General features: G+C 41.8%; 4 protein-coding genes and 1 non-coding gene across 13 annotated transcripts in view; 1 reads left to right on the plus strand and 4 right to left on the minus strand.

The window, feature by feature from the left end:
• The window catches only part of Trmt11 (tRNA methyltransferase 11 homolog), a 445416-nt gene extending 427313 nt beyond the window's left edge, over positions 1-18103 (minus strand). For all 3 annotated transcript variants that reach the window (XM_032894853.1, XM_032894852.1, XM_032894850.1), the window contains exons 1-6: positions 18020-18103; positions 15627-15708; positions 15446-15538; positions 15078-15212; positions 13815-13971; positions 2175-2255 (exon numbers count right to left, since the gene is read on the minus strand). In XM_032894853.1, the coding sequence (XP_032750744.1) occupies positions 2175-2255; positions 13815-13971; positions 15078-15212; positions 15446-15538; positions 15627-15708; positions 18020-18042 (571 nt within the window). In that variant the 5' untranslated portion in view covers positions 18043-18103. The remainder of the gene's footprint in view (positions 1-2174; positions 2256-13814; positions 13972-15077; positions 15213-15445; positions 15539-15626; positions 15709-18019) is intronic.
• A 15263-nt stretch (positions 18104-33366) lies between these two features.
• Positions 33367-45002, minus strand: Hint3 (histidine triad nucleotide binding protein 3). 2 transcript variants are annotated; one of them, XM_032894857.1, is made up of 5 exons: positions 44717-45002; positions 41337-41454; positions 38948-39017; positions 37369-37495; positions 35332-35764 (listed from the first exon to the last, which is right to left on the minus strand). In XM_032894857.1, exons 1-5 carry the CDS (start codon positions 44894-44896, stop codon positions 35732-35734), a joined length of 528 nt encoding a protein of 175 aa, XP_032750748.1. In that variant the 5' UTR covers positions 44897-45002; the 3' UTR covers positions 35332-35731. The 2 variants fall into 2 exon arrangements, with proteins under 2 accessions (XP_032750747.1, XP_032750748.1); XM_032894856.1 differs by lacking the exons at positions 35332-35764; positions 37369-37495 and adding an exon at positions 33367-33592.
• Positions 45003-62104: 17102 nt separating this feature from the next.
• Ncoa7 (nuclear receptor coactivator 7) lies at positions 62105-214257 on the minus strand. Of its 6 annotated transcripts, none has more exons than XM_032894862.1 (14): positions 143628-143810; positions 121481-121560; positions 118765-118872; positions 116323-116436; positions 115078-115203; positions 113510-113694; positions 110263-111272; positions 109131-109299; positions 78893-79040; positions 71688-71819; positions 70289-70441; positions 64930-65025; positions 64461-64534; positions 62105-64152 (listed from the first exon to the last, which is right to left on the minus strand). In XM_032894862.1, the coding sequence occupies exons 2-14, from the start codon at positions 121517-121519 to the stop codon at positions 64017-64019; spliced, it is 2490 nt and encodes an 829-aa protein (XP_032750753.1). In that variant the 5' UTR covers positions 121520-121560; positions 143628-143810; the 3' UTR covers positions 62105-64016. The 6 variants fall into 6 exon arrangements, with proteins under 6 accessions (XP_032750753.1, XP_032750752.1, XP_032750754.1 ...); XM_032894861.1 differs by having other exon boundaries at positions 110263-111305; XM_032894859.1 differs by lacking the exons at positions 62105-64152; positions 64461-64534; positions 64930-65025; positions 70289-70441; positions 143628-143810 and adding exons at positions 189851-189970; positions 214145-214257 and having other exon boundaries at positions 71212-71819; positions 110263-111305.
• Positions 214258-223534: 9277 nt separating this feature from the next.
• Positions 223535-223606, plus strand: Trnae-cuc. Its single transcript has one exon. It is a non-coding gene; the product is annotated as a tRNA-Glu (tRNA).
• A 14224-nt stretch (positions 223607-237830) lies between these two features.
• On the minus strand, positions 237831-248250 carry Hey2 (hes related family bHLH transcription factor with YRPW motif 2). Its single transcript, XM_032894864.1, has 5 exons — positions 248103-248250; positions 246122-246200; positions 245917-246000; positions 242987-243068; positions 237831-239858 (listed from the first exon to the last, which is right to left on the minus strand). The coding sequence occupies exons 1-5, from the start codon at positions 248183-248185 to the stop codon at positions 239167-239169; spliced, it is 1020 nt and encodes a 339-aa protein (XP_032750755.1). The 5' UTR covers positions 248186-248250; the 3' UTR covers positions 237831-239166.
• Between the last annotated feature and the right edge of the window lie 40108 nt (positions 248251-288358).

Consider the following 288358-nt stretch of genomic DNA (forward strand, 5'->3'; position numbering starts at 1 on the left):
CCTCTGAAAGTCAATACTGCCGCTCGGAATAGTAGCTCTGTGCCCTCAGTGGGTGTTTTGGGCTGAAGGAGGTGCCATGCTACATGATCACAGGCAATGTGAAAGTGAGGCCAAAAGCAGATCTCAGGCTTTCAGCAGCATGTGGGCAAAAGATCGAGAAAACTGAAATACAGCGAAAGGGACCCACAGGACTCAAAGAAAGGATTTTGACTTTCCAACTCGGAAAGCATGAGACTGTTCATGATATAAACTAAGAAGTCAGAAACAGAGACATACCTAGCAACTGGATAAATTCTAGAAAACTCTTCTGAATTCAAAATTAACTCCCTGAAGGCTTTAAAATTACTTTTCAAAATTTTAGTAAGTAAGAATGTCTTAAAAGCTCTGTGGGATAATTTTCTTAAAACAAATATGTCACTTCTACTACCAATAAACTAGAGTGAGTCTTAGAAGTTTACTTATTCTAACACAAACAGTACACAGAGCATACCCGAGACCACTCCTCCTGGGGCTACACAGAAGACACCCCCGCTTCAGTAGGAGGGGGGGCAGGCAGGGCTGGGTAGTTTGAGTGAGTAAGCTGCCCCCCCCCCACTTCGCCAGCTGCAGCACTGGGGAAAGCTGGCCCTGCCCCTCATGTGAGCAGTGCTGGAGAGCTGGAGAGCTGGCCCTAAGGGGGTGAGCATGAAGAGTCAGCGACCACCCAGGCCCAGATCCAGGACTCTGAGATGGCCCACCGCAGCTATGAACTCCCCCTTCAGTGAACCACTGGAGCACTTGAAGGGCTGGGCCTCCAGAACCAAAGCTTTAGGATCTCCATGGTACATGGTAACAACAGGACAACCAAAAGGAGTCCTGATGAGGATCCACTATTGACAGTGTAGCAGAATCCAGAGGCTTGAACCAGACCACTGACTCAGGCCAGGGAACATTTACCAGAAAAGCTTTTTGGCAAAAGGGTATACTTTTATTATTTTTTTTTTTTTTTTTTGGACAAAAGGGCAGCTTCCACAGTGAGATTTTTGTTTATTTTCTTTTGGTGGGGAAAGCTGCAAGGGCAGACAGTACATATGGTGAGACCAAAGAATCAATAGAAAGGGGAAAAAGGTCAAGCCAGGTTATTAGTGTGGCACACAAGTGTTTCAGCAACAGAAAATGTAATTAAACCTCCCCTTTATATTAACCTATAGGAGTGAAGGAAAGTCTTTTAAGAACTGATCCAAGTTACAATAGAGGAATACTAGCATAGAGGCAAGCAATTTCAAAAGCATGAATTTAAGTTGGTATTTTTAGTAGCATTCCACTAAGGGAAATATACTTTTTACTCTAATTCTATTCAATCACACACCATTAGTGAAGCTTTTAAGCTTGAAATTGTTTCAGTAATTCCTACAAAATTAAAGTGGATTAATGTTTCAAGTTACACTCATTTTAAGGCAGAACCTTTAAATTTGTAGACACCTTAAGTGTTTCAAGTCACAATAATCTAAATTTTCACGTTACTCAAAGACTAAATATTAATCCAACCTTACTCAATGCGTGATTGATGAGTAAATCAGTGATGATAGTCTTAACTAGAAATACATACACTTCTATCAACTTATCTATTTACTTTTATTTTATGGGCACTAGTGTTTTGCCAGCATGCATGTCTGGAACCGGAGTTACAGACAGGTGTGAGCTGCCACGTGGATGCTGGCAATTGAATTTGAGTCTTAGGCGGAAACAGTCAGTGCTCTTAACCACTGAGCCATCTCCCCAGCCCCATCCCTCCAGGTACATGTTCTTAACATGTACTTGCTGACTACAAATGGGACACTCCATCTCTTTCATATTTTCCTTCCCAACACTGTTTTCCAACCTTAGTTTGCCTTTAAAAACAAAGCAAAACAAATCGCAGCAAACAAACAAACAAACAAACACTTCTTGTATTAAGATAGCAAGTTCCTGGCCAGGGATGGAGGGAATTTTTCTTCTTCATGTTAATATTCTTCTAGTTCACATCTCATACACTGAATGATCATATTGTCAAGTGTGGACACTCAAAGAAGTTTTATGGAAAATTACATTAAAATGTTGTACTTTATACATTAAAATGTCACATAAAGATACCTTCTGATTGTACAGGCCTACTTGGCTTAACAACAAAGACTAACATTGTACATTCTACTCACCCAAGCCATGAACCGTGTTGTAGTCTATGTCTGTCCCACACACATATGCACCGAAGTGAGCAGATGCTATCAGGAGGCCACCTGGAAAACCACACAATTATGACTGTTAGCCAGAAAGCCCAGACTAGTGTTTCTTTCCTGATTTAATTTGATCCAGAGTCTTACGAACTAGCTGCAGGCAGAGTACCCTGGAATGACATCAAGCCTAGTTAAATTTAGCAAGGCTCAGAACTGAACAAATAAACCCTAAACTGAACTCACTAAATCAGCCAAAAGGCAGAGAATCAATGCATATCAGGGGCATTGCTACTTCACTACCGAGGGAATGCTATTTATTGTTCAAAAAGATGATAGTTAAGACATTTCTCAGGTTATCTTAACATTACTCAAAAACATTCTGTTCCATTTTAAAAAGTGAACAAACAAGTCTCCAAATACAAAGATCTAAAATAAACTAATAACTGGGCTCAAGTCTCAAAGAACGAAAGTAAGCACGTTTCACATGTGAAATGCTGTCTTTACAGGTTTAAACGTGGCCTCTTTTAAAATACTGTCATGTAATTATTTTTTGGTATAAACTATAAATATAAATTTCTGAGTAAGTTATCTAATTAACAGTATAATTTTTCTATTATACAGTGCTATGGGTAAAGTAAGAATAATACCCCAATATAAAATTACCAGACTAAGGAAAATGACAGATGTGACTGGCTCAAAAATGAAAGAAAGGTCAAACAATTAAAAAAGAAATGAAACACTTAAAGAAAAGTATTTTTATTAAGAAAAATTCAAAGTTAATAAAATATTAAATATATTTTTATTAAACTATACATTAATATATATTCAAATAAAGTGCTTTTTATGATTGATCAATCCCTAATTATAATATAGGAAGATGTCTGTCAAATAGGAATGAGAAATTCATTTTCAACTACAACATAAGTCCAGGCCTTGGGAGCAAACTCCTGGGTTTTTCTTTCCAACCTTTAAAATGTTATCTCTAAAATTAGTAGTGTCTTAACAGTGTCAAGATCTACACATTGCAGATCTATGGCTATCTAAAACATAAGGAAGTGTACTTAAAAAATACTTTGCTCATATAAATACACTATTTTCCTGTTATATCCCCTGAAGAAGAAGGATGTTGAGCTCAAAGCACAGCAGAAACCAAAACCTAGGTCTTCTCACAGTAACCCTGAAGCACCAGTGAGACACAGTACGTAGGAGACCTCATAATTCATGACCTAGAAATGGTGTAGGCTGTAGTCAGGAAAGGTATTTCATGTGACAACTTGGGAGACTCACAAAGTCACTTCACCCAGATCACAAGGAATTACTACAACTCTGCCAACCAAGGCAGATACTCACCTAGAAGGGCTAGTTGTCAAGGGGACAGACAGAAAAGCTTTCCTGTGCTTCCTTAACCAGAACCTTATCCATTGCTTAGAGGGACCTTTGAGAAGACTCAACTTACAGAACACTGCTGAAAGGAGACGGATAATCTGTTAGACTTGCCTGGACTTGTGTCTTCTTTTAATTTTTAAATAAAATCATAAGAAGTTGGTTTCTCTGACCCTGGGCAGTCGTTGCTAATCCTCTATTGTGTTTCGCTTACAGCAGTCTGTGTTTTGTCATACCTTACGTGGAGGGTTCTTGGGTGGAAAGGGAAACGGAGCAGGAAGTATGGAGAAGGTAGAACGGGACGCACCCATTTTTGTTATCCAGGCTAAGAATATTATTAATACCACATATGTAAGTCAGACTAACAACTCAGTGTTTCAATTTCCTGTAACTTAAACAGTAACCATTTTAAGGTTAGGGAAAGATCTTATAGGAAAAAAAAAATACAACGAACGGAATTTATTCCACACTGTAAAACTTGATTTATGAGTTTTGTCTCTGGACAACTACAGGAAATGTGAGACTAGGCTTTGGTTTTGCTAAGAGAGAAAAAGGAAAGAAGCTGGTGCTCCTGCTGCCACGGTGTTTTACTGTCTGTGTCATCCCTCTGAAAAAGGGCTCTGAGTGAAGGACCAGCCTAAGTACAAGAAGACTGGCAGAGGCGGCAGGACAGCCGGACCATTGTGAAAGGCCAGAGGCGGCCGTACCACCGGACCAGTGTGAAAGGCCGGGAAGCAGGAGCACCGTGACGAGCTACTGAGATGGACTTTCCAGTCCTCTTTTCCATTCTGCACGTTTCTCCCAGGGCTAAGTCAGTTTCCCCACCTGGATTCTATGTCAACCATTCTGAAATGGCAAATTAAAAAGGAGCTGTAGTATTTTCCTGACACTTACAAAGAGTCTGAGGGATAACTATGTATCTTGGCGGACATATTACTAGACCCACCTCACCTGAGAGAAGTGTGAGAAGGAGTCCACAGAGGTCTATACCACACAAGACAATGAGCACACACACATTTCCATCTCTTTAATTATTGACAAAAAAGTTAGACGTTTAAATTAAAGTCTCAATTCCCTTGCTGCTAAAATAGCAATAAGTTATCAATATTTCGGAATTAGCCCAAGAGGGGACAAGAAAATGAGTTCCTGGTCAAATATCTCACCGTTGTTTACTGCTCACTATGTCTAACATCTTCACCAAAAAGTACGTAAGTCCATAGAAAGCAACAATTAAAAAATGATAGTAGTAGGGGCTCAGCTCTTACGGAGGTCCTGAGTTCAATTCCCAGCAACCACATGGTGGCTCACAACCATCTGTAATGGGATCTGATGCCCTCTTCTGGTGTGTCTGAGGCGTGACAGTGTGCTCACATACATAAAATAAATAAATCTTTTAAAAAAAAAATAGTAGCATAGCATCCTACTCAGTCTACCAGTTTTCAAGTAACACTCTAACACAGCCCAGAGTGAGGCTAGGAGGAGGGCCTTTGGTCAACAGGTCATTCTAATGAGGAGGACAGTAGCACCCCACACCTTCCTCCTTCTGCTCTTGGCTTAGAGGTAAGCAGGTAAGTAGACCCTTGGCCCTTATCATTGTCTTCTAATATCCAAACAAAGCGTAACACTGTCACATTAGAATCCTTCTCTTTGTAAATTATTTTGTCTATTTTGTCGTAACGGAATGTTTACTAGCGTACCAATTAGCTAAAATAGGAACAAACTCTGTTACTAAGCAAATTAGGCAAAGCCGTGCATCCAGTTACTAAAAGTTCACACCAACACAGGTGTGGTGTATTCACACTAAACGTTACTGGTAGCAATGCTTCCTCACCACTCAACTTCTAAATGTGATTAAAATGAGAAAATGTTTGCCGAAACAGAAAGGAGAGTGAGGTCATAAGGTAATTATAAGCAGCAGCTAACTGTCTAAAAGAGAAAAGAAAGATGTGTATAGAAGAAAAGATCTCAACCTACTTTAAAAACCTTGAAAACAAAATCACCAGTCCTCACTAGTCAATGCTGATGCATTTGGGAACTGTCCACATTTCAGTTTGAACCATTAAAAGGAATACACTTGAATTCAGTAAATCCACAAAAACGAAAGATATAGGTAAAAAATCATCGAACGGGATGTGTGAAAACCTACAGCCATGAGAAAGGCACAGAACTACTCAGTTCTCTGGTCCTTTCCAAGGTACAAGCTATTTATGAAGCAGGAGTTCAATGAGGAAAGCAATCACCCTTAAGAACTTTCTGTGCAAAATTAGAGACTATAGCCAGTTTCAAAGTGAAAATGTCAAAAACTGACTTATATCCTAAAGCCAACTTAAACCACTAACACAGATTATGAGACTATATTGTAGTGGCAACTCTTACAAAGATTCACCAATCATGTGACCTCCCTCTTCTATGGGAACAGTGAGATGATCAAGGCTGTTCATTGCAGGGAAGACCCCACAGCAGACACAGTCAGTTACCCTTTACCATGCACAATTAAAAATGTGAATGCGGTGAAGGTGGAATTTTACAATATGTCTAGGATTGACTGCATCAAAGAAGGCCTACTCCTCTTCCTCCCCTGGTATGACAATGTTAATTTTAAACTTTAAGGTCTAACCTCAGTGTGTACACCAGTCACACTGTACACAAATATTACATAATTCCAAGGAACTGTTTTCACTTCATAAAAATAATTTTTTGTTTGTTTTTAAGTTTATGAACGAGCTAACTGGATGGCTGAGTAAAGTCTGGTGGCAGAAACGGGATGACCTGAGTGAATCCCTGGAACCCGCACACTGGGGAAGGAGAGTCAACTGCATAAAGCTGTCCTCTGACCTCCACGCCCCTGCAGTGGCAGGCCTGTGCCAGACCCACGCATCATGCTGTATATACAGATACCCCACAATGACAAATGAGAATTCAAAGCTAAAGAACAAAGAGTAAGGTTGAGCATCTAGAGAAAGACAAATCATAACCATTAACCTCACTGTCCACAAGAATGAATTCCAGGTGGATCAGAGTTCTGAAACAAACAAAAAAATATATCACTTCAAGAGGCATAGAAGAAAATACAGACAAATACTTTATAAGTTGAATACAGAGAAAACTTGTATATGGCAAGAAAGCAAATATTATCAAAGTCAATAATAACTGATAATTTGGAAAGACATATTTGCAATTTATCACAGAAACACTGGAAGAGGATGTGTTAATATCTCTACAAAAGCATCCCTACAAAACACAGGAGCAAGAAAAAGACATGAAAGTCTACTCAAAATATGTTATATAACAGCCTTTAAAAAAATAATCAGATACATATTAACACTCTATTTAGATATAATTTCAACCAACATATCAGGAAATTTCAGACCAATTTCCCTTATGAATACTGATGTAAAATTAATAAAATTCTTGAAAAACGAATCCAAGAACAATGAAAATATCTCTATCATGATCAAGTAGGTTTCATGCTAGTGATGCAGGGATGCTTCAATATACAGAAATCCAGCAACATAATCTACTACATAAACAAACTCAAAGAAAAAAACACACGATCATCTCATTAGATGCTGAGAAAACATTTGACAAAATTCTATACCCCTTCATGTTAACTCTTGGAAAGATCAGGAATTCAAGGCCCACACCTAAACATAGTAAAAGCAATAAATAGCAAACCAGTAGCTAACATCAAACTAAATGGAGAGAAAATCAGGGACTAGACAAGACTGCCCACTCTCTCCCTACATATTCACTATAGTACTTGAAGTCCTAGCCAGAGCAATCAGACAACAAAAGGAGGTCAAAGGGATACAAATTGAAAGGAAGTGGTCACCCAATCACAGAAAAACACACATGGTATGCACTCATTGATAAGTGGCTATTAGCCCAAATGCTTGAATTACCCTAGATGCATAGGACGCATGAAACTCAAGACGGAAGATCAAAATGTGAATGCTTTACTCCTTCTTTAAAAGGGGAACAAGAATACCCTTGGCAGGGAATAGAGAGGCAAAGATTAAAACAGACACAGAAGGAACACCCATTCAGAGTCTGCCCCACATGTGGCCCATACATATACAGCCACCCAATTAGACAAGATGGATGAAGCAAAGAAGTGCAGGCCAACAGGAGCCGGATGTAGATCTCTCCTGAGAGACACAGCCAGGATACAGCAAATACAGAGGCAAATGCCAGCAGCAAACCACTGAACTAAGAATAGGAACCCTGTTGAAGGAATCAGAGAAAGAACTGGAAGAGCTTAAAGGGGCTCGAGACCCCATATGAACAACGATGCCAAGCAACCAGAGCTTCCTGGGACTAAGCCACTACCTAAAGACTATACATGGACTGACCCTGGACTCTGACCTCATAGGTAGCAATGAATATCCTAGTAAGAGCACCAGTGGAAGGGCAAGCCCTTGGTCCTGCTAAGACTGAACCCCCAGTGAATGTGATTGTTGTGGGGAGAGCGGCAATGGGGGGAAGATGGGGAGGGGAACACCCTTAAAGAAAGGGAGGGGGAGGGGTTAGGGGGATGTTGGCCCGGAAACTGGGAAAGGAAATAACAATCGAAATGTAAATAAGAAATACTCAAGTTAATAAAAAAAAATTAATTAAAAAAAAGGAAGTGGTCAAAATATCACTATTAGCAGATGATATGATAGCATACTTAAGTGACCCCAAAAGTTCCACCAGAGAACTACTAAGCCTGATAAACAACTTCAAAAAAGTGACTGGATATAAAATTAACTCAAACAAATCAGTAGCCTTCTCTCTACTCAAAAGATAAACAGACTGAGAAAAAAATTAGGGAAATGACACCCTTCACAATAGTCACAAATAATATAAAATACCTTACTGTGACTCTAGCCAAGCAAGTGAAAGATCTGTATGACAAGAACTTCAAGTCTCTGAAGAAAGAAATTGAAGAAGATCTCAGAAGATGGAAAGACCTCTTATGCTCATGGATTGGCAGGAGTAATATAGTAAAAATGGTCATCTTGCCAAAAGCAATCTACAGATTCAATGCAATTCTCATCAAAATTCTAACTCCATTCTTAGAATGAGTTAGAAAGAGCAATCTGCAAATTCATCTAGAATAACAAAAAATTCAGAATAGAGAAAGAGAAAACTATCCTCAACAATGAAAGAACTTCTGGGGGAATCACTATCCCTGAACTCAAGCAGTATTACAGAGCAATATTGATAAAAACTGTATGGTATTGGTTCAGAGACAGGCAGATAGATCAGTGAAATAGAATTGAAGACCCAGAAATGAACCCACACACCTATGGTCAATTGATCTTTGACAAAGGAGCTAAAACCATCCAACGGAGAAAAAGATACCATTTTCAACAAATGGTGCTGGTTCAACTGGAGGTCAGCATGTACAAGAATGCAAATTGATCCACTCTTATTGACCTGTACAAAGCTTAAGTCCAAGTGGATCAAGGACCTCCACATCAAACCAGATACACTCAAACTAAGAGAAGAAAAATTGGGGAAGAGCCTTGAACACATGGGCACTAGGGAAAATTTCCTGAACAGAACACCATGGCTTATGCTCTAAGATCAAGAATAGACAAATGGGACTTCATAAAACTGCAAAGCTTCTGCAAGGCAAAGAACACTATCATTAGGACAAAATAGCAAACAACAGATTGGGAAAAGATCTTTACCAGTCTTGCATCCTATACGGGACTAATAGCCAATATGTACAAAGAACTCAAGAAGTTAGACTCCGGAGAATCAAAATAACCCTATTAAAAAATGGGGTACACAGCTAAACAAAGAATTCTCAGCTGAGGAATATCAAATGGCTGAAAAATACCTAAAGAAATGTTCAACATCCTTAGTCATCAGGGAAATGCAAATTAAAACAACCCAGAGATTCTGCCTCACACCAGTCAGAATGGCTAAGATCAAAAAACTCAGAGGTGACAGCAGTTACTGGCGAGGATGTGGAGAAAGAAGAATATTCTTCCATTGTTGGTGGGATTGCAAGCTGGTACAACCAATCAGGATATCAGTCTGGAGGTTCCTCAGAAAATTGGACATAGTACTACCTGAGAACCAGCTATACCTCTCTTGGGCATATACCCATAAGATGCTCCAACATACAACAAGGACACATGCTCCACTATGTTCATAGCAGTCTTATTTATAATAGCCAGAAGCTGGAAAGAATCCAGCTGCCCTTCAACAGAGGAATGGATACAGAAAATGTGGTACATTTACACAATGGAGTACTACCCAGCTATTAAAAACTATGATTTCGGGCTGGAGAAATGGCTCAGCGGTTAAGAGCACTGACTGCTCTTCTAGAGCTCCTGATTTCGATTCCCAGCAACCACATGGTGGCTCATAACCATCTAATAAGATCTGGTGCCCTCGTCTGTCATATATATGCAGAACACTGTCTATGTAATAAATAAATAGATCTAAAAAAAAATTTAAAAACCCTATGATTTCATGAAATTCATAGGCAAGTAAATGGAACTAGAAAATATCATCCTGAGTGAGGTAACCCAATCACAAAAAAAAAAACCAAACAAACAAAAAACACACATGGTATGCACTAATTGATAAATGGATATTAGCCCAAAAGCTTGGATTACCCAAATTACAATCCACAGACCAGTTGAAGCTCAAGAAGAAGGACGATCAAAATGTGGATGCTTCAGTCCTTCTTAGAGGGGAAACAAAAATATTCATAGGAGGGGATATGGAAACAATATGGAGCAGAGACTGAAGAAATGGCCCCATTCAGAGCTTGCCCCATCCAGGGATCCAGCCTATATATATATATTTATGGACTATAACTACAGAAGAGAATGGGGTGGGCTAGAATGCAGTTCAGTGACAGAGTGCGCTCCATTATCTCCAGCACCAAAACTAACAAAAGAATAAAAACAGACTCTAAACAGGAAGAGAGTTCTAAGAAACACTGTCAAGTGGGACCCCCTACACACACACACACACACACACACACACACACACACACACACACACACACATACACATACACACACACACACACACATACACAGAGTATCAAACATTTTACATAAAAGAGTTTACGTAAGAAATTGTGCCTCTATGAGCATATCACTAGAAAAATCAATGAGAAAACAAGGTTGGCCACCAAAGGAAGGGACAAAAAGAAAAGCACATTATTGGGTAGCTGTGACTCCTCGATGTGAGTTTATCTTTTGCATATGTAAAAGCTAACATGGTTAAGAAGAAGTGATGGCAGGGATCCAAAATCTAAAACTGAGAGGAAACTACAACACATGAAACTCTGGGAACGTCCAATGGACAGAAAAGCAAGCACAGGGTCTGTTTTTATCGCTCCTTAAGCAGGGACAGAAAGAAAGTATGCCTTACATTGTTCATGGTAGGTGTGGTGGTTCGAATGACAATGTCTCCTACAAACTCAGATACTTGAACACTGGCTCCCCAGTTGGTGCTGCTTCGTAAAATCTTGGTGGTGCCCTGTGCTTGAGGAAGCACGCACTGGGTGCAGGCTTTGGGAGCAAAAGGTCCTGGCAATTTCCAGCGTGTTCCTTCTGCTTGGTGCTTGTGGTGAAAGAAGTGAGCTCTGAGCATCCTTGCTGCTGACACTTGCTGCCACACCTCCCCAACGTGATGGACTCCCAGCCTCTACAGCTGTAAGTCCAAATAAACCCACTGCCGTGTGAGCTGCCTTGGTCATGGTGTCTTCGCACAGCAACAGAAAGCTAACATAATAGGATTCTTTTCCCACCACGTGGTGCAGGTAAGGCAGTCTTGACTATTGTACACAGTCATAGAACTGAACAAAAGAGCAAATGTGGTGAAGCTAAGAACCAGGATGGGTGAAGAGAAAGGAATGCACGACGAAGATGGAACAAGGTAGCAAATAGATCTGTGACACTCAACAGAAAAAGCTGCTACACATACAAACCCAGGATAAGTCTGTCTGGAGGTTCACCACGTGTGCACGCACAGGAGCACATGCGTGTGCATTTCCGTTTGCACTCATACATGTTACGTGTATACACAGGAGCATATGCATGTGTACTTCCAATTGTACTCACATACATATTACATGTACACACACAGGAGTACATGTGTGTGCATTTCCATTTGCATGCATGCATATTATGTGTGTACACATGTGTATTTTCTTTCTTATCCTCTGACGAGCTTTAGAACCCAGACCTTGGTTCCTGATACTATCTCCCCACTAAAAGCAACAAGGGTAATTGGAGAATGACTGGAGCCAGGGCTTGGGCATTCAAAAATAAGCCAGAAACTTCAAAAGTTGTCTTTAAAAAAAAAAAGCATGCTAGGTTACAAAGACAGATTCGATGTGAAAGGCCTGGTGAAAGTAGGCTAATTAATCTGAATAAGGAAGTAATTAAGGAACAACAGGACATAGAAATCGCCAGAGGAAAAAGGGGGAACTTAGTAGTTCATGCTAATGATAAGTAAAATTAACACCAGGAGGAGAAGAAAGGTTTCTTGTTTACAAAATAATGAATTTAGAGCAGTAACAGAAGTACTAGAGTAGAAAAATCAGACAAGGAAAAACTGTTTCAAACTAGAATCCTGCCGGTGGATGCTAGCCCTGACTTGTCCAGAGGAGGAGACATCTGGATAAGGCACGGGATGTTTACTAACTCCTAACGTGCCTCCCCCACAGAGCTCTGCATCAGCTGCAAGACTAGAAAATAAGAGTCACCATCACACAGGAAAATCAAATTATAATTCCATGCTGATAGAAATTAGTACTGCACTGAGAGGCAGAGAAGCGGCGTCTGTAAGTCTTGCAAAGGACACACCTCTAGTGTCATATCCAGGGGCAAATGTGTAACATATTCCAATAATGAGAAAGACTCAAGCAACTCAGAGGAAAACGATTCTATACTTAACAGCTTAATACTGTTCCAAACAAAGATTATGTTAACAGTGAAATACATCCAATCACAGAATATAAGTATATAGGTGCCATATATATATATTCCTTATTCTTAAGAAATATAGACTAAAAAAAGAAATATATACTAATATGTTTGAGAAAAGAATAAATGTAACCACCAAATGATTCAAAAAAACATATAAATAAAACAACAAAGGAAGCAGAGTGTGAACAAAAGCTTCTGCCGAGATTGGATATATAGATTTTCATAACTTTTAAAGAAACTTGACGTTAGTTCCAATAACAAGCTCAAAATGTAGGACCCTGTGTTCAGATAAATGAAAATAGAAAGACCAAACAGGTAGGCTGAGGGTGAGGTGCACGGAGACACAGCAGAAAGCCCCCTGGAGAATTACTTCAAAACAAATTCCAAAACACTCCTTGCAGCAGCCGGGAAGTCTGGGCCTGATGCTAGTTCTTCCTAATCACAAGTTAACTTGGGTGCAAGTGGCAGCCGGTAAAGCCTGACAGAGTCAGCTCTGCAGAAGCAAAGACACACGAACCGCAGAGTCACGCTGCTGGAGTCAATCTACAATAGCGACAAGTTGTGTAACCCCTCCTTGCACGTCGCCTCCTCGGGAAACCTTCTACAATATCTTCAAGTCAGCTGTCCTCAGAGGAGAGTGCACCCATGTACTCCACACATTCGCTCAACACTTGTGCCCTCACTGTTCCTTAGACCGACAGCTACAGAGCCACTAACCAAACAAGAATATTGGGGTTAGTCAAATAAAAATTAAATAAAGTAATGTCTGCCCGAGGGCTACATCAAGCAAGAAAGCACTCTGTGGCAAGAAAAACATCAAATTCGGATGAAGTCAACTTGGAATTTCAGGATTTCCACAGACTTAATTAGGGGAGCATCCCAGGGAAGTACGGTGCCAGCAGGCAGGTTCCAGTCTATGTTGTCACCCTCAAATCACACTTAAACACTCACTGCCACAAACAGAATCAAAGATATGTCTCCCTCTACCCAAATCCATGGCTATTTATGTAAAAGTATGAATATCTGTTGACTTTTTTATTCTTCCCATAGTTTTCCTAGTTAAATAAATAACATTTTTACAATGTATGAGATACTGTGACACATCTGTGAAAAATAAGACCAATGCGCCCCTCAGGGATAAAACCTACAAAACCCTAGTCACATCTACCAAGTAACAATGTGTTTAAAGTATTACACAAGAAAAGATTATTCTGCCAATTCACACTCTTGTCCCTCACCACTATAAATAAGCAACATCTATGCGCTCGTGTAACCAATGGATTTATAATACCTGTTCCAACAAAGGGGTCAAAGACAAGATCATTTTCTTTCACTTTTGCATGGTTGGCCATGATGAACGATAAACCAGCATCCATACTTGTATTTCCAATAAAATGTCTCTTTTTGACACTGTAGGACTCAATTAACTCTCTTTGTCCATCTGCAATCTAGATCAGAGGTATTTGTCAACTTAGTCTAGCTATACAGAACAGACTCAAGAGAATTAGTCACAAGAAACTTAGAGCACCCTGCTAACAAGAACACTTCTTTCCACTTACTACTATTCTAAACTTAATCGATTAAAAACATCAAAGGGACAATGGAACATCCTTTGGGTATATGCCCAGGAGTGGTATGGCTGGGTCTTCAGGTAGAACTATTCCCAGTTTTCTGAAAAGCTGACAAATCGATTTCCAGAGCAGATTCACAAGTTTGCAATGGAGGAGTGTTCCCCCCTTGCTCCGTATTTTTGACAGCATATCACTCGAGTGTTTGATCTTAGCCATTCTGACCAGTGTATGATGGAGTCTCACAGTTGTTTTGATTTGCATTTCCCTGGTGATTCTGAACATTTCTTTAAGTGCTTCTCTGCCATTCAGAATTGCTTTGTTAAGAATTCTCTGACCCGGTGCCACTTTTTAATTGAATTATATTGTGATCACTAAAATCACATCTTTTTCCTTCTTTTCAAATCCAGTGGGACTCCATTTAAACAGAATCATCCTAAGGAGTGGTCTTGAGTCTTCTCATCTCCCTCTTGTCCTTCAAGACAAGACATAGTAACATGGGTCTTGGCTTCCATCCACTTACTCCAGCCTCAAAGAAGTGAGCAGAACGCATCCATGGTTTCATTTCCTTGCAGAAAGGAAGACTCAGATTTGAGATCTCCACAGATCACCAAACAGGCCCTGCCCTCTGCCCTCTCTCTGCTTCACAAAGAGCCATCCTGACATCATCCTAGGAAGACTTGCTTTCCATGATCAGGTACCCCTTTCCCTAGGTCTCCTATCTAACAGGCTTTTTGTGTTTCACAAGGATCTCTTAAAAAAACGGACCATAAGGGCTTACGCTTTGGCAATATTAATCCATACAGCAATTCTGATTCTCAAGTTGCTTCCAATTTTTACATATAAAAAAATATCGTTAGGCTGTGGCATTCTGTTGTGTTTGCTCCGTGCCTCATGAATGCTTGAGCAGTGCTCCTGACTGACCACCCCACATTTAGCTAAACAAACAAACAATGAAGTAAGATGGGTAGAAAGAACTTGCTCACCCATCTGCCAAAATAAATATTGTGTGGATTCTCGGGGATACGGTTTGGGTCCAAACCATAGTCCTCCAAAATGGAGAATACATGCTGTGGTTTCTTTAAGTTTACTTTTCCTTCAAATGGCAGGAATTCAAGTGCCTAAAAAAAATAAAAAAGGAAACAAAAATTTACAGAAGAATCATAGAAAATGGTGCTTATTTACTAACATACACTGAGTGAGTCTGAGTCTGTCGTCAGAACGAAACAAGATACACACACACATACACACACACACACACACACACACACACACACACACAACATGGAAAGCATTTAACAGATATTATATGTTAACGCACTGCCTGTGGGCTGAGTCAGCCCGGCACACTTACGTCTATCCGCTCCACTTTTTCTTCTTGAGTTAATGTTTTATTAAATGTGTGAATCTTTATTTTATACGTCGAGTCCGAATGCAGAAATGGAACCTAAAGAAGAGCAGACACTTTTTTTAAGCTTAGGAATTACACCCAACGTGCACACTTGCCTGTGCAAAAATCACATTTCACTACGCACCATCTTCTCCACGGGGTAACTTTTAAGAGAAGAATACAGCTCCTCGGGAGATTTTCCATGACCCCATAGTTCAAATAAAGACCTAGGAAATAAATGATTGGTACTAACCTCAGTAAAGAACTTAGTGCACGCAGTAATACATAATATTTATTTTACTAGTTCTTTATGCTTGATACAACAAAATGGTCACTGGCTGTGGTTCCTAATCTATTTGTGAGAAATATGTACACTGGAGACAAATAACAGTAGAACCCCAAACCACACAAAGAAGTTGAACATTACATGGAAGGAGGGAAATTCAACACTAAGTCAATGTATTTCCAAGTTTTCATCATTTATACACATACGGAAATGTCGAAATATATGTGCATATATTTGAGGGTCGCTACGGGTTGATCCAGGATCTCGTGTCTCCTAATAAGCACACTATCTGCCACTGAGCTGTACCTCATGCCCTTATTATTATATCATACTAGACCAAACGATGTAATAAAATCAATCATTTTTAATGTTTTCCCATAAAGGGAGAAGGGATGTAAATATAAACCCTACTATTACTACTTAGCTATAATTTGGTAAAACTTACTAAGTTTGCTATACATTTCATGTTTTGTGCTTGTATAAAATATTCCACACTGAAGGAGCTGGCGAGACTGCTCAGCGGGTAAGAGAACTTGCTACTCTTGCACAGAACCCAACTTGGTTCCCAGCAGCCACATTAGGCATCTGGCAACCACCAGTAACTACAGTTCCACAGGATCGAACTCTGTCTTCTGGCCTCTGAAGGCATCTGAACACACAGACACATGCTGACATCCAGGCACGCACTTATATGTATAAGATAAAAATAATAAATGTGGGTTGGGGATTTAGCTCAGCGGTAGAGCGCTTGCCTAGGAAGCGCAAGGCCCTGGGTTCGGTCCCCAGCTCCGAAAAAAAGAACCAAAAAAAAAAAATAATAATAATAAATGTTTTTAGAATTCATACTAGAGCTATTTTAAATTAATGTTAAGCCTAACTCAACTACAGAAAACTCTGAATGACGTTTAAGAATGTCCTTGAAAGTCTACTTTAATTATCTGTAGGTAGCAAAACCTATTTTGAAAAGTGAGTTTGTCTTCTACCAAATGGAGAGCAAGAAATGCTCCTCTCCTTAGCAACATCCTCAGGGAGACCCCAGCCACCGAAAGGGAAAACAACCAAATGTGAGTCCTCAGATGCTTTACAACATTACAGAATTATTAGCTTTCTACTTACCAAACATATGCATCAAAAAACATGACCTTTAAACACATAACTTCTGAGTATGTGGGTAGCATTCTCAGCCTAATATCCCTTACTTCTGGAACTTAAATACCTTAAATAGCCATAGATGTTAACATGATAAGTAAAGCAGAAATATTGCATACGGCAGGAGCAGACTCCCCAGCTCCTTCGGTATGGAATAGTTTGCTAAGCAAAGAGTAGTCTTCATTTTTTCTGTTGTTTCCATTTTCTATTCATTATTGTTAAATAATTCCAAGTTCATTAATAAGCTGTGGTTTAAGGAATTAGATTTATAACTGAGCATACTTCTCAACAGGATAAAGTTAGATAAATATAAAAGTCACAGTTCATACCACATTACAAAACATTGCTAACCATGATAAATAAATAAATACATATATATAATATATATGCACTCATTCCATTATTAAAAGCAATATCTAAGAAAAAGAATAGTTTCAATAACCTGCCATTATATTCAGGGAAAAAAGTAACTAAGGCTCAATCAAAATAAGCATATGGAAAAGGAAAATCAGAGGAGTAGTGATAAAAATCTAGAAACGAGAATAAGCAACAATTTATTCAAAAATATAGTTGTTAGAATTCATTTCTCTAATGCATATTTCACGCCAGTTTTGTCACCTTAAATTTACTAATCTGAGGGCTGGAGAGATGGCTCAGTGCTGTTAACAGCACTGACTGCTCTCCCAGAGGTCCTGAGTTCAAATCCCAGCAACCACATGGTGCCTCACAACCATCTGAAATGGGATCCAGTGCCCCCTTCTGGTGTGTCTGAAGAGAGCGACAGTGTGCTCACATACGTAAAATAAATAAATAATCCCTTAAAAAACACTTAGTAATCTGATCGTTCAACTTAAAATCAAGGATGAGAAAAGCAGCTTTCGATTCTCCGTGACTCGGTTACCCTGAATGTGGCACCCACTCTATGAAAGAATGCGTCACTGGACGCTAATGTTAGGACTCGCTTTTCACCTCTGCTGTAGAAGGTAACTTCCGTAAACCTGTGGAATTCGCTGCATCCCCTCTGCTACCTTCCATAGCAAGATCCAGCCTACAGTGGCTATGAGGCCGTGTGTACGCCCACCCACAGGTCGAGTGTCACTCACTTGGCACACACAGTCCGTCTCATTACGTTTCTTGCTATATCTTCAGAGGGAATGTTAAGAATCCAAAATGGAGACTGAAAGACAAACACAGGCATGCAAATTACTGCTGCAATGGGTTTCATGTGTTTTGATTCAAGGAGTCAACAGGAAAAATTCCTTTCTACCATGTAAAACAGGCAAATCTGAGCTCTATTCAAAATAAAATCGTTCTGATAATAAAAAGAGAAGTTATTTTGGTGGATAAGTTGTTATGATAATACTCTAAAACACTTTTATAAACCACTCCATAAATGAAAATATCAGTAAAATACAATTTAAAGTTACTTTTTCTTAAAACTAGTTTTCATACTGGCCTCATACTGCATGTGTCAAGACCTTCCGCCTTCCCTCTTCCAGGGGTTGAAATTCTAGGCCTGTGCACAACAATGCAGTTCAGGAGTAACCTTCCTTTGCATTTATAAAGTTAGACTAGAAAACTAACTCAGATATGTGAGATGATGTCACAGGAGAGGCAGGTTCAAGATAGAAGGAGGCCTGTCATTGGATGAGAAGGAAAGATGGGCGGGGGAAAAGTTTGAAGGAAGAGGAGGAGACTGGAAGGAAGAGAGAGGAAGAGAGGAGTCGGGAGAGAGAGAGAAGCGGTGGCAGGACAATGGAGGCTGACATAAAGATCTCGCTCTGTGTATTTACAGGTTGTTATCAATGTTCTTAAGGGATGGATGGTACCGGGCTTTGTATGTTTAGGTGGGCAATTATATCTTATCGATTGGATCTAAGATTATTGTGTTGTGTGTTCTTTTATGTGATGGTTTGAGTGTAGCAAAGTGTGTGGCACCAGGAGACACTGGGCCGCCACAGAGTTGGGATGTGTTTCCGCCAAGAGATCTAGCAGGTATCTTGGGGCACCATGGTGCAGGACCTAGTGGGGTAAACGACAATACTTTTTTATTTTTGTATTTTTACAACAACACAGATACACAGTGTACTGCTGGACTTTCTGGGACTCGGCATTCCTTACAATATCTTTAAGTATGCATTGTGACTTATTTTTTTTTAATTATTAAATCTCTCCTTCCCTCTCCCCTCTGGCTTCCCTCTCTTTCTTTGTTCTCTAAATGGCTTGGGTTTTTGTTACTTGACACACTTAGACGAGGAACGGCCTCCGTCTGATTGGCCTGGGGGAAGTCTGCTGAACATTTTCTTGATAGATGATTGCTAAGGAAAGGCCCTGCCTACTAGGAGCTGTGCCATCCCTCAGCAGGAGGCCCTGGGCATGTTAGAAAGCAAACTGAGCTAGCCGGTAAGTAGCATCCTCCATGATCTCTGCTTAAGTCCCGGCCTCCAGGTTCCTGCCCTGACTTCCCATCATCAACGACTGGGATCAGGTTGTTTAAACCAAACAAACCCTTTCTTCCACAAGTTATTTTTGGTCATGATGTCTATCACCATAAGAGAAACCAAACTGTGACAACACCCACCCCTCACAGATACTTAGCCTCTCTAAGCTGCCCAGGCGAGGCTCCTTTTCCTGCCCTAACTTCCCAAGTGACAGGACAACACGGGTATGCTGCCACACCCAACCGGGTCTCTCATCTATGTATAGCTGTGGCCCGAGATGTCCTGTGAATTAATGATGATGCAAAACCATGGTGTAGATTACTGTTGCTAACTTGAATTATTTTATCATTTTATTTAATGTAAAAAGCAAAAAAAAAAAAAAAAAAAAAAGGACCCTTGCCAGAGCGAGGCCAAGCACCACAGCATCCTGCCCTCAGCTCAGCATGCTCACACATTAGACCCACTTTCCCTCCTCATCCTTCCTGCCAGTGACTGAGTCACTCTGGAACTTCAACTAAGGCCTCTTATCTATGGAAAGAAAAAGATGAGACTGTCGTGTTCAATCTTTCTTCTTCCAACACTGATACTACACTATAATACTACATTATAGAGAAATTCAAAAGAGCTCAAAGCAGGTAAGTCATCTTAGCTTTTGAAAATTGTGGATACAGGGCTGGAGAGGCAACTCAGCCATTAAAGATACACCTTACAACCAAAAATCGTGGCTACCACGTATGGTCTACATATGGCCTATATATGGTCTATGTGTGGTCTACATATGGACATTTATAGACATGGTCTGATGCAAACGCACCCTACCTTAACGTCCTCACACCATTTGAAAGCACATTCATGTGGACTTCAAAACTGCTTGGTGATACTCATCTCTGATGCCACCAGGCTGACAGTGGAGTATCCTGAGTGACTGACAGGTCTCACGGTTTGTTTCTTAAAGACTTCTGATTTTAGCCAGGCTATGGTAGCTCATACCTTTAATCCCTGCACTTGGAGACAGAGGCAGGTTAATCTCTGTGAGTTCCAGGCCGGCTTGTTTTACAGAGTATGTTCCAGGACAGCCAGGGCTACACAGAAATCATGTCTCGAAAACCATCCAACCAAAGAAACAAAAGATTTCTTGATTTTAAGATATTCAGGCTTTTAAATCATTTATGATATTTAATATTATACCTTTTTTCCTTTCTTCTCTTTGTGGTTGGGGGTGAAAGAGGGTCATTCTACATAACCTTGGGTATCCTGAAACTCACTATGTAGACTAGGCTAGCCTCGAACTCAGAGATACTCCAACCTTTGCCTCCTAGTTGCTGGGATTAAAGGCATGTGCCACCAGGCCTGGCCCCTGGTATATTTCTAAGTGATAAAATAATGCAAATCTTGGTTCTTATGAAGCTATAAATGAAGATACGTCCTTTCTCTTGATCATGTCTATGTTTGCTTACCCAAAACCCTGACCTTATTTCAAACTACCATTTAAAAAATTCAAGTATTTCTACTGTGTCTGTGTGTATATTATGTGATCACATATATATTTCCATAGTTCAATATAATTTAAATAAAATAAATCTAGCTATTAAATTAAAATTTTACTCTAGCATATACTCAAAAATTTGGATTAACTTTTTCAACCCAAATTATATAAAAGATACCAATCTCAAATAACAAGTACTGAAAGTTTTTTATTTCATTAGTATCTAAAATGTCCTACAGTACAATTAGCAGGGATTAAAATTTAATTAAATGATACTTGTATTTTACTAATTAAAAAGGGGATTATTACAGAAACTCTTCTGAAGTCCCATCTCTAACGATTCAAATCCATGTAAGACAGTTCACAGAGCACAAACACCCGTAAATATGGAGGAATCGTAGTCAATCTACTTGAACATATGTCCATTTTAGTTATTTTAAATACTTGTTCCTTCATCTGTTACCTCCACTCCATTATGCCAACCCATGCTTAATTACTCAATCAGGCATAGGAACCTTTCCTCGTGTAAAGGTTGTAACAGATACAGGAGGAGTAAAGAAAGTTCTTCAGATCCAGATCATGACAGTTTACAGTTTTGATATAATCCACAAGTTTCTCAGTTAATGGTCTCAACCCGCTATCCCTCGCGCCTGAGGGCGGCTGCCCTGCCTGTTTCTCAGCCTCATCTATAACAGACACCAGCAATGGGCTTTCCTGGCTCCAAGGCCTCAGAAAGAACGAATGGCCCCTGCCTGTATGCACAACTGTGAGGCTTGGCCGGCAGGGGCAACTGGGAGCAAGAACTCAGGAAAGCTGTGTTCTCAGAGACAGAATGACTGATGAGAACTGCAGTACCTGCCTTGGGCGAGCTTTAGCACCCTGCCTGTCTCTATGTGGAAACTGCACTAATAGATTAAAAAATGCTCCCCTTGTCCGTCCGTCCACCCCCCCACCCACCCCCACCCCCCAGTGCAAAAGCTAAGATTATCATCCGATAGCGTCCCAGGCCTATAGAGACGCTTCCTGCATCTTGCTATGACCACCTCTGTGATGTACAGTGGGACATATTTCAGCCTTGCCTTAATTATGACTGCCTTTGTTCTATAAAACCAGGAAAACTGCTGCACTGAAACACGGGATTTAGGGTAACGTAAATCTGTGTTCCCAGGCCATAATCATTCAAACTGACTCCAAAATAAACTACCCTCCTATTCGCTTTAAAAAAGAAATCGCCTTACCTCTGTCTCCTGACTGTTAGTGAACTGGCCTCCAAACAGCGAGAGCAAAGACGTTATTTCCTGTATTGAAATCAGAGAAAATATACTTCGTTATCGTATGAGGCAGAAATGTCCCCCAAGGGCTCACATTTTTCACGTTAATGAACTTTGAACACTGGAGAATGTTTAGGAGTCCTTGGCTAAGTCCGTCACTAAGAGGCAGGCTTTGAGAATGATTCCCACGCGATTCCCACCTGTTTCTTGGTATGTGTTAAGAGAACATGCAGCTTCCTCATAGCCCTGCCTCAGCCACTCCACTGTGCCTCCAACTGGATTCTCTGAAGTCATGAGTCATAACAAAGTTCTGCTCTGTTGGGTCCCTTCTGACAAGTGACTGAAGTGCATCTTAAACCCTTTAAACTCAGTCTCCTAAGGAGAGCAAGGCTAATGATAGAAATAAGAGAGGAGGTGGACATCTACCTTAAGCATACAGGTGTTAGCGTCAGGCAATTCTAATATACAGCTTGGACATTTTGATAGTCCTAACTGTGGTTAGCAATCTCTGGGAAATTTTATACATGAGCTGCAAAAGAATTTCCTCAGAAACTCTTCTGTCCTGATTTGGGGAGGTGAAAAAAATTTTTTTTACAAATGTTACAGATTAGTAAATAAGATAATCAACTAATATAAAATGAATTATTAAACATGATTTGAAGATGTTCGGAAAATAAATAATTCGCTAGAGAACATAATTGTGAGTTCGAAACATGTAAGTGCATGGTTAACCTTTCAGTAAAGTAATATAACTAGAGAGGGCTAACAGTCTTGTTTGTTTATGAGATTGTCATATAACCAAGGCTGCCTTGACTTTTTTGGGGGTGGGGTGATATTTTATTGATTTACATTTCAAATGTTATCCCCTTTTCCAGTTCCCCTCTGCAAACCTGCTATCCCATCCTCCCTCCCCCTGCTTCTATAAGGGTGATCCCCCACCCACCCACCCACCCACTCCCGCCTCCTTGCCCTGGCATTCCCCTATACTGGGACATAGAGCCTTCCCAGGACCAGGGCCTCTCCTCCCATTGGTGTCCAATAAGGCCATCCTCTGCCACATATGCGGATGGAGCCATGGGTCCCTCCGTGTACTCTTTGGTTGGTGGTCAGTCCCTGGGAACTCTGGGGTGGTCTGGTTGGTTGATGTTGTTTTTCCTGTGGGGTTGCAAACCCTTCAGCTCCTTTAGTCCTTTCTTTGACTTCTCCATTTGGGGACCTCATGTTCAGTCCAATGGTTGGTGGCAAGCATCCACATCTGTATTGGTCAGGTGCTGGCAGAGTCTCTCAGGGGACAGCTATACCTCGCTCCTGTCAGTAAATACTTCTAGGCATCAGCAATAGTGTCTGGGTTTGGTGTCTGTATATGGGATGGAACCTCAGATGGGGCAGTCTCTGGATCTCCTTTCCTTCAATCCACACTCTGTCTCCATATTTCCTCCCTTGAGTATTTGAATAGTACTCCATTGTATAGATGCACCACATTTTCTGTATCCATTCCTCTGTTGAAGGTCATTGGGTTCTTTCCAGCTTCTGGATATTACAAAAAAAAGGCTGCTATGAACATAGTGAAGCATGTGTCCTTGTTATAATGTTGGAGCATCTTTTGGGTATATGCTCAGGAGTGGTATAGCTGGGTCCTCAGGTCCTATGTCCAATGTTCTGAGGAACCTCCAGACTGATTTCCAGAGTGGTTGGTTGTACCAGTTTGCAAACCCACCAACAATGGAGAAGTGTTCCTCTTTTTCCACATCCTTACCAGCATCTGTGATCACCTGAGTTTTTGATCTTAGTCATTCTGACTGGTGTGAGGTGAAATCTCAGTGTTGTTTTGATTTGCATTTCCCTGATGACTAAGGATGTTGAATATTTCTTTAGGTGCTTCTCAGCCATTTGGTATTCCTTAGTTGAGAATTCTTTGTTTAGCTTCATTTTTAATAGGGTGATTTGGCTCTCTGGAGTCTAACTTCTTGAGTTCTTTGTATATATTGGCTATGAGCCCTCTATCGGATGTAGGATTGGTAAAGATCTTTTCCCAATCTGTTGGTTGTTGTTTTTGTGCTATTGACCTTTGTCTGAGAGAAGCTTTACCTTGACCTCTTGATTCACCTGCCTCCATTTCCCAAATGCTGGAGGAGTGTACCACCATACCAGTCTAGAGTCAACATCTTAAATGTAACATGCATGTAATGAGGAAATCAGACCAAAGAATGCACACATTCTTCAAGCAGTAACTTTGTACTGAGAAACATGGGATGACTGCAGAAATACTTTGCTCTGTCATGCTGCCAAATTGTTTGCTTCAATAAGATACAGCAAGTAAACTAACTAAGTAGTAACTAAGAAGGTAAGTGTCTCCACTACTGTTTGCCAACACTCTCCTTCCCTCCCTTCCAGAAGGTTATTGCACCTTGACCACAGCCATCAGAAGAGAACAATACCACCAAGCTTCCCACTCCAAATCACCAAGAAAGGGAGATGTGAGCAACAAACGCCACCTCTGGTTCTCTTTTGGTATGCGTCAAGCTGTTTCTTGTACTAGAAGGCTATTCATTTTAGGAAGAGTTGGGTGTGAATGTAATGAAAATAAACTGCATAGAAATCATGGAATAAAAAGATGTGGAAGAGGTGGTGAGGGGTAAGTTCAATCCCAGCATGAGAATGGATCATAAACCCGTCCAGACTGTCAGAACATCAGTGAAGAAAGCCCAAGGGCTTTTACAACACAGGTTTGAATATGAGACATGAAACACAGGACTAAGGCTACAATTTGATGTTCAGATCTTGTGAATACTACCATGCCCTTTGACTCTCCAGTTCGTTATAGGTAAGTTACCATAGCGACCAGATGGGGTAGGACATCCACATGTAGAGATCAGCACAATCCAGATGGTGCCTGCAGCTCCGTCCTCTCCTTAGCTCTACTCCCCAGGTGCTCCCTTACTCTATCTTGTACACTTCCTTCGTACATTCTGATTGAGAGGCGTCTACCTTGTTTCCCTTTTCTCATTTTCTTATTTCCGTAGGGAGACATAACCTTCATCCTAACCACAAAGCACTATGCTCACTATTACCCATCCCTGCTCGGGAAACCCTCACTCTCTTATCTGACATGGTGCGTGCCTCCTTTCAGCTCTCCTTTAACGTCTGACTTCTGAGCATCTTTGAGCATTTTGAGCAACTTTTGGCCTACCACTTTTTTGTAAACTTGTGGGTATACTCACGTAAGTAAGGAAGGCCTGGTACCTACGGAGGCCAGAAGTATCCCCCACCCACCTACCCACCTGGGGTTACAAAGGGCTGTGGGCAGTATCCCGATACAGATGCGGGACATCAGATACAGGTCTTCTGGAGGAGCAGTGGTCCTTAACCACTGAGCCACCTCCTCAGTCCCAGTGGCTCACCACTTTTTGAGCATGAAGTAGAAGAAATCTCATCATTTCCAGGTTTTCTTGGGCCGAACAATAACAAATGTTTACCCTAACATAGACTTGTTCTCATCCCCTACACCCACGCTCTAACCCATTCCCTTCTTGCTCGCACTAGATTAGTTTCTTAATCATTTAATATTCCAACAGATGCTTACTAACTCCAGTCTTACTGCTCAAGTCTGTCCTTCATTCTACTGTCTGTTAAAAACCATCTAATTCTGCCTCTTTACTTCTAACCTGTTTAACTCCTCTTCCGGGTTAAACAGTGCTCAGTGTCTTCTCTGGTCCATCGACCTACTTCTGTTTACCACCCCGTTACATAACTGGTGACTAGTAATGGACAACAGTTTACACTTCTAAAGTACTTATTTCCTTAGCCCAGTTAACTAATGCTGTAGCTCCTGTCATCCCCACCCTGAAAGGCAACATCCCCCATTCATTAATGGACAAAGACTCCCTTTTTAAAGGCTCCCACTAAGTGCCCTTCATCGTTGCGCTTCACTAAGTTGACTATGCTCTCGCCTCTGCTAGTCCCCAGCCTAAGTAAACATTAAGCTCTTGAAGGGCAGAGCTGTCAGTCAGCGCACCCTCAGCATTCAGTGTACGCGACTCGAATGTTGTTTCTTGAGTAAATAAAGTTTTCTCCCAACTTCATCAAGTACCAACCCAAGCCTTCCATCGTGCCTGAACCTATTTTGACACTTCTCACTCCACCGAGCGACCCCATGGATGTCTCCGTCCCGAGTCGGGTCGGGTTCACCTGCTTTACTGCGGCGTCAGGCGCACGTGCAGAGGGTGGATGGCAGGGCACTGTCCCGGAGAAAGGCTGCCCGGGACTCGGAGCGGACAGCGGCCTCACCCCCGCCCAATCCAGGCGCGCGCAGCAGCCCGCGGAGACCCCTCCCCTAGCCGGCGCGTGCGGAGTGCGAGCCTCTGCGCCCGGCACCCCAGGACGGCTCACCGGCAGGCGGAACTCCAGGTGCTCCTGTGCCATGAGCAGCAGATAGCGATTCAAGGAGCCCGGCAGCGCCATTGCAGCTACTACGGTACGCCTGCGCGGCCTCCACCGGCCCGCCCCCTCCTCCCCCCCGGAGCTAAGTTTCCGCTGAGCCTCAGCCGGGAGCCGGAAACGGAAGCTAAACCAGAAACAGGTGGCACCTTCTAGGAAGGGGCATGACGGGGCGGAGCGAGAATCTAAGGTTCACAAAGCCTGTGGCTATCCTGGCGTGCTCCCCTTGTGAAAGGTGCATTGTTTTAAGGGGCAGACTGCGGTGATCCTGCGCAGTTCCCCAGTGATGCTCCACTTGGAGTGTTCTTCCGACTCCTCCCTCAGCTCTTCAACTCAAAACTGAACCGAAACTTCACTGTTAAGTGTAGGTAGACTCCTAATCGTTCAGGGTTCTGGGGCTCACTAGCTAGAACATTGAGTGTACTTTTAGTGATTATGCGAAACTTTTTCAAGAGCTGTCAAGGACCCACCTTGGTTTTCTCTGTGAGGAAACCAACAAAAAAAACCTTCCTCGGACTAGCATTCAGTAATTATGCTATGTTGTTACGGGCACACAGTCAATCCACAGTCAACTGTAGATTAAAAACATTGGCAGAAGCTACCCTAATTATTCACATGAGCCAAATGCCAAAAGAGTTTGTAAGATACATAGCTACCCATATATATGTTCCACAACTGTCATTTCTGTTAAAAGTACTGAACCCGGGGTTGGGGATTTAGCTCAGTGGTAGAGCGCTTGCCTAGGAAGCGCAAGGCTCTGGGTTCGGTCCCCAGCTCTGAAAAAAAAAAACAAAACTGAACCCTTTGTCCTGCTGAGACCTGTATTTGGGGGATTTTTGCATCCCACCTTGATAATTCACAGCATATAAAAGTATCCTATTTCTTCCAGCACCATATGCCAGAAACATGGTTGGGGTTTGTGATCAAGCCAGCCAGCACACAGTGATGACCCTTGTTAATCAAACCTCAGTTCCACCATTTGTTATCCCTAGGCTCTCAGCAAATTTCATAACATCTGTGTGCCTCTTTTTTTTTTTTTTTTGTATAAAGCTGGAATATTGCCTCCTACAGATAATAGCTACAATTACTAGGTGTAATAATATTCAAACTTCGATGTATAGTTTATTGCATGGGGCCAAAAAATAGCATTGGAAAAGGTTTTTTTTAATTGGGTATTTTTTTATTTACATTTCAAATGTTAACCCCTTTCCCAGTTTCCTGTCCATAAACGCCCTATCCCATCCCCTCTCCCCCAGCTTATATGAGGGTGTTCCAGTCCTGATGTTTCTGTATACTGGGGGATTGAGCCTTGGCAGGACCAAGGGCTTCTCCTCCCATTGATACTCAACAAGGTCATCCACTGCTACATATCAGCTGGAGCCATGGGTCTGTCCATGTGTACTCTTTGGATGGTGGTTTTGGTGCCTGGGAACTCTGGGGTGGTCTGGTTGGTTGATTTTGTGGTTCTTCCTATGAGGTTGCAAACCCCTTCAGCTTCATCAGTTCTTTCTCTAACTACTCCCTTGGGAAGCCTGTTCTCAGTTCTGTGGTTGGCTGGGAGCATCGGCCTCTGAATTTTTCAAGCTCTGGGAGAGCCTCCAGGAGACAGCTATATCAGGCTTCTGTCAGCATGCACTTCTTCAAATTAGCAATATTGTCTGCATTTGGTGGCTGTATAGGGGCTGGATCGCCAGGTGGGGCAGTCTCTGGATGGCCTTTCTCTGCTCCAAAATGTGTCTCTGTATTTCCTCCTGTGAATATTTTTGTTCCCCATTCTAAGAAGGCCTGAGTCCTCCTCACTTTGGTCGTCATTCTATTTAAGCTTAAGCTTCTTAACATGAAGGGGTGTTGAATTTTTTCAAATGCTTTCTCAGCATCTAATGAGATGATCATGTGGGGTTTTTTTCTTTCAGTTTGTTTATATAGTAGATTACATTGATGAATTTCCAGATATTGAACTATCCCTGCATCCCTAGGATAAAGCCTAATTGATCATGATGGATGATCATTTTGATGTGTTCTTGGATTCGTTTTGCAAGAATTTTATTAATTTCGCATCAATATTCATAAGGGAAATTGGTCTGAAGTTTTCTTTCTTTGTTCAGTCTTTGTGTGGTTTAGGTGTAAGTGTAAGCGTGTCAACATAGAAGGAATTGGGTAATGTTCCTTCTGTTTCTATTTTGTGGAATAGTTTGGAGAGTATTGGTATTAGGTCTTCTGATAGAATTCTGCACTAAACCCATCTGGTCCTGGTCTTTGGTCTTGTTGTTGTTGTTGTTGTTGTTGTTGTTGTTGTTGTGAGACTTTTAATGACTGCTTCTCTTTCTTTAGGAGTTATGGGACTGGTTAGATGGTTTATCTTATCCTGATTTAACTTTGGTACCTGGTATCTGTCTAGAAAATTGTCCATTTCATCCAGAATTTCCAGTTTTGTTGAATATAGGCTTTTGTAGTAGGATCTGAAGACTTTTTTTAATTTTCTCAGTTTCTGTTGTTATGTCTCCCTTTTCATTTCTGATTTTGGTAATTTGAATACCCTCTCTTTGCCCCTCTGGTTAGTCTGGCTAAGGGTTTATCTATCTTGTTGATTTTCTCAAAGAACCAGCTCCTAGTTTTGTTGATTCTTCATATAGTCCTTTTTGTTTCTACTTGGTTGATCCCAGCCCTGAGTTTGATTATTTCCTGTTGTCTACTCCTCTTGGGAGTATTTGCTTTTTGTTCTAGAGGTTTCAGGTGTGCTGTCAAGCTGCTAGTGTATGCTCTCTCCAGTTTCTTTCTGCAGGCACTCAGAGCTATGAGTTTTCCTCTTAGCACTGCTTTCATTGTGTGCCATAAGTTTGGGTAGGTTGTGCCTTTATTTTCATTAAATTCTAAAAAGTGTAATTTCCTTCCTTTTTCTTCCTTGACCAAGTTATCATTGAGTAGAGCATTGTTCAGCTTCCATGTGCTCAGCTTCTATGTGGGCTTTCTGTTGTTTTTGTTGTTATTGAAGACCAGCCTTAGTCCATGGTGATCTGGTAGGATGCATGAGATTATTTCTATCTTATTGTATCTGTTGAGGCCTGTTCTGTGACTGATTATACGGTCAATTTCGGAGAGGGTACCTGTACTGGGTAGTTTTGTGAGTCAACTTGACATGGGCTGTGGAAATGCCTTAATAAGATTCACTCAACTAGTGATCAAGGGGGAAGGACCCACTGTGGGTGGTGTCATCCCTGGGCTGGTACTCTTGGGTTCTATAAGAAAGCAAGCTGAGCAACCCAGGGGAAGCAAGCCAGTAAGTAACATCCCTCCATGGCCTCTGCATCAGCTCCTGCTTCCTGACCTGCTTGAGTTCCAGTCCTGAGTTCTTTGGTGATGAACAGCAATGTGGAAGTAAGCTGAATAAACCCTTTCCTCCCCAACTTGCTTCTTGGTCATCATGTTTGTGCAGGAATAGAAACTCTGACTAAGACAGTAGCATGAGGTGGTGAGAAGAAGGTATATTATTTTGTTTGAGGATGAAAGGTTGTATAGATATGTTAAATCCATTTGGTTCATAACTTCAGTTAGTTCTCTGTGTCTCTGTTTGGTTCTGTTTCCATGATCTCTCCATTGATTAGAGTAGGGTGTTGAAGTCTCCCACTATTGTTGTATGAGGTATTATGAGTGCTTTGAACTTTAGTAAGGTTTCTTTTATGAATGTAGGTGCCCTTTCATTTCAAGCAATTGAGAGTTTATCTTGGTGGATTTTTCCTTTGATGAATATGAAGTGTTCTTATCTTTTTTATAACTTTTGTTTGAAAGTTGATTTTATTCACTATTAGAATGGCTACTACAGCTTGTTTCTTGGGACCATTTGCTTGGAAAATTGTTTTCCAGCATTTTACTCTGAGGAAGTAATTGTCTTTGTCACTGAGGTGTGTTTCCTGTATGCAGCAAAATACTGGGTCCTGTTTACATATCCAGTCTCTTAGTCTATGTCTTCTTATTGGGGAGTTGAGTTCACTGATGTTGAGAGATATTAGGGACCAATGATTGTTGTTTCCTGTAGTTTTTGTTATTAGAGGTGGAATTATGCTTGTGTGGCTATCTTCTTTTAGGTTAGTTGAAACAAGATTACTTTCTTGGTTTTTCTAGGGTGTAGCTTGCCTCCTTATATTGGGCTTTACCTTCATTATCCTTTGTAGTGCTGGATTTGTAGAAAGATATTGTGTAAATTTGGTTTTGTCATGGAATATCTTGGTTTCTCTATCTATGTTAATTGAGTTTGGCTGGATATAGTAGCCTGGGTTGGCATTTGTGTTCTCATAGGGTCTGTATGACATCTGCCCAGGATCTTCTAGCTTTCATAGTCTCTGTTGAGAAGTTTGGTGTAATTCTGATAGATCTGCCTTTTTATGTTACTTGACCTTTTTCCCTTATTGCGTTTAATATTCTTTGTTTTGTGCATTTGGTGTTTTGACTATTATGTGACAGGAGGAATTTCTTTTCTGGTCCAGTCTATTTGGAGTTCTGTATGCTTCTTATGTTTACAGGCATTTCTTTCTTTAGGTTAGGGAAGTTTTCTTCTATAATTTTGTTGAAGATATTTACTGGCCCTTTAAGTTATGAATCTTTGCTCTCTTCTATACCTATGATCCTTAGGTTTTGTCTTCTCAGTGTATCCTGGATTTCCTGGATGTTTTGGGTTAGGAGCTTTTTGTGTTTTGCATTTTCTTTGATGGTTGTGTCAATGTTTTCTATGGTATCTTCCACCCCTGAGATTCTCTCTTTTATTCTATTGGTAATGCTTCCATCTATGACTCCTGATCTCTTTCCTAGGTTTGCTATCTCCAGGGTTTTCTCCCCTTTGTGATGTCTTTATTGTTTTCTATTTCCATTTTTAGATCCTGGATGGTTTTGTTCAATTCCTTCACCTGCTTGGTTGATTTTTTTTTCCTCTTTAAGAGTTTCTACCTGTTTACCTGTATTGTCCTGTATTTCTTTAAGTGACTTATTTATGTCGTTCTTAAAGTCCTCTAACATCTTCATGAGTTGCTTTTCCAGTGTTTGGGGGTATCCAGGACTTGCTGTGGTGGGGGGATTGGGTTCTGATGATGCCAAGTGGCCTAGGTTTCTGTTGCTTTTGCCCTTGCCTCTCGCCCCCTACTTATCTCTGGTGTTACCTGGTCTTGCTGTCTCTGACAGTGGCTTGTCCCTCCTGTAAGCCTGTGTGCCAGCACTACTGGGAGACCAGCTCTCTCCCTGTGGGATCTGGGTACAGGGTCAGCTCAGGGCGGAGGCAGAAATCCGAAGGATCTTGCCCCAGACTGCTCCTCAGTTCCTGTGTTCTGAGGGCTCCGTGCAGGCCCCTCAGAGCAGAAGTGGTGGTCTTACTTGTGCTCTCAGGTGTGTCAGCGCTCCTGGGAGACCAGCTTTCTGCCAGTGGGATCTTGATACAGAGAGCTGTGGTACAGGGTCAGCTCTGGGTGCAGGTGGATACCCCGAAAGCTCTTTTGTTGTTTTTCTAATGAGATTTTCTGGTTTTTTTTTTTTTTTTTGTTTTTTTTTTTTGGGGTTTGGGGACCCAGGGCCTTGCGCTTCCTAGGCAAGGGCTCTACCACTGAGCTAAATCCCCAACCCGATTTTCTGTTTTTAAAAAGAGAAATTTGCCTTTGTTAGTGTTGCTCAAATCCTTTCGGGGGCGTGGTGGGGGGAGGCAATGTAAGCAACAGCTACCATGCCTGCCAAAATCCCAAGTACAAAAAAGGCACAGGCTATGGGTGCTCTGACCTCAACAAGCTACACCTGAAAAGCTTTACCCAGCAGTGAGGAGGGATTACCTGTAGCAAGGAGATGGACATATTGGACTTCCTAGCATTCCTACTCTCTGGTGTAGTACCTACAAACCAGCTACAAGGACTTTCCACTGGGCCTATCTGCCTTTCTGGGTTCTGACTCCAAAGGAAGTACTACTATAATCACAAGAGCCAAATCCTTAAAACTATCACACCCCTCATTAAAATAAAAATCATTCTGATAATAAAAAGTTTAGTTAATAAGTTGTTACGATAATACTCTAAAATGTAAGAACACTGTTATAAACTACATAAATGAAAATTCAGTAAAACACACTTTAAAGTTACTGTTTTGTTTAAACTAGTTTTCATGAATTCCAGATTGGCCTCAAACTCTATGTTCTATGTGTTAAGATCTTCACTCCTCCCCGTCCCAAGTGTTGAAATTATAGGCCTGTGCACAACACCCAGTTTAGGATTCCTCTTCATTTGCATTTATAAAATTTGAATAGAAAACTAGAACAGATATGCAGAGTTATGCTGGACTTTATAACTGACCATTCCTTACAGTATCATCATGGACAAGAATGGTGCCCACAGTCTCATACGTCTGAGTGCTTAGTCATCAGAGAGTGGAACTGTTTGAGAAGGATTAGAAAAACTAGGTGTAGCCTTAATGAAGTAGATGTGGAGGAAGTGTCACTAGGAGTGGGCTTTGAGGTTTCAAAAGCCCACAACAGGCCAGTGTCTCTTTCTGCCTGTGGATCAGGATGCAGCTCTCGTCTGCAGCTCGAGCTGCTTGCAGGCCGCCAGGTTGATAACTAAACCTCTACAAGTGTACAAAGCCCCCGACGTTTTCCCTTACAAGGGCCGCCTTGGTCATGGTGTTGCTTCATAGCAATATATTGTGAATAAGGCACATTATTAATTAGCTTTGCTTTGAAGCGCCGTCATGGATAGATAACACATAACTGGATGCTAGTGAAAAGACTAAGTAGATTTCAATTGTAATTTGATTATTCACCTTTAAGAGTACAGAAAATGTACACTAAAATGTTCTTTTAAGGATTTTTTATTTTATTTCTGTTATCATCAGTGTATGTGTACATTTATAATTGACAGGGGGTGGCAATACATAGAGGTCATGTGTGCAGGTCAGAGGACAACCTGTAGACTCCTTTATTATCTTGTGCCACCTGTACAGAGGTCCAGAGATCCAACACAGGTCCTCAGGGTTCCATCACCTGGTAGACCCACTGAGCCCCCGTAAAAGGATAGAAACCTATACAAACACAACCAACCAGCTAATTACATTTTTAGAGGTCCCTAAAGGCATCTGAAAAACCCCTTAACTACCTTCCAAGTACTACCATACCAACCGCATCAATGCAAATTCAGAGTAAAGTATTCAAAGGTTGTACTTCTCCCAAAGTTTGTCATATTTTTACTAGTACAGAAAAATCAACTGTAATCAGAAAGCTATTACACAAGGCAGTGTTGTAAAACCTATAAATCTAATTTTGAGATCCCATAGCCCCTTTCTCTATTTCTAGTGAATAAACTGAAATTCAGAAGTTTGTATAAATTAACAGTGGAACAGAATTCAAGGTTCTCAGCTTTCCCACCATCAGTCTAACACTGAGTCCTGAATTTCAATGTTTACTACCTATTCTTATCAGAGGTCTCCCTCTCATGGCCACTTGCCTGGGCATTACCACACTTAACAAACAAAAATCTAATCAATTATTTTTGTCTTACTCCCACAGCAATGGCAACTGAACGCAGGCTGACTGGCATCATTTCTTTAGTTCTGGATCCCAGTATTGTTTAGTACTCATTAAATATTAAAAATTATTTGTACTCATTAAATAAAAAAAATTATTTGTTAATGAATTTTAATCATACTACAGAACACTTAACTATAGACATTATAACCAAGCACTGCAATAAGTGGTATGTTACTTAAGACTGCATAATAGCATGCCAAAACAAACAATCGAAAAAGCAGAAATCTTAGTGGATTTCTATAATGCATTAGTCTTTATGCTTCTTTCTTGCTGCTCACATACATGACTCTACTAGACACTGGCACAATGTACAACTGGCTTTCACCACCTGCTGTCTCTTCAGTCACTGCTGTGTCTGTTGATACCTCAAGAACAACTCCCAGTAAACACTATCACTGAAGGACACACCAATAGCACTATGTCATCACGGTAAACTTCTTTATGTCTCCACTTCAAGTCACTATTTACCTTCATTTTCTTTTGATAAAAAACCTACCATATGGCAACAGTTTCTGTCACTTTTTGTACATTACTAATTTGTGTTTCTTCTTTGTCTCCTGACAGGGAATACTGCATAGAAGTTTTGTTAACATAACAGTGTTGCTGGGTGTTATAAACATTCATTGAAAGGTACATTGAAATAGGTCCCTCTTATCTAAACGTTCACCTTTTGTGACCTAACTTTTATAGTTTTAGTTACCTACAGTATGGTAAGTGAAAATCCCAGAAATAAACAATCCACATATTGTAAACTACATGCAATTCTGCACAGAAATCTCACACCACTCCTCTCTATCCCACTGGGAAGAGAAGCATCCACACAGTCTGTATACATTTATTCACTGAGAGTACCCACCTCAGTTATTAGGTTAACTGTCACAGCATAGAGTAGCTGTAGTCGACTTAGTATGGCACAAAGTACAATCATAAACATTGACAGTATTTTAATTGTATATTGTTGTAACTCCTATTTTATTAACATTGTTGTTATTAATCTCTTACTATAATTGTTATAAACTATCTATGGTATGCATATAATGAAAAAGCACAGGATATATTATGGGTTTTGGTATTATCCTGGGTTTCATGTACTCACTGAGAGACTCAGAGAATAACTTCCCTATGGCTAAGAGGAAACTAATTGTGTGTGTGTGTGTGTGTGTGTGTGTGTGTGTGTGAAACCAGTTAAAAATGACACATACATAACTGCTTCTATCATGAAAATCACACAATATTAGTGGCATGGTATTCTTTATTTTGAATATTTATGTGTAAGACTATACAACTGTCATAAAATGGCTAATTTTTCTCTTTTACTATAATAAAGGTTCAAAATTTTTATGCCAGTTTATTCACCACAAATTATTATTAAGACTATTAATAAATGAAACTTGAGCTTTAAAAAAATACAGGATGCATCTTGATTAGCAGAATTTGTATTAGATGGACTGAAGTCAGTGAGAAAATTCTCACATAACTATGACATGTCAGAAAATAATTATTCAGAAAAAATGTAAGCTCCCCAGTGGTAGTGTTACATGTGAGCCAGCCATCCTTCAGACGCAATTAGCCTTCAGAGAGCAAGCCAACAGCTGCTCTGAGTCAGGGAAAGAACTTGTCCATGCTTCACATCTTTATTTTCTTAGCTTTTCAAGCAAATAATCAACCTGTAATAAAAAATAAATTTAAAAAACATGAACATATGGCTCATTCTAGTTATTAGTGCCTCTGTTAGATAATTCTCCTTGTAATACCAAAGAGCAAGAAATATCATATTTTGTTTTAAAAATATCTTACAGAAAGAAAATAAAATAGTCCTATAAATTATAGTAAAATAAAAATAATATAAACAGGCAGATTCCAAGTAACATTAAATATTAAAAAGCTTCTACAAGAAAAGAAATATAAATACAATATTAAAAATGTCTTAAACTAGATATATAAGAAACAAGATCATATTACTAAATGACAGGTCAGTCTGAAAATGTTATATCCTGTGAGATTCCAATTATAAGAAATTCTGAAAGTCCGGTATTGTGGCACATGCCTCAATCCCAGCTCCTGGAGATCTGCAGAGGCATGCAGATCTCTGAGTTTGAGGGCAGTCCAGTCTAAGTTCCAGGAGAGCCAGAGCTACATAGCGAGATCCCGTCTCAAAAAACATAAACAAAAAGGGAGGAAGGAAGGAAGGAACGAACGAACAAACGAACTAACTAATTCTAAAAAGGAAAATTTTGGAAACATTAAAAGTATCACTGGTAGCTAAGAAACAGAAGGAAAATAAAACAGCAAAGCATAGAGGGTGTGTATGGAAGTGAAATGATTCCATATGGATGGCCCCACAGGGGATACAGGTTATACAGCTACCCAGACCTACAGGGGATATGGCAATAGGAGTGGAACCTGAAGTGAGCTACACCTGGGGTAGTGATGGGGTATCAGTGTTGGCTCTTTGATTAGAATAAGCATATGACTACGGTTGGGATGTGGTAAGGAGAAACACTGTGCATAGGAAATAAGAAGATATCAAACTGCATGCAATCCCCTAGTACTGCATGCAGTTTGTACTCCTCTCCGAGCTTTAAAACTATCTATCTATATATGATGTTTCAATTAAGAAAACCAGAATTTATATCTAGATCTGAATTTTTTTGTTTGCTTTTGTTTTGTTTTGTATTGCTTTTTGCTTTTTGAGACAAGAACTTCTCAGTGTAGCCCTGAGAATTAGTTCTGTAAACCAGGCTTGCCTCAGACTCACAGAGATCCACCTGCGTCTGTCTCCCAAGTGCTGGAACTGAAGGTACGTGCACCACCACCCAGCCCAGATCGAAATTCTTAAAGCTCTGCTTTTCTATATATGTTCTACTTCTCATCCTATAGAGTCAGATTGCCCAGAAAATTCCTCAAATTCAAAATATTATTTGGAACTGAGAACTGTAGCATGAGCCTGTCATCCTGGCTCCCACAGGAGACTGGTACAAAGATCCCAATTTCAAGGCCTATCTGGATAACACACATCTCAGGGCTGGAGGTAGGGCTGAAATAGATCAACAGAGGAAAATGTTGCCTACTAGCATAAGACGATTCTGGTTCAATATTCATCAATGTTAAATTAATTAAATTCTGGATATATTTTTTTCTGGGTGCAGTTTATGAAGATAAGTGGTTAAGCCAAACAGAATTCTTTGTCAGTGCAATAAAGAAAACAAGAACGATAGGGCCAAATCCTTTAAACTTGCTGCTACACTGCTGCCGTGATGGGAGCACTCACCGTGATAAACCAGTAGGAATCCCGCCTGTAAACCACCTTCGATAAGAAGCCGAACTCTGTGACTGGCGCTATCACATGGAGGTGCAGATGAGAGATGGAGCAGAACGGAGGCACATGGAAACCCATTCTGAAACACAAGACGCTACTGACTACTCACTTCTCAAGGCAGCTGAGAGTACATGTAAATCAAAGATTAAAATTATCCAGAGGTGAGCAAATTCCCATTCATAGATCTTCTTTATGCACAAGTATTGCCAAAGTCCTTCATGCTGAAGTTCATAGACAATTCACACCATTTATCAGGGGCAGCCTCATACAACCTCTAGAAAATCGAGCTGCATTATTACTAGTCAGTTTGATACTTAGCATAATAAGTAGAATTCTGCAAAGATATGCTCATGTAAATGACCCTCAACACAAATGAATTAGACATTCAGGCAGTGTTTGTTGCTTTAAGACATAGCCAGTAGATGGCAGGCTTTTGCCTTTAATACAATACCCAGACACTAAACAACATTTCCATAGTAATATTAATTATTACAAAAAAACAAGCTTTTGTCACCAGAAAAGGTTCTTGTCAAATACTAAAACAATTTAGATGCCATTTGTCCATAATTTCCTAATTTATAAAACATTTATGAGCTCATTCTTTTAAATAGGAAAGCATTTAATTCTTAAAAAGCAATTGTTCAGCAAATACTTTAAGTTAACTCTACATTAAAAGCCTAATGATGGTGTGTATGTGTGTACATCTATGGCTGGGTGTCATAACCTAATGACGGTGTGTACGTGTGTACACACGTAGCTGCGTGTCATAACTGACCCTCTGTCTTAGGACAGGTCTTTCTCTGAACCTGAAGGTAGCCCAGCAGCCAGAAAGCCTCAGAAGCTCCTCTCTCTGCCCCTATCCTGGACTTCAGGTAAGCTTACACCATGGCAGCCTTTGACTTGAATTCTAGGCACTCGGACTCGGGTCCCTGGGCTTGCACTGCAAGCACTCTTGCTCAGCAAACCAACTCCTTATTCCCAACAATGTATTTCTAAACCATGTAAGTCTACAGAAGAAAATCTAGTTTACACAACTTTATAGAAATTAACAAATAGAACTACAAAAAGGGAGGACTTTGAAGAGATGGCTCAGTGGTTAAGAGCACTGACTACTCTTCCAGAGGACCTGAGTTCAATTCCCAGCAACCACATGGTAGCTCACAACCATCTGTAAAGAGATCTGATGCCCTCTTCTGCTGTGTCTGAAGACAGCTACAGTGTACTTCTATATAATAAATAAATAAATCTTTTTTAAAAATTTTAAAAAAGAGAGAAGACTGTTTTTGTCCTATTTTACCTACCTATTGTATGTACACACTTACTTGTCTGTCCGAACTACAAGTGAAATTTTGGGAAGATGCTGAGGCATGAGAAGAAAATCTACTAAGTTTACACTATCAGTGGACTTCACCTCGTGTGCAGGAATACTGCACCTGAAGCACAACTCTGCCACCACCGCTTCCCTTCTCATGAGAGACAAACTTCAGAAAAAACAAGAATTAATGTTAGTTTCTACTCAGAACATACGCACCTCACATCTGTGAAGTCTGTGAAATTATTCCTCTCAAGAATGGTTTTTCCAACAGTGACCATGCTCTCAACTGTAAAGCAGGAAAGAAACTATTACACTATGCTATACAGTAAGCTCACTAAAACTTTACTTCCTTTGGGCTATTTATTTTATCTTTACCTATGTTTCTCTGGTACTTTTTAATTAATTACTTTTATTCTTTGTGTATGTAAGAGTTCGAATGTATGTCTGTGAACTATGTAAAAGACCACAGAGGTCAGAAGAGTTGTCAGATCCCATGGAACTAGAGTTACAGACAGGAATAAGCTGCCATGCAAGTGCTGGGAACCAAACCCATGTCCTCTCAGAAAGCAGTGAAGTGTCCTTAACCTCTGGCAATCTCTTCAGCCCCCTATTCTCTGGTATTGTGAAGTGTAAACTGAAATTACTTATTTTGAAACCCATTTTCTTCTTTAAAAAAAAAAGATTTCCTGGGTTGGTCCCCAGCTCGAAAAAAAAAAAGAAAAAAAAAAAAAAGATTTATTTTTATTTGTGTGTGTGTGTGTGTGTGTGTGTGTGTGTGTGTGTGTGTGTGTGTGTGTGTGTACCACATGAGTGAAAGTACACACAGAGGCCAGAAGAGAATACCAGATCTCCTGGAGCTGGAGTTACAAGCATTTGTAAGCAGCTGTGAGGTGCCAGCCCTCTGGAAGAGCAGGAAGCAGGCTTACCTTCTAAGCTGCCTCTCTAGCTCCTTCAGACTTTTCTCATATTAGCATCCAAAGCAACAAATAGGTGTCCCTTTAGGTACTTTAGCAATAGTCCACAAATTTTAATATGTTCTCTATTTATTTTTAAGTTCAGCATTTTCTTCTTTGATTTATTTTGGAATTATTTAAAAAACATTATTTCATTTAAAAATTCCTCTTTGACATATTTACTTAACTATAAGTCTGCTTAACATAAAAATATTTACTGCTATGCTAAATATCTAATTTAATTCCATAGCCCTCAAATAATATATTTTGTAAGATTTCAAGCACAGTAAGTGCTACAAACTGTATTTTGATGCTTAGAATATGTTCTACCTGGGTGAAATATGCTCTTAAAAACTATGCACTCAGCAGGTAAGTGGGATTCTATTAAGTATCAGTGAGTGGGGGGACTGCACATTGTTACCACATCCTTCCATGTACACATTATTTTTCTTACTTCATAAATTACCTTTAAAATGTTAGCATGAAAATATTCACATAAAAAGTACAAAGGGGGCAAGATAATGAAATTCCTAATGAGATCAGCATCAATATTTATAACTAGTTATGATAGAAGCTTCTAATGTCCATGAAGTTACCTTGAAGATAGAATAAAACTTCCTAAGAGGTCATATTATCTCTGGTAAATATCCAAAGAATGAAATAGAAACTTTTGGTAAGAAATACGCAATCAGTCAGTCATAGGGTAAATATTAAGTCTATAAGCATAAATGTTACCCTGTGTTTATCCATAATATATGTTCTAAAGCACATGGTTAAAACAAGTAAGCATAGAATTTTGTATTATTTAGAAACAACTTTCAAACTGGTAATTCAGTCACCTACAAGCTCATGAACAATAACGCTATAAAACCAAGATTTTTTTAATCTAAGAGTTTTCTTACCTCTAAAGAATTTAGTCTGATTTATCTGTTGTAGAATGCCATATAGTACTGCCAAACTAAACCCAGACCCTGGTGAGAAAGGCTACTAAACCAGACCTGGAATAAACTGAAAAGTGTCTCAGGAAAAGGTGTCAGAAAAAAGTTGAAGAAAGCGCTGAGTAGGTAATACAGAATAATCTCAAAGAAACAACATTCGGATCTCCTTTTCAGAAGCTAGAAGTTCAAGACCTCCTAACTAAACTATGGTGCCGATTTATCTGCATCTGAAATTATCATGTAATATAAGTTCACAATACTTCATAACTTGTTTCTGATTTTTTATAGCATATTCCAATTTCAAAGTCAACAAAACAATCATTTAAAAGTGCAAACAAGGCCACATGCACAGTCCACTGAGGCTTCTGTGTGTTCACAGCTAAAGCCAAGATACTGAGAGCCAGTCTTCAAAAACAGCACAAAATACTATAAAGCACCATTCACTATCTCTTAAAAGATTTTAAAAATTAAATATTCCCACATCTGAAATTTGCTTCAAATCCACTGTGGCTGGTTAATATATGAAAAGAAATGGCCACGAGTTACTAGTTAAAGTCAGTGTGACAGACACATGGAAGTCTACTGTCATTTCTTAAACATTTCTGTTTGGTTTCTTAAATAGAATGTTTCATTAAGTCTTACTTTCTTGACAACCTGACTAGCTTTTTTTCTTTTTTAATTGTCACTGCCATATTTAAAGAGAACTCATCTTACCCAATTCTATGTGATCTTTGTTTAGATCCTTGCAACTTCCAATATGCTTTTTTGGCACCACGAGATAATGGTGAAGTGCTGCTGGTTTGATGTCTTTGAAACAAACCAGGTCTTTGTTCTAAAGAGAGAGGCATACTGGTGAGTAAACTGAAAAACAAATTTCCCGACATTATTCTGCTGTGCTATGACTTGAGCACAGGGAAATGGCATTTATGTTCCAATCTAGGCCTAATGAGCATTTTCATAACTGTGCCTTACTTAAATTCACAAAGATAAGCTTCAGCTCTGTCATGTGGTATTTATTATATTAAGTTGATTTCAAGGAACAATTATGAGTAAAATTCATTAAAACTTTCTTACCAGAAATCTGTTTCGGCCGGCAGTGGTGGCACACACGTTTTAATCCCAGCACTTGGGGCAGAAGCAGAGGCAGGTGGATCTCTGTGAATTCCAGGCCAGCCTGGTCTAAAGAGACAGTTCAAGCACAGCCTACAGGCTACACAAAGAAACCCTGCACAGACAATGAAGAAAGAGAAATCTCACTTTTAAATTTTATTATATATTTTCTCATCCCTACTTCAAGCTTTGATCACTCAAATGAACATAGTTTTTATCAGCAAAGTTCCCTGGACGCACTGCTATCCATCAATTCTGTATTCCAGGACTCAGGATTCCGTGTCACGAGAACCTCAAATCCACACTATTAGCCATAATTAGCTATCGTGCCAGGCATAGAGACTCTATTTTCCTCCATTTATTACAGTCTTTCAGAGGGTAGGCATAAACATTGGTGTCAATGGGATGCTTTAGAAAAGGTCAAGAAGCCATCAAGCCTCTGGCTGAAGAGATTAACTCCTGATGAAAGCTGACGCTGACATCCCCACCCCCCACCCCGTTCAGGCCCAGCCCCACAAAGTCTGTTGTCTAGCAGTGCTACAAGGTGGAGGTGTGTGTGTGGTTGGGGTGTCCTGGAGTGGTTGTTGAGCCACTAAGTCCAGCCAAATCTACAAGCTTCAGTTTCCGTGAGCAACTCTGTCTAAGGCAATAAGGTAAACAGCAGTAGGAAGGGACAGCGAACACTCGTCTCTGGCCTCTACACATGCACACGTCCACAAACCAACACGATAGATACACTGCTTTACATTTAGAGGCAAAGGAACTGGATATTTCAGTTACCTGTTAACTGCATTTCCACTAAGCAACTGCATTTCCACTAAGCTGTTAAGATACTGAACCCGGTTCTATGATTTTACTGTCTTCTATTGTACTACTGAACCAACCACTATTAAAAAACAAAATCCAATCACAAAGACATATTGCCAAAAATACAAAATTATCTGTGTGTGTCCATATATGCTTGTTGTTGTTGTTGTTGTTGTAGTGCTGGTGACCAAACCCAGGGCCTAACATGCTTACAAAGCCTAGCAAGTTCTGCCACCGAGCCACGGTTTCTCTTTTTTTCTTTCCCTTTTTGGTTTTCCTTTGTAGACCAGGCTGGCCTCAGACTCAGAGATCTGCCTGTCCCTGTCTCCCAAGTGCTGGGTGTGAGCCACGACTGCCAGGCTACAGTTGTCCTTTATAGTAAGACTTCCCAGAGCAAAATACTGCAAAGAAGCCAATTGTCCCTAACTCAATGACAGTGTTGGTAAAACCAAGCAATAAAGTACCGAATGCCTATTAAATGGATCAGTGGTAGAGCGCTTGCCTAGCAAGCACAAGGCCTGGGTTTGGTCCCCAGGTCCGAAAAAAAAGAAAAGGAAAAAAAAAAAAAAAAAAAGGATCACTGCACAGCTGTGGAGTATTAGTCTGGGATAGAGTCTTCCTAAAGCACAAAGCAGAAGAGGCCTAACAAATAATTCTCAAGTATTTTTTACACAGCTACAATTTCTTCCCAGGAACTGTCCCTTCATATCTAAAACAAGCAAGTACATTTGAAAGAACATCTGTGTACCATGGTATCTAAGGTGTTAGCGATTTTAATTAGCAAAAGAGCAGTTAAATCAGCTAATATTACTAAGTATGGGCTCCGGCATGGCAACATTTCTATGGTTTCTCAAACATTTTTTCATTTTTCATTTCTAAGAGCCCACTTTCTTTCTCTCCTTTGTTTGCTTGGGTTGTTTGTTTGTTTTGTTGGTCGGTTGGTTGGTTGGTTGGCTTTTCAAGCGATTTCTCTGTAGCCTTGGCTGTCCAGGAACTCACTGTATAGGGCAGGTTGGCCTCCAACATAGCAATCTTCCTGCCTCTGCCTTCTGAATGCTGGAATTAAAGGCATGTACCACTACCACTGGGCTATTTCTAGGAGACCCTTAATAATAATTCATATCAATACCATGAGATATGAATACCAGGCATGGTAATATATATATCTTTGTGACTCATACACAAAGAGTAAAACACTGCCCTTGGTACTGGTAAGCCCCCTACTAAGAATATGTGGCATGTCCTTTGCTTAAATGAATTCTGAAAAATACAGTAAGAAAACCATACAGAGATCTCTGAGGCAAAGAATCATCTCTGACTTTTGTTGGAAAGCCTTGCAAACAAATTCTTCATGATGTTGGTAACCCTGATTATTCCAAATCAAACAAGTTCTTCTGCCACTATTTGTATAATTATATACCAACACCTTATATAAGTCAAATCATTCGTTTACAACGAATATATGTGTAATGAGAGTTTTAAATGCAAGATGATAAATCTCTCTCAAAAGATTAACTCTCTATGAGGGATGATGAGATGTAAAATATGTTTGAGCCAGGGGAAAGGGAAAGTTTTCTGGAATTTCCAGGTATGTCATGGCTGTTGCACTCTCGAACTCGCAGCAAGTATGATTAACTACAAGTGATCTGCATAGGTTTGAATCCTGTCCAGATCTTGTAACGAAAAGGGGAGGAGTTCATGAAGCCCTCGCGGTTGATAAGAGATATTTTTCCCAGTGGTGTGTAGCCACTGACAAGCTATGAACTGTTAAGTTATCAGTTCGACTTCAGACCCAGTTATGAAACTCCATTCCGCCTATTTTCAGCCAAATTCGCTCTTCGTCACCACGCCCATGACCTGTTTTCTGCTAGTTGTACGCTCTCTAAGGATACTGGAAGTATACATAACTTACTATCTAGAGAAGAGGAAGACTCCTTATAGTAAAAATAAGGACACAGGATGCTGCTGTGTTGCAAATGCATGCAGAGGGAGGCGAGCGTGCCTGGCTCCATTACCACTATCTCTCCCTACTGAACAGCAAAGGCACCTCTGGAGACCTCTGGGTCCCTGAAAGAAGTCAATCACACGGTAGGTTTAGCAGGTCGGTGCAGAGACAGAAGCCTGCGAGCCTGGATTGGAGTTCGGGTTCCCACCCACCCCGGCCTGTCGCCGCCCACCTCACAGTATAAGAGTTCAGTTTCGGGTTCCTGACCCGCCGCGACGCGGCAGAACACGCAGTTACTGTCATAGTCCCTGGACTCCGAGGTCCCAGGCGAGGACACCTCAGGTCCTGCTTTGGCAGTGACTGTACAGTCGGGATTCGGCTCTCCAGCGAAGCCCGCTTGCTTTTCAGCCATGGCGGCCGAGAGGCGACTTGAGGATCAGCTGAGCTGCTCAAGGCCTGGCGCGTGCGCGCCCGTGGCACCTGGAGCCGCCGCCTTGCTCCGCCCTCCTAGCGATGCGAAGTCTGCGCACGCGCAGGGACAGACTCTGGGAAGGGGAGTCAGTGGGCGAGGAGGGCGCGGTAAGGCTTGCCCTGACCCCGCCCGTCGCTCCGTGATGACGCAAACAGCTCAGCTTCAAGAACCTAACCCAGGGGCTTGGGAGTTGGCAGTAACCTTAGTCTAAAGTGGAAAGGATGTTGTTTCCACTTCTCTATGTAGTGTATCACGCTCTAGTTATAAAAGAAAAAAATATAGAAATTCGATTTTTTTTTTTGGTTCTTTTTTTTCGGAGCTGGGGACCGAACCCAGGGCCTTGCGCTTCCTAGGCAAGCGCTCTACCACTGAGCTAAATCCCCAACCCGAAATTCGATTTTTTTAAGGGTATAAGAGGATGAGTAAAATGTATAGAGAGCCTTGTTTGACAAAGTGAATTTTCCTTGTTTTCTGTGTACTTGTTCAGTCACAATAATTTTAGGATCTGAAACCAAAAAAAAAAAAAAAAAAAAAAACCAGCCAAACTCCAAACTGTACTTGACATGTTTGCTTTTGTTTATAGTGTAATGCAAATCAGAATAAGGATCTCTCCTATCTCACATGTCATATGCCGAGAAAAGGCAATAGTTGAGAAATTCCCTCCCAGCTCTTCCCTATGTCTCACCAGGTTCATTGTAACAATTTTCTCTTGTATTTCCTGCTATTCAGGAAAGAGAGAGGGAGAGAGAGAAACCCTTTGGGAACAATCATGCCAGAAAAATATCAGTTCTTAAGTATGATTGTGAGCTCACCTTTTGACAATACATGGCCTTTGCTGAGCACCAGTGCTGAGCATCCCCTATGCTTCTCTCACTGTGAAACTTCCCAAGTTTAATTATTTTATTACAGCTATACAGAAAGAAACAGATTCAGACTTCTATCTTACCCCTTACCCAAACAATAACAAAGTTTAAATAAGTGTCTAGTTTTATCCGTAGAACAAATATTTTTAAATGCACTGTTTTGTTTTGAGATAAATTCTTGCTGATTCCCACCTCACCTGGGAATCTTCCTGTGTCGAACCTCCTGGTACTGTGCTGACCGTGCCTCTTTCCTGACGCTGAAGTTTACTTGAAATGATTGACAACAATAGTTATGACATTTGCGCTTGTCGATTTCATAATTGCAATTACTTAGTATGACTTTAAATTCAGTAATGCTTTTAAATGAATTGCGTTGTAATCCAAAACAGCGACACGTTAGGTAAAAGTACACGCAAATTGAAGACACATTTAATTTCCTGTGTAGTTAACCTCATGGTTAGCAATCACTACAGTAGCTTCTCAGATCCTCAGAAGCAGAAAATGTGTGACCTACACATTTAAATATCATTTTCTATGTCTGTTCTTACACTTTCATATCATTCTGCCTTTTTTATGGTCTCTCTCTCTCTCTCTCTCTCTCTCTCTCTGTGTGTGTGTGTGTGTGTGTGTGTGTGTGTGTGTGTGTGTGTGTGTGTGTAGTATATGTTTGTCTTTCTCCATGTATGTACTTGTGTACTTGGGCTGCCTCTTGGGCCAAGGGGAGGTAGGTGATGTGAAGATCTTTCTGTAACTGTAGGTGCCTTTCAGAACTGCTTGCTTGACATCGAAAGCCTTTGAATTGTCTTTGGCTTTGGTAAGAACAGGAGTTTCTTGGTGCTATCACAGTGGAAAGGTCTAAGTAGACATTTCACAGCTGTCTGATGACTGAAAGAATGACTTTCAGATCCCAGGGGAATACACTTTTGAGTTATGAGAGTGGCACAGTCACAAGCAGAAGTGCTTTTCAGTAAAGGCTGTGAGGGTGAAGGTCAGGAGACTCATACAGCAGAGGAGGGTGGCTATAACAAAACCCAGAGCCTGACATTGTGAATTAGGCATTTGGAGCCCTGTCTGTATACTGCCATATGGACGTTGTCTTGACTTAGGGGTTTGTACATAGTGGTGATAAGGCAAAAGTTTTTCAGTTCTCGGTTCCTTGCCAGTACGTTTCTTCCTCAATAAGGCCAACTCTGACTAACCCTGCAACCTCTGTCTAACCCCTTCCTTCCTCTTTATCTTGCTGGGTTTTTTCTATTGCATGTCCCTTTCCACATACTTTAAATTAAATAGCAACATGTTACATATATGTAACCCTATGCATTTAACTTAGGACGTATATTCATTTTCACTCCTTCATCTCCATTGAATGCAGTCTCTACAGCAATTATCTTTTGTTCCTGTTCATACACGTACCAGCAGTAACTCTGCCACTCTAGAGTAGTCAAGGACTATGATAAGAATTTTTGGTCTAATAACTAGAAAGCTGAAGCTGCTATTCCCCAAGATGAGAAATTGTGGGACTAACAGATGTGGGGTGGGCAGAGACCATGAGGCATCCTGTTTGGGGCATGTTACCTTGAGATGCTCTATCAACTGAGTGGATGGGCATAGGCTGTTTACTGTAAGAGTTCTAAAATGTGTGGTGTCTTAGACCACAAAGGTTTCCTTTGCATAAATACACTCCTAGTTATGGTCACCACTGCTTCCAGGAGTGAGGCAGGAGCTGATTCGGAGGTCATGAGAGTGCAGCCCACTATAGGGAGGTGGTCCTAGTTTCTATAAGAAAGCAGGCTGAGCAAGCCAAGCGGAGAAAGCCAGCCAGCAGCACCCCTCAAGGCCTCTGCATCAGCTCCTGCCTCCGGGTTCCTGTTTGGGTTCTTGTCCTGACTTCCTTAGCTGATGAACAGTAATGATGAAACAAACCCAATAAATCCTTTCTTCCCCAAGTTACTCTGCTCATGGTGACTCAGCGAAACAGTGATGACCATAGCCAGGAGTGTATTTACGTAAAGGGGAGAAGGATCACAATGAGCCAGGTGATGACTACTAAGCAGTGCTATAGTTTACATATGGCTTAAATTGCCCGCTATCATGGGATAAAGCTTGACCTTCAGAAAGACAGTGTTGAGAAGTAGTGGAACCTTGAAGAGGTGGGTCTAATCATAGATCACTGGGTCACTGGAGAGGTACCACTCGCAGAAGATGCTGACGTACTTCTCCAGGAAACTGCTTTGTACCAAAGAGAGTGATTTCAGATACAGACATACACTCATACATACATACATACATACATACACACATACATACACATACACACATACACACACACACACACACACACACATACACACACACATACACACACACACATACACACACACACACACACACACATACACACACATACACATACATACACACACATACACACACATACGTACACATACATACACATACATACACACATACATACACACACATACACACATACATACACACATACACATACATACACACACATACACATACATACACATACACACATACATACATACACATACATACACACATACATGCATACACACATACATACATACACATACACACACATACGCACATACACACATACATACATACACACACAAACACATGCGAGCATAATAAAACATGGCCTCTAAGTCTCTCTTCGAAGATACTTCTCCATAGGATCACTCTCAGATGTCTCACATGGTGATACTATCTGCTATGAGGCCCTCCCCAGAGCTAAGTGGCTGCTGGTGCTGCTGGCACTCCCAGCACTCTTGGCATTTTGGTTGCTGGGGCTGCCATGCTGGGGCTGTTGTGCTGGGGCTGCCATGCTCTTTACGTTGTATTCTTTTCTTCCTGGAGAGCACAAAGTCTTTGTATCACTCAAAGGTCACTAGAGAAACCAGGAATGTTAATCACACAGGGGCCTCTTCCCAACATAAATACGGCCATAAAACACGTGTTTGCCTGCCCAGAAGGCTGGGTGTGGATTTTGTTGATGACCTGGTCACCTCTTTGCTCTCTGTAGAGGTAGACCTCACCCTCCTGCTACAGAGACAGACCTCACCCAGAGACCACATTAGATTTTAGACCTTTCGGCTATAGAACCTACCTTCACAGTTCCATGTACTTGGTAAAGAAGTTTCCATGTAGTCATACTCTAAGCTTTATTCTGCACCTCGAATTGGAATGATTCTTGCCTCGAAACCGTTCCCAGTCTGTACTGTTTTCTGTTTTAAATATGCTGATAATGAATCCCCTGGCACAAGATTCCCTGGTGTCTGATCCAGCTGATTTTCTTTTTCTTTTTATTTACTATGCATACAGTATTCTGCCTGCATGTATGCCTACATTCCAGAAGATCATAGTATAGATGGTTATGAGCCACCATGTGGTTGCTGGAAATTGAACTCACGACCTCTGGAAGAGCAGTCAGTGCTTTTAACCTCTGAGCCATCTCTCCAACCAGCCCTTAAATCTGCTTTATACTCTCATTTCTTTGCAGGTTTGCTTTTCGACCTGGATACCTAAGTGTTCCCTCTCTTTCCTTCCTTCCTTCCTTCCTTCCTTCCTTCCTTCCTTCCTTCCTGCCTTCCTTGTTTTTCAAGACCTACTTATGTAGCTCTTGATGGCCTGGAACTTGCTGTGCAGGTCAAGCTAGTCTTAAGTGCATGTGAGTCAGGACAACCTTTCTACCTCAGCCTCCTGGGTATTGGAAATAAAGGCACGCACCACTGCCCACCTAGCTCTCGCTGTCATGCTCTGGTTCTTCCAGATGTTTGAACTAAGTAATAGTATCTTTTTGCTTATAAGAAAGTCAGCCTTGATTGCTGTTATTGCAACTGACATGGACTAAGACACTTCTCAGAAATTCATCATGCCAGCTGCATCCACATGTAAATTGCATAACTGACCCTGACCTCATCAGAATAAATATGATTACAGCACTGGAAAGTAACCATAACAATAATAACAGCAACAACAAGAACAAAAAAAGAAAAAAAAACCCAATAACACAGCCTGCCATGCCAATCTGTGTGACACATAATTAGTAACTTGATATTTGAGTTTCAAAAGAGAAGTCTAGGATGGAGATATAAGTTTTCGAATCTTCAGAGTACAGAACTTTCATCCAGGAAATTGGAAGTGATCACCAAGAGAAAACCTTTCCAAAGACTAAGCTGGGGCTACTGAAGCTTTATGAGATCATAGAAATGAGAAATGGCTAAGTGCAAAAGTAAATAAGCAAAACTAAGTAAAGAAATACTGAGAAACAGGAAGCATATCAAAGGTGTCCTGAGCGTGAAACAGTGCTTCAAGCAGGAGGTGTTGATCAACTATATAAAGGCTGCTAGTAAGAGGGATAAAAGTCACTGAAAACAAAACAAAACAACAACAAAAAAAGCAAGTTGAGCTTTCTCAAGGCCAGATTCCAGTTGCTTTAAGAAAGAAAGGCAAGGGGTTGGGATTTAGCTCAGTGGTAGAGTGCTTGCCTAGGGGCGTGAAGGCCATGGGTTCTGTCCCCAGGGGAAGAAAGAAAGGCAAAAGGGCTGGAGAGATGGATCAGTGGTTAAGAGCACTGACTGTTCTTCCAGAGGTCCTGAGTTCAATTCCCAGCAACCACATGGTGGCTCACAACCATGTGTAATGGGATCTGATGCCCTCTTCTGGCCTACAGTCACATATGCAGGCAGAATGCTGTACATAAAATAAATAAATAAATCTTAAAAAAAAAAGAAAGAAAGAAAGAAAGAAAGAAAGGCAAGAAAGGAAGTGGAAGCAGGGAATATGAACAGACCAAAGAAATTAATTTTGGGAGACAAACACAGTACACGAAGGATATCAGAGACTGAGGTACAGTAGTAAAGGCAAGGTGACAGGCAGGGGTGGTTGACAAGAGTGACTATTGCCAAGAATACTTGTTATCTGTGCCCATCTCCGCGGCCTCCGCTCCTCACAGGGAGCAGTCCCGTGCCTCGGGTTCTCTTCCTCTCCTGTGTGCTGCGCTTCAGGTGCTCTCCTGGTGGCTCGAGTTTCCAGCCATTCATCTGCTCAGACGCTGCGCCATGATTTCAGGATGGTATGCTGTTTGCAGCCCTTGTGGGACAGGTGCTTTCTAGATGCACTCTGTGTCTCCTGCCATCGGAATGCAAATTCCCTACATGTGGCCTGTGGCATGTGGCCCTCTTTACTGTCACAGCCAGCAGAGCATGTGGCACACAGTAGGTAATAGCAAAGCACTAATCGCCCGATAAGTAGATAGGTTGTTTTTTTTTTTTTTTTCGGAGTGGGGACTGAACCAGGGGCCTTGCGCCATAGGCAAGCGCTCTACCACTGAGCTAAATCCCCAACTCCGAGTAGATAGGTTTTTACAGTTAGGAAATCTATATCTTGATGGTATCATACCTGATTTTGATTTTAAATGAAACTACTTTTTGTAGGTTCACCTTTCTCACTGAACCTCAAATGAAATAATAATTTGTTTTCCTCTAATTATAGCTTCAGGCGTCATTTTACTAGCAATCTTCTACTTAAGAGCTGTTCCCTGGCAAACTGCCAAGGATGAGAGGCCCAGTCCAAGTGACATCCAAACCTTTGTCAAGAACTTCCTTGGATTTCTTATCTCAGAGAGAAGCTAAGTGTTTTCCAAGTGCTCAAAATAGATTCCGTTATCTAGAAATAAGTTATCTACTGATTTAAAGCAAAGCTTTTGTTTTGTTTTTTTTTTAAGTATCTATACATACCAAAATCATCATAGAAAGACAATTTGGGTAAATATATTTTGCAACATGTATGAGAAATAAAATTAATAATTCTAACACAGAACAGTATTTTAGAGAACAATTTGAACAAATTGAAAATCTGCTGTAAAAATTTCAGCAAAGTACCTAGGTATGGTGTGAATGTGGATTTTCCTGGTTTCTTGAGACTAAGCAAGGGGGGTTAAATTGGAGATTAACCTGAGCTAGAGATGAAAGGAAGGGGAGGGAAAAAGAAAGAGGGAAGTGGGTAGAAGAGCCAGACAAAAGCAAGAGGAACATTGTGGATTTAAAATCAATCAGGGCTACATAACGAGTTCAAGGCTAGCCTGTGTTGCATGACTTTGTCTCAGAATACTAAATATTAATGCAATTTAAAATACACCCCCCCACACACATATACACCCCTAAGCAACTAACATGAACATAATTAGTAAAAAGTATAGACAGCAAATCTATAGAAATATATTGTCTTATTAGAAATCAAGTAATTCTGAAGTGATATTGTTCACAATGAAACTGAGAGAGATTCATTTTGTAACTGCATTCAGAATTGTGAGGTTATAGGTAAATCAATGTCATGCCCAGAGATGCAATGCATGTTACACTCCCGATGACATCCCAGAAGCATTTAGGAGCAGGGATGGAAGGTAAAAGGTTATAGGGAGTATAGTACTTTATGAGGAGAAAGCATGTGACGCTTCCTGGGTAACTGACAGGAGCAACGGCAGAAAGAACCATAGAAATGAGAAGAGCACAGACTTCCTCCGTGACGCACGATGCATACCCTTGGCTTCCTGGCTATTTTCAGACACAGTCTGTGTTCGCATCAAAGCTAATTTCCCACTTACATGCTAGATCGTGTCCTTTCCTTCCCACTCAAGAGTGTCGCTTCTGAAATCCTCTTACTGTGCAGGGCTTCCTCAGTTTTGTTCCCTCAGTTGCTCATCACTACTTGGAAACATACTATAACTTCTCTCACACTTAAAAAAAATGTGGGGGCTGGGGACTTAGCTCAGTGGTAGAGCGCTTACCTAGGAAGCGCAAGGCCCTGGGTTCGGTCCCCAGCTCCAAAAAAAAAAAAGAACCAAAAAAAAAAAAAAATGTGGTTTTTATTTTTGTTTGTTTTTCTAACTTTACTTTCCCCAGTAAGCCCTCTATCCTATTCCAAAGCACATTCTGTATGTGCACAAAATTTTTCTTTTGTTTTGTTTTTAAATAGGTGTGCGGTGAGGCACAATAGCCAGCCAGTAGGGGCAGACAGAGTTGCTCAAGCTCTACAGCCTCCTCTGCCACTGTCTGTATTTTGATACAGGGTCTCTCACTGAGTCTCTCACTGTTTTAGCTAGACTGTCTGGCCAGTGACCCCTCGTATCCTCTTGTCAGAACCCACCACCACTGGGTTATAGATAGCCACCACTCTATGCAGATTTTGTGTAGGTTTTGGGAATCCAAACTCAAGCCCTTTCCTTTGCACAGCAAGTGCTTTATGGACTGAGCTTGTTGCCATGGCCCCCAGCAGGAAGTCTTCTTGAGGAAAGCATCCCTGCCCCCATGCCTCCTCCATTCTCAGCCTACACCAACAGCCAACTTCAACGATCTCTCTGACACATGAGAAGAGCTTGAAACCTATTGGCAGCATTTGGAACATTTTTTAAAAATTATTCCCTCTGTTTTTAAGACACCTGCTGTGGTTTTCTTGTTGTCCCTAAGCCCTTTCTGTGTTTTTCTCCGTATTTCCTTCCTAAATGTCAGAATTCCTAGTCCTTCACAGTTAAGGGTCTTTGTCACAGACTTCTGATCCTGTCTGATGGCAACCAATCCTGCAACTCTAATTCTATCACCTCTCTGTTTAAAATTCCCACTAATAGTGAGACAATGTAACTTGTAGTATGCCGTCCCAGTCTGGGTTGTCAGATCCAAACCTAAGCAATTTTAAAAGTTTGGGCTCTTATCCACTCAACTGTAATGAAAGCCCATATTGAATGGGTCCCAAGATACTAAGCTCAGTGTGAAGCCATGTTAAAAGTACATAAGGATTTATGAGGATGTGTTTCATGGTGGTTTCTAAAAAGATAAATTTAGAAGAATGAGCTTTTTTGTATAACTTATTTTCATCAACAAAAAATCAATTACTTTTGTCATCAGAAAAACATCTTAATGTTTTCAGTTCAGGTTTTCATATATGCCTCCTTCATTTCATTTTATAGTTTTCTGATTTTAAGAATAATCTCATTCCATAAGTGCTGAAGATGGTCTATCCTGGTATCAGAAAATTCAAGGCATTTTCAAGTGTAAGGCTCTAAGTGAGTCTTAACTATGGGGAGTGTCTCCCCACCTCCAAGTGAGACATGAACACAGAGTTTGATGCAAATGCAAGAGGTTTATTTTTCCAGCGCGTTGGGTCGACCCTCAATCAGCCCCTCGTGGTGAACGACTAGAGGGCAACCCCAAATGGCAATAACAAGCAGTTTTTATACATATACATGCTTTAGGGGTACAGGTTACATCAGTTTAAGGTTACAGTTTAAACGTATTGGCTAAACGTATTGACCTTTGAATCTATTGTCTAGCAAGCATATGACATGTGTTCGAACCAGAGGGTCAAATGACTATCAGTCAGTACACTCTGCAGTTTTTCAAGAATGTCCCTGCTCCTCCTAAGAACTGTGGGTGGAGAATGGAACTTGGCTTAGCCTTGACACAAGGCGGGAAGCTGGTGCTTGGCCTAATCTTGACCTCTGGCAGTGGGTGTAAGGCTAGAGAAAGCCCCTATGGTTCTTCACAGGAACTCCATAACCTATCTACTTTCTACCAAGCCAAGCCTCTTAATAGTTCTTATACTTCAGTAAGAACTAGGGTCCTTCACAGGCAAATCTCAAGGCATTTCTGGTAGAGGGGAACTGTGAGATGTGGCATCTATGTCTGACATTTTGGGTTTCCAATGGGCAGTAGAATGTAGAAAGACTTGGTGGGCTTGTCTTAATTCTGGAATCTTTCACTCATAGTAGATATGTCTAGGTAGCTAGTTAAAAACTAGCCAGCTTGAAAATCACTGAGGGTAGACCCTCCTTCATCTGTCCCTAAACAAAACTTTAAGGAAGAGAGAAGTATCAGAACCGTACTTCTGTTGTCCTTGGATGTTTGAGAGTGTTGGACACTTATCCACCATTGGGGATATTCAGAGTTTTATGCCCTGGAACAAAAAGCTAGGCAGAGATGTGTGGCAGCAGGACAATTTGTTAAGAAGTAACACAGTTCCAAGAAAGGAAGCAGGCCAGAGCTAGAAGATCAATGGCTTCCTGTCTGAAGGGCTAGAACCTGTTCTGGCATTTGTTTGGTGCCAGCTTTTCCATGCATGCTCTATCTGCAGCAGGCCAGGCTTCTGTGGGGAAGTTCTTAGGCTTCCTCTATACTAGTGGTTCCTTTCATATGCTAATCTCACAGCCTCAGCCAGGTCAGGTTTTTCCTGCCTCACCTTCTTAGAATTTGAAAAGTCAAAATGGATGAGAAAACACATCAATTTCCTCCTCTTTTGATGTTTTGTTTTGTTTTTCTGTGTAGCCTTCACTGTCCTTGAATTCACAGTGTAGATCAGGCTGGTCTCAAATTTGTAGAGATCAGCCTGCTTCAGAGTGCAGGGATTAAAGGCTCCACTACCACCCAGCTCAAATTTAAGGATTGCTGGGTCTTGATTCAGTGAGAGAAGATGCACCTAACCCTCAAGAGACTTGAGGCCCCAGTGAATGGGGAGGTCTGGTGGGGTGGGGGCGTGGAGACATCCTCTTAAAGACTTAGTGGAGGGGTATGGGATGTGGACCAGTCAGAAGGTGGACTGGGATGGGGATAAAGACTGGACTATAAAAAAAAAAGATTAAAGAATAAAAAACAAAAGATATTGTGTGAAAGGATCACTGTCCGCAACGAGGAGGAAGGTAGAGGTTTCTCCTTTTGTGTTTCCTTTTGTTGAAGTTTATCATGGGGGAAGGGAATATTTCCTCCTCATGGCACATAGTACCTCCTTTTCAAATTTTGCTTTTTCTTTGTATTTCTTTTTTTTTACATGTATTCTGTTGCATGGTTGAGGGTTAAAATAATGGCATCGGAACTGTATTCCCAGCCCTTGATGGAGACAAGACGTTTTGTATTGGCAGGAAGAGTATTACCATAAAGAGCCTTTCTGGTTCCAAACAAGGACAACTTACTGTCTTCCCCAAGGGTTCATCCAAATAGGTCTAACATCTACCCTGACAGGAGAATGCCCCTCAGGATACATATCTGCAATAGAAAATTGAGACTAGTATAAGGTCTGCTTAAATATGTAGATTTGAATAATAGTCTCTTTAAGTATTGTCCACTCACCTCCCAAGAATGTCTCAAGTGCTTCTTTAGTAAACTATCTTTTCCACATGACTCCGTGTGCCACTTCTAAATGCAATCACTGGAAGATAACAAGAACTAGGGAGCTGAGAGAAGAGCAGAGTGAGTTCCTGGTTGTCTTAGGGTTTTACTGCTGTGAGCAGACACCATGACCAAGGCAAGTCTTGTAAGGACAACATTTGACTGGGGCTGGCTTACAGATTCAGAAGTTCAGTCAATTATCAAGGCAGGAGCATGGCAGCATGCAGGCAGGCATAGTGCAGGAGGAGGTGAGAATTCTACATCTTCTTCTGAAGGCAGCTAGCAGAATACTGACTTCTAGGAAGTTAGGATGAGGGTCTTAAAGCCCACACCCACAGCAACACACCTACTCCAACAGGGCCGCACCTTCTAACAGTGCCACTTCCTGGGCCGAGCATATACAAACCATCATACTGGTATCGACCAACCTTTTTAGTCAGTTCTAGATAGAAATTTCCTAAACATATACACAAAGACCTCCCCTAGCTTGTAAATATATGGACCAAGGTAAAAGAAAAATAAGCATGAGCATATTAATCTCTGCATAAGAAACACAGTAGAAAGGGAAATAATTAGGCCTGTGCTATTTTGTAAGTGTATACATGTGCATGTATGTGGTATGTACACACATGCATGCGCACATACATAAGAATTCATGTGTATTTGCACATACATATTCTCATCTGTTGGAATGAGTGGTCAACAGAAGGAAAGTGTGGAAGAAAAGAGAGATATTTTTAATTTCTGATGATTAGGCCAATTGGCAGATGGCCCAAAGACCCAAGTTGTAGCCATTTGAACTTTGCTAAAAGATTCAAGGGATCTGAGGGTAAGTGGACACAATGTAAATCATTTATGAAAGAACAACAAAGAAAACCCTTTTTTTTTTCCAAGAGTTTCCCCATTCCTGCTACTTCCCTGATACTAGTGTTTGTCTAGTGCAGTGAGCCGTATTGGATTTGGGCCTAGCCGCTTTGTGAATGCATAGCTCAAGGTGGCTACTTGACTCTGGGCTGCATGGCCACAGAGGTTTAACCTTGAATTGACTGCCATACGGACTTGAGATTGTTGAACTAAGAGCCTCTCCCAGGAAGACCCTGGGAGCAATGACAGGATGTTTCAGCCTGAGCAAAACACCGGATGTCCCTGAGCAGATTCCTGAGAAGGGTTCGACCTTTTCAAAGAACATGTCCCCAGAAGACTGTTGCCTCTTTGTTATAGGAGGATATCTTGCAGTATAGTGATTCACCTTATATCCTTGGGCACTTCCCAAACTCCCCCACCCTAAACTTCAGTTCCTGCTTCTATTCCTGCCTCAGAGCTTTAAATGCTGTACATTCCTCTCAATAAACGAGACCTTGACAAGAGAACTTTTGCTTGGTCTCCTTCTTCTCTTGCCCCCCATTTAGGCCCAAGGGTAGCGCCCCTTCGGGACCCTGAATAACTGGGTCCCCGCTGGCGGGGACAGTCTAGTGTTTGTTTACTTCTCTCTGGAATACAGTTTAGAGACCTTTTACAACGTAGATACATTGTAGATACAATGTAGATACATTGTAGATGCATCTACAATGCAGATGTTTCCCCTCTTAAATACAAAAAAGAAAGAAAAAAGAGGCAAATCCTCAAAGGACAACAACCCCACTGAGAGCAATTCCTTGTTTAAAATTCAGAAACAAGATTAGACTTGTCATTTGCTTTTCTAATACAGAACTCAGCATAATTCAAGTGTGATGTGAATTACCTAAGAGTCTTAACATGACTTTATATGTCATTTATAATACTGGAGGCATGTTTGTATCAGAAGCTAATTTGATTTTGATAACCATTTAGAGAAGAGGAGGAGGAAGAAGAGGGGGGAGAAGAGGAGGAACAGGAGGAGGAACAAGAGGAGGAGAAGCAGGAAGAAGAAGAATAAGAGGTGGAGGAGGAACAGGAAGAGGAGGAGGAACAAGAAAAGGAGGAGGAACAAGAATTGGAGGAGGAGGAAGAGGAGGAGGAGGAGGAGGAGGAGGAGGAGGAGGAGGAGGAAGAAGGGGAGATGGTAAGTGTTATTTAGAAACAGAGAAAATGGACCCCAGGGAGATGAACCAGTCTGGCCAGGATAATTTACTTGATTGAAGCTAAAGAGATCTGTCTGCAAGTTCTTTCCATCAACACAAAGGCAGTGCTCTTATCTCTCAAAGTAAACAGATACTGTGTGAGTCAGCACTTCTAACTTGCTGAAGTTAACATCAGTCTTCTTGTCAACTTTATACTTGTAGATATTTCCTCTTACTATCAAGGCCAGACCATCCCTAAATCAGTCATCATGGTTCTTTCTGGTTACTGTCAAAGAAAACATGTACCTGAATGCAGGAGATTTGTACCTCCTTTTAAAGACACTGTCTCTCTGAATAGCGCTGGCTTCCTGGCTGTCCTGGAACTTACTACATAGGGCAGGCTGGCCTTAGACTCATAGAGATCCAGGTGCCTCTACCTGCAAACGCTGGGATTAAAGTAATGCACCACCATATCCCTGACATTTATATCATAATGAATACAGATCCAAAACTAAGTATGAGCAAAATAAATAAAAAAATTAATTAATTAATTAATAAAGACAAGCTTATTGCCGGCAAGAGGTAAGGAAAGCATTTAACTGGTGTTACAACATTGTTAACTGTCATGGGAAATGTACCTGAGTCTTGTACAAGAGCAGCAACCACTCTTAACTGCTGCGCCATCTCTCCATCTCAGAGAGGCATTTTCCAAACAGTGCCCTTCTTGAGTAAAGATGAGCTTATCTCTGAGCATTTAAGGCAAAACAATGGTGGACACATGAAACACATGTTCAAGGGCTTAAAATGGTGAACCGAAATCTCTGGGCTCCCTTAGCCTTCATCACAAAATGTTAGCTGAGAATAAATGATGGACAGGTGAAGGGGGAGGAATAGAGACGTTAGTGTGCCTGCCTTCCACAGTGATGGGTCAGGCTTTTCTCTGGGGAGCAAACTTTGTTTTACTTCTCATCCTCAACCTTTTCCTACTTAGGTTTCATCACAAGTATTACCATCCTCAGCTGCCTCAAAGAGGCAAACCATCTTCTGGCCTTGCTTGAAATCTCCCTTTCCTCCACAGCCAAAGTAACTCATGAGGCTTGATAAACAGAATCTGATTGCTCTTGATATCTCCCAGGGTGCAGGGAGAGAGGTTCAGGAGCAAGATTGGCATTCTTAGTTTCAATCAATTCCTTCCTTCCTACCTACCTACCTACTACCTACCAAGTCACATAACTGCCAAACCATACGCCATTTTGAATCCTGAGCTACACTCTGAGCAAAACTATCACTTCTATTGACTTCTAGGTTTTTCTCCTGTGTTTATGAGCCTAAATTTATGACTCACAAATGCTCCAACTTCAGGTCATTTTCTAGGAAAATTTCCAGGTCCATGAGTCACAGCTTCTCAAGCACCTGGTTCCCGGTGCCCTTTGCCTGCATTCCTATGTGACACAACTCACTCGTGTCCCAAACTCCTGACACTGTGCCCACTCGGACTCTGAGACTTGTGAACTTTGCACCTTCGTGAGAGTTGTTTCCATTCCTTCCACTGCCAGTAAATTCTGACCTTAATTTTTCTATGAATCCTTTCAGTTACCCTCCAGATTTCTTCCTACATAGCATACCCTAAATGCCCATCACTTTCCCCCAACTGCTCCTGGGAAACAACCGACCTGTTCTCCCTCTGACTTGCTGTGCTCCTGAATGAAGTGCTGGTTCCTGTAATTATAACGTGGAGTTCAAAGTGTGATGAGAGAGTTAGGACCCTCAATGTGACACCCATTTTTGCCACTCTGTGTGATTCCAAGTTGAACAAGCCATCCCATTTTCAGGGGCTCTCATTTCTTCATTTAGAAAATGTGATAACATTGTATCCATTGCTTCCATTTATGTCAATTCAAAGACTGTGACGATGTTTTCAGTGTGCTGGGAACACCAGTGCTCAATAGGTGTCTTCCCTTATTCCAGGTGAAAGGCTCGATGCTTCTAAAACAGTCAATCAGGCCAGCAAACAAACACCCCAAATTCACAAACCAAACGGTTGCACACAAATGTGCACTATGCAAAGCAAAGCCCTAATCTCAAAAAGACACTCCTCTTAAATCCTCTCCATGGTTAGTGCCAGTTCAAGGAAGACTTAAGGAAATAACTCTGTAAAGTCCAAGACATCCTGATTCGTGTTAACTATTGTTCTCCTCATCAGGACCAAGTATGAGTCACAGACTGACTAATGTCTTTTATTCTCGTAAAAGGAACATTCAGGATGTCATGGGACTTTTCCAAGGCTTTTGTTTTGTTTTGTTTTGCTGTTTGTTTTTTTTTAATGTGCAGAAGACCCAAAGAGGTGTCATAGCAAAGTGAGCCTAAGAACAGCCAGCTAAGAAAGACTTCTAAAAGATGCTTGATTTAATTGTAATCAGAGAAATACAATTTATAACGAGCTAACATTTCATGCCCTTGAGAGTGAAGTCTATCAATGTCAGAGGAAGACTCTGATAGGTTTGTAAATAATGCAGTCACGCTACGAAACACTGTGTTCTCACGTTACGGAGCCACCCATTCATAACTTCCAAACTGCACAAAACAGACAGGAGAATGGACAAATCCTGGTAGAAAAGTATGTCCACACAGTGGAATGTTAATCCTACCTGTTGACATAAAAATGAAATATTTCTACAGTACCATGAATAAATCTAAGAAACACAATTGGAGGAAAAGAATATGCCTCTGGCAAGTACAATACATTTCTCAGTTGGAGGTCCTTTAATGAAGGCACGTATTATAAGAACTGCCTTGTCATTGTGGGCACACTAGGTCCATAGAATATATTTCTCCAAACTGTTACAGGCAGTATAATCTTCTGGAGCTCAGTTATAAATGTGTTATTAATATTCAAAGTATTGGTATGTGGTATCTAGTGGAATAGTGACATTTTTATTCTAAGACATTTCCCTTTCGTTTTTTTTGTGGTAGGGTTTTGCTGCATTGCATTGGCTGACTTTGATTTCCTGAGCTTGAGGCTGATTTATGTGTGGAATAGCTGGGATTACAGATGCTTAGATACTTTACTGCTCCAGGTTCTAGCTCACTTCCTAATGTTTACTGTGGTTGGTACTATTATTCTCATTTTATAGATGATGGAAATGAGGCAGAAAGAGTTTAAGTAACTTTTGCTAGTTTTGCCAGCTAACATTTTTACCACACACTTACATAGTACACTGCATTACTTTGCTTATGAGATCTGTTACAATAAAATATCCTTTGGAGAAAAAAAATTTTAAATTTTGTCTGATTTTTTTCCTAAGTAAAAGTAAGTTAGAACAGGATAATCTAGTTAATCAAATACTTTCCATTTTCTCCCATTCACAGTCCCAAAGTGCAAATCTAGAGTCTGATCTTCTTTTAAAAGACCTCTGAACCATTTCCAGCTTCAGTGGTATTGATCATTGCAGGCCCGCCTACCTTACCTTGATTCATTTTTTGGTAAGTCATGTTTCAGGAAACTTATCCAGTTCATTATGGTTCCTATATCTCAGATTTCATGGAATGCGAGTTTTCAAAACATTCTTTAACAAATCTCTGGATTTCCTTAGTAACTATCTTCGTTAGGGTTTCCAATATTGTGAAGATGGAATTTTCACCCCCCTAATATTTATTCTTCTTCTATTCTTTAAGTGCATGCGTGTGAGGCTGAGGCTGTAAGCGCATGTGTATATGTGCGTACATGTGAGTGCAGCTGTCCGTGTAGGAACACAATCTCCCTGGAACCGGAGCTTACAGGCACTTGTGAACTGCCCAGCATGGATGCTAAGAAATAGTGCAAGTTGTCAGCAAGCACAGGAAGCCCTTGTGCACAGAGACATTTCTATAGCTGCAAAAGTATTTTTAATGAAAGCAATACACTGTTTTAATCATAATGCCAGTACATGATCAATAAACTCTGAGCACTACAGTCTCAATGCAATTCTTACAGGACTGGGAAAATTGTGTGATTGTTCTGTTGTAGTGCCCTGGAACGGATCCTGTCACATCTCTGACGTCTAGGAAAGAAATGCACACTGAATGCATAAATTCCTTTATTGAAAATATTGGAGTAGCACTGCATTACATGTAGTTGGTATCCATAATGAAGGGCCACACATTCCTGTTCAGACAATACTGTTTTAAATAGAGAACACAGCATCTGGAAATGCTCTCACAAGTACAGCATCACGGACTAAACTAGGTAAGAGTAATCTACAGGGCAAAATGACCATCTCGTTCATCAACAGCGTACGGTTACAGATGGTCTAAACGGTGAACAAAATCACCACGTGACATTCCTGGGATCTCGCCAATCATGTGCGTGAGCAGACCAAAGTCAAATTGCATGTTTTTAAGCAAGAGTCCTCAATGGGAGAACTTGGGTAAAAGGTGTATGTGGTCTACAGATTTAAAATTTTACAGCATTCCCTTAAGCTAGTATGGAGTGGCAGTGAATGACACAACTGGCTTGAGGCAGGGCACAGGACAGTGTTTTCTTACAAAGAGTCTAAAGACTCGACAATATTCTGAACATAAACAGATGTGTAAACACGGTTTGCTCATTTCCCATTCAGAAAGATCACGGGGGCGTAATTGGCGACAGACAACTTTTCGGCTTTGGCTGTTATTTAAGTCTTTCCATCGCAGTCTTTGGCCTTCATACACGGGAGCCCATCAATGGCATTCATGACTTTACTTCTCACTATTTAAAATAAAAGGTGCCCTATGATGCGAAAGTGAGTTTATATTTTACAAAATAGATTTCCTTTTTTCTTTCAATTGTGATATGAATATAACTCTTTGAATTGTTTTTTTCCCTCCTTATTGGATTGGATCATTATTATCTGGATCTTACTGATTCCAGAAACCAAGAAAGTTGGTCCAACTTGACATGTTTTATCTGACGTTAAAGACACACAAATTAAACACTCCCTTTTAACAGAGGACTACCATTCATGTAAACACCTGGAGAAGAAACAATGTAAAATAAAAAAAAAAAAAAAGAGGTAAAATAAGAGACCAAGTTACTATTATTAATACACGATTCACACGATTTCAAAAGAAGCAAACATTCTCTTGGTAGAAGGACGACTTGTACATTCATGTTCGTGAAGATCTGTATTTCGATAAACACCAACTTACAACTGTGAGAGATGCCACGTTCTGCTTCCCACAAATGCTTAGGGTACTCAAGGAGTACCTTACAAACTAAATAAAAAGCCGCTCTATAAAGTCAGGTCAAAAAACATCGGTAATGAACTTTTGAAAATACACATACACTCTCTCTTAATAAATAAAGACTATATTACCCTAAATAATCAGGGCAAAAAAAAATGAATATAAAACTGTACAAATCAAAAGAGACTTGTTTCCCAAACATAGCACAAAACATATACATTTATTTCAGGATTTGACACATTAAAAGAAAAAAAAATCAACATATTTCAGACAATACACTAAAAACAATAAATAAAAGTTCTTAAAAAATTAGATATTCCCTTTAAGTGCTATATTCTTTCAATTTCTCTAAATCAGATTCAGCTTTCTATGGCAAACAATAAGTATACATTTGGTAAAATTATGCTGATAAATACATAAAGCAGGTATATACTTCCACAGTATCTTATTTTTTCACAGTTACCAAAAATAAAAATCGCATCCGACTCATACATCTATGAACACTCTGATTCCTCATGGTGTGAATTTGAAAGCAGTGGAGGTACAAAGTCTTTTTGTTTTAAACAATGTGGACTTCAGACTTCTGTCTTCAGTGTCTGTCCTCCACAGGCAACCTTCCAGGATCTGTCTGCGCGGTGATGATGCTCTGAGACGACCACAGAAAGAAAGCGCTGCTGTGGGCTGAGGCAGCCAGGGCCGGGCCTGCCTTCCAGTAAGCGGCTATGCTAGCCCAGTCTTTTCCATGTTATGTTTTAAGGCAGCCTGGATTTCACTCAAATGTCCATACCTCTAGGTCCTGAACTATGAAGTCTTCTTTTTTCGAAAGGATATCATTATTAAAAGTACTGCAAGAATTGCTGCGTCCATGATACAGATCAGCATCTAGCCACAGACCAAACCGTCCCCTGGAACAAAGTTAAAGGAAAAAGGTCACAGACATGGCTTACATGACGTGCTTTCTGCCTTTTCCTGCCAGGTTCTCTTTCTTCTGGGCCAAGACAGACAGAACTCTATAAACTGCTCACAAAGCAGGAACAGCTGTGTAGACAGGTCTCTCCTAAAGGACAGCAGCCGTAGTCTCTCAGGCACATTAATAAATCATTTATCTTTGGTTCTCAGTGGTGTGCGTTAGTACACTGTCCTAATTAATCTAAGCAGATAGACTACCTCGGCCTAAGCGGATCCCCAAGTAAGAAAATGACAAGAGCCTTACCCTCCACCACCGAGTTCTAAAGAACTTATGTCTCCATTGATAAAATATGAGTTTTCTCCGCTCCACTTAAAGACCTAAGGGCAGAAACACAAAAGAGAGCACCAACACTTCAATTCAGAGAATTAACAGAGAAGACACCTGAATAGTCACGTTGTGTACAAAGGAAACATCCCTTCGAGTAACCAAGGACTTAAGGAATGGCTACGAGATCACCAATGGCTATGAAATAGTAATAATTCCATAATGTGCTGGCTCTGACTTCCAATCTCTCCCTGCATCACAGACTGAGAAACTCCTAACGCTGGGTCTCTAAGCAGTCTGTATGCTACAGTCATGGAGAACTAGACTGAGAGCAAGGAATGCAGGAGGGATTACAGGAAACCCACTATCCCAGTGTCTGTGCCTCCCTTTCACCCCGACTGCTAACAACACCACCCTGCCCATTCAAGCATTTCACCCATCCAGGTACCTTGAAATTAGGACTGAAGGTGTAGAGAAACGTTTCGCCCGTGCCGTAATAGTGGTCACTGAACCTGAAGGGATGAGTTGCATATGCCCCAAATATCTATTAAAAGAAAACAGAAGACTTACTTTCAAAATTAAACTCCCATAGAGAGACCTTCTGAAGTATGTTTGACACACTATTGTTCTGAGATCTTATAACTCTTTCAGCAAAGGTTATTATTAAATTAGAACTCTTTAAGTGGAAAAAAAAACCCCATCAAACAAAGCAATTACAATACCCTCTGGCTCTAAGTGGAACCCATGTGGCCAGGCTTCCTGGTATGTGGAGAATCCATCAGAGAAGCTTCGAGGCATTGCATTAATTGTTAAAGAGGCCAAGAATCCAGCAGTTAAAAGGCTGCTGAAGTCGAATATGGAGGATGACAGAAAAAAAAAAAAATAGAAACAATTGAGTGACAGGACATTTCTAGAAGGATTTGGTTTTATATTTTCTTTTGTTGCTTGGGACAGAGTCTTATAATACAGGATAGGCTGGACTGGAACTCACTATGTAGCCTAGGTGGGCCACTAGTGTTCCACAAACTGTCCTTGCTTTCGCCCCTTGGTGCTAGGCACGAGCCATCATGTCTAGCTTTCTCATGTGTTTTATGAGTGAGACCAAGGCTGAACATCCTGCCCTCTCAAAGATAAACTTTCCTCCCTTTCTGCTTTTAATAACGAGAGATAAAAATACTTAAAGATGACTGATGAGAATACTTAGTTTGAAGTAGCTTTGAATTTAAAGGTAACTCTCGCCTTTAGATGTGATTTTTGAGGGATGGGAAGTGAGCTTTGAGACTGGGTCTCTCTACATAGCCTTGGCTGTCCTGAAACTTACTCTGTAGACCAGGTTGGCCTCAAACTCACAGAGATCCACCTGCTTTTGCCTCCTGAGTGCTGGGATTACCACTGCCCAGCTAAACGTGATGTATTTACTATATCCATGACTCTTCTGGGAGGTAGGAGAGTCAAGTTATAGATTCTGGTCATTACTGCCTCGGTTTCTGGGCCTTCTGTTCCTATCCTATCAGTGCATACAGGTGAGAGTTAGGAGATGGAGTCATATATATCTTGAAAATGTCACTCGGTGCCTCCTGCGTCCTCCACTGCAAAGCCTACTTGAAAAACACTGCTTTTGTAGAGGTTATTTGAAAATGTCTAACAATTAAAAAAATACTTTAACTGGTTCAAAATCACTGTGTGCTGTCTTTTTCACTACTTCTATTTAATACTGAACACTACACATTTCTAATTCTAAAGATTTTCATACTTCCTACCCCTCCCCCCCAATTTTCTCTACAACTGCTAAAAACGAAGAAAAAAATCTTATAATAAAACATAAGCAATTACTTTCTCTTCTCCTAATAACAGACCTGGGATACAATAGGGGGGCACCTATTTCTTTTTAAAAGCGTAATTTTAAAATAAGACATGAGAGTAAAGAATCCTTTAAGAGGTGGGACACGAGCTGTTTTCAGATAAACCAATGGGAAATGCTGTCTCTAGCCCTCTGCAAAGTTCTATATCATATTTTTTTTTCTTTTCTTTTTTTCGGAGCCGGGGACTGAACCCAGGGCCTTGTGCTTGCTAGGCAAGCGCTCTACCACTGAGCTAAATCCCCAACCCCTATCATATTTCTCCGTTATTTATTTATTTTTTTTTCAGTGATCATGGAAATCTATTTAAGAACTGTGGATTGAACAATGCCAGGGCTACTATCGAGTCTGTTTCCCAACAACTATATAAACAAAGATTTAGGCTCTTTTTTTCTATTAGTTTCTTTAGGGGGAAAGGAACACAAAACGATTTGCACATTAAGATTTCTGTATAATGAAAATGCAATACACTTAGCAATAACAGAGAGAAAGGAATCTGTACAACTAAAGAAAACTGGAAAGGATGGAATGAAGGGTAACATAAAACCCGTGAATGTCTAACTGCATTTTTTTTTTTTTTTTGTGGTGCTAACAACTGAACTCAGGGCCTCACACAGGCTAGGGAAGCATGTTTCCATGGTGAACTCAACTCTCCTCAACTGTTTATAGCCAAAATGTAATCACTGCTAGGAATATCCTTGGCCTTGAACCTCTGTACTCATCAAACGACACCCCCCCAGCTCTGTGGGAAGGGGGTCAGGGCTTCATGTCCTATCCCAGCTTCTCCCTCTGGAACAAGTTCCTAAGGCACTGAACTGGACTTTCAGCTATGCATCTGTCTGCTTTTCTTAGAAAAGCAACGTTGCTTTGTAGCAGAATGCTGATCTGGTCTTGGGTTGTTTCAAATAATGCATAGTCATCTACTGCTAGGACGAGAACAATGAAGCCTGTGGTATTCACAACCTGCGGCGTCTGGGATGTGAGTATGTGGGCTGGCTGGAGGAAAAGGACTTCTCCCACTAGGCCATACTTGTCTGAATTTTCATCTCTGAAACAATGAACTTCGGGGGGTATAAGAAGTGCTGGGTCTGTTAGAAGGGGCAGAAAACTGGCAGCTAAGAGAAGAGGGGACCCCATCTCCTGGGCCACACAAGTCCAGAGTAAAACTAAGGGTTTGAGCTGGGGTTTGTTGGAGAGGTGGGAATTGGGTTGTATCTCAAGTGCAAAGAATTTCATTGTTATTACTGAGATTTATTAGGTCTTCTTGAATAAATATTTCTTCGTTTGCTGCATGCCTTCAGGACAATTTCCAGACTGTAAAGGATTGTTGCTTTTATAATTCCCACAATTCTCTGCAGCTCCTCATTCTCCTTCAGCATGGCTAACATTAGTTTTTAATGTGTCTGTCATATTCCCATAAACAGTAAAGCCACCTTATTTCCTCAGGATGGAGGGGCTGGAATGTTCAGAGCTAATGTCCAAAGATTCACAGCAGCACATGCATCTGCAGGATGTATGCTGTGTTAAGACTCTACTCCAGTGGTTCTCAACCTGTAGGTCATGACCCCCATGGGGCTGCATATCAGATATTTATAGTATGATTCATAACAGAAGTTAAATTACGGTTTTGAAGTAGCAACAAAATAATTTTATGGTTGGTGTCTCTATAACATGAGGAACTCTATTAAAAGAGCTGCAGCACCAGGAAGCTAAGAAGCTCTGCTCTACTCCCTGACAACATGTAAGGCCTCAGGCCTCTGTTATGTCACTGCTGGCAGGAATAGCAAAACTGTGCCTCATTGATACCTTCTCAGTGTGGACAAGTTGGATACTACTGCTAAACGGACAGAAACTATATACATTTTTGAACTGTATCTAGTCACCATCTTATCCAAGACATAATAGCACCAATGATTCTAACATTTCCTAACTTTCTTTTTTTTTTTTTTTTTTTTTTGGTTCTTTTTTTTGACTGGGGATCGAACCCAGGGCCTTGCGCTTCCTAGGCAAGCGCTCTACCACTGAGCTAAATCCCCAACCCCATTTCCTAACTTTCTATGCCACTTTAAACACTGTGGTATTATTTTGATTTCTATCTTAATTGTTCCCACTGTTCACCTTGGACCATTATTTATTTATTTATTTATTTTTTTTTCGGACCTGAGGACCGAACCCAGGGCCTAGCAAGCGCTCTACCACAGAGCTAAATCCCCAACCCTGCCTTGGACCACTATTAAATAAGATGTTATCAATCCTGACATAATAAGAGTAAATATAGTAACAGATTTTACTTTCCATAATTCTTATTATGGCGACAAGGCCATAAAAACTGTAATCTCACCAGGGCCTTAATATTTTTTTGGACGGGTTTCTCTGTGTTGTCCTGGCAGTCTTAGAGCTCACTTTGTAGACAGGGCTGGTGTTGAGCCACAGAGTCACCTCTTCTGCCTTCCAAGTGCATGGATTAGATGTAGGCCACATGGTTATATATATATATATATATATATATATATATATATATATATATATATATGTATATATACACACACATATATATACACATATATACATATATGCATACATACACATACATATATACACATACATATATACATACATACACACATACATACATATGTACCTCATTCAGAGAGGTAATTGGCAGGATAGAGAGTTGTGCTTCACAGCTCCTCAGCTGAGCATAACGGATTGAGCAACCCCAACCAGAAAACTCCTTCAAGTCCCAAACTTTCTGAGTGCCAGCATGATGCCAGAAGCAGAAAGATCTGCACTGAGAACCTGTTTCATGAGCAAAATTACAAAACACACACACACACACACACACACACACACACACACACACACACACACACACCCCTTTGCACGTGCATGTGTCTGTGTATTGTGTGGAACAACTGTGATCTCATGCTTCAAGATATCTTCTTATACATATATAAATAGTCCATGACTCCCCAAAATCCAAATTTTAAAACACTTTTATTCCAAGAAGTTTGGATGACAAAGATCCAACCTGAGCTATTCTGAACATAACAGGCATTGATGGACGCACCATGACTAAACTAACTAGATTGATTAATGAGGTTGAATTGCAGCATGTACTGGCCTGATTGAACAGGAAATGAAAGGTCTGCGCATATTCCATGTGCAATGTAAGCCGATTTGAAGGAGGTGGTAACAGTGTAGAACAGATGAGGTACTATATAATAGCTTGAATGACCCACAGAAAGGGTGGCCAGCACACAGGTAAGAGTACCATCAGGAAAGGATTTCCTGTGGCTGCTGAACCACTAAACTGCAGACGCAGTAAACAGTCAGTGACTATCCCCCTCAGTAGGCATCATCAGTGGGCACCACTTAAGACCTTAGGATAAAACTCTGGTATGCCACTGGGATCGTCTTTGCAACCATACCCACGCTTGTCCCTAACTTCTACTGTTAAACCTCTTTAGGTTATTGTTTTCTACTTCATGGTCAGCTCGGGGGAGATTTCTCGGCATGCAATCACTCCACTTTCTTTATATCAGGATTTCAAAATACAGCAACAAACAAAAACAAGAAGAGGAGGACAAAAACCAAGAATGGCCAAATCCATTTAGCCTGAGCATGGGAGTCAATATAGCAATCTGTCTACTGTTGGGTATTCCTAAAAACTTACCACCTCAATATCTTTTCAGGTGGGGATACAGTTCAGTGGGCAGAGTTTGTCCTGCACGCATGTGGCCCTGGGCTTGATTCACAGCTCTAGTTAATCACTTATGGTCACACACACTAATGATTCTAGCCCTCAGAGGGTGGATGTAGAAAGATCAGGAGTTCGAAAAACACCTTAGGTTATATGGCTTGAGATACATTGAAATCTTATCTCTCAAAAGACAAAACAAAACAAAAAACAAGATATATGTTCTCTGAGAGACAAACGGGCCTCACCTGGTTATCCATGTCTTTGATGACCAAAAGAACAGGACTGTCTAGAGATGCTGACTTCCTGTAGAGAGTCTTTAAGCTTGTTCCATGCTCTAATGTGCTGTAGGCCAGTCTCCAGGGATAGCCTTGTACCCTGGCTGGAAGGCGTCGGGCCAGCTGCCAATCCAAGCAAGGAAATACAAAGATTAACCACCAATGAGTCACGAAGCAGTGCGTTAACTAACTGCCTGCCTGTGCTTCAAACTAAAGGACCGTGCACGCACATCCTGACTTGTTCTCCCCTGGCAAATGTTTCTTACCACTAGCTGAGAAAGAGAAGGGAAACCTGGAGAGTGTTTGCCTTGGCTAGGATGCTGCCCAGGAGATACCTTGCTCACCCAGAGCCTGATTATCAGCTTCCAGTGTCACTGATAAGATAGTCACACCAAAAAAAAAAAAAAAAAAAAAAAAAGTGTTCTTAGGTAAATCTGTGCTAATCCCGAATGTCACAGAAATTTGTTACACAAACCAACACAACTACAATGTCACTAGAGGACTCTGAGGTGCATCCCAGAGCAAGGTGTCCCTAGTAATGTAACATTGTTTATCTGAAGACTTGGCGCAAACCCAGCCAACCAAAGGGGCATTCACTAGAATATTCTTTCCTTTATAATTCAACCTGGCTCTCCGTCACTTTATATTTTTCCAGCTGCTCTAAGTGTTCCTAGGTTTGAAGCTGCTACTGACTACGGTGTCACACAGACCAAGGAAGCACCTGCGTTTTCCATGTGAGTTCACAGAGACTTTGTCCACCTTGTTCCCGCGTCTGTCAACTATATTTAGCTTAAGCTAGGTGCCATAAACACTAATAAAGAGTCTCTCCGAGAAGCGCTATCAAGATGGAACGCTGGAAGTCAGTGGCAGGGGCAGGCAGCATTAAGCGCACCTCTATAGATGTCTGGCCAAGCCCCTGGGCCTTCCTGGTTGGAGTCTTTAAGGTTTCAGGAATTCACATTCCTAATCTAACAGGTGGAAAAAAGTATAAAAGATTCTACATTCACCTCACTAAACACTAATACGTCACAAAATTCAAGTAGCAAACTTTTCAGAGAATGCAAGTACACACAGATTAATTATATACTTTTATAATGTTAACTTTTTTATAATATGTACTTTAAATAGTAAATATATTTAATATATTGGATCCTTTTTAGGTCACTTCCATGTTGAGCAATGGCCTTCTCTTCAGGTCTTGTCGGCTGCCAGGAAGGCCATGAAGAGGGCTGTGTAACGTTTCAGAAGTGGGGAAGCGATGCCGGCTGTGGTTAGGCTCTGTGCCTCTGCTTCCTCACCTAGCTGCTTCTCTCAGGCCACGGACACTCCGTGAGGCCCTGAAGCCATGTTCAGTCTGTGGAGAACCCACCTGCTCGATGTGCATGTTTTCCAGGAGTGCACTGTGGGACTGCAGGATGGGCAGCCCCTCCTCCTCCTCCTCTTCCTCCTCGTAGTAGCTCCCAGTGCTCTTCCTGCGTTTTGCCTCCTCAACTGTGATGATCTAAAGTGAGGACAGAAATAGCCGATGTGAAAGCCCAGATGAGATGCACTTTCCCCAAACAACCCTGGGGTACACCTCTGACTAAAAGGTGGAGTGTTGGGTCGCAGGGGAGAAACAGACAAGGACTTTGGGGGAAATGATGAATTTTCAAACCCAGAACAAATGCACAGTTTAACCCAGGACAGCTGAGCATTTGGTACGCATGATTTAACGTCACAAGCTTTCCAGTTTTGCTCTTCCCTCCTGCTCCAAACTGAGTAGCTCCACAAGGTTTATATCCCTGAAAACAATTAAGCTAGGCTCCTGGAGCTGGTGAGTCCAGATTTAAATCGTAAAGCGAATCATCAGAGATCCTACAGAATGTCTATAAATAGAGAGCTTGGGGCGATAAGGATAGGTTTCAATTAAGCTTCCTGGTTGTGTACACAGCAACCAAGACTAGAAGCAGTGATGAATGATAACGGCCACCAGAAGCAAACGGACGGGAGGCAGAGCGAGCTTTACCCTAAACCACAGCCAGGCCACGAGTCACTCTCTACAGTTCAAAATGATCAAAAATTTCCCATCAAGATCGGAAAACATTATATTTCACACATCAGTTATTTAAATACAGTTGGGCTTATGAACTACTAACATTCTCATCTTAAAAACAACATTTTGTCCCTCTTAACTTCTCAGCAAATCACTGCATGAAACAAGTGAGAGGTAAGTAGTTCTCTAAAATGCCCAGGGATATTTAGTAGCAGCGACAGCTACGTTACGGAGAGAAGGCATCTAACTTACGTCTAGTGAGAGTTGTCAGGTAATGCATGGTTTGACTTCCAAAACATACAATGACATGGACAGATTATTCATCTTCCGAGCTGAATTTTGGGAGGGAAATACACTTATGGATTTCCTATCTTCTGATGGAGAAGTTACAGAAACACTTTCACAGAACCACAAAGCTAACATTTTTAACGGACTAAGCAAAGTATTAAAGCAAAGCTTTGTTTCTATTTTTCAGAGTCTACAAAACATAAATAGTCCAAGCTGAGGCTGGGGGATACAACAAGTCAAGTATGGATTTAGGATTTCAGAAAGAGGGAGCAAAAGCCTTCGCAGGAAATACGAGAACGTGCTCAATACTTTCTAATTAGAAGGAATTCCAAACACATGCCCATGACAGACAGCCGGCTCCCCAGCCAGCATCCTGGCTCCCAGGCACGGGACGCATGCCCACCTACCTTCACGAAAGGCTCTTGGTCAGGCCTGGCACAATAGAAAATCTGAATGTCCAGGGGCAGTCTTCTGCCTCGCATGGTGCTGGGAGAGAACACTGTGGCCACAGAGAAGAACTGGTCTCTCTCCCGCTGCCTGCACACCAGCCACTGGCTGACAGGCTGACCTACACTGGTGTGTTTTTTTTTTTCTTTCTTTCGGTATCTAGCTTCCTGCACGATTGAGTTTCTGTTTCCCTCAGGAGGGGGTTCAACATTTCTACAGGAACACACCCAAATTAGGATTCAGAGCAGGCACACTTCCTGTCAGGCAGAGCGGGAGTTTGTAAAATGACACTTTCACCTTTGAAACCTAGCAGTACAATAAAACCCCATTGTCCCAGTGTTGTGGTTCCCACCCCCTCCCCCGCTTCTCCTGAACTCTTCCTCTTATGCCCTCTAGGTAGGTAACTGAGCTGTCTTCTCCATGTCTCTTCAGGGTTTTCTTTTACCTTCTTCTTTAAGGTTCAACCTCTATTTTAAACCGGGCGAGGGTGGGTTCCTGCATCTTTGAATCTTACAAACAGAAGGAGCCTTCGGCAGGGGTGGTGGGCAGGCTCACTACGGCAACAACAGTTTCCACGCTACTTTAAGACTTTGCTGGCATAAGTAACTTGAAAGAGTGGGAGCACTTCTGATTTACGGGAGGCACTGAACAACGCCATCTCACGTGTAGTCCGACAAAACAGGTGGCAAAGTATAGTTTATCGTTTCGCATTATGGGATGCATGCAGTGACTGATAAAAGTCCTCTACTGGGTTCTCTTTGATCCTCTGATCAGATGACAGAGGATTTTCTGTATTGGAAAGAAATACAGATCTGCAAGAGATCAATTTTCACCTCTTTCTGTTACTCTTCCACCCTCGTCTTCAGGCACGAGTCCCAGGGCTGCTGAAGGCTCAGGGTCCCGGGGTAGGTTTTAAGTTTTACTCTGACAGATGAGTGGACACAACACATCAGCCAGGACTGACCCTCCCAATGCAACCCGGGGCAAAAATCGCTTGGATTCTGTTCCTGGGAGAAGCACCATTTTCAGTGCCTGGCATTTCATGATAGAACACGTTAATTAAGTGCTTCCTGGATGCTGGAGAGTGCCAACATTTTTAAGCACTTCCTGTATTCTGGGGCATGCCAGGTGTGTTGCCAGGCACAGGGACACAGCCCACAGTTTCTTATGGATGAGTGATAGGAAATGAAATTATAGCCAAACAAACGCCATGACAGGCAATAAAGGAGCTGGATGTGCTCAGAGAAGGGTTGGGACAGCTGCTGTGCCCCGAGAGGGCTTATTCACAAGGGAATGGGTGGGTCCATCTGTGGGTGGGGGACGGGGAGATATGCCAGGTGCAGAGTTGCAGAAAGGGACAGAAATGGTTCCCGATGGCTGAAGAACAAAGATCCCTAGAGAAGAGATGAGAAAGGTGGGTAAGATCTGAAAGAGTAAAGAACTTTCTTCAGTGTCTTGAATGGGTCTTATCTCACAGAGGAGTAGTTCTAAAACCTAGCTGTTTTTCAGATTCATCTTGGAGCTTTGAAAAATATACATTCAAACATCCTTCCTATGACCTTACTAAACCAAAGTATCCTGACGTAAAGGTCTAGGATTGGACTTTTTAAAAATCCAGAGGGCTTGAGCTATGGCTCATTGTAAAAAAGGTACTTCTGTGAGAACATGAAGAGCTGAGTTCAGATGCCAGCATCTGTAAAAGGCCAGGCACAGCCCCTGGCAGGCTTGTAATCCCAGCACTGTGGAACATGGGAACAGGAGGATGGCTGGGACTTTCAAGATGCCAGCCTTGCTCAGTGTTCAGTAAGGGAAGCTGTTTCAAAGAAATATGGTAGAAAGTGATGGACCGTGACACCAAACACTTTCCTATGACCTTCTCATGCATGCCCAGGGGCATGTATACCACTAGCACATGCTTGTGAGCATAGATCATACAGCACCTCTCATGTACACACACTTACACACATATGAGACAATGCTATGTGAGTGGGAGGATTGGGTTACATGGTGCTCATAGCTTTAAGCCTGGGAGTGTATGAGTACACTTACGTATTTAAATGGTAAGTTAAATTGACAACATACACAAGACCTTTTAAAATGAAGGAAATCTCAAAAATCACTCAATAGTAATGGGAAACATTATTACTAAAAATAAAACCTATCATATATATATATATATATATATATATCAACTATGGACTATAGGACTACCTATAGATTTAAAAAAACAGAAAAAACAAAACAAACACAAAAGCCACCAACATCAAAAGACAAATTAAACGAGTAAATACCTGTCAAACACACAGAAAAAGGTTTCTCTCATCACAAAAAGTCAGTGGAGTAGAGAACTGCTAATGTCTCTTTAGGGCAGTGGATCTCAGCCTGTGGGCTGCAACTCCTTTGGGAGTTGTGTATCAGATATCCCACATATCAATTCTATAACAAGATCAGCAATACATTGTTAATAACATAACAATAGCAAGATTACAGTTATGAATTAGCAATGGGTGGGAGTCACCACACGGTGAGGATTGCAGCACTAGGAGGGCTGAGAGCCACTGCTCTAGGAAAATGGGTTGTAGAAAAATGAGAAGCAGCAAGAAACGCAGAGGGGGCTGACTCGTGTGTGAGCATGCTCATTTTGGGCTCAGCAATAATAAAGGAGATGAAAATTAAATTACAGGCTAACGCTACCCACTTTTTAATTTAGCAGGCATTTTTAGGAGAAGGAAAAAGGCGTAATATTGACAATCCTTTTCGCTGGCAGGTCCCAGTGGGAAGTTCCTCAGGCTGGTGGCGAGTTTAGTTGATGACACATAAAACTCAGGAGCCTTAGAAATCCACTGTCTTCATCCCTCATAATTCCTCATCCAGGAAATTCTTTAAATAATTAAGGTGGAAGACCTTATTCTTATAAAACAATATAATAACTCAAACAATAATATTCAAACAATATAATAACTCAAGCTGGAAACTGTTAAATAAATTATAACAGCTATAAAAATATTAGCAACTAGTTGGAGGATGCATGGTTTCTCTCTGTAATTACTGTACTTGGGAACCTGTAGCAGAAACCTGAGTTTGAGGCTAACTTAACTTATAGACCTATTAAAGCAAGCAAGCAAACAGACAAACAAAAGCAGGCATTAAAAACTAAGGTCTAGGGGCTGGGGATTTAGCTCAGTGGTAGAGTGCTTACCTAGGAAGCGCAAGGCCCTGGGTTGGTCCCCAGCTCCAAAAAAAGAACCAAAAAAAAAAAAAAACCCAGGCAGTCATATAAAAAAAAAAAACAAAAAAAACCCTAAGGTCTAAAACACTTAAAACAATTCCAAGGCTACAACAGGTGGGGAAAGCATACGCCAACTACTTAGAACAGAATCTCTGTGTGAACTAAAAGGGGGAGCCCATGTGCCCGGATATAACAGAAAATGAAGTCCAAAGAAATGTATGAAAAGCACAAGTACGATTAGATTTTATTTAACGTCTGCCCTCTGCTTTCCAAGTTTTCATAACGGACATGCATTGTATTGATGAAATGAAGACATAAGGAATGTTTGAAGGCCTTGAGTACAAGGTGAGAATGGGCTGGTAGGTGGGGTCGGTGGAGACTGGAGTCCAAGTGAGGTGCGAAAGTCCAGGTGGAATAAAGAGGTTCTGGCAAGGGAGAGGGGCACAGGGCCCTACAAGGATTAAGCAGAGTCAATGGGGTTCTGATCAAAGATGAAAGGCCTAGTCAAGATAAAGAAAGAGAAGGATCTGGTATTATACCTGCGTTTGTGGCTTGGATGCCACTAAAATATAATAAAATGAGCAGAAACAAAAATTTTCTAGGGTAATGAGTTATTCTAGGTATCCTGAAGATTAAACCCCATTAACTCCTATGGGAGTTGACAATTCTCCTTCACAGCATGAAGCTGAGGGACAGGGGTGCCTATCACAATGCTTCTGAGCAGTACTTGTCTCCCGTATGGACAAAGACATAAAGGAGCTTCCTAGTCTATTATCTTACTCCAGCTGCCCTTTCTTTCCCCCATATCTTCATGTCTTTTAGAGTCTGCTAGGCTTATGAGCCATCTGTGAGCTCTATCATAGCATCTTGTAGGAAAGAGGAACATGGCTGTTTAAGTAAAAGTAGGTGGTAAGTATGGGGTATATGGGGGTTGTGGTGCAATGCACATCGCAGGGAATAGGGTTCAAAGGGCAACTGAGAAGCTGGAGACAATGACACAATGCAGTTTTTATCCAAAAGTCAGGTGGCAACAGAGAGGGGAGCAGCAAGAAAAGTGAAGACCAAGGGAAGTAGCTGAGGATAAGCTCAATGAGGAAACAGCTCGCCTTGAGTTAAATGCTTGCATTTCTGGCATGAGGATCTGAGTCCAATTCACAGACCCTAGGAAAGTACAAAAGTTATAGATGGTGGTGCATGAGAGAGAGAGACAGGAGGACCCAGAGAATCAGACAGCTGCCCTAGCCTCTTTGGCTACTTTCAAACCAATGAAAGACCCCCCAAAGGGGGCGTGAAGGTGGGTGCTGACTGTAGAATAAAGTGCCACCCCCCCACAAATAAAGTAGATGAGATTTTTTTCCTTTTTCTTCCCTAAAAAAAGCAACAAAACATCATATCCTGGTGAAAGTTCAGGAGCCACACAGGATGGAGAAAGCATTTCAAGATGCATAAGATAGCTACGGCTAATAAGACAGGAGGCAGCCTCAGAGAGGAAAAGAGTCTCTTTCCTCTGAACCAGAAATGAAGAATGTAATAACTGATCCTTTAAAATGCAGGAGAGGGAGGACCAGAAAATATATCTCTGTAATTCCTTCCTCTTTGTAAAGTGGTGGGAGGCCCAATGCTAGGATGCATGGATGCTGAAGTGGGCTAGGCAGCTGAAGACGACCCGTGAGAGGTTACAACGAGGAAAGATTTCTAGTTATGAGGGAGGAGCCAGACAGATTCAGAAACCATCCATCTGTCTTGGTACCATTCTGCTTGCTTTGTGGTATTTGCTTTGCTTTGTCCTTTGAGATGAGGTCTAGCCTGTGCTGCTTAGGTTCATCTCAAACTCTTGGACTCAAAAGATCCTTCTGTCCTTGCCTATGGAATGGCAGGACAACAGGCATGTGCCACCATGACTGGCTTTGGTTGCTAGGTTTTCTGTGGCCATGCTTGACTGCCTAAGAGCAGAGCAAGTGTGAGGGTATACTCTCCAGGAATACAATGGTCTAGATGGGTATGAACAATGGAGGAACCCTTACGCCACTCACCCTGACAGATGGTAGTGAGATGTCCCTGAATGCATTCACCATCTATCTAAGACAGGAGGATGAAACTACTTCAAGGAATTCAAGATAAGAACAAAGTAAGATGGAGGCAAAGGACCAGATTCCAGAGACATCCAAGAAAATAAAAAACAGGCTTAGAGGCAGGAAGGTGTGACAGATATAGTCCCCTTTGTCCCCTCTTGTCCCCTCTTGCCTGTCTCAGTCCTGTAAGCTTATTAGACACAGATATGTCTAACCTGCCCCCAGTCAAAGAGGTATTTGATATATGATGGTTTAATTTGATAAAGAAAACTCAGGGTCAGCAAGCTGTAACTGCCAGTCAAATCAAGCTACCCATCCATTCTAATATGACACAGGAGACAGAGTTTCAGAATGCGTTTTAAATACGTTAGAAAAATAAAAGAACAGTATCAGCTACTAATAGTTTTTTTTTTTTTTTTTTTTTTTTAAATCTGAGCGCAAGACCATTTTGTCTGCTTTGGCATTTCAGAGCCCAGGGCAGCCTCTTCTCTTGTCTAGGTGTTTACCTCCCAGCTCTTGGTGGTCGGCTCACTGAAGAAATTGTCGATCATGGTCAGTTCTTCCTTCTCAACCACCACAAAGCCTTGCTCCTTGGCATCTTTCCCATAGACATCAGGAGACCACTGCACGAAGAAGGTGTACAAGTGATCCACCCTAGAAAACATGTTAATGACGCATGTTAACACTGAGTCCACGTTCCTGGCAGGCAGCAGTAGCACCTCGAGTACCTGCAGCAACCTTTTTCCTGCTTGGCGAATTGTTTTAGAGTAGGAAATCCCCACTGTCAAGGTTACCTTTGTGAGTGGCTTCCAAACTCAGAAAATAGGAACCTACAAAACAATGCAAAATCCCACAAGCACCAGCCACTACTGAAACTGCCTCAATCTGAAAGAAAGATCAAGAGATAGGGCAGAAAGTGGAAAATCCCCAATGACATAGTACACCAAATGTTTCTTCAGCTGACTTTCACTTACTGGATATAAACTGACAGGGGGAAAAGGTTGACTTGAGGCTTTAGGTAATAACAAAAGCAAAGCCCAAAGAGTCTTGCTATAGTGCGAGATACATTTTATAACAGAAAGGCCTCCAATAACATAGTAAGAAGTTACCAGGAACAGCACAGTTTTACCCTTGGGAAGCCCTACTGCTTGTGGTACAGGCATGGCCTCTGCTTCTGGTTTCTCTGATTTCTTATATTCAGGAAACACATTTCAGAAGCATCTCTCTGGCTATAATCAAGAAAGAAATTGCTCAGTGCTCAGCAGAGGTCGGGAGTTTTAGTATCTACCAGTCTCCAACACTAGTTTTTCTAACCTTTTAAAACTTTTTTTTTTTATCATCTATAACCATGATAGTAAGGGATGGGGCAACAGAGAGGATCACATGGTTTTTATAGTCTTTTGTAATTACAAAACAATTTTAATTTGAAGAAACTGGAAGAAAGTTTACAGTTTATTTTTTAAGAAGCTTCAGTTATATCAAAGTACTTTCCCAAAACTGATAGAAGTTAAACAAACACAATCCCCATCCCAGCTCTAATCAAACTGCTTTAGACTCCCACCTGCCCATCTGCTCTTGTCCAGGATTACTCAGGAAATACAAAGTTTTCTTTGGAATGGGAGCCAAGAAGTAACTGCATTACACGCAATGTTACATAATAATGCATTCACCACATTACTAGTCTTTGTGTGCGTCTTTAATTACTGCACTGAAATTAAATTACTACACTGCGTCTTACAAGTTAATGAGCCATGGCGAGCCTACATTTCTACACCGTCAGCATGTTCACTTGCAGAACCACCCTCATCCTCCCTGTATCTCATAAGTCATGTTGTAGTTTGGTTTCCATTCAGCTCTAGAAAGTGTTTAACGTCTTCCTAATGTCCATCGTAACCCACTTTTTGTTTGGTAATGAGTTGTTCAGGTTCTACAGGTTAGTAAACTTTGTTTCTGTTGTTGATGTCCAGCTTTAATCCATGATGGTCAGATAGGATGTAGGGTGTCAGGTCAATTTTCTTGTATCTTTTGAGACTTGCTTTTTGTTTGGAGTTAATTCTATGAGGTATTGGCATGTTCTTTTGTGTTGGGTGGAATGTTTCATAAGTATCTCTAATGTCCATTTAGTTTACAATATTGGTCCCAACACTTCTCTGTTTAGTTTTTGTCTAGATGGCTTCTCTTGAAGTCTCACACTGTTAGTGTGAAGATACTGATGAGATTTAAGCTGTAGTAATGTTTCCTTTATGAACTTGGGTGCCCTTGTGCTTAGTACATGGTTAGGAACTACAATGCCCTGTTGGTGGATTTTTCATGAGTATGCCCTTCCCTTATCTTCTGATTAGTTCTAATTTGAACTCTATTTTGTCAGATATTAACACGTCTATAGCAGCTTTCTCTTTAGGTCCATTGCTTGGTATATCTATCCTTGAATATTAAGATGTATTTCTTGGATTCTGCAAAAGGATTAAACCTTGCTGTCTAATTTAAAGCTCTTGGTTAAATAAGTGACTTCAGCCAATTACTGGGGTAAACAGAAGTAAGTGGGGTTTCAGATTCCGGGCTTGGGTTCACAGGTAGGGACCATGCAAGAGAAAAGAGGACAAATAAGGAGAGAGGAGAAGGAGAAAGATGATGGAAGGGGAAGAAGGCCATCATGAGGCTGGGTGGATCATGTGTCCAGGATAAATGGAACCCGGGGACAGGCTCATGGAGCAGAAAGAACCAGGGCAACTCAAATAGCAAGTACTTGGGAAGCGCAGCAGGGGAATTAACAGTGTAGCATGCAGAGAAATAGATTAGGGTAATACCTCAGTGATTTTGGGAGAGCTGACTTAAAAACCCATAGGACTGCTTCAATTGTTAGGGGCCCTAGTCAGGTGATATGAATAACTAATTAATTAACTTTAAAAAACTAACATTACAGTGTCACAGGTTTCCAGGATGATTTGTACCAGGAGTTTTTTGTTTTGTTTTGTTTTGTTTTTTGGTTTAACATCTTGTCTGAGGTATCCATCTTTTCTGTCTTCAGTGCCTGTGTTTCTCTCTTCCGTGACTTGTTCTATTGGCGAGGTCTACTGCTGAGGTTCCTGCTCAAGGTCCTAAGCTTTTATTTTCAGATTTCCTGCAGTTTTGGTTTTCTTTTCTGGTTCTATTTCCAGCCTCGCGCCTTGGGCTGTGTTCATTTCCTTCCACTGTTTGTGTTTTGTTCTCATACATCCCTTTAAGGAATCTATTCACTTCCTCTCTGGGGACCTCCGGCATGTAAAGGCTATGTTAAGGTCTCCGTCTTGTGCTTCAGCTGTGTGGTAATTCTCAGGGCCTGTTGTAGTAGTAGGGTTGCCATGCTCTAAAGAGATACTCTGTTGTGGCTGTTATTAGCTGTGTTTTTATGCTAGTGTCTAGGCATCTGGGATTGGGAAGACTGTAATTCTAGATACTGATAACCAGTCTTGTGTTGGTTAGGTAGATGGCCATCCCTTCATTTTTGTTGCCCTGACTGGTTCTTAGGAGAATGTGGTGGCTGTGCATTGCCTGGTGGGAAATTCTTCTGAGATGTGCTAGGTGTGGCCACTGGTGGTTCTCAGTAAAGTGCTCTTTTAGGTATTTTGCAGCTGACACTTAGGAACGTGGATGGGGTCTGAGAGGCCTATGAAAGGGTCCATAGGAGGAAGGCAAGCAAGGGTTCCACCAGGATCCTCTTAGTCTCCTGGGAATTGGGTCAGAGGGTGAGCAGAAGCCACAACAGGTAGCCTGTTACACAGCTGGTGATGAGACTGGGCACTGGATGTGAAGGGAAGGAGGGAGAGGGAAAATCCAAAGCTTGCCTACCTGCTGTGCTAGCTTGATTCTCTGGTAGGCCTGGCTGGTGGGTTCAAGGGAATGTCTGCTGGAGTTGGGTGAAGCCTTAACTTGGGGCGAAGGAGTTCACAGTGGAAGATCTGTATGGTCCACTAGAGATGGGAGAAGGGGAGGGGGCTGCAACAGGTGGGGATGAAACCAGGAAAATGAATATGGAGGAAAGGAGAAAGGTGAAGATTTACAGTCAGCCTGGCTGCTTCCCTGGCTGTCCTGGCCAGCTGGTTCTTAGGGAATGTGTGCTAGAGTTGACACCCTGGCTAATGCGATGACGGGTGGGGCGGCGGCGGCAGTGGGGGGCTGTTTGTAGAGAATGATCTGTGTGATCTAATGGAGGAGGGGGAGGAAAGGAAGGGGAGGTGGCAGCAGGTGATCTGGTGAGGAGGCAGAATAAGGGGAACATTCGTCTATCAGTAGGGCTGCCTTTTACAGCCACTATGGAAATCAGTATAGCAGTTCCTCAGAAAGATGGGAATTGACCCACCTCAATCTCTAGCTATATCAATCTTTGGCCTAGGCCCAAAGGAAGCTCCATTCTACCAGAGACACTTGCTCAACCACGCTGTCTGCTGTTCTACTCATAATAACCAGAAACCGGAAACAACCTGGATGTCCCTCCACACATGAATGGATAAAAATGGTTAAAAATGGATAAAAACAAAAGAAAAAGAAAAAAGGAAGGGCTGGATGTGATGGCACACACCTTTAATCTCAGCACTTGGGAGGCAGAGGCAAGTGGATCTCTGAGTTTGAGGTCAGTGTGGTTTACAGAGTGAGTTCCAAGATACCTAGTGCTACACAGAGAAACCCTGCTTGAAAACCAAAAACCAACAAAAACAAGCAAATAAAAAAAAAAGCCCAACAACAACAACAACAACAACGAACAACAACAACGACACCCAAAGTGTTATGTTTACACAATGGAGTATTACTCAGGCATTTTTTTAATGACATAAAATTTGTAGGTAAATGGTTAGAAAAAGTGGATAGAAAAAAGTCATCCTGGGAGAAATAATCCAGACTCAGGAAGACAAATATGATATGTATTTGCTGATATGTGGAATTTGCTGTCAATTCAACAGTAACCAAGTTACATATCTGTCGAAATACAGAAGTTAGGTTATAGAGTAAGGAGCAGGGGAAAAAGAGACACATAGAGCTCCCTGGGAAAGGGAACAAGGACAGTTACAGATGGATGGTGGGAAATCAAATAGGAAGGGAAGAGGAAATACAGGGGGAGATGGTAAAATTAAGGGCATGGAAACCTAGTACAGTAGAAGCTTCACTAAATAAATACAAATATGAAGGGATCTAAGTGAAATCACCAAATAACGAGACATGTCTTGTCACCAAATGAAGCCTTCAGTACTCGGATTGGGATCCATCTAATTGATCTGTTGGCCAAAGGGGTGTAATGGGAACCTCCAGACAACCTATGCTGTTGCCAAGAAGAGAGGCTGTTTTCCACGAACTAACAGCAATGTCCCATTGCTGAACACAACACCTACACAAGCACTGAACAAGGAGGAGTTGAGCTCATTTGTACATAGGGCTTTTACTCCTATATGCTAGTATCTTGGTACAGGAAGGCACTCTGTAAGCTAGCAAAGGAACAAGGTAAAACACCAAACAGCCACAGTGGTGGCTATCTACAGTGGTGTCCTGCTTGCAAGATAGGATAGTGCAACAGTGGCTTATGGGAGTCACGAACCAATGTCTGATTTGCCTCAAGCCCCACTTCACAAGCTATAGACCCATACCTGACCCTGCCTGGGTGACCAACAACATGATTATAAACAGTCCAGGGACCTACAACAAAATTAGAATATTACTGTTCTAAATGAAAATAAACCAAAATATAGCAATTAAATGACTCCTAATAACATTTTGTTATACTCCTAGATCAGTGCCTTGTTCAGCCATCATCACAGAAGCTTCCTCTTGTAGCAGATGGACATAAATACAAAGACACACAGCTAAACATTATCCAGAGAATGAGAGACCTTGGAACATTCAGTCCTAACCAGGGTACCTCCATCAAATCCTTCTTCTCAGGGAATCCTGCAGAGTAGAGGCAGAACAATACATACAAACATACATATGTACGTACATACAACACCCCTGAACACATTCTTTATACCTACACATCCTTTACATTTACTCTAGAGCTTCCACAATATACTGAATCCTTGACTGTGTGAGTAGATCTCTTGAGTCTGAATATATTTCTTGTTCTCTTTCAATTCTGTTTGCTTTTTTCTTATTCCAATATATCAGTTTTGTTTTATATACTATGTTATTGTATTAGCCAGGGATCACTAGAGTCACAGAACTTGTGGGATGTCTTTCTCTATATATAGGGAATTTATTGGAATGATTTACAGTCTGCAGTCCAACTAATGCAACAATGGGCAGTTGTGAATGGGAAGTCCAAGAGTCTAGCAGTTAGTCCTACAAGGCTATGTGTTTCCGCTGCTCTTCTGTATAAGCTAGAATCCTGAAGAAATGGGTTCCAACAGTGATAGCATGTAAATGCAAGCAGGGGAAGAAGAGTGAGTGTGCCTTCTTCAGTTGTCCTTATGTAGACCTCCAGCAGAAGGTACAGCCCAGGTTAAAGATCCGTACCACCATGCTTGGACCTAAGCTGTTCTTTACTTCACTTGTTCTGTCCCAGGCTGCCCTTGAACTCAGAGACCAGCTTGCCTGTCTCCTGGGATTAAAGCCGTGTACCACCTTGTCTGGGCCTAAGCTTTTCATGGCCACTCTGCTTCAGGATCTTGATCAAAAGCCTATGTCATACCACATCAAGATTCAGATCAACATACACCTATGGGCACTTGATCTTTGACAAAGGAGCTAAAACCATCCAATGGAAGACAGATAGCATTTTCAACAAATGGTGCTGGCTCAACTGGAGGTCAACATGTAAAAGAATGCAAATAGATCCATTCTTATCACCTTGTACAAAGCCTAAGTCCAAGTGGATCAAGGATCTCCACATCAAACCAGACACACTCAAACTAACAGAAGAAAAAGTGAGGAAAAGTCTTGAACACATGGGCACTGGGGAAAAGTTCCTGAACAAAACACCAATGACTTATGCTCTAAGATCAAGAATCAACAAATGGGATCTCATAAAACCGAAAAGCTTCTGTAAGGCAAAAGACACTGTGGTTAGGACAAAACGGCAACCAACAGATTGGGAAAAGATCTTTACCAATCCTACAATTGGTAGAAGGCTAATATCCAGTATTTACAAAGAACTCAAGAAGTTAGGCTCCAGAGAATCAAATAACCCTATTAAAAAATGGGGTACAGAGCTTAACAAAACATTCTCAGCTGAGGAAGAAAGCACCTAAAGAAACGCTCAACATCCTTAGTCATTTGGGAAATGCAAATCAAAACAACCCTGAGATTCTACTTCATACCAGTCAGAATGGCTAAGATAAAAAACTCAGGTGACAGCAGATGCTGATGAGGATGTGGAGAAAGAGGAACACTCATCCATTGTTGGTGGGACTACAAGCTGGTACAACTACTCTGGAAATCAGTCTGGAGGTTCCTCAGAAAATTGGATATAGTACTAACTGAGTCCCAAGCTATACCTCTCCTTGGCATATACCCAAAAGATGCCCCAACATATAACAAAGACACAAGCTCCACTATGTTCATAGCAGCCTTCTTTATAACAGCCAGAAACTGGAAGGAACCCAGATGCCCTTCAACAGAGGAATGGATACAGAAAATGTGGTACATCTACACAATGGAATATTACTCAGCTATCAAAAACAATGACTTTATAAAATTCATAGGCAAATGGTTGGAACTGGAAAATATCATCCTGAGTGAGGTAACCCAATCACAGAAAAACACATTTGGTATGCACTCATTGATAAGTGGATATTAGCCCAAAATCTTGAATTAACCAAGATGCAATCCACAGACCATCATAGGAAGCTGAAGAAGGATGACCAAAATGTGGATGCTCCCACTCCTTCTCAAAAGGGGAAAAAATATCCATAGGAGGGGATATGGAAGCAAAGTTTAGAGCCATTCAGAACCTGCCCTACAGGTGGCCCATATGGCCCATATATATACAGCCACCAAAACTAAGTAAGATCAATGAAGCTAAAAACTGCATGCTGAAAGGGACCGGATATAGATCTCTCCTAAGAGACACATCCAGAGCTCGTCCAATACAGAGGTTAGTGCTAGCAACAAACCACTGAACTGAGAACAGGACCCCTGTTGAAGGAATCAGAGAAAGGTCTGAAGGAGCTGAAGGGGCTCGAGACCCCATATGGACAACAATGCCAACCATCCAGAGCTTCCAGGGACTAAACCACCACCAAAAGACTATACATGGACTGACCCAGGGCTCCAACTGCATATGTAGCAGAGAATAGACTTGTTGGGGCACCAGTGGAAGGGGAAGCCCTTGATCCTGCCAAGGTTGGACCCCCAGTGCAGGGGAATGTTGGGGGCAGTAAGGAATATGGATGGACGGAGAACACCCATATGGGGGAGGGGAGGGGAGGGGAGGGGGGCTTATGGATAGGAAACCAGGAAAGGGATTAACATTTGAAATGTAAGTAAAGAAATATATCTAATAAAAAAAAATCCAGATCAAAAGCCTGAATGTTCTGGCCTCCAGGTCTGGATTGAAGTTCATTCCAGATGTAGACAAGTTAACATCTGGGAATAGCTGGCATAGTTATGTCATGCCCTGCTATGTTATGTTATTATCTATTAGAAGCCTGCTTATTTTGTAGTGAGAGACAGAAAAGGGGGTGGATCTAAATGGGAGGGGAGGTTGGGAGGAACTAGGAGAAGCAGAGGAAGGGGAAATTGTAATTAGAATATGTGAGGAGGGGGAAAAGCTAATTTCAATAGAAAAAAAAAAGGAAAATTTCCCATCGATCTCACAAATAAAGGTGACTGTAATGAATGTGTAGTTAGATTTCCCCCTTTTTTCATTATTCTGTTTTATCTTCCCATATCAGTCTACCAACAGCTTCCTCATTCTTTCTTTTATGGCTACCCAGTACTTTACCAGGTGTAACTCCATAGGTTATACAGCTGTTCTATGTACAGATGGACACGTGAGCTCTTCCCCAGACACACTGTCACAGATATAGCTATGAGCAATACACTTTGTGTAAGTGTCACTTCGCACAGGTACAGCTAGAGCTGCTGTCTATATTCCCAGAACTGAGGGGGAACTGACTGCCACGCAAGCACTAAGTGGGCCCAACCCTGCTTTGCCTCCAGGAATGGACAAGCTTGGATGTATTCGGGTAGTATGGCTGCAGACTAGGGTTGCACTGTCTGATGCAGTTATAATCATACAAACATTCATTTTGTAACACTCCATTGCCCAGTAATATAAAAAATTATATTACTTTTGTTCCCTGTGTCTCCTTACTAGCTGTTCATTAAGAAAACATGAAATTAACTATTCAAGAGAGGTTTGATAAGTATACAATTCTCTAGGCTTTCTTTGAACATGAAGTTCACTGTACATTTTGAGGGGAGCAGAGTCATAGAGGAGAACCAAATATATTTTACTCTAACTTCTACAAAAGAGACAGTTGTTAGATAGTGCCTGTTCATATTAGGAAAAAGAAAATGAAATGTGAGGAGTATAAATGGCTTCCTGATTGCTTGTGGCTGGTTTTTCTGCGAAATGACAAAAAAGGCTTCAACACATGGGATATAGCCTGCCAGGTCTCAGTGTTGCTGGTAGCTGTCCTGTCATTCGCAGGTGGCCCATCACTCACAGCTGTCCTGTCACTCTCGGGTGGCCTGTCACTCACAGCTGTCCTGTCACTCGCAGATGGCCTGTCACTCACAGCTGTCCTGTCACTCACAGCTAGGACAGTCATGGCTGTCCTGTCACTCACAGCTGGCCTATCACACACAGCTGGCCTGTCATTCACAGCTGTCCTGTCACTTGCAGCTAGGAAAGTCATGGCTGTCCTGTCACTCACAGGTGGCCTGTCACTCACAGCTGTCCTGTCACTCACAGCTAGGACAGTCATGGCTGTCCTGTCACAGCTGGCCTATCACACACAGCTGGCCTGTCATTCACAGCTGTCCTGTCACTCAGCAGCTAGGACAGTCACAGCTGTCCTGTCACTCACAGGTGGCCTGTCACTCACAGGTGGCCTGTCACTCACAGGTGGCCTGTCACAGTTACGTCCTGCTGTTTTCCTGTTGAGCATAAAAAATTACAGAGAACATTAATCAGAGGAGGACACTGGACTAAAACAAGAGCATTCTAATGCAGTGTGAACGCAGATAAAAACCACAAACTGCCTACCCACAAAGTCACCATAGCCGAAAGTGCTGGTCTCAAAAACATCACTTGTGGCCAGTCTTTCCTTGCTTCTGGTAAGATTTTCTCAGATAGCAAATCATGGAAACTAACCTAGAGCAAAGCACTGTCTCCCTATATCCCTCAAGTGAAGGTGATGGCTTTATTCATTTGTGTATTTTTGGTATTTTATAAGCAGGTGTGAACACACATGCTCTTTCAGCCAGCGCTCTGCCACTGGGCCGCACACACTCTCTCACTGAGGTGCTAGAACCCCCAGTGTGTACTCTTCCACTGTAGAGTCCACTAGAATTGTTAAGCTTTAGTGTGCTTTAGTGGCTCACAGGGCACTGGACCCAAGAGCTTCCTGAGCATCCACAGGCTGTACTACTAACCCTGATTTGCAGCAATATCAGTTCTGGCTGGGACTGGTTTTTGAATTCAAGCTATTAGTCTTATGCCTAAGGGATGTGGATGAAGGCAGCTACTATGTCATACCCAGGACTATGCCTCCTAAGGCAGCCACCAGGGTTGTTTCTAGCACACTGCAAATTCTCAGCTTATCCACGTCATTTCTGAGCTACTTTCCAGCCCTTTTTCTATGCACTGACATAGACATTTTGATTATATTATTACTTTATATACTCTCACAGGGAAGTCACCGTGCAGGGTGACACCTATTGAAGAAAGCATCCACTGCGACAAGAACTGAGACTGTTGGACTTTCTTTGCAAAACGGCAAGGAAATCGAGGTGAGTGGCCACTTTGACTTGCTCTGCGTTCCTTCTGAGACGTTGTAAGAAAGGCAAATTGTGAAAGTGCAGGGCAGTACAGCTTTTACGGAGGAAGCAATCCTAGTAACTTGTTTCCTTCTGGAAAGAAAGACATCAACACGCGCCTGGTGACCATCTGAATGGCTCACTTTAATTCTCAGGGGAGTAAGAGAAGGCTGACTTACTACTTCACAATGAGAACATAACTGGAACATTATCTGCCTCATGGAGACAGCTGATTCCCACAAGCCACTGGGAAGGTGAATCTGGGTAGAAGGGTAAACAGAGGCAAGACTATACATTCATATAGGTTCAGAGCACCTCTTGAGGGAACCCAATGCTTCACAGTGTCCTTGGAAGTCCAGTATTATTGCAGCATCTCTGATACGTGTTGATGGCTGTAACAGAGATAAACTCACAAACCAGGATAGCATCCCTTTAGCTACATCATCGTTCCTGAGGGGAGACACCTGCGGGGGCCTTGAGGAGTGCTCCAACCTTGCCCTGGTTATTTAAGGAGACAGATTTGGGTATGCCATGATGCTATAACATGTCATGGATCTCTTGCTGAAATGTAGACCACGTGTCCCCCCAACCCCTCCAGCCATGCTAAGGAAGGAAAAATAAACATAAGCATGGGTGTGTCTCTTGGAAGCTGTAACAGACAGCGGTGGGTAAAGGAAAATGCAAAGAGACTGTTTGTATTGTAGATATGAGGGAGAGACCAGCCAGAAGCACTCTGAAGCAGGCCATGAGAGGAGAGAGATGGGGGAGAGCAAGAAAGAGAAGAGCGCCAAGAGGGCAAAGAGGTCAGGAATGTGCCAAGAGGAGAGCCACATAGCCAGTGTCAAGTTTATTTAGGAAGGTGAAGCTGGGGGAAGGGGAGTGAAGCTCCTAGGAGGCAGTGGTTTATATTAGGGGGTGGGTGAGACAAGCTGGGAAGAGACAATGTCCTGAGTGAGCGTAGAGGCCAAGCATGTGCTGTGGTATGCTAACAGGCACTACACTTAGCCATCTGTCCGAGTTTGATATATCCTTGTCTACCAGCACCATTCTTTCTACTCTCAGCCAGGAAGGCAATCTGGGATGCTCAGGCAAAGAGAACTTTTTAAAAATCTAACTCCACTTCTTCTAGTACTATCAAATTTTCAGTGAATGATCAATGACAAGAGTGGCGTATTATGAAGTAGCCAGTGTGGGTCAAGACCAGCCTCATACTGAGTGAGCTCTGGGTTGGTACCTTCCACAGGGGTGGTCTCTAGAGAAGGGAGAAAGCTCAGAGTCATACAGTTGTTGGTGATAAATAGAGAAGTGTCTTTATGTTTTGCCAATGCTAAAGAAAGGCCAGGCTTCCTCAGAGGGAAATCTTGAGTTATTCTTCCTGTAAGGAAAGCTGTGGCTGCCGGCCTCAGGACCTCTACAAATCAAGACCCTACAGGTCTAGAGCTGCTGAATATACAGATAAACAAACTGAAGTTACCAGCCATGGACTAATGCGCCCAAACGCTGTCCCTAGACATGTTCTAGCCAGCTCAAGCTGACTGCCTTTAAAGGAATTCTGTAGATAGTTCTATTGTTTGTTTCCCTAGAAAGGTCAATCATCACAATTATTTCCTGGTTTGGGGCTGTTAGCAAAGTTTGTGTAACAGCAGCAGTGTCCCTAGGTCAGGGCCCCTGACTCCCAGCTTCTATTTCTATTCTAGTCTAGAATTCTGTTCTCTTGGGAGGCACACAGCATAATAATTCAGGACCAGGACATACCAGTTGACTCAATCAGGGAAGTAGCATGGCAGTGGGCCTGTCTCGATGGCTTGCCTGGGAGCCCTAGATGAGAGGGCAAACTGCACAGTTACATTCTCATGGGGAACGCTCACATCTTTTCTGTCAGACATGCAGGGTACAAACACACCCTTACTTCCTCCAACATTAGCAACACTCCGACGTAATACTAATACACCCTCAGTTTCTTATGTCGTCAGGGGCATCATCCGGGAAAACTGAGGGAAAAGTAAAACGAATGGAAAATTTAAACAACCTGTTCCACAGGAGGAAAACTTAAGTTGATTTGGAAGGCTTACTTAAGTTCAAAGGTCCTTAGAGACCAAATGGAGGGAAATGTGTCGTATCCTATCCCTCTTTCCAGCTCTCTGTGCTTAAGTCCCTTGTTTATATTATGTCAACTGTGTAGGGAACAAGGACAGGATATCACTGAATTATAGTTGTCTTCAGTTTACTTAGCTGAATTCTTGGACTGGTTCTTTTTTTTACGTAATGGGGTTTTTCCTAACCTCAACCTAGTTTACTTTCCAGAATATAACAGACTCCAGGAAGTAAAGCTCCATCCCCAGATGCCCGACCCTGTTCCTCTGGATCCCACCTCACCCATCCTTCCTTCTGACTAGTGTCATCCATCTTTTACCTTCGTGACCTCTCTCTGCCTCAAGCTCCCTCAGCTATTGGTTCTTCCCAGATTCATACAGTTCTAAGCCGATCTGGTCACCCTCACCTTGGTTCTGACCACATGTGCCTGTCCCAGTCTCCTGCCCAAACAGGCCACCACCTTTAACTTCTCCTCCAGGGAAGCTGTAGTTGGGTTGCTTTTCCATGCATGACAGACTCTTTCTTGGACATCCCATAGTCACTGATCATATGTAGCTCCCTTCCTAGTCATCACAGTGCTGTGGGGACCTCTCTCCATCACGCCAAGGTCTCAGCCTCTCCTACCTGTACCCAACGTAGATAGCATATTCTCCACTGTATAAATAAGAGTCCCCCTGCACCTCTTTAGATGATTTATCTGCATATCTAGTTCATCTACTTCTCCACAATTCCTCTTCTACCCATTGTCACCCTCCTCTCTGCACCTTACCAGGCTCACTTCCTATCAACTTTCCACATTTGTTCCCTTACTCTCCCACGATTTCATCATTCTGTGTCCTTCAGGCTGACCTTTAAATCTGCATGCATTTCTCCATCCTTAAAACAAGCTTGTAGTTTTTGCCCCCCTCAAAGTTCCTTCCCATTCTTCATTTTCATCTCAGAGCACAGTATTTAAGCTAGCAAATGTTTCAACCCTAAGTTCATCTGTCCTGATCTGTTTGCTTTTTTAGCATGTGCCACTGGTAAATCAAGTCTGCCTCACACACTTTTGAAAGGAGGTAGAGGGTTAAACGCTGTCCCATTCCTCATTGTTTCAGTGAAACTGGTTTTCTTCAGTCACCAACTGCAAAACAGTAACATATTTCAGTCCTTACAGCTTTGACTTTAGAAAGCTTGTTGAGGCTTGAGGCACTCAATGATTTGCCTTGTGGCCTGGTCCCTGATGAATCAACAACCTTGGGACGTTATCCAGAGCTTTTCTCAGAGCTCGCATCATTACCAGTAATTACAGCCACTGTAGCTGCCAGCTGGTCCTGAAGCAGTGTATTGTAATACGTGTTAATAAGGAAACAGAAAGCTTGCCCCAGTACTGGGTCCTGGAAAAAGCTAATCTTTTAAATGGAAGTACATCTGAGGCTGAAATGAGGCCAAGATGAAAGGACAGAGAAGGAGGGGTGACTTTTTAATAAGCAAAAAGTAATCACTTTGCCTGGTTCCAAAAATCTCTTCTAGCATCTTCCTAGAGGTTTGAGGATTAATTCGAGTTCTATAGCTGCTTAAGATCTGCTTAAGATTTTGCTACACTCTCAAATGTGCTACTGTGTTCAGACACAGACTCCATACTCATTGTTCATATAGGCTGATTCTTATCATCTATCTGCCTATCTATCATCTACCTATCATCTATTATCTATCTATCTATCTATCTATCTATCTATCTATCTATCTATCTATCTATCTATCTATCATCTATTATCTGGATTCCATCTATTTATCTGTCTACCATATGTTTAATCTATCATCTACCTATTGTCTAACATCTATCTGTCTGTCTGTCTGTCTGTCTGTCTGTCTATCATCTTTCTACCATCTATTTAACTCTCATCTATCTATCCACCATCTGGTTAATCCATCATCTATCTACCATCTATCACCCATTATGTATCATCTTATCATCTGTCTATTTGCCTGTCTGGCTATCTATCTACTATCTATCATCTATTATCTATCACCTATCATTTGTCTGTCTATTTGTCTGTCTGTCTGTCTGTCTGTCTGTCTATCTATCTATCTATCTATCTATCTATCTATCTATCTCTCTATCACTCTATCAATCATCTATTATCTATCATTTGTCTATCTCCCATCTGTTTAATCCATCATCTATCTACTATCTATTATCTATTGTCTATCATCTGCCTATTTGTCTGCTGTCTATCTATCTACCATCATCTGTCTATCTGCTTGTCTACCATCCATCCAGCCAATCAGCCATCTTTAGTAAGAGTATTAGCAGAGGTAAGCCTAACGGAGAAGTTTCTATGACTGGGGTCTGAGAAGGCTTGTCAGGTGTCACAGTTGACTTGGCTTTATTGAGAGAAGCATTACAGGAGGACAGAGAAAATATTTCTGTTTCCCTGAACATGTACAGAGGATGGCATTTGAAGAATATGCTGCTGCTGTAATAAGGTCAAACTGGATATGGCAGAAAGGAAGAGAGATATTGTGGTCAGGCCTTGGTTGACTCCTTACAGAGGTCTCTCTGATGCAGACAGAACTGTGACAACATAGGACAGCAAGTCTTTATTTAGCATGTTCACAAAAAATAAAAAAGAAAGAAAAGAAAAAGTGGGACAGAGAATATGTCATCCATTGACTTCAAGAGATACCACAAAGCTTCCTAAACAAACAACAAAATGACCCAGATATTACCCGGCCACTGCTAGGTCTTGGACTGCAAGTCAACAGATAACAGCGACGCTTGCACATCAATGTTAACTGGAACCCCATTCACAATAGCTACATTATGGCGTCAGCCTAGATGCCCAACAAGGGAGGAATGGGTAAGGAAAAGGTGGTATATGCACAATAGTAAATGTTTGAGCCATAACGAAGGTCAGAGTTCTGTCATTTTCAAGGAAACAAGTACAACTGGAGATAATACCATTAACTGAATAAAGCCAATCAAACAAAAAGAAATGTCTTGCTTTTTATGGGTCCTAGACTTTATACCAATAAATAAAATCATGTGTGTATATGACATGGATAGAAGCAAAATTATCTGTGGTGGGGAGGTGATTGAGATCCACAGGATTTGGAGGGACAAGAACAGGAAGGGCTGGGGTGAGAATGAAGTACTGGGCATTAAATAATATATACACATGCAGAAGTTTGGGAAACGTGCCTACAATGTCCTCCTCACCAATCAAGATAGAGTAATGGACTAGCAGGGGGGAAAGAGTCTCCCTAGGAACGGGAGATAGAGTAGATGGCTATGGATGGACTGGGCGGGGAGGGCTACTGGAACAGGAGGATTAAATAGGGATGGGGAAGGAAGAGAAGGTTAAAGGAGAGAATACAGGGAGGATCAGATACAACTAAGGGCCATTCAAAGGGATGTATGGAAACCTAATACAGTAGAGATGTCTCAAAATAAATACATGTATGAAAGAAATCAAATTTGGAATTGCCAAATAATGGGGAAGACAAAGATCCAAACAGACATCTCTCTCCACCAAATGAACCTTCTAGGTTACATCTAATTTAATTCTTAGCCAAAGAAGTCTCATGGACCCCTTCCCTCCAAAAACAACTCAGGCCATTTCTAAAACTATTGGTTGCTCTCCACAACAGACGGTGAGGCCCTATCATTGAAGAAAACACTGAACAGGAAGAATTCAAGCTGGTGCCTACCTAGAGCCTAATATCCGTGGTACTGGAAGATACTTTGCACACTATCAGAGGAGAAGGATAAACACCAACCCAGTTAGAAACCTGGGGATCTACAATGGTGGTCTGCCTGCAAGACAAGCTAGTCCAATAATGGCACATTTGTGGGAGTAACCAATTAACATTGGATTGGATTTAAGCTACTCTATGAGATGGATGGAATTCATGCCTCACACAGTCCAGCAGGCCAAGAATCTGAGTCTAGATAGGACAGGAACCAACTACTGCTGTGTAAATGAAACATAGTGATAAAATGACTCCTAATGAGATTCGGCCATACTCCTAGATCACCGTCTTGCTCAGCCATTTTCCAAGAGGCTTCCTCCTGCAGCAGACGGGAACAAATACAGAGACCCACAGCTGGACAATATACAGAGTGAGAGACCTTGGAACACCCCATCCTAAATGGGATGTCTCCATCAAATCCCTCAGGGCTCAGGGAACTACGCAGAAGAGAGGAGGCAAAATGATTGTTAAGAGTCAGTGGGAATGGAATACACAACGGAAACAAGCTCTTATAAAACTGCTGGGGACGGCATACCATGACAGGGACTGCCCACAGCAGGCCGGTGTGGAGATCTCTCAGTAGTCTGCAGCAGCTCTTTGTAAAACAAAGTTGTTCCCATTTCTCCTGGAGAATGGCTGTATAGATTTCATTTGTGCGTGACTGCTTTTCAGTTGGCCTTGGTGTGCGTAATTATTCTATTATATCTGAACTTCCCACTCACTTAATCTTCTGCTCTGGAGAATTCTGTGAAAGTAGATGTTCCTTGAAGTAATGATTCTTAAGCAACTAAAAAATCGAGGCCCAGGGGCACAGCACAACACAGTCCTAAGGGCCCAGGTGCATGCTGTGTGTTCTCATCTTGGAAGCAAAGTAGTAACTGTACAATGGTAGTTCCAGATTAATGTTTGACTTGCAAAGAAAGTTTGAAGAAATTATTAGAAAATCAAACAGAGCCAATATTGGGACCCTGAGAAAAGAAATAAGTTTTATAAAGCATTTGAGAGTGGTTCCTGGATAGGAAAGTATAGAATACATGGAGTCTTATACTAGTAAAACTAAAGTCAAAACACTGGGACTTCTAGGAGAGGCACTGTGTGCAATGTACTGAAGCAGAAAGCTAGTGGAACTCCTGAGTTAAGGGTTAACTTGACTGACTCTTTCTGGCCACTGCCTGGCAGCTTTGCCCGTGTCATTTACCATTAGAGCTTCCCAGGAAAATGCAAGTAGCTGACCTCGGAGCTCTGAGCTCTGAAGTATAATGAGGCAAAAGTTAAAGTTTAAATAATGATAAGTTTGCAACTATTATTTTAGCCACAGGCCTGGGAATAGAGGAAGCCTGAAACTTTGGGGAACAATTGTAATTCTTGATTCTTTGTGGGATGTGGTTATTCTTTTGAATTTGATTTGGCAGTAATGAGGGAGAGTGTGAGTAAAGAGAGAATGTGAGAAGAGTGTGGAGTGAGAGACAGAGAGAATGTGAGGTATGTGTGAGAGAGTGTGTGGAAGAAGAAAAAGAGCACAGTGAGTGCGTGACGGTGAGAAAGGGAGTGGACGAGTGTGTTCAACCCTCAGCCCAAAGAGAGAGAGTGAGCAAAAGTACATTCAGCTTCAAGCTGAGAGAAAGAGAAAACAACTTTAAGCCTTAAAAAATGGCCTGTCAGCTTGTACCCAAAAAGTAGTCTGTGTGTGTTTATTATGCGCCTTCCAGATACCCCTGCTTCCGATCCTGTGTCGAGGCTGGACCCTGACAGTAAACAGAGCAGGACTGATGCACAAGTGAACTCTCAGAGCCTGAGGTGGTGGCATGCAAAGGTCTGCATAGGCTCAGTGCCGAGGGTGAGTGGACCTGCATGGGCCTCCATTCCTATCCTAGGTGTGTCAATGATATTTTTGGAGGGTTTTCTGTTTTCGGTTTTTTTTTTTTTTGGTTTTACAATTCTTCTATTTTTACCTTACAGATCTTTTGCTTATTTATTATACTTTCCGTTTATGTGTGCCTTGTGACTTTTCTTTGGCTCTTTTTTCTGTTTGTTTGCTTTTTATATTATTATTATTATCACCATCATTGTTATTATTATTATTATTGCCTGAATTATAATGATAGAAAAAGAAAAGGTGTGGATTTGGGTGGATAGGGAAGAAGAGGAGGATCTGAGAGGAGCTGGAGAAGGGGAAACAAATTATAATGTATTGTATGGGGAAAAAAATCTATTTTCAATTAAAAAAACTAGAAAGATCTATTCTCGTCTGTGAAATGCCAACTGGTTCAACTCTTACCTGAATGTCACATGATTGGGAGTCAGTCACTAAGAGATGTATCACGTCTTTGGAAGAAAATCCCTCCTAACTCAGCACCACAACACACCTAAGCCACAGGCTTGAGATAGGACTTTGGGTTGAACAGAAAGAAACTCCGCTGACGAGGGAGGAATCCTTACAGAAGCAAAGACAGACAGACAGACAGGGCAGGCAGTCCCTTCCTCTGCTTCCTGAATGGGCTGAGTGAGTCAGATTCCTGGGTGTGAGCTACAAGGATCAGATCTTACCGTAAGACACTGGTTTCTGACGGGTGGCAGGGTGTCCTCAATCACTCCAAAGTACACAGAACACATTTAATAGCTACCTACTTCAAAAGGCATTGGTTCAAATATAAGTAGCATATTATACCTCTCATTTCACAGATATTATCACTGGCTAAATAATAATAATAATATTATTATATAATACTAATCACCTACAGGGATTTGAGTCTCTTAAAAACAACTAAGATGAACAGCAATGTGGACAGTGGGAAGATACAGAAACATGTATGAGGGTAAGGGTGTGTGTGAACAGCTGTTAAAACTTGAGATTTATGGCAAATCCTGGGCATACCTATACTATTTAAGCGAGGCTGAGGAAGGACAGACCTGGAGGTTAGAAGGTCTGTTTTGTCAAGTAGCAGGGGCCAGAGGAAATGGGACCAAGTAGAAACGGAAGGCTTTGTTGGCTTAGCTACATCTGAGATCCAGGCAAGAGATCCCCAAGAACAGAGCCTAGGCACGGAAATATGCGTTGTAGAAAAGCCCACCTCACATTCCTGTCAGCCCATCTAGCAGGGATCCCTGCTCCAGCAACCAATGATCAGTCACTGGTGCCTTGCTGGGTCCATTTCTACAGATTCCTAAGCGGTTTTTAAAAGAAAATCTTGGTACTTGTGAATAAGAGAGTAGCTACAGTTAACAATATAAGGAGTCTTTTCTGATGCATGGGGGTCTGATTTAAGACCCCCCAGTATACAACAGAAATTGGATAGTATTGAATCCTATACGCACTCCATTCTCATTGTTAACTATGATAAAGTTTAATTCTTAAGTTTTGTCCAATAAGAGATTGTAAGAGTAACAGAATTATAATAATGTGCTATAACAAAAATTCTGAGTGTGAAATCCCATCTCAAGATGTCTTACTGTATATCCTTGCCTTTCTTGTGATGATGTAAGGAGACTAAATGCTTACATCACGAGGCGAAGTGAGGTGAATGACAGGCAGTGTGTACAGAGAACTCGAGTATTGGGATAACCCATCAGGTCAGCTCCCAGGTGGGATGGACTTCGAAGGCGCCAGAGTCAGTGACTGCTCTAAGCTCCATGCCGGTAAGAATGCTTACTTCTAGAATCTCCATTTAACATTTCAGGACTCTATTTGATCACAGGTAACAAAACTAGAAAAGGAGACTACAGATTGCACTTGAAATCTGCTAACCAGTGTTCATGTCAAACAAAATGAAGACCGAAATGAAGAAAGAAAGGGACTGAGGGAGGGAGAAACTGCTTTCTGTGCAAGGTGATGGAGATGGTCACTGGCTTCCTTGTGGGGCATAGTTTTCACAATGCATACACATAGGAGAGGTTTTATACCCTGAAGGCATAACATTTTTAATTATTACTACGTAAAACAATAGTTATAGTTATCAGATAGATAACTTTAAACTAAATAAAAGACAATGTTTATATCAATATCAATCCTGACATCCCAAAGACTGGATTCAGTAGCTGATGCATTATTTTTAGTCTGCTGGCATTTTATATTAAAAGTGGATAGATTTTAAAAAAAATTTTTATTGGATTTTTAAAAATTTACATTTCAAATGTTATCCCCTTTCCTGGTTTCCCATCAATAAATCCCCTATATCCCCTCCCCATCCCCCTTATTCTATGAGAGTGTTCCCCCACACATCTACCCACCCCTTTCCACCTCCCCACCCTGACATTCCCCAAAACTGGGTGGGTGGGAGGTCGAGTCTTGGCAGGACCAAGGGCTTCTCCTCCCATTGATGTCCAACAAGGCCATCCTCTGCTACACATGCAGCTGGAGCCATGGGTCTGTCCATGTGTACACTTTGGATGGCAGTTTATTCCCTGAGAGCTATGGTTGGTTGGTATTGTTGTTCTTATGGAGTTGTAAACCCTTTCTGCTCCTTCAGTCCTTTCTCTAGCTCCTCCAATGGGGACCCTGTTCCCAGTTCAATGGTTTGCTGTGAGCATCCGCCTCTGTATTTGTCAGGCTCTGGCTGAGTCTCTCAGGAGACAGCTATACCAGGCTCCTGTCAGCATGCACTTCTTGGCATCAGCAATATTGTCTGGATTTGGTGGGAGTATGTATATGGGCGGATTCCCAGGTGGGGCAGTCTCTGGATGGCCTTTAAAGTGGAAGTGCATAATCTGTACTCCAGCTTGCTTTGAGGAAAAGAAAAAGATGGAGCAACAGCAGCAGGTGCACATGCCCACACAGCTCTCAGCTCCAGAAGCCGCCATGAGAGGGCTCAGTTCTCGCCTATATCCCAGCCCAGTCTTTCATGCATCAGGCAGCGACAGAAAACCCCCTCATCTCTAAGACCCCAGAGGTTGCATGAATCCTGAAATATTATCAAAACATATACACATCTAATTTTTTACTATATGTACAAACCTATAGTAAAATTTAGAATCTGTTTCGATCGTAGTTATAGCAAGACTTAAACAGTAATAATAGATGAAAGCTGTATACTGTCTGTCTGTCTGTCTGTCTGCCTCTCTCTTTGTGTGTGTGTGTGTGTGTGTGTGTGTGTGTGTGTGTGTGTGGTGTTAGCTCAGGACATTTGCCAAAGATGCTTACTGAACTTGCTGAAAGGCAGTTCTGTAAGGTGACAAATTTCTGGACATTTAAGGGAATGAAACAAAACGTACAAAGATTAGAAAGAATGAAGAACAAGCAACATTTCCCTCAAGGCTTTGTATGTTAACTTTCTAAATACATAGACGATATTTACACAGATGACTAATAACCATGTATCTATCCAGCACTTTTCCTAAATTGGTATTAAAGAGGAAGATGCTATTTAGCTTGGAAAACTTTTGGTTTTCTGTCTCTTTCCTGGCAACATTGTCAACTTAAAATATCAGAGTAAGATCATAGCACAGGCTTGGGATGTGTTAGTGGTAGAGAGTGGGGTGCTGGTTCAATCCTTAGCACTGAAGTAAATAATAAGGAAAAAGAATAAAAGGAAAAGAAAAGATTATATAATGATATTAAGTACTTTAAAAATCGGAGGATTTTTATGCTAAAATATAGCTTGTTATGCTAAGCAGAAGCAACGTTGTTCTAGAAAGTATACATTAATGAATGTTCAAAACAAGGATTTTGTTGACACCAATGGATATTAACCATTCCAATTTGGCTATAATCCCATTATGAGCAATGTGACTTCTGATCATAAAATTTCATATTAATGGTGGTTAAAGAGCGCATGCTAGAAAACCAGGTCAGATTGCAATGGCTTTAATTTCTCCTTTTCTCTCCTAAGAAATGTGCTCTTGAGGACTTTATTTTTTGGTTTTCCTAGGGTTTTTAGAACTTGAGCATCTTAGTATTGCAAAATGAATTAAATAGGAGAATTAATTTTCTTTATGATTTTGCTTATGATAAAACCAATATAAAGCTCATCAAATTCATGCAGATAGAATTTTAGTGTAGGAGAGAGATATTTTATTAGGTTATATATAACAATATACATATCTGGCCTCATAGTATTAAGAAAGTATACAGAGAAAAGACCAAAAGGCACACAGGTAAATATACATTTGAGTTAGCTCCGTGAAGTAGCTATGAAAACAGCATCCTTTTTATTTCTGGACTTTATAAATACTATGAGTCCAAGTATTTTAGTTATAAGAACAAGCAAGGCTTATCTATTAGATCAAAGGCTCTGCCGTTCATGGATTGATGTAAGAAATACTGTGGAATCTGAACCACAGAGCAGGTGCTAAGCTGTGTCTTGGAGGTAAAGTCTTAAGAAAGCGAAAGATTCAAAGGAGACACAGGTGGCAGGTGGCAGTGTGAAATGCTGTGGATGTCTATGGTGGCTTGGATGAGAAGGGCCAGCACAGGCTCATATAAGCTGAATGACTGTTTTCCAAGTGATGGACTGCTTAGGAAGAATTAGGAGGTGTGCCACTGGGGTGATGGTGGGGTCTCTTAGGTCACAAAAGCTCACGGCATTCTCGTTAGCTCTCTCTCTGCCTGCTGCCTGTGGATCAGATGTAAGCTCTAGCTATTGCTACACCATGCCTGTTTGCCTGCTGGCATGCTGCCTACCATGACGGTCATGAACTCATATTCTGAGACTAGAAGCAAGACCCCGACTGCATGCTTCTTTTATAAGTCGCCTCAATTAAGGGGTCTCTGTATCAACAGAACAGTAACTGAGACAATGCCCAATGGACTCTAAGATCCACAGGAGTAGGGTACTCTCAGAACTCAGGGTCTCTCTTAACTGCCTGTAAGTCCAAAATGGAAGGGCTCAAGAAAAGCTACTCAGGAACCGATGAACTCACAAGTCAAATAAACTGTATAAGAGGACATAGTAAAACACATAAGATATGAAAGACATTGGTGGGATGAATATAGAGAACGAAAGATTTAAGCAAGACTGAGGACAGGGGTAGGGGAAGGGGGAGCAGGGCAGGTGTGAACCAAAACAAAGAGGCTTTTGTTCTGTGTATGCTATATACTGACATCTCCAACAAAAATGACAAAATAGTAACCAGCTGTACTTAAGACCTTTGAGCTTAACTTTCCTTTGGGTTAAAACTTTGATTTTAACAAGTTACACACACACACAGACACACACACACACGCACGCAAACACACACACACACACACACACACACACACACACACACATATATATATACACACACACACACATATATATATGAGACCATGATACATTGTATACAGATATGATATTTTCAAAGAAGAAAATATTCATATTTATTTATGAGTGTTTGTATGTATGTTATATATAGGAGTTTGAACAGAGGTAACCCACATTAGTGAACAATACTATTCCCAAAAGACAGGAATTATTAAATAAAATTTCAGTGCAAGGTACCCTGAGTTATTGGTCAGTAAGGACCCAGAGACACCCACAACAATAGAGGCTTTGCTCTTGATTGCCCACCATAATTAGATGGTGTGTCGGTACTGTGATAAAACACCGACCGAAACCAATATGGGAGCTTACAGATTCACAGTCCATCATTGAGGGACGCCAGAGTAGGAGCTCAAAGCAAACCCTGGAAGAGGTGGGAATTGAAGCAGAGGCCACGGAAGTCTGCTGACTGGCTTGATCCCCCTGGCTTATACAGACCAGGGCCATCTGCCTAGAGAGAGCACTGCTGAGGGTGGGCTGGGTCCTCCTGCAGACATTAGAAACTGAGAAAATGGCCTGCAGACATCTGCACAGGCCAATCTGATGGAGTGAGTTCCTCAATTAGAGCCTTGCATCTCAGGTAATTCTGTCAAGTTGACAAACTAACTAAGCAAGTAGTAAAATCCTAGTGAAACCACACACTTTGGTTACAATTGAAATAAAACAATTTTGAAGTGACCAGGATATCTCTCTCTCTCTCTCTCTCTCTCTCCCTCCCTCCCTCCCTCTTGCCCTCTTTCTCTCTCTCTCCCTCCCCTTCTCTTTCTCTCTCCTCCCTCCCTCCCCTCCCCCTCCCCTTATCCCCTCTCCCTTTCTCTCTCTCAGATGAGGTGCAGGCTGCTAAGAAGAGTTTTCCCAGAACTGAACCTTGAGTGTTCCAGTACTGACCTTCCTACTAGACAAGAGGTGCAATAATGACGAGACTGCTTACGGGTGTAACTGACCTCTTTGTTGATTAGATTTGAGGCCTGCTCCACAGGAGATAATTCATACCTCACACTGTAAACAAAACAAGGTCAAAGCCCACTGCTAGGGAAGCCATAGGCCCTAGGGGAGAACCTATTGATGCTGTATTCCTAAATGGTCATATTGTCAAACTGCCTTCTAAATGTTTATGTTCATAGGTACAGATTTGTGTTATTCACAATGTCGGTTAGAAAAGACTCTGAGTGGGCTGTCAGTGGTTAATGTAGAGACTCATTCCTGTTGGGAATTCCGAGAAGAAGCAAGTGTGAGTACTCGGGCATAAATGGGATAACTACATCAGCTGTCAACGACCTTCTACCTCTAGGGCTTAGGGACCAGCTCAGGAGAGAGGGTGGAAATAATGGGAGAGCTGGGGATGGGGAGGAGCACTGAGAAACGCTGTCTCTGGACAGGATGTGCTGACAGCCACACAGATTCACAGCCCCCTGGGTACTAGCTTACCCTCAAGCTAGGAAAAAGTCCCAGCATGGAGGTGGGAGGGGTTCCTGAGGCCTCCTCCTTAGCCGAGGAGCTACTGGTAGTTAACAGCTGGTAGGGAAGGGGAAAAAAATTCACCTTTCCTTGGGGGTGTGAATATTGGAGGTTCCCTCTGCCCTTGTGGGTAAGTCCATACCCGTTCACATATGGGCAGAAATAATTGGACTCAATTGGGTTAAAAATAATTTTAAGACAAGACAGGAGTTTGGAGGAAGATGTGATTGGGGGGGGTCCTGGGAAGAGGTGGAAGAAGAGAATAAGGGTAAATATGACCACGATGCATGGCATGTATGCATGAAATTTACAAAGAATAAGAAAATATTCAGTTCAATGTTCAATACCAGCAGGGAGATCAGGAGACACCACCACTGGACCTCTTGCAAAAACAAAACCCAACCAAACAACAAAACAACAAAAACACCAATAGCAGTCTAGAGAGGCCCCGCCCTTGTTTTGGCCAGATTCAGAAAGTGGTAAAGCTATACATTCAAGTTAACGCAGACAAGTCTAGAAAGAAAAGCCAGTCTGTAAGAGGTTTCAACTTTAGTCCTGAAGTTTACTACTTAAGGGCTATATAATAAGATCAAAATAGTTATTTAGGTTATCATTGCTTTGAGGTACAGGATGGGTTTTAAAGGGAAACACAAAATAGAAAATCGTACTTTAGGTATGAGGTGCTAACATTTAAAGTGAGAGTAATTCACAGTCATGCACCTAGACCTTGTCAGGCTTGCTATGCAAGATGGAAGCCTGCTTAATTTATCAACAAAGTTCATTCTAATAACAATCTAATGAGAAAACAGATTGCCACTGGTTTGTAAAAACAACAACAACAAGAAAACACCAAAAAACAACAACAACAACAAAAAAAACCCCAAACCTAACATCAGAAAATGAATATTTTAGGCACATTCTTTATTTTAATGCAATATTCAGATTAGACTGACTCAGTTCAATTAAAGAGGCATACCCTAATCCACATCCTTTCTCATTATATTCCTTACAGAATACAACTGACCAGGCAAAAGGCATTTCAATAGGGTCCAGGGACAGGACACTCAATAGTGTGATGATCTGAATAAAAAGAGCCCACACAGGTGCACATAGGGAGTAGCACTATTAGGATGTGTAGTGTTGTTGGAGGAAGTCTGTCTCAGCTCACTTCCTGCTGCCTACAGATCAAGATACAGAACTTTAAGCTCTTTCTCCAGCACCATACCTGCCTGCATATCTCCTGCCAAGGTGATAACGGGCTAAACTTCTAAAACTGTCAGCCAGCCCCAATTAAACGTTGTCCTTTATAAGAGTTGTCATGGTCATGGTGTCTCTTCACAGCAATAAAACCTTAAGACACTAGCCATGAAATGACTTCAAGTGTGTTAAATATCCTTTCCTCATTTCCATGATTCAACAACATAAATGAACAGTATAGTGAATATAATTTGGACTGCACAATCTGTTGTAAGATGGAGATAAGATTTAAAGTTAAATAGATATGAACAAGGTGTCACAATTTAGTGCATCCCAGGTCCTTCGCTGGTAAAATGCAGACTGCCTTGTAGAATGGTTGTGTGCGTTAACCAAGCAAGGTACCGCTTAACACATAGTGCCTAACAATGGCCTATCAATGGGAGAGTAGCTACTGCGTGTCCCATATGCTTTCCTTTACCCTCCCTAATCCAGGTCTAAGTAAATGGAGGGTTGAACTGGTGGGGCTAAGAGTGGGCATCCTATTTTAGATGTTCAAAGGAACATTTTGTAAGAGACATGTCAGCCATAATAATCTGCTACAATTCATATATTGCAATTATATCAAGATACAAACACTTCAGATAAGGAATTCCCAATTTAAATCAGACTACCGACAGAGTGAAGTTATTCACCGCCTTCATGGTTTAACTAGGTCCAAGAGTCAGAGAAAGAGAGCTGGGATCTTGTAGGTGTATAAACTAAAATCTGAAAATTCACAAATATCCCAAGCACACCCTCGCCATCCTCAGATTACTCAAGAGAAGTAGCTGACTTTGCAAAATGTAATGGAGACAGAGACCGGTTAGAGTTGTTGGGTACTTAACCCACAGGAGAATCTGAGTGTGCTTGAAGCAGTGTTTTCTGACTGAGCATGAAGGAGCTGCCAGTCTTCCTGGAGTCATGGAGATCTTAGATCTATTGAAAACTTCTACCAAGGATTAAGACCATTATGTTTTGGGCAGTTTTAAATTAAAATAATTAAATTCTCCAAGTTCTAATGCTTATGATTTAGTAAGAGTTGGTACAGAAAACAAAAGTAAAATCTCCCAGTCATACAAAAGAAATAACCAGAGATTATGCTGGGAGTTGTGTGACTGTTTTCTTACTTACAAACTATTCCTTTATTGATGGAGCTAAGTGAGTCCCAACACACTGCACAGGAACAAGAGGTGGATTTAGGAGGATTAATTTATTAGTAAAAATTACAAAGAAGGGAAAATCTAATATCTAGTTAAGGAGTACTAGGAACAATAGGAAAGTACAGTGATGTATATACTTGACACGTATTGTCAACCTCAAAATATTTCCCTGTAACCAGGAGCACTGGGGCAGTGGATGAGTCGAAGTGACATATCTTGAAGAATATGATGTCATATCTTAAGACGCATGAGAAGACAATGTGATCTAGAAAGGCAGCATCAGTTAGTGTGACTCAACACTACAGTTGACACCCCCGCCCTCAATAGACGAATGGATGTACTCAGCAGAGGGCTGATGAAGGAATCCGGAGTTCATCAGCGGAATGAGAAGGCACTTCATGGCACTCCTTAGTGCCTCATGAAGTTCTTCAGATGAGCTTAAGTTCAATAATTCTATAAATTGTCATTAAAATAAATTTGCTTTTCATACTATGCCCTAGGAAGTCTTGGTGAGACATAACTATTGGGCCACTCCATCTGTTCTCTCTTAGTTTAAAATGTGAATTTATTTAGGGCCAGTGACGCACTGAAATACAAAAGGGAATGATTATGAGGAAATTCCCCAATATTTATCACAAAAGCTTTCATAATTAACAAATGCAACATGTCCCCAAGACAATATTTGGTTAATTAATAATGAATTCAAGAAACAAAACTATTTGCTACTCAAAGACAAGTAAACCAAATCAATATACAGTGTGATGAAATTCAACAAATGACCTCCATTAAGAAGCTTGCAAAACCACTTGTGGAAGAGGTCCAAGAAAAGTACTGTTTTCAGCATTAAAACTGTATCCAAGTTAATGAATGACAGAAAACATAATTACATGTGGGATTGCTAAATTATTCTATAAGAGCCCATGGTATATGCAGTTCCATTCTGAAAGAAACTCAATTTCCAAATACTATAATACATTTTTTTCTTAGAAAAAGAAAACTCTGTGTGTGTGTGTGTGTGTGTGTTTGTGTGTAATCGGCCAATCTCTCAATATGTCTTCTTCTCCTCTCCTCCACCAAATGAAGTCTATACAACCAACAAATGTGGCTGAAAAAATCAGTGCTATTTCTTCCCTAGCTATAAAATCATGAAGGGGCCAAATCTTTTCAGATGCGGATCTATTGCAATAATCTACTCCTGGGAGACCAGTTTATTCCAGAGCGTCAGAAGTCAACATTTCTCCTGATATAGCACATTTAAATAATGGTAGGAAATGGACATGCCCGTTCATTCCCCAGAGCCCTACTTCAAAACTTCCATGAGCTCCCAGGAGTTGCATGCATGGTTAGAGGGTACATCACATAAAAACAGAACAGACTATGTTTATTGCCCTTATTAATGTAGGTTTGTACCTAAGAGAAAGAGGAGATATTAGCAAATTTATTCATTACAATCCTATTATTTCATATTAAACTGTAATTTATGAAAATGAGGCGCGTCTCCTGGTCAGAATTACCACCGTAGGCAATAATCATCTGGAGAGCGTGGCCTTGCTTGGTGTCTCACTTGGCTTTGTGAGAATTCATGGTACAGAAGGTTGATGAGTTCTATCTTCTAATCAAATGCCTGTCCAAACGATGATGCTGGTGACTAGTCAGGAAAAGCTGTGTGGCTTTCAGAGTTAAAATTAAGTCCTTTGTAAGTCTTTATTCTCTCTTAGTGTTTTTATTCCAACACATATATATCAATTTCTAAAAAGCTAATTTTCTTTTAAAACTCCTATTTTATATTCTGTAAACAGATCGTTTGTAGTACACTGCTCAAGAAAGCTATGCCACTATTGTCTGTCCCCAAACCAATAAAATCTCTTCTTTGGTAATATGCTTATACAAAACTCTGCCTGCATCCTCATGTTCGATGTAGAACTGATTCGTTAACAGTCAGGATGTGGCATCAACCTACGTGTAGTATGGTGGCACAAGCACAGAAGACTCTTACTTGGCCGTAAGTCAATGCAGGCCTGTGATCTACAGCAACACGGGTGAGTCTAGAGGATTTCGTGAAATACACCAGGCAAGGAAAGCCAGCGTTCATACTTACCTGTGTGGGCAGGTATGAGCAGAAATGAGACCTTAGAAATGACAAGTTCAGTCAGATAGAAGGAGATCGTTCTGGAGTTCTCTAGCACGGTGAGGCAATGAGAAATTATAACAATATATTCTTTATCTAGAAACTGCCACATGGGGGGGAATTTGTGAACCCTCCCTCCAAAGAGAAATGATAAATGTTTGTGGGGATGGATATGCTAATTATTAGGTTTGATCTTTGTAGACTGTTACACACATGTATAAATATCATATTCATAAATATATACATATATAATTAATACCAGTTTAAAAATAATGATCCCCCAAACAAATAAAAGCATTAAATCTCCTTAAAGCCATGTAGCCCCACTATCTATCCTAGGCACCACGGATCAGTTCTGTTGCTGCCGAGTCAAACAATCCCTTCAGAAGGCCCTAGAATCCTCAGTTCTCTCCCGTGGAAGCACACTGAAAATGACCACCGATACTGTCTCTTTACTACACTTCAAGAGCTTGGATCAGCTCTAGCTTGCTCCTTTACCCCACCAACGAGCATGTCCAATTTCAGATGTTTGAGAGTATTTGCATCTTCCTTCGTTTGAAAATCAACTTTGCGGTTGTGTTCGAAATGACCATTTCTAAAAGATAACCGGTATGTACTCTTCAAGAAGCTTTAAAAAAGCTAAAATGAAGAAAACACTCTTACTCAAGAATAAAATCAACTATTTAAAGACAAACAATCCCCAGGCAGCTGGAATTGGGGCAATGAGTACTATTTCAGCTCTGCTCACCTCTCCCGGGGAACAGCAAACCAGTATTCAGGCTGCTTTCTCCTCTTGCCGTACTGCTGGACCATGGTGGTGGTGTGACTGGCAAAGGATTTTCTCATTGGCTTTCCCACTTTGATGCACAGAAACATGGGTGGGGTCTTACTCTTTTCTTCTTTTGAGGGAAGTATATCTAAATCACATATGAGAAAGCATTCCTCAACCCACATAACATCGGTAACAGTTAAAGTTCTCAGCTTATAAAGGGTCTGGCCACACGTGGGAGCAGGATTCAGCGACATAGTATTAGACCTAATGAACCATCAGACTTTCTTTGGCACACGAGGACAACACTCTTGCATATTTCAGGTTAGCACGTGTCATATGGCATGCTGCACACTGAAAGTGAGCATAAGCGCCAGTGCAGGTCAAACAGTGTAACACTACAGTGCAATTTGGTTTGGAACTGAAATCTCTCAAAAACATTTTTGGCCAGGCATGGTGACATGCACTTTTAATCCCAACCTCTGGGAGGCAGAGGCAGGGGGATTTCTGTGAGTTGCCACCAGTTAGCCTTGGTATATAGAACAAGTTGTACCAAGGGTATATACTGAGACCTCCTCTCCTCTCCTCTCCTCTCCTCTCCTCCTCTCTCCTCTCCTCTCCTCTCCTCTCCTCTCCTCTCCTCTCCTCTCCTCCCCTCTCCCTCCTCCCCTCCCCCTCCCCTCCCTCCCCTCCCCCCTCCCGTCCCTCCCCTCTCGTCCTTCTTCTCTCCCTCCCCTCCTATACCTTCCCCACACACATATATGGTTTCAACTTTTTAAATTTAGGCATGCAAGATAAGAAAAAAGAAAATTATTTGAAAGAGTTAAACACTTCTGAAATAGAAATCTATATTTACTTCGAGTTCTAAATAGATACTATGTTTTATAAATTTGTTTTCCTCAGTCATTAATGCTCAGTGACAGTCTGCGTCAGTAAATAAAGTGGACCATAACCAAAGACACAGGGCTTCCATGTGCATATATGTAGCCATACACGGGAACTCATATACAGACACACATACAGACAGATAATCATGCTATACACACACATATACACACATACACCAAACAAACCATCCAACCGAAACCCAGCCAACTAAACAACATCTTACCTTCGATGGGTACCTGAATTCTCTTTAGCAGCCATAACTGGATCTCAGATCTATTATCCATCTGTGCACCCTGACAGAGCTTGTCTAGAGATGATTCCAAAGAGTCCAGAGCCTCCTTATTGTTAGTTACAGTTTCCTCTGCACTAGGATGTAGCTTTGGGGGCGGAGTTTCTCCCCCTTTTACACAGAGTGTACCTGGCTCTTTGTGGCTCTCAGGTGGGGAATCACCTGCTTGAGGAAGTGAGCTGCTAAGTGTGATGTCTATTCCGTCTGGCTCAATACTTTTGCGTTCACTGAGCTCTGACTTCAGCACATTTTCTGACAGCTGTGAGCCTTCCTTGTTTTTATTTAGGTAGAATTCAATGAGTTTAACTTTATCTAGGTCTTCATGTATACTGAGCGTACTTTCCCTCCAGTTTTCTGGGGATCCAGACTGTTTGTCGACTTCTGGCGCTTCGTCTTGCTTCTCACCCGTTTCTAAATCTAGGGCCCCCTTCAGTTCGGCATCGCTCTCTGTTCCCGTAACGGCTGGGGCTGACTGCACCTCCCCTTTCTTTGCAGACATGATTGTTTGTGGTGCATCCTTCTTTCGGTCATAAGGAAGGCATTCTTTCCTGGCATCTCCTTTGTCCACGCCACTCCCAGGTTGAGAGGAAAGTTCTTCCAAGTCAACAAAGTCCTCGTCTCCTAAAAGACGGCTTTCTTTGGCTGTAGGTTCTAAAGCAGCACACATGCTGGAAGATCCCTTACTGAGCTGAGTCACTGAGGGAAACTCACTGGCTGTTCCCCTGGAATACTCCAGATTCTTTAATTTCCAGGACTCGGAGTCGTCCGGGGGCTCCGTACGTGTGCGCATGCGTTCCGTTGACTCCTCAGGCGAGCCCACTGATTTGACGTCTAAAGCGAGGGTCCTCTCCCCATTCTGCTGCCGTTTTTCCTTGTTGATGGACTTGAACTTACTGAACGGATTGATATCCTTCTCCGAAGCCAGGTCTTCCCATTCTCCAGGCCTGTACAGAGGACAAACATCCCGAGGTAGGTCACTGTAGGGGCAGAAACGGTGGATGCACATGGAATGTTAAAAATAAAAGCAAAAATGAAGTGGAGGAAAGAAACAAAACGACACAAGCAAAACAAACCCAAAACATATCACAACTTAAATTTATGCTAAAAATGATTTCAAAATAAGGAAATTAAACTGACAGGTGGATTGCAAAATGAAATATAACTCAAGCAAAAAGACAGACAAATGAATGGGCCACATGAGTTGTACCTTCCAACGGATCACACAGATGCACTCAGATGTTACCTGAAAGATTCTTCAATACAAAATAAAGTTTCTGACATTTACCAAGGAAAGCACAAAGGAGAGATTTAGCATCAATGACTAAAATTCCTTAAGTCAAACGCTTCCCTTTTTATAAATCTGTATTGTTTCTTGCCTTAAAATTTGATTTCTCCAAAAAACCGTCTACTTGCAAAGGAGGCACAAAAGCTAACTTTCATTATTCCTGGAACAGCACTTTACAATTTGAGGTTCATCAAAGTAACTTTTACAGAAAAGTTCCTAAGATACTGCCTATGTTTCTTAAGGCATTTTAAAATTTACAGTAACAACAGTGTAACAACTGATTTATCAACTGAAACTTGATATCCCGAGATATAGCGAGTTCCTGCCCTCTAATAGGAGATGGTGAGAACTCAGATTTGCTAAGTATGTCCTTCCACGTTCAAAATCAATGCCCAGGACATTATATGTTTTAGTTGGGTTGGTAGTTTGCTAGTTTTTTGTTGTTCTGAGTTTGTAAGTTCGTTTTGTAACCCAGACTGGCTTTGAACTCACAGCCCTCCTTCCTGGACTATCCAGGTACAGGCTAGGATTACAGCCTGTACCACTACACTTGGTTAAGGAAAAGCACATTTTAGAATGGCTGGAACGTCTTGAGGGCCCTGTCTCTTCACCTAGAATACTAGCAGCATCTCTGCCGAGTTCATAGAGGTGCAAAACTTCTTTTCAAAGTGAATACTTTCAATTTCAGAATTAAGTATGCGTTCTTAAAGGGCTAGATGGTTTTCAAGCAGGACTTTATCCATTCTAGCTTTAAAAGAAACGATCATGCCAATAAAATACTTAGAACTCGGAACACTTGGCACTTTCCAAGCAGTTTTGAATTTAAACAAAGACTGGAGTTACTTTATGAAGTATTTGCATGGAAAACTCAGGCCTTTCCCAATAGGAAATGAAACCCCATATAAGCGCTATGCTCTACTAAATGGCTTAAGAGCTTTAATTCATCCCTCAATTTAATAAGTATTCATAGGGGCCTGTGTTAAAATATGGCAGTGGCTGTGCGTTTGTTCTGTAGGAATGTGAATACACGAAGTGGGCTAACCGACCCCAGAAAATGCTGGAGGATACTTTGATCTCACAGTTAAATAACAGATCATCCTCTCGTATTGCAACTTGAAATTGCATTTGGCAGACTAAAGACTGAGGTGTCCTGCAGAGAAAAGAACTCTGCTCTTCACATCCTTGAGCAACAAGTCAGAGTTTCTCCCGCAGACATCCAAGCTCTTTGACTTCTCCGCTCTCATGAGGAAAGACACCTGCACCCCAGTTAGCCTCCCACCTAAGGTGGCCCACTCCTCCATTCTCCTTCCTTTTCCCCAGTCCAGGCTGCCAGTTGCCCAAGCCAGACTGATTTAAGCATAAGCTGTGTATGCTCACAGCCAAAACCAAGCATTGCTGCGGAAAGGATCCAATGGTGGCAACTGGTTCCTGTTAATTAATATCGTTTCTAGATTTAACCAGGCAACTCACAGGGAATCAATAATCCTCACAGTTGTCCCTTTCCTACTTTCTGTGGCAGCTGCACCCTCACCTCAAAATGTAGTCACCCCTTACACCCCTTTCTCCCCCCTCTCATCCATCTCCTCTGTCTCCTGTCCCCTCCTTCCCTGTCCCTCTCCCTCTCCCTTTTCCTCTCCCTCCCCGTCCCTCTTCTGACTGACTTTAAGTAGATATTTTTTCCTTCACTATTTGGAAAACTTTACTAAGTTTTCTTAATCATTTCTATTTCCCATTTTTCGATTTTTCAGCTTCACAGCACTAAATCTCCATCTCTTGCTTTCCCTCTAGATAGGCCCTTCCTTCTACAATGCCCGGGCTTCTACAAATACCCTCACTTTGAGATTCCACGTAAAGGACTCTCTAGCCCCTCGTCCAAAAAGAAGACGTGGCCCTTACGATGGCAGAGCGTCCTTGATCTTCATGTGGGAAATGTCGTTGTACAGGGCAATGGAGACCACCTCTTCCATGGGACAGATGAGGCCATACTCTTCGCACCCGTTTTCAATCACCAAGGGGTCGGACTTATGAGGGTCAAACATGATGTTGTTAGGAGTGACAATCATGACACCCCCAACCACACCCTGCAAAGGAAGGAACAGAAGGTATGACTTGGGATAGGAAGGTATTCCCCAGGTATCACAGAGCCTTAATAATGGGAGCCACAGTCTCCTCCGTGGCTAGCAAACCTAGCAAACAATGCTGGCGGCTGGGGAGCCCTCAGAGCAGTGACAGCTCCCTGTTGCTCACACAGCGGCGGCTGGATGACTGTGTTGAGATCTTGCCTCATACACTCATGCCTCCCAGGTCCCCATTTCTCTATGAGAAAGACAACAGACTGTCCCAAGCCCACTGATGACCAACAACATGCTGCTTTACAGTGCACACAGCAAGACATGGCCGTGTTTCCAGCGTGTGGCTCGCATGTGCAGTGCTGAAGGAGAATCAGAATCACGCTGCCAATGAACAGTCCCAGTATTTTTGTCTAACACAATCGCAAGTCTCATCTCCAGCAAAATCCAATACAAACAGCAACAGGGAAGACTTGCAGGTCTGATTAGTACAGCTGTGTTGTGGAAATTAGTCACTCGTCTCTAGAGCCTCAAGTCTGGAACTTTCTCAGGCTACACTGAAGTCCCCTGTTGATCAGCAACACAGTATCAATGAGGGACCACAGGAGACTCCCAGGGGCCAAGCCAATTGATGCCTTTGCTGAGTCTTGTAATTATCTCTGGGAATTGTGTGCACTTTAGGATTATTTTCCCCCAAAAGTTTCTCTGCTGTTTGTAATCTGATACAAATTTCAAATCTAAGCACAAAACATCAATATAGACCTTTCTTCAGAAGGTCACAAAAAGTTGGATTCCTTTTGTAAACATCAATGACCAGAAAAATAAAAGCAAGATGCAGCTGAAGAAATGTTGAATACTAACATTACCAGCATCAACACTAACTTGACAACTTCCATTCCTTAGATTAGAAGTAAAATCACTGCAAGAATCATGTCCTTTAAGTATCGCATCCCACTGTTAAATTTTAGTATCATTCTTAACTTACAGAGGGGAAAAGTATACAACAAGGATACCCAAGGACCTTCCCTCACATCTCATATCCAGCAAGTGGTAAGAGTTAGAATTTAAATCCTGCAATGATTTGCTGTTAAACTCAGACCATCTCCCTAAAAATTTACAGGTCAAAAGCTTAAAAAAAAAAAAAAAGAAAGAAAGAAAAGAAAAGAAAGTCAAATCCAAAATCATAAGACACCAGGTTTCTATTTAACGAATGTATTCATTTTAGTAGGTAAAGGCCAAGCAACCAGCAAGAAAAGTCAATGAATGTTTGTCGAATTGTGCGCTGCGGCTGTGGTGTGGGTAAAACATTCTAAGGGAGCTTCCTATCTAGCAACGAGCCATCTTGTTTAGTTTCTGCAGGTTCCCTGAGCGGAAAGCAATCACAGTGGCAGATACCTTTCCATCAGTGAAGTAGCGACAGTTCATTTTGAGGAATTTTACAACGCCTGGCTCGTCCTCTTCAGAAGTGGATGATAAGACCCTCTCGATGGGTTTTAAGGCCTTTCTTGCTAAGTCTGCATCCTATGAAAGCAAAAATGTCCAAAATTAAGGGAAAAAAAATCATCTTGCAAAACACATTACACCATAAGTATGCTATCTCCACTTCTCCTTGAACATTCGAAAGGAAAATGACACATATCCTTCAAAAATACCACAAATTATTTATTTTTTGTTTTCAAATGTTTCTCTACTATTTGTAATCTGATATAAATTCTTGACTATAAAAACAGAATGTTGGGGTTGGGGATTTAGCTCAGTGGTAGAGCGCTTGCCTAGCAAGCGCAAGGCCCTGGGTTCAGTCCCCAGCTCCGAAAAAAAAAGAAAAAAGAAAAAAAAAACAAAAAACAAAAAACATAAAACAGAATGTTAATACTTCTCTTTAGAAGTTCACTAAAAACTGGATTACTTTTGTAAACACCAACAATCAGATAACTAAAATCATTACACAGCTGAAGTAATTTTTAATGCTAACGTCACCAGCTTCAACCCAAGCTGAAAACATTTATTCCCTAAATTAGAGGTAAGATTGATAAGTATCCCAATCAAACTAAGATTGAAAAGTATATGTAAGCCCATAAAACTGTTTCATTAAATGCTTTTGAAAATATCCAAAATGGAAGAATTCATTGCAGATTACGGACTCCAATTCCCTAGGGAAAAGCACGATGTACTCACTTAATTGGGGAGCTAGCATCCTGTTTTTGTAAGGGGTCTGAACCTGTGGGTAGTCAGTCACCCACTTTGGGAATTGAAGGACCCTTTCACGGGGGTCACATAAGACCATCAGAAAACGCGGGTATTTATATTATGATTCATAACGGTAGCAAAATTACAGTTATGAAGTAGCAACAAAATAATCTCATGGTTGGGGCTCACCACAACACGAGGAGCTCTTTTAAAGGATCACAGCATTGGGAAGGCTGAGAACCCCTGCTTTTGCACACAGCATGCACTTTATCTCTGAGACCTTTGGTAAAAAGCTATGTTGAGATAGGATGCATTCTCTCAACTGACAGCAACTTTCCTGACCCCACCACCTAACAGACGTTTTCAGATGTGATCTTTTAAGAACACAGTGTACTGATTTCCACAGCTAATCCTAGGCACGAAGTCCAGCATGGAAGACGCTAGCATACATACAGGCAGCTTGTCATACTCCGCATCTGACGATGATGGGGACACAGTAGCACCAGGGGTGGATGACGAGAGCCGTAAGGTACTAGAAGGGATGTTGGCATCTGGCACGAACAGAACCTGGGAACAAGAAAGCATGGCTGAGTGAGGGCCTATGTCAAACAATCCCTGAGCTCATACGTAGAGAGCTCACACCTTTGTACATCGCACTGCAAAACAGGCTGACTTCTGAACTAGTACTGTGAGACCATATTTCAATATTCTTTCAACCAAACAGCAACACTTGGGCAGGGAATCAAATATAATCTTAAAATAAACACTTCTGCTGTTATTGACAGAATTTGAGGCCAATCATTTAACAACTGATCACAGACCAACAGTTTTTAACATTTCTACTTTCAGAATTAGCTATTTAACCCTCACTTCAGAGAGCTGGCAAGATGGCTCAGTGTTAGAGGTCCAAAGCCGATCACCTGAGAAACCCGAGAAAAAGCCAGATGCAGCAGAAGCACAGGGAAGCTCGCAGACCAGCTAACCTTGAACACCAGCTGAGTACCAGAGACAAGACTGATGCTGCCTCATCCACAGATCAGAACTGCCCCCAAAAGTTTTCCACCACGCTGACTCGTGTGTGCACTTACACACCTACACACACTCAGAGGGTGGGGGACAAATCTGCATTTAAATCCAGAAAAAAAAGAGCTAAAACCAGAAAATCCATTAAGATAGGGGTGAGAAAAATCTTAAGTCAAGGGATTTAAGATGATGAATGACGACTGGATACTACTGAAAATACATGCCACACAATTATTAAACACCTATCGAGAGGTTGACCAAAAGCACCTCTGAGTGACCATAAAGCAACACAAAGAGGAACATCTTTTTATTGTGTATGAGGAAACCAAGCTGTGTCTTGGGGGTGTGAGTACTCTCCTCCAGAGTCATGCTGAACCATACAGCCTCCATGATGTGCTCACCACACTGTCTGTATCAGTTAATGGCAACTGCCAAGGCCTTGAGTTCTATGAGATCCATTCACAAGTGATTCTAGTGGTGTGGTCTTATTACATAATGGCTGAATTTATTCTATGTAGTTAAACTAGAGGAATGGATGTCTCTGAACTCGGGGAAAGCGTCAGGCAACACAGTAGGCGACAGCAAGTGAGAAAGCTGGGAAGCTGGTTGGGCTTCTTCAGTGGAATTGGGCCTTGGCCATGGGCTGGGGAGAGGTTTTCTTCCCGTGTTTTGTTCCAATACAAAACAAGTGGAGATTTGAGGTATCGATATTCTTTATCATAAAACAAATTGGCTCTTTAACCTAGAGAAAATTAAGTACATATTGCCAAGGTGTCTTATAAGGAGGAGAAGATTTTTAAGTGAATATTCACAGGAACTTAAAAGAGTGTAAAAGTGCATTCATTGTACATTAAACCCCATTGGGAACACGTAAGAAAGCAGTCTAAGCCAGAGCTTCCTGAGAGGCACTGTATGTCTCAGCCATTTTTTAACAAAGCTATTCTGTTCCTATTATTTGCTGTTTGAAGCAACAAGTCCAGGGTAAGATTTTAGTTCATATGACGAGAGCGTCCCCATCCCCGCCATCGTCAAAGCCAGCCTAGTTCTTCTCCACCTCAAGGTGATCAGCAAACCAACCTCAGAAGGATAACTCTTAAATTTTCTGGAGACAGAGTGAACCAAACTGGCTCTGATTGATGAGATCCACTAGCGAAATAGAACTGGATATCCAGCGATTCTGTGGACAAGGCTTCACTTGACCTTAGAGATGCACTTTCAATGACTGAGCCATGAACAGATCGTTGAAGGTACTTTTGTAGTAAAAAGTTAAAGAGCAGCTAAACATGGCGTCCTGTACTGAGCTCGGAGAGCGTCCTGTGGCAAACTAAAGAGGGAGGAAGACTGCTCATTTGTCAGCTTACGATGCTGACCGAAGTTACTAGAACCCTGAAGCGCAATGCAGGTCACTTTTCTCATGACGACCTTTCTCAGTGTCTTTCTTTTACTTCGGAAGGTGGACAATTATGGTACAAATTAAGACATAAAAAAAAAAAAACCCAAATTTATTTCTAAATTAAAATACGATGATATCCATGCTTTCTAAATTGAACTTGTAAATCAGAGTAAAATATTGTAACAAAATATTGTATTATTACATTTGACAGGAAAAAAAAGTGTTTATTAATTTAAAACTCTTGATGCCCCTATAGACACTTCCTAAGTTGAAGACAGTGGTGATAAATGAATGGATCAAAACCCATCTCTGAGTTCTTCATCAGAACTAAGGCGCCTTCAGAACTCTTGGCTCTGAGGGAGAGGAATGATTTGTCACTAAAGACAGTTCTGTGGCACCAATACTAAGTCACTTACTATGGTAACAAAAATACGAAGGCAAAACTTCTAAAAGTAATCTTCAACATAAAAAATAATTACCTGGCCTGGAACAATAGTATGTGTGAAGAGTTTATTCAATTCCACTAATCTATTAGGAGTGACATTAAACTTCAGTGCAACAGAGTTGAGGGTGTCCTGGCTTCCGGCCTGCAGGAGTGAAATGAACAAGTGTCAGAGTATGTGAGGCAAAGCCAAACCAAAACAAACAAACAACAAACAGATACAAAGCATCGCCGTGGTCATGACAGCAGTGAACGAAACATAGCAGCTCTGTCCAAATGTACCATGAAAAGGGGCAGCAATTACATTTTCCTGTTTCTGTCCTTCCTTGTGAGTGACTGTTTTATGGCGCCGTTGCGTTTTGGTTTTATATTGTGACAAACATGCACTTCAGCCTGAAATCCACCAGGCAGCCCAATTTTGCCTCAAGTTTGCAACAGCCCTTGTGCCTCAGCTGCCCAAGTATTGAGATTTCAGGTGTGATTACTGTGCCTGTCTTATTTATAATACTTAATAAAACTATACACAAAAGCATCGTAGCTGCAGCTCATTTCTGGACTCCCTCATTTTCTGCTGTTACTGAACACTAATACAGTTCTAACTTTCCTTTGGCAAAACTTAGGTGTATTATTTTATATGAGAAAACTCATCCACCCTAAGGATTTTCAGGCTTTAGCATCACCATAAAACATAGACTGAGAACCCGCACCCTAGAACCGGTCTGATACTGTTGCTTACTGGCCGTATGGCTTTACATGGTCAATCTAAAACAAGGATTTATCAGAAAAACACAGTCACTGAAGAGCAACAACATTTAGCTTCTTCTAAGAAGTCGCTATTTCACAGTGAATCTAAATAGAACTATAAGTGCGTGCTCATATAGTGTGCCATCTCCAATACGTGGAACACAGCTGCTGGGCTCTAGGAACTTGGAGTGCAATGACAAAGTCCAGTTCGTGGCACACAGAGTGAGGCTCCAGTACCCAACCCCTGTGTTGCACTATCATCCATAGATTCAAGGGTGTGGAACACATCCTGGCGTGGGCTGAGAATACAACAGGAAAGGGGTCTAGTATCTCCCCTGAATGAGAGAATTAAGGCAGAAGATAGACTTTAAACCAAGCATATCAGTGAGCAGTATTGAATGCTACAGTATATTTGTGTATACTGTGAACTGGAAGATTGTGTTATTTACTGGAGAAAACCTATTTCTGGTTGTGGTACGGCTCAGCCCTAGCATATACCCTTCAATCAGAGATTTCTGTTTATTGTAAACAGGATAAAATAAAGTCAACCATAGGTCAAGAGGTGGAGTAAGCGACCAGTTGGCAGGGAGTGAACATTGGACAAAACCATAGAGAGTGAGAAGTCAGGAAGACGGATGGAGAGACGTTCAGAAAGTAGTAAGGAGGGACGGACAGTCTGAGGGGTTTTTGAGCATGAGGAAGGAGAGCTTCTTCTGGGGACACTGGCTGAGGAGGAAGGTCAGCTGGTCTTTCTCTGCCCATGAGAGTTAGCAGGCTTTCACTCTGTCATCAGGCTCCCAATCTTTATTGGTAAAATCGAATGCTTGGATTTTGTTTTTTAAAAAAAGTAGCAGTTAAAATGACTTATTGATAAATGAGAGAAAAAGAACCTGATCTGGACTTTCTGGATGGTGAGAAGAGGTGGGAGTGGCCATGGAGAATAGCAAAGGCATATCTAAGATGGCCTGGCTTATGGAAATACTTGGACCATGAAGCTATTGCTTTTTGGAAAAGGATCAAGCAGAGAGAAGATCTAAGTGCATATGTTAAGCAGCCATAGACTGATGCCCTTGGATCTTAGAGAGGTCTGGGATATCGCCTACGATTGGTAGTCTTGGGCAGTCTGAAGACAATTCATTGTTCATCTACTGGAGCAAAGCTGAGTGCAACCTGAACTGAAAATTCCTTCTCTGTTGAGAAAGGTCATCTCGTTAAAGCAGGTTCTAGCAGGGTGCATGAGGTGGGTCCCTTCATGGCCTTCCAGATGATCCTAAGCAAGGTCGATGATTAGTAGAGTGACAGACATTGTAGCCAGAGAGAAAACATGGATTGATCTTATGTACTGTGTATTCAGATGCTGAACTCTATACCCCAAGATTCTGACAGTGGGCATTATATTGACCAATGTGCTGTCAAGAATGACCTCTAATAATCTCTGACTGGTAAATAAAAGGCTAGAGCCCGTGACTGGGAGGGGAGAGAGGAAGGCGGAACTTTAGCTTGAGTGAGGGAATCTGAGGAGAGATCACAAGGAGAGAAAAGGGAAAAGGAAAGGAGAGGAAGGAGGTCACCATGAGGTAGGAGGAACCATGAGAATGGACCATGAACATGTGGCCATGAAAACCTCACCCTGAGAACTCACATGGGACAAGGCAAGACTCAGCTGCTGAGTTGTTCAAGTAACGGGGCATTTATTTGGTTATTAATAGATTAGTTGGGTGAGAATAGTTCAGAGCCTACCCAGCACAGTGCTAGTAGCTTGTTAATAAAATCTCATGCCTCTGTGTTACTCGGGAGTTAAATGGGATGGAGTGCGTCAGAACGTCCCTTCCCACATAAAATTACTACAACAGAGGGAAAAAGGCACGACCTAAAATGGTTCTTGAGAAACTACATTATGTGATGGGTATTCAAGAAGAGTATAGTGAAGATCCAAAGTTAGTCAACGGAAGAGTGTGCTTACATCACACAGCACCGGTGATCACTCCAGCCACCCTGATCATACTTACAGTATATTCCAAGGTACCCTGGGGCTTCTGTACCACCATCTTCTTCTCTTTCTTATCATGACTTTTGCTTTGATTGTCATCTGAAGAAGAAATCATATACGCCTATGAATTTTGAGGAATTGAATACAGAACACATGTACATTATATGAAAATCCACAAATTAATATAAGAAATAATATCAGTAGGAAAATAGGCACTAAGTAGAAATGGAATGCACTCATCAAGTATACTACCTCTGTGATCACCAGAATAAATGATGTAACCAAAATAATAGAAACGAAACAAGGTAAAGCTTCCAGTTGTTAAAATATTGGTTTAAATGGGAATATCTAATAGAATGAGGTTGCAGCAAAACTAGTATAATCACTATATAAACTACACATAATGCTAATAACTTTAGCCTATTAGAAAGTGCTTTCATTTATGTAGCAACAACTTTAGGATGCTCATTCTCTGATTAAGTTATCCTTCTTCTAAGAATTTAAGAGGACAAACTCAAAAAAGAAATAGTAAACACATATTTTAAAAATACTATTTCTAACGTAAACATTGGAGAACCATAATTCCAACAACAGATTGGAGTGGACCATAGCTCTTTTTGTTTTTCAGTTTTGATTTGTTTTATTACTTTGAGATAGGTTCTAGAGAACCGTGTATTAGGACTGAACGTTTTATGTCGCTAAGGATGACTTTGAACTCCTGATCTTCCTGTCACCATCTCTGACACCCTGGAGTCACAGGTAAGCACCACCACATGTATTTTATGCCATGCTGAGGGGTGAACCAGGTTTTAGGCATGGTAGGCAGGTGCACTAATAACTAAGATACTTCCCAGATTACTTCTCTGTTATTATACGTCAATCGATCTGCTACTTCCTGCTTCGTATGACCTCACTTGTTATAGTTAACTACAGGTTGTATATGTGTGAGCGATTAAACACACAGATGCACAGGGTCTCCTGTGAGGAAAGCAGTTTATATATACCACAGCAGTCCTCTTGAGGATGTTCATCACTGTATTCTCTGAGGCAAGCATGGGTGGAAAGTGAGTAAACGTGGTAGCTGTGCTCGGGGATTCCAAGGTAGTCATTAGAAATACCTTCCAGTTTCTGCCTGTGCCCTGAGGAAACAACTGAGAGCAGAGGTAAGACCAACTCTTCTACTCTGAGCGACTTACCTGGAGGGCTGAGGACACCCAAACCCAGGAACAGTCTAGGACTATTTCCTGTTTCTAGTTTCTGCCTGTGCCTGGAGCAGGACTGGTCCAACAGTTCTCTGTGCCCAAATCCCATGGGGGAGAGAGCTGGACTCTCAGAAGTGCAGGAATTCCTGAGCGCTCCAGGAAAGACAACTACTTATGCTCACATTCCTGGCCCAAGAGGAACCCACCTAGTGACCTCTGTGCCTTCTGGGGACAGGAAACTAGGAATACTCAGGGGCAGGACCGTTCCAGTTTCTGCCTGTATCCAGAGCTGAAAGCTGGTCACCAGGCGTGCTAACACACCTGAGAGGAGAGGTTAAGACCAACTCTACTGCTCTGAGCAACCTGCTTGGATCCCTTAGGACACACAAACCCAGGAGCAGTCTGGGACATAACCCTTCTGGTTTCTGCTTGTACCCAGAGCTGAAGCAGTCCCCACAGCTCTCTGTACCCAGATCTTGCTGAAAGAAAACAGGTCTATAGGAGTGCTGACACACAGGCTTACAGGAGGGTAAAGCCACTGTTAGAAACAGTAAGACAAGCTAACAAGAGGCAAGGGCAGGCCCTAAGCAGCAGAAACCAAGGACACTTAACATCATCAGAGCCTAGTTCTCCCACCAAAGCAAATACTGGATATCCAAACACAACGAGAAAGCAATATTTGAATTTAAAATCACATATCATGATAATGATAGAGGATTTTAAGGACATAAATAAGTCCCTTAAGAAATACAGGACAACACAGGAGAAGCCCTTAAAGAAGAAACACAAAAATTCCTTAAAGAATTATAGGAAAACACACAAAAAACCAAACAAGTGAAGGAATTGAACAAAACCATGCAGGATTTAAAAATGTAAATAGAAACAATAAGGGAATCACAAAGGGAGACAACCCTGGAAATAGAAAACCTAGAAAAGAGATCAGGAGTCATAGAGTCAAGCATCACTAACAGAATACAAGAGATAGAAGAGAGAATCTCAGGGGCAAAAGATATCAGAGAAAACACAGACACAACCATCAAAGACAATGTACAACACAAAAAGCTCCTAACCCAAAACATCCAGGAAATCTAGGACATAATGAGATCAAACCTAAGGAAAATAGGTATAGAAGAAAGTGAAGACTCCCAAATTAAAGGGCCAGTAAATATCTTCAACAAAATTATAGAAGAAAACTTTCCTAATCTAAAGAAAGAGATGCCCATAAACACACAAGAAACCTATAGAACTTCAAATAGATTGGACCAGAAAAGAAATTCCTCCTGTCATATAATAGTCAAAACACCAAATGAACAAAATGAAGAAAGAATATTAAAAGCAAGAAGGTAAAAAGATCAAGTAAAAAGGCAGACCTATCAGAATTACACCAGACTTCTCACCAGAGACTATGAAAGCCTGAAGATTCTGGGCAGATGTCATACAGACCCTAAGAGAACACAAATGTCAGCCCAGGCTACTATATCCAGCAAAACTCTCAATTAACATAGGTGGAGAAACCAAGATATTCCATGACAAAACCAAATTTATACAATATCTTCACACAAATCCAGTTTTTCAAAGGATAATAGATGAAAAACTCCAACACAAGGAGGGAAACGACACCACAGAAAAAGCAAGAAAGTAATTTTCTTGTAACGAAACCAAAAGAGAGACACACAAACATAATCCCACTTCTAACAACAAAAATAACAGGAAACAACAGTCACTATTCCTTAATATCTCTTAACATCAATGGACTCAATTCCCCCAATAAAAGGACAGAGATTAACAGACTGGATATGTAAAGAGGACCCAGGATTTTGCTACATACAGGAAACACATCTCAGTGACAAAGATAGTCACTACCTCAGTAAAAAGTTGGAGTAGCCATTCTAATATCGAATAAAATCGACTTTCAATCAAAAGTTATCAAAAAAAAGATAAAGAAGGACACTTCATATTCATCAAAGAGAAAATCCACCAGGATAAACTCACAATCCTGAATATCTATGCTCCAAATGCAAGGGCACCTACGTTCATAAAAGAAACTTTACTAAAGCTCAAAGCACACAATGCACCTCACACAATAATAATGGGAGATTTCAACACCCCACTTTCATCAATGGATAAACCATGAAAACAGAAACTAAACAGAGAAACAGTTAAAGTAACCGAAGTTATGAGCCAAATGGATTTTAACATATCTATAGAATATTTAATCGTAAAACAAAAGAATACCTTTTTCCTCAGTGCCTCATGGTGCCTTTTCTAAAATTGACTATATAATCAGTCATAAAACAGGTCTCAACAGATACAAGAAGATTGAAATAATCCCATAAATCCTTCAATAACAACAAAAATGACAGAAAGCCCACATATACATGGAAGTTGAACAATGCTCTACTCAATGATAACTTGGTCAAGGAAGAAATAAAAATATTAAAGACTTTTTATAATTTAATGACAATGAATGCACAACATACCTAAACTTATGGGACACAATGAAAGCAATGCTAAGAGAAAAACTCATAGTTTTGAGTGCCTCCAAAAAGAAACTCGAGAGAGTATACATCAGCCGCTTGACAGCACACCTAAAAGCTCTAGAACAAAAAGAAGCAAACATACCCAAGAGGAATAGATGGCAGGAAATAATTAAACTCAGGGCTTAAATCAGCCAAGTAGAAACAAAAAGGACTATACAAAGAATCAACAGAACCAAAAGCTGGTTCTTTGAGAAAATCAACAAGATACAACAAGATAGATAAACCCTTAGTCAGACTAACCAAAGGGCACAGAGAATGTATCCAAATTAACAAAATCAGAAATGAAAAGGGAGACATAACAACAGAATCTGAGGAAATTAAAAAAAAAAATCATCAGATCCCACACACCTATGGTCACTTGCTCTTTGACAAAGGAGCTAAAACCATCCAGTAGAATAAAAGATAGCATTTTCAACAAATGGTACTGGTTCAATTGGAGGTCAGCATGTAGAAGAACGCATATGGATCCATTCTTATCACCCTGTACAGAGCTTAAAAGTGGATCAAAGACCTCACATCAAACCAGATACACTCAAATTAATAGAAGAAAAACAGGGAAGAGCCTCAAACACATGGGCGCTGGGGAAAACTTCTTGAACAGAACACCAATGTTTATGCTCTAAGATCAAGAATTGACAAATAGGACCTCGTAAAATTGCAAAGCTTCTGTAAGGCAAAGGACTGTCATTAGGACAAAACAGCAACCAACAGATTGGGAAAAGATCTTTACCAATCCTACATCCGATAGAGGGTTAATATCAAATATATGTAAAGAACTCCAGAAGTTAGACTTCAAAAAGCCAAATAAGCCTATTAAGAAATGGGCTACAGAGCTAAACAAAGAATCCTCAGCTGAGGAATATCGAATGGCTGAGAAACACCTAAAGAAATGTCCAACATCCTTAGTCATCAGGGAAATGCAAATCAAAACAACTCAGAAATTCCATCTCACTCCAGTCAGAATGACTAAGATCAAAAACTCAGGTGACAGCAAATGCTGGCAAGGATGTGGAGAAAGAGGAACACTCCTCCATTGTTGGTGGGATTGCAGTCTGGTACAACCATTCTGGAAATCAGTCTGTTGATTCCTAAGAAAACTGGATATAGTACTACCTGAGGACCCAGCTATACCTCTCTTGGGCATATACCCAAAAGATGCCCCAACATATAAGAAAGACACATGCTCCACTATGTTCATAGCAGCCTTATTTATAATAGCCAGAAGCTGGAAAGAACCCAGATGACCTTCAACAGAGGAATGGATAGAGAAAATGTGGTACATCTACACAATGGAGTACGACTCGGCTATCAAAAACAATGACTTCATGAAATTCATAGGCGAATCATGTCATCCCAAGTGAGGTAACCCAATTGCAAAAACCCACACATGGTATGCACTCCCTGATAAGTGGATATTAGCTCCAAAGCTTGAATCACCCAAGATATAATCCGCAGATCACATGAAGCTCAAGAAGAACGACCAAAGTGCAGATGCTTCAGTCCTTCTTAAAAAGAGAATAAAAATATTCATAGGAGGAGATATGGAGACAAAGTTTGGAGCAGAGACTGAAGGAATGGCCATTCAGAGCCTGCCCACATGGGGATCCATCGATATATATATATATATATATATATATATATATATATATATATATATATACACACACATATAGCCATCCAACCTAGACAATATTGATGAAGCAAGAAGTGCACGATGACAGGAGCCTGATACAGCTGTCTCCTGAGAGGCTCAGCCAGAGCCTGACAAATACAGAGGTGAATGCTAGCAGCAAACCATTGAACTGAGAATGGGGTCCCCATTGGAAGGAGTTAGAGGAAGGACTGAAGGAACTGGTGGCTTGCAACTCCATAAGAAAAACAATACGAACCAACCAGAGCTCACAGGAACTAAACCACCACCCAAAGAGTAGTGCTCCAGCTGGGCACCAATGGGAGGAGAAGCCCTTGTTCCTGCCAAAGCTGTAACCCCCTCCCCCAGTGTAGGGGAATGTCAGGGCAAGGAGGCAGGCAGTGGGGGTGATTGGGGAGGGGGAATACTATCATAGAAGAAGGGGGAGAGAGGATGGGTTAGGGGGCTTATGGATGGGAAACTGGGAAAGGGAGTATCATTTGAAATGTAAATAAAAAATATCCAATAAAAAAATAAATTAAAACGAAGTAACTAGCCAGAAGTACAGGGCCACAAATTCACACCAAGAGGAATAGGACAGACAAACCAGCACCATTCATACAGGTCTAAAACAGTTGTATAAAATTTTCAAGAACACATAAAAAAATTAACTCATCACACTGAATATAATTGAATGATGTGGCATGGGGGAGAAAAATGGCAGAGGAGAAAGAAGATATAAACAAACAAATAAATAAGAATGACCCTATCCCTGAACATCATAATTTCTAATAAATAAAAGAAATGGGAATAATTCAGACACCTACATCTAATGTTTTACAGACCCCACCCCCATCTCCAGAAATTACTTACTATTAGATCCCCTGTGCAAAAGATATAGGGGTCTGGGTGAGAACAGGAAGGTATCATAACATGGAAAAAGTTACATCATGTTGGAGTTTCCTAGCTTTTGTCTATATCCTCTGAACACTATTTAAAATTAAATAAAAAGTGAAGAGAAGTGAATGAAGAAAGTGCCAGGAATACCCACTGTAATCACCTTCCGGTAGCCACAGCAGGGTAACTTCAAAGAACTGAACTACTGAACTCAGACAAGAACATTCCATATAGCTCATGTACAAACAATTTAACCACAGGATTTTTGATTCTCATAACACATGTGAAAACGGGGTCACCTAGATACGAGAAGGTAAGCAACAAAACATTAACAACATTCTTCCTCTTTCTTAATTCCATCTAAAGAGTCAGAGAAACTGAAATTTGTTTACACGAGAGATGGACCCCAGGCTACCATCTCCAGAAACATTTCTCCAAAGGTTCTTTTCAGCACAAGGTTAGATGTTCATCCTCTCTTTAAAAAAAAAAAGTGTGTGTGTTGTGTGTGTGTTGTGTGTGTGTGTATGGGGTGACACAGGCCCATTTGGTCAGAGGACAATTTCCAGAAAGTAGATTCTCTTCTTTGATCATGGTGAAGGCTACTTATGTTTTTATTCATTTGTTCTTTTGAGAGAGGAACTCATCTAGTCCAGGCTTGCCTCAAACTCACTATGTACCTGAGGATGACTCTCGCCCCCTGATTATCTTGCCTCTGCCTCCAGAGTGCTGGCATCAGGACATCAGTGGTTTTATGCAGAGTTGGGGATCAAACCCAGGCCCCTGCATGCTAAGCAAGCATTCTCCTAACTGAGCCACATCTACAGTGCTGCTCAACCCCTTCAACATCGCCCTGTTACTTTCTCGACCAAACTCTGTCTTTCTCACAGACGCCATACATCGCTGTTACTGGGTTCCTTTGCTAGATCCAAGAAACGAGGAGAACTATTACAGGTCCACACACTTGTGGGCAGTTAACAGGGTATAAAACTAAAAAAGGAGGTGTGTTCTTCATAAACTTTTAGTATAAATTTATTATGTACACTTGAATTTATGAAAAAATTTCCCTTTTACTGGCATACGTTAAAGAAGCGTGTAACATGAAAATCAACTAGAACCAAGGCAGGGTACGAGAACATGGCCAAAGATGGAGGTGTGCCCGGGGAGTCCTGAGTGTTCGAGATAAAACTCCAAGAAAACAAAAGTGTTAGGACCTCGCTTTCTTAAAAAAAAAAAAAAACAAAAAAAAACAAAAAAAAAAACCCCAAAAAAACAGAGTTGCTCTTAGAATGTGCTTCTGTGCCCCTATCAAGTATAGTGGATATGAGTGCATTTCCTTCAGAGTATGCCTTACTATCATTTGTTCTTATTATTCATTATATCGTATTTATAATTCATTGTAATCATTCATCACATACTACTTATTTATATGCCTCTGTGGAAAAACACATTTTTGCCACGTGCGGCTTGTCCCTGTGACTGCCCTTTCCCCGTGTGGTTCTTCTTAACCCCCGTGTAAATTGATGCTCTGAATAAACTGGGCGATTGCCTGAGATTTTAGTCTGCCTCGGTTTTAGGCTCCAGTGTCTGGGCTCCACTCTCAAGAGAGGTAAACAAGAGGAGAGAAGATTCAGTCAGTCAGGAAGGTGCTGTTATACAATCTTGAGGGCCAGACTGATATGTCTGACACAGAGAGCCAAAGTGTGACATCTGTAACCTCAGCCTGGGAGGGGCAGAAGAGACAGCCGGGCCTCTGGAGCTTGCTGGCCAGTTCGTCTAGCTGAATGGGTGATCTCCAAGCTTAACGCGATCTGGTCTCAAGTAAGTAGAGACCTTGTGGCATGCATATGGCATCAAGCTACGCTGAAGATGTGGAAGCAGAACTGTGAGCCCCACGTCTGCATGAGATACACATTTACAATAAGTAAGGAAACACATCCCACACGACTCTGGCCTACACACACACACACACACACACACACACACACACACCCCTCCTTTCCAGAGTCTACAGATGTGAAATACTTGAGGTAGAGTTCAAAGGGAGCGGTCTTTGATGTCTTGGGCTGTTCTAATGACGTCTGATACATAAGGAAGAAGGAACTTCCTGGTACAGGTCAACTTCCCGGACGTGTCTGATTGTGGGTACAACTTTTCACTGCAGTAACATTACATTGGGAAAAATCACATGTACCTGTCAAAGCTGCGAGCCGAACACAATGCTCTATGGTTGGCCAAATGAAGCAGAAAGTCACTGGCCCATTTTAAGAATCGTAATAATCTCTGCTCATAGTGGCACAATGTAAAGTTCAACTTTACTTCCTACATTGTTTTCACAGATAGAAAGATGGCCAACCCTGTATACCAGTGAACTAAATCAAGACAGGCTCTGGAATTCTCAGTCCACGGGCAAGAGGGTTCTGATCCCGATGAGAGCAAGAAAGGGGCAGGTAGAGGCACAAGAAAGGACAGACTCAACTCCAGCTTTGAAGGTGAGAACCTATGATTAGCCTCAAAGATGCACCTGTCTGCTAATGACCTCTACTTCAGCCTTAGGCTTCCTCGTAGCCCCTTTATACCTACCAAATTCTGCCTCTCTTCCTTATTTCAAGGATTTGTTACAAATAAGAAAATGTGCCTATGGACAGAAGAGGCTAACCCCATATTCCTCAAACTATTCTGGACATTTTACTAGCTCTATCCACAAGATAAAATGAAAACGGGTTATATGAGCCCCTGTTCTGTTTGAGATGGGGATGCAGTTCAGTTGGTAGAAGGCTTGCTTGCCTTGCAAGTGACCCTGGGTATAACCTCTGTACAAGCTAGTTACAGTGCTGCATATCTGTAATCCTAGACTATGGGAGGTTGGCGCAGGAGGATCAAAGAGTCAAGGCCATCACTGGCTCCACAGAGAGTCTGAGGGCTACCCTTGGCTAAGTGTGGCTTTCAATGTTCTCAAAATTTTAAATAAATAAAGATACAAAGAGTACCAGGATGATAATATAGTCCAGATGATGAAACAGAACCGTCAACTCTCACTCTACTGAGAAAAGGTGATTTCAGTGACACCAAATGAGAGGGAATCAGAGAGGCAAAGGAAACTTTATCTGTGTTTCCAGATCTTTCAAAGAAAAGGAACCCTTGCGCTGTGACCAGCATGTCCCAATACTGGAAACTGATGCATTCGACTGTAACAGTTTGATGCCCATAACCAAGAAACCAAATCATGAGCCAGCTAGTGCACGTCACCAAACATCTGAGTACGATTTCACTTTGAGATCAAATTGGGCAGGTTCCAAGGGCAGCATAATAGAAAGCAAGTAACGTGAAAGTATTCTGCATCGAGTCGGTCAGCTATACCTTAGGGAACTGTCTACAGCAAGCCCACTAGCTGTACCTTAAAGACTGTCTTGTGTCAAGTACGCCAGCTATCACATAAGGAACTGTCTGTGTCAAGTTTGCCAGCTACAGCATAAGGAACCGCCTGATAACGTCATTGAGGAAGCAGTAAGGTATGTGTGACGCAGGATGAAAGTCAGAGCCTTGCACAACTGCCATTGTCATTAGTCATGTGCAAACGACATACGGAAACAGACATCTAAATAGTTGAGGCATCATCGAAGAAGCTTCATTCCAGAAATGTAGTCATGTGGTACTGAGATGACAGATTATTAAAACTCACTTCAAAGGGGAAAAAAGCCTTGTTGGTCACTGATACATGCCCCTCTCACCAGCGAAGCCATGTGAAGTTCCACTGCATTAAGGAAAAACCTCACAATAGTAGCAACAATGTTACAACCCTTTGAAAACTAAAGAGCAGGAACTGCCTTTACCTCCCCCTAGGTTATCTAAGCGGCACCAGCCACTGAGGAGACTTTCTGATGTGATGAGCAGAGAGCTCTAGGACTCCACCTTTCCTGAGCTGTCAGGCCTACTGGGTGGGCTTTAGAAAATGTTGGTACCTTTGAGTTATCCCTGGTCATTTAAGCAATCTCTGATACACGTTCTTGTAAGTAACTCCAGTAAACAGTTCACAAAGTTGGACTTTGGTGGCATTGTTTGTTACTTGGGGCTATCAGTAGCTCCTTATCTAGGATGAGTAGATAAGGAACTAGTTTGTTCCTGTCGAGAACAATGTCACGCTTACAGGTCTAGGGTGGCTGGCTAGGTACTTAAAGTCATTCTGAACCTTAGTTTACAGGTGCAGCTTAGCCCTAAGGTTTTTTAAAGAACGGGTCCCCGGGAGGATCAAGGGATCCCACAGGCATGGTGCAGTTTCTCTTACATGTTTCCCATCTCCCCGTGTACAGTGAGAACAAGTCCCTAAGAGCGACTGCAGCAAAGCCTGTAAGGTTTCTGCATAGGGACTCTCCCAGGACACTAAGTAACAATATAATGTCATAGGAAGCCAAGTCTACGACAGTTTGAAACCCCACAGACAAAGAGCAGGCTCCACTTTCCTAGGAATGTAATGTGGCAACACTGGAATGCGCTCCAGGCACCTGTATTTTTATCCAGGCTATCATGTAAAATTAAATTCTCTTAAAGTAGACCTCTGTAAGCATATCATAAACCAAGAGCAATTATGAAAAGCAACTCAATGTAGTTCAGTGGTAATGAGCTTCCCTAGTGTGTATAAGGCTGGGTTTCATCCCCAGTACCACAGTAAAATGAAAAAATAAAAAGAAAAAAAGAAAACACTAGCCAATTTCAATGAAGAATCTCTACATCAGGGTTTATATGCAGTTATCTTGGAGTCCTCAGTCTAAGTGAAGAATAAGGGTTTTAAGTATGAAAAGAAAAAGTGGCTATTAGATAGTTGAATTTTCTTTCTAAAGAACCAACATTGTCACAAGAATGTCAAAAATATATGATTGCTTAGAAAAGTGTCCAGACATAATAATCTTTGTTTTTGTTTTTTGAGACAAGTTTCCTCTGTGTATCCTTGGCTGTCCTGGAACTTACTCTGTAGACCAGGCTGGTCTCAAACTCAACAGCTGTAATAGAAATTGAATTGGGAAAGTTCCAGGCATGGTTTTGTCTACCAAGAAGATACTTAGCAATAAATGTAGCATGATAATACTAAGAAATAGAAATAATTCAGAACCACACAGTCTGCTGTTTTATACAGTTATAGCAAAGCAATTAAGACATATAATAAAAAGATAGGCTTTTAATATAGAGTAATATTGCCATTATAAACCAGTGAAAAAAAGCTAGATTTCTTTATAAATACCTGCTGGGCAGATTTAGTTTAGGCACTAAACAGACAACATATGAGCCCAGTTCTATCATTTAATCCCCATGCAAATTCGAGTGAATATGTAAAATAGGGATACCAATATATCTTAGACAAGGCAATTCTGGAAAAGCAATCTGCAATGAGAGAAACAAGAGCTCAAAAATAAGTAAATGAGACTGGGTAAACAAAAAGTTAGATCACTGAAACTCAAGATCTTAATGTAAGATAATATACTATAAAATAGATTCAGGATTTTATAATAAAGCCAGATGTGGTAACATATGCCTGCAGTTTCAACTACTCGGAAGGCTGAGACAGGGGATGAATTGAGTTCAAGAGTTTGCAGTCAGCCTGAGAAATACAAGATAATACCAATACTACTACTAATGATAATAAATATTAAACTCATGGAGCTGGAGAGATGGCTCAGTGGTTAAAAGCCAAGGACTCAAGTTCAATTCCCAGTGCCCACGTGGCAGCTCACATCACCTGTAACTCCAATTACTTCAATTCCAGGGTTTCTGACACCCTCTCACAGACAGGCTGACATTTAAAACACCAAGGGACATAAGCACAACCAACAAATGAGCTGGGCTTTCTTGTCTGGCCTCAGTGGGAGAGGTCACTTCCCATTTAGTCCTGCTGCGGCCAGGGCAGGTAGGTACAAATGGGGATTTCTCCTTCTCTAAGGAGAAGGGGAGGGGCTAGTAGGGGCTTGAGAGAGCAGGACTGAGAAAAGAGGAGGGGGACTATATTGGGATGCAAAGTGAATAAGTAAATAAATTAATTAACATAAATGGCTTTGAATAAAACATAGGACTTGGGTTTCTGCACAAAGAAACGTATTTTCCCCTGGTGATGCTAATAATTCATACTATAGGTTTGTCTTCAAAAAAGCACACTTAGTATGTTAATGCTTCCAACTGGAGTTGCTGAGAGATGATGAACGAACAAACTGAAAAAACTAAATTATGAACTGTTACAACCTTAAAACGTGTCAAGAGGCACTACGTTCAATTTTGCCCTCTGACACAGTAGTCATCATGGAGTATATGCTACTTCCTCTCCCTCCAGTACAGCACGCCCAGCATATTGTTATGGCTGCTTAGCAGTGCCACAATTTAATGTTTAACTAACGTGAGTCATGCTGCATGGAAATCTAGAGTATCTCAAGGGCAGAGGAACTGTCTATAGAGGACTGTTCTACCAGGCGCATGACAGTAGTCCTGGATGAATAATGAAGGCCATATCCCATAGATGGACAGCCCACAGAGTTTGCGAATATGGAAGGACAGAGGATTCCAGTGGCTTTGGTCAGCATCTGATCTATATTAGCCATAGACCTAGTGGGTGTTTTGAGCATGGCTACACATATGGCCAGGTCTAGAAGTGAGTCTAGTGTCCCAGGCATAGCGAACTCGCTTAAGTAGATATGGGTCAACGCCACCATCATTAAAACTACAGCGCAGTCTCTTCCTTCTTCTGGACTGAGAACCAAGAATGTTCTGGTTTGTGTTGGCTTGGTTTTTGCTCCAGAGTTGACTTGTAGAGCTGAGAACACTGCCCAACGCACCACTCTGGCTTTGTTGTCAGAGTGCAATGCTTTAGTGTCTGTCACATGCTAGCCCACACGTGCTCTGGTAGACTCCTTAGCGTCTCCCTTCTAACTCTGTAGAACAGGCGGCTGCTTTCTGTTGTACGTCATGAAGTCAATCAGGAAGGCAAGCATCCAGCCCACAGCAGACATCATCCAGAGGACATTCCTTCCAGCCTTCTTCCCAACACCTGTCCTCTCTTCTCCCCTTCCTAGCCTTTCTCACCCTTCAAAAGTTATGCTTTTTTTTAAAAAAAATCTATATTTTCCTCATTTTACATAAGTGGATTATGGGTAAATATGGACAAGTTAAATTTTAAAAGAAAATGTAGGAGAGATAAAAAGCCAATCATGCATGAATCAAATGTATACAGAACCCTTGCTATAGTCCATTTGTAAACCAGTGGCTAATAAACAACAGAGATTTAGTTCCCACCATTTGGAAGAGTAGGACTTCAATATCAAAGGCCTGGCAAGAGCCCTTGGCCACTTCATAGAATACGCATGGCCACTGTGTCCTCGTGTGGTAGAAAGGGCCAGTGAAGTCTCTTTTATGAGGAGCCTTAATTTCAATCACAAGAATGTTACCATTGAGTTCTACAGACTCCCCCAAAAGACCATACTTATCAATATGGCTGCCCTGAGAATGTGCACTTATGTCCTCCCCTCCCCCCACCCCACCCCACCACATCTCCCACCCCTGTGTATGTGTGACTTATGGGCCTTGTGCACACAAAGAGATCAGAGGACAACCTGGGAGAGTTAATCCTCCCAGCACGTGGGTCCGTCCAAGAGACTGAACTCAGGTCATCAGGCTTGGCAGCAGGCCTCTTTGCCCACTTAGCTATCTACCTGGCCCAAGGGAATGCACATTTTAACATGTGAATTTGGAAAGATACAAAATGACCTTAGCACTCATTAGAACAAAATAACAGAAATACAGTTCACCTCTGGCTCCCATTTTGAAACAGCCAATGTTTACCTTCTAATGAATCTACTTCCGGCTCCTTTTCATCTGACTTTTATATAGTTATACTACGTGAATTGTCATTTTACTCAAAATAGAACCATGTTTAAAACTATTTCCCACTGCATGCCGCTATGGAAATTTGAGAAGTTTCCCCATTTAATTAATTATATGTCTGTATCGTTTGAAAATGATACCTAAAATACATTTTATATCCATTATGTTAATTATATCTTCATGCAATTTCAAATAGTATGATAGTCACTACAGTGGGATCTTTTAATGCTTCTGTTTCTTTACAGTGAACTTTAGCAGAAAGATTAAGCCAAAGGGTATTCAAAAAACAAGGCTGTCGGTAAATATAGCTATACTGTCCTCCACAAAGATTAAACCAGATTCTCTCTACCATCAATCTGTTTATTGTGGTTCCGATCTTCATGCCCCTTAAAATTCCTATATTGAAATTCTTACCCCCAAGATTATGGTATTAGGAGACATAACCAGGCACTCATTATGAATGAGTCCAAAAAGGAGACTCCTGCCCCAGCTTCCCTCATAGACCTAGTGGAGGAAACAGTGCCCCAGAGACTCAGAGTTTACTAGTGTCTTGACCATGAAGGAGAGACCATGACAGTTCTGTGGTACATGAGCCACCCAGTCTCTGAGACTTCAGTGTCTTTTCCCCTTAATGTCTTTTCTGCCTTACTTAGTGATGATTTGACTTTTCAAGCTGAAAGTGCCAGTGATCATGCACTCTTGTCCAATACATGTGGTATTATATACAGTATTATAATACACAGTATTTCCATGCTGTGAGATTTTACACGGTACAGAGCACTACACATTAGGGAATGAATGCTGTCATGCAGATGGCCTATGCTTATGACAAGCCTAATCTCCGAACTCGAGATCAGATATAGGAGAACCTGGTTTTTTAATACTCAGCTTCTTGGTCAGTAGTAGCAGGTTTTTGTTGTAGCCATGACAAGAACAATTTTCAGGAGGCTGTGTTTGACACACGGGGTTAGGTAGGGATCAAGAAAGTTCTTGAGGCAAAGCTAGTTTACTAAGAGCCCTTTGCTTCATCACCACTAACTTCCAGACACTCAAATTCCCTACCCACTAGAATTTCTAACTCTGTTCCAAACTTTGGAACAATTCCCCTTTTACATTTTTTTAAGTAAAGGAAGTTTTACAAATAGGCTGAATAGAAATTCCCATAGCGGTACTGACGCTGGGAGTAGAGCATGGGACAAAAAACAAGACCACCACTGCACAGAAGCCCATGCTGGAGAGGCATCAAAGTCTTGATCAGTATAACCCTCTACAGCTTTCTACAAAATTCCTGGAATCTGGAAACAAGGAGACCTGTCAGCTGCAAAAGGTACTTATGAAGCATATGAGGTGAAAGAGTACCAAGCACATGAGACAGGAATTCCTCCCAGGGGAGAGTCTCTGTCTCTGTCTGTCTCTCTGTCTGTCTCTCTCCTCCTCCTCCTCCTCCTCCTCCTCCTCCTCCTCCTTCCTCCCTCTTCCTCCTTCTCCCCTTCTTCTTCTTCTTCTCCTCCTCCTCCTCTTCCTCCTCCTCCTTCTTCTTCCTTCTCTCTCTCTCTCTCTCTCTCTCTCTCTCTCTCTCTCTCTCTCTCTCTCTCTCTCTCTCGTTTTCCAATACCTGTTAGTCTGAGAATTATACAATTGGTTAGATACTCCATCAAAATGAGGGGTTAGATCAGGGTGTTGGGGGAACCAGGATGCATTTTCGATTCATGCTCATCACCAAGCATTTCTGGCTTAATTCTTGTGGTATTCACTGCCAGTTAACATGACTTCTTTTCTTAGGACCAAAATTTGAACGTACTTCATACTGAGAACAAGGCTCCCTTCTCAAGTTTGTTTCAGGAGATCTATGGTGCAAGAAACATGTTGGTGAACACTTGGTGTGTCTGAGAATGTCTGTCTTCGAACTTGAGAAGTAACTTTCACCTCTCAAATGAAAACTTTTGTGGTCCTGGAACAGAGTACTAGGTCTCTCTCTAAAGCTCTGGCTATCCTGGAATTCACTACATAGACCAAACTTGTCTGAAATTCACAGAGGTTGGTCTCTTCTGCCTTCTAATTGCTTGAATTAAAAGTATGTGCAACAAAATTTTATAGTTTTACTGATTTGACTTCATTTTTCAAGCCATTTATCCATGACCCATAAATCCTTCCTATGTTAACCTACATTTTCTCCTACATCTTGCCCTACATATCGTGAACTCCTTTGAGTTCTATGCTCAAAGAAGTGTTTACACTCCTGCATGCAGACGTCCAGTCTCACGGTGGCTGCAGTTACTTCTGTTCCCACGGTTTTTGTCTTTTCATGCAGAATGTGGTTTTTCCCTTTCCCCTCAGCCCCTTCCTCCACGTTCCCCCACATCTGACATCTTCCTTCTTGTCATTTTTTTCTTTAGCTACATTTCTGGTTATTTTACCAGAATAGGTAATTTTTTGGGACTAGAAATTGAACTAAGTCTGGGGCCTACAAGCGTGTTCTTTACCACTGAGACTCATCCCCAGCCCTAGGCTCGTGACATGTTCTTCTCACATAAAAGTCTATTTTAATCCTATATCCTTCTAATCTTTAAAATCGAAAGGACAAGAAGGCTTTCCACTCCTGAGCTGAAGATCATATATTAACGGCCTGGCCTATTTATGTTTGGAAGTAAACTTGTAAAAATACTATTCTAACCTTGACCTTCTAAGCCTGTGAGTTGAAACAAAAATCAAACAACAGACATGAAACTCACCTATGTGGTTTTAAAAAGAAGAAAACAAAACCCTTAGAAAAGTGGTAAGTTGTGCGGAAAGCTGAGTCGCCGCCGTGGGAAAGAACCCAGTCGCTGGCTTCTTTCATATGTTCATGAGAACAAAGAGTCTACAGCAAAGGGCCAGGAGAAAATTTCAGTTTGTGTTTTTTTAACTTTTCTTGTTAATCTTCTTTTGAATCAGCATGGAAAGCTGTAATGAATGTCGTAGACACGACAGGCTTGTTAATAAGAAACCACACGAGGCTGACCTTAAGATAAACACCTTCAACCACACACTGGGAAGCTCAGCAGAATTACCACGAATCTGAGGCCAGCCTGGGCCTACACCGTGAGATGGCCTCTCAGGAAAAAAGAAGGGAGACAATAAACGAAAGGAAGTGTAGGGGGAGGGAGAGCAGGAAGGGGAAAAGGGGAGAGAGGAAAGGGAGGGGCCTGAGGAGGAAGGGGAGGGGCCTGAGGAGGAAGGGGAGGAGCCTGGGAAGAAGGCTCATGACAAGTGATCGCATTAAGCTAATCTTTGGCTTTGGCAATCACAAAATGCCAAGCTCTTACATAGGAGTCTTTTACCTCCATTACAATGGTTTCCCAAATAATATTCTTTTAAGGTAGGTAGGAGATGGTGGCACAAACTTTTAACTGCAGCACTCAGGAGGCCGAGGCAGGTGGATCTCTAAGACTTCAAGAACAGCCTGGTCTACAGAGTGAGTTCTAGGACAGTCAAGGTTACACAAGCTGACACTGTCTTGAAAAAAAAAAAATCTTTTAACGTTTCTAAGGATCCTTGGCATTAACACATGTGTTGATTAACACACTGTGCTATTTTAATAATATACTTTATTCCAAGTTGGCTTATTTTCCTGACATAAAATCTGTCTCTTCTTAACCTTGTACTTGGATGGGCATGTTTCAAGTAAAGAATGGTCCTACGCTGAAGTCTCTGGACTCCTCATATTCCCATTCTACCTTTGTGACTTAGAACGGAAGATGTGCACTATTCTAACATTAAAGACTAACGAATGAAGTGTTCTTTTAATGCAAAAATACTTTGTTGCCAACTTGATAGAGTTTAATGCTGCAATAAATTAATCATCTTTTGGGAGGTTTAGAAATGTTCTGATGAACTGTATAAAACTTGGCTTGGCATGGTCGCACATGTCTTTGACCTGCCATGGAAGTGGCAGAGAGGCAAAAGAAGAATGATTTCTCTGAGTTCAAGGTCAGTTTTTTCTACACAGTGAGTTCTAGGCCAGCCAGAGCCACACAGGGAGACTCTGTCTTTAAACAATTTTTCTAAAAACATAGTAATAGCTAATTTTAAAAGCACAGTAAGACCACAGAATTACCAAACAGTTTCTTTTTAAAAAAATATTTATTTTTATGTTATACATGCATGCAGTACCTGAGGAGGTCAAAAACGGGTATTGAATCCTCTGGAACTAGAGTTATAGATTGCCATGAAGTTTCATGAAGGTACTGGGAATTGAACTCGGGTCCGCTGTAAGTTTAGCAAATGTTCTTTTTTTTTTTTTAAGATTTATTTTATTTATATAAGTACACTGTTGCTGTCTTCAGACACACCAGAAGAGGGCATCAGGTCCAATTACAGATGGTTGTGAGCCACCATGTGGTTGCTGGGAATTGAACTCAGGACCTCTGGAAGAGCAGTCAGTGCTCTTAACCACTGAGCCATCTCTCCAGCCCTTAGCAAATGTTCTTAAGCTCTGAGGCCTCCCTCCATCCCCCCACACAACTTAACAGTTTATGCCGTACAAATAGAGTAAGTGAAAAGTGTCCTATTTATTAGCAAATATACATGCAAACACGAGAAGCTTCAATTCACTTGTTCTGGAAACATTCTGCTTTTTACCGACTGGGTGCTGTGCTAGGTAATGTCTCAGATCATCTGATGCAAACCATCTTAATGTGATTACTTCCTTTTCCTACTTTCTTCTCACAAACAGAACAGAACATTTACAGAATCAGGACCATGTGGTTATAATGAGGCAATTCTAGTGACTAAGCCTCTCCATAATAGTCTTCATTGACGTGCTATCACAGGGTAATGAGAGAGTAGTGTATTGCCCGACACTTCAATGAGTCACAGATAGATCTATTTGAAAAAATCAAGAACATTTTGTCAAAATATCCTTTTTAGTTCAGGTAAATTACTTGGCGTATGCAGAATGGGCAACCAGTGGAAGTCACTACTTTCAACAAACTATATTTGCATAATTAATATCCTTTTGGCAAGGCCTTTGCTTTTGCTTTGTCATCCTATTAAGTTCTGTTTTTTTCCTGTATGCTAATATTTGAAAGAGTCCTGTAATGCATAAAATTCAACAAATGAAGGAAACAATCCTGCAAGGCATCATGGCCCAAGGAGGCAGAGGGAGGCAGATCTGTGAGTCTGAGGCCAGCTTGTTCTGCATGGTGTATCCCAGGGTAGCCAGAACTACAGAGTGAGACCCTGTCTTAAGATAAAAGAAAGGAAGAAAAGAATGAAAGGAAGAGAGGAAGACAGACAGACGACAGACGACAGCTTTATACTTTCTGTACCCAGATAGGACAGCTCTCACCTATTCCTTTTCTATTATGCACTCCTGAGTTCATGTTGTCATTTAGCACCACTAGCTAATTTTTGCCTCTGTTCCTGGGATCACTACTTTTACACATAGATTTCACCTTACATCTGTAGAGACCAATAAACAGGCACCTCTAGGCCCCTTGAGAGAAATAAAATCACATCTCTAAACACAAAGCCCATCACCTTCCTTCCTCATTCTTAAGGTTTCAAATTTGTCATATACTGACTGCTCCTTTTCTTCTCCACACATTATTCTAATTAGCCTATACTGCTCTTCCTGTGAGCAGAATCTCTCCTTAGAACTTCATTTCCCTAAGGGCTTGTCTCTGATCAGCACAGCCTGCCTTCATCAATTCAGATTCATCCTGGAAATAATGGCGCTTCCCCCAACTCTCTGAGTTTTACCAGGCAAATCTAAATCCTAAGCAGACAAGATCCTCCCTCTGTCAAGTCTCCTTACTGTCCTGCCACAGAGATGCAATACAGAAAGAGGCACAGGAATGACTCTTGGCTCAAGGTCTGATGCTCCCCCTAGTGGTCTAGACCTACATCCTGGTATGGGACTCTGAAAGGCAACGGACTGTGAGGCATTTGTCAATTATGGCTAAATGTGGTTGGAGCAAATGAAGCCTGAAATTTAGTGCCCCACCCAGAGGTTTGATCCCAGCAGTAGATTCTCCTGATGAAATTCCCCCAAGTCTCCAAGCCAGCAGCGGTCATAACTGTCATTCTTGAGGGATGACACAATGGCATCTCTACTTACTATTAACAAGGAAAACCACATAGCAATTTCAACTAAATGACTACACTGCTAAAGCATCCTGTGGAACTGTCCGGAAATGGAGCCAAAGAATGCACGAGTATTCATTCATCTATATGCTCAGCCTTCTACAGAAGGCACATTTAAAATTCATCTGTCGAGACAGGGAGGTAACTGAGTAAACTGCTTGCTTTGTATGTGTGAAGACCTGAGCTCCAATCTCCAGTACCAATATCCAGAAAAGGTCTGGCCCAGAGGTGGTGGCTCATGCCTTTATTCCCAGCACTCAGGAGGCAAAGGCCAATGGATCTATGAGTTTGAGGCCAGTCTGATCTACACAGTGAGATTCTCAAAATCTCCCCACCCCTCCACACATTCACACACAAGTCTGGTACGGTGGCCCATTTCTGTAATCTCAGCACCAGGAGGCAGAGATAGGTAGAACTTTGAGGCTGCAAGGCTAGTCTATCAGTTGAGTTATGGGCCAATGGGAGAGCATGCTCAAAATACAAGGTGGATGGTGATGAACGGTACCCAAGATTGACCTCCACTCACACAAATGGACACAGGTATGTCCATCATATACACAGACACGCACAAAGAGCGCCTGTCAAGGTGGAGACACTAGGGTCTCATCATCTGCGATCACTGCTTTCAGTACCTTTATGGTCCTATGTATAAAACCGCTGAGGAAGAGAAATAAACCCGGCTCGGCGGGCAAAGTGCCTGCTGAACAATTGGGGGCCTGAGTTTTGATTCCCCAAACCCATGTAAAAAGCTGAACATAGTGATGGTCTCCTGAACTCCAGGGCTGTGAGGCAGAGACAGGAGGATTCCTGGAGCTAGCAGGCCAGCCAGTCCAGAGAGTGACTTGAGGCTCAGTGAGACCTGGTCTCAGCAATGAAGGAAAGAGAATAGAAGAAGGTTCTGAAGTCAACATCTGATCCCTAGCAAGCACAGGCAAGCACATCTACATACACCCATACACACACACACACACACACACACACACACACACACACACACACAGAGAGAGAGAGAGAGAGAGAGAGAGAGAGAGAGAGAGAGAAGAAGCAAGTACATCCACACACACACACAAAGCACAGGCAAGCACATCTACATACACACACACACAGCACACACACACACACACACAGCACAGGCAAGCACATCTACATACACACACACAGCACACACACACACACAGCACAGGCAAGCACATCTACATACACACACACACACACACACACACACACACATACCCATACACACACACACACTCTCTCTCTCTCTCTCTCTCACTCACTCACTCACTCACTCACTCACTCACTCACTCACAAAAACAACAAAAAGAGAAAAAGCGTATTTCTCCTACAGGGAAAGTGTTCATTAGCACAAAGCACGTGGCAGACACACTGCTAGATGAAAAATGTCCAAGGCTGAGTGGAGTGTGTTGGTTCACAGCTATCTTTTTATATCATATAACACACACAATAAGAGCTAGGGTCATAGAGTACATGCTCTATATGCTGTGCTGTTACTAAAATGTTATCTCATAAATCATTGTTTTTGACAAATCATTACAGATTCTAATTTTTGAAGGTGGGAGTTTTTGTTTATTCTTGAGATAGGGTTGGGCTTTTTTACCCACGTAGAACAGACTACCCTGATCTCCCCATGTGGACCAGGTTGGCTTCAAAGTTGTGATGACCACTGTTGGTATCAGGAACGGCTTTAACTAAGACGAGTTCCTAACAACCACCTCTAGCTTAAAAGTTATTACAATTTGTTGTTGCTATGGGTGTCATAGTTTTGAGTCTCGTGTAACCTAGGCTGGCTTCAGTTGCCGTTCCTCTGGCCTCTTTGTCCTGAGCACAGGGACTTTAGTTTTATGCCACCATGGCTCAGCCTATGACAGCTTCCACGGTGTCATGAGTACTCACCAGCATTGTAGTATCTCTTCAGTTCCGTGCGCCTGATTTCCTTTAGCTGATTATTTTTTCTCTTCTTTTTCTCATCAGTGCTCTGGTCCCCCTCCGCTGCGATGTTGGACTTGTCTTGTTCCAAAATGACTGAATGAGAATCATCTTTCCCAGAGTGGCTCCGTGCGGCTGCAGCTGAGACTATCTCTGCATTTTGTTTGGCTTGTTTTTTCTTCTTAAGTCTACGAATGAAGAGGGGGAAACATTGGAGAAGTCATTACATGCCATTTTATGCTGTGGGACTCTGAAATGGAATTGTCTATACATAAAACAGTCTGATACCTCCCCTGCCTCCCGCCCCCCCCCCTCTCTCTCCCTCTCTCCTCTTGGCAAGCACACAGACTAGCTTCTAGCTCACAATCACCTTGTCCCAAGTGCTGGGCTTACAGGCTTGCAGGCCTGGGTCCTCTCCACCTTTCTTTGGGTAGGACTGGGGATTGAATCCAGGGTTTATACATGATAGGCAAGCATTTATCCTCAGTTCTGTTTTAACTTAAAAGAAAAACAAGGAAGAGGAAGAAGAGGAAGAGGGAGAAAAAAAGAGCAAGAACAGGTTGGGGATTTAGCCCAGGGGGAGAGCGCTTGCCTAGCAAGTGCAAGGCCCTGGATTCGGGCCTCAGCTCCAGGGGGGGGGGGGGGGAGAAGGAGGTGGGAACTTAAAGACAAAGTCTCACAAAATTATTCAAGTTATTTTTCTTTTCTAATCGCTTAAATATTCTAACACGAAGACCAGAGGTCTTTGCTCAATTTTGCATCCACAATACAAAATCTCAGAAGTACTGGATACGTTCTAGGCCTAAGGAAAATGACATTTTCCTATGGGTCTGAAATGATGAGTATTGTTACTAAATCGAGATACAGTAACCCACCTATAAAGCCTCATTTGGGGCACTGCATGATTTTAAAAGTGTTTGTGATTTTCTGTTGTACCTAAGAACTGAGAGACAAGCAGGAATGAAATGTTTTATACTGGTTTGAAGCAGGATCAGGAATTATAACACCTGACTCTGGTTTGTGTAACTCTTCCCTTTACATAGATGATAGGAGCCCTAGAGTGCTACATCTCTTGAGATCTAAAATCCACTCAAAATGGTATGGAATAGACACTAGTGCGATCATTGTGATTACTAATATGAGAACTGGCCGATTACTTAGTGAACATCTTCGATACTTTCAATTCTTTATTCCCAAGGCCAAGTTGTTTGAGCTGAAGTTAATCATCATTCACTGAATCTAGCCCTTCCCTAGGAAGGCATGCTCTGCAATGAACTGGTCAACAAGTCCTTGAGAAAGTTCGTGTTCTATAGAGCGTAAGTTCTTTCATAAGGTCTGTAACCTCTTGAACCTGGGCGCTCTGTTTAAGTATAAATACGTTGAGATTAGGCTCCTTCGGCTTGGGTAGGAAGAGACTTCGGATTTGAAGTTTGCATCCTGTTACACAGTTCTCATGCCTTGGGCTCTCCAGCTGAAGTCAACACCTACACAGCTTGTTGAACACAGTGTCTTCACCCCTTTGAGCCAGCATCTTTGGTCCAGATAGATAGAGACTCTGTGTGCAACCCAGCTACAAGCCTTGGCTCTATCGTGGTGTCCTGCCTGCAGGCTATGCTAGTGCAGTGGTGGCACTAAGCTTGAGGACGTGACCAACTGAGGTCTGATGTGACGTGAGGCTTACTCCATGATATGGAATCCATATCCAACACTTTGTGAGTGACCAAGAACCTGAAACTAGATAGCGCAGAGACCTAGGACAAAAAGGGAAAGAGGGGGAAAGTAGCAGTAAAATGACTCCTTATGATATTAGGGAATACTCATGGACCAGTGCCTGTCTCAGCCACCATCAATCAGAAGCTTCCTTCCACCTCTGATGGCGACAAATGGAGAGATCTACAGCCAGACCTCGTGCAGAGAATCGGAGACCTTGGAACACTTAGCCCTAAAGGAGACGTTGGTATCAAATCCCTCTATTAAGATCTTGGAAAACCGTGTAGAAGAGGAGGAGACATGTAAGAGTCAGCGGTAATGGAGGACTCCAAGAAAGCAAGGCCTTCTAAATCAACAGGACTGACGCACATATGAATTCACTGACACTGAGGCAGCATGCACCAGGCATGTATGTCTGTGCAAGATGGGGGTCCTAGAGCTGAAAGCAGTGGGCAAGCATGCTACATGCTACCCTTCACTGAGCACCAAGGATGCCAGTTCTAAGACTTTCATTTACTTGTATAAATAATAGTCTAAAAGCAAGACAGTGGGAAAAGGTCCAGTGGAGTACACATCTTGTCTCTGTGTGTTTGTCTGAACACATACACACACACACACACACGCACACACACACTTACAAATCAAAGTTAGGGGACTACAGAAACGGATTACTTTCGGTGAGCACACTGTTACTTTTCTCTCAGGTTTTAAGCCACTTAATTGGTAAAAGAATAACTTCATGAAGTTAGGCCTGATGATCCCTCTACTAAAGTAGAACTTTTCCAATCAAGTTACCACATGAAGCTTAACTTGCTCTGTGGAGAGATCAAACATCTCTTTGGGGTGTGGTTTCTGTAAAGACCTGAGTCCTTTGCTCAAAATGCTGGTTGTGGGTGGGCAGGCTGGTCCTGCTCTATGCATGAGCCCATCAAAACTTGCTTGAAATGAACCTTTCGTGTCATTCAAAAATGAGTGTTTCTAGAAGGAAGCAGATGCATAAAATTAGCTCTGTTGCTATCTCCTGAGATATGCTGGTTCTTTTCATGTTCTGGATTTTTCCACTTGGTGTCCTCATTTCACCTGCTCCCGGCGATAATCGAATCCACCCTGATCTGGGCCGCGTGTTTCGATGAGCAGCAGCAGTGTTTGGGAACACCTCATTAGACACTAACTCTCGCTCGTGGAAATGAGAAAATGGGATATATTGATTTACTCATATCTTTGTCTCTTTCTTAGCAATTGTTTCTTCAGAAGGGAAAAAAAAATGCTAGAAAAACAGGAATACCGAACTGGTTTAGAATAAAATAGAATACACTTTAGCTCTTTGAATTTCTAAAACCAGTTTTTGTTTTGAATAGAGTAATCTGTTGTTTTGGACATTATCATTATGACTAACTGGAACACAGTGGTCTTGCAGCTGGAATCAGAGGATTTCCTGCAGCCCTGATAGGAAGCCCTTCCTTCCAAACACAGGAATAGATACCGCCTTTTCCAGGCGGGGGCACTGGCAGCCTGGCGAGTGTGGCAGGGTTAATAAGGCTCAGACGCTGCTCTCTGCAGCTTGTTAAGTTTTCCCCTCTGTTTTCGGAATCGACATCCAACAGAGTAACTTTATTCTCACAAGAGAGATTTGCTGTCGCTGCACTGAGATAAACTGGAGCAAAGTGTGCACTTGTGCGCATACGTGTGTGTGTGTGTGTGTGTGTGTGTGTGTGTGTGTGTGTGTGTGTGTGTGTGTGTCTCCAGAGTCCGGCCCTTGACATATTCCTTGATAACTGGCCGCCTTATGTTTTGAGATAGGGTTCTCACTGGGCCTGGGGCTCGCCTACAAAGCACAGCATTACATTTAGCACTTGATTGCTATAGGCATAAGTAAAGGAAACAAGTCTTCATTCAGTTGGATTTCCCTTTCTTTAAAATAAACCACAAGTACAAGAACAAACATTTCTACCTTTCCCTCCCACTGTTCCATTTAAACCTGTCCCTTCTAGCTGCTAAATCTCCCACCCAAGTCTTCTTCTCTTCTTGTTCTTCTCCCAGTGAGTACGTCAGATGCTCTGCCTAGATGACTTGCCCAATACTATTATGGTTTGTTTCACTGTGAAAGTGGCACTATACCTTACTCCAACATTCAAACTGTGGAAAAGTCAGAATAATTCTCATGTGCGGTGACTGAGGGAGCTAATAGGAAAGCCAGAAGAAAGGGGAGAGGCCATGCTGTCTCTTCCTTCTCCCTGGGGTGCACAGAGCACCACCGGCATGCTGCTGGGAGGACTGCTGTGGTCCCCAGTCTCCTTCGTACCCAAGTGAGGCTGGCATACCTTTGGTAGTTGGGAACAGGGTCCCAGGTAGGCATTTCCCCTCAGTTCCTCCCCACATGCCTGGCAGGAAGGGGAAGGCAGAGTACAGGATGGGGTGGATCGGGGTTTGATTTCCAAGTGAATGCCTGGAGTATGGAGCAGCTGGTGAAGAGAAGGCCTTCCCTTAGAGAAGCCCTCGCCCCAACCCCAGTGATCCTTAATGAAGAGAAAGTCTTTGCTTGTTGAAACTGCTTTATTTGATGGTGAATGAGAATTCATACACCTTAGTCAGGGTGAACCAGGGATTGAAGACCTCTGCCAGATGGAATACCCAAGTAGGGAGGTTCATTTGCTGAACCCTCAGGGGCCTATCTAAATACCTCACTAGCATGGAGAACTCCAGGTTTTTATGCTACCTGACTTTCCTCCTGTAGAGGCCAGTTGGGGTTGGGGACTCAGAATCCTCCAGACAAAGTCTGAGAAAGAGAAAACCTGCTAACAAGGAGTCTCCCATTTTGAGTGGACTCAGAGGCTATCTGGTCATGGCGGACTACAACCTCCATTAGCAGTTTTCCCACAGGGAGATGATAGTGAGCAAAGTGAGCCATGGTCTGTCTGGACTTTCTAACTTCCTACTGTGGCATTCAGAAGAGCTTGTTTATTGGGAATCTGTAGCTCTTTTTTTTTTTTTTTCTTTTTTTTTTTTTTTTTTTTTTTTCCGGAGCTGGGGACCAAACCCAGGACCTGAGCTAAATCCCCAACCCCTGAATCTGTAGCTCTTGTACATTCAAGTAAAAGGCAAGATGTAAGCATAACACTCTCTCCCTGTTACTGTGCTTGCCACAGTGAACAAAACAACTAGGTGATACTGTTAAACACTTTGTATAGATGAGTGAAACCAGATTCCTCGAGTATAGAAAATGAGTTTGGGACACTGGCATTCATCGGACATGGCTTTCAAAAACCTCTCTGATTCTACAGTCCCTTCCCTGGGGGCAATGCAGGGAGTGACACAGAGTCCTGTGAGACTGAAGCAAGCTCTGACCCTTGCAGTGAGAACATCTGAGGGCAAGGACTTCTCCTGAGGCTGAGGGAAGCTTATGTTTACTGCTTCATTACTGCTTTGTGAATGGGCAGCTACACAATGGAGCCAGGGTTCTTTCAAATCATGCCCCTGCGGACCCGCCCGTGCAGACGCACCCCTTCACACCTGTTCTGAATTCCTACTGTGTTTTCAAGAATGGATGTCCACCGCTTGCTACAGATTATTTCATATGAACAGAAAAATGCTACGTTATAATTAAAAATATATTAAATAGATGGGTTAGGGATTCATTCAGCTCTGTGGGATGGTATTTACTTGGCATTCGTGAAGCCTTGAATTCAGTTCTCAGCGGTGCAAAAATAGCCAATGAAACCACAGCCTTCTTTAATTAATAAATTTTGACTTTTCTTAATTTTGAATTCAAAGTTCATGTGTCTCTGAAAATTGTACCACAGAAGTAGCTACCTAGTGCAGCACTGTCCCATAAGATAACCAGTAGCCAGCTACCCACTGGATTCACGTTTATTTTGTATATGTTATTACTATGTGTGAAGAGGGGTTTCTATCTATCTATCTATCTATCTATCTATCTATCTATCTATCTATCTATTATGGATGTGTATACCATGGTACTTGTGTGGAGGTCAGAATCAATTCTGTGGAACAGGGGGTTCTCTTCTTCCACCCTTTATGTGGGTTCTGGGGACCAAACTCAGGTGCCATGTTTTTAAAGCAAGTACTTTTATCAAAAAGCTACCTTACTGGCTCTGATTACTGAATTCAATTAAGATATTTCAAAGTTATCTAAATACTTAAAATTGAGTTGAAGATAATGCATTTTGACCCAGAGGCCAGCCAGCCACAGTGCCCTTTGGTGGAAAGACCAGAGAGAAGAGAGAAGCCAAATGGTTTGGTCGTTATGAAGAGAATTGGAGACACGAGGGTGAAGGAGAATGCCTGATGTGAGCAGCCTGAGTCCATGAAGTCCCAGCCTGTGCTGCCAGTGAGGCCATGTCTGGGCTGGTGGCCATGCAGCAAGCAGGGGTCTGTGTTGATGTCTGTCCATGTCTTGTATTAACACTAAAGATCATGTGGACATCCGTGGTCTGGGCTGCCTCCCTCCTGAGAACATACTGATGTCCAGGGGCTGTGCAGAGTTGACCATACCCCTTGCTGGCTTCAACACTCAGGAAAGTGGGCCCTCTAGTGGTGTGGTGAGGATGAGCCAGCCCCATGGGCATGAGAGCAGGAGAGTTGGCCTTGCCCCTTTCCAGATGTGGCATTGGGTGAGCCTGGGCGGTGATGGAGAGTTTTCCCTGGTGGTGTGGGGCTGATGGGCTGACCAACTAAGCTACCACCCAGGCCCAGATCGGGGGCTTAGGGTTGGCCCTCCCGAACATCTACCTCATCTACGAATTGAGTGTGTGAAAGGGTCAGTCTTACAGGTAAAAAGCTGCAGGATTTCCATGGCACAGGACAACAGGATATCTGAGAGGAGTCCCAGTGAGAATCCAGTATGGAGAGTGAAACAGAAGCCAGAGGCTTCTAACAAGACTCATTTGCAAGTAAAGATGTATGGACAAAGGGGTGCACTTGTGTGACACACAGTGACACACTACAATAACCAGATGTTATTGTATGTTTTAATTTTTATCGTTTTTGCTTTTTACTTTCTTTGGGCGGGGGCAGGTTGCAAGGGCAGAGGGCAGATACAAAGGGATGGGGAGATGAATGGGACTGAGGTGCATGATGTGAAACTTAAAAGTTATACGTAATAAGTTAACATAAAAATACTACATTCCAAGTGCTTAATGGACTTGTGCAAGCAGTAATATGGGGCAATGTTAGTCAGGACAATCCTCCCACTGCTGGCAGCTCTGATCATAGCTACGCAGCCCTACTGGCTGAGGTCAGTGGAGAAGGGAAGATGAGAGTTGTATTCAAACCCCAATGCGGATATCCCTGGGCTCTGTGTACAGGATACAGGTACACACACTCATGGTGAAGCGAATTTCCCAAAAATCAAGTTACTAAGGACACAGAGAAGGGAATGAGAAGTTTCTCATTGTATTTTCTTTTTCTAGTTTTACATTTTTATACCACGTACAAGAGGTATGTAAATTTTTAAATATTTAGGGAAGTCTTGAAGAGTCTTTCCTTCTATAAGAACTTAGGATATATATTTTGTCTAAAAGTTGAGTCTGATTTTTTCATAAAAATTATCAATAAAACCTTGTAGACTTTACAGGACTTAGTGGCACACACCTTTGATCCCAGCACTCAGGAGGTAGAGACAGTTGGATCTCTGTGAGTCTGAGGCCAGCCTAGTCTACATGGAGAATTCCAGGACAGCCAGGGCTACATAAAGGGACCTCCATCTCTAAAAAAGAAAAGAGAGAAACTTGGAAGGTAGAAAGATGGCTCAGTGGTTAAGGACGCTAGATGCTCTTTTAGAGTACCTGGGTTTTATTTTATTCCCAGCATTCACATGGCAGACCATAATATTCTGTAACTCCAGTTCCAAGGGATCCAAACCCCCTCTCCGACCTCTTGAGGTACTGCATGTGTGAGTGGTACAAAGGCATACCTGTAGGCAGAGTACTCATAAACATAAATAAAAGGAAATAAATCCTCAAAGAAAGGGAGAGAGAGAGAGAGAGAGAGAGAGAGAGAGAGAGAGAGAGAGAGAGAGAGAGAGAGAGGGCGCGAGCACGAACAAACCTTGGAAGATCTTTAACAGAAGCTAAGGGGCTGAGTTACAAAACTGTCTTTGCGTGTCTGTTACAAAAACAAGAGCAGGCAATTTTATCTTTCTCATAGATAAGGAAGGCTGAGAAAAGCTGGGCCCATTTCCCAAGGTCACAGGGCAGAGGCACAGGCATTCACAAGTCAAGCCTTGCTCTCACTGCCTCAGGCTGCATGCTGAGGGTGTTAGCACAGAGGGCACTGTCTCTTGGCCTTCCAGTAGGGCAAACTGGGCTGGGGAACTCTATGGCCTCCTAGCCTTGGCAAGGTTGATGAAGAGCTGCCTCAAACTGATTTGAAGAGAGATCTGGGTTCTGGCCTAGGTCCATTCAGTGATCAGTTCTGTGACTTCCTTTGTAATTGTCCCAAAGTAAGCAGAGACAAGGGACTGAGATTTTTCTTAAGGTCTTGCCTGGTTTTAACAGTTACACTTGGCTGAGAAAATTAGGAAATATGCTAAAGCTATTCTGATATATAATTTTTTTTAAATCTACAGTAAACCTACTCAGAAGTCTGACACACCCCTATGTTTGTCTTAAGACAAACATGGGTGTATTTTCTTTCCACTGTAGAAGTTCCAAACTCAGGGAAGTCCAGAACTCAATAGGCTGATCATCTACATATAAAATCTCTTGGAAAAAAAAAGGTAAGTCAACAACAATAACAACAAAAAACACCGGCTGCTCTACAATTTGAGGCCAACAGCTCTAGAAAGAAAAACATAAAATGCCAAAATCAACAAACCATGGGAGATGTGTGGTGAATCCTCTTAATACAAAGCTTCTCCCTGGAACTGACTTCTAGGGAAATAGATTTTAATATAAAAGATGTAGTCAATTATAACATTAGTTCACGAAAAATGTTACATAATAGTATTCTAGTGTTACTTCATCTTGTGAAAATAAATGACAAATACAAAACACTCTCCCAGACCAACTACAAGCAAATACACACACACACACACACACACACACACACACACACACACACGCACACACACAGGTAAACACGCACAGGTAGATATTTTGGTGGATTCAGGATTACAGTTGGCCACTGAGGACAGGAGAACTTCCATAATTATATAATTTGGTGCTGAACTCTTTCAAAATGAGGTAGGGACCTCTTTTGTAATCACAAGAACCAACAGAAACATAAAAATAGCAGCAGCTATAGAAACATTGTGTCAACTCTTGCCTAGTGGCGTATCCTTCCTTCTGACCTCAACTGTTGCAGGGAATGTGTGGAAAGTGGCCCCACCCTACCCCACTCCTTCCTGATTATCAGAGGCACTCATTTATCTCCCTCAAGAGACTGTTCTGTCCCTCAGTTCTCTGCTACACATGTCACCAGACCTTCTGACCTACAGAAGGTTTACAAAGCCTGACTCTTAACCCCATCTACGCTCGAGAAAGCAAAGGAAGGAGCCCGGCAACTGTATAAGATCATTTGTGCTCCAATAACCATTTGTTCCTCAGGTGTACATCTTTAGCAAGTTACTAAATCTAGGCCTTGGGTTCATGGTCCTTGCCATAAAAATTAACTTTGGTTGGTTTGTGTGATGTTTAAACGGTCCAGGAAAGGTTTGTTATTGAACACACCCTGTGCTTGGTTCACAGGAGCTGGAAAACACAAATTAGTACCTGCGGCTGCTGTTGCTTTTGTTTCACTGGGAGATTAAGGATCCAAGTAAGGGAGAGCCCATAAGAAGCACAGCCTAGACAACACAGAGAAGGCCTAGGCTCAGCACGTCACAGGCATGAATGCAGGCTGGCGTTCTTTTTCTCACTCGTATAAACTCTTAATTTTGTTATGAGTGTAGTCACTGGCAGACTACTTGTTATTTCTAAAAGAGCACCACTTTTTACATTCTAGTTCATTTCATGGTTTTATAAATTAGAGGTTTGGTTTCCCTACAAATCCAAAATTGTGATATTTGCTGACTATAATCAAACTTAAGGTGGGGGTAGTTTTTTAAAAAAATCACTTGAGCTGGAGACAGCTCAGCAGTTAACATGTACTGTTCGTGCAAAAGACCCAGGTCTGACACCTATGTTGGACAGCTCATGATTACCTCAAAGTCCAGCTCCAATGGATCCTATGCCCTCTTTCGGCCTCTGATGACACTGAACTCAGGTTTACACAGACACAAACACACACAGACACACTTAAAAATAAAATCAATAAAAATATTTATGAAAAGTCTGTCTTGGAATTGTGACCAAATAAAAGCAAATCTTCTGAATGGTGACTGAGAAAATCTATAGGCAACTCCAGTAACACAGACTATAGATACGCATTCTTTTCCTTCACTATGTATAACCAAAATGAGATTCTTCCCACCCAAATCAGAAATCAAAACAGGGTGGACTCAGAAGACCATGAGAGGAAGGACTTCAGGCCCAGAAGGGGATAGGAACTCTGCAGGAAGACCAATAGGGTCAGCTAACCTGGACCCTGGGGCTTTCAGAGACTGATACACCAAACAAAGTACATACACGGGCAGACCTAGGCCTCCCCACACATTTGTACAGATGTGCAGCTTGGTCTTCATGTGGGTCCCAAACAACTGGAGTGGCAGCTATCCCAAAAGCTGTTGCCTGTATGTGAATGTGGGATATGATCTATTGCCTAGTTTCAGTGGGAGAGGAAGTGCCTAGCCTTGAAGAGACTTGAAGTGTGGGGTGAGGGTGGGGGCCTACCCGCTAGGAAAAAGGGAGGGGGACATGGGGGAAGGATTGTGGGAGGGCAGTGAGCAAAATGTAAAGTGAGTAAGTAAAAAATTAAATTAAAGACAAAAACAGAAAGACCGTGAGAGTTAGAAAGAGATCCGTAACTCTGATATTTCTGCATATAAGTACACATATACATAAACTTCCCTTGGCCTCAATGAACAACTGCATTTTAATAAAGACCAACAGGTGCTGAGGCAAGCGGTAAGAACATAATGTCTGTTTCCCAGGAGTTTCTTCTGGTACGAAGACAGAGATGGCCCTGCATATCTTCGGTACCTCTGACAACCAAAGCAAGGTGGCGAGAAACAGCTCCACACTTCTCAGTCAGGAGTCTGGGGTGGGTTCATTTGGAACATTTCTGGGACCTTTCCACCTACCCTCCAGCGCTCGGATTCCAACGCAATGGCTGCAGAGTAGATGCATCCTGGGTAAAACGTTTGCCTTCGATTCAGAAACAAGACAGGCTTCTGCATATTGAATGGGCCTCTGAACCATATGGCTCCATTTTCTGAAACTCTAGGTGGTAAGCTTCCTAGAGTGGAAAAGTTCTAGGGCAAGCTATGGTTAGGAGAGTGGGCATACAGGTGTTCCTCAGGATACTGTAGGTTATACTTCGATAAACCCATGATAAGCCAAAAAATACACTTAACACCGATAAACTCATAAAAATTGAAAAGAGAATTAAGTTACATCATTTCAAGAGTTATTTCTTTTAGCTACAAACTGAAGTTGGAAGAGAGGGGGATGGAGAGAAAGAGGGACAAAAAGAATATTAATTGAGTCACTATGCTATAGATATTCAATCAATATGTAAATATACCAATTACATATTGATTTCATTTTTATCAACCAAAAATAAGCTGATTAAACACAGCAAAATAAGATAATCATAGCAGAGATGCTAAGAATTACAGGTTGCTCCCGCATCTTTGTTTTACAATGATATTATCCAGGTCTTAATTCCCTATGGCTACTGTAACAAATTAACACAGACCAATGGCTTAAAAGAACACAGTATAGCTGGCAAGACATCTCAGCAGGGAAAGGTGCTTGTCACCAAACCTGATGGCCAGAGTTCAGTCCCTGGGACCCTCATGGAAGGAAAAAACTGACTCCTGCAAACTAGTCTCTGACCTACACAAACACACACAGACACACACACACACCCCAGCATCACCATCACCACCACCAACAACAACAAAATTGTAATGAAAAAAACAAAACAAAGCAAAACCCAAAAAGACACTGCTGCGCTAGCTCCAGTGGAGCCTGTCTGACAGGAAACAATCATGGTCAGCAGGCCAGAGATACGTGTTCCTCGGAACTTGGTCTTCTTGAGACACTTGGCCACTTCCTCCTCCACTTTCTGCCTCGCTGACTGGAATAGACTTTCTGCCTAGTTGTTTCGAATAGCTCTATCGGGAGTTACATATTTGCTCTTTTGTTTCTTTTTCTACTAACCGGAACATCCAGACCTGATTTGGTCTTTATGGACCGTGCCTCTTTTGAAAGCACTCGCAAAAATTAAGTACAATCAGAATGAAACTCTAAGAGATGTGATCAATAACTTACAACAGGAAGAATTAACTGTAGAAAATCCAGACCTCCTAGGTAGTGAAAGAATTAAAGTGCTAGCTATTAGAGGGGAAGTCCCATCAATTATAAAAAAAATCCAAACATTTAGGAATTCCTATCAAGTAGTTACATAGAAGAAAACATTATTTAATAAGAGGAAGGTGGTGGGCCCCTCCTTCAGGTAAAAACAGCATGAGTAGATACAGGACTACTGTGGAACCATTGCCCTACACAGGGACATATGATGAAGAAGGTGACAGATGTGTCAATTTTGATGGAAAGAGAGTATTATATTATTCTTTAAATTTTATAGAACGCTTGGCCAGATCACATCCCTGTTCTTGCCTATTATCAAAAGAAACTATCCTATCTTTAAAAAGACAATTACATGAATTTTGGCTAAGAGGGAGTAAAGACTAAAGACTCCTTACAGTTGGCTGTCCTGTTGTTATCCGAGAGATGATATTTAGAGATTGAGGTAAATGAGGTTTATGACCACCGTTTGGCACCAGTCTGATCCTCAGGAAAATTTATTTCCTGTCTTGCTTTCTGTTCTGAACTTCATGTAAACTGTTAAACTTTTTCTTGGTTATTGTTTGCGTGTACCCTGGCAAGGGGCCAAAAAATTAGCTCCTGTTCAAGCATTGTATAGAACCACAGAGCAGATTTCAGTAAAATCGCAGCAGATTCAAACCTCCCTGAGTGTGTTGTGTCTGTCATTGCACCGAACCTGTGCCTTCCTGAGTACCAGAGCCCTGCTTCTCCCACGGTGTCCTCCATCTGAGTGGTCCGTGGCATGACATACCTTGTCTGCTCTGGAAATCCCAAGTTTGACATCAGTGGTACCAGACTGAAACTAAGAAGTAGGCAGGGGCACCACCCACAGTTGCTGTGCTCGCCTGGTAGACCAGCATTTCTTAGAACTTCTTCCTTCACCTTCAGAGTCAGCAGCATGACTCTCACTTCTGTGTCTTGCTTCTTCCTGTGTAGTCTGGTGTCCTCTGCCTCCTCATTGGTGTACTTGTAACTGTGCACAGGGCCCATACACCCACCCTTTCTATCCTCAATTTAATACTATCTTCATGGTCTCCTTTGCCATGAAGGGGAACCTTCCTGGTCTAACAGATTAGGATCTTAATTCAAACTCTTCAATACTCCTTAGATTTGTTTTGGTTTGTTTGTTTGTTTGTTTTTTAAAAAACATAGGCTCACTTTGTGGTCCAGGCTGGCTTTGAACTCGCAGCTCTATTTTCATCTTCAGCCTCTCGAGAGTTGGAATTGATTACAGGTGTCAACCACTGCCCCTGACTTTCTTAGAATATGAGATTTTGTGACAGTGTGGTGTGGTTTTTGAGGTTACGTTGTCTTCTCAGAGGTGGGGTTAGGGACCCAGGGTCCCCTGCACACTAGGTAAATGCTCCCAGGCAGGTTCCATCTCTAGCCCTAACTAAGCTTCCAGTCCTAATGGTGAAGAGCATCACATCACTGCCTTAGCATCCAAGCTCAAGTCATGACTACGCATAAGGAATGCACTGCCTAGGTCACAAGACAAAGTTCACTATGGCAATGGCAGGTCAACGTTGGTGTTCTGTCTAAACTCCACTCCCACAGCCCCTGGCAACAGCCAGGTATGCTCCGCCCCACAATGTTGTTGTAAAAATATAAAAATAAAAAATGTATTGTGGTCTTTACCCCGCTAGGTCCTGCCCCGCGGTGCCCCAAGGTATCTGCTAGGTATCTTGGCGGAAACACACCAGTGTCTCTTGCCACCACACACTTTCCTACACTCAAACCGTCACATAAAAGAACACACAACACAATAACCTTTGACCCAATTGGTAAGATATAATTGCCCACTCGAACATACAAAGCCCGGTACCATCCATCCCTAGAGAACATTAATAACAACCTGTAAATACACAGAGCAGAATCTTAACATCACCTGCCATGGCTTCTTCTCACCCTCTCCTCTGTCCTGTCTCTCCTTTCTGTTCTAGTCTCCTCCTCTTCCTTCAAACTTCTCTCCCGCCCATCCTTCCTTCTCCTCCAATGACAGGCCTCCTTCTATCCCGTACCTGCCCCTCACCTGTACTTTACAGATTCAATGGGGAGGTGGTTCTGGTGAAGTCACCTGATTCCTGAGTAAGTGACTAGGCAGCTGTCCTTGGGGCAGTGAATTAGCATCAAAATACAGATAACTCCAGGGCAAACCACAACACCACATTGCAGTAGGCAGCCAGGTAAGCTCCGCCCCACAGTGACACTATATAAGGGGCTGCTTGGCTCCTTCTCTTTCTCTTGCTCTTTGCTCTCTTCCCTGCTCTTCCCCTCTGTCCCTTCTCTCCATTCCGCTACCCCTCCCCTCCATGTACTCGCGGCCCGTCTCTACTTCTCCCCTCTTCTATTCTTCTTCTCCCATTAAACCTCTCCACGTGGGGAACCATGTTGGCTTGGTATGTTCTGTCCGGACACGAGCCGAGATTTAAACCCCAGCAGCCAATAACAACTTCCACAAGATAAAGCACAAGGTTTGTGAAGGGCGACTCCTCTGACATCCCAGGCTAGGGCAAGAATATCGCAGATGTGTGCTTCTGTTTGCAGTATGTCTAGAACTGCCTTTTGGAGGTTGGGATACTGGAAGAAAGTTTTAACATCACAGTTTCTAGGGATTATATCTTACCTTCATACATCATTTCCATCTGATCAATGGTAGTTATTCAGTGTTTGGATTATAGCAAAGCCAAGGAAGACTTTCTCTTTGACTTCTCTGCTCTGTGATGGTTTTGTATGAATATAATACATTCTGATTCCGCTCACGTCTAATTCACCACCCTTTCCTTCCCACCTTGCCAAACCCTCCTCATCAACTCCCACATTAAAAGCTCTTTGTTTTGTTCTGTGACTCACTGTATGTGACCATGGATTTGGAACTACCCCTTGGAGCCTGATGAGTTCATCAGTGGTTAGCAACAGAAGACAATGACTGCCCTTCCCCCGACCCTATCGGCAGACAACAGCTCAGTAGGTTCTAGACATAGCTCCCAACCCCCACCCCGTGAGCCCTTCCTAGATCCAAGGTTGACTGTTGACGGGGCGGGTCTTAAGCAGTCCAGTTCCGGTTAAGATATCCATGGCTACTGTCAGATCATTACTGTGATCTAACACAAGGGTCAAAGACAGCCTTTTGCAACTTTTCTCTCAAACTCTCTCCTAGCTTGCACATTCTCCCCACTCCATGTTACGTTCCTTAGTGTGCACAGGAATCTTATTTTGGTTACAGTATCATGGGATAGATTTTTTTTTTTTTAATTTAAAATGATTGTCATGCTCTGACTATATTTAATGAGTTTATATGGAAAGCAACACTGGAATATAGTTTAATGATACACACAACTTACTTGCAATAAAATTCTTTTAGGAGAAGAACTCTTGTGTACATTTCTGTGAAAAATGAATAATTAACACACAACCCCCTTGAAAAACCTCAAGCAGAAACACAATGATGTGATGGGTTTTGTTGCCAGCTTTTAGCTCAGTGGTTCTCAACCTATGAGTTACAACCCCTTTGAGGGGGAACAAATGACCCTTTCACAGGGACCACCTAAAACCATCAGAAAACGCATTAACAGAAAAAAAAAATTACTATTCACAACAGTAGCAAGATTACAGTTATGAAGTAGCAACAAATAATTTAATGGCTGGGGCCAGCACAACATGAAGAACTGTATTAAGGGTCACAGCATTAGGAAGGTTGAGAGCCACTGCACCAAGAGATAATGTCACACACACTAGGAAGCTTAGAACCCACTGCTACAACTTCTCTTCCTGCTAGCTGCTTGGATTGCATAAACATGGATGAAAATAGAATCTAGAAAGTTAGAATTCTGAAAACAAAGAGTTCCGCACGGATCCTCCTCTGCAAACCTAGTAAGAACCACGTTGCTTGCGATCAACAGAAAGAACACTCTTACAGAAAAGAACTATGAGTGGCAAAAAGTTAAGATTTTCTGTAGCTAAAATTTATCTTCTCCCCTTGATTTAAAGAGTATGCCCTATTAATTTTATATTACCTTTAAATATTTCAGGGATACATATACTTATTTTTTCATGGTAAGCTGCATGTGCACACACATTAAGGTCGAGGGTGTGCTGCACGGCCAAGTGCACATGTGTACGCCTTGTCTGACACAGTCTCTCGTGAGCAGTTGCACGGCTAGCCCACTGGTCCACTGGCTCCAGGCGGTCTCCTTTCTCATCCTTTCATCTTCTACAGAGTCCCACCAGGATGACAGAACAGAGTCTTCCCTAGCCAAGAATTTACATAAGTCTGGGGATCCTAACTTCAATGTCATAAACAGCAAGTGACCTCATAACTTACCAACGTATATTCTTAAAAAAGAATCATCTAACATTAAGTTTAAAGTTTTTAGAGCAGATGGGCTCAATTTCTATCCAAGATGCCCATTCAACATCTTAGATTTTTTTTTTTTAAATTAAATTGAGACGCCTATTAGTCACTTCCTTGGGAGGTTCTATTGATCACAAATTGGAGTAAAGAATCCTCTAAAGCCTGCAATTCTCTCTCTCTCTCTCTCTCTCTCTCTCTCTCTCTCTCTCTCTCTCTCTCTCTTTCCTCTTAAAATTCACTAGAACTCTGGGATAATGATAACTCATTGTATATAAGAGTGAATACAAAAGAGACTTTTAAAGGAAAATCGGGCCCTTGCTTTCCTATTTCTAAGGGGCCTCTCTCCAGGATCAATGCCATCCAATTGGATTCTGGTCTAGTTCAGGCTATCTATCGTCCTCCCCTACGTATCCAACCACAAAGGACACCTGTGGGATGACAGGAATAAATACGTAATCTTTTCTCGGTTCTGAGTAAATCTGTAACCTTTATCTCAGTCCTGAGATCCTAAACACTTGGAATGCTCTGAGTACAAGGTGTCTTGTTTTTTTTTTTTGTTTTTTTTGTTTTTTTGTTTTTTTTTTTTGTTCTAGGAATGACTCAATGCCAGGGAGGGGAGAGATATCCAGAGAGACTCAAGAGGAGGACATCACAAGACCAAAGTAACCAGAGTGTTGGGAGTTTCCATTCCTGCCCTTTCACAGTTGATCTTAGGAGAGAAAGAAGAAACTGGAAAGGGAATTTGGTCACTGATGACCAAAGATCTAAGCTATCAGATCTACATAAAGAAACTTCCATTAAGTGTCCCTAAAAATCCAGAGTTTTGGGGTGCTGAGCACATTAAGGCTGGAAGGATAGTGTACCTGAAGAAGATGTAGTAGCTTAGTGCCCCTAAATTTCCAGGTCTTTGCCAACTCATCTCTTTCCTTGTGCTGTTCTGGACTTGATCCTGTGTAACAAATGTGAGTGTAAATGTGAGTGAGTTTTCTTGAGTCAACACAAATCCTCCCAGGGAAACAGACGGGGAGAGGATCGTGGAAGGTCCCCAAAATTCTAGCCAAGTTCAAACAGACGCCTAGTTACCATGAGATTGTGAAAAGAGGACATCCTTGTAGGGATGAACACTTAACATTGGAGGCATCTGATGGAACTGGGGACTGGTCAGGGACTGATATCAAAATGAATTGAATTAGTGACATCCAGAAAATACCAGAGAATCAGAAAATACGCATACTCTTCATTTTTGCCAGACAACCAAATTCACAGACTGCAGGAGAGATAGACGAGTTAACATAACCAAGAGTGTTGCTTAAGATCCAAATGAATGAACATTCAATATGTGGATGTTTCACAGGAGAGCTGGACTTCAGTCTCCCTTTAAAGATCCAGGAGATAGAACAAGGGACTGACAGTTCCACGCCATAAAACAGGGTGGAGTCCGGAAGCAGCAGCCCTGCTTTCCATTGGTTTTTATTTCTTTCCTTTCCAGTTGTTCCACAGCCAAGGCTGAAGATGGCTGTATCCTCCACCCACCTGTCACAATGGACTCTACGGTACGGTTGGTCTTCTCTGGTATTGGTCACCTCAGACCATCAGAAGGCCTCACAGCATACAGTGCTTTCACCAAGCTGTACCTCACGCTTCCCATTTTTCCCTAGCTTATTGCAATAAATTGCTTCTGTGGGCGGTGCAAAAGACACCACATCTTTTCAGTGTCCCCGTGTACAGTCCTTGGCCACTTCACAGAAGAACACAGAAAATGCTTTGCAAAGAACTTATTTATGTGCCACTCATGAACACAAAGAAACATGAAAAGGATCCTTGTCCACACTGACAATACACTTTCAGACCAGTCTTAGTTAGGTTTCACTGCTGTGAATAAACACCAAGAGAAAGGCAACTCTTGTAAAGGACAGGTCGAGAGAGGTTCAGTCCATGACCATCTTAGGAGAGCATGTCAGCATCCAGAGTTTTACATCTTCATCAAAAGGAAGCCAGAAGCAAGCTGTTTTCAGGCAGCTAGGAGGAGTGCCTCAAAGCCCACACCCACAGTGACACACTTCCTCTAACAAGGCCACACCCACTCCAACAAGGCCACACCTCCTAACAGTGCCACTTCCTGGACCAAGCATATTCAAACCACCAAGGTGCACAACTAGTGTTCCTTTTTTCATACTAATTTATACATCCTTTGATCTGTACCTTCAGTTTACCTATAGAATAGATAAATTTACACAAACAACAAAGAGAAGACGTCAAGCCTCGGCTGTTTTCCTTAGTTCTGTGACTTAACTATGGGGTTGCTTTTTTCCCTTTCCTTGTTCTGACCTTATGAAGACAGGCATGAAGAAGCAGACAGAAATGGAAATGCCACAGGCAAGAAGAGGGAATAAAAGAGGACCTGAAGCAGGTGTTGATAGCTCGCACCTTTAATCCCAGCACTCAGGAGGCAGAGAGGCAAGTACACTTCTGAGTGGAGCCCAGCTTGATCTACAAAGCAAGTTCCAGGACAGATAAGGCTACACTGTTGGGGGTAGGCGAGAGAACAATTGAAAAAAAAAAGAAAGGAGCCAAAGGGAAAAGGGAAAGAAAGAGGCAAAGACATGAGGAGATATAGTTAGTGAATTTGGAGAGAGCTTTTGCATAGGTTCCAAGGTGAAGTGAAAGGTTAGGGAGGCAACCAAGAGTGAAGCATGAAGTAAAGACAGGAGAAGAGAGGGCCCACGGGCATTTTATTAAATGTAGGTACACACCTCTAATCCCAGTAGTACAGAGATAAGCTAGAATATCAGGAATTAATGTCATTACAGCCACACAGTGAGTTTAAGGTGACTCTGGGCTATGTGAGATCCCATGTCAAAAAATAAAAATTTTAAAATATACCCAATGCATTTCAGACATATAAATGATTTATTTCAATTATTTCCTAATCATCTTTATTCCTTTGAATGTGATACTGCTGAGACTAGGCTGAAACAAGACCAGTTACATATTATGTGAGCTACACATATTACATTTTTTCTCAGGTGATTTAAGAGCGGAACACAGGTGCTGGAGAAATGACTGAGCAGCACTCCTCTGTAGGAGGACACAAGTTCCCAGCGCCCAGGTCAGGCCACCTCCTTTCCCCGCTCCAGGAGGACCCATGACCTCTCTCCTCCACCAGCAAAGGCACCTGTTCTCCCTCTCCTCTCCTCTCCTCTCCTCTCCTCTCCTCCTCTCCTCTCCTCCTCTCCTCTCTCTCTCTCTCTCCTCTCTCTCTCTCTCTCTCTCTCTCTCTCACACACACACACACACACACACACACACACACACACTTAGAAATAGATAATTTAAAAGTGGAACATAAACAAGTGAACAAAATAAAAATATAAAAGTAAGATGAATAAATGCCAGCACTGGAAAGATAGCATAAGCTAATTACAAACGCTCCAACTGGACTAGTTCCCTCCTCCTCAAGCAACCCAAGAGGTGTGCTCCCAGGAGGCTACCGCACTGTGCCATAGTTGGAACAGTTGCCTGTCCTGTGTAGCACACTACAGTCTAGCACTGAACTCATGTGATCTTCCTGCTTCACCTTCCAAGTTTCCGAGACTACCGATTAGATTCCACAAGTCAGAATCCCACCAGCCACGGGTATTAAAAAGGACCAACAGTTCAAATGGAGTTGTGCCATACAATGCAATAAGTGAAATTAAGCTCTACCTAACTGCGTTTGAGAGAAGGATGTGGGATGCTTGGGGTTTCGTTTGAGACCGGACAGTGTCTTACTATGAACTCTTTGTCTCTTTGTTTATAGTTCACTTGCTTTGCTGCACACAAAGATGACGCCAGCCTTATCACCTGACCAAGCTGAATAGTCACTGTCCAAGCACTGTTTCTAAGAATCTAAGCACATCTTTACCAAGAGACCCCTTTTTTTTTTTTTTTTAATTTTGGAAATTAAGCCGATACCTCGTCTGTCAGACAAGTGCTGCACCACTGAGCTACCCTACCCACTCTTCCAGCTGCTGTTTAGCTGGTTTTCTGCTTGATTGCTTTTGGTTGGTTGGGTTTTTTTGATAAGCTATAGACAAATGACAAGGCAATTTCTCACAGATTTACTCATATAAATCTCCTCTAATACATGCCGGAACTCTAACATTTACAAGGCCTGGGCCATGGTCTTCCAAATTTCCTGTGGATTTTATGCTCCTGGATATAGCATGATGAAACTCAGCTTGGGTTGAAACTTTAAAATTCTCTGGATGAAAAGCTGGAGTGGTTAACACTTCTTCATCAGTTAGGAGAAAACAAACACATCTTCAACTATTTCCGAGACTCTTCCAGGAGTATATCAATTATGATTCAAATAAAAGCAAAACTGAGGAAAATGTCATTGCTATGGGCCAAAGACTCTCCACCCATCCTTACACAGACTCCCAGCTCATCCTCCTAAAGAGCCCCATGGAAAGAGGAGCTCAATTAACCTACGTATTCATTATAATTTCATGAAGGCACAGAAAAAAAGTAAAATTCATCATTACCCATAATTATCACTATCATTACTATTAAACAAACAGAATTCCCTATCAATACATTAGTGTATTATCTATATCAATATTAATTCAGATAGTCTTTTAGGGGCAATTCCTCATTAAATTATGAGTTAGGTCCTCCAAATTCTAAGTAAAACTCTAATATTTAAAATTGTAAATGAGTTATAAATAATTTACAGTGATACAATAATTATTAAACTATCTCTTCCATATTTCCTTTCCTGGGAGGTTTTTTTTTTAAATCATAGAATCTCAACTAGGAAACTCAATAGAGATTATTTCAAGAAATATGTATTCAACAACGGAGTTAACAAGTTTATGTTCAGCCTCCAAAACACAACAGTGGGATTTCAGATAGGGCTCGGTGAGACACACATGATCAGCATGTGTAAAATTCTGGGCTTGATCTGTAATACTGCTAAAAAAAAATTCTTAAAACACCCCCCATGTCTCATCAAAACTTGGTCTATATCATCCTGCTTTTTAAAAACTTTAAATACAGTTCATAATTCAGGGCTTTGCACACTACAGAAAGCTATAGTAGACTTTTCCTGGCTAATACGCTATTTCTCTTTGTTATTTTGTCACATCTCAAATACCAACAAATATACCTTTCACTTAGTGGTAGATTTGGGTGGAGCTCTACCCCATGTCCAGAAATGAAACAACATTTCTCATAACTGAGCCTAGCTAGTTTGCCTGGTTTCGGGGTTGCAAGGCTTGCTCCAAGAAAGCTCTTGGAGCTTATCCAATCACATGACACCTTGGACCTAAGTGACCAGCAGGGAAACACTCCAGCAGCAACTGTTGTTGCACAATGGAGGATTCTGAGTCAGCAGCACATAAAGGGCAGAAAAGTCCAAAGAATGAGAGGGCTTCCTTCCATACAGGCATAAGGAGTCACGTGATCCTGAAGCGCTGATCCGTACAGGCATACAGAGTCACGTGATCCTGAAGCGCTGATCCCAGATTATCTACAGACAAATCTAGTCTTGGACTTTAACTTTCTATGAGTCAGCAAATCCCCAAAGGCACTTTGGTCTCTTTTCTGTTACTTTTTAGTGAAATTTGCATAAGAGGGAAGGGTATTTTCCTATGGGAATCACTCCCAAATGTAGGCTGATGAGTTAGCTGTGCTTCCCCAGTAAAGGGGAAGCTGGTGGGTTTTATCCTATAACAAAATGGGTACTTGAGTGTCTTGGGAGAAGATCATGAAACCGATGACTGCCAGTGACTGGGTAGGGGATTAGCTTCTGGAGAGAGTTGCCAACCTCCTAGGAGCCTTTGGTTAGGTCTTGCAGGAAAGGAGAAGTTGGGGCTGACCTCAGTCTGTGAGACAAAAGCAGAACTCTCCTAGGAGCAAACATTTGCGGCTTCCAACGGCTCGGAGTCCAGGGACCCTGTTAAAGAGCAACGTCTGTGACTCAGTAACCACCTCCAGCAACAAGTTAGCTTAGGTAAATGGTAACATATCTCCCAGCCCTGGAAAGCTACCAAATGAACAACGAAGTAAATCTAAATCATACACCACAGGTCTATTATTTAGAAAACAAATACCTTTAGTTGTTTATTATAAAATCTTAGATTTTTTTTCTTTCAGTCTGAATATCAAAGTCATACAAGCTGGTTAAGAGCCCTGGACTACGTACAGTTCACTCCAAACCGTTCATATTTCCTAATAACACACAGATAATAGACTATATTATGATCGTGCCTATTTAATAAGCATCATCTACCTTTTCAGTCATTTTGTGTTCTCCACCTATGATATGACACATGCAGATAGGTGATTCTTAAGAGTGCTCTGGTGAAAAACCAAGTACCTGGGCTTACTTTTCTAAGAAAGCCACCTACGCTCTTTTAATGCCCTTCCTCTGTGAATTAAAGTGAAGTGCAACTTAATTTTAAAGGCATGCCATTTCTCAGTATCGGTTTTCTTCATGGTGATTTTTGAGTAATAGTTTAAAGCAGTAGTTGTCAACCTTCCCTTTGATACAGTTTCCTCATGTTGTGGTGATTCCCCAACCATAAAATTATTTTGTTACTACTTCGCAACTGTACTTTTACTACTGTTGTAAATGTAATGTAAATATGTGTGTTTACAATGGTTTTAGGAGATACCCTTAAAGGGGTGAGAACACACAGGTTGAGAACTGCTGCTTAAACCTTGCCAGTTTAGCATGGTAGTTTTTAGGAAAGTCCTTTTTTTCCCCCAGAAGACTCTGTTACAGTACCCACAAACAAGGAGAGAACGCAGGCAGAGAATGGCTTGAGTCATTTGTCCACAGAGGCTGAGGCAGCAGTGCTGAGTTCAGAGGGGAGAGCTCAGCACATCCTGAAGCAGCACGGGCTAAACAAGCAGGACCCTTTGAGGAACGTGTGTTCACTTGGGATGTTACATAGAAAATGCAGATAACCGGTGTTGGGGTGGGCCAACGTCCTAAGTCCACGGGGAACATTCCGTCTCCACCTCTACTGAAATTCTGAAATCAAAGACCTGCTTCGTACTTCTGAGAGTCTAGCTGTCTGCTCACTGAGTGTCAAACTCAACATCTCACACGTGCTGGTCCAGTGTCCTGCCATTGACAGCTATAATTTTTCTTAACTTTTCGTTTTATCTTCGATGAAGCTAAACAAACAATACAAACCATGACTTCAAAGCCACAAACCATGACATTTTTAGAACCCAAAACTTCAACAGATTAGAGCCAAAAGTATACATTGAAAAGTTCAACCTCTTTTACTATATTGCCTCGGGGTTGGAAAGTAATGTATGTAAGATTAAAGCAAACACATGGCGCAGCAATTCTCCAAAGGGAAAACTTGGCACACTTCTCTCCAATTCGTTGTGAATTTTACGTGGTCCATCAGTCAAAGCTCACGGGAAACTGATCTTTAAGCATCTAGAAATGCCACACTTTTTTTGCTCTAGCTGAAGGCTCTTTACTGATCGACAGCAAACATACTGGTTAGAAGCAATGATTGTGGCTGATTAGACTCTGCCCAGCTCAGTGGGAAATTTTCATGTAGAACAAGAAAGTGCTGCCTGGGTGTTATTACCTGAAAAGTGACAAACAGGCCCTAGAATTGTTTCGTAAATCTTTAATAGAGATTTTTTTGGGGGGTGTTGTCTTCAATGAGTAATATATTTGAGGAGATTGAAAGCAACCAAAATTTTATCAAGGAGGGATGGTTTAGTACATAGGAAGTGACAACGTGTAGACCTTTTGAAGAATTACCAGAACAATTACTCCAGAGGGACCTGTTGAGCGCACAGTGAAGAGACTGACGGAAGAGAACGGAAGGGATCCCCAGGGCTTTTACACTGTCAGGATGAGTATTGAAGATCTGGGTTTTCAATGATGTTTTCATCTTACCTTCCTAATATATATTGACTAAATTAAATGGAATATACAGATTATTGAATAGACAGTGTGAAAGGACTATCCCGCACGTGTCTCAGAGAAAACAAAGCATCTATCAGTGTTGGTGTCACGTGCAGAACCTGCCTACCCTAAGTGTTCACCTTCACATGGTCTGTTCTTTGCCTGCTACCTTCCTCTTCCCTTCATGGAAAACAGTTACTTACATTTGAACACACACACAATGCCACTCACTTCTTTAGACAATGTCTTGCTGGCTTGGAACCATGCTGATCTGGAACTCACGGAGTTCTGCCTCCCCACTAGTGGGATGAAGGATGTGAGTTACCAGACTTGGCTAGCCAACGCTTTATTGAAGTCCTTTTTACTGCCCTCTGGCATTTGGTAATCAACCACCTTGTTTCCAATATGCATCTCTTTGCATCTACACTGTAAGCAGTATTTTTATATTAGGCCATGCATTCTTTTCTAGAAAACGCTTTGGATATTTCTTACATCAAGGTATAGATGAACACTATTTCATAGCTAGAGAATACAAGGGAAATGGCTCATGGGGGATATAACATTCTTCAAAAACAAGTTCTGTCAACTCTACCACAAAGGAAGGCATGCCGAGAAGCAAATGCAACCTGAAGAAGTCAGGTTTCAGCGGGCAAAAAAGATGCATAGCTGAGCACGAAGGAAAGCAAAAATCAGGCAACAGAATGAGGGAAAATTACATCTCTGAACAATGCATGGGAGTAACCCAGGAGCGTCAGGGATGCTGGGAGGACAATGAGACAAGGACCAGTAGCACAGCCTGTGGCACACTGGATAAGGCAGCTTGTGAAAGAGGTTAAGTCGGTGTAATTTTGTAGCTCTAGTCCATTTTGTGGCTGCATCAAATAAATGTGTTAACAACCGAAAAGGACAACACTTCAATGGCTCAGAGCATACTGAAACACAAGACGAAAGACCTAATCCCATAGGAAGTGATCCTCGGAGATGCAGAACTATTACCAGTTGGCTCTGAAGCGTCACAAAGAGCTCTGAGCTGTAGAGCTCTCTGATCATTTGTGAAGAGTCCCAAAAATTTTTAGAGAAAAATATTACGAACCTCATCTGATTGTCAAAACACACACAACCCTCACCAGATTGCGAGGAGGAGCACACTGAGCAGCCTGAAACCAATTCCCACAAAAATAAAGCAACAGGGATTAGACAACAGGTTTGTTACCTTTTAAGGATGAATTACTGGCTACTAAAAGCGAGCCACGGTGCATACTAAAATAGGGGCACACTACCATAGGTATGATATTTGACAGTGCTGCCACGTTGGGTGTACTGAGATAGATCCACATAAAAGCAGGCCAAGGTCATAAAAATGTCTCATTTAACTAACATCTAAAAGTCTTCCTACAGTAAGAATTTCTCAAATAAGGAACTAGGGACTTGGGGAGTTCCCTGGGACACTTCAAAGCCAGGAAAGGTCACGTGCAGGCTAGAAAAGGCCTATTGTGGTGTCACGGAAACTCCAGTCATCACAAAGTAGACCAGACAAGGTTGTTCGACTGAAGACTCTGGGATTCTGAAGTTAGGCATGGTTCTTGTCTTAGAAAATAAAGTAGGCAGCTGACAAGAGCCTAACACTTAGAAAAATGCCATTTCTTCTCACTTCTCAGCCTCCACAGAGCATCATCTAATAACCCTAGCACCAGGTACTGTTCCTCTTCCTGTAAAGATAACCCACGGAGAAACACCATGCTCAGGAAAGGCCCTAGAGACACTCAGAGCTCTGAACTGGGGGACAGAAATAGGCCGCTGCTATCAGCACTGAGCAGACATGGTGTTTCACTGTGTGTTGCTCACATGAACATGCAGGCACAGGTTTGCTGCTGGAAGGCCGCTCTCGGTTCTAAGAGGAGAACACTGCAACAGGCCCACGGTGCTCTCAAGAGGCATCTCATTGCTACACCAGCATTGGCACAGCACCATGAAGGGCGGTCTCCACTCGGAGTGGACATGAACGACTGGTACTCATCTATAACGGATTCCACTGAAACACTTATATATCAAAACCGGCTTATAAAATTGCCAATTTATTTTTAAAATTCCTATCAGCAGGGAAAAATGTTAATGCCACAAGGGGCTCCTAGCATTAACTATACGTCCACTTCTTTAAATGACATATACAACTTGTATTTAGGGGCTGGAGAGATGGCTCATCAGTTAAGAGCACTGACTGCTCTTCCAGAAGTCCTGAGTTCAATTCCCAGCAACCACATGGTGGCTCACAACCATCTGTAATGGGATCCGATGCCCTTGCTGATGTGTCTGAAGACAGCGATAGTGTACTCACATACATAAACAACTCTTTAAAAAAAAAACCTTGTATTTAGTAAACTGAAGCATGGAAGGATTTTTTAACTATTATTAGACAGATCATATGAGGCATATTATAATAATAACTTATTAATAGTTATAAAAGTTTCTGGAAACTAACAATTTAATTTTTAGAATTAAAATTGAGTTTAGAACTGTAAGCTTAGCTACTAAAATTTTTAAATGAATTTCTCATAACATACGACAATTGAAGTTTTCTACTATGGAAAAGGATTCTCTATTTCGGTAATGTATTTGGAGGATACTATGAAGGTGGGGGTTAGGAGTCAAAGTTTCAAAACTGAACAAAGCCATATTGCTTGCTAGCTAGCCTTGTGACTGTGGCAGTTACTATGCAACCGGACCTGGTTCACTGCCTGTGAAGATGAAAAAGGGAGCTGCCCTGAGGCCCTAGAGTGGACATATTTTAAAAGCACCCAGCACCATGAACAAGAGAACCCACATACCACGAATCTATACAACACATTACAGGCCCAAGATGGCCAGGCTGTAACTGATCTGGTGTAGCACATGCCCTGCTTGATGAACTTCTATACTCCTGCCATTACAGAGAGGTTGGTCTTCTGATCTTCCTGAGGGGTGTCTCTGACAGATGGTCCCTACTGGCCAACAAGCCTAATCTCATACTTCCTCCTCAATGCAAAGCATTCTTCTCAGAGCTCTACCATCTCCCTCACGGCATGGCAGGGATTTCTGGCTTCTTTTCAGTCAAGGCTCCAAACGAATTGCCTAGAATCTTGGACTCCACTAACAGACAACAGGCTTCTCCCACCTGTACACAGGAGCTGCTTTTTTTCAGTCATTCATTCGTGACCTCAGAGGGTGTGTGTGTGTGTGTGTGTGTGTGTGTGTGTGTGTGTGTGTGTGTGTTTGTGGTCATGTATGTGTGTACATGGTTATGTGTATATGTGTCTGTGTCACTGAGTGTGTATGTATGTGGTCATGTGTGTGTGTATGGGCTCATATGTGAATATGTCTAGATCTATGTACATGTATATAGTCGTGTATGTATATGCATGTGTGTATGTAGTTATGTATGTGCATGTGTATATTTGTGTATTTGGGGTCATGTGTGTATCTGGGGTCGTGTGTGTGTGTGTGTGTGTGTGTGTGTATAGGGTCATGTGTGTATGTCTGGGTCTATGTGTATGTATATAGTCATGAGTGTGTATATGCATGTATGTATCTAGTTATGTATGTGCATGTATATGTATGGTCATATGTGTATATCTGGGGTCGTGTGTGTGTGTGTGTGTGTGTGTGTGTATGTGTCCCAGCACTGGGATTACAAGTGCTTGCCACCATGCTTGGCTTTTCTCACATGAGTTCTGGGACTTGAACTCAGGTCCTAACACTTGCAGGCGAACACTGACGGTGGAGCGATCTCTACGGTTTCCAAATGGCCAGTCCTAGTGGGGGCTTTTCAGTCTTCACCATGTGCACACGGTCAGGCTGCGGGATGGCAACTCAGGGTCAGTCTTCATCTTCTCTTACTCTCTGCTGCTTCCCAAACTGCTGAGCCTTCCTTCCTCTTTGACACATTCTGCTTATGTGGTCCCATGACTCCTTCTCCTTTGGGCTCCTTCTGCTTCCCTCTCTGTACTAGACCACAAAGTGCCAAAGTTCCTTGCTTCCTTACTCCCAAGTTCTATTCTATGTTGACTTTGTGCTCTCTGCCTATATGATCACAGTCCTTCCCATGGTTGGGGCCAAGGACTCTTAAGGCTCCATGGCAGCCCAAACCCCTTCTGTTTTCTCTCTAGGCTCCCCCATCCAACTGTGAATTTGGGGGTCCCATTGGATATCTCACAAATATCAAATTGTCTCACAAGCATCCCGAGCCTAGCACATGCCTACTTATATCATTAGATTCCTCTCAAAAACTGCTATTTTTATAGTTCCCTCTTAATGGTTATTCCATACATCTAGCTATTCTGTCTAATTTAATATGGCCTTGAAGCCTCGTGTGACTGTCCTTACAAATCTCTTCTCTCTTGAACACTTCTCCTTTAAAGCATTCTGCTCGAGATGCCTCGAAGCCTTGGAAATACAGGAGGAAGGTTTTTGTCACTTTGTGGCCTTTTCAGCCAAGCATTTCCTCCCTTTCTCTGTCTACAGCTCGCCTTCTAAATCTAAAGATTACCTGGAGCATTCCCATTCATAATCAAATTATTAAACAACTCTAATGACACATATCATCCCTGGTATAAAGAATATCACATGACATTTAAGCGTCGCTTCTATACAGAGTTCTTCCTTGAACATCCCTCCTATGTAGAGTGCCTGCTGCCCTTCTAAGTACCTTTGATAAGAGCCCATTATTTTCCCCACAGCAAACACAATTTGAATGGTTAGTGCCTTTGTGTTTTGCTCAGTCTAATGTCTCTATGGAAAGTTCACTCCAGAAAGGAGCAGGTTTGCTTTGCTCTCCACTGTGCCCTCTGGGCACAACAGGTACATTCAAGTCGTGGAGCTCTTTCACCCCGTAACACAGATGATGCCACACTTCAAATGCAAACACAACCACTGTAGGATGCTAACAAGCACATTGTCTGAGTCAAAGAACTGGAAGGAGGCTTACATAACCACGTTGCATCAGATAACATAAATACCAAATGATTCTTCTGTGCATTAAAATAAACAGGACGAAGAAGGTAAGATTGTATGTGTTAGGTTCATAACACAATTGGTCACTTCCCAATTTCAATGTTTTGTTAAAGATATTGTAAGAAGGAGCTAGAGGGCTCTGTGGTAAGAGCATATTACTTTCCCCAGCACTCATATGGCACTCCCAACCATCTGTAACTCCAGCTCCAGGGAATCTGATGCCCTATTTTGACTTCTGCACACATAATGCATAGACATACAGGCAGGCAAAATACCCATACATAAACTAAAATAAAGATCTTTTAAAATATATATATATAAATAAATGTGTATATTTCATATATGATCTTAATATTTTAAAATATATTCTTATAAAAATTGTGTTTGCATATATTATAATATATCTGCATATGCTTATAATGAATTTGAATACACTGATGTATCTGTATTTTTTTTTTTTTTTTTTGGAATAGGCCTTCTCTGTGTAGCCCAGGCTATCCTGGAACTCACACTGTATACCACGGTGGCCTCCAATTCACAGAGATCTGCCTGCCTCTGCCTCCTGGGTACTGGGTTAAAGGCCTATGCCACCACCCAGATCTTATCTCATTTTTACACCTCAAATATACTCATTTTTAAATCTTTTTTCAGGTTCATTGTTTATACGCATGAGTCTTTTGCTTGCATGTATGAATGTGTACCATGTGCAAGTCTCATGTGAGAAGAGAGTACCAAATGGTCTGAAACTGGAATTGAATCTGATTGTGAGCTGTTAAGTGGGCACTGAGGAGAACAGCAAATGCTCTTAACCTCTGAGCCATTCCCTGCAGCCCCATTACACCTACACTTCTACCACAAAAAGTATCCAAATTATTTATACCTTTTGTGGTTTTAAAAAAAATAAATTCTCAGCCAGGGGTGATGGTGGCACATCTTTAATCCCAGCACTTGGGAGGCATAGGCAGGTAAGTCCAGGGCCAGCCTGGTGCACAGAGTGAGTTCCAGGTCAGCCAAAGCTATGTAGAGAGATCCTGTCTCAAAGCAAGCAAACAAACGAACAAAACTTAAATTCTCTGGTTATCTATTTTACAAAGTTAAGGAAATGTTTTGCCCTTAAAAGGAGGAAAGAAAGAAGGAAGAAAGAAAGAAGACAGACAGACAGACAGAAAGAAAATGGAGCCTCTGATTGTTTTCACCAGGGACCCCAGGAGCATCTGTTCAATGACTTTCTGGGAACAATAACTCCATCAGCAGTCTGCTTTCTTCGGCTGATGAAATTACCCTGAAACATCACAGTGCATCTGCCTCATGTCACGCGTTATGTAACATCGAAAACAACCCCCCGTAGCTGTACACTGTACAGTTCTGCGCAGAGGTCACGGTCAGCGCACAGTCTCACACGTGTAGAAAAGGAGGGGAATGAGAGCCGATGTAAATCACCCGCACCTGCTCCTGGACAGAAAGGATTTGGCGTGCTCCAAAGGGGATCTATTTTGGTTCGATTCCGTTGCAGCTGTATTCTGTATGATTAAATATTTAAATATGTGGACAAATTATATCTGCAAGAGTCAAAGTAATGATTCATCGACGTAATGTTTTTCTTTAGTTTAGAAAATATTTAAAACATAAATAAAAGACCTTTCGGTAACTCACGAATTCAAATGGCTACAATTTGGCCGTCTACCCTACCAAGTGTTCTAATAAACAAAACTCATAGAAATATTCGAAAGTTTTATTTATATAATCCACACACATCTAAGGGCTTTGCATATCTAAGCGGCCTAGGTCACCATTCTCTATACCTAAACACTTCCTGTCTCTTCCTACAGTCACTGGGCCACGTTCCCCATTCTCCCTAACTCCATGTCATCTATGACTTTTTTTCAAATAAAAAAAAGTTGCATATGCAAGTAACAGAATTTATTGAGCAAAGACCCTTTCCTTCTCCTCCACCCACTCCTGCCTCAGCAGCCACTAGATGCCATCTTGCTTCAGAACAAACGTAAAAGTTCCTCATTCAACTCACACCTCCCCACCCCCCAAAACACTGTATGAGTGCTCCCTGCAGCTGGCGTCTTACTTTTTGGCTTGATGCAGAATCAGGTTTGCAAATCATGGACCAAGCTGTACCTTATCAGGTCTCCTTAAACCTGGTCAGCTTCCCATTCCGGCTTAGTTTTGATTTAGGTGTGAGATGGGAAAAGTGGAAACTGGTACACAGTGCTGCTGTGGACCCGACAAGGACGTACCACCGAAGACAGGGCAAAGACCGGAGAGCACCGTGCTAAACAAATCCTGTCAAGACATGTCTCACCTGTGGCTCCTCACCTTAATATATCCATAAAATCGTGTATGAACAAAGGACATAACTGGAAAAGTGAAACTGTGGGGGGAGGGGCAACAAACAGGAGGGGAAGGGCAAAGACAAAAAGGGCAGTTGGAGAGGAATGTAATCAAAGTGTACTATATACTGACATGAAGATGTCTGACAAAACATTACATAACAAAAAAAAAATAAAATAAACATAAGTGTCCCCCAAAGTTAGCCAAATCTTTATATTGGACTATAAACAAAGGAAAAGAGAAGTGTATAAAAATGCCCACAGCTCAAGAGTGTCAGCGCTAGGGGCTGGAGAGATGGCTCAGTGGTTAAGAGCACTGACTGCTCTTCCAGAGGTCCTGAGTTCAAATCCCAGCAACCACATGGTGGTTCACAACCATCTGTAATGAGATCCAGTGCCCTCTTCTGGTGTGTCTGAAGACAGCTACAGTGTACTTATATATAATAATAAAAAAAAAAATCTTAAAAAAAAAAAGTGTCGGCACTTTCATGTCAGATAAAGCTAAGCTGGAAGATTCTACACTGAATACAGAGACAAAATAAGCAACAAGCAAATTGCTGTCGAAGCATATAAAGACGTGGTGAGAAGACTTTTTTGTTGTATCTTCTGTACCTTCAAAACCATAGCGTCTCTAGTTTGTTCCAAAGTTCTTTAAGAAAACCTCTATATGAATAATCACAATATACAAATCTAGTACACAAATACATTTGACTTATCATTTAACTGGTGATTCTTACTTATCCTTGTACTTAGAACTCAAAAGGTTCTATAAAATGCAAATCAACATGGCTTCATGACGAATTCGGCATACTGATCAAGTGTGGTAGAGAGCTCAGATAAAAGGGCTGAGACTTGCATCCACAATCAGTTACGTGACCCTGAGCTAGTGACACAGCACGTGTAAGGTATAACACCTTTGTCAATAAGGATGGTAACAGGAACTACTTCGTGGGGTTATGATGAGGCTACCCAGAATGCAAATCGGTCTCTGTCAAATACTAAAGGATCTACCAACTCTTATTCACAGTGAACAATTCACAACTGATGCGTAGGACACACCGGGCTAGACTTTTTTAAGGAACCATGAAATTAGAAAAGAACGAACAGTAAATAGTACTTTACAAATAAGACAGAGAAAAGAGCAGTGTTATTGGATATACTCCAGGACTGACTGTGTCAAGGGTCCCAAGAGAGCTTTAGACTGGTCCTTGAGGCCCTTAATACCCTCAGGGTCCAGTAAGAAGAAGAATGAAACTGGAAAAGCCTCAAGAGGTGATGCCCCAACTCAGGATGGTTTTCCAGAGTGATGCACATGTTGCAGGACATACCGAGAGCATGCTGAAGTACACAGTATACTAAAGTTTTAAAAAGGGAGCAAAGTATAAGAAACAGAGAAATCAGGGGAAGAGATCGAAATGGTGGGGATAGGAGGGAGACAGGGGATACTAAATCACAACTAGGATACAAGTGGGACTTCTCTGGACCCTCATCACCAAGACACTTGCAAGTCACAGTCAGCCCTTAAGGTATGAGGGTGGCGGGAGGACCGTCGCTCATTGGAATTTTCAGATGCAAGTTTCTAGGAGAAAAGAAGGAAACCTCCTAAAGTTGAATATGGTAGTAGACATCTGCAATTTCAGCACTCACAAAGCTGAGGCAGGAGGATGGTAAGTTTGAGGCCAGTATGGACTGTATGGAGGTGAGTCTGAAGAAAAAAAAAAGAGGGGGAATGGGATCTCTGCTAAAATCATCAATGGTTGAGCTTCAAGTGGGAGCTTGATGCTGCCCAGCTGAAGCACAAGGCTCCAGTCGCCAACCCGGTTTTATTTTTATGGAAGCTCATTGTGCAGGCAACAAGGAAGGTGGCAGATGTGGATGTGTCTTCTATGATACTTGATGCTTAGAACAAAAGTATTCTAGACAGTATCCTTAAACTGTCACTTCTCATGGGTGAATGAAGTCTAGGTGCTGAGCAACCTGATTCCTGCAGAGGGAGTTGATGGAGTTCCTGGTTGATGGATGGGCTCTTCTGGTCCTGTACTCTCAGCAGCCGTATTACACAGCCTGATGACTCCAAGGGGTCCCTCCTGTGAGACTACTGCATCAAGCACTTAGTTTTATGTATAAATTCTAGGAGGAGTAGCACAAACACTCAGTTCATAGCAATGAGACAAAGTGACCTCAGGGCCATCGACAAAAGAATTCACACAAAGATTAAATCTTAACCTTTAAGATTTAAAATAAATCTTAAAAACAAATGCATCACAAAAACATATGCAATGTGTAAATACACACACACATGCATGTACACAGGCACACAACCTAGGTATCAAGTACAGGAATATCTTACCACGCTCATCTTCCCTGACAATCTGTGTTATTTCATGTTGGTGGTCATCAAAAACTATGATTAAAATATGTTTCTTGACAAATTTCAAGAATTATACAGACTCCTTGAATTTACACATGCCTTCCTATGTTGCCCAGACTGGCCCTGAATTCATACTCCTCCCACCTCTCAGGCTTATGTTGGATTACAAGCAAATGCCTTCAGACAAAGTTCAATAAGCACTCATTTTTATATTATTGTTCTAAACATCATGTATTTTAAAGTTCTTTAAAAAAATTTAAAAATGTGTATGTTTTTGCTCCATGTATGTATTTCACAATGTGTGAACCAAGTACAGGCTGAGTTCCAAAGGGGTTGAACCACCTGAAACTGTGGTTTTGAGCCACCATGTAGGTGCTGCAAACTGAACCCAGTCCTCGGCAAGATCCACTTCGCCAGCCCAAGACCATAATTTTTAGCTCACTCAATCCTCTTAACAACCTCACCAAGGACATAGTACTATTACACCCATCACAGAGACATTAAAACAAAAGAAACAACAACAACAAAACCCATGCCTGACACCCACAGCTACTAAGTAGCCCCACAGACTGGAACTCTTAGGAGCTCCAAAGCACAGGGGGCCTGAGCTTCAGGACAACAGTTAGGGTAGAAGGTTGCCAGCTTAATTTACTGACCTTCTGGGAAGGAGAGCATCCAGACTCCCCTGGGATTTCGGGCTAACCCCACATGGTGTTAACCCTTAGCTAACCTCAGATGGAGCCATGCTGCTGCAGCGTGGGAACATATTCTGTGAAGATGCAAATGTTAATACCCATTAGAAAAATAATTTCAAAGACACTCAGCGGTATACAGTACCCTCATTCCCAGCCTTGTTCCCAAAGAGCCTTAAAAAAATTAAAGCATGATACACAATAAAAATGTGTCTGTGTGTGTATCTGTATACTTAAAATATGTATAAGAAAAATTTCAAAGCCATTTGCTATAACACTTTATAATGAAGTCTACTAATTCTACCTCATCCAGGTTGCCCGCTCTAAACCATTCTGTCTTAATCTGTTAACCTGGTTTAAAAAAATGAGAAATAATTGGGTCTCGTCAGATGACTCAGCATGTGAAGGCACCTACCATCAAGCATGATGACAAGCACGGTGACTCGTATCAAAGATGACACAAGCAAATAAAAATAAAGCAACAAATACAAATGCTCAACATCATTAAGAATCAGGAAGATGACATTTTAAAGACACAGCGAGGTGTCATGCGATCATACTTTGAATGAGTGGGGAGGATGGAGGACAGAAAATTCACACACACCGTTGGTAGGACTGACAAGTAGGGCCACCACTACAGAAACCAGCACAGAGGCCTCTCAAAAGCCTAGGTCCACCAAATAAAGTGGCATAGCACTCCTATAATGCTAGCATTTGGGAATCTGAGACAGATGGATGGGAAGCTCAAGGAGGTTTTCAAGTATCCACGAACTTCAAGGCAGCTGGGCTCCGAGAGAACCAGTCAAGTAGATAATAGAGAAGAGTTTGAACACAAAGCAATAAATACGATAAATGTTTGCGGTCAGAAATATGAGAGTTACTCTGATCTGATTATTACATATTATATACATGCGTTGAAATATCGCCCTATATCTCATATATATATATATATGAATGATCATGTGTCAATTAAAGATTTTAACTGCTGAATTGAACTCATAACCCACCTCCCTAGTGGGCTGTAGCCTACAGCTTAAAAAAGCAAAAGGTACTTGGGATTCAATCTAATCGCTCAACCTGCTCCTTAAAGGGAAGCAAAACACAGGATTCTAACAGCTAATGGCTAAGTACTCACGAGCTCCTTTTTAATCTCTAGAAAAAGTTAATGATTTCCTGGAAACATTAGCAGGTCAAATCTGACTGCAGACGTTTTTCACAGTAATGAACAGTAGTTATATGTATATATTCCCTTAAGAGCTGTCTGGTCTGATAGGAAAAAAAGAGATTTAAACAACAGCACAGTGCATACAAAAGTTTAATTAGTAAACCGGCCGAAGAAATCAATGCTTTTGAAATATTCTTATCAGTTTTAAAATTAATAAAATCGCTGAGTATGGCAAACTTTATGGTGATAAAAATCAAGGCTCATATCCATTTGTAGTTTACATTTAAGGTGGTGTTTGACATATTCTGTCTGTCATGTGGCCACTAAATATTTAGCACTGGTTATATGCCGAAGACTGTGTTAGCCCATGGAAGGAGCACTTAACTGTCACAAAGTCTTCTCCTGCCACGTGGCATTTTGAGAGGAGATGGACTGTAAACCATAAACAAATAAAAACTATGCAGAGTGTATTCCAGACCCCACAGGTGTAGGCAGACCTGTGTGTGGGTCACTCCATGCACGCTACCCAACAGGCAACCTGAACAACAGATTCATCACATGTATTTACGCTACCCACAAGATCAAAGCAAATGTTTGCAAAGGTACTTCGTAAAGTACTGGAAATACTCACATATGCCATTGTCTTGCCTGAGCAGCAAGCACAGGAAAGCTGACAGAGTAAAATGAACAAGAAAGAAGGAATACGCTTAAGAATGACCGCATTCAAGTATCAATACAGTGAAAACCTGTTGTCTGAAAGAATATCTGAGTCCAACTGGTAATTCATTTCTCCTAAAACTTCAGATGGACAGTCAAATAAATGATGGCCAGCGGGACAAAAGAGTCCACAGACTTAAGTTAAAAAATAAAGAGCAATAGTCGACATGGCACAACTCTGCCCACAGGACGGGCTCTTTCTAGGACCAGATAATGCTCTGAGCATGTGGGAGAGGGGAGAGGAAGAGGGCGCCCCTCTGTCCTCACCCAATGTGGCAGTACATCCAGTCAGAACTATCCAGGTGATATCAAGCTAAGGGTCTGTACTCAACCTCAGAGGAAATGAGACCTTGTGGCAGGTATATTTCTGTCTTCATGTCTATTATGAAAAACCAGTCACTTTGAAAAAGACCGAACTCAGAACTCTGTCACAGACGTGAAATATGCAGACTGTTTCCTAGCACTGTGGTTGGTTAATATGCTAATAGTAACAATATTATAGATGGATTTACTCGATTAAACTTAGTACAGGACATCTCAGAGCACAAACCAAATACTTCTCAAAGGTCTTTTATGAGCAACTTGAAACTACAAAATATCATCCCGAGTGAGGTAACCCAATCACAAAAAAACACACATGGTATGCACTCGCTGATAACTGGCTATTAGCCCAAAAACTTGAATTACCCAAGATACAATCCACTGACCACATGAAGCTCAAGAAGAAGGACGACCAAAGTGCAGATGCTTCAGTCCTTTTTAAAAGGGGGAACAAAAATATTCATAGGAGTAGATACTTAGAGCAGAGACTGAAGGAAAGGCCATTCTGAGACTGCCCCACCTGGGGATCCAGCCCATATACATACAGCCACCAAACCTAGACAATATTGATGAAGCTAAGACGTGCATGGTGATAGGAGCCTGATATAGCTGTCTTCTGAGAGGCTCTGCTAGAGCATGACAAATGCTAGCAGCCAACCATTGACTTGAGAACAGGGTCCCCATTGGAAGGGGGCTTGCAACCCCATTAAGAACAACAATACCAAACAACCAGAGCTCCCAGGGACTAAACTACCATCCAAAGACTACACATGGACAGACCCATGGCTCCAGCTGCATGTGTAACAGAGGATGGCCTTGAAGGGCACCAATGAGAGAAGAAGCCCTTGGTCCAACCAAGGCTGGAACCCTCCTACCCCCAACTGTAGGGGAATGTCAGGGTGGGAAGACAGGAAAGGGTGGGTGGTTGGGGAGGGGGATGGGATAGGTGGATTATGGGCAGGAAACAGGGGATAATATTTGAAATGTAAAATAAAAATATTCAATTAAAAAAGGAAAAAAAAGAAATCTAGAACTGAAAGGCATTCAGCAGGGCAAATTTTTATTGTCTTTCTTTTAAACACATAATACTGCTATTAACAATTCTGCTAAGAAGGGTTTGAAACACTAAAATTAAAATTTTAAAATAAGGATGTGTGCTGAAGAGTCCCCCCCCCAAAAAAACAAAACAAAACAAAAAAAAACAAAAACAAAAACAAACAAACAAACAAAAAAAAACCCGGGGAAATTCTAGAAGCTAGAGTGAATTTTTCCCATTTTAATTTACAGTGGGTTAAGTTAGTTTTAAGCTGCCAGGATTCCCCATAGATGTCTTTTCCGTCCACAGTATGAGGAACAGCAAGTCACACAGCCTAAGTTAACCTACAAAAGAACTCTTCAAACTTTTCCTACATATAACATTAGCCTTTTTACCTGAGGAACTTATAGGTGACCCTAGATATACAGGGATTATAAAACACACATAGATTAAACATTTACTGATAATAAATCACCCATTCACTTTAACATAATTTTGGCATATCATTTCATCATTTATCAAAGAGGGAGGCAGCTTTGTATATTAATGAGACAGATGAATTTGTTTATTTTTACATGAATAATTAACTCTTGGCTGATAATTAGACATTTAGCATTTCCAGTATTCTTCAGCAAAGATCCACATTTTTATTTTAACGTTGTCAAGGTTAAGAATGTCACGCTATAAATTCACCGCACACAGGGTACAGCATGTGTACGGCCATTGCAGAAAATATTACAGTATACATTCTGTCCTAGTCCCAAGCTTACATCCACGTAATTTTTTTTAAGTTAAACTCAGCTCAGCAATTCAAACTGCAATGTAAAAAAATTTCAAGCGTTATGATTTGGAGTGAAGAATGGGTGGTTAAGGACACATACCAATCTCGCAGAGGACCTGAGTTCAATTCCTAGCACTCACAACTGCCTGTAATTCCACCTCTAGGGGACCTGACATCACTCTGTCCTCCTCATTCATATGGAGACATATACATATGTGCACGAATAATAATACTTTAGAAAAGTATTTTAAAAATATTTTAATCCCTACACACTGACCTGATACTCACATGCTAAGGAGTAAGAGTAGGGTAATACTGTAGTCTTTGTTGTCTATAATTAAACCATGTTTCTACAAAAGCAAGGCACCTGTATCAACAGTAAACACAGGGCAGTTCACAGCACACCGCAGTCTCGAATAGGAGCTGTGGTGTTTGAGAAAACATCGGCCAGCACTCAGTGGCTCAACAGCCTGCACCCACGTGCATGTGTTTGGATCCAAGGCTGTCGGAGGCTGTGCAATGGAGGAGCAGGGTTAAGCCACTCAAAACTCCCAGAATTCATTTTACGTTTGATTTGCAGTTACACTTCGGTCATTCTAAGTCGAGAAACCTTTTCTTGGTGCCAACATTGTCAAGACCCTCGCTTTCAGTGATAGATCAGCGGGGGTGTGCCTACAGTTTAAGAAGCTGTGTTCTACAAGATGCTCTTAGCCAAAAGGCACCACGTGGCTTTGAGCAGGGTTGGTGGAGCATAAGCTCTGGATGCGAACAGACCATGGTGGGCTCAGAGGGGTGGTTTTTTTTTTAATTTTTGGTCTACCTGATATCAACATCCAATTCATGTAAGAGCCAAATCCCATTCGGAGATGAAGATTTATATTTATGAGATGTTCGTATAAGGACATTTTCACAAGCCTTTCTTATATCAAGGCATGGAGGAAGAAGGGAATAGTTCTACTGAATCCTGGAGAAGGATGATGATCACAGATAAAGATAAGAAGTCCAGGCCTCTGGCTACCTCGACATCTTCCTGGCAGTGCAGGGAGTCCGCAACTCAGGTATGCCTTTTTTTTTTTTTTTTTTTTTTTTTTTGGTTCTTTTTTCGGAGCTGGGACCGAACCCAGGGCCTTTGCCTTCCTGGGCAAGCGCTCTACCACTGAGCTAAATCCCCAATCCCCAGGTATGCCTTTTTAATACATGACAGTGACTTTGATTACCAGTCACTGACTATAAAGTGGGGTTAAGCCAGTAGTAGATCATTATTATTTTTGCCTCATGGGCTTAGGGCCCAACTGTTAAATACATGTGAAACTCAGATTTCTCAGGGTCCTTTGAACTATATAATTCTAGGTTATAATTTTCTATTCCCTGTGTTACCTAAGTGTCTCTGGGAAGCTTGTGATTCCAATTTGCTTTATTATGTAAGAGTTCCCTCCCTGATCTCAACAACAGGAGCAGCTCACCAGATGAGACCAGCCTGTGGGGATGAAGACCAGCTGAGGATCAAAGTGCAGGCAGACACTAGAGGAAGGCCTGGAATTAGCTGTCCAAGCATTCATTCACTATAGCGGACAGTCTTCCTCCCTACACAGATGTCTTGGTTTCTCTCTATTGGAACGGGGAAAGTTTACCAGGAATCTTTAAGAAAGAAGTGAATATATAGTATGTGTATGTGTTTGTTTGTTTTCAAGATTAAGTCTCACTGTGACGCTCTGGCTGTCCTGGAACTCACTCTGTAGTCTTGGCTGACCTCAAACTCACAGAGATCCATCTGCTTCTGCCTCCTGAGTGCTGGGATTAAAGGTGCCACTATGCCTGGCTGGAGAGATGGCTCAGCGCTTATCAGAAATGATACCATAAAAACTTTAAAGTGTAATATTCGTGTTTAGCAGCTGGAGGAATGTAAAGGACACTACAAGGACATGTTCAGAGCTGTTTACGGAAGTGACTGTTACACATCGGTAGCTGGGAGGCTCAGGGTTGTACAGGCTGGGCCAGAGGCTGGCAGTGGGAGTGCAGCTTTTGCTATGAGGAGTGGGAACGGGTGCTCCAGTGTACCCTGTACTCTGCGTCCTTTATCGCTGCAGCTGCTGACAGAGGGGGTTGGGATGATACTGCTGGCCCCATCAGGGGCAGGTAAGAGAAGAGAAAGGCTAGGAGGGACAGTTCTGCTTTTAGTGATAAGCAAAGAGGAGGCAGGGACCCAGCAAATCGGGGGAAGGCAGACCACGATGTAGAGCTTAGTCACTCAGGGCCAATTTGTCAGGCCTCCCAGACCTTGTAGAGGTAAAAAGTAATGTCCTGTAATCTTCCCACAGTCTTCCCAGAACCACCTGGAACATACCACTTGGCTTAATGTCATCAAGTAACCCTTGATCCTGAAACATTATATTTTCAAATAACGTAAAAAAAAACTCTTTTCCACTTTTACTTTTCTGGGTATGGGTATGGGCAGGTGCATGCCTCAGCACTTGTCAGGAGATAAGAGAGCAAACTGTGGGGAGTGTGCAGTCTCTCCTCCCATCATGGTTCTCAGGGGTGAAATTCAGGTCATCAGCCCTGACAGCAAGCGCCATTATACTGGCATGCAGAACAGTTAAAGATGGGCGTGAGGTGTAGTTTAGTAGTAGTGTATGTGTTTAGAATATCGGAGACCCTGGGAACAATCCTTAATACCACACACATATACACGTACACAAACACACACACACACACACACACACACACACACACACACACCAGACATACAACACAACACACACATATAGGCAAACACACACACACAAACACCACACACACACACAAACACCACACACACACATACACAGGCACACATGTACACATATATACACAGGAACACACATGAAAATCACAGGGCGCCAACAATATCAAACGTGGGAGCGAGGGAGCCCTATCTGGCATGAAAGGAAGAAATACCTGCATTTTTACAGTGGAAAGGCAGGCAAGCAGGATAACCATACTTAAATATCACCCCAGAGGACAGCAGTACAAGAAAAAAACGTAGTTAATAATTCTGTTCCCCATTTGGTGAGTTTTCTTTATTTCTGCTGTTGATGTTTTGAGGCTTTTTTTTTTCTTTTTTCTCTGTGCTTCCTTGTTTCTTTCTTTCCTTCCTTCCCTTCTTTGGGAGACTGGGTCCCACTGTATTGGCCGCGTCTGGCTCAGGAACTGCTCTGTAGACAGACTGTTCTGAAACCCGCATGGACCCTGCTGCCTGCATCTGAGTGCTGGGCTCACAGGTGTGCGTGACCACGCCTGGGCTTTCATTCGCTCTTTCAAACCATGTTCAGGAGCATGGAACTGATAAATGCATAGATAACTGAGTCTATAGATCCTCTGCAAAGACATGAGGAAAGGTCCTAGGGTCATCCAATCTCACTAAACAACTCTGTGGAAGCTCCTCAAAACCAGGCGGCAAAGGTTAGGACATTGTAAAAGCTCACTGGGACTGAGGGCAGAGTAAATCCAACCGGTGGGAGTGCACTGTCCCACTTAAAAGTTATACAGCTAGATTCCAAATAACTAAGTCAGTACAGGATTATTCAAGCATAACTTTTTGTTTTTTTTTAATTTACTAACGCTATTCTCGGATTCACTACTGAGTTCGAGTTCCTGGTGAACTTGTGACCCTCCCTCCTCTGTGTACTTCAGTCTCCCTCAGACTCTCAGGAGCTAGGAATCCAAGCCCGAGGCATAGTCTTTACGGTAAAGTCTTAAATTTAACCTCGCTGTGAGTAAAATGCACATCAGTGAAGGAGAGGTTGGGAGAGAGTATTTACCAAACAAAGTCATACAACGCTTGTGAAACCACATGGTAAAAGCACAAAAGATAACCAATGACTATTTACTAACTAGAAAGAAGGAAAATGGTTTGAAAGGGTTTGAGGCCATCGGATACATACGGTGGTGAGCAGAGTGGGGCATACCTTGCCTTTTCTTCTCTGAGCACAAGAGGAGGCTTAAGGGAAATGTGTAATTGACTTTAGGGAAAGACTGGGGTTGCATCAATGTGGCCTTGCCCTTGGCCTGACTTTGTGTTTCTCCAGAGATTACCTGGACTTGCTTGGACTGCCCTTTAAGTACACTGCCCCAGAACAATCCGCCTGTGTGGCCAGAAACTGGCTCTCAAGTGAGTTCCATTGGGCAATTCCTCCTTGTAACGATTCCAGTTTCATCAGGAAGCATTTGGAAAGATTTATACTCTGGGGGGCTCCTTTTTTATTTCTCTTTTCTTTATTCTTTTCTGGGAGGTTGTTTTAATTTTTTTTTTAAATGTCACATTTCTGGCTTTCATTGTATAGCTAAACTGCAAGGTGACCTCTTTCTCTCTCCCCTCCCTTCCCCCTTCTCTTCCTTTCTCTCCATCTTTTCTCTCTCTCCTTCCCTCTGCTTTCTCTCTCTTCCTCCTCCTTTCTCTTCCATCTCTCCCTATTCTCCCCTTTCTCTGTATCTCTGTCTTCCTCGTCTGTCTGTCTGTCTGCCTTTCTCTCGCTCTTCTCCGCCCTTGCACTCTATATTTCCTAGTGTCAAGTCTGCTATTTTGTCTTAAGGTCCCACTGAGGCTTCCTTGGTCTACCCGGAGACTGCCAAGGTCACACTGAAGCATTTGTGGCATGCCTTTGTCTGTCTGTCTGTCTTTCAGAAGAGGACAAGGTACACATCACAAGTGAGTTGTGTGCTTTGGGCTGGAAAGCTTTTCCCCTATGTGGGTCTGCACACTTTGAAAGGGCTTCCTTCACACTTAAAGGACAAAAAGGTAACATGGAGCAGGCTGTTCCCCATCAACCAGGTTAGTATTAGGACGTGGAGATCCCTCTGTAGCCAGACTAGGAAAGCACTTTTAGAACTGTCTCCAGGGCACCAGTAGAGAGAAGGAAAAAAAGAAGGGTCAGGGAACCCAAGAACTTTGGCTTGAATTCTATATCGCATACGAAATTCAGCGCAAAATGGAACCAAACCTTAAATATAAAACAAAATATCATTTAAAAGCCTTTAGAAAATAAAGCAGAAAGGAATATCTATAGAATCTAGGGCAGGGATAGAAATATCACTCTTAACAACTAAAGCACAACTCTCAAAAGCAGAAACTGATAAACTGAACTAGGACAAAATTTTAAACTTTTGTTCTACTAAAAGGAAAAAAATAAAACAAAACAAAACAAAAAAAGCAAACAAACAAAAAACCCAAAAACCCAAGCTACTGACTGTACCAGAGTATTTGCAAACTGTCCATCCCATAAAAGACCATAAGTAAAATATACTGCAGTCCCCCAAATTCAACAGCAAAAGCCAGGATATCCAATTAAAAAATGGGTAAAAGCCACGTAGATAGAGTTCACTGAAGATCTAGCAGTGGCTGCATACCTGTGAACAGACACTTATATGTATATATAATGATCATCAGGCATTAATTAAAACTTTGATGAACTCTTACTGCACACTGGTTGAAATGGTAAAGTAAATGCTGACACCATCAAATGCTGTTAGTGACAATGCAAACAGGGTCACTCACACATGGCTGAAGGGAATGTCATGTGATATACCCAGTCATTCTGGAAAGACTAGCAGTTTTTTATAAAGTAAAATGTTAATTTATTATTGATCTAATAATTGAGCATTTAACCTGGAGAAATGAAAACTTGCTTTCACGCAGATTTGCAGACTGATGGTAATAAGCAGCTTTGTTATGAACAGCCCAAACCAGGAAGAAAGATGCTCTCCAATGGAAAAATGATTAAAGAGCTAGCATCTGTCCATCCATAAAACAGAATTGTTTAACACAAAGGAATAAATTATTGGTAACCAACACATGCAACAACTTGGATAGGTCACAAGTGAATCACAGAGGGGAAAACAAATCTAATTGTCAAAGGTGATATGGTATATGATTTCATTTATATCATAGTCTTGGATTGAGAAATTGAGTCTAAGAATCCACGAAGTAGTTAAAAGGTGTCAGGAAGAGAGGGGGAAATGAAAACAGTTTCAATATGGCAGCATGTAGTATCCATTTTATGAAGACACCAGTCCATGTCAACTGTGATAATAAACCTACTCATAAGGTAGAACTGCATATATCTAAATATGTCATACACACACACACACACACACACACACACACACACACACACACACACACGGCATCCCATAGCAATGTCAGTTTCCTAGATGTGAAACAGTACTACTAAGGGGGAAGGGACTGAAGGATACAAGAGTTCTCTAATATCACACACATCTACAAGGAAATAGCCAGTTATCAAAACAAAGAGACGATCCTTCCCTGAATGTACTATTTTTCTAATGGCTCATCCATCACATGGCTGATTTCTACCTTCCCCTATTTTGTTACTCTAGTCCTAAGAGCAGGAAACACTCTGCTACTGTAAATACTTCAATTCTTGCTTTCCTAAGTGCCTGATTTGTGATTTAGTATCCGGACTGGGGCAAGTCCTTTGGAGATGGCCTCCGTTTGAATACTGACTCGGAAGCTGCATGAAGTGGATGAAACATTTTCTGAGTCTTATATACTCTGTTTGTAAATGAAGATAAATAGCCTAAGTCCAGGCCTTATATTGAAGCTATACAGCTAAAGCATTCATGCCTTGTAAGTCATCAATCTGCTGCGTTTACCCTATTAAAACTCTAAAACACAGCTTAATTTCTGAAAAAATATATTGAGCAAAAAATTCCTTTGGTTTTAGTTCCAAGACTTATATTTTAGAAAACAGGAAGTGGATCTTTACAAGCATAGATTGAGGGTTGGGGATTGAACGAGGCTAAATTCAGTTCTTAAGCACGGCAATTAAGGAGTCCATCATGATTACTTGGAACCTAGGCTCACTCTGAGGCCAACAGCATTATCGATCACTTAATTATGACGAGGGGCAGCCAAACAGCTGCTTGAGCCTGTGACAATCCAAAGACGCAGATTCTAGTGACCTCGTCTCATCTAGTGCATCCACAAAACATAGGCTTCTTAGTAGCAATTCTCCATAAAGACTTAAATATGTCAGATTTTAAATCAGCGCTCAGCCAACTGAGTTCCTGACCACCAGGAGCTAAGAGCCTAGGGTTAAAGCAAAAGTCCGAGCACCCTGCAGGTCAGCAGCAGCCTGGTATACCCTCTGGGAGGTTGTAGCCCCAGAGAACCATCCAAGGTAGAAAAGGGGTCATTTACAAAGGACAAAATGGAGCTCTATTGCTGAACAATCACACAGAACACAAAGGCCAAGTAACTCTCCAGGTCCAAGTCTTCTTCTTGGCTAGTGTTTTAAAGCTGATAAAATACGCTGATACAATGTTGCAAAGCAAATGCTTACCTAGCAAAATAACTCTGTTTCCGTTCCTTCGGTTCCTTCTTCTCTTCCTTAGTATCCATAATATACAACTAAAAGTGCACAGTATTTGGAAACGTCCTCTTTGATCAGTGAGTCATATTCCTGCAATTAAAAAAAATAAAGAAACTATCAGTTGAGGTGTTTATAATGGCTAATAATATACAGAATAAGGCAGAGTGACATGGTCCAAAACAAATGGAGGATAAACTTTAACCAGGGAACAGTCACATGAGCTGAGTACAAAATGCAAATGGGTTGGGAGCCAGGCAAACCACAACACTACAATTAGAACGCTAAGCCACAGACTAGGGATGGGAAACTGAACCGGAACGCTTTCTTCATAATTAACAGTAATATCAAAACAAAGTCTCCACCAACTATAAGACTGGGCTGGCGCTACCGATGCTGCTCTAATAAATTTATTTTTAAAATATCACACACACAATCTCTCTATAATTTTGGGGAACATAATTCACTATCAGTAGTTCTCATGGGTAGTATGAAGATGGCTTACTTGGGTGTTTTATGGAAATATGCTTTGTTCAAAAGTAAAAACAACTCCGGCATTCTCTTTTACCTTCAGTCACTTACATCTCACTTGAGCAAATGTGGAAATGGAAGCCCGGAGGAAACTACTCTGAAAGCTGTGCCTTTTGGCACGTGCTCAGCCTCTCTCTAGCCAGACACCCTCAACTACCTAACCTTGCCATGGTGGCTTAAACAATAATAAAAGCTTGGGCTTAGAGCAGTTTACATGTATTTATACCACTTTCATCATGCTCAACATTCTCCAATTTTGAACCAAAGCACTCCCAGTTTCAACAAGTTCAATTATTGACGAAGCTTTTGTATTCACACAATCTGGAGTATGCTCATCAATCAAACTCAAATGTAAAGTAAGCAAAGTATATCTGTAAAACAAAATGGTCTCTGTCTTCAGTTCAGCTCAGTACAGTTCCATACACGATACACACTACAGGAAAGGCACTATTATTTCGGAGTCCAAGCTAAACGAGGATTAGATTTGCTCTAACGGTCTCTACTGCCTGATGTGAGGCAGACACAGAACTGCAATGTTATGAGAATCTACTGTTTCAGAGGGGACATGGGTGCCACAGGAGACTACGGAAAGAACAAACACTCAAAATTAGCATCCCAAGATGCACGCAGCTCAAAATGTGTCAGGTTGGACATTATAAAAATGCAATTTTTGTCATATAAAAGCATTAATGTTTTCAAATTATTTTAAATTACATGTGTGTGTCTGTGTGTGAATACAGGCACATAAATACAGAGGCCTCAGATCTCCCTGGAGCTGGAATTCGAGGCAGTTGTGAGCGGCCTTCTGTGCATGCTGGGACTCAAACTCCGTTTTCTTCAAGAACAACATATGCTCTTAACTGCTGAGTCATCATCTTTATCCCGAAAGCCATCAACATTAACAAACAAACCACTCAGCCTTCCTTAGCCATCTGACACCTTCATGTCACACACTGAGGATGTGGGTGCTACTGTGGGCTTCCTGAGACAGCTACAGGGAAGTGGTTCTGCTTGAACCAAAGCAAGAGAAGAGCAGCTGCCTGCTGCCCAACACCAAGTGTGCAGCACAGCAGTGTGAAGAGAAAGGCATGGGGAGGATATAGGTATGGAAGAAAGATCTTGTTTGACACGATAAAGACCCACGCGGCAGCATCCCAGCTGAGAACCCTGCCCTTGCCACTCTTCCAGGCTGCTGCTAGCCAGCTCTGCGTGAGCCCCACCCCACTGACTGCATCTGCAGCAGCTACGCCATGAGCAAATACCCCAACGGCTGCACATGAGACACGGATTTTTCTCATCCGATCTGAGTGAAATGAAGTCATAATTATGATTCTTTCTCTGGTCAGTGTGGCAGAATCATGATCTGACAGTGACCTCAAACCATGAAGACAGTAGAGTAGTCAGAACTTAGGGTTAAATTTGGTTAAAGAGAACAAGGCTGAAAACCAGGTACAGAAAGGGGAATGAGTCTGAGCAATACTGAAGCAGCAGGCAAACTGAGATCTGGCAGTCTATTCAGTACAGACAGTGCAGGAGAGGGAGGAGTGAAGGCCACCATGTTTCTGCTTCAGGGACCAGGTGAACTGTGACTACAGAGCTACCATTCGGTGTACAGGAAGAGGGCACCCTGTGTGTGGGGTGGTGCCTGAGGAGATTCACATATGGCTTCTAAAATGTCTAGAGATATTTTCTAGTCTTCTAGTGCCTTTGGCTACAATGAAGGTGCAGGAGAACAGTAAAAGCTAGAGGGGAAAGAATAAGAAAATTGGAGCATATGGTTGTCATTGGGGTAAAAAGAAAGGAAAAAAAAACAATACTATGAGATCAGTCTAGAAGCTTGGCACAAGCTGTGACATCAAAAAAAATAAATAAATAAAAATAAAAAATTAATCCTGTGGGGAAAACTAATGAGAGCAAATTGCCTGTGGCTCATAGCAACTTTGGGTTGTCAAAAAATAAGGATCTAGCTCCGAAAGGCTCGATTCTGATGATGGTGACAAAACACAGCATACAGGGTAGTTAGGACTGTGATAGGTAAAGAGAGATGAGGGGCCCCGAGCTGGGGGAGGAGGAGGGTAGGAGTGGGGAAGGAACCAATCTTTCTGTCATCTACCTGCCGTTTATTGAAGCCTGCTCATCATCTTTATTAATCCTTAGGACCACTTCACTCAGAAATCCTGTCTTTAAGTGGGTGGGGGACATGGGTGGCTGAACTATCAACTAATTTCCCTCACTTGAGAGCACTGAACAGGGATTTAGGTCCAGTTCTGTATTCTCTGGTGTCTTGTAATAAGGAGTCAAAAGTAATGGGAAATGAGCCAAAAAATGTAGCATAGGATCTACAATGCAGTGTTTCAAGCAAAGGCCATGGAAGCAAGACACGTGTGGCTGGCCTTATCGGCTAGAACGGAGTCCAAAGGGCAGTGGGCACAGAGGCCAAACTACAGCGAATCTGGGTGATATAGGGGAAAGGAAAGGCAGGAGCTCAACCTCCAACTCCAGCCAGCTGTATCCCACACAGTGGTTTATCCCACACAGTGGTTTATCCCACACACTGGTTTATCCCACACACTGGTTTATCCCACACAGTGGTTTATCCCACACAGTGGCTTGAATTCAGGCTCTTTCTCAACTCTACCTTTTTCTTCATTCCTTTCCTGGGCTTGAGCTTACCTTGTTTCTCTAGACCAGATCTAGCACAGGCCTTTCCTGTGTGCCCTTTCCTCTCCTCTTCAGGAATGCACGCCGTCTGCTATCGTCTACCTCAGGGCATTGTGGCTTACGTGTGACAAACCTCTTCCCTCAGCTTCACAGTCCAAACCAGAAGCTGCTTTCAGGCCAAACATTACCTCGGCTGCCACTGCCTTTGGCTTTCCCTAAGTATATGGTACTACAATTGGTAACAATCCAGAAAAAAGTTTTTTAACCAAGAGGTCACATTAATTCAAACTTGGAGTTAAGAGCTCAATACAGGGTAAACTTTAAATGTGTTTGGTATATATAAATATTGCATCTAATATATAACATATATATAATAAAATAAAAATTTTGATGGTGATATAGACTCCTTCCAGCTTCCTTCAGAGTCTTGAATTGATTCAGGTCCTAGGCTCTCCATCCTGTCTGGGCCATATGGCCCTATTTTAAAGTTCTCTTCCACAAGACACCAATATGTTATGATCTCTGTTTATTAGATTTCTTCTCATGAATAAATATGAAGCCATGATAACCTAATTGGAAAATTTTTTATATTGAAAGCTGAACCAGATGCTAATATTTGGTTCCAGAAGAAAAATATTGATGAAAATAGGCAAGGGAGGAAACAGTGCAAGAACTGACATCTGGTGCGATCTGTTGTTCTGGTTAGAGCTAAGCTCAAGCCTTACCCTTACCCACCCCCAATATTTTATTAGATAAATTAAAATGTGCTAATTTGGTTTGTTTTTAATCTTTGAATATTAAAATTATTCTTAAAGTAAGACAGATGTACTCATTTCATCTGGAAACACAGCACCAGATAAAACAGGAAGAGGTCCATACTGACTCTGGGAAAGGACTTGCAGGGAACACCACACGGCAGCCTTTGTGCTCCAGTGAGGAAGCAGAGCCCCTAACTGAGTCTCTAATAGGAACGGCATTTTCTGGGTAAGTGCTTATAATGGGTTTCTTAAAAGCCCTTCATTCATTTAATGTCGATACACTCTAGACAAGAGTCTCCTACAATTATGGTTTATTGCAGAACTAAAAGTGTTTTCTGAGGGAGTGTGAGATCAATCTCTCATCTAAATCTTTCTTTTTTTTCAATCTTAAACCAGAAGGGCCAATATCAACCAATCTAAATTCAGTTCATTTTCCAAAAACATAGAAAACCTTCCCCTCATTAAAGCTACGGAACAGACAAGGTTTTTTGGGTTTTTTGTTTGTTTGTTTGTTTTTTGTTTTTTGTTTTTGGGGGGGTTTGTTTGTTTGTTTTTGTTTTTGAATTATGAGTATAGTGTCCTCTGTGTAAGACTGTAGCATCACCAACAAAATTCCAGGACAGAGCTAGTGGAGACTCCCTATTGTATCAAGCCAGTGTAGACTGCACTGTACTACAAGGCTTCTGGGCCTGCATCTGACACACTGTAGTCCTTGAGCAGGCAGATATAACCAGGCAGGGACAGTCCCCAAAGCCCAACAACTGTTTTCCCAACAACATGGTTCCTAATACACGGCTAAGATAATGACAGACACACACACACACACACACACACACACACACACACACACTGACCACTGAGAAACAGATCAAAAGTACCTTTTATGCAGACACTTCCTCCCAGAAAATCACACATAGCAAAATGCAACAGGTGTTCCTTCTCTCTTCAGCCACATTTAAACAATGGAAGGCTCTTCAAACTTCACCATTAGCCCAGGTCAGAAATTTGAATATTTTTCTTAACAACAACAACAACACACACACACACACACACACACACACACACACACACACACACACACACACACACACAGAGGAAGAGAACCAAATCCAAATGTGTGCCACAAACCTGCAAGAAAGCCAACAGACAATGCCCAAATAACCAAATATATAATCAACACAAAGAGTAACAGCCACAAAGCAGGGATGAGACAGCCAGAAAGAGCCAAAGGCAAATTAATAAACAAGGAAAGGTAGAGAATCTGCCGAGGGTGTTGTCCCTAAGGAAATGCATCTAAGTGCTTACACTGCAAAGTTAGTGAGGGATCAATTCTCACTCACTTCCTCTTCCTTGGAAACATGAATTAATCAAGAGAGCTTCAGTGTACACTTACTGAATAGCGAGGAAATGCCACCCAAGCCACTACATTCTTAGAGATGAAGATCTATCTCTAATCTGAACTGGTTATGGAAATTCATACGAGGTCTCTCCAAGACAAAATCTAGGAATCAGGAATGATCAACTACGTAAGAAATGCTATAAACCTGGAACTAGGAAAGGGTTTAATTTCGATGCAAGTTAGAAAGAGGATTATGTAAACTATGTACTAGGAGACATTGCAAAGATCTCAAGGGCATTGGAAGAAATGACTCCTAAAGAGAAGCCAGTGACCCCTGAGATTCGGCATGTCCTCAGAAAGCCACTTAACCAGCAGAGCCAGAGTGCATTGCTATGGAAACATCTACTGTGGACCAAATATGCTGCAGCAAGTGTGCAGAGGGAAGGCAGCCTTCAGCAGCCTGGAAGCTTTGGAAGGGCTGGAGGCAGCAGCTCATGGAGCATTAAAAATGAAAAATGCATGGTCTGGTGTTGGCAGCTACAAAGGCATGCAGAGCACAGAGGGAGCCAATGACTGCCAGGAACAGGGAGGGTGTCAAGGACAGCCATAGGTGATGTCAGTGCTGGGTTATGAGGGAACACAGGAGTCAGCAGGGGAATGCCGGAAGTTGGCTGGAACAAGGATGGAGAAGTGGATGTCTGGGATGAAGCAGGGCTTGGAGAACCCTGAGCCATTTGCTATGGCTGGAGCGCAGTGTTAGGAGGAGATGATGCTTGGGGATATTATTATAGCCAACTGCATTGACCTCATTTTCCTATTTGGTTAATGAAAACCCTATCTTAGAGAAACTAGGGATGCAAGTGGTATACTTCAACAGAATAAAGGCTGATTGCAAAAGCCCAGCATCAACTAAAATGGAGATAAACTCAAGGTATTTCCACTAAAGTCAGAAACATGATTAGGTTTTCCACTCTCTCCATAACCGTTCAATATGGAACTTTCAGTCAGAGTTAGAAAAATAAGGCAGCTGATCAAGATCAAGGGGTTATAAATAGGAAGGGGAGAAGTGAGAGTATATTTATTTGTAGATGGTATGACAGCATTTATAAGTGACCCTAAAAAGTCTACCAAAGAACTTCTACAGCTGATAAACACTTCAGAAAAGTAGCAAGATACAAGGTAAACACATAGAAATAAATATGCCTTCTATGTACAAATGACACAGAGAGAAAGAAATTAGGGAAACAACATATTTCACAATTGCCTCAAATAATATAAAATATCTTAGGGTGACTCTAACCGAGTGAATGAAAGACTTGTACAATAAAAACTTTAAGTCATTGAGAAAAGAAATTGAAGAAGATATCACAAGATGGAAAGATTTTTCCATGCTCGTGTACAAGTATGATTAACACAGTAAAAATAGCCACTCTACCAAGAGCAGTCTGTAGCTCATATGCAATTCCAATCTAAATTCCAATACAATTCTCCACAGAACCTGGGAGGGCAATTTTCAGGTTCATATGGAAACACACACACACACACACACACACACACACACACACACACACACACACACACCCTCAGAATAGCTAATACATACCCTGAAGACAAAAGAAAAATGGAGGCATCACCGTGATCCATGACCTCAAATTGTACTACAAGCTATAGTAATTAAAAAAAAAAAAGCATGATATTGTCACAAAAACAGACACATAGATCAATGGAATCAAATTGAATACCCAGATATAAGTCAGCAACTTATGGATATCTTATTTTTCATAAAGAAGCCAGAAATACACACTAGAAAATGTGTATATTAAGTAGAAAATAGAAGGTAAATAGATCTATACTTACCAACCTCCACAAAACTCCAAATGGAGCAAAGACCTTAACATAAGGCCAAATACAGATAGAAGAAAAGAAGAAAAGGTAGGGAATAGTCTTAACCAAGTTGGCACAAAAAAGACATGTTGACCAGAACGCCAATAACATAGGCACTAAGACAACAGTTAATAATGAGACCTCATGAAACTTAAAAAAATCTGTAAGGTAAAGAATGCTATCATTTGGGCAAAGCAGCAGACTACAAAATGGGAAAAGATTTTTCCCAACTGTCCATCTGACAGAAGGCTAATATCTAAAATATATAAAGTTCCCAGAAAACTGGACATTGAGGAAAAAAAGACAATTAGAAATGAGGTAAAGAAATGAACAGATATTTCTCAAGAGAAAATGCAAATGGCTGAGAAACACCTTTTAAAATTGTTCAAAGCCCTCAGTCATGAAGAAAATGCAAAGTAAAACCAGTTTATCTTACACCAAACAAAATGGCCCACGTCAATAGAAGAAACGACGCCTCATGTTTGTGAGGATGTGGAGGAAGAGAAACGCTCACTCGCCCACTGTTGGGAGTGCAAACTTGTACAGCCATTATGGAAATCAGTGTGGTGGTTCCTCAGAAAGATGAATCAATTTACCTCAAGATTCAGTATATCGCTCTTGAGCATACATCCAAAAGACGCTTTACCCTACTACAGGAAAGCTTGTTCTACCATGTTCAGTTTTGTTCTACTCATGATAGCCAGAAATTGTAATCAACCTCGATGTCAACAGACAGATGAATAAATAAAGAAGATGTGGTACATTTATACAGTGGAGTACTAAAAAAAAATCAAATCATGAAATTTGCAGGTAAATGGGTGGAATGAGAAACAAAATCATCCCGAGTGAGGTACCTCAGAGACTGTCTTGTGCAATGTAAGGAAGCATCACCTGTCAGTAAAATGCCGCTGGCCTGCTAGCTTAGGGAGGTGACTTCTGGAACAAAGTCAGGCACAGAAGGATTCGCCCTGAACTCTGGGGAGGACAGTCGCACGGAACTGAGGAAAGCATCGATGTGGCACTCAGAACAAATGGATAATTGAGCTGTGTGCTAGCAGAAATGAGTCAAAGCTATTATTGGCCGAGGCATTTATTCATATGTAAGACGTCTCAGAGTCGTTATTCCAGGAGCCTGGGTGTGGGTGGAAAAGCTCATGGTTACAGCATTCTCTTTGCAGGGATGGTAACTGTTAAGTCATTGAGAAACAAGTTACGATCCATAGAACCCCAGAAGTAGAAAGTAAGGGACTAGGAGGGAGGGAAAGAACTCCACAGGAGGGAGAAATGAAATAGTCATGGGCGGGGGAGGGGTGAGCGTACTGGAATGAAAGGGTCAATGGGGGAGGGGGAGGGGAGGGAGGGACAGAAAGCAGGGAGAAAGAGAAAAACTAGGGCTATCTGAGGAGCCATGTGGAAACCTAATACAGTAGAAGTTTCATTAAATGTATGCATATATGAAAGGAATCTAAATAAAATTGCCCCATAAAGTGAGTAGAGAGACCCCAAATCGGCTATTAAATAAAGCTGTCGGTACTGTAAGTCGGTTACATCTAATCAAGTTCTTGTCCAAAGGGCTCCCATGGGAACCCCCAAAACAACCCAGGTGGCTCTCCTGGGTTGGCCCAGTAAGACAGTAAAGCCCTAGAGCGGAAGACAACCAGATGACGTACTGAACAAACATGAAGAAGTCAAGCTAGTGCTTACGTAGCCTTCATCCTCTACTGATGGAACCCATGCCCAATCCTGCTTTGGTGACAGAGGACCTGAGACTAGATAGACCATGGTCACAGGGGAAAAAACAAATACTACAGTTCTGCTAAAGGAACACAGCAATAAAATGACTCACAAAACCATTCTGCTATACTCTTGCCTTGCTCAGTCATCATTAAGAAGCTTCCCTTGCAGAATATGGAGAAAACGCAGAGACCCTCAGCCAGACAGCAGGCAGACTGAGAGATCATAGAACATTCAGTCCTAAAGGGGATGCTTTCAACAAATCCCTCCCTCAGGGATCAGGGAGCAAGAAGAGACAGAGTGTAAGAGCCAAGGAGACAGAGGACGGCAAAAGGAATCAAGGTCCTCTAGGCACAACAGGGCTGGACCACACAGAACCTCGGAGACTGAGACAGCATGTTCATGGCCCGCACAGGTCTGCATCCAATGGGGAGTGGGAAGGAAAAGTGGACATAAGCCTCCACCCCTGATCCAGATGCTACCTTCAGTTGACAACCACTTGCAAATGAAAAAAATATTTCTTCTCCCAAGGAAGTCTCACTGGGGAAACAAACTAGTCCTAAGTGTACTCTTAAAGCCACTACCCGGCCTTGAATGGCCAATGAGCAAAGCGTGAGCATGTGTCCTTGGAGGTACTTTGTCTCCTACTGTTAAATCAGGGTGGGTTTTGGTTGGTTGGTTGGTTGGTTGGCTTTGGGTTTTTACAGGATTCCTGAGTGTGAGAATGTGTCTGTCTCTGCATCTGTTGGCATTTCTGGTGCTTTTCCTTTGGTGCTTTTTCTTACTGAGTTGTTCGTCATGTTTTGTTTGGTTTTAAGTGTTATTATTCCTTACATGCCTGCTGGTTTTCTAGAGAAAGAAAGGGCATGGTCTGGGATAGGAGGGAAGGAAGGGGAAGCCATAATCATGTATTCCATGGAAAATGTCTATTTTCAATAAAAGAAAAAAGTACATACACAGGTGAAGGAGGAAACGAGGAGGGGGAAAGAGGAGGAAAGGAGGCACATGGATCTGCATTTCCAGAAGGTCTTTGAGGTGTTTCCTTAAACAATTGCTCGCGTGTGTCTGTCTGGAGTGTTACCCACACTGCATTTGGCTTCTTCCTCTGTGGCACTCTCCAGGCCTGCCTGTGGAGCTCACACGGCCTGCCTTGTCCACCTCGGGTAATGATGAGATGGGGGTGTTGGCCTGCAGGCTGCTCCGCTTTGCTCTGGATGACAAAGTGTAAGCTGGGGTGAGCTCAGCATGCGGTTCCATGAAAGAAAGCCTAACGCAGAGCATCAATAGCTGAGGCAGGGGGATGGTCTCTTTTTGAAATCCAGGGTAGGATAAAGAGTGTGTTCTACATGTGCCTAGGCTGAAGCAAGCAAGAAGATCCTGTCACAAGCAAGCACGGAAGAGCCCAACAAGCAGCTGGGCCATAGGAAGATAACCACAGTTTGATCCTGAACCAGCATTGTGAAGAACTTTGATGTTTGGGAGGGGGGACAAAATTTTCTAAAAATCCGGGTCAAGAGACAAGCATTGGGTGAATACTTTTTTTAAGGTTTATTCCATGCAAAATACTCCATAGAAAGGTCTCTATGGAATCCTGTATAAAATCATCTGAGGTAGACTGGATTGTTCTGTTACGTGTCACCCACCCCAACCCCGTCATGCCTGCTATGCAATGCTCGCTTTTTACGCTAACACTGGAGAGGGAACAGCGGCCACCCAAAGCTGGTTCATTCGGTAGAGAGCAGTTTCTCTGACACGAGACACTGAAGGGAGAAGCAGTTCCAGGTTAAGTCAGTCTCAGGAGGCAGCTGACCATGTTGCATGCATGGTCCTGAGCAGAGACTGCTCCTTCTTTTCATTCAATCCAGTGCTCAACCCTTAAAACGGTGCTGCCCACATTCAGGGTGTGTCTTCCTAATTCAATTAACCCACAGGTCAACCCAATCCCCCAGTTGAGACTTCCTTCCCAGACAGTAGTAGATTTTGTCACACTGACAACCAACATTAACCAGCATACAAGAGGGTACTTCCTGATACCCACCAAGTCCCATGAGTCCCTGCTCTCTACCTAATGGGCCAGCTTTGGGTGGCTGCCGTTCCTTCTTCAGCTTTAGGACATGTAGAACAGACCTGGCCCTCAGCTCCGCCAAGCTCAGCAGAGATCAGCCAAACCGCAGCCAACCTGCAGGCTGGTCGCTGTGACGCAAATACTTGTGAATCTAAAGCCATTGAAGTTTAGAAGCTCTCATAAGGCAATTTCAAAACCCAAAGCCCAGTATGGCTTCAGGAATACCCTGACCCACATATGCGTTTCATGAGAAAGACCAAAAATCACACAAAAGGTAACTGTGTTTAATATAAATTTCCAGCCAGTCCTGAGATATTAGAACCCACAAAGAGAAGTAGCCAAACGACACAAACACCCCAGGGCTAGTCATTTCTTCCGGTTGTCCCACACCCAACTTACACGGCTATTAAATATTCACTGAGAAGGCATCATGACACCTTGTGTCGTTGTGACAGTTGCCCAAAGACTTTCATATTCCTCAATGTTAGGAGTTGGATAGAATCACCACCACACTACAGACTGAAATCACAATCTTCCGTCCCTCATACGGGGGCTTTATTTAGAAAGTAGGTCACTAAAACTGCAATTAGTTAAGATTAGGTCACTCTTCAGTGTGTGGTGCCCCTGATCAGTACAATGGCTTCTTTGTAAATGATCGTGCACTAAAACACGGGGAGAGAATGCTAGGTAAGGACGGGAAGAGCTTAGAGTGATATGGCTACTAGCTAAGGAAGGGCAAGGGCCACCAGCAAGTGACCAGAGTAGAAGCAGTAAAAAGGGATTTCTCTACAGGTGTCAGAGGGGATGTGTAGGGAATGGAAGACATATGCCTTCAGAACTGTAAGTATATACACTTCTATGTTTTGTAGACATTGTATTTTATGTATACTCAGTACTTTGCCTACATGTATTTATGTGCGCCATGTTCTCTGTGTTACCAAAGGCCAAAATTAGCTGTTAGATCTCCTAGATTTGGCGTTACAGTTTGGAGCCTCAATCTGGATGTTGGGATTTGACCTGGGTTCTCTGCAAGAGCAGTCAGTGCTCTTAACCCCTGAGTCATTCTCCTGCCTCTGTGTGTGTTGTTTTAAGCCACCCTACTTATAGCCCATTGTCATTACAACCCCAACATGAAAGTACGCTGATTTTAAAGTTTCTTTCCTATATTATCACTCTTCCAAAGGCATGCTACTGCAAAACTTTACTTTCCCATCAGGACCACTGTGCTGTTGCTGTCTCTTACCATCTAAAGGAAATATGAGAATGTCATTTAGGGAGCTGGCAAAAACTCTCCTGTGTAACAACAGACATTCATGCAGTCAACACCAGGAAATCAGGAGATAAGTGCATAAAAACTCACCTGATTATCAGGAAACTATTTTGACATGCGTTTAATGTAGTCTTAGAATATGTGGCAGTGTATTATGCCCCACACATCAGACCTTAACAATTTTCAAGGAACAAAAATCACACTGCCGGTTTTCATGCACTCTTGCATGACGTGGCACTTTCCACTTCCTTCTTCTACATACTTTTCAACCAGACTGGGAATCCTGAAAAGGCATGGACTGTTCCCACGCTGTGCAGATGAAGACAGGTTTACACCCTGGGGTGGGATGGCTTGGTCCCACTCGGTGGAACTGTTTGGGAAGGATTAGGAATGGGGCCCCAGTGGAGGTGTGTCACTGGAGGTGGGCTTTGAGGTTTCAACAGTAAATGCAATTCTCACTTAGTTCTCACGGCCTCATGCCTGTGGATCAGGCTGAACGCTCCCAGCTATTGCTTCAGCGCCATCCCTTCCTCCACGCTACCCACCATGACGATAAGCCCCAATAAACTCTTTGATAAGTCGTTTTGGTTGTGGTGTCTCTGTACAGCAATGGAAAACTAAGACACAAAGGAGTATACATCACAACTCCTAGCTGGAACTAGACACAGAACTTTTAAAAGATTTTAATTACCTAAAGTTGAGTCGGGGGAAGGTATGTACACGTGAGACATTCTACGTGCTGGATCACTTGGAACTGTAGTTACAAGTGGTTGTGAGAAGTCTGATGTGGCCGCTAGGAACCCAGTCTAAGTTCTCTATTAGAGCAGCAAGTGCTCGTAACCACTGAGCCATCTCTCCAGGCTGAAATTGTTCTGTTAAACAACAGAAACCAACCATAGGTAATAGAACAGTAGTGCCTGTCACTATTCAGATCTGTACTTAAGCACATCGGCAGAAGTATCTGAGTTTAAAATCCTATTTTTGGCAAATGACGACAACAACAAAACCCATGTCTTGTTCATGATATACACCTGATGTGATATACATAACAGAAATCATGAAGATGATAGAGCCGTTCTAAACTTCTCTTCTCACAACTGCTGAGGTGTGTGAGTCCCATTTTAGAACCACTGGTTGAGACTGTAAGGGCACTTACATAAAACACTTACTGGGATTTTCATCCTTTCCAGAAAATATGAGATCTACAAACTTCTAATAAATGTATAAACCTTAAATACGTCTTCTGACAGGTTCGTGAAGCTACCTACATCAAACAGGCAATGTTCTACAGATAACAACCAGGATTCGCTAATGTACTACTGGACCCCTACATATACGGGTCATCCTCTGCAACTGAACAGTCCAGGTTTTAGATCTGTGGAAGGAAAGTCTACATCAGATTTTCAAGCCAATAACCTAAGACTAAGAGAACCAAAAGATGTAATATTCTAATCTGGAAAATAAGAAGCAGGTACACGGCTTCTGAATGAACCCAAACTCATCAATCATTCCTGAGGACATCAGCCACAGAGCAGAGGGGCATCCTGTGTTCCCACAGAGCAGAGCAGCATACCATGTTCTTGTGCTCCCTCCGTGTGTCTGTGAGTAATGCTATGCTAAAACAAACCTGAAGGCCATAGAGTAGTGTCGGATGCAGTCCCTGTAAGCTTACTGTAAAGACAGGCAACAAAGCGTCCCAGCATTCAGTTCCCTTAGAATGGGTAGCCTAGATGGTGTCTGTAAAATGCAGATGACTGATCACAAAAATCTTTTCATACACACACTGCACACATACACACACACACACACAACACCTTGGAAGAGGTCTACACACAAACCATGCAAGTTAAATACAAGAAAATCCCAGCAGATTGTGTGTGGGTGAAGATCCTGAGGAAGTGAAATTACAGTAGTTTTGAAAAGAAGGGAAACTAAAAACATGTCCAACTGAATATACAATCTGTAAAGACGAGGCAAGGATACAGAAATTCTATGATATATGGCTTGTAGTATTCAATAATCATCATTGAAAAAACATGAACAGGAAGTAAATATGGGGAAAATATAAAAACTCATCAAACAGAAAAAAACAAGACTTTAATATTTTATCCTGTTTAGGGCCTTTCTTCTATGCTGCTATACCATAAAATCAAATTAGGATCTCTTGACAGCTTTACTATCCCTACCCATCCCTCCCAAAGGAACTGGCCTCACCACTGAACACATAATCTGATACTTAAGATCTCCAACAGGGTTAAATATTATCTAAAACCATTATTTTGATGACTAAGCATATACACACTGTGTATAAAATGGTTTCACTGTTGCATTTTTCTCAAATTTTCCTAATATGACAACAGCTAACAGAATTGCTTACTTTGCACCAGGCAGTCTTCCCAGTGCTTTATATAAATGACCTACTGTTCCTAGTGATGTAGGAGGCTAGATACTATTATCCTGACTTGACAGATAATTGAGAAACCAACCTGCCTCAGCTCACCCGGGCAGTAACAAACAGTAGGATGCTACTTGCTGTAGCATCCAGCTCTCACCTCATCTAGCACGCCACTGGCCTCCTTAGCGCCACAGTGTACACTCAGGAGAGAGTCACTGGGCCTGAGGAATTCTAGGACTAAATAGTCTTCCACCTAATGGGCAGCAATGTACCCTGTAGCCTTCTGTGTGATATGAAACAGTGTTTCCTTCGTTAGCACTGTTTCTGACTTTTATAACCCGATTATAATAAACTCAATCCTTTGATGCAATAAAGTCAATGTCTGCTCACATCTCAGCCATTTTAAATTCCTCTTTGTGAATTTTTTTATTTTTCTTCCCAACTGTATATATTTTTAAAGCTAGGGCATATTAAATTGAGATTTGCAATGTGACTCAAAACATCAAAGCACGTCGCTAGCTGTGTTTCAGTGGGACTTAGTAGATGGGCACTCCTTGGGGAAATCATCACAGCTTAGCTGAAAATCCCTAAGAACATGGAATTGAGCAGATTCTCCCAACAGATAGAATTATAGCCTGAACTGTGGCTTCTACCACGAAGTAGAGGCTACATCCATTCAGCCTCAGGAGTATTTCTCTGGTACTTGGCACACCCTTGGGACCTTTCATCAACATGTTCAGAAAAACCCAACTGTAAATCTGATGTTTGCAACAGGAGGTCGGAATTACAGAGGTTAAAGGAGACTTGGAGTGTGCATGAACTGCAGAATTCTGCATTCTTCCTGTGCCACCGAGCACAAGAATTTGCTTGTGATAATAATCTACCAGCCAGAAATTTAACACAAACAAGACAGGGCTAAATACTGTCAAAGGCTGTTAATCAGTCATGAAAGCCATCACCCCATCCAGGGCATTTTATAATAAACTGAGTACCTGGTATTAAAATTTAAAATCTCACTAACGTAAGTTATTTTTCATGATGGGCTTTTTCCAGATAGTCCATGTCATCTATTGAGGGCAACGTGGAGTACGTTCCTTCCAAAGGGTCCCTTGTTTGTTTGTTTGTTTGTTTGAAGATTTGTTTCATGTATGTCAGCACACTGTCGCTATCTTCAAACAAACCAGAAGAAGGCATCAGACCCCATTACAGATGGTTGTGAACCACTATGCGGTTGCTGGGAATTGAACTCAGGACCTCTGGAAGAGCAGTCCGTGCTCTTTAACTGCTGAGCCATCTCTCCAGCCTGGGTCCCTTCTTTTTAGAGCCCTAAATGCCACAACACTCTCTTTGGAACATTAGCTCCTTGTAATGCCAATCCTAGAGAAAAGTCTAGCTGTGGAGGCAAGAAAGACTTTCCCAAAGAGGATCATAACGAACACAAAAGTTATTTTTAAAGACTATTGACACACTATTTGATGAGGAGTAATTAAATTAAACCATGATTACTAAAAGTGATACGGACATGTATTAGGTGGTGGTTGAGTGAGACGGAAAGACGAAGAGATGGTTAATATTTTAACTTTGTTTTGTGTTGCTGACCAGACTCACTTGGTAATCACAGTTCACTCTGAATTCTTATTCAAGTTTACTACTCATAAGAAATGCCCAGTAGTCAGGACCAGTGCTGCGTGAGCCATTACAGCTCCATGAATTACAGAATCTCAGTGAAGGCCGGCCTCTGGAGTTGACGCCTGAATTGTGTTGTGTGGTTTGCTAAGAAAAATGGAGACTGGTGATTGGTTTGGTTTGGTTTGGCACAGCTTCCGTAGGCAGCTCTGGTTGTTCTGGAACTCACTGTGTAGACAAGGTTAGCCTCCAGCTCACAGGAATCCATCCATCTGCCTCTGCCTCCCAAGGGCTGGGGAAGAGAAGTGCACCACCACATCCAGCCACGATTTACTTGTAAGGAGAGGGAACCACAAGGAGAAGCAAGCGTGGACATTAACTAGTTTTATATCGCTAAAATAAATTTCCTAACATGGGGCCAATACACAAACAAATACAGTGAACGCATTGCGCACAGCACTGAACTCCCAGCAGATGCGTTTAAAGGGTCCAAGTCAGCAAAAGGGGGCTTGTGTAAGAATGACGGTGGGTCCAACAGCATCAAGGAATACGGGAGAGAAGATGAGGTCCTTGTCGTTGGATCCAAGAAAGCAAACTATAATACATGCATTGCAGGGACCCTGCAGAGAGTCTGAAGAGGGAGCATTAGCAGGAAGGCGGAGATACAGGCAGAAGCAGAATGTGCACTCTAGACCCTAAACGCCTGAGGTACAAGACCAGCAGTGGGAACGGGTTGCGTTGAGGATGTAGGAGACAGAGTAGGCCTCCTGCTCACGCCCTGGAGGGTTTTCAGCTGCAGTCTCTGGCTACCCATGCTCATGGATAGGAAAGAAAAACTGCAGGTGAGAAGAAGGTTATGAAATGAGACACCTCTATTCAAAACCTTCCTCTAACCTCCTGCTACAAGTCAAGTTATACTTGGATGAAGACTGGTTTAAGCCAGAGTCCAGGTTTCCAGCAATGACCGAGACACGGGGATGGACAATGTTTCTGCTAACCTGGGAGACAAACACATCAAGCCTAGTATCACATGGCAGGAAATAACTACCGGCCTGGCACAATTCAACCACTTTGTCACCTGTCATAACTACACAGTGAAGAAATCTGGCCAGTCCACTTGGGAAAGAATCATTTGAATAGCACAGTAAATGAAAGAGACTCTGAGAATGAGTGAGTGTTATCATTTAAGAAAACAAGGCTAAGTCACAGGGTTTGTGGACACAGAGGTCAGAGTGGCCAGTACAGAAATTGTTGCGCTAATTGGAGTCACCCTTTGTCTAAAAATGACTTTTGAAAACTATATAGAATCCAGATACTCCAGATATAAGTGAACTAAGTCGAATGGTTTCACCAACCCTGAATACCCGCAGATATTCAACAATTTAGAAATACACATAATTTAACTTTACAAGAGTGGGATTTAGTTTCATAAAATTGCAGAATACTGTTTCCCATTTGTCTACTGTCTTAGTTAGGGTTTCTAGTACTACAATGAAACACCATGACCAAAAAGCAGGTTGAGGAGGGAAGAGTTTATTTAGCATACACTTCCACATTGCTATTCATTATTGAGGGAAATAAGGACAGGAACCTGGAGGCAGGAGCTGATGCAGAGGCCATGGAGGAGTGCTGCTTACTGGTTTGCTCACCGTGGCTTGTGTAGCCTGCTTTGTTATAGGACCCAGGATCACCAGCCTAGGGATGACACCAGCCACAGTATCTGGATTGAGTCCTCCCCCATTGATCACTAATTGAGAAAATGCCTTAGAGCTAAATCTCATGAAGGTACTTCCTCAACTGAGGCTTCTTCCTCTCTGATGACTCTAGCTTTGTCAAGCTGACATGCAAAACAGCTAATATAACCGACTCCTTGTCAACTTGATACCCAAACGCATCACCATTAAGCCTCAACCCTTCCTTTCTTATTCATCCCCAAGATCTCACATTAGAAACATAAATAACTTCAAAAGCCGTTACAAATTCAAACCTATTAAATTTTCAGTCCCTTTAAAAATATCCAATCTCTTTTAAAGTCCAAAGTCTTTTAAAAATTCAAAGTCTCTTAATTGTGGTCTCCGGGAAAATACTTTCTTACTTCAGCAGGGAAATATCAGGGGACAGTCACAATCAAACAAAAGCAAAAATAAACTCCCACCATCCAATGTCTGAGATTCACTCACAATCTTCTGGGCACCTCTAAAGGTCACTTCCCCAGCTCTACCCTCTGCTGCTGGACACACAGCTTGTCTGGCTGACTCATTCCACCTCACTGCTACTGTTCTTGGTGGTCATCCCATGGCCCCTACAAAACACGGTGTCTTCTGCTGCAACTGGGCTACATTTTCACCAATGCCTCTCACAGACTCTCTTCCTGGTGCCAAACCTCAACTTCCCCTTCATGCCTTCAAAACCGGTACCACCTGGGTGACTCTTACACATTAACAAATCCAGCTGCTAGGACATGCAACCTTGGCCGCCTCTGGAATACAGTTTCTCTCTGTTCTCACAAAACACGTCCCAGAAGATTTCACCTCAGTGATGCTGGTCTCTTCTTATCACTGCTAATTTCTTAGCTCCGTCTAGATAGCATCAATTGTCCCAGTAATATAAATTCATTTTAGAAGTTCTGGTAACTTGTTAATCACAGCTGACTCTTCAGCTCTACCCAACCTGAACCGCAGAATCTTAAACCAAAATACCAATGGCCCTGATGGAGTCTTTAATCTGAAATTTCCCAAGGCAGGCCTCCATCCTCTGCACTGTTTTCAACACTCTTCCAAACTCCTACACAACAGCACACATGCAATGGCTTTTCTAGGCCAAAGTTCAAAAGTCTTCCCACAATCCTACCCCAAATCAGGTCAGGTCTGACACAGCAATATGCCAAGTACCCTGGTACCAACTACTGCTTAGTGCTTCTGTTGTTGCAACAAAACACCATGACCAAAAAGCAAGTTGGGGAGGAAAGGGTTGATTTGGCTTACACGTCCATATTGCTGCTCATTATTAAAGGAAGTCAAGATAGGAACTCAAACAGGACAGGAACCTGGAGACAGGAGTTGAAGCAGAGGGTGCTGCTTACTGGCTTGCTCAGCCTGCTTTCTCACAGAACCCGGGACCACCAGCCTAGGATGACACCACCCACCATGGGCTGGGCCCTCCCTCACTGATCACTGAGAAAAATGCCTTACAACTGGCTCTCATGGAGGCATTTCCTCAGCTGACGCTCCTTCCTCTTGGATGACTTCAGTTGTGTCAGCTGACACAGAAAACCAGCCAGTGCCTCTACACCCACAAGCCCCAATATATCAAAATTAATACTCATGCAAAACTCATTTAATGTAGCCAATTTGAAATGTGTTCATCAGAAACACCACATGTTTGGGGGTCAACTTCAGTTCTTTGACTTATTCAGCTTCATGTTTTATATTTTTCTTCTTGTTCCATTAAGAATGAGTCATCTAAAATAATGTCACTCAATAAGACACAAGAAATATAATTAGATAAGAATCAGAATCAAGAGAAACAGGGTAAAACAGATGCTAACAGGAGGAGAAAAAGGGAAAGTAAGAAGACTAACAATACTAATCACGTGGGGTTTTTTTCACATCGTTATTAAAATTTAAGTTGTAAATCTGCCTCGAACTAATCACCATGACAGAAAGAGGAACATCTGGTTCTCTCTTTGCATAATGAATATAATGTCACACATGTTAATTGTTCAGGCGGTGGCTTTGGCATCCAGAGCTCAATGCTTTGCATGGGCTTTAAACAGGCGCTGCTTGCAAGAACCCTTCCCTTGGGCCCATCTATAGAGTGATCTAACAGTAGTTTCTCTCCCAGTGCACACAACGGAGGAGATGTCAAACATCAAGAATGCTGAACAAGGACACCAAGACACCGCAGTTTGGAAAGCTCTAGCCTAACTCCTCCTGGCTGAATAAGAGGAAGACAGGTAGATGGCAAAGTCTTTGTTCAACGGAACCTCTAGAAACCGTTTTTATAAATACATCCTATCAAATGTATAGATGACGCATATTCTCTTCTGTGTGCAGAAACAAATCCATTTCCTACACCCGGTGAGGAGGACAATGTTTTTTCTTCAACCATGCATTCCCTATATTTGAAATGGAAGATTACCAAAATGTACTTCCATGTGTTTTCCCATAATACGAATAACCTTGATTCTAGTATATGTGTGAATTGAGAGCATTCTGTTTAAAAAGAATATGAGGTGGTGAGAGTTAGAAAACACACTTAACAAAGAACAGGCAGGTTTCTAAGAGGACAGACACCAAGAGGTGTCTACAGAAAGACTGGATGCAGAACTGCACTGCTGTGGTGCATGTGGAGGCAGGGTTGCAGCTGGCTCTTGAGGCAAGACCCAACACATGAGTCACCACATCCTAAAGACGCTACACTTCCACTCAGGACACAAGAGATTAAAAAATTAAAAATTGGAAGCTGCCTTCTTCTGGAATGAGGAAAAAGCTCTCATTTGATTGATTTATTTCAGAGCACACAGTCCTAGCACATCGTGAAAATTCTCAAGTTCTACGTGTTAAACAAACAACTGTGCAAAGGTTAAAAGGAAGATGCCTGCAGGAGTCTGAGGCGGGGGCGGGGCAGGGGCGGGGCGGGGCGGGGGCAGGGGCGGGGCGGGGGCGGGGAGGGGTTGCTCAGCTCTCAAGAGCACTGGCAGAGAATCTAGGTTTAATTCCAAACCCCTCCATAGTGGCTCACCACTGTTTACAACCGCAGTCCCAGGAGGTTTGACGCCCTCTTCTGCCCTTTACAGGTACTGCAGGCACGTGGTGCACAGACTCAGCTGCGGGCAAGACACCCACACATGTAAAAACGTAATTTTAAAAGAAGTAAAAAGTGTATCGGAACCACAGGCTCTCTTAGAAAATAGCAGGTTCGCCAGAACAAACAACACAAATAAATTACTCAGTAGCCTCGATTATAAGTGAGATTCTAAAAATGCCCTTATCTTTATCGGGCATGGCAACCTGCTTTGTTTTCATAAAAATAACAAATTGGTTTAATCACACCTTCTCTTCCCACAACATCCTCCAGTCTTCCTAACTTTTATCTAAAAGTTTGTCTTCACCCATCTGAAACAATCCAACTAGATTACAGAAGAAACAGTACTAGATTATGATTTACCAGAGTGTGTGAAAATAAGGATTGTGGGTAATATTCTGGGTAGTGAGGAGGAGATGCATGAAAATTGGGGGGGTGGAGGAAAGAAAACGAGGTGCTCCCTGTTAGATACCGATGCTACGGAGAGAGAGCGCGACAAGAAGCTAATGATGACTCACTACATTATGTGACTGGGAAACAAATGTAAAAACGCAAACCTTCACAGTGCAAACAGAAACACATGGAGTTATCTTTGGATCGAGTTTGGCCTTTTCTGTGAACTTTTTGTTTTTTGTTTCTCTTTTTCTCCTTAAAAAAGGCAGACGAGACACCGGATCATCCAAAAGTCTCAATTTATAGAGGAAAGTAGCTAAAATGTTGTTTCTAGGGCTGAGAATGTTGCTCAAAGAGGATTAGCCCAATACGCCTTGAACATAATCTTGGATCTGGTCCCTAGGATCAAAAGAAAGGAAGAAAGAGAAAGAGAGAAAGAGAGGGAGAGAGAGAGAGAAAAAGAGAGAGAGAGAGAGAGAGAGAGAGAGAGAGAGAGAGAGAGAGAGAGAGAGGAGAGGAGAGAAAGAGTGAGAAAGAAAATAAATTTGTATCTGTATGATATATGTGAGGTCACTTTGGAACCACAGACACTTTTAAAGGTTTTCTTTTCATCTTTAGCTTTAATTATATATATACATATATATGTGTGTAATATATATATGCATATATATACCACAGCTCAACTTTAAGACAAGTTACCTGTTACTTATTAACCAGATCGCTGCTCCTTCTAAAATAACTTAAGAATTTTCTGATCATAAATTCTGCCTTCTAAATTGTTTTAGAAAGCACAATTGAAACGGTATCGATTGCTATAACACTGGAAAGTGGACACAAAGTGATCCTAAACAGAGAACTGCCTTCCTTACTGCTGAGGCCAGAAATGTCAATGAAAAATGACCAAGCTCGGCCTGTTTATAGAAAGAGGCAAGTTTTAAGAATACAGTTAATTGTACTAGCAAATAACAACACATACTATAATTTTAAATAGTTGGGTTATATATGACAATTATCTTGAAATACAATTTTCACTCATTCAACGAATAACAAACAGCTATAAAGCATCCAACACTAGGGAATTACAGAATAGGAAGAGAAGGAGAGGGGCGGAAGAAGGGGAGGAGGGGGAAGGAGGAAGGGGAGAAGGGGGGAGGAAGAAGGGGAGGAGGGGAGAGGAGGAACTGATAATGATGGTGATTCTGTCCTCTTAGTATTTATATTGATTCAGTTCGCCAAAATCCCCAATCTGAAATAGTGCTTACAAAACTGGAATTTACAATGGTCCATTTTTTCAAAACCCTAAACCTTATTGCTTAATGTAAAATCCAAAACGGCAGCCTGAGAAGTAACAATTTCGATAAAAGCCCTAATCTATGAATTTTACTTCAAGAACAGGGGGGGGAAGACTCAACCAGTTTCTCAGAAAGGCAGGGATCAGCTCAGAGTTGTAGGCGAGGCTGGAGACAAGGCTGCCTCTGCTGGCTAACAGGCACATCTTTCAGAGTCTCAACTCCCCGACACCTGTGTCAAACTTGCAGCTCTCAAACCCGTAGGCTCCCGCCAGCCTAAGAGAACACGCCAGCCTCATCCATCACTTAGGTAATCTGATTTCTGGAAAGACTTTCCTTAAACTGGCACCCAAAATGTTAAAGTCTTTGCACCTCTGACTTTATACACCACTCGGCTAGCTGTAAATTACATAAAAATCCACAACCACTCCTAAATACCTCTAAAACAGCAATCGTGGTCGTCTACATTTTTAGCAAAAAGAGAAAGAACGCATTTGCTGATCCTGCTTTTTTAAAAATGCAATGACACAGTCTACTTGAGCTCGTGAAAAGGGCAACGGTCTCCTCGCAAAGAAGACCAGCGCCAACCTATCCCTCCACGCTTCCCACAGCCTCCAACCAAGGGTCCCCAGATTGTTGGCGAGGAGGGTCCAGCGGCCCTGCGCCCCGGCTCGGCCTCGAACGTTCCAAGCAGAGCGTCTCCGGTCCCTCGGGGGCTGCGCCCAGCGCCATTAGCACACCTCGGAGCGCTGGCAGCCCAGGAGGGGGCAAGTTTGGCTGCTGCTGGCAGCCGCTCGGGTTCGTCCGGGCCCCAGCATCAGCAGCCCGTAGCCTCCAAGGCCTGGCCCCGCCTCGGCCACCTACCTACTGGGCGGGGGCGCGGGCTCCGCGGGTCCGGGCGAAGTGGCTCGGGCGCACGCATTTCTGGGAGCCGTGGCCTCTGCCGCCGGGCGCTGGGGAGCGCATCCTCCCGTGTGGGAGGAGGGAAAAGGACGGGGGAAGGGGGGGCGGGATCGTTCGCCGAGGAGGAGCGAAGGGAAGCAGCAAGAGGCGGCGAGGAGCGCTCCTGAGGGGTTCCGAGCGCTGATCTGGCCGGAGCAGCCGCCGCCGGGATGCTCGAAGCCTCGCCCAGGTGCCAGCAGCGGCACCCACGGTCAAGGCACGGGGCACGCACGGGGCGGAAGGCGGGGAGCTGCGGTGGCGCGACGCCCGCCCGGCGCCCGCCTCTAGCTCCGCCCGACCCGGGGCGCGCGCTGCACTGGTCTGCTGCGGCGGGGATCCGGGAGCTCAGCGGCCCGCCCTAGCGGCTCCGGCTGCAGCTGCGGCATCTTGCCTGCCGGGTGCGACCTCCGAGCCGCAGGCTGGAAGCCCCGAGGTGGCTCGGATCCACCCCAAACCTGGGCCCGGCGGCTCCGCCCCAGAGAGCTGCGCGCGCGGCCTCCGCAGGCCCCGGCCCTTTGTGACGCCGCCCGAGGCGACGGTCAGGCTGTCTGTGAACTGGGAATGGTCTGCTTACCTGGCACTTAATCTCATCCCTCTAGCTGGCTACTGGCTGAATCTTGGAGGGAAGTTAGCGTTTATCAGCACAGCTAGTGGAAGAGCCCCTGCCGGAGCCTTAAAGTCCCTTTCCTTTCCCTTCCAGCGCTAGGACCAGGGGCAACCATAAATTCATCATCCTCTGTCTTTTCCGGCATTTCCTTTGGCAAAGGGGCCCACCGTCTCCTTTTTCTCCTGTCCCCGGTACAACATCCTATAAGCTGCTAAATTGTGATACTTATAGCCAAGGCAATGCAATGTAGCAATTGGGCAGTCCAGCCGGCTCTTGGTTGGGGCTGGAGAGCAGCTCAGTGGGAAGGTTTTTGCATGAGCCCAGGGGCCTGTGCTTGTGAGCTTCCAACCTGGACGCTGTTCCCTTTACAGTCCAGTGGCTATCATTGCAAGATGACTCGGAGGATCTGGTTGTGAAGATCACTCAAATACAGGAAGAAAAAGTGTGTGTGTGTGTGTGTGTGTGTGTGTGTGTGTGTGTGTGTGTGTGTGTGTGTGTAACTGGTGTGTCCCAAGCCATCAACACACAGTACATAGAGGCCTCCCCAGGTTGCTGCTGCTTCTTGGTACTGCTAGTCTCTCTGGAGGGTGGAGCAAAGCACTGAACAGTCTGCCTTTGAGATTTCAGGAGCAGGTGATGTTACACAGTCGTGCAAATATGAAATCTCTTCCTGGTTTGGCACTGACCATCTATAAATTCTGACATCAGGTTTACGTACTTATGCTTTGAATAGGAGAGACTTCTTGTTCTTTAGACACCTTTTAGTCAAATGATTTAGCCTTTAGCAAAGGAAAAAAATGGGTTCTTAAAATATAGACATGATTCTATTTGTATCAAAAGAAAACCATTACCTGAAGTCTCCAGAGAAATGGTGATGGTCTCACAATTCTTTGATAAGTGCTTTTGTGATTTTGAAATCTAAGCTTAGTAAAAATAAATATCAGAATACACACACACACACACACACACACACACACACACTCACACAGAGGAATGGTGACATAGCCCTGTAATCCCAGCTCTTGGGAGGCCGAGTTAGGAGGCTAAGGAATCCAAGGCCAATCTCAAATACTAACCTAGGTTGTATAACACCCTGTTTCAAAAAGTAAAATAAAAGTTTAAAAAGAAAGGAAAAATCATATCAAGTTCACACTTCGATGATAAGATAGCTGACCTTTCCGGGGGGAGGTGGGTAACCCCTAGGAGGTCAGGGTGGAGCAGGGTCTGAGCTGTATTTGGGAGGAGAGGCACGTGATTCAGTTCTGTTCTGAGAATGGCTGGCGAATCTAAAGCCCCGATTCAGAATGACCTAATTTCAGGAAGGAAGACATACAGAGTGCTGTTATGGAAAACATCTTGAAATCACTCAGGACAAGAACTTTGCTGTTTGCTTAACCAAGTGTGTGAACCTTGAGTGCAGTCTCTCCAGGAGCTCTTCACTGAGCTGCAGCTACTGTTTCCTACCCTTTAACTCCATCAGCACCCCTTTGTGCCTATGATTCCAAGGGTTCCGTCCGGAAGTAAAATAAGCCTTGGTTTCTTTTCTCTTAGGCAAAAGTATAACTGAGTGTGTGTTTAAAGGGGTGACTTGCCGATGCAGTGTTCCAGAGCTTTTCCAAAGCAATGGCAAACAACGGCACTGTCTTCATTGGCTCCCCTGGGATTACATGATGGATTGCATGCAACTTAGAGCTTGTCACTACAGTGAGAGTCTGAACAGAACAGGGGCTGGTGCTCCCATGGCTGGGGTGAGTTGCTTCTAAGTTAAAGATTTGTCGGTCATTCTCTTTTGTGTCTGAGTATTGACCGATTTATCTGAGTCTTGTCTTCACACAGAAATCAGAATTAACGTCACCTACATCTTCATTATCCGGTATAGCACCCATCAGTCAAATGGGGTCATGCAAAGTTAATGAAATCCAGTTGTTATGATTTTCAGTCTCTTAGTCATACATTAAGTTCTAAAGAGCCAAATAAAACCCGTGATTGCCTTTTGGACAACACAGGGCACAGCATTTCCTTATTACAAGAAACTCTTATGGAATGCTTGCCACATTTCAATGGGTAGAAAAGATCTACAGAAAGAATTGGTAATTTGGATGTAGCGCGATCAAATTCTATTAGGATATATACTTAGGGACAGGATAATCCATAAGAATTCACAGATTGCCTTTGGACTATGGCTCCTACATGTGCTGGCCTCGGTTAAATTTCTAACTCTCTGGTGCTTTTATCTTCAAAGCCGGGGTGACTGCACACCATCTTTAAAGGGTAGATATAGGGAAGGAAGGAATTCATGAACGGTATGTAGAGTGCAGAATGTGTGATCAGTGGAGGTCAGCTAGTATTATAATAGCATGTGTTAGGGTAATAAAGGTTTTCTTTTCAAAACTTGTGTCCCTGAACTGCACACTATGGTCCATTTCTGTAATGCCAACATTTCGGGAGGTAGAGACAGGAGGCCAACCTGTGTTACATAGCAAAATCCTATCTCTAATTAGTAAAGTAATTGATTAAAATAAATAAGCAGTAAACTGTTGGAGCATGAAGACTGTGGTAGATGTGAAAACTAGCCCTTCTTCCTCTGATAAAGTGGAGAAGTTAGGGTGTAGCAGCTTAGGTACACTGGACATGTTCTTTCTTCTGTGGCAAATAATCCTTACACAGGGAGACTTTTATGTAAACAGAGAGGTGGGGAGCTCTTCAAGCAGAAAAGGGAGACGGGAGTAGTGAATCACTTCACTTGCTCTGGTCTTCTTGTCTTCATGAAGTGGAAACTAAGCCAGTGGGAGGCACCTGGATCTCTGTGTTCTTCAGAGTAATTTTCTAGAGGGCTTAGGTGTGCTTAGAGAGCATCAGTGACAGTATGCAAATAGTATTGTTCTTGCCTGTCTGTCTAAAGATAGTTCTGCACTGAAGAATATGGCTGGTGGTTGTTTTAAAAATGCAGAATCAGCCATGTCTCATGGAACTGGAATTTCTAGAATATTGGTAACTATTTTCTGCTAAAGATCCCTGATTAAGTAATGAGCTGAGGAGTCTAGGAAGATTGCTTAGTTGGTAAAGTGCTTGCTAGACGACCTGAGTTAACTCCCCAGTGCTCACAGAAAAGCTAGGGGGTCTCAAAAAATAAGGTGGGTCACAATAGAGGGACACATACCAGACGTCCTACATACACACACACACACACACACACACACACACACACACACACACACACACACACACAAATACATAAGGAATTAGTTAGGCTCAGTGAAATATTGACAGTGATGTATATATCTGTGCAAAAGTGTTTTGAGTTGAAATTTGTACACTGGATGAAACGTTAGGTTACTACCACAAAGCAAGTACACTCTCAGAGCGATGGTATTTAGAACTATCCTTCTATGTCTAGCTCAGAGACAAATACGTGTTCTCCCACCCTTGGACTTGGGCTGGTTGACACAGGTTGCCAGTGGCACTGATGACAATGACATCTAAAGAAGTTAATTAATATCTAAAGAGATAATTAACAAGATTGGAGGCAGTGGCTCATCTTCAAAAGCTGGGATCCTTGTTCACTTGCAGTGTTTTTCAACTGTGGGTCATGACCCCTTGGGGTCCTACAGGTGTCACCCAAGACCATTGGGAAACACAGACATTTACATTATGACTCATAACAGTAGCAAATTTACAGTTATGAAATAGCAAGGACATAATTTTATGGTTGGGGGCTACCAGGACATGAGGAACTATATTAAAGGGTCAAAGTGTTAGGAAGGTTTAGGAACCACTAGCCTATTGGCTCACTAAGACACCATCTTGATTTTGAGAAAACATGAAAGAAGCCGTATGCTGTGCCACATTCCTGTCACCCCGTCACTGTGGAGCCAGAGACATGAACAATTTATGGGTCCACTTCTTAGTCATGTGGTTAGTGCCTGCCTCATTTTATAAGAAACTACCAAATTATTTTCCAGGGCACTGTATCATTTCATAGTCTTACCTATATGCATACATTGTGAAAGGCAGGTTTGAATTTATTACATAAATGTATGAAAGTATCTGATCTATTTCTGTTTTTGTTACCCCGTAATTTCTTGATTACTTCAACTGTCACTTCGAGTTAAGCTATGACATTGGCAATCAAGGGCTGGAGATTTGGCTCAGCAGGTAAGAACACTTTCTGCTCTTCCAAAAGACCTAAGTTTGGATCTCAGCATTCAGATCTGCTGGTTCACAACTGCCTGAAACTCCAGCTTTAGGGAACCCAAAGTCATTCTGGCCTCTGTGGGCGGCAGCACTTATATGCCACACATAGACTTATATAACGCATACTTACATGCATGTATACATGCGTACACACACATATATGCATAAATCCTTAAAATTGGCAGCCCCATTTGTTCACCACGGTCTCCTTGGTGCTTTGACAAAATGCTTGAATGAAATCTACAAATCAGAAATTGGTTCCCTTGTGAGAAAATTAATAGAAAACTAGTCACTTAGGTCAAGATTATTTGTCATTCTACTTTGGAAAGAACAAGCTATTATAGCTAATACCATACAGTTATTAATGATGATAGAACGATACTCATATGATGAATATGTTTTGAAATAAATTGATAAAAACAAAAACAGTTATAGTGTGCTACTCCTTGGTAAAAAATACAAAAGAGAACATTTAAAGAATAGAAGATACTTTAACCTTCCCTTGGTTGCTTTAAAAAGTACAAAATATATTTTGTACTGCATTATATTATGTTTGGACAGAAAGTCACAAAGTGCTCTGTGTATAGCAACGTTCAGAGGCCGTGGAACCAGTCCTAAAGTATCTTGGATAAATTTACAAAACGGGGTAAGAACATGAGCCCCAAACGATGCACCCAAATGGAATAAAAATTAATGAGAGGAAGGGAAGTTCTTCTTCACAAAAGGAGAGTAAAGCCAAGTGGCCACCAAATTACAAACACTACAGCAAGAACTTGATTCTGAATGGCATCACCAACAGAAACCGAAAACATAGAAGCATCTCCCAGTAGCAAAGGACCAAGTCCTCTAGTTGTACTTGCTTTTCCCAATATTTATTAATGACGTGTCTGTCCGTACAATAGAGAAATATGGCAGAAACCTCCATCAAGTCATCAAACTTACCATTATTCTGTAATTGCTTTTAAAATTACCAAAACATTTGTGTTGCGGTAAAATTAAAAAGGGCACACGTCCCGTTCCCGAAAGTTCCCACTCCATGTGCATACTCGCACTCTTGCTGTTTCTCTGTCAGCCCCTTTCACGCACTGTCTCCTGGGCGGGTTGTTACCACGTCTGATACACACATTGAGCTCCACGGGCCATGCTAGCATGGCCCCAAACATTCTATAGCCTAGCATGGCTTCCGGTCATGGACTCTGCTCACACTCCCAACTACCCAGTGAAAGCATTACTCAGCAAACTGGAACCCAACAACCAGACTTATGTGTTAAATGCTAAATGTACAATACATCCACACAATCGACTTACAACCAATTGATAAGGATGTAAACCGCCCAACTAGAAAAGATATATTTCGTTCATCTAGACATACAAAGCCCTATACACATCCATAGTCAAAACAGGGCTGGAGAGATGTCTCAGTGGTTAGACACTGGCTGTTCTTCCAAAAGGTTCCATTTCCAGCAACCACATGGTGGCTCACAACCATCTGTAATTGAATCTGATGCCCTCTTCTGGTCTGTCTGAAAACAGCTACAGTGTACCAAGAAATCTTTTAAAAAATAGTCATAACAACCTGTAAATTCACAGAGAGAAAATTTTAACAACCGCTGTCACGTTCTCTTGGCTGCTCCCTCTCCTCTTGCTCTGGTCTCCTTCTTTCTAAAACTTTTCTTCGGCCCATCCTTCCATCTCATCCAGTGACAGGCCTGGTTCTATCCTGTACCTGCCTTCACCTGCATAATGACATCAACCTACAGATATTAAAACATCGCATTTGTTATGAAAGAATAAAAAATGCAGCTAAGAAGTCAGAAGTTTAATACCTCAAATTCCAGACCCTGCCCTCTACCTGTACTAGCTGACCATAAAGTTAGATTAAAATCTTAGAGAATAATCTTGAGAAGCAGGAAGCTTCTCCCAGGAACTGATGGACCATAAAGTAAACAATCTTGAGAAACAGGAAGCTCCTCCTTGTGATTTTTCACTGGTATTCTTGACATTTTCCAATGACGCCCTCCCTACCCGCTTGGGTTGAGGTTTCTTCCTTTAAATTCCCCTTGTCTTAGTTACTGGGGGTCGAACTCCACTGCCCCTGCATGGGATATGAGTCTCGACCCCAGTGCGCTGGTTCCTATCAATAAACCTCATGTTTATTACAGCAAGGGTGGTCTCACGTGAGTTCTTGGGGGGGTTGCATCATCCCGAGACTTGAGTGAGTGTCTCCCCGCTTCGGGGGTCTTTCAGTTAAAGGGCTGTAGTTCAGGAATCCAGAACAGATCTCCCAGGACAGAAGCCAACACATTAGCAAGCCTGATTTCTATCTGAAAAGAGTCTGCCTCTTTGTCCTTACCCACTTCTTAGGCTCCTGGTCCCTGAGTGAAGGCATACTGAAGCCAGTAATAGCTACTGGAGTTCCTATCACATCACCGGGGCACTCTCCTGCCTCCCGCTTTCACCTTTATGGACACATGCTGATTTGGGGTCCTCCTAAGGTGATCCAGGAGAATTTTCTCCATCACAAGATATTTAATCACCGATGAGGTTCTTTTGTATGTAAGATGGTGTCCAACATCTCATAGTAGGACATGCACACACATAATAGGGTTCTATTGGTATGTTGAAACACCATGACCAAAGGCAAGTTGGGGAGGAAAGGATTTGGGTGGGGAGCACTTATAGGTCCCCATCATAGTCTATCACTGAAGAAAGTCAAGGCAGGAACTCACACAGGACAGGAACCTGTAAGCAGTAGCTGATGCAGAGTCTGTGCTGGGAGTAGGACAGGGTGCCGATGGCTGGCTTGTTCCCCATGGACTGCTCAGCCTGCTTTCTTATAGAAAAAGGACTGCCAGTGCAGGGGAGCCCCATCCACAATGTGTTGTGCCTTCCCAAGTCAATCACTAACTAGGAAAATGCACTACAGGGCTGCCTACAGACTGACTTCATGGAGGCGTTTTCTCAACTGACATTCTCTCATCTCAAGTGACTATAGCCTGTGCTCTGGACATGCATGGACAGGGTATTCTTGTACAGGAGTAAACGACATTACAAGTGAGGGGAAGAGCTGGCACTGTACTTGTTCTAATAAAAAAGCACTGAAGAAAATGTATCATTTATGGTACGTTTCCTGCCAAAAGAAATATCTAGGTCGAGAGACTTGCCAAAATAAATGCCCTCCATTATTTAAAAAAAAATAATCAATGTTGCTAAAAGAAAATTGAAACTTACATATTAAAGTAATGAAACTGAGTTAGATCCTGAATATTAAAAAATTATAAAGGATATTTTGGGACAACTGAAGCTTTTGATTATTGATCTTATAATAAAAGCATTGTATTGAACTCAAATTTCCTGAGTGTGATCATTTTACTGCTAGTTCTTCTGAGATGATAAGTGGTAAAATATTTACCATGACATTGCAATAACTACAAGTGGCTCTGGGAAAAAGAAACCAAACAAGGCAAAATACTAGCCATTAGCAAATCTGGCTTATAACGCTATAACATTAGTCAAGCTTAAAATAATCAATTAGCTACATTAAACACAGAACTTAAAAAGATATTCAATTAGCTACATTAAAATAGTAAAAAAACAAATGTCAACATTTTATGTACTCAATAGAAATATATTGTCATTTTAAAGAGGATCAATGTTCAAAAAATATTGAGATTTTAGTTCTTTACAATCAGGTTTGAAAAGCCAATGGGAACTCAACACACCTCTGAATTAGTAATAGCATTTCTGAGCCCCAGAGATACTCGTGAAAGGCACTGAACCCACAGCACAGGTTCACGTGATCTACTGAAATTGTTTGGCCAAGTGGGAATGCTTTTTCTATGAAAATAGAACAAGGGCCCAATGTGGGCTGTGGCACACACGTCTTTAATCCCCTCACTTGGGAGGCAGCAGGAGGCAGATTTTAGTGAGTTTGAGACTGAGTTTGCTCTACAGAGAGAGTTCTCCGACAGCGAGGGTCCACAGAGAAATCCTGTATGGAAAAACAATGAAATAATAAAATAAAATTTAAAACTACAATATAGGATTAGCACAGGACTTCAGCTCCAGCTTTGGGGAGTAGAGGTAGAAGCCCTCTAAATTCGAGGCCAGCCAGGGCTTGAAGCCCTGTCTCAAAAAAAAAAAAAAAAAAAAAAAAAAAAAGACCCCGTCTTAAAAAAAAAAAAAAAAAGGAAATTTCTTTTGTGTATTTAAGTAACTTTAGATTATATCTTTGATTTAATCATCATCTGAAATACTTGCTAGAAAACGAGAGGCATCAGTCAAGCCCAACTCAGTTGATTCTGCACGATCTCGGTGGCTCTGGATGCTCTCGGGAGCCAGTTCTTCGCGGGGTCATGGCTGTCGCGCCCCTTTCCACCTCCCTGCGCCTTGGGGCTCTTGGCTTACATTCCTCTTGGCTCGCCTTTCTTGAGGGTTTGTAGATGGAGGCTGCCTGGAAAGTTCTTCAACCCTTGGCAGTTCCACAATTTCCTGCTTGTATTACTGTATATTGAGGCGACTGCCCAGATAGGAATCCTTTGAGGACTGTGAGACTAGCTCACAGCAGTCATTCTAGTGCTAATAGCTTCGTTAACCCAAATGACATGCCAAATAAGACACGATCATGTGATACATACATATGCACACGCGTACATGTTTTCGTTTACATGTGTGATACTCCCCCTCAGTGTTTGCATTTATTTACACACTAATGACTGTGAGGGGTCCTCTCTGCCACTTTTGTTGGTATTAATGGCATTTACTATTCACGGGACAGGAAAAAAGATACAAAGATATAAATAGAGAGAGGTTAGATTTGAATCAAGTGTCTAAGATGGTCAAGGAAACAAGCAAATGGAAAGATCTGGACAAAAGCTTGCAGTAGTCGAGGCATAGGAATAGTTTCACGGAACGCAATAGTAGGAGAAATTCGGAACATCTGCAGCACCTCAGGCAGAAGGGGATCAGGTTTCCAAGGGCCCTTCTAGGGGCGATTGTGGGGTCCTCAGGAAAGCTGAAAAGGGGACCCCAGTTTCTGGTGTTCATTCTGGTGCTCAAAGGAGTAGGCGCATACAGTTTAGTGCAAATCTGCCCTCTAGTGCTTGGAAGTACATCCGACACTCTAAATGAACCAAATAAAATAACAGAAGCCTTCCAGCAAGCTCCCTGGTGGTCTAGTGGTTAGGATTCGGCGCTCTCACCGCCGCGGCCCGGGTTCGATTCCCGGTCAGGGAAGTACTGTTTTTCAAACGATTTCTTTCACTATGTAAGTGAAGAATTTTTACTGTAATTCGTTTCTTACTGCTTCTTCATTGTCAACAACAAAATTTCCATTTGTTTTACGAATGTTTTTGTAGCCATATTTCAAAACGTGCTATGTCTATTTAGTTATTATTGACGATTAAACAAGTATTAAGGGTCCTTAATGATAAAGTACTTGAAATATATAATTCTTACACATTGGTTCATCCGTTTCTAAGACTGCAATTTCGAGCCTTTGATAATAACTTGGATGTGTATATAAGCAGGGATTTTAAGAAAGCTTTTATTTACTCTTGGGTGTTTGACTTATTGATAACAGCAGAATATCATTTTAGGAAGATTGTTCCTATCTTGCTCTCTTTAATAAATTAAAAAATAATCTTTCTGATAAATGTGAATGGGAAATTATCTGCTTGGGTTCTTTCTCTTAGTTTTTTTTTTTTCCGGAACTGGGGACCAAACCCAGGGCCTTGCGCTCTACCACTGAGCTAAATCTCCAACACTTTTTCTCTTAGTTTTTTAAACTTGCTTGCTTGTTTGTTTGTTTGCTAGACAGCATCTCACTAAGTAGTCATAGAACTACTAAGTAGCACTATGTACACCAGGCTGGCCTTGAACTCATAGAGATCCATCTGCTTCTGCCTCACAAGTACTGGGATTAAAGTTATGTGCCACGATGCCCAGCATTTAGTTTAGAACAGAATATGTATATATGTATTATGTAATAATTTTATTTTTTTTACTTACTTTTTTTTTTCCTAAGAAAGTCATACAAATGTGGTAAATTTCTTACATTCAGAATGGTAGTCCCCAGTCTACCCATTGCATATCTTCTCCTGCAATTTGTACTTCAGGATTCGAATGGGAACTTTCGTAACTTGGGGCAAATTGGAGCTGTAGGACATCTCAGAAAGAAATTGTGTAGGCTCAAAGAGAATACAAATGGTCTTACACTCATCTCCACTTTTTTTTTTTTTTGGATATTTTTTAATTTACATTTCAAATGTAATTCCCTTTCACTTGCTTGGTTATCTTCTCCACTTTCTTAATCCTAAAATGTTATTCTCGGTCAACCTTTGCTGGTTTTTTTCGGGGGGGGGGGAATGTCAGGATTTCTCCCCCACCTCCCTGCCCCCCTGCACACACACACTTTCTGCTCACTTTGGCATTAAAAATAAAAGACTCAAACTAGACAAATGACCTGTCTTGCCTTCCCTGTAGCTGGTCTGAGGAGGAAAGCATTGAGTGTTTGCTGACATCAAGGTCACTGGCATAAGTGCTTCGAGGTTCAGAAAAACATGTGCTCTTGGTTTTTGTTTTCAGAGAATTTCTCTTCACCATGCAGTTAAGGCGGAAGTGTATGTGCCACACTGATTGTCATGTATCAGGTTCTTCAAAGACCTGTGGTCATGTGGTAAACCAAATAAGTGGGCCCCAGCTCTAACTGGAACTCGAACGCTGGTTTCCGAGGTGAACAGAAAGGCTGGTGACATCTACATTGCCTAAGGCTGCACATTTTATGTAAGGGGATCCTGCATGGTTATATTTTTTAGGGTTCTCCAGAGAGCCAGATAGATGATAGACTGATAAACAGATATAGATGATAGATAGATAATAGATTATAGCTAGCTATATTATAGATAGATCATGGATGATAGACAGACAGATGATAGATAATAGATTTATAGATAGATATGATAGACAGATGATAGATAAATAGCACTTTCTTGCTACTGTAACAAAAATATCCAAGAGAACTTAAAAAGGGAAATTATTTATTTTGGCTCGTGTTTTCAGAGGTATCAGCCAGTCTGGCTAGAACGGTATGGTGGAGTGGTAGTTCCACCATGGCAACCTGGAAGCAGTGAAGCAGCCCTCTAAGAACACATCCCCATGGACTGATGTCCCCAAGTCATGGTTATTCCATCATTTTAGGAATCCATTAAGGGATTACTCCATTGATTAGCCCAAAGCCCACGTGATCAGATCTCTGTTTTTCTAACTTAGGCATTTCTTATACCAATTATATTGACAATCTAAATTAATCATCTCATATAGGTAGCTGGGAAGGTAGACATATAGAAGAAAAGAGATTCACTGTGGGGACTGACTCTGTGATTACGAAGGCTAAAAAGTACCAGAGTGGGCCGTTTAGAAACTGAAGAGCCTGGCACAGCAGTCCAACTCTGAAAGCCTTGAAGCCACGGAAGCTGGTAGTATGGCAGGCCATGGCTGAAGACTTGGGAGCATGATATAAACGTTGAAATCTCAACTGCAAGAGTCTTAATTCTGCTGTTCAGTTGCAGGAAAAGCAGAGTGTCTCATCTCGTGGATGTACAGAGGGAAGGTTGGCCTTTACTCCTCCAGGACCTCAGTGATTGGAGGACTCCACAGTCTTCCTTACCAGCCCACAGACTCAGTAGGTTACCTCTCGCGGAACACCTCCTCATATGCCTCCAGCAAACAGAGGGGGGCAATAGTGCGCTTTATCCTTGGCATTTATTGAATGCTTATTCCCATGCAGTTGATATGTAAAATTAATTGTCACAGTGACCACAGCGGGCATCTGCCATAAAGACAACTACAGCAGCTCTGCTGTGATGAAGGATACATGCTGGGACTCAATGCAGGATGAGTTCAGATAGGGGCAGGCATCCAGATGATCGGTGACTCGGTGGCCTTCTTAAACATTGCAGATGGAATTGGAAAGAACTCAGCATTCAATAGGCCTTGAAGCTACAGGATCGGGAGTGTAGAAGAATCATCACCATCACGGATCTCATGATCCGTGACCTGTATGATTAGTAAAGTGAACGGAATCACACAGAGGATGCTGGGATGCAGAAGGACAGCAGGCAGAGATGGTAAGTCCAGCTTCATCCCTCAGAGCCAGGACAGCAAACGCTGATTGGAATCCTTAAGTTAAAGACAAAGGTCTCGAGAGAGGAGTCCTGTGCTTACAAGCCTGGGAAGATTTGGAATCTCTGGAAAGGGGAATTTGCAAATAGACAGATGACCAAGGAATAAACTCAGGAGAGTACACTAAGCAAATGATAAGAACAGCATAACTAATAAAGGAAGTAGCAACTGTGAGGTCAGAGAGATTAAAAGACTTAAGAGAGAGTGGTGGGTACTGGCTCATTGGTGAAGAATACAGGTTGATCTTCCCAGAACCATATGATGGCTTACAATTCCCTGTATCTCAATCATAGGAGATCCAATATCCTCTTCTGGATTCCAGGAGGGCCCAGCATACATGAGGTAATTAGACACACATGCAGACAAAACAGTCATACATAAAAGATAAAAATAAAGATTAAAGAAGAAAAAAAAGAGAGACGTAGCAAGCGGTGGAGGAAGCAGAGTCTTGAGGAGAAGCTGAGGAGATGATGAAGGTGTGAGAGACCAGATCAACTCCATCTTGGGTTCAGGCTCCACCTTAGAGAACTTGACCTACACTTGAGTTAACCAAGAAGCCTGTACTAGTTTCCAGTCCACTCCCCAATAAGCCTACACCTAGCATTAGTGTCCCGGTCACTCCCTAACAACTACCAATGAGGAGGAAAGTAGAAGTTAAGTTCATGGTTTGGCTCCTAGCATTAGCCAATCATTTTAATGGGCAAAAAATTCCATAATAGTCCCCCCTCCAATCAGATGTGTGCTAAGCTGGAACCCCCTTGCTGGTTTGATTGCCTCTATAAATGCTTACTTGATACTGGGCTTAGGACTTCACCCTCTGGGCATGCTTAGTTGGGGTAGGAGGTGAGCTCAAACTCCAGCTTGAATAAAAAAGACTCTAGTGTGAGTGCATCTTGCATTGGAATTGGTTCCTTGGTGGTGGTTTGGGGTTCGTGATCCTGAATGAGCATAGCAGTTGATTAAGCAAAGCATGTAGTGAGATGCTGGCTGTAAGGCTCAGCGTAAACTGTGGGAAGCTGTGTGAGAGCAAGTAAGTTTGTGTAGGAGGTCATTGTTATGCGCCCGACTCTTCAAGGGCTAAGATCTAATATGAGGAAGAAGTAAGAACTTGTCCATCAACTAAGTGTAGAGGATGAAAAACTATGGAAAAGCAACAGAGCTTTGAAATTGTAGAGAAAATATCCTCGTTGAGATGCAAGAGTATTGACATTATCCTTACTGTGTTGTCTGGGGGAATGCTTCAGAACTTCTACATCCCTTTTTGTACTGTGGAGATGCTTATGGTTTCCACAAAGACTTCGGAGTGTACACTAGTCTGTTCATCATCCATCTATCCATCCATCCATCCATCCATCCATCCATCCATCCATCCATCCATCCATCCATCCATCCATCCATTAACAAAACCTTAGCCCATGACAGTTATCGGTGTGATATGGGTACATTGAGAGTCAGAGGAGAAAATGGTTAAGGCCAGAGAAGGGAGCCATATTTTATTCACATTTGTGCCAAGTGTGATGGGCCCAAATTGGGTGTGCCATGATCATCCAAGTGACAATGTCTGCTGCATAGCTTGACAATTTGACACACTCGGAGGTAATTGGAGCTGAGGTGAGACCTAAAGCCTGGAAAGAGAAAACATTTGCTGAGAGATAAAAAGCAGCCAGAAGAGTTAGGCTTGCTGGCTTGGCTTCAGCTGCAGGACAATGTGGACAGTCTGAAATGAGTCAGGAGAGACCAGAGAACAGAGGCGGGGCAACTGTGATTGACAGCATAGCTACCTGTTCAGGTAATTCTTATAGGAGGGCTTTGTTCGCTTGGTTAGTGTCATATTTATTGTCTGTTTTAAAATGGTTTACTTAACATTTTTAGTGAACAAATTGCATTGTTCCTAAATGATATTGCCATTTCTTTTTTTTATTGGATATTTTTTATTTTACATTTCAAATGTTATTCCCTTTCCCACTTTCCCGGACATAAGACCCCTATCACATACCCCAACCTTCTTCTATAAGGGTGTTCCCCTCCCCATCCACCCCCTTCCCACTCCCCTGACGTTCCCATACACTGGGGGTCTAACCTTGGCAGGACCAAGGGCTTCTCCTTCCACTGGTGCCCCACAAGGCCATCCTCTGCTACATATGTAGCTGGAGCCATGGGTCAGTCTTTGGGTAATGGTTTAGCCCCTGGGACCTCTGGTTGGTTGGCATTGTTGTTCTTATGGGGTAGCAAGCCCCTTCAGCTTTTTCAAACCTTTCCCTAATTCTTCCAATGGGGGTCCCGTTCTCAGTTCAGTGGTTTGCTGCTAGCATTTGCCTCTATTCAACATACTCTGGCTGTGCCTCTCAGGAGACAGCTATATCAGGCTCCTGTCAGCATGCACTTTTTAGCTTCATCAATCTTTTCTAGTTTTGGTGGTGGATGTATATATATACACATTTGCCTATGAATTTCGTGAAGTCACTGTTTTTGATAGCTGAGTAGTACTCCATTGTGTAGATGTACCACATTTTCTGAATCCATTCCTATGTTGAAGGGTATCTGAGTTCTTTCCGTCCTCTGGCTATTATAAATAAGGCTGCAAGGAACATAGAGGACCATATGTCTTTTGTTGTATGTTGGAGCATCTTTGGGTATATGCCCAAGAGAGGTACAGCTGGGTCCTCAGGTAGTGCAATGTCCAATTTTCTGAGGAACTTCCAGACTGATTTCCAGAGTGGTTGTACCAGTCTGTAAGCCTACCAACAATGGAGGGGTGTTCCTCTTTCACCATATCCTCACCAGCATCTGTTGTCACATGAGTTTTTGATCTTCCATTCTGACTGGAGTGTGGTGGAATCTCAGGGTTGTTTTGATTTGCATTTTCCTGATGACTAAGGATGATGAGCATTTCTTTAGGTACTTCTCAGTATTATATATTCCTTAGCTGAGAATTCTTTGTTTAGCTCTGTACCCCATTTTTTAACAGGGCTATTTGACTCTTTGGAGTCTAACTTCTTGAGTTCTTTGTATATTTTGGATATTAGCTCTCTAATAGGATGTAGGATTAGTAAAAATCTTTTCCCAATCTTTGGTTGCTGTTTTGCCCTAATGACAGTGTCTTTTGCCTTACAGAAGATTTGCGGTTTTATGAGGTCCCATTTGTTGATTCTTGATCTTAGAGCATAAGCCAATGATGTTTTGTTCAGGAAATTTTCCCCAGTGCCCATGTGATCAAGACTCTTCCCCACTTTTTCTTCTATTAGTTTGAGTGTATTTGGTTTGATGTAGAGGTCCTTGGTCCACTTGGACTTAAGCTTTGTACAGGGAAATACGAATGGATTGATTTGCATTCTTCTACATGCTGAACTCCAGTTGAACCAGGACCATTTGTTCAAAATGCTGTCTTTTTTCCATTGAATGATTTTAACTCCTTTGCCAAAGATCAAGTGACCATAGGAGTGTGGGTTAATTTCTGGGTCTTCAATTCTCTTCCACTAATCTACCTGCTTATTTCTGTACCAATACCATACAGCTATCACTATTGCTCTGTAATACCGTGCTTCCTGAAGCACAGAGGAAATACATGGCTTCGCACGTTCTTTCTTCAAATTGTACATTAAAACTTGGGTGGGTTGCTAAATATCGCAAAAATGTGGAGAACTTTTCACACGAAAATAGAAGTATTTTTCAATTCTTTAGCATAATGCTTGCTCACCTAAAATGTTTTATATCTGTTAGTATTGTATTGACTTAAATAGCCATTGTGGGCTTACAGACAATTCTGGTGGGCACCTCCCAACAGCAGCCTAGCAATAACTTGGCATCATCTGCTAACATTGCCTCCCAGGCTCAAGCCAAGTAAGGCAGCTTATGAGAGGACTGCTCACTACCCCAGCCCCCTCTCCTTTCTTCACTCTTCCTCTCTACTGCCTTCTTCTTTCCCGTCTGTTTACTCTCTTTGTTTCTCTGTCTCTCTCCCTCCATCCTTTCTTTCTCCCTTCTCCTCTTTCCCCCGTCTCCCTTTCCTATCCTCTTCTCTCTCTCCCTCTCTCCTTCACCCTTCCCCTCCCCCTCTCCCTCTCTCTTTCCACATGTTCCTGGTCAGACTCTCTTTCTCTCTTTCTGTCCTCCATTCCTGCTGTCTCTGTCCTCCTCATGCTCTGTCTGCCTTTCCCCTTCTCCAGGTACCCATTTCCCTTTCTTCCCTTAAATCAGATCTGCCACAGGGGGAGAAATAATTAACCAAAAAAATAAGTCAAATTGAGTATGATCACATTTTAGATTATGTCTTTAAATAATAAATGTCATTTATTGGTATATCAATCAGTGTAACACTCAATAAAACAGGACACTTACAGGAGTCAGGAAGACGGGTTGACCTGTTTGGGAAGAACGGAGAAGGCTTTTCAGGCTCATCGTCGTCTGATGATCTGAACGTAATGTCTGACATTTTTTTGGAATTGGTTTAATATTCAAGTAAGATGAAAAAATAAAGAAACGACCGTTTTCCAGCTAACTCTTGAGACAACTGCATGCAACATTTAGCAGAGAGAATGCTGTCAGGGGGAAAAGTTAAGGGCAGGTTGAAAAATGATAACTATGAAAATATACCACAAGGGGGCATCCTAGCCTCATGTGATTCAAATTCATTCTCCATCCAGCCTTGCCAAGGAGGAGTATAGTTAAAATCTAGGATCTGTTTACCTATAGGGGAAATAGAGGATATTCATCTTTCTTCCTGTCTTACCTGCCTCTCTCTCTCTGTCTGTCTGTCTGTCTGTCTGTCTGTCTGTCCAGCCTCTTCTCCTCATCAGTGTGCTTGATTTTATTTGTATATGTACTTGCTGTCCTATCATTTTAAAGTTTGGCGGAAGTCTCTAAAGAAATCAAATGCAAATTAATTCGATTAGTCCAGTACACGGCTCTCATTCGTTCATTCTTCATTCCATTATGCATTCAGGGACTCATCCAGTTATCCAATCTACACATGCATATGTTGAGCTGTTCTTCTGTACCAGACAAAGAACAAAAAGGCCCTAGAGGCACAGTGGGGCAGAAACATCTCATGCCATTTGTCTTCAGTATAGGAAAAAGCATAACCACACAGTAATGGACAACTTTCAATCGCCAAGTTCTGTGAAGCACGTGAGGCCACAAGGACGTTCTTCTTGGGGTATGATAGCAACATGAAGATGAGTTACCTAAAGGGGAGAGAAGAAACACTGTGATCGGAAGGGACACAGGTAAGGCCATGCAGCAAGGCAAGAAGGAATCCAGGAAGGCAGGCTGGCAAAGGACACACTGCTGACAGCAGTGCAGACCAACTCTGACGGATCTCTCAAGACCATCGAACCATGGTCTTCAGAACAAGAGTCCATGTGGCTGCTGCTGCTGTATTGTGTGGAAGCCATACTGACACATGGTAAAGGAATAGGCCACCAATCCCGCCTCAAGGGCTGCATGGTAGAGCATACCCCATTGACCCGGGTATTATAAACTTGGTGGTACTAAAGGGCATCATCTAAAAGTAGTAATATAATCTCAATTGCAAACTCAGTAATAGTCATCAGAGTTAAGATTGTCTTTTCATGATCTAGGACTTCCCTAGAGTGTTTATTTTAAATCAGACCAAAAACCATTGTTCTTGAAGACAGGACACACACTATCTTCACAAGCAAATGGAACTAGTTACCTCATCCACGGCAAAACAAAATCCACTGAAATAGAAAAGATATGAACGAAAATGTTTACTTTATGGTCACATTGACTCCAAAAGACCTATGTCTTAGAAGCTGGCCTGTGGATGCGGCTGCGCAAACGAACGTTTACCTTATTGGGGTCTCAGTTGGTCTCATGGGTAAAGTGAAGCATTGGCTTAGTTTATGTTCTCCTAAGTCTGTGAATCTATGAATTTGCTCATAGAAAGCAGTATGCACATGTTGGTAATTTAATGTGAATGGACTGGATGCTGAAGAAGGCCTTGGAATACATTGTGTGCAGATGTGTGAGTGGGAAGTAGAGTTTTGCATGTGAACTCCTTCTGGGTTCATATGTAATGAACGTCACATGTGCACAAGCTGCACTAGTGATAGTCCACCATACATAAGGTCTTAACACTCTTAGTTAGTCTTTAGAAATTCCTGGTGAGATATATTTTCAGAAGCAGACTCAAAAATCTGCTCCAAGTACTATAGTTCAGTCATTCCAACTTTATTTTTAGAGACAGGGTCTCACTGAACTTGGAATTCACCAATGTCCTGACTGGCTGCCAGTGGACTACCAGGGTCCTCTGGTCCCAAGTCCCCAGTGCTGGGCTTGTGGAAATGCACCGCACGTCTAGGTGTTTTCCTCTTCATTTTATGGTTATGGCTGTTTTGCTTACGTGTATGTCTTATGTACCATGGGTATCTAGTGGCTGTGATGTCAGAAGAGACCATCGGATCCCCTTGGACTGAAGTTATAGTCACTTGTAAGCCACTATGTGGGTGCTGGGAACTGAACCTGGGGCCTCTGGAAGACCAACCAATGCTTTTACGAGCTGATTCATCTCTGCAGCTCCACCCATTTTTGTTTGTTTTTCCTTCCTGACGTGTGTGCTAAGGATATGAACTTAGATCATCACGCTTGCGTGGCAAACGTTTTACTGACTGAGTCATCTCCCCAGCCTCTAAGAGTTGAAACTTAAAAAGTAAAAGACAGAAGCATTGAAGGAAACAGGGATAACTTCACTGGGATTATAAATATGGAATTCTAGTGGTCTGTTGAATCAGTACCAGGAGTTTTACTACGTTTTCGCATGTTAAAAGTGATGAATGGACTTGACTGAAATAATTAAACACGGGTTTTCCCAGATGCAGCTGTGAAGGTGCGGTCTCCCTGAGCACTCGGGCAACGGTTGTGGTGTCCTTCCTGTGGCACCAAGGACTTTCCCTCCAGAGCTATCTGTTTTAAAAGAACAATTAGACATGGAACTTTCACCACCGTCTCACTTCGTCTTACCTTGGCGACAATTTGTGAATTCGTTTCTCCTTTTTTCTTATGTTCTGTGCATCTTGACCAGGGCCTTCTAGAGGACCTTGCTGTTCTGGGAAGTGGCTACGTAGTTTATACTGAGGCATGTCTGTGGCTGTCCTTCTTGGATACCCTTAGTGTCTGAGATTCACTGCAATGGTTGTGAAGGGACATTGATCTATGGGAGCCGCGTGATTCACAGTTTTGGCGCCTACCTAGAGCTGTTCTTACGAGAGGCGCCTTCAATACACACTTGGTGTTTCACGTCTCTTCCTTGGCACACTACATAGAACGTATGTACGCGCTGATTCAACAGTAGTTGAAGTGACTTCATAGCCCTCTTTTGATGGGTTCAGTCAGCTTCAAGACTCTCTATGGTAGCAGCAAAGGGTGTGTAGCATAGATAACACTTGCCTACAAACACAGTTATATCCTCATGGATGGTCAGTAAACTACACTTGAGTTTTGATTCATTAGACATTTGTACTGCTCTCTGCCTATCATTCTGCCAGCAGAAAGATGTAAAAAAGAACAAAAATAAAATAATGGTGGTTTGTGAGATAAAAACTGACTAGCTTCATTCTTATTAGGAGTGGCTTGTGGCTTGACAAAAGTGTCAGGAGAGCAAAATACAACCTGTGCTTTGCTCTTTAGACTGGAAACATATTTCTATTATCTTGCCAGGCTGCCCTCCCATCCAACCAAAGCCTGTTTATAGCACCTGGCTGGGAAAGCCAGGATGAGCTTCCTTGCCAGCATCCTGGCTCAGTACAAAGTCTACACAAGGGTAACTCGTTCTCCTTCATCAGATTGTTTTGGTTTTTAAAAAGTGTAAAGGTGTTTTCTAACAGGAGACAAAGGTTTAAAGATGCACTGAAAGATCTAGGAAGCAGTTCTGCAGCATGGTAAACAGTAATCAGTTCAATAGTTTATCTTCATGAAAGAAGGGGTTAACTGAGGATACCCCATTGCTTCAGGAGTCTGTGAGCAATTTAAAATGTATCACCACTCCCCCACAAGGGAAACATCGTGAACGGTAGTCATTATTGGTTAAATGTTTTTCCCCATCTGATAAAATGCCATTTCATTTTCACTATATTGAAAACACAAAACGATTACAATTCAAAACCTACGTTAAGAACATGCAGAGTCACCCCAGGAAAGGTATCCAATCTTTTTCTTCCCTTAAACTGTGCAATGCACTCAGCCGAAGGCGTTTACTGCTCCTGCCATCACCACAGACTCAAAGAATGGCAGCAGTGGTCAAAGCAAACATGGAAGGCTGAGAACTTAGGAACAAAGATGTCTCTGGGAATAAGGAGTTTTGATACATCATGTATAACATCCGAACTGCATATACATCCGAACTACAAAAACCACCCCCCACTGTAGGCTAAAGAACTCAGACCAGCTTAATCCCTTCCTAGTTATGAGACTTTACAATGGATGCAGGTCAGGACACGCCAAATGAAGGCTTGCTTTATGAGAAAATGAACATAGAATGAATAAATATTCTGAATAGATCAGTATTCCCCTCAAAACACACAAACACACACACTCTCTCTCTTTCTCTCTCTCTCTCTCTCTCTCTCTCTCTCTCACATACACACACACACCACCTCTTTTTATAATAAATTTGTTTAACACCTTTTCTTAATTATTCACCATTCTGTCTGTCTGTTGTTGGTCACTTTACAAAAACTGGAAAATCCTGCACAGAAGGGATACCACTTACTGGAAAGGGAAAACTGGACACCTATCAAAAGAATTTCTTTGTAATATGGTATTATGGAGTTACTTCTTTTTCCCATCCTCTCACCTGCTTAGGAGAGATGATAGTCTCATGCTAAAACTTATGTGCAGACTTATTTTTATATTCAGTCATCCTTGGTAGGATGATATCAAGGGGGTGTTCTAGGTGACTCTGAGTTCAAAAATAAAATAACGCCAAAGCCATAGAAGCTTAGAGGCCAAAAGTATGGACTGAAAAAATAATCAGAGCCACATGGTGTCACAGTCAACCTGATAGGTATGACACTAGACAGTTAATACCATTTTCTAGTTTCCAGGATGTCCATGCAGTACTGTGACTTCTAGAATAGAGGTATGGGGCTTGAATGAGGAACAGATTTCTAGAACAGGACTTACTCCCTATTAGGACTTCAGTTGAGTTTCTTTCTTGGCCTTTGCCTTAAGGTAGTCCCCACTTCCAATATTTACATAGCCAACAAACTGATTCCCTAACTAACCCATTCTTTCCCTTTCCTTTGAGGGCATGGGAGAAAACCTTGTACCTAGAAAGCCATTTCCCACATGATCTGCCCTCATAGCAGATCGCCCAGGCACTTTTCAATATCTTCCATTGACTTTCAAAGATGTATCCTTTCAAGGATTGTGAACTATAGTAATGGTTTAAATGCCATGTTTGCTGGGATGCCTTGCTGGAGCAGTGGGAACATTCACAATCTCAGGCATTGCTTAGACCTCAGGAGAATCACAAGAGCAAGTCTAACACTGCTTTTCAGGAAGTGAAGTTGCATAGTGTCACTGGGCAGTTAAAACATGGAAACAAATGACAACCCCATATATCTTTTGATCACCAAGCTTATGAAGCCATTTAAGGAAAGCTAAAGTAGCCGGCTCTTAATGTCACTAGCTGTTACTTGTAAAATCGCATTCATCACAGTACTAGTAGTAGTATATTGGCTCGAACTCAAGATGCATGTTTCCCTTTTTATACTTATTAAGGCATTTTACAGTCAATCTGTAAAGTTTATATTTAGAAGTCCATATTCTTTTAAAATGACATTAAATCAACAGCGACTGATAAAGACTTAGGCCAATGGGAACACAGAATTCTGAAATCATAATCCTTCAAGATGATGCCTCTCGGATAACTACTCTTGAATTGAGATAACATGTGATGGGCACTTTGAATAAGTCACATAGACAAGAAAGACACAAACAAAGGCTTCCTTCAGGTTATAAACCCCACCTACGTGTGAAATAGTGGGCACTATTCTAGGTAACACTTGGACTTTTACTGTCTAGATATTCTTTAAAATTCTCCATATCTCTTCAAAGAAAATAGGAAAGGCCATATTTGCCAGTGATCTCAGAAAGAACAATACCCCTCCTTCACCGCTGCGAGAAAAATTTTCTTTAATCTTAGCATCTGCCTCATCATACATCTTCCCTTGTCAGTCACTGTAATAGCTAGGCTATCAGCTCCTACACACCACCCCAAGCCTGCAGACCACAGCTCAAGGATGGGCTGGTGTGAAAAGCAAAGCTATGTTCTAGCTGTGCACACACATAGCTTTTAAGTTTGGGGAAAACGCAAATTGCTCCTCTCTTCCTTCTGTTCTACTAAAATGCCTTAGAGTTAACTTGGAGGCTGTTACATAAAACTCACCAACAAATCAACTCCTAAAAGTTCTTTCCTTTCCCCTGAAACAATTTTTAAAAGACTTAAATTCTTTTTGGTTTTTGTAACAAACATGAAAACAATTGACCTAAAAAAGTAGGTCACATAGCTTCACAAGGCAGAAACCACCCCCCACAGTACCATACACTTCATTTTCCAAAACCAAACAAGTGTGACTGTCCTCCATTGTGACTCCCCTTCCAGGCGAATATTTTCATCTGGGCATATTGATATGAATATATGAAGATTTCTTTTTATTCTTTCAATGTTTTTTCCTTCGGCTCAGGGATTTAGGAGCTCCATCTGACTCAAGCCTTCTCTGAATAGGGGGCCACAACTACAACCTCTCCATCCTTAGCAACAAAACTTTCAAAGACACAGGAGACTCACCATCAGGATGTGCATCCATGCCTATCATGTATCTACCGATGTCCCACTACTATGCCTAGTTTTTGATATTCCCCTATTTGGAAGTCTTTTATACCTCTCCAAAGGTGAACGTTATGACTAAATGATGCCACTTGCTGACAGTGTGAGGCAGCAGGATCTGGATGTTCAGGCCAAGCAAGCTCTGAAGCTACACAGTGAGACCCTGCCTATAAATCAATAAATAGATAAATAAATAAGGAAGAAGGAACACAAAGTAGAGGAAAATGATCAATTTTTTGCCTTTGCAATTCTTACCTGCTTTTAATCCGTAAGCTCCATAAAGTTTATTTTAAAGTAAATGTAAATTCCATCAGTTCAATGATTTTTGAAACACATGGCTCAAAGCTATGGCTGAAAGAGTTAGTAAAAGGCAGCCTCACATGAAAGGCAATGTCAGCTTGCCATTCTGAGGAGCAACTCATCCACATGAAATAGTCAAAAAGGACGTCATTTAATTAGTGACACGTAGACTTTTGCATAGAAAAAAAGTTACAAAGTAATACAGAAAAGACTAGGTACAGTAATTTAAAAACATATTTATGAGTATAACTTTGCATAATGTTTAATATTCTCTTGTTTACTGCTTTCTCCACACAGCAGAGAAACGAAGTGCATAAGAATACATGCTGTGCCTTATTCTTTCAAATATAAAATCTCATGTGCTCAATTTCAATGTCTTAACAGATTATTTCATTGTTAAGATAAAAAAAATCAAAACAAAAACACCATTATGTAGCACTAATCTATGCATGGACAAAAATAATTTATATACAACTCATTCCATACATTCGTTGTGATTTGACCAGGGCATTTACATCATGTAGCTTTTCCCTTCCATATCATCTCTCCTTCTCTCGTTACTTCCAGAAATGCAACACCCCCTCCCACCCCCAAACAGACAAGGACAGACATTACATGTTGTCAGGAGAAAACTGAAGAAGTTAAATATATAAACATAGTCCAAGTGAAACAATAAATTAATCCAAACTCTGGCAAACTGAAGAGTTTTCCCGTTGGTGTGAATGAACCTCTGGTGGACACACAGTAGATAACTGCTTCTAGTGCATTGTATACCTGTAAGTTTACATAAAGAAGCATAGCGTTTTAAGCTAGGGCTCACCAGAGGCACAGAAGCTTGAAGGCAGACCAGAAATGCTTGTTAATGGGGGCTGTGGGGGAATTTTTATTTCAGTGCACTGCTAAATGTCACTGCTTGGCAAGTCTGTATAAAGAAAACAAAGATAAAACTAGGTCTTTCGACTTAACTTTCATTCATCTTTCTGGCTTCCAAAGAACACTGTACCTGCAGCCCGACACCTTGTCTGCTCTCTCCCTTTCTCACCCTAATGGTTATACCCTTCTGACCTTGTGCTACATTATGTTCCTTAGTTCAGGCACTTAGGAAACAAGGTATTTTTTTCTTCTTCCTTCCTGCATCAGGAGAACTCAGTTATGGGGTTTTTTCTTTTCCAAGTCAGGAGTATAAATGCACCACTGGATGGTGACATCCGTGTATTTTCCAAGAAAGTTTAAATGGAAACCCGGTGTGCGGCTTTCAAGTTGTTGATGTCAGTTGCCAAGCTGCCTTAAATAAAAGAAAAAATAATACTACATTTCCATTTGTGGGAAGTTTCTTCTCAAATCGCTTTATTGCAGCTGTGGAGATCTGGACGTATCTGTATGACTACCGTCCGGGTGCAGAGGTTTGAAGCTGATTCCGAAACGGAGGACATCAGTTACTATTGCAAAGAGATTCAAGAATAACTTAAAAGGCTCCAACTTCTGTCCCCCAGGGTCGGTAAGGTTTACTGTTTGTTCCACTGCTTGTCTGCTGAGGACTGGAGGCTGCGGACACTGATAACGGTGGGCTGATTGCTGTTGCAGCAGCCACCGCGGCTGCTGCTGCTGCATTGGATGGCAGCATGGGAAAGGCCCCTGCGAAGGACAGAGGGAAGCTGTGTGCAGCTGCGGTGGCCGCCGCTGCTGCAGCATGCACAGTAGCTGAAAGAGACAGGAGAGAGGTGGAGAGAGGAGGCACACAGGGCGCGACGGTGCCCGTTGATGGCATCCGAAGAGCAGAATCCGCATGGGCAAATGTTGCTGTGAGGAGGGCAGAGCCATGAGCAGGAGGCACTTCTGAAGACGTGGATAAGCGACATGGCGTTGACTCCGATGTGTGGAGTCCATTGGGTTGGAGCAGGGATGTGGGGAGATGGTGGAAGGCCGCTGCCCAGTGGTGAGGGTGCAGGGGGTGATGGTGGTGGGCCATGGAGGATGTCATCACTGCTGCCTCCCGCTGGGAGGCACAGGTGCTGAGATGAGAGACAAGGCGCACGCGTAGTGGGTCCGAAGGGTCAAGGCCTTCCACCGAGCTTAGGTACCTCGCCACTTCTGTCAAGCATTCTCGGAATCCAATGCTCATAAAGTCCGTGGCAAGGGCATGGGCGTCAAAGTAGCCTAAAGAAGGGTTGAGGCGAGTCAGGGGTGAGGGAGCAAAAGAGGGGGAAATGATATGGCTTTGAAGAGCAGCCACCCGCTTAGGTTCCACTCTTGTGTTCTCTAGAGCTGGGTTGACTCTTTCTGAAAACACAATGGCTACTATGTTATTTTTTTTTTCCGGAGTAGAGAAAGGATACTCTACAAGTGGCATGCACAACAACTTTAGCAGGGCTGGAGTTAAACTAGGGTTGAAATGTCACAATAAGAGAGAATAAAATAGGGGCATTCATGTTTCGAATTCCTTCGGGACTGGGAGGGGGTGTCTTAGGTTTAGTACTGTGGGATAATGACTTTCCTCAACAATATGTTTTGTTTTGTTTTTTTCTTTTGAAATAGAAAAAGTCTCAGGGAGTTGGCTTTTCCAGGATAGGACCCAGGACCTACACACTCTGCCTCTGAGTACCTCTCTAATCCAAAATAGATTTTTTTTTCATCTAAAGCATTTGCAATGTATCATTTTATCCTTTGACAGAGCAAAACTTGCCTATTTCCTTTAGACTATTTTATAACCAAAGCATTAGGAGAAACTGTTGTCATGTTTATTGAGTAATCTGGAAATGGGAAAAGGGTATTTTGGGGCAAATATAACCACCAGGATGACAGAAACAGCACTAAGCTGAACAAGAGACTATCATGAAGTGTCAGCAGTAAAACTGGTTTTCACTCCTGGACCCCAGAGCAGTCATTAGGAAAGTCCCTGGGATTAGGAGAAAAAGTTGTTCTTCAGGAGGTTGCCTCCATGGAAGGATTCCACACAACGGTCTTTAGAGTCCCCTTCAGGCTTGAGTTTCTGACTTTCTCAAAAGGAGGGAGGTATTGATCATAGTCGAAAGACACTGAAAAAATTAAGAATTTGGGCTTCCCCCTAGGAAACTACTATAATCTTGTGACAGACTTAAAGGAACACATTAACTTCTTTGAATTTCACTGGTGGTTGTAATGTAAGTGACATGTGACTTTTGCTTGCTATATGACTGCATATGGCTGGGTCTTATTGCATCGTAAGGGATAGGAACTATGTAATTCCTATTCTACTGTTGGAAGCAGAGGGAAATGATGATGAGCAGCTGTCTCACATAAGTGGGTCCTAAGCCAAAATAACACATGCCCATAACCACTGCCCTGTGCCAGCGCAGGATTCTCGGCTTCAAGCAAATTGACTTACAACCACCTGTGAGAAGCCCTTCATCATTTCCTCTATGTTACAGAGGATAAAAGTGGGCCTCAGAGAGGATGAGTTCGGAGCTAATGAACTGGAGAACCGAAGTTATTATCATGCAAGTACCTTAGAGACCCTGCCCTTCCTTAGAGACACCTGGGAGTCTGAGGAGGTGAGCAAACACTGGTGGCCCCTCTTGTTCAAGACCTACACATTCTTCCTGGGATGGCCTCTCTAGGGACCCAGCAGTCAGGCAACTTGTATGGCTTATGATTGGAAATGTCAGGGGAGCATTGAGGACTGCTTAAGTAGTCACGGATATGAAGTAATAAAAAACTTGCTATAAGGGGTTGGGGATTTAGCTCAGCGGTAGAGCACTTGCCTAGCAAGCGCAAGGCCCTGGGTTTGGTCCCCAGCTCCGAAAAAAAGAAAAAACAAAAAAACAAAAAAAAACAAAACAAAAAACTTGCTATAAGGTGAGAGGACAACCTTACTCTTTAGAAGTACAATACATGCCAAATATTTGAGCCTTGGGCAGCAATTCTTTACCTCATGGCTACCAACTTGAGAGAAAGCAGAGTAATCCATGGCCTTCCTTGACCACATCTAACTTCAGGGCTCTACTGAAATTCCAAGGTAGCAGGTTAGAGACAGTCACCCTACCCTACTCAGGACCTGCGGAGCATATGCTGCTAGCTTAACCCTTGAAGACCAGCAGGCTACTTCCAACTCAGGTTAAAGGTTGCAGCCATGTTGGGTGGGATAACTGACTTCTAAGATCTAACCATTGGCTTCTACATTACAAGAGTATTTGCATTCTATACTGATTGTCCTTGGTTTGAGACAGTTTCTTGGGACTTTGTGACCTGCGGTAGATTATAGACATCGTGTACAGCAGTCTCTTCTCCTGCCATAAGTACAGGATGGTTTGGGTCAAGGTTGATGTTCTGTCAGTTTTCAGATCCTTTAATTCCATGTCCTGACCCTGCCTTGTACAGACCTAGGGCCCTAGACTGTGTAGAGGAAGCCTAGGTTGCATCTTACAGACCTTCAGCCTTCAGCCTTCAGTCTCAGCACTTACACCTTGAAGCTTTCTCTCTCTGCTCAGTTGTCAATAAACATGGCTGAGATGGATATCAAGGGCACCCTTGAAGAGCCATGAAGCTAAGAGGGCAAGCTAAAGTCGGACTGGAGTGGAAGGGGGATGAGGAATCTGAATGAGTATTATGACTCTCATGATTTCATCCTTTTTTGTTTGTTGTTTTACCGTGAGGGTCTCGCTCTGACCTGACAATTCCTCCAGATGTACTACTGTCCAGTACAGAGGACATTCTACCATGGCATCCGTGGATGTCTGCTCCTGTGAGCTCTCCCCGGGAAGAGCCTGTTCTGTTGATGTTTCTAGTAGAGATTTAGTAGCTGTACTTCAAATGTTGTGGTTGGTGTAAAGTCAAGAAAGGCCAAAATGGTCTGTGCAACAGTGACAAAAGTCATTCTCGAGTCATTTCCCTTAAATGGCTAAATTATCCGGGCTCCAGCCTGGGTTGAAGGAAAGTGAGAGAGGAGAGCAGTGCACCCCAGCCTTGGTCATATCTAGATGTTTGTGTATTTGTTTTGTTTTTCTGTACAGATTCCAGCATGAACTTCTCAAACCCCAAAGAAATGTCCGACCAGGCTGTGTGAAGGAAGCTTTACTCCCACAGTATTATGAAAGCAAACACAAGCCTGGGGTCAAGTGCTTCTTTTGTTCTAGAAGTTCTTTCCCATGCGTTCAATCCTGCCATTAGCATTGATTTCCACAGCTTTAACCTGGGGCTGCCTATCTCGGCTTGTTAGAGGGATGTTCAATGGTGGCTTCCTTATGAAGGAAGGGGAAAGAAGAAAAGAGAAAGTTAGGAAGGGGGTGAAGAATGGTACCAAACCTTACCTTTCCCCCCTGTTGCCTGGAGCATCTTCAAATGATCCACTGTCATTTGCAGAATTTCAGCCTTTTCCAACTTGGCAGATCCCTTCAGAATCAAATAATAAAGTTTCATGAGTTCTACAGAAACTGTCTTGGAACATTATAGAGTAAACTTAGTTCTATAGTTCCAATCTTGCCTCTTGTTATAAAATTCTATGCTTAATTTCATCACAGGAAAAACTTGAATTGAAAAATTTTAATTGTGTATGTGTGTGTCTATGTGTATGTGTGAGTCTCTCTCTCTCTGTGTGAGCATGCATGCGTGTGTGCGCGTGTGTGTGTGTGTGCGTGTGTGTGACCTATTCAGGTCAGAAGCACCAGAACCTATTGGAGCTAGACTAAAAGTGTTTATGAGTCACCCAGTGTGGGTGCTGAGCCCAAATTTGTGCCCCCTAGAAGAACAGTTTATTCTCTCAACCTCTGAGTCATCTGGGCAGACTCTAACTTCATTCTAAAATTTATATAAAACTTCATTTATTACAGCATAGCTGATGGTACTAACTTGTAACTTCTAAAGACCAAAGCAAGGCATCAAAGAGATGATTCATTAAATAGTAAGAAGAATTATGTTTCCAATCATCCTACCAACACTATGCCAACTGCAAAACTGCAAAGCTCTTCAACTTTGAACTCTGCCTTCATTAATGATATATTTTCTTAAGGGACATTTTATTGTCATTACTATTAAAGCATATACATCAGTTCAACAGTTGAACATTAATTCTTGAGGATATGGATCTAGTACCATAACAAAGCATCAAACGTGGAACATACAAAAATAGAAAAGTCCCAGTGAGTCTTTAAGATAACCAGTAAAGAAAACAAACCAGGGCAGGATGCTGAAGGCCACCAGCAGTTGTCACTGTGAATGCTAAGGTCATATCAGAAAGGACTAATCTGCAATTTACTTAAGGAGCATCTTCTGTGTGTAAGGCTCTACCAATCATCAGAAGTGTTCGTAGAATCTTCCTGTGGTAAATGAGCAGCTTGGTCTTCATGTGGGTCTCCTAAGAGTGGAGTGGGGGCTGTCTCTGACTCTGTTTCCTGCCATTGGATTCCCTTCCCCTACCTGGACTGCCTGGTTGGGCCTCAGAGGGAGAGCACCTGCTTAGTCCTGCTGGGACTAGATGTCCAGGATGGGGCTCTCTTTTACTGAGAAGGAGGGGAGGGGATTATGGGGGAGGACTTTAAGGTAGGACTGGGAAGGGAGGAGGGAGGAGGCTGTGATGTGGATGTAAAGTGAAAAAAGTAAATTATTGGAAGGAAAAATCCTTATAAAAACCCACAAAAAAACACAGTCTTGCAAATACATTTTCATTGTTCCCCTTCTTAAATAAAGCAACCTTTGGAAACCAACTGAAAAAAATGCCCCACTTATAGTGACTTGGGCTTTGTGGCTTCTACCTAACTTCCTAGAGGAGCTGAATAATTAAACCAATATGTTTTTTTCCTATACTTTTTTTCTTTTTAATTATCACCAAACAGTAAGTAGCAGGAGCGTCAGTTCTTCAGCGTCTCTAAAGAGTATTCTTCCCTAATTGTGGCAGGGCCAGCTCACTGGGGTTGGCAGCCAGACTCTCTACACTGGAAAGCTTGTGTTTACAGCAACTAGCTGCCAAACGACTGAGGCCAGCTCTTAAGGTTTAAGTCAATATTTAAGGGAAGAGCCTAACAAACCAAAACTAAGGAAAACGATCACCAGAGCAGACTGCTTCTCAGCGTCACAATGTAGATATTTCTGCATTCAAAAAAGTAAACAAGCAAACAACACAGGTCACTGCCATTTTTCATTTGCAGTGCACTAATCTGAAGTATAATTTATAGTACACGTAAGCTATCAAAGACAGCCTTGGCATCTGAATTGCAGAGTTTGTATCTATTTTTCTACGTCTTAAATGGGTAGAGTCAAGAGTAGCGTAGCATGTCCTGCATTTGTCCTTGTTCACCGAGTCCATGAAGATGTCTGAGGAGCTGCTGTGAAAGTGGCCAACGGTGGCCTTGGGTGGCCTCCAAAGGCCCTCAGTGGGGCTTGGTTTGCAATGTTTGCAGAATCTCGAAGTTTACAAACCAACAAAAATGGCATAACCAATCAACTGATGTTTTGCACCCAGTTTGGAACTCAACTGAAAACCTTTCCAGCACAGAAATGGCTACACACTTGGAAATATGCTCTTAGAAGCCTCTGCATCTGCCACAGAGGCAGAACGAGAGACGTACGTCCAAAGCCACAAAGGAAAGTACGTTTGTTTATTTTCTCTTTCCCAAATGACAAGTGCTTTTTACTTTTTTTTTTAAGTAAAAAGTACCTGAACTTTGAAAAGCAACATTTATGTTTGATTTTTTTCTTTACCAAACTTCCAAATTATATTCCAAATCAAACAATGTTCTATTAACCTAAGAATTAAAAATGAAAGTAGCTTGCTAAATAATCTGCATTAGTATCATTTAGGAAACCAAAATAGAAATCTTACTGCCTTAACTTTGATTTAAAAAAAAAAACAATAGTACTTTCAAAGTTTGAGGGAAAAATAATATTTCACATACAAAACTTTTTTTTTTTTTCAAGAATACTACATACAGCACAGTTTTAAACAAAACTCCTACTGGCTTCATGGAAAGAACCGAGAAAGCAGGAACACTGTTCCCCTTAAGGGGAAAATAAGCTAAATGGAAATGTTTTCAACTTCATGATGGATTATGTTTTTAATAGTTCTGCCACAACAAAGCATTTTATTGAAATAGCAGTTCTATGTCGGATCAGGGTGCACAGAGCACACACCATTATTTTAATGAGCTTCAAGAAGAAGGATCCACATTCCCAGATGAGAAAATCAGATGCTTTGAACTGTTTTTTTGGGGGGTGGGGTGGGGGTGGGGGGGGGTGGATAACTTACTTGTTTTTCAAAAGCTGTTGGCACTAGTCTTCTCAATTCAGATAAACTGTTATTTATTCGATCCCGACGCCTTTTTTCTATGATCTAGCCCAAAGAAAGCAAAACAAAAATCTAAGGGTACATATATAGAACAATTATCCAAGTAAGAAAATGATAGCAGTGACACACATGCTTAGTTACAGGACATAAAGGGGGTGTCACCTACCCCTCTCCTTTTCTTTCTTGCCATAATCTGAGATGTGGTTGTCGGTGAATTGGACCTCATCACTGAGCTTGCACTGTGCCTGTGAAGGAGGAAGACGAGTCAGGTGCTGTATTAAAGTAATAATCCCCCTTTCCCACCCCTCTTCACGGCACCCATTGATTTTCTGATTGACTGAGAATTATATTATTTTCTGTCTGTTGATTTTTCATAGCTATGCTATTTGGGGGCTTTATTTTAGTTTCCAGATAGTAATTATGCCTTAAACATGTTAATGAGGCCTTCAGACAGCTTAGCAAGTTCAGGCAGTTGGCCACAAAGTTTGATCATCCTGCCTGAGGTCCACCCCTTGGACTCACAGGACACAAGGGGAAGAACCACTTGGACCTCCACAAACAGAACTGACAGCGACAGTGACACACGGCTTCCTTAGCACATACACTAAATAAGTAAACATGATTTTCAAAATGCTACTGTGTAATTCTGCTGCCAATTCACGTGGCAAAAATGAACCTGAACTTTTGAGTTCTGCAACGAAATAACGATATCCAGTTGGGGTGAGAGGTCAGGGATTAGTGCGTCCTGTTTCTCCTCATGTATGCCTTAAAAGTCAGCAATCCATCTGGATGTGTCCCTCTTGGTCCCTTCTTGCCAGACATTCTGAACGAACGTTCATGGGCCCCACGTGCCAAGTGTGTCTCCACAGGCAACTTTTAAAACAAATCCTAATACCCGTACTATTCCAAAATGTCAACGACTCAGATTCGATAACCCAAGGAGAACCGATTCTTCGTCTTGGTCCTTTAAAAGAATATCCTGACCATATCACTGGATGGAAAGTCGAAATTTAACTTTTCACTTTGTACTTTGTATGCTTTAACTTTGAAAATGAAACTGTGTCACTAGTCTTGAAACTAAGCTTAAGTCGAGAAGTTACAATCCACCTTGAGTTTACAAAAAGGTCAGCTGATTACTTGGTTATGTAGCTTAATACATACTATCCTAGGACTTTTGGTCTCTCTGAAATTCACAGGTACTATATTTCTTGAGGGTCTTAAAATCTCCAGGTCTCCTTATGTGTTCTCTTTCGTTTTTTAGAAGTTCGTTACCACCTCACTGTCTCACTTCTGGGTCTTAATTCGAAATCAACCAATTCCTTCTTCCTCACCCCTTCTCTACCGATTTCACCCTTTCACATGACAGCCTTCGGCAGTTTCATTTTTTTAAAAGAATACTTTAACCAGAGAGTTGATAAACAGCCTCTCGAGCATCTTTTTTGCTCTTCGGGCTTTGATTTTTGCGTCTTAAAATAAGCCTGTGAAATAAATCCAGTTTTCTATATTCGGGAAGGATTTCATTCTTTGAGTGACAGCAGCAAATAAATAATTAAGGTGCTTCTGGGCATGCCAATTAGAAGCAATTATCATTTGACCCGCCTTGGCTCTAAAATGCCTGGGTAATCTTGCTGTCACAGGAAACGGGAGGTCCGTCTCCTGTGATCAGAACGCTGATCTTCTGGAGACTAAAGGACAAGCAGTCAAAGCTACGCTGCCTCATCGGCTCCTTACATCTGTCACTCATGGGTGGATCAGCAAGATCACCCTCTGTCAACTTGCGCAGCTCAGCCTGTTTAGCTTTAACTCCCCAAAAACTCAAGTCGCGATACCAGTTTCTCTCAAAACAGAAATCCAGTTGTTTTTCTTTCCTCCTGACCTATTTTGGAACTGTCCCTAAATACAGTTCCAGTACCGGGGGCGTCGCCCGGACGTGCCAGTACGCGTGCCCGACGCTGACAGCCGGGGACCCTCCCTCGCCAACTCCTGCACACTCAGGTCCAGTTCCCTTCCAGTCGCGTCCCACGCCTAATGAGAACCCATCTCTCACCCCATCCCGACTCTAGCTCGACGAGCACCCACTTCCCGGGGACAACGGTCTCCTCTTCACCCGAAGCTCCCCGGACACTCTCCCGCTTCTCTGAGCTCACCCGGAGTAATTGTTCTCGCTCCCCACGTCGATGGTCTCGTCTAGGTCGCTTTCAGAGGTCGTCTCCTCGCAAGGGCGCTTCATGGCGGCGAAAAAGAAGAGCTACGGACACCCTGAGCTCCTCGCGGGCCTCCTCCCTCCCTCCCCGCCCGGCTTCTGCAGGCGCCGCTCCCCCGGCGGCGCGGTCGGCTCCTGGAGGCTCTTTCCCACGCCGCAGCCCAGGCGCAAGAGCCGGCGCTGGCCACGCCCCCCCGCGCGGGCGGGGCCCCTCGGCTTCTTCGCTTGCGGGCTTGTGCCACTCTCCAGGCCCCGCCTCCCTGGGAACGTCTGGCTTTCTATTGGCTAATATGGAGAGGCGGGCCCTCACTGGCCAATGGCCGCCGAGAGGCGTCGGCAGAGGCGTGGGAACGCGGCCGCGCACCTGGGAGCCCTGAGTGGAGCGCTGGCGCTGACTTACTGCGGCGGGAGCAGGCGCAGGCGCGAGAGCTCGGGGCGGGCGTGTAAGGCGCGGGCTCCCGGGGTTTGGGCTCTCCTGTGCAAGCCGCGATCTCTCCCGCCAAGTTTCTACCCTAGTTTTAAAGAATAACCGCTAGCGTGTGGCTGAGTGCGAGTGAGCGTGTGTGACGTCGGGGGTGGGAGTGAGGGTGCTAGGCTCGGCGACCCACCCCTCTGGGCTGTCCCTCCTCCGGACCCAAGCTGATGAGTGGCTGACCAGAGCGGTCATGTTGACCCTCAGGGGATTTTGAAAGCTTTAAGTCAAAGTTACTTTTTCACCCTGCCAGCTTCAGAGCCTCTGGGTTGTGGGCAGATAAAGGACGCCCGCCTACGGGTCCAGGTGCCTAACCGCAGGAGGTTGGCCCGGTGCGTTGTTGGATTTGCCACCTCTCGGCTACTTCCTTTGTGTCCCTGGCCACAGAAACTGGAGGGAGGGGTTGTAGACTATCAGAGTAAATGGTAGGCTTGAGTGGTGTCTTTCCTACTGATGGGAAGCGGGGAATTTTAGGACACAAATCTGAGTAGGTTTTCGAGTTCTTGGACTTGGATTATCCAAATTAAATGTCCCAGTCATTCCTCCAACTTCTCAGGTGTATGCAGTCACGGAGTTCTTTAGCATCGGGACGAGAAGATTCGTACTTAGGTGTACACTGAATTTGTTTTGTAAAGTTTACCGGTGCTCACTTGTTCTCAGTGGAGGGACAGCATGGGTTGTGTAAATTCTAGGTGAGTTTACAGACTTATTTTCAAGTTGCTGTCTCCCTGCTTACGGTGGGGCTTTTGAGCAGACTCTCGACTTTTCCATGAGCTCAGGAAGTGAGCAAGACAGTCTCTGGGAGTCGGACGTGCGCTGGACCGTCTGGCGCTGCAGCACTGGGTGGGTTGGTGGGGGTCCAGCGAGAGAGTCCACAAGATGCTCTCTGGGCCCGCTTTGTGCTTGGTGGAAAAAAAGCCATTGAGAAAGAGACATCCATCAATCACCAGGACCCTCCACCTTACACAGATAATTATATTCCTGGAAATCTAACTAAGGCACCGTTTCCAAACTTCATTCCCTGGTTACACTAGACTCGTGCGGGAGGAAAAGGACAAGAGAAAGAGACAGCAGAAGACGGGACTGGGCGCAGATTGGGTTGATGGAGAGTGGGAAGGAGCCAGAGTAACGCCAAGGACCTGCAGCCAGCGTGTCCTTAAAACACAAAACCCCTTCTCTACAGGCCCTGGTCTCTTTTGTGCGGTCCTCACCGCGGTGCCTTCAACGACCGTGTGAACAGAAATCTGAAACTTTCTGTCCTGACTTCTGAAACTCAACTCCAGGCAAATCACTGGGTCATCGGGGACCGGGCGGGGCCTGGCGAGGCGGATGGGGTCAGCGCTGCTGGACCACAGAACCGTGGGTGGCAGACTCCCCAGCTCGGCACTCAGTCTCTGGGCCGGCGTCTGTGTGCTCAGGGACAGCCGGGCTTTTGCCCGGGTACAGAGAAGGCGGCCTGAGGCCGCTTGCCCTGCGCAATTCAGGACTGCACCCTGTGGTTATCCAGTGTTTCAGCACTGGTTAGCCAGCTGAGTGTGAGCTCTCCCGGCCTCTCTTTCCCAGCTAGAGTAGGGGCCCAGAGTGAGAGTTCCCAGCGCCCAGTGACGGCTTCACTCCCCCTCCCCTTGAAATTAAGGTTTGCCACAGGAGCACAGGAGAGAATTAGAGCACACGAGAGAATTAGTGGGATCTTCCAAACGCCCGAAGCAAAACCTGAAATCATTATAGGAGTGTGGGGCTGGGGTGGGACAACTCTAAGAGATTTTTTTTTTCTCGCTACACTAGTGCATTTAATTATAATGGTTGCGAAAAATTGCAGCGGGAAATGGTTTGCTTGTAATAAAGTAGCAACTGGTGAAAGTTTTTCCATTTTGTCTTTGAAGGCTTAACCGCCGTGCCGCGTCATAAAAGAGTATGTCGGAGACGTTCGGAAAGCACGCACGGATTTAATGTTGGTTTGAAAGCTTTTTAATCAACAAGGGTCATATATTAAAAGCATTATAGAATAGAGCCTGGTACACCAAACGTGTGTGTAAAGAAGAATGAATAAGGCAAAAGACAACATTTTAAAGACTCCACAGAGCTCGCTTTTTAATCTTTAAAATACTTAATCCCAATTAGAGTGGTTTTCTTTTATATCGGTTATTCTCAAGCATCCCTTCTTTCCTGTCGCCTGCCTAGGCGCCTTTTCTATGTCCTACGTCTGGGTCAGAGGTAGAAACTGAACAAACTTGAAAGTGCTTCAGCCTATTTAAAAAAAAAAACACAAAACACTAGCGTGGATGGAGCAGGAAGAACTGGGGTGGCATATACAGGGAGAAAGAAAGTTTTCTTTCTTGGGACTTTAAGCCCCATCTCCTCTCTGTAACACTGGTTTCAGAAAGAGTTACTGGAACGCTTACTAAGAACCAGGGTAGAAGAAAAGACATTCTTTGCGCGCAGAGCAATCTGCTTTTCTTTCCTTTTGAAAGATTTGAACAATGGGATAATTAGACCAATAGATACAGGGAGGAGGGACTGACCTAGAAACGAAATGCCATTAGGAAAGTAAGACCAGGCCAGCAAATCTAAAGGGAAAAGAGAGATGTAGACTCCCCACCCTCCCTAAATTGGTCATCTGGTCCCTGGTGCTTAAGTGATTTAGCTCACTGAATAGGAGAGGATCTTGGGGAAAGCAGAGATTTCGGGGGACCAAATGTAGTCGTTTTGTTATACCTCCTGACCATCTACATGTACATTACATTGTGAGTTCTTCTACTTACATTAAACTTGGTGATCTTGAGCAAGTCTTACCTTGCCCCATAAACTGGAAATTTTAGCACACAAACTAATGAAATGATTTCTTTGCCACTCTTCTAAAAACCTCTTGAAGAATTTTTGGAATGAATTGTATATATATATATATATATATATATATATATATATATATATATATATATATATCTGGCTGCCTTCTGCTCTCTCTCTCTCTCTCTTTTATTCCTCCCGGAACTGAGGACCAAACCCAGGGCCTTGCGATTGCTAGGGAAACGCTCTACCACTGAGCTAAATCCCCAACCCTGCCTTCTGCTCTCAATGGAAGTCCTATGGTGGTGTTTTCTTTATTTTCGTTGAGATGCTGCTCAGTTTCTAAAACAAAACAAAACAAAACAAAAAGCATGAACTACTGGAACATTTGCAAGGTGTGTGTGTGTGAGTGTGTGTGTGTGTGTGTGTGTGTGTGTGTGTGTGAAGTTAGGGCAATTCTGTTATTTAAAGAGCTTTAGGATAGTCTGAGAAGTCTACATGCACACAATTCAAACTGGGAAGCCCAGGGCTTTGCCCCTTATGAAATGTAAACACCCAGAAGTCAGTCTCCGTCCTGGTCCCCTTCCCTCCCCACCCCCTCTCAGAGGAAGGGCGTTTGCAATTGCCAGGCAGGTGATAAGCACATCTGTGGGCAGCCTTGTTGAGCCCTCTTGCCTGACTACGGGCTATTGTGAGCAGGCACCATCTTAAAAAGTGTGAGAATGCTGTGCCCTGGGAGTGGGGGCCAAGGGCAAGATCCTTGTAAATTTCAATACCCTTTTTCAACCTCAGGCAGGCAGCAGGCAGGCCAGTCTAGGGTCACTTTGTGACAGGAATAGCCAAACCAGTAAAACAACACAAAGCTGAAAGCAAGGGGAAGTCCAGGCCCACCAATCTTGAAATCGTCTCTTGGACAATGTTCCCGTTTAGCAAGTATTCTTGCCAGGTTAGCTGCACAGTGTGGACGGTATTTATGGCTAGTCCTCCTCCGTGCTGATTGCCTGTTACAATATCAAAGACTGCAAGGGAGGAAACCCAAGACCCCAAACTCCCTTTCCTGGAAATTGTGTTATTTAGGCTGATTTGTGCCACAAAGGGACGATCTACTTAAAAGCCTTTCCTTCCAGAGGGCTTAGTGTTTTTAGCACTCAGCCCAGGCCCAGGGGCGAAGGCTGCCTTTATTATAGGAGCCTTGAAAAGAGGGTTGGGCAGCAAGGAATGCGTTTTCCAAACCCAAGTAGCAATAGTCAGAGGATGGCAGCACTCACTCTATTCACTAAATTCTTCCAGGAGGCCAAATTGATAACAACAGGTTTTTCTGTAAAGGGATGTCTATAAATTTCTCTGTCCTCGATGCTGGTTTGACTAGCAGGTCTTCCCCTCCCCTCTTTATAGACACAGGGAAATATGTTCACTTTTCTCATGAAAATGATTCTTAACTATCTCCATCTTCTGAAATGATGCCCCAGAAGTGGTGGGTGCATAATGGATGGCTTGGGATGAATTGCTCATCAAAAGCAATGAACTCCCTACTTTGTCTCATAAACAGAGTTTAGTTACAGTGGGATAATAGAATAAACAACATGACAAGGCTGTGAAGATACGAAGTGACTAAGCCCGAGCACGAAAGCAGGAGAGAACTCGCTGTGACTGGGCCCTCGCAGTCTAGAGCATCCTGGTAGCCAAGGCGGAAGAGAACTATAATGAACTTCTAATTTTTATAATCAAAAGAGTGAGCACACAGCATTTCAAAAAATAAAGAAGCTTCATCCAGCAACTGTTCTCTAGCCAAATCGCCTGGCTACCTAGGTTACTGGCTTGAAAAGTTGAATTATTTGAAACAATTATTTTTCCTTGTTTAAAATTCTTTCCTAAAGTATCTGTATTAGGTATAGCAGAAAAAGTAACACTGGCAGGATGTTTCCATGAAAATAGATGGCTAAAGTATCTGTATTAGGTATAGCAGAAAAAGTAACACTGGCAGGATGTTTCCATGAAAATAAATGGCTGAACAAACCAGCGGATAAGCTGAGAGGATTAATTAATTAACTTTAACAGAACAAGGGTCTCAGTGATGCTCCAACAAGTAGGGATTCTCTGCAGCAAAAATGCTTGCTTTCACTTTCAAGAAGCAAACCACAGGAGATAAGGATTCCTGAGTCTGCTAGGCTGGCATTACCAGAAGAAAGTGAAACATTTCGAAATATTAACGACCATGGAAACATTACAATTATTTGCCCACAGAATACTAATGAATGTCTACATTTTCTTACCATATCTGTCGGAACATTTCAATTAGATATGTTTACATTCATACCCTCACCATATCACCAACTTGGTAGGTGGCTCTGAAAAGAAAACCTGTATTGACTGAAAATAACTCGCTAATTTTAGATTTACTGTGAAGGGAAAAGTACAAGCTATTTTCAGACCCGGGTATTTTATAAACCTGTTGAAATATGCTTAAGAAACAAAGAAAAATAACCGCACTTTTTTGTTTGTTTGTTTTTCATCCTAGACAGAGCTAAATTTGTTCTACTAGATAAGTCTTTGGCTAGTTCTCTGTATCTGTTGGTTAAACTCAAAATCATTTAATAGCTTGGGAATATATTGGGAATACTACACTAGGCATTTGTAAAGAGAAGGAGCTGGTGTTCTGCTGAATAGGCCATTGTATTTCTAGCAAATAAATACTATAAAGAAAACAACAGTTTGTAGAGGGACTGAATTATTTACTGATCAGAACCATGACACTTTGGCAACAGCGTGTCATGGGACTTTACAGATAGCTCCAAGCCTAGCTGCAGCATATGGACCGGCAGCACACTGTGCCTTGCCTGTGCAGGAATCCATGCCACTTTTAATTGAGAACATTATCAATTTATGAATCCAAACTCCCAGCACTCGCAAGATATGAGACCAGAACGATTAGAAAGCCTCACTTCAGAAGACAAAATGTTACTAAAAATACATAAATGATTTATGTGGGCATGTATGTATAAGTCATTCTACAAATATAAGTATTTATACACGCACATGGCACAAAATTGAAAGTTTAAAAATTGCCATGACTTAGTTGTTAGCATTTGAAAGGCTTTGGTAATTCTAATACAAACCAGCAGTTTAAATCTGAGAGAGGGAATACTTTCTAGTTGACTACCATTTGCGCAGTGGAATTTATAGGGTTTGTATATCTGGTAGGACATTTGTTCTTAAAAAACATCATTCATCATACTTTAGAATCTGCAACTCCTTATCTTTTGTTTGCTGTGTAACCCACATTTTAAGACAGTCTCATTATGCAGTTTTTTAATGCAGAACCTTAGGAAAACAGATCTTAGTACTTCGATCCTCTCAGTGTAATGGAAATAAAATTGTTATGCCAGAGGGCTAGCAGAGGAAAGTGGCTCTTTCTAGCGTTCAAATGGTGTCGCTGGAAAATCACGGGAACTGATATGTTGCTAAATTTTGTTTATGTGCCCTGACTCTGGTTAAGACAATGGAGTTTTGAACAAAACCTAAAAGTTTTAACCATAAAGTTATTTTGGAGGGATCAGTTGGGGAAAGGATATCTGTATTTTAATTTTAACCCTGAAATGCTTTTTCTCCTGTTTTATAATGTGTGGATTGAGAACAGCACACTAGGGACTAGGCAGATAGGGATGTGTGTGTGGGTAGCTGCGACTGGTAGTGGGAATAATCTAATAACGAAACTAAAGAGCCATGGGTCAGATTACTCACAGAACTGTGCTTTACATGCTGAGAATAGACAAATCTGCCTTTATTAATCATTGCAGGATTTGTTTGTTTCCTGCCTACTAAGATATTGAATGGCTCCTGTTAGCAATGGTCCGCTGAGCAATGTGGGTGAGGCATGGCGAGCTAGATTCAACAATTTCTCTCTGGAAATAGTAGGAAAAGTAATAGGAAACTCTGCACAAACAGCTGTTAAATAAAGTTCAACAGAGTCAAGACCACGGTAGACAAAAAACTCTATGCTGTGCACACAAAGAGCCAAGATTCAGTTAAGGGGGTCTGTGGGGGCATCCTGTAGCAGCAACTTCAATCCAGAGAAGCAAAGACTTTTAAGGGTAGAGATGACCTAAGAGCTTTTGTCTTCCAGTTCCATTGAAATAAGAAGCAACTTGCTTTAACTTAGCTGGCTTAGTGGCAGGGCCTTGCATTGCCCTTAGATGTGTCTTGGGAAATGGGATTTGTGTGTGTGTGTGTGTGTGTGTGTGTGTGTGTGTTTGTGTGTGTGTGTTACAAGTATGTGAGTATGTAAATGGATGCTTGTGCCCAATTATATTCATGGAAGTCTAGAGGGGACCAGAGAAGAACATCAGTACCTTCTTTATTTCTATCTGCCTTATTACCTTGATGAGTGTCTCCTAATGACCTGGATGGTCACTATTTTAGCTAGGCTGACGGCCCAGTGAGCTCCCACAATCTGCCTGTCTCTGCCCATGCTTCAACCCTAATGCTGGGATTAAAGGCCTCTGGTGGCATGCTGGACTTTGTAGATGGTTGCTGGAGATTCAACTCAGGTCTTCCTGCTTACACAGCAAATACTTTGACCCATAGAGCCATCTCCCCAGCCTCAGAAATAGGATTTCTTTTTAAAGACTTGCTTATTTTTATTTTATGTGTGAGTATTTTACCTGCACGTGTGTGTGCCACATGTGTGCAGTGCCTCCAGAGGCCAGAAGGGACACCAGAACCCCTGGAACTGTAGTTGCAAAGGTTGTGAGCCACAAATGGGTGCAGGGAACTGAACTCTGGGTCACCTGCAAGAGCAGCAAGCACTCTTCAGCCCTGAGCCATCACTCCAGTTCTGGAAAGTAGGGAATTTATGGTGGTTGCTTCTCAGTGCATTTTCCTCTTGAGGTTGGGATAGTGTAGGTTTTAAAGGTCTCCAAGGGCCAATGTTGAAAGCTTGGTCTGTAGCCTGTGGCACAACTGAGAGGTGTTAGGCAGTTAGGAAACAGAGCCTTACAGACGAAGTTAGTTCATTAATGCTTACGCCCTTGAATGAGATATTGACAGCTCTTCCTGACTTTGTGATTCCTGGCCTCCACCATGTGGATAGATCTCCTGTGCAATGTGCTCCCACCATGCCACCATGGGTTCAAAGCAACAGGCCAAGTATCCATGTGTTTAAACCTATTAATCTGTGAGCTATAATATGCCTCTCTAACTCACGGCTTGTGCATGTCAAGTATTCATTACAGTGATGAAAAACTACTGAAGAGTACGGTCAGATGGAACTCAGCAGATGGGAATACTGCTTTTGATTGAGTTCTTTGGTTTTCCTTAATATAAGATAACCACACGCACACACACACGCACACGCACACGCACACGCACAGGCGCACCTCATTACCTGTTCTGTGGAATACTCACACAACTGCTTCAGGACATGCATACAAGTATTTACAGATTTGCTTAGAAATTCATCATGCCATAATTAAAGCCAGAATATGGTTCTACCCTCAGTGATTGAGAGAACTTCTCGAAGTGAGGTTTTAAGCTTTGTTAACTTCAAAGTAACACAAAAGTACAGCAGCACAGTTATCTATCTGTGGATTTGTCCAGCTTAGATACTCTCAGTGAAAGGTCGAGCTATGAATCTTTCTTGCTACTGGCTCAGTGGTGACAGCAGTGGTCTCAACCTTTCTAACACTGTGATCCTTTAATACACTTCCTCATGTTGTGGCAACTCTCATCCATAGAATTATTTTCACTGCTAATTCATAGCTGTGATACTGCTACTGTTATGAATCATAATGTGAATACCTGCTATTTTGGTTGGTCCTAGTGACTCCTATGAAATGGGCCTCAACCTCCAGGTTTAGAACCACTGGGTCAAATTCACGTTTCTACAGAAGTCTTTCGTTAGCAAACATTCATGGATTTTATAACTCGTGTCATCCAGCTACTGTTAGACAACAACTCCTCACATCCTTCTGCACAAAGGCCTCGTTAAAATGGATGTTACTTGTATTTAAATATTGACTATGTATTTGGAAAGTAGCCATGATGCTCAGTAAGAAAATGTAAGACAGAATTAAAGCTTTCTTCTTGTCACCTGAGAGCAAATAAGTAAAGAAACAGTGGCAAGCTAGATAGTGCTTCTCAAACCAGAGAATTGCATCTGCATCACAGACACCTTTTCTTCAGAAATTATTTTATTCTAAATTTTACTTTGCCAATGAGCCATCTGGTGTGTTTTTGTCTTTTGGATAGTTGAAAGCAACACCCCTGGGGAATTTGCTATTCTGAGATTATAGTAACAAGGATTATGGCCGCTTCCATTTGCCTGTTCTATGTTTTTTATTTTTCCCATTTTAAAAACTTTATGCCATTTGGAATTTATTGTATCATATTTTATATGTAAGAGTGAATGCTAGTCCATTTATTGCCCAAAGAGTATCTAGATGCCCATGATATTCTGGGTGAAACAGCACTAGGTGGGTGATTGATAAATGATACTATCAGGATTTATGCCTTCAAGAAGCCACTAAGGTTTCAATGGTTCGGACTGACCTTAGACTGCCTGTTGATGACCGACCATTCATGAACTGAGTGCGCTTACTTCATTCTGTACCTTGCTGATGACCGACCATTCATGAACTGAGTGTGCTTACTTCATTCTGTACCTTATTGATGACCGACCATTCATGAACTGAGTGTGCTTACTTCATTCTGTACCTTATTGATGACCGACCATTCATGAACTGAGTGCGCTTACTTCATTCTGTACCTTGCTGATGACTGACCATTCATGAACTGAGTGTGCTTGCTTCATTCTGTACCTTGCTGATGACCGACCATTCATGAACTGAGTGTGTTTACTTCATTCTGTACCTTGCTGATGACCGACCATTCATGAACTGAGTGTGCTTACTTCATTCTGTACCTTGTTGATGACCGACCATTCATGAACTGAGTGTGCTTGCTTCATTCTGTACATCGCATCTGCTTCCTGATTTTTTTATTCAATTCTATCTATTGGGCTTTTTACATCAATAATTTGTTATTATTTTAAAGCAATGCATTTTAATAAATAATAGTAAGGCAAGGATGAACTTAATTACTCATGGCCTAGATGTTGAGATTGCAAGTGTGTGTTAACTAACACACATAGCACAGTACATCAGAACCATATTTTTGAGTTCAGGGTTGGCTTTTGTGTTGGCCATCCATACAGTTCCCAAAGTCATGCCTGTTCCCAACCCAACTCCTATTTTCACTGCAGAATCTACAGCTTTTCTTTAGTGTTAGGGTTTTTCCCATGGGGATGAGGGCCCTGGCACCTGTGATGGGAAAGGGTAGTTGATGTGTGTTTTGTGATTAGCACTGGATAGGAGTGAGTCACTTACTATCTTAAAATGGATATTTCTTTTCAATGACCAAATACCAACTCTTTATGCACAATTTAATTATGAAAGGGGGACCTGAAGGCTGGTATGTTAGGAGGGTATTACAAGAATGATTCATTTAGAAAGTCTGGTTTGGTTTTTCTGCTCTCTACAAAGATAAGGACAAAATCCTGGGCAAAAGAAACTGTTATTAGATTGGTGGCCTTTGTTCTTCTACTTTGTGTGTGTCCTGGAAAGAGCATTAACTCTGGAATCACGTAGACTGGGCTAAATTCTTCCCTCTGTCAATAGCCTATGTTATTTAAGCCACATTAATTTTTCTTTTAGTGTTCTATCCAAAAAAATGTAGCTCACTGATTTGATTTAAAGATCAATTAAGTTAAATGTGAAACTCCTAGTATTACATAATTCAGCATCAGTTTTCTTTTCCTTTCATTCGTAAGTGACAACAAACGTCTGTTCAAAAAATGCTTCTAGCACCGGGTGCCTTTTCTTCCTGGGCTAATGGCTTTATAAAGCTAATCCCTTAGTTTTTTTCCACAATGCTTCGGTTTTTCTATGTGTGGCTTTTATTTCGTGTTTCATTAAATTATAGTGCTGGCAAAGTACCTTGAACTTTCTTAGCACAAAGCACTCAACAGGATGGAATCAACACTACCTTATTTTCTTGGTGTCCTCTATTCCCTCTGGCTCTTTTCTTTTACGGGGTTCCCTGAGCCACGAGGCAAGGAATTTAATGCTGGTATCTGTCCTTGGGACAGTGTTTCAAAGTCTTTCCCTCTCTGCATAGAGATTGACTGTGGGTCTCTATATTAGTTCCCATCTGCTGCAGGAGGAGGCTTCTCTGGGGATGGCTGAGCAAGTCATGGATCTATGAGTACAGCACAGTGCTGTTGGGAGTAATTTTACTGCTATAGTGTTTGGTTTCTCCGTAGGTCTCTGGACTATCTAGGCTCAGGATCTTGGCCACCCAGCAGTATCAGAGATAAATTGCATCTCGTGAAGTAGGCCTTAAATCCAGTCAAATCTTGGTTGGTTACTTCCACAAGTTTTGAGCTGCTAATGGACCAGCTTATCTTGCTGGCTAGCCACCATTGTAGATGGAAGTGTTTGGGGCTGGGTTGGTGTTTACCTTTCTTGAACACTGGTCAGTTGGTGTGAAGGCCCTAAGTAAGCCTCAGCCGGACATCTCCATGTTCATGGAGTTTTATAGGTGTTGTCTTCAGCAATGGGGCCTTACTTTCAGTTTGAACAGTCAACAGCCTTGGAAACAGTCTGGGTTGGTTGGGGTTCCCATGGGTTTAATTAAGTTGGCCAAGAACTTAATTAAATATCATCCATTCCCAGTACTGGAAGCTTCATTTGATAACAAACATTGTCCAGTTGGGGCTCTGTCTACTTCATTATTTGGATATTTCATTTAGATTGTCTTCATATATAATATATACCACGATGCTTCTACTGTATTTCATTTCCATACAACCCCTCAAATGGCCCTTGGTTCTAGCTGTCCCTCCTAGTATTCCCCCCTTTATCCCTTTTCCCACTTCCTCCCCATTTGACCTTCCTGTTCCAGACCACACACCACCCTTTCCGATCTATAACTATCTCTTATATTCCCCTCTTCTTTGGAGAGCCACCCCCCACCAAGTTCTTTAAAATCTACCCAATCTCTGCGGTTGTACAGATTGTAGTATGTTTATCAATGACTTAACAGCTAACATCTACATATAAGTAAATACATACCATATTTGTCTTTTTGGGTCTGATTTACCTCATTCAGGGCATTTTCCCTAGTTCCGTCTATTTTAAAATACCTGAGCAACATTGTGTTAATGTGCCACATTTTCTTTGTCCATTCATCTATTGATGGACACCTAGGTTGTTTCCAACTTCTGACTATTATGAATAGAGCAGCAGTGAGTATGGTTGAGCAAGTTTCTCTGAAGTAGGATGAAGCATCTTTTAGGTGTGTGCTCAAGAGGGATATACCGAATCTTGAGGTAAATTGATGCTCATCTTTCTACGGAACCACCACACTGATTTTCATAATAGCTGTAGAAGTTTGCACATAGAATGTTCCCTTTACTCTATATCCCAGCCAGCATGAGCTGTCATTTGTTTTATTAATCTTGGCCCTTCTTATGGGTATAAGATGAAATCTCACAGTAGCTTTGATCTGCATTTCCCTGACAGCTAAGGATACTGAACATTTTAAAGGTGGTTCTCAGCCATTTGAGGTTTTTTATTTGAGAATTCTCTGTTTAGATATGCACTCCATTTTTAAATCGAGTTCTTTGTTTTCTTGATGTTCTCTTTTTTAGTTCTTTATATTTTAGATATTTGCTCTCTCTCAGATGTGTAGTTGGTAAATTCCTTTCCCACTCTGCAGCCTGCCACTTTGTCTGAATAGTGGTGTCCCTTGCTTTTCAGTTTCTTTTTCTTTTTTTTTTTTTTTTTGAGCTGAGGACCGAACCCAGGGCCTTGCGCTCTACCACTGAGCTAAATCCCTAATCCCTGCTTTTCAGTTTCTTGAAGTCCCACTTTTAACTTATTCTTAATTCCTGTGCTTTTCTTGCTCTTTTCTCTATGTTAATGGGTTTAAGACTATTACTTTCTCTTCTATCAGACTCAGTGTATATGGCCTTATGCTGAGGTCTTTGATCCATGGGGAGTTGGGTTTTGTGCAGGGTGATAGGTATGGATCTATTTACATTGTTCTATGTGCAGACATCCAGTTTGACTAGCACCATTTGTTGAAGGTGTTGTCTTTTTCCTAGTGGGTTTTTCTGACTTCTTATTAAAAAATAAGGTATCTATAGGTGTGTAATTTATGTCTACATCTTCAAATATATACCATTGATTAGCATATCTATTTTTGCAATTTTTTTCCCCCGGAGCTGAGGACTGAACCCAGGGCCTTGTGCTTGCTAGGCAAGCACTCTACCACTGAGCTAAATCCCCAACCTATTTTTGCAATGTTTTAATCACTATAGCTCTGTAGTACAATTTGAGGATAGAGATGGTGATAGCTCTTGCAGTTCTTTTTTTTACCATTCAACAGTGTTTTAGCTATCCCATGATTTTTGTGTTTTTATATGAAGCTGAAAAATTGTCCTTTCAGCTTCTGTGAAGAATAGGGGCAACTTTGGATCTATAAATTACTCGAAAGGATGGGTATTATTGCTATATTAATCCTACCTATTCATGAGCATGTGAGATCTATCTTCTAACATTCTTTTGTACTTCTTTCTTCAATGTCCTAAAGTTCTCATTATACAAGTCTTCCATTTGATTGTCTGTAGTTACTTTAAGGTATTTTATAATTTTTAAGGTTACTGAAATAGGTGTTGTTTCCTGATCTTTTTCTCAGTCTGTCATTTTGCATAGAAGGGATATTGAATTTGTTTGTTAATTTTGTATTCCGCTACTTTGCTGAAAGTGTTTATCAGCTGTCAGAGTTTCCTGGTGGAATTTTTGGGGTTGCTTATCTATATAATCATATCACCTGCAAGTAAAGATACTTTGACTTTTTTTCTTACTGTTTATTGCTCTAGTTAAAACTTCAAGTGCTGGGGGTTGGTGATTTAGCTCAGTGGTAGAGCGCTTGCCTAGCAAGCGCAAGGCCCTGGGTTCGGTCCCCAGCTCTGGAAAAAAAAAACAAAAAACAAAAAACAAAAAACAAAAAACAAAACAAAAAAAAAAACTTCGAGTGCTATAATGGATATGGAGGAGTGAAAACCTTTTCTCATTCCTGATTTTAGTGCAAATGCTTTCAGTTTGTCTCTATGTAAGTTGATGTTGGTTGTATTTTTGTTATAAACTGCCTTTATAATGTTGATGTATGTCAGCTGTAGTCATAATCTTATAAAGGAGATTATGGAGACATTGAATATTTCAAAGGCCCTTTTTGCATCTAATGAGATGATCATGCGATTTCTGTCTTTCAGGCTGTTGATATGGTAGATTACATTTATCAATTTCTGTGTGTTGAACCATCCCCGCATCTCTAAGATCAAGACCACTTAATGATGGCAGATGATATTTGTAATGTATTCTTGGATTTAGTTTGCAAGTATTTATGAAGAAATTTTGCATCTATGCTTATGAGGAAAATTGTCCTATAATTCTCTTTCTTTGTTGTGTCTTTATGTGGTTCAGGTATCAGGGTAACATTGGATGATGTTCCTTCTGTCTCTAGTATGTGGAATAATTTGAGGTGTATTGGAATTAACTCTTTTTGAAAATTCTGGTAGAATTCTGTGCTAAATCTGTACAGCTTTTGTGTGTGTGTGTGTGTGTGTGTGTGTGTGTGTGTGTGTGTGGTAGACTTTTAGTGACTGTTTCTAGCTCACTAGGGATTTTAGGTATGTTTAAATTGCTAATGTGATTTCTACTTAACTTTGTTAGGTTGTGTAAATCAAGAAATTTAGTGACTTTTTTTTTTGTAAGATTTCCCAATTGGGGTAAAATATTTTAAAATTATGTCTTTAAGACTTTCTAGATTTCCTTGGTGTGTACTATTATGCCCTCTGATTTATCTCTAGTTTTGTTAATTTGGATCTCTATCCCTGTTTTTTAGTTAATTAACTAAATTTAGTTAATTTAGTTATTGATTTTTATCAAATGACCAACTCTTGTTTTTTTGATTTTTGTTGTTGTTGTTTCTATTTTATTGATTTCACCCCTGAGTTTGATGAGATCTTGCCACTCCTTTTAGGTGCAGATTTCTTCTTTTTGTTATAGAGTTTTTGGGTGTGTTATATGAGATCTCTTTAATTTTTTTTTTTTATGTAGGCAGTTAGCACTATGAAGTTGCCTCTTAGAACTGCCTTCATTGTGTTCCATAAATATGGGTATGTTGTGTGTTCATTTTTATTAAGTTCTCAAAAATCTTTTAATTTCTTAATTTTTCATTTAGTAATGAGTTTTTCAGTCTCCATGAGTTTATAAGCTTTCTATTGTTTCTGTTGCTGTTGCTATCCAATTGTATTGTATGATGGTCAGATAGGATGCAGAATGTTATTTCAATTTTCTTGTGTCTGTTGAAACTTGCTTTCTGTCCAAGTATGTGGTTCGTTTTGGAGTAAGTTCCATGAACTGCTGAGAGGAAGATAAATTTATATGTTTGGACGACATGTTCTGTAAATATCTGTTTGGTCCCTTTTGCTTATATTATTAGTTAGCTCCAGCATTTTTGTTTGTTTGTTTGTTTGTTTGTTTGGTCTGGTTGACCTGTCTATTGGTGAGAGTGGGATATTGAAGTTACTATTACTGTGTGAGAGTGTCAACATGTGATTTAAGCTATAGAGGTGTTTCTTTCAGAAAGTAGTATCTTCTTGGTGGATATTTTCTTTGATAAGTATGTAATGTTTGTCCTTCCTATGTCTTCTGCTTAGTTTTGGTTTGGTCTTTTTTGGGGTGGTGGTGGTCAGGTATAAAAATGACTATACTAGTTTGCTTTTTTAGGTCCACTTGCCTTAAATATCTTTCCCCATCCTTTTATCCGGAGATTATGTCTATCTTTGATGTTAAGATGTATTTTTTGCATTCAACAGGAAGATGTATTCTGTTTTTGAACCCAATGTGTTATTCTGTCTTTTTGTTGAGGAATTGAAACCATTGATGTTGAAAGATATCAATAAGCATTGTTTCCCCCCATTATTTTGTTTCTGTGTTGTGCATTTTTCTTTCTTTCTTTGATTAGCTGATCTGATATTATTTATTCCTGTGTTTTCTTAAATGTGATAAGCCTCTTCAGGTTGAAATTTTTCTTCTAGTGCCTTCTATAGGGCTGGATTTGTAGACAGATACTGCTTAAATTTGGTTTTATCATGGACTGTTTTGGTTTTCATCTATTGAGAATGAAAGTTTTGCTGGATATAGTAGTCTGGGCTGGCATCTGTAATATCTTAAAGTTTGTATAACATTCTTCCATTCCCTTCTTACGTTTTTAGACTCCATTGAAATGTCAGGTGTTTCTCTAATAGGTCTGCCATTGTATGTTATTTGACTTTCCCCCTTTCAGTTTTTAGTATTCTGTCTTTGTTCTGTTCAGTTAGGGCTTTGATTCTCATATGCCAGGGGTATTTCTTTTCTGGTCTGGTCTATTTTTTATTTGGCATTTTTCTTGTACATCATTAAATGTTTCCTTCTGAGGTTGGGAAAATTTTCTTCTATGCTTTTTTTTTTTTTTGATAATATTTTCTGTGTCTTTGTCCTGGGTTTCTTTTTCTTCTTCTATTGCTTATTTGTAGATTTTTTTCATTGTGTCCTAGATTTTCTAGGTATTTTGTGCTTAAAAATTTTTTTTTTTGATTTAACATTTTCTCTGGCTGAGGCATCCATTTTTTCTATCTTGTCATAAATGTCTGAGATTCTTTCTTCCACTCTTATATTATGTTGATGAGCTTTTCCTCTGAGGTTCCTGTTCAAGTTTCTTTTTAAATTTCTTTTTATGTTTAGTTTTTCCTCAATTTCAGTTTTCTTTATTGGTTCTATTTCCTCTTGCAAGTCTTGAACTTTTTCTTTATTTTCTTCCATTGTTTGTTTCTGTTTTCAAAGATCTCTCAAAGAGATTTACTAATTTCCACTTTAAGGACCTCTAACATATTCAGAAAAGCTATTTTGAAGTCCTTGTCTGGTACTTCAGCTATGTTGCAATTCTCAGTTCTTTCTGTAGTAGGGTTGCTGAACTTTAGTGGAGAAACGTTGTTCCAGCTGTTATTCATTGTGTTTTGGGACTTGTGTCTAAGCATCTGGGGCTGGGATGATTGTAATTCTAGGTGATATCTGGTTTTATCTTTGTTGGGTGAGTGTCCAGACCTTCATATCTGTTGCCCTCACTGGTTGTGGGTTGCCTGGTTGGTAATGGTTCTGAGATCCTGCCACGTATGGCCACGTGGGATTTCAGGTTAGAAAGTGTTTCTTGGTGTTTGGAGCTGACACTTAGGGAGGGAGATGGGCTAAAAATGTTAAGTAGGTCCACAGGAGGGAGGAAGGCAGGATGCTATGCACCACAAAGATCTACATAGTTCCTGGGAATGAAAGCACAGTAAAAAGGGAGGCCACAGCAGGTAGTCTGCTACAGAACTGAGGATGAGACTGTGGTATTAGACATGGAGGGAGAGTGAAGGTATGAAACTAGCCCACCTGCTTTCTCTGGCTGCAGGTTTCTCAGAGAATCAATGCAGGGTTTGGTGGTTGAGATAATGGGTGCTGTGGTGGGAAAGGGTGTAGGGGAAGCTCTGTGTTATCCTCTGAAGATGGGGACAGGTAGAAAGGAGAGGCCAGAGCAGGCAGTCTGCTGCAAAGCTGGGGATGAGACTAGGGAATTGCATTTAGGGAGAGGAGGGAGGTCAAAGATCTGAAGATTGCATACCTGTTTCCCTAACCAGTGTAGCTACTGGGATCCCAGGGAATAACTGTTGATCATAGTTCTAAATCAGAGACCCTTGAGTCATTGGTATTTAGAAGGGTACTATTGACTATTTTGACTTGTTTCTGATAAGCTTATACTATATTTCTGTTTCACATTATTTTTTAATGTTATTCAGACTGAGGAGACTCTTTTGTATGTCAAAAATCTCGGCTAAAGGTGAGAGTTGTGATAATAATTTAATGGGCATTAATTTTCTCTAGGGTGCATTATTGCTTTCCCTAACTCCCTGCTGTGTTTCATTTTTCTGTTATTTGTTTTTGTTTTTGGAGTTCCGCCAATCCAACCCAGGGCTATGTTCATGCAAGGTAAGAGCTCTACTGCTGAGCTATATCCTCATTCCCATATTTTTCTCTCGAATTCTTCACTGTATAATACCCACTGGTTTGGGCGATGTCAAGGTGACTCCACTCCAGGGGAGGATGTGAATTACTGTGCTTATGACATAAAGACAGCAGGTCCCATCCCACCAATGTTGGTTCAGGGAAGGTTTGCTCGGTGAGCAGATGAAGAGTTGGGAATATGAACACATGAAACCATCTATCCCTGTTGGCTCATTTTGAAACTACAAGAATATGGTAACAAGGTAAAGGGCATAACCTGAAAAATCACAGAAAAAGACCTAAATATCTACATTGAATTTACTATTACATAAGCTCTTGAGTCTTTTTCGTTGTTTAAAAGACTTTGTATTTCATTGTTTCTTTAAAGAGAAAAAATGAACTAATACATGTATTATTTTTACTTTTATATGACGAACAATCGGTTGAAAGAACACAGATTATATTAGAAGACCAAGACACATTTTTGTATTAATTTTTGAAATTTATTTTATTTTACATTTATGAGTGTTTTGTCTGTATGTATTTATGTATGTCATTGCATGCCTTGTGTCTATGGTGGTCAGAAGAGGGTATCAGATTTTTCAGAACAAGTTCTGGATGATTGTGTGACACCATGTGGGTGCCAGGAACCAAACAAATAGAATTCATGATGTGTTTGGGTTTAGCATGGCATATTCAATTTGTCTATCTACATACATGTGCATACTCATGTGCACATACATGCACGTACACACACACACACACACATGCACGCACACAAACACACACACACACACACACACACACACACACACACACACACACACACACACACAGAACTGATATTAATCACCAAACCTCATAGGCACTTTTCATTAGACAAAAAAATATCAAGTTCCAAAGGAGGTTGGAAATATCAACAAAGCCAATAGATCGAGGTAGTCCTGAAGAACTGGTATTTCTCAAACCAGGGAATCTTTTGTTTAATATTTTGCAGTGATTTTTCTCATTGTTTCTTTCAGCTGCCCCTGAAGTTACCGAAAAGACTGGTAAGACTCATCCCAAACTGAAAACACACTGGGAATTCTGCTTCTCATGATTGTTTTGTATTATAAGAGGGGTCAATAGGGTTTCTGTTTCTGCAATCAGCTTTTTCTTTGGAAGAACAGGGTTATCAGAATTTAAATTATGGTTAAAAGTGTATACAGGACAAGCAGTAACATGGCCCTTTAATTCCTTCCTTTTTTTTCTAGTGAAAAACAATGCTAGGTACAACAAACAAATGTCTAGGGGTAAGTCCAGTTTGATTCTCTTCACACACACAGACACACACAGTCCATCTTCTCTTTTCATAGATGTTTTCTTTTTTCTTTTCTCTTTCTTTTCTCTTCTATCTATCTTTCTTTCTTCCCTCCTTTTTTTTCGTAACTGATTGTTTATCACCCTCTTCCCTGGCCATTCCACCTATAAATATCTATCTTTTGCTCATGCTAAGATGATTTCCTATTTGACAAATTCTTCACTCTGTTGGACTCTAACATCATATACGCAAAGAAAAAAAATGCAACAATTCCCTTTGGAATTAAACAATAATAGGCTATTGTTGCTTAGTACCTCGCTTAGTCTGAGTAGACTAATAATTCTCAATTAGCTGCTATTAATAAGTCAATATATTATTTCCCCAGTGTTCTTGCTTGATTTCTGTTGCTGTAAAAAAATCGCTGAACTACAAGTGGAGGAGAGTTTATTTATTATACAAAACTTACAGATTACAAACTTACATTAAGGAAGCTGAGGCAGGAATTCAAGTCAGCAATCTGGAAGCAGAGATCATGGAAGAATTTTGCTTTCTGTATTTTATCCATGGCTTTCTCAGATTGCCTTCCTACATGATCCAGTACTGCCTGACCAGGGTTACTTCCCACTGTGGGATGAACCCTCCCACATCAACCATTAGTCAACAACCATAGACATGATCTCAAGTCAATACGACACAAATGCAGTATTAGATTATGCACACTGCCCTGAATGAATCAGGTCTTGGGAGCTAAGCAGACTTGGGCTTGGTATTTAGATGGGAGAAATTAAATTCCTATTCACATGTGAAAGTAAGCTTTAAACAGAGACCAGGGGTTCATTATTCTCTAAATATATATTTTTAATACGTTAAATTATGCAAGTGCACATGTGTGTGCACACGTAGTGTGTGTGTGTCTGTGTGTGCATATTTACATGACTGAAGATACCCTTGAAGGTCAGAGCCATTGAGCCTCTGATATTTCTGTCTCTTCATACTCAGTTACAAGTATGCATCACCACAGCCAATTTATTTGCCACAGGGAATCAAACCAAAGGCTTTGCTAGACATGTCCTCTACCAATTGAGCCATGTTCCTAGCCCTAACACATTTTATTTTTTTAATGCACATGAGTTTATCAATTGAGATTCATAATACATTCATATTATGTCATTGTACTGCCAATAAAATTGCATGTATATTTGATCCTGCACCTTTAAAGGCTTCTATGTTGTATTACATGTATTACACATAAACATGCCTCTTTTCAAAGGAGACTTCATAACAATCATAACTTAGCAAACCCCAAATAACCCTGTGACTGGATGTTTCAATTGTGAAAGAATTTCACTCACACGAACACTGGAGCAATAGTGGAGTGTTTTCTCAACTATTCTTAGCACAGCCTTTTTATATCTATATGCCAGAAATGAGAATAACTACATTCCAGCAACACATAAACACACACACACACACACACACACACACACACACACCACATACATTCCCAAACACATACATGTACACACACTTCTTAATCCATGGGCAGTTTTCATCGTTTCTAGCGCTGTTGTTTTAATCAGATGAAGTATCTCGTGTTAAGTCTGTATTTTAGAGAAATGAGTTCGAGTCAGTCTGGAAGGAAGGAGGCTGAAGGACCGGAAACATGTCACTTAGCTGTGCATCTGGGTACCTCCCTTTTCTCCAGTCTGTGCCTCAGTCCACTTCTAGACTCAGGTTGCTCAGGGATACACAGGTAAGTTGCCTAAGTACATTGCTTGGCTGCTTTGACTCACATGCCTGTGATTTCGTGCCAACTCTACAGACTGACTTACAATCTCCTTTGTCTTTCATTATCCACAGCACATAACTCAATTAGGTCACTTACCACATTGTTTGAAATCTACAGAACTGAACGATAAAGCCTGACAGAAATGGGTGAGATGGCTCAGCTGATAAGGGTGCATGCCTCCAAGTCTCACAACAGGAGTTGGATCCCACATGTTGGACGGACAGAACTCCCACAATTTATCTACTGACCTCTGCACAATGCATTGGCACAAGGGAAAATTTCCTGAAGAGATCACCAATGACTCTAGTTCTAAGATCAACAATTGACAAATGGGACCTCATGAAATTGAAAAGCTCCCTAAGGCAATGGACACAGACAATAAGACAAAAAGCAATCAAGAAATTGGGAGATCTTTACCAACCTTATATCCGATAGAGGGTACCCATATGGGGGAGGGGGAGGGGGAGGGGGAGGGGAGGGAATGGGAGCTTATGGACAGGAAACAGGGAAGGGGAATAACATTTGAAATGTAAGTAAAGAAATTTATCTAATAAAATTTTTTTTAAAAAGAGGGCTAGCATCCAATATATACAAAAGAACTCAAGAAGTTAGACTCCAGAGAATCAAATAACCATATTAAAAATGGGGTTCAGAGCTAAACAAAGACTTCTCAACTGAGGAATATTGAATGGCTGAGAAGCACCTAAAGAAATGCTCAACATCCTTAGTCATCAGGGAAATGCAAATCAAAACAACGCTGAGAATCCACCTCACACCAGTCAGGATGGCTAAGATCAAAAACTCAGGTGACAACAGATGCTGGCCAGGATGTGGAGAAAGAGGAACACTCCTCCATTGTTGCTGGGATTGCAAACTGGTACAAGCACTCTGGAAATCAGTCTGGAGGTTCCTCAGAAAATTGGAAATTGAGGACCCAGCTATACCACTCCAGGGCATATAACCCAAAGGTGCTCCAACATATAACAAGGACACATGCTCCACTATGTTCATAGCAGCCTTATTTATAAAAGCCAGAAGCTGAAAAGAACCCAGATGTTCCTCAACAGAGGAATGGATACAGAAAATATGGTACATTTACACAATGGAGTACTACTCAACAATTAAAATAATGACTTCATGAAATCCGCAGGTAAATGGATGGAACTAGGAAATTTCCTGAGTGAAGTTACTCAGTCACAAAAGAACACACATGGTATGTACTCACTGATAAGTGGATATTAGGTAAAAAGCTCAGAATACCCATCATACAATTCACAGACTTTATGAAGCTCAAGATGAAGGAAGACCAAAGTCTGGATGCTTCAGTTATACTTAGAAGTGGTGACGAAATAATCATGGGAGGTAGATGGTGGGAGGGACTTGGGAGGAAGAGAGAAGGGAGAGGGAAAAGGGGGGGCAGGACCAGATAGGGGGAGGAGATGGGGAGATGTACAGAGGGTCAGGAAATTGAACAGAGGTGTGTAGCAATGGGGGATGGGGAACCGGGGGTAGCCACTAGAATGTCCCAGATGCCAGACCCAAGAGGTTCCCAGAATCCAACAGGGAGGTCATTAGCTGAACTACCCAATAAAGGGGAGAGAGAACCTGTAGAGACCATATCCAGTGGATAAGCATGCCCCCCCCAGTTGAAGGATGGACCACCCACCTACCTCTAAAATAATAATCCAGAATTCCTCCTGTCTAAAGGAAATGCAGGGATAAAGAGTGAAATAGAGACCGAAGGAAAGACCATCCAGAGACTGCCCCACCTAGGGATCCATCCCATCTGCAGACACCAAACCCAGATACTATCACTGATGCCAAATGTGCTTACTGACCGGAGCCTAGTATAGCTGTCCCCTGAGAGGCTCTGCCAGATCATGGTCAATACAGATGCAGATGCTCTCAGCCAACCATTGGACTGAGCACGGGGACCTCCAGGATTGAAAGAGCTGAAGGGGTTTGTAACCCCATAGGAAGAACAACAATATCAACCAACCAGAACCCCCAAAGCTCCCAGGAACTAAACCACCAACCAAAGAGTACACATGTAGTGACTCATGGCTCCAGCTGCATATGTAGCAGAGGATGGTCTTATCTGGCATCACTGAGAGGGGAGCCCATTGCTTCTGTGGAGGCTCGATGACCCAAAATGCAAGGAGATGGGACCCATCTCAGGCTGATAAAACCACTTAAACCCCTTTGCCCTCCATGTGAAAAGGTGAGTTTTGGTGCACTCTTTTGTCTATATGTCTGCCCCCACCATGTGTCTGTGTGTGTGCTTGTGCGTGTGTGTGCATGTGTGTGTGTGCATGTGTGTGTGTGTGTGTGTGTGTGTGTGTGTGCTTGTGTTAGCGCTTTAATTATCATAAAGGTTGTAATCTGTTAAAAAAAAATTGAAAAGCTGTAGCTAAGTGCACCATTCATGCCCAAATATTTCAAAATAAGTGAAGGACCTTTTTTCACACAGCAAATGCAATCATTTATTGGCTGCACTGACAACACATCTGATCTAATATAAAGATATAGTTTTCAAATTGCTCCAACAATTTCTGGAATATAAACAAACAAAGCCAGCATCAACACCAATGGGGCTGCCTTGAGTTCTAGTCTCCTTGAATCAGGGATGGTTTTTCAAGCTTTCTGGTTTTACTGTCCCAATAATAAGAAGGTTCTGGCTAGCTGTGCATCAGAATGCTCCTCAGACTACTCTTAATGCTACTGTTTCTGTTGTAACTGGTATTTTGTCAAAGAAGCTTTGAGACAAGGCGGAAAGCATGTTTAGTGTTGGGTTCCTGCATGGGTCTGTTATTTTAGTAGCCAACCATCAGCTATTTTTGGGTGGGTTTATATTTTAGGGGAACGTTTAATTTTATATCTATCTATCTATCTATGTATCTATGTATCTATGTATCTATGTATCTATCTATCTATCTATCATCTATCTATCTATGGAATATATGTGTATATATATGAAATATATATCGTGTGTGTATTATATAATATATGCCTCTGTATGTTTAGCACTGTGAACTCATGGGTTCTTTTCACCCTGCCTCTCTCTCCTTCATGAATTCTTATCCATTAGATTACAATCAGTTTTGGTCATTCGATTTTGTTCTCACATTTCTTACAATTGTCTAGTGATAAGCCATTAAAATGAACTTCTTTGTGTTTCTGAGATTCACAGTCCTTCTCTGTTAAAAATTCTGGGAAGTTGAAAGTAACAGCTTATGCTAAAGTTAACCCTTCTCCCTGCATCATTCTTTGATGATTTTCTTAATTTCAGGCACAAAGTGATATTAAAGTTATATTTTTCCTGCTCCTGACTGGTGGTGTTTTTAAGTAGACAGTCGATATTGTTGCTTTGAGAACTTCCATGCAGAGAGTTGGACAGCAGAACTATATATCTCATGCACACCCACCCACATAGTGCATGGTTTCCACTCACACTAGCACTTCCTCATTAGTGAGAAGTCTGGCTTCCACCAACCTTGATCTATGTATCTTTTTGCTTAATCCTGTATACATACAAAGCCATATCTGAGATGCTAGTGTGTAGGCTCACAAGAAACATCTTACTATGTCTTCTTTTTCGTTCTGTGGTGCTGAAGCACATCCTATGTGCGGGGTAAGCAACTCTACCACTAAGCTTCACCCCTAAGCCTGCTAATCACATTTCGATTACTATTCATGTTTTTGACTTTAGGGTGAAAATGTATTCCACACAATAGCCTTGTGAATAAGCGTCCCATCTGTAGTAATTTGGTTCATGTGTTCATTTCTCCTGGCATTCCAGTTCGAAGGTTCCTCCAGGTATGGTTTATTTGATTGGATGACACATTGGCATGGCTCCACAGGTTACACAGAAGAGTAGTCATTCCCTAGTATTCCTTTAATTCTGCTTTATTTCATTTTGCTTTTTAACTACCAGGTGGTTCTTCAAGCAAATAAGTAGATAGAGTTATGTTTTCAGAATACCTTCTTTCACACATAAAACAGGTCGCTGGGAACATGTTTTGCTTTCTCTGTTTAATGGTGTGCACTGGTAATGACGCCATCTTGGTTTATACAGTCGTTTCATACCTTGTTTCAGCTACATAGCATACGTCATGAAGATATGTCATACTTTGCTCAACTGCTTTCTAATCACTGTTAGTGGTCACTAATACTCAAGTGAGAAACTTCAATAATTCCACGTAGGTATTTTGCATATTGTTAGAAGGCATTTTCAGTATAAATTATTGGAGTTGGACTTTCTGGGGCAAAAGGTAATACACATATGTAGTTTTGTGAGGTATTATAAATCCCTATGGATAAGGATTCTGTACACACACACCAACAACTTATAAAAGTACACATTTCAAATTTTTGCTGAATACTAGGTGAGAAATATTATTTAATAATTTAAATTCATATAATGCAACTTACTATAAATGATATTGATTATATAATCCATATTTATGCATCATCTTTGCTTATTTGCCTTTGATGATGTGGTTGTTTATAGATGTATGTCTTAGGGTTACTATTGCTGTCAGGAAACACTATGACCAAAGCAAATTGGGGAGGAAAGGGTTTATTGGACTTAAATGTCCACATTGTATTTTCATGACAGAAGGCATTCAGGGCAGAAACTCCAACAGGGCAGGAACCTGGAGGAAGGAGCTGATACAGAGGCCATGGAGGGCTGCTGCTTACTGACTTGCTCCTCATGGCTTGCTTGATCTGCTTTCTTATAGAATTCAGAACCACCAGCCCAGGGATGGCACCTCCCCCATCAATAACTAATAAAATGTCTTACAGCTGGGTCTCAGAGAGGCAGTTTTCTTCATTAAGTTTTCCTCCTTTCTGTACTCTAGCTTGTATCAAGTTGACATAAACCTAGCCAAGACAATGTATATATGAATAACATATGTTGCAAATATTTTGTTGTAATTCTTTGATTGCCTCTTGATCTTGGTTTTTGGATATGTTTTGGGTTTTGTTCATGTTATTTTTCTTATGCATTTATCAATCTTTTCTTTCACTGGGTCTGAGTTTTGAGACAATAAAGCCTTTGCTGACATTCAGATTAGAAAGGAACTCAATAAATGCTTTATTCTTGTATAATCAGGATTTCATTTGGTGCATTGAGACATGTGATGTATTTGGAATTTAGAGTTAGACTATGTTAATTTTCTAAATGGCTAGACAGTTGTCACATATAAGCTTAAATTTGCCCAAGCTTTGAGATGTACATTGTGTATATAGTGATTTTTTTTTTCATTTAGAAAATTTAATGCCTATGGGTGATTTGTCTACAGATGCTTGCACTACATGTATGCAGTGGCCAAGGAGGCCTGAAAAAGGTGTTGGATCCCCTTGGGCCTAGAATGACGAATGGTTGTGAGCTACCATGTGAAGTCTCGGCAATTGACCTGGGGTTTCTAGAAGATCATCCAGTGCTTTTAACTGCTGAACCATTGCTTCAGTCCATAGATGTATGCATGCAGTCATTTTTTTGTTCTGTTTTTGTACTTTGTATTCTGAAGATACTATTTTAATAGAATAATTCTTCATTACCCGTGGAATAAATGGAGCAAATGGAATAAACATGTTTCTTCATCTTTGAACACTTAAAATATTTTCATTACAATCTGCTTATTTGTGTGTGTGTGTGTGTGTGTGTGTGTGTGTGTGTGTGTGTGTGTGTGTTGTGTTTGTAGAGGGCAGAGAACAACTTGCAAATCACTTCTCTCCTTCTACTACGTGAATTCCAGTATCAAACTCAGGCTGTCAGGCTTGGTGGCAGAAACTTTTTCCCACTGAGTCACCTTTGAACAGTTTTGAAGTGGAGTGGGCAACTCTATATTATGGGAATGATAATTTTAAGAACTATTTATTTTTCTCTTTAGAAGTTTCCTTATCTGTATTTCAGTGTCTAATTTTGGCTCGGTCCTACTTTGGCCCATCTTAGAGAGAAAGAAAAATATACCTTGGTTAAAAACACATTCAACGCAAGCAGTTTCAAGATAGTGAGTGGAACCATTCCTATTTGTGGTTGAATTTGAGAAAGCAGGGAAGGAAGAATGAAACTGCGAGCTGTTTTTTCCACTTAGCTGGGCAGTTGAATCAGCTGACCTTTAAGGTCTCCTCCACTGAGTTTTATGACTCCGTGAATCATTCTGCTGACTCAAGCCAAGTTACTGACGAAATGGCTGGGGTGGTGTAGGGGTCAGAGGTGAACTGGAGATGTGGTGAGTCTGTGGGAACAAGAGTAAGAAGGAAGAGATCTTAAATGACCAAGTACAGTTAGGGAACAACCCCTCTATCCCTTTCATAAACTTGGTAACAGAGATTGGGAAGCAAAGATGTACATTGGTGGGAAAATATTTAATGCACTGGGAATGGCTTAGTAGGGCTGATGTGATCTAGGTGGAGGGGCATTTCAGCCTTGGCCAGAATTTTGAGGATGAGCGGAAGACAACAAATTCCACCTGTTAATGAAGCAACAACATACTTAGGAGTGTGAGGAAAAAGCCTTAGAATTATTCAGTATTATAAAAATACTCACAATTAGTAGAAAGGCTCTGAGCAAAACCTAGCTTTGTTGCTGCTATGACAGAATCTTTCTATCACCACAAGGGCACAAAATATTTAGATAGTAAAGATGTATGTATAGATAGCATCATGGATGAGGAAATACTACTTCCCAGTATGGCCTGATAGGCATACATAAGCAGGAAATATGACCTTGGATAAGACACTAATATACAACATGTAAAATTTCCTCCATTGAAAATGATCATAATCAGGTCTTAAGGAGGGAGATGTTAAAGGGAAGTCAGAAGTGCTGTCTATGGAAAGATCTTTCTGAGAGCAGATGTAAAGTGTCTTGAATTTGATAATGGCAAAAACATTTCCATTGCCCGGTTCAGGTCATGAAGGAGAAATGTCTGTCAATCCTACAGAAGTCGTATCTACCTTCAAGTGGCCTAATCTCCCTGTCTGCTTTGTGAACTGGGCTTCATTTTCCTCTCTTTCCGATTAAGTGAGCCTCAGAAGGCAAGAGAGCTACCCCTGCATCAGCCTTCTATGCACATGTATCTCTTCCATTCTTAGTTGATCAGAGAATGATAAAATTCCCTTTTTTAGCTTGCTGGCCTTTTTCTCCTTCTCTTTGGGTATTCTGTTATGACTGAATAAGATACAAGACAATAATCTAATTGTTTTTCATTTGTTATGACTTGCCAAACTCCCAGAATATGATCTCTTTTGGGGAGAGTTTCATGAGTTGCTGAGAGGAATGTGAACCCTGAAGCTGTTAGTTAGAAACAAAATTCTATAAATAATGATTAGGTCTACTTGGTCTGTGGCTCTCTTTAACCCCGTGGTTGCTGTTTTGATTTTCTTTTGTCTGAATGATCTATCTGGTGGTGAGAATGACTTATTCAAGCTACCAACTCTTATTGAAGCTGTATCTCTCCATCCTTCCCATCCTGCTGTGTTTGTTTCATGCAACATTATTCAGTATGTGTGTATTTATAATCATACATTCTTGGTGGATTGTTCCCTTGGTGATATGTGTGTATCAATATATAATGACCCTCTTTATTCCTCTTAGTACCTCCACAGGTGTGACTCTTAGATGATTCCAAATCTAGTCTAGGTGCAATCAGAGGTAAATTGTGACAGGGCTATTTACACACACTGAAGTGCAAATATGAAGGCCAGACCCCTAATAGCACACTTCTAGCCGATGGGTATATTTTCTGTTAGTTGTGGAAAATATTTTAATTAAAACTTTAATTTAATTAACTCACAGTATTTTATTTATCAGAATTGTCAAACAAATTCAATGCAGTTGGGCTTGCCAGCCATGTTCTCTGGAAGCAGTCACTGTGTGTGACTGTGGTGTGTGAGTGTTTATTAAGGTTCTGCCTTTGTAGAAAAGAGGAGTGGAAGCAGAACTGAGCCAAGGGAGAAGCCTGCTAGCAAAGCTGAGCTCATGAGATCTGCCTGCTTGGAAGGGAGCTTGGAATCAGAGATGCCCATCAGCTTCAGGTCTTTATGGTTCTTCTCCACCAGTTCCTGGATTCAAATAAGATCTTAAGAAAAACAAAGATCTGCCCATATCTGAGGCCAACCCTGATGCTGCTGGAAGGTGAGGGCTCACCACTGTCCAAGCAGCTATGTAACAGAAGTCCCTCCTTCAATTCGTAGTTCTGTCTGACACATCCTTGTGTTTATAACAGAGTGCCGGACACCCGGAACCCTGAACTGAAAGGAAGAACTAGTGGATAAGGATTTTGCTCAAGGAAACATTATTCCACCTGATCTATCATAGATACTTAGAGCAACGCTTTTTGTTTTTATTTTTATTTTGGTTTTTTTTGTTTCTTTTTTTATACTGCTTCATTATTATGCATGGCCTTCATTGAGAATCTTTTGTTCCTGGATAACCAGTAATGACCTGCGCTTGCCCTTGAAGAAGTTACAGCTTCTGAGCCTTAGTTTATTTATTTTATCATGAATGTGAGAATATTCTATCTTATGAGGAACATAATAATATCATTTGCAGGGCCACTAGTAGCTTTCCTAGCAGAGCTTCAATACTTAGTCAATGCCCAGTATGTGTCAGAAAATTATGAATAGGACATTTTTGCTACCTGGGTCATCTCTACTGACCAGAACCCTTGGTCTCACCATTGGCCACAAGCTTCCAGTGGCTGTGCCGTTCCTAAATATGTCTGTATCCTCACAATACTTTGCAGAGCACTTGGGCTTCTCGCTTCCAATGAGCTTTGTTTCTCATTTTCACTTTGCTTCTTATGCATACTTCTTTCTGGTGTAACCAAGAACCTTGCTTAAGTTGTATTTCCTAGGCTACCAACTCATGTCTGAAAAAACTGTATTCTTGCTCGATATGAGATCTTACACATGAAAACATCCTATGTGTCACAGTTTCTCCTGGAATGGCTAGTATATTCTCATGACCTTCATCTCATGGTTCCTACCCTAGCATCACTGATCATCCAACATCAGGCATCCCATTTCACTCACATACATTATTTGCATTGTGCATCATTCTTTAGAGGAATACCTCACATGCACATACTACAAAGCTCAGTTTTTGTTAAGTTCTTTGACTCTTTGCCCTCCATCCAGTCTTTATTTTCTATGTCAATAATGTCTCTTCAGTATCCTATTCTTTAGAGTGTAAAACAAAATCAATATAATTACCAGAAACTCCTTTCTAAAGAGTTAATGGTAGGTGTCTCTTACTAATATCTAGTATGTGGTGGATGAGACAAAGCCCTTGATGCTTTTGTCTTGACTTCTCAGACTGAATGGAGAAGGGTCAGTCCAAAGCAGGAAGTGATCCTCCTCTCTATCCTCCTCCTCCCCCTCCAGAAATGGCATTGCAGTGCTAGGCTGGTTCTGTAACGCAGTGTTGAGAAGATGCTGATGCTCACGGCTCAGCTTCACTCTACCCCATCTGGTAATCTTAGGCATTCTGTGTCTGTGTTCTTGGGCTTTAACATAAGACGTGGGTAGAACCTTATAAATATGAAGCAGATGTGGGGGTGGAGCCCAAGGTCCGGCTAATTCTCTCAAAATCAGGTTGCTCCAGAGAATTCATTCAGAATTGGGTGGAGACTCAATTATTTACCTGAGTTCTCTGTTTATCAGGAAGTATACACAGTTTTGTGGACAGATAATTTAAGAATGTAAAGCCCCTTTGATTCTGTGCCCTGTCCTGGACCAGCTCACAGTACCAGTGATTTCAGAGGCCCGTAGGGCCTTCCTTCGCTCACAATTTAGCATTTATTCAGAGAAGTTCAGTGTGTCTTGGGTTGGTTCCAAGCCACAGAGCTCCTCTGCATTCCTGACCACTCTGCCATGTTCTCTGTGAGATCTGCAGAGGAGGACAAGACAGTTTGCAGAAGGGGAAAAATTCTCTTACTAATCAAGATGACCAATCAGTCAAGTAAGGAGGTCATCTTTGAGAAAAACTCTCTATCCTACCTCCATGGGAAGGCACAGATGGTGCGAGTGCTTCTGAATGATATTTTGGGCCCATACAACTTCCTCTGAATACTTAACATGTTTCAGTTCAGGTGTCCTTTTTTACAGAATACTTGCTGAAAACGTTTTCATTTTCTTCAAGTTTTCTAGTCACAGGAACAGCAAACATTTCTTTTTCGTTGTTGCATAAAGACAGCTTTTGACTCATTAGCTGCTGGCAATGGAAATATTAAGAGACCACACAAAGATTGTTCTTCGTTTCCTTTTTAAAGCACCCCCAACACCCCAAAAATGGCTTTTAAGCTTTGGTTCAAAGGACACCTATTTAATCTGGGTGCTCCTGGAATGGCCTGGAGAGCCAGAGTGGGTAAGAGGAAAGTGTTGGCATGAGTTGTTTCTTATTCCACAGATTCAAAACATTGCCTTCTCTCAGAGCTATTTTATTATTATTTTTTTTACATGTGCTATGTAAGAACAATAAAATTGTCAAGAAAAAGGCTCTTTTTGAATACCAAGAAGGTTGTACCAGTTAGGTATGCCTGGCCCTGGAATATTGCATCACAGAGACTATGAGAAGTCCCGTTATGAACACTTGTGCAGGTTAGCTGCTTTGCTAATTTGACACTGTTAGGGTCATCTGGGAAGACAAGACCTAAACTGAGAAAATGCCTCCAGCAGATGGGTCTGCTGATTGCTAAGTTTGTGTGATTTCTTTGTTAATGATTGAAGTGGGAAGGCCTAACCCACTATGAGTGACGCTACCTGGATATGTGGTCCTGGGAGGTACCCCCTCCCTCCCATGGCTTCTGCTCTCCATGGTTATTGTCTCCAGGTTTCTGCTTTGCCCAGAATTTTCCCTGTGATGGATTGTGAACTAGTACTGTAAGGTAAAATAAAGATTTTCTTCCCTAAGTTGCTTTTGGCCATGAGCTTCATCAGAGCAGGAGAAAGCAAACTGAGACCTTCTTCATGCTCTCGGTTCCCCTAGACCCAGGCCCTTAGTCTCATCCCTACTGTTGCAACAGAACAGCAGCTGCAGACTTCCTTTCCCCCTGCCCAGATCTTCTGCTGATCCACAGACCATCAGCTTCCACCCACTCTATGCTATACCCCGACCCCCAATTCAAGCAAGCACTTCCAGTCCCTGTCCCTGTCCCTGTCCCTGTCCCTCTCCCTCTCCCTCTCCTTGTCTCTGTACGTGTGTTCCCCTAGAACCTCCCTGCCCCTATCTCCTGTGGATCCCACACAGACAATCCTAACTTCCCTCCCCCAATTCACTCCATCCAAGCCTCCAACACCAGCAGACATTCCTTGTAAACACACCAGCTTAGCAGGCCAGTAAAACAGGCATTCCGAAACCAAGAACAAAACACCCACCCAACAATGACAGGCCTAGAAACCAGCACCTAGACCCAGATGTCTAGATGCCAGGGTAAGAACACAGTAGGCCTTCTCTTCTAGCAGCCCTGCTAACTTTCCACAGCAGGCCCTGAACATGCTAACATAGCTGAAGCACACAAAAAAGATCCTAAGGCCAATTGTATGAAGATGATGGAGGTCCTTAACGAGAACACAAAATAAATTCCTTATAGAAATCCAGGGAAACACAAACAAACAATTGGAGGAAATGAATAAACCCCTTAAAGAAAAGTAAGAAAATGCAAACAGTTGCAGGAAACAAATAAATCTGTTTGAGATCTGAAAATGGAAATAGAAGCGATACAGAAAACACAAACTGAGAGAATGCTGTAAATGAAAAATTTAGGAATTCAAACAGTAATTATAGGAATTGACAATCATTGGTCATTAACATCTGTGGTGGTTTGAATAAAAATGGCCCTCACAGTCCTATGGGAGTGGCACTATTAGATGTGACCTTGCTGGAGTAGGTGTATCATTGAGGGTGGGCTTTGATGCTCAGATGCTCAAGCCAGGTCTAGTGTGGCTTTCTCTTCATGCTGCTTCAGAAACTCCAGACACAGAACTCTCAGTTCCTTCTCTAGCACCATGTCTGCCTGTGTGTTGCCTTGCTTCTTGCCAATGACAACAATGAATTAAACCTCTGAAATTGTCAGCCAGCCTCGATGAAATATTTTCTTTTATAAGAATTACTGTGGTCATGGTGTCTCTTCATAGCAATAGAAACCCTAACTAAGACAATCTTTCTCAATATCAAAAACTCTCAATTTCCCAATAAAAAGACTAACAGAAATTCATTCTTCTGCTGCATCCAAGAACACACCTCAATACCAAGGATAGATATTACTTCAGGATAAAAAATTTTTCCAAAGAAATGGACCTCAGAAACAAGTTGATATAGCCATTTTAGTATTTAACAAAATAGACTTCAAACCAAAATGAATCAAAAGAGGTGGGGAAAACTTATCAAAGGAAAACTCCATCAGGATGACATTTCAATTCTTAACATCTATGCCACAAACACAAGGGCACCCAATTTGTAAATGAAGCACTATGACAGCCTAAATCACATACTGACCTTCATGCACTGATAGTGAGCAATGTTGATAACCTACTCTTACCACTTCACAGATCATCTATACAAAAATGAAACAGAGAAATACTGAAGCTAACAGGCCTAACAGATATTTATAGAACATTTCACCCAAGCACAAAGAAAATGCCTTCGCCTTAGCACCTCATGGAACTTTCTTCAAAACCGAACACATGCTTGGACACAAAGCAAGTCTAAACAGGTACAAGAAAATTGAAATAACTCCCTGCATCCTATCTGATCACCATGGATTAAAGCTGGACATCATCAACAACAAAAGCAACAGAAAGCTTATAAACATATGGAAACTGAACTGTTCTCTATTTAATGAAAAATGGGTCAGGACAAAAATAAAAAAATTAAAGATTTTCTAGAATTTAATGATAAAAATATACAGCATATCAAAACATATGGAATATACTGAGAGCAGTGCTAAGATTAAAGTTCATTTCACGAAATGCCTACATAAAAAAAGTTGGAAAATTTTCATACTATCAATTGAACAGCACACCTGAAAGTTCTGTAACAAAAAGAAGTAAGCACACCCAAGAAGAGTAGACAGCAAGGAATAATTAAACTGAGGGCTAAAATTAATGAACTAGAAATGAAATAGTACAAAGAATCAAGCCTTTGTTCATTGAGAAAATCAGCAAGATAGACAAACCCTCATTTAAACTAACTAAAAGGTGGAGAGAATGTGAGAATTAACAAAATCAGAAACAAGAAGGGATACATAACAACAGTGAGGAAATGCAAAAAATCATAAGGACATACTTTAAAAACCTGTACTCCACCAAATTGGAAAATCTAAAAGAAATGGATAATTTTTTTGGATACGTACTATTTATTAAAGTTAAATAAAGATCTGATTAACAATTTCAGCAGATATATAACCCCTACTGGACTATAATCAGTCAATGAGTCTCCCAACCAAAGAAAGTCCTGGGCCAGATGGGTTTAGTGCACATTTCTACCAGACTTTCAAAGAATTAATGCAAATACTCCTCAAATTTCACAAAATAGAAGCAGAGGAAACACTGCTCAGTTAATTTTATGAGACCACAGTTACCCTGATAATAAACTATATAAAGACTCAACAAAGAAAGAGAATTACAGACCAAGTTCTTTTATGAACATAGATGCAAAAATTCTCAATAAAATACTTGCAAACAAAATCCAAAAACTCATAAAAAAAATCATTCACCATGATCAAGCAGGCTTCATCTCAGAGATGCAGGGATGGTTCAATATATAAAAACCAATTAATGTAATGCACCATATAGAGACATAAAAAAAACCCCATGATCATTTCATGCAAAAAAGATCTATTAAAAATCTAATACACTCCTTCATGATAAAATTCCTGAAGAGACTAGAAGGTAGGGACGAAGACTCCATGCATGCACCAGCTTGACTTCCTTGTGTTCAATGAGCTGGGCAGAAGTTGTCCTTAGCAATAGGGCCCCACTGTCATCTTGCAGAGAGCAATCCTTTGTCCTAGCATCAGTCTGGGTTGTTTGAGGATCTCCATTGGACCCCTTTGGCCAACAACACAACCGAATACTACTCAGTCCCACCACTTAAAGCCTTACCTGGCTACAGGAGTTGGCTAATTGGTTCTCCATATCCCCCATTACTAGGAATCCTCACTAGAACCACCTTTATTGATTCCAGAGAGTGTCCACTGCATAAGGTTTTCACATTGCCTCCAAAATGCCCCATAATTCCAGCTGTCTCCCTTCCCTTCTCTTTTCATTCCATCTTCCTCATATCTGATTCCTTCCAACCCCATTCTCACTTGCTCCCATTCTCCCTGCAAAATCTATTCTATTTCTCCTTACCAGGGAAATATATACAACCCCCCTCTAACCCCTCCTCTTTACCTAACCTCTCAGGGTCTATGGATTATAGCTTGGCTATCATTTCATTAATGGATAATATCTACTTATAATTGAATACATACCATATTTGTCTTTCTAGTTCTGGGTTATGTCACTCAGGATGATTTTTTCTAGTTATTCATCCATTTGCCTTCACATTTTATGATGTGATTTTTTTAAAAAAAAATAACAGAGCAATCATCCATTGTATATAAATGTAACATATTTTGTTTATCCATTTTCCTATCTATATTGTTTCCAGTTTCTGACTGCTATGAATAAAGCTGCAATGAATATAGTTAAGCCAGTGTCCTTGTTGTAGGATGGAGTGTTCTTTGGGTGTACGTTGAAGAGCTATGTAGCTGCATCTCAAAGTGGATCGATTCCCAGTTTTCTGAGAAACTGCAATATTGATTTCCATTGTGGCTGTACAAGTTTGCACTTCCTTCAGCAGTGGAAGAGTATTCTTTTCTCCCCACATATTTGCCAGCATGAGCTATGTGTCACCTTTGGGTTCTTACCCTCAGAGCTTGGAGAATCCTGTGGAAGAGGAGGAGGAAGGATTCTAGGCACCAGATGGGATGGAGGACACCAGAAGAACACAGCCCAGTAAATCAATTAGGCAGGGCTCACATGGGCTTCCAGAGACTAAACTGGCAAGCACAGGACCTTCTGTGTATATCTTGTGGCTGTTAGCTTGATGTTTTTGTAGAACTCCTAACTGTGGAAATGAGTGTATCTCTGACTTTTTTCATGCTTAGGACTCTTTTCTTTCTGTTAAATTCCCTTTTTCAGGTTTGGTGTGAGGACTTGCCTTATTGTGTTTTGCTTTGTTGTGTTTGGCTGGTGTTTCCTGGAGACATGTTCTTTTCTGGAGACAAAGGGGAAATGAATCCAGGAAAAAGGGACATGGGTATGAGCTGAGAGGAATGGAGGGGAAATGTGAAAATAAAATAAACTAATAAATAAAATATTTTTGACTAAATCTAACCAAGCAAGTGAAAAACTTACATGAAAAATTTCAAACCTTTGAAAAAAATTGAAGAAAAGAGCAGAAGATGGACAGATCTTCCATGCTAGTGAGTTGTTAGGATTAACGCAGTAAAAATGGCTGTCGACCCAAGAGCAATTGACAATCAATACAGTCCCCAACAAAACTTCAACACAAGTTTTCACAGAGGTTGAAGGATCAATCTTCAGATTCATGTGGAAGACAAGCAAACAAAAACCAGGATAGCCGAAACAATCCCATATAATAGCAGAACTGCTAGAGGTACCATCATTCCTAATCAAGTTGTACTACAGAGCTATATTAATAAAAGCCACATGGTATTGACATAAAAACAGACATATTAATTGACAGAATCAAATTCAAGCACCATATATAATCCCTGATTTTTGGTAAAGAATCCAGAAATACACACCAAAAAAGGATACCATCTTCAACAAATGGTGTTGGTCAAACTGGATCATTGCATGAGGAAGAATGCCCATAAAGTCATATTTATCACCCTGAAAAACTCTAGTACAAGTGGATCAAACACTTCAACATAAAACCAGATGTACTGCATTTGATAGATGAGAAAGTGGAGAATAGCCTTGAGTGCAGTAGCATAGGAGATGACTTTCTGAATAGAACATTTATAGCACAGGCACTAAGATAAACAATTTATAAATGAGATCTCAGGAAATTGAATAGATTCTGTAAGGTAAAGGACACTGCAAATTGGACAAAGAAGTCCACTACAGAATGGGAAAGTGTTTTTACCAATTCCATTAATATCCAAAATATATAATAATGAACTCAAGAAACTGGATATCAAAAAGCCAAGTTGCTCAATTAAAAAATGGGAAACAGATCTAAAAAGAGAATCCTCAGTAGAAAAATCTTAAATAGCTAAGAAACACTGAAAGAAATGTTCAACCTTCTTAGTCATCAGGAAAATGCCCATCCAATTTACTTTGTGATTCCATCGTATACCTGTCCGAGTGGCTAAGATCAATAACACAAATGTCAGACAGCTCATGCTGGCAAGGATGTAGAGCAAGGGAGACACTCCTCTAGTGGTGGTAGGAGTGCAAACTTTTACAGCTACTATGATAATCAATATGGTGGTTCCTCAGAAAGTTGGAAATCAGTTTGTGTGTGGAGATAGGATGGAGGGAGAGAGTGCAAGGTGAGATTGCTGTAATTAGGGGGCACCTCAGAGGTGGTATGGAAGCCTTAGGGATCTATGAAGGCGATCCTAGTGAGAACTTTAATAATGCAGGATATGAAGTCTCAACTCTAGCCATCTCTTATAGCCAGGCAAGGCTTCTAGTGGTGGGACTAAGTTGCATTCAACTGAGTTGCTCACCAAAAGGGTCCCATGGAAATCCCCAACCAACCCAAGGCGATGCTAAGCCAAAAGGTTGCTTTCCACAACCTAAGTGAGGCCTGATTGCTAAGGACAGCTTCCATGTAACTTACTAAACATGGAGAAGTTAGGCTGGTTCTACATGGAGCCTTCACACGTACATTGATGTGGTAAATCTCTAACCCAAATAAGCCTGTGCAAGGAGGGCAGTGAACTTTTATCTCAGGCTAGTTGAGTTCTAATCAATACGTTGGGTGCCAATTTTTTGTGGTAAATCTCCAACCCAAGTAAGCCCATGTAAGGGAAACACAACTCAATAAATATGAACACAAGCTGTGCATCTAGATTGAGCAAATTGACCACCACCCTACTATATTCCCTGTCTATGAAATCCCTCACAACTTGTGGTTTCTCTTAGCCATGTGCTTCTGCTCTGTTTTCTTTCCACCTCCTCTTCTTCTGTCTTCCTCACTGGCTCTATCCTTTATTTTAGAAGTTAAAATGGGGAGAAAGGTCACATGAAGTCACCTGAGTATGGTGATTCCCCAGGAGGCAGCCCCTCTTGGGGAAGCAAAATTAGCACCAAAATACAAACAGCACCAGGACAACCCACAACACTACACTTACACTTTTTGTGTGAGAAGGTATTCTGTAGACACCTGAAAGAGAAATGTGGACACCAACCCATCCACAAAATCTTTGCCCTACAACCTGTCCTGCCTGCAAGGTATGCTAGGGCAATGGTAGCACAGAACTTGTGGCAGTGACCAACCATTGTCTGGTTTGACTTAAGGCCCACTCCGTGAGAAGGAACCCCTTCCTGTCACCGCTTGGGTACCTAAGAACAGAGACTAGATGGTCCAGACACCTATGGTAAATCCAAATAGGACTGGTCTCAAAAACAAAGAAACAAACGAATAACAACAATAAAGACAAATCAATCAACCAAACAAAAGCAAAAGCAAACAAACAAAACCAAAAAACTAAATTAAATGATTCCTAATAGTCTTCTGCTCTCAGTGTCTTATCTAGTCATATCAGAGAACTTTTCTCTGTCAGCAGATGGGAGCAGGTACTGAGACCCATGGCCAGCCATTAGGAGGAGAGACAGTCTAAACTCGAGTCTCCATCAAATTCCTCTCCTCAGAAAATCCTGAGGCAAAAAGGGTCTAAAAGCCATAGGAGATGGAGAACACAAGGAAGCAAGGTGACCATGAGCTCACAGGGACTAAAGCAGCAAGCAAGTACAGGGCCTACAGTGCTCAGCACCAGGTTCTCTGTGTGTACAGTACAGCTAATCGATTAGTATTCTTGTGGGACTCCTGGCTGTCAGATGAAGTGGATCTGGCTCTTTTGCCTGCTCTTGGGACTCTTTTCCTTCTGTTGGGTTCGATATAAAAGTTTTGCTCATCTTTGTTGTTGGGAATTCTCTGAGCATATCTTCTTCTGGTTTTCTGTTTCCTAGAGAATTTAATTCTTGCCTTTTGGTTATGATTAGCAAATATTTATCACACGTTTTCTTAGCACCATTTCTACTAGGCGTGAAGAACTTCCAAGTCAAACGAAAGTTGTAATTTCATGACTAAAAGAAAAGAAGAGAAGACGCAAAAAATTTATCTTCTTCTATTTTCCCCTGTAGTTTTTATACTTGGACATCCCCAGCATAAGTGTAATGACTTCTTAGTTTAATGGGGTCCCACTACACATATACTTAGTGATTATAGAGCAATGCTGAAAAGCAAGAACTTTCAAAACCAACATGTAACCATAAAATTGTTATTATTTACTCTGCACATACAGAAAAAAGGTTTCCCAACACAAAGGAGAACACTGGGTGAGTTTGTAGAGTTTGCTAATTCCAGAGGTTGTTGGTAGATATAGTGCATTAGACTCATCTTTTCTATCTCTAAGACAACCGACCACACAACAGTGATTGCTACATTGAAACT

Source organism: Rattus rattus, chromosome 2 (assembly GCF_011064425.1).
Source record: "Rattus rattus isolate New Zealand chromosome 2, Rrattus_CSIRO_v1, whole genome shotgun sequence".
Taxonomy (NCBI): Eukaryota; Metazoa; Chordata; class Mammalia; order Rodentia; family Muridae; genus Rattus; species Rattus rattus.

What these genes read in the sequence shown, in the direction of transcription:
- Hint3 (XM_032894857.1), bottom strand. Translation starts at nt 44,896, where the DNA reads ATGGCTGAAAAGCAAGCGGGCTTCGCTGGAGAGCCGAATCCCGACTGT. An exon ending in ACAGACTTCACAGATGTGAG is followed by an intron (nt 37,496 to 38,947) that starts GTGCGTATGTTC and finishes CTTGTGTTTCAG; the next exon opens with AATGGGTTTCCATGTGCCTC. An exon ending in ATTCCTACTGGTTTATCACG is followed by an intron (nt 35,765 to 37,368) that starts GTGAGTGCTCCC and finishes TTTTTATTACAG; the next exon opens with GTTGATTATTTGCTTGAAAA.
- Ncoa7 (XM_032894861.1), bottom strand. Translation starts at nt 121,519, where the DNA reads ATGGTGGTACAGAAGCCCCAGGGTACCTTGGAATATACT. An exon ending in TTTGCTGTTCCCCGGGAGAG is followed by an intron (nt 79,041 to 109,130) that starts GTGAGCAGAGCT and finishes CATGTTTTCTAG; the next exon opens with GGTGGATCACTTGTACACCT. An exon ending in TCAAAGACATGGATAACCAG is followed by an intron (nt 65,026 to 70,288) that starts GTGAGGCCCGTT and finishes TTCTTTTAATAG; the next exon opens with ATATTTGGGGCATATGCAAC.
- Hey2 (XM_032894864.1), bottom strand. Translation starts at nt 248,185, where the DNA reads ATGAAGCGCCCTTGCGAGGAGACGACCTCTGAAAGCGACCTAGACGAG. An exon ending in AGCGAGAACAATTACTCCGG is followed by an intron (nt 246,201 to 248,102) that starts GTGAGCTCAGAG and finishes CCTCCTTCACAG; the next exon opens with GCACAGTGCAAGCTCAGTGA. An exon ending in CAACAGCTTTTGAAAAACAA is followed by an intron (nt 243,069 to 245,916) that starts GTAAGTTATCCA and finishes TTGATTCTGAAG; the next exon opens with GGATCTGCCAAGTTGGAAAA.